Raw genomic sequence first — 210,073 nt, 5'->3', positions numbered from 1 at the left:
TGAAAATCTTTGAGGTGTGTTTTGCTGTGGTTCTATGGCATGAGTGTGGTTGAAAAAAGGCTTCATTTAAATGTTCCTTTTATAAGTTACTGCCTCGCTACAATATGACACATTTTATGATGCAATCTTAAAGTAAGCTTCCCCTGTTTGAAAGACCAGCAGCTGCCACTGGTTCGGGCGTCTTAAACTGTGTGAATGTCACAGCACACCGTTGACTTGTGTACATAAAATACCTCGCCAATAACTGATTTGGAAAGATCCCATTGCATAAAACAACAGAGCAATCATTCACTTTAACAGGGCTTAGCGAGTGCAGTTTTGGAAAGTTGAGTGTTCCAACTTCAAATCATAAATTGACCGATCAATTTTATAGTGCTAAATCAATTGCTCATCATTAAGGGTTCCATCGAGCTCTCCTCAAGACGCCTCCTTCATTTTCCTCACCGATCGCCATAAAGTCAGCCATGTTGCCTTTAAGATGCAGTCAGAGGTACCTTTTCTTACTTTGGTTGCTAAAGTGCTCTGTGCAACGGTTTAATGAACTCTGAGCAAATCCTTAAGTATAAAACGTAAGGAAACCTTAATGAGAAGACTTTAGGACGTTTTGTGCAACCGATTTTCTCTTATCAGATTGAAAGGAAAATCAGTGAAGTGCTTTGTGCAACCAGCCCCAGAGACTTTAAACCCTGTTTCTCCATAGATCAAACCGGCACATACAGGTACTTCGCAAAACATCGAGGCCGCGTCCCATTTTGGGGGCTAGAAAACAGAAGATAGAAAACAGAAGATCCTGTAGATGTCGACACAATTTGACTTGTGTTTGGATAATAATTTTGACAAGTCTGTATACATTAATTTACTGTTACACAAATGTTTGTTTTATGGACATGTCTAGTAATTGTTTTGCGACCTTGTCTGAAGCTGAGCATTTGCAATACTGTAATAAATTAGTGTCCTGGGAACATTCATACACTTCCACTCTTAACTATCATTGCCTGGTGTTTTACCAGTTGAAAGGGATTTAATAGCTGATTTAATTTCATTTTCCAGGACAGGTGCCTCCAATGATTCCTTTCTTCTTCACAGAGGGTTGGTAAATCTATTTCTCTGAAAAAGTCTTCCACTTCCTTGTCACTCAAACAACATTCTGATTTATAAAATGTGTTTTAAAACTTTGTTGAATCATTTGATTTTGATCACAAACCAAGGATCCATCTTTCTCATTGATGCTAGAAGTTTACTGGCAATTTTCTTGTTTACTTACCCTTATTGCCGGATTCAAAGCATCTTCTGCATAGCTGAAAGAAGCAAAAGTATTTTCCTCACGTAGGAATTCTGTTTTTATACCTGACCTTGAGGTTTTTTTTAGCTGTAATATAAGTTATCAGAGCCCAGCATATGCCTTGATTCAAGAGTTCAATGATCAGAACACGTTTCCTTGCCATTTTCTCCTTTTTCTTTTTCCCTTTTCTACAGTCTGGACTCACTGGACTGATTTAAGATTGATATTAATGTCCCACTGTGTTTCCCCCTATCATAGCCACAAAATCTCTGTCTTTAATTAAGGTTATTGCCATCATGCCCCTTTAATCTTCCCCCATTCAACACAGTGACCGGATATTGCTTATCTGATCATCTAGACATATTTGACTGAATCACTGGGTATCGTTAGGTTAAGTGTGAACAAACTTGATAACATCCAACTGTTTGATCTCAACTGAGATTTAGTTTGAGGCGACAGTCTGATGCTGCTACTGTGACTGTGCTACAGTCTGCGATCATCTGCTGCTGGTTTGGTCTGACCATTTCTAAATGAAAAAGATGCAGAGAAATTGATTCCTGCCTTTATTTCAAGCCGACTTGACTACTGTAAAGCACTTTTTACTGACCTCCCAAAAAACACCACTGACAGACTTCAGCTCATTTAAAACTCTGCAGCTCGGCTATGAACCAGAACCAAGAAGAGAGAGAACATCAAGCCGGTCTGAGCTGCCCTACATGGGCTGGGACCTAGCTACATTGCTAACTCTCATGTTAACTATTTGCCTCCATGAACACTGTGATAATCTGCTGCTGGTTTATTGGAGGTTCCCTGAAACAGCCGAAAGAAGATCGGGGATCGGGCAGCCTCCAACTAAAGCTAACCTTAGCTATCCATTAGTAGTAACTGTCACCAGTGTCATTTAGCCATTCACCACACTGACACTGATTATTCATTTATTATTTGTGCCCCAAATGTCCGTGTAAAAGCCTTCGTTAATCCGCTTCGTTAACCTGCTGTTTTCCCGTTTCTCTTCTTACCTGCCAGCACATTTCTTCCCCCGAAGGCGACCGGCCTTGGTGATGACGCGGTGCTGTTCTGGTCTATAGGCTTTCACCCTGCATGAATAAACACAAGTCAGAATGTCTTAAAGGTATTGTTGGAACCATAATAGTTTTTGTTTGTTTATTTTATCTTTATCTAAACACAAGCATGCACTGGGGCATTTTGCAGCCGAGTGTGAAGCAGTTGGGATGAGAGTCAACACCTCCAAGTTACTGCCTCAAGCGAGGGAGTTCAAGTATCTCGGGGTCTGGTTCACGAGTGAGGGCAGAATGGAGCGTGAGATGGATTGGTGGGTCAGTGCGGCTTCTGCAGTGATGCAGGCGCTGCGCCAGTCCGTCGTGGTGAAGAGGGAGCTGAGCCGGAATGCAAAGCTTTCTATTTACTGGCCCATCTATGTCCCAACCCTCACCTGTGGTCATGAGCTCTGGGTAGTGACGGAAAGAGTCACGGAATGAGATTGCAGATACAAGTGGTGGAAATGAGTTTTGTACGGTGTCTGGGCTCAGCCTTAGAGATAGGGTGAGGAGCTTGGACATCTGGAGGGAGCTCGGAGTAGAGCTGCTGCTCCTTCATGTCGAAAGGAGTCAGTTGAAGTGTTTCGGGTATCTGATCAGGATCCTGGGCGCCTCCCGCTGGAGGTGTCCCGGGTACGGCCCACTGGAAGGAGGCCCCGGGGCAGACCCAGAACACGCTGGAGGGATTACATATCTCATCTGGCCTGGGAACACCTTGGGGTCCCCCAGGAGGAGCTGGAAAGCGTTGCTGGAGAGAGGGATGTCTGGGGTGCTTTGCTCGGCCTACTGCCCCCGCGACTCGGCCCCGGATAAGCGATGAAAATGGATGGATGGATGGATGGATGGACGGATGGATAAACACAATGTAGATATAAATATACACGTGCAGTTATGAAACTGAACACAGGGTGGAGCATTCATGTGTGGAGTGCGTATAGGTAAGCTCCAGGTAGCGGAAATCAGGTGTGTGGAACGGGAAGCAAACATTTTTTTAAACGTGTTACATGAGTGTGTCGTGAAAGTGTGAAGTATCAGTGTGGAAAACAGAATTTGCTGAATGGAATAATACTTGAATATGGACAATGCTGTTGCCCTTCCATGTTATGGTGAACATGTGTGTACTGAATTGAGAATAAATGGATCGCCAAATCTAAAGCGATAACACGCACTGGACATGGTTTATTCTTAGCCCAGAACGCACATCCAGAACAACCGGAACAACTGGAAACACTCAGCAGTGAAAGTGAAGTAAAAGCTGACCCCAGATAAATTCTTGTTTTGCGTTTCACCTTGCTATATTTGCGTTTTTTGGGCGCTGTGTCTCTTGGATGCCTGCTGCTTACACTTTGGCACCTGGTTGTTGCCTTTTTTCAAAGCCCAGGCCTCACCGGAGTGCTGTGGGGTTACACACCCATAAACACCCCAAACACAGAGCAAGGAAATTTAAAATAATCCAGGCAGAGGGCAGAGTCTCTGCAGAAAAATACACCTCCACATACTTCTAATGGGTCATAAGTGATGACTGAGGGGGACTACTTTTGTATGAGTCCATACATTGTTTGTTTTTATTTTATTTAGGAAAATCCTGCAAAGTATATCTTTACAAACATGTACTGGCACGAGTCCAGCAACTGACCTAAAGTCCGAAAACAGAATAATCATATGTATTCTAAAACTTACAAGAAACTATTACTCTGTAACAGGAGTAAAACTGTGTGTTCTTGGTTGGCAAACATGCTCCTGTGTTTTGGCTTGATCTGCAGGTTAGCCAAGGCTTTCTTGGGTAGACCAGAGAGAGGAGCCTTGAAGTAATCAAGCCTGCTACTGGCACAAACATGCATTATCTGTTTGGAAGAAAGGCAGGCTTGGGGCTTGATGTTTTTCGAGATTGTGTTTCTGGGTCTGTGCTCCAACAAGTAAAAACCTCTTTTCTTTTTCCAGTTGCAGACATTTTGTTACATCCGTGATCTGAGATTGTCGGTGCTCTCGAGCAGTTTAAAAAGAGAGACGACACTCAGGAAGATGCCTCTAAATCTATGCAGTGTTTACCAAAAAAATTTGTATAGTCGATGCTTTTTTACGTGCACATGAATAAATCATTAGCAAAGATCCGTAAATGCTTTCTGTGTGACTGCAGGGAGGAGGCTTGACTGCTCAGCGCCTGTTGGCAACAAGAGAAACTTCCACACAACTTGGCACAGCTCCTTCAAGACCTCTGAAAACCCCTGGCAGTGCATGAGTCACACACACATACACACACGCACACACACTTCATAAGGATAACTTCCACTTCAGCTGGTTAGGTGGACTGCCTGGTCTCTCTCTTTCTTTCTCACACTCTTTTTTCCCCCCATTTCACTCTTTCTTTTTCTCACTGCCTATCTCACGGACATCCCCCGGGCACCAGTAGTTGTTAGTGTCTCGCAGTGGAGGTGGCGGTGGGGGCCGAGGAGCGCCACGGTCTCATTACCTCCACACACTCACCCTGCAGCCCGCAGTGGGGGCCTGAGATGAGGGGTGGCGGACGGAGCCTGATTCGTTTTGATGTTGCGCACATAACGAGGCTCCCTAGTGTTACTCCCCGTCCCCCAGCGGAGCCCCGAGGAGCCTGACACGCGTACGACGCCGTGGCTGCATGAACGCATTGCTGCGGCGTCCCCAGCAAACCTCACAAAGGTCAGGGAGTAATGTCTGCTGAATTTCTGTGTCCTCGGGGCTTTTCTCATTAGCAACCCGGAGTGGGTGGATCTCCAGCGTCAATCAAGAAACAGGATAAAGAGAACAAAACCATGCTGCACTGTCTCTGTAACAAAGCAGACATAATACAGTTGGGACTCTTCTGCAACCAAACCTCAGGAAGTTGCAACTAACCCCTCTATCCTCTCACTCACACTCACATACACTTCCTCCCACCCCAATTCCCGACCACATGCATCGCACCGTCACACATATCCCACACTTAATCTCCACGGCTCGGCCTCAAGCCTGACAGTTGAGCTTGATAAGGTATCTGGTTTTCCATTATTGTGTCTGGGATGATGGCTGAGAGTATGTACACATGTACGGCTCACACCGAGCTGTGTCTGCCTCACTGATGCTTCTAACTGGTAGAGCCTAATACCACCTGATTGCCAGCGCTCAGAGAGGCTTTGCTCCCAGTCTGCCACCCTCTCCGCTGCCTCCTCTCCCAGCCCTGTTGTTTGGTCTCTGGAATAATCTAATAGGCACATCACGCCTGAGATGTTTCGGCCTAATATTTCCTCTCAGAGGCAGCGCGGATGCGGCTGGGAGTGAGCGCCGGCTGACTGTCTGTTGAAGTATTCAGTCACGACAGTGTGCTGGAAATTCAGATGCATTTTTTTATATGTTTGAATTAGATGTTACAAACAGTATAAAAACATTTAATGACAGCAACACAATTTCTTTAGTATACTAATAATAATTAGTTTGCATGTTCTCATTTACAAGCCATGCAGATAGTTACGGTTTTTAGGTTTTGATATATCCAATAAGACATTTATGTCTCCATCCCAATACAGTGGGGGTGAATGGAATTGCAGTACTCAAAATAAATATTTATAAAATTTGACAGTAACATGCTTTTCCAGAGATAATGTCACCCTTACTGTGAGCAATCCATAGGAAAAACACCATTTCTATACAGTATATTCCTGCATGGATGAAAGCAACTTAACATTCCTGTTTTAATAGGGGAGAGTGGGGTCGGTTGGGACAGTTGAAACTGGGCCTTTTAAGCAAGTTAAAAAGCAATTGTTTTTCGACCAAAAACTTTCAATATGGTACATTTGGAACCAAAAGTGGCCCTTCAGACATGGCACCTAGACCCTAGGTCAGTTTAGCGTTTCCACTGCAGACAGTGCTCTTAAATGTGGGCGGGGTTGTTGTCACTCACTGCTCCGTCCAGCACTTGCTGTATTTCCTCATCACCGGTGACACAGATGGAAGTCGGCACCTCGTTTATCGTCCACAGAACGAGGCTGTATGCCGACATTTTCAGAACAAAATAAAACAGTCTGCAGTGAGAGTCTCTCTATGGGATATTTAAAAATAGCAGCTTTGTGCATTTAGTCCTTCTAAGGCAAGCTCAGGGGTTTAGCGTTTCCGCACCCAGCAGGAACGACGCCCTGCAATGCTTTTTTTTTTTTCCTGCGGGTGAGAATTGGGATTTGGCATTCACAGAAATCATACGAAATAAACCCTTGAAGATCCACTCATGACTAAAAGTGTATGTCACATAAAAACTCAAAGTTGTCACAGTAAAATTTAAAGTGTGCTGATATGTCACAGCACTTACACATTAATCCAAATTAGTGTCCACCGAGTTTGCAAGAGAGACTGAATAAAAAGTAATCGCTGTAACATTTTCACTGCCCGCTATGTTCCTCTATATCGTTTATTGATCTGGCCAAGTCAACCCTGCAGCCCAAAACATTTCCTAACTGTATTGGCCCGTAGCTACATCGCCTAAGCAACAGCGGATGGAGTTTAACCAAGTTTAACTTGATTGACGCTGTTCGACCACAACTTGACAAAACAATTGAACGGTTTAGGAATCATGCAGGCATCTTCTACAGTGGAGTCACTCCCTGTCAGGCAGCTAAACGTTTTACAACTACAGAACTTGGATACAAGTATGGAAAATAAGCTAAAGAGAACATTTGAAGAGCTATATGATGATGTCGAGTCTGTCGCCCACCACAACAAAAGCTTCCTCAGGTTAACAATGGATATCATGTCACTGGATATAACGTTACCGGGACTAAAAATCTGCAGAAGCGCTACTGCTTAATGTACAGCACTGTGGTGAGGCCAGCAGGTCGACAGTGACTTCAGAGATGGTGAGAGACGCGTTTCATTAAGATGCTCTGGTAAGAATTGTTCATATACCTCTATCTGACTTGACTATCTTTTATTGTTTAGGGCTAAAATGTTTTAGTGAAAGCGAACTTCAGTTTGTGAAGGAATACTGCATGCTGCGCGCAGTTTTAAAACCTGGCCGAAAAAAATGACGGAGTAACGCACCGTTTGGTCATGGTAACGGAGTTACTGAATTGAATGAATGCGTTAGAGTATTAGTTACTGCCAAAACTAACGGTGTTACTAATAACGCGTTACTGCCCAACACTGAACACAACACACCAAAAAAAAAAAAAAACACACACAGAAGTATACTCATCTGCTGCAGAGCCGTGTACACAGCGCTTATCTACTGGCAATGGGAAAGGAGTCTACAGCCTATTTTCAGTGGGTCTACCTGTGTTTAAAAAAAAACGCTAAATCTGGTGGAGCTATGAAAATGTACCAACCGACCCCGCTCTCCCCTACTGACTGCAGTTCTTGAGGAATAATTTTTACATATGTATGAAACAAGCAAATGTAAAGCACTCGGGGTTTGCAGAAACAGTGCCAACATTTTCTTGCACCGACTGGGCAGAGCCCGATTTATCTTCCTTCTCCGTGTCATAGAGCTCCATTGTTGTCCAAAAAACTACATCAGTGAGGCACACTGTTGCACAGGGTGACATGTTCCTCTATTAGGATGAACATGGGCACTGTAGTTTATTTTTAATCAATCCCCCATGTACATTTACATTTAGTTGATACCTGCTAAAGCATCCGGTGCTTTTTTAAATAAGATTTACATCCTCAGTAACATGAGTTTGAGTCTAAGAAACACAGACAGGGTGATTTGTTGACACTAAGAAAAATCTACAATAATACCAGACTTCTCTTTGAAGGACTCTACAGAAAAGTATTCACATAATACAAATATTGATTCACATCAAAATAATATTTTACTCAACAGCTCAGAAAATTTCAAGCCAAAAGCAGGACTTCTAAGATTTTAAAGAGTGCACAATATTTACTAAATAACACCTTATTTCATCAAATAAAAATGTATGGATAGGAAGATCTAAATATACATTATCATATACAGCAGTTGATCCACCTGTGTGCCAGACACTCTGACAGTATTCCCCATGAGCCACTAGAGGTTGTCTGTAACATGAACAGACAAGGTCAGACATTAACTCACAATATTGCAAAAAGAAGCTGCAGGACCGTGAATAAAGATGTCAGTAGTTTTTCATCAGGGCAAAGAGACTCCGACTTGTTTTTTGCTGCCACTGCCTCATCAAGAGCAGCAGCTGAGAGGAAGACAATAATCACATTTTAACTGCCTATCAGTTTGAATTCACAGAAACTGCAGAAGCTAAATCATCACAAAAGGTTACAGAGTCTTCTGTCTAATTCCTCTGTTCCTCACCTCTACTTTCCTTCGCCCGGTAACCCTGTAATGTATGTGTCTCCAATATACCGACTTCAGCAGAACCGTGATTGGCTCCTTTGTGCCTGTCCTATCAGATGGGAGTTTAAAAAGAGAGGTCTCCCTCAGCCTGCAAGACATCCATTCAGTCCTGCTCCTCTCCTCTCTGCTCTGCCGGGCCAACAGAATGAGAAGCTGCAGACGGATAGATGGACAGCGGCGGGCAGGTGGAGACGGGATGAAGCACACTAAAGAGTTTCTTGCTGACCACTATCTGACACGCAGGCAGGGGAAAGCAATCAGCACAGCACCAATTCTTACTTTTCTCCTGCAGCAGCATTTTATCACAGTAAATTTTATCTGCAACTGATTCAGAGATATCCACGGAGCTGAGGACACGGGGGGAGATTACCAAAAATATACAGCCGGGATCAAATCAGATTCTACCTGCACATTATGCACCGTATGAATAACAACTGTACGCTACATAGTGCAGGCTGTGCGGGTCCAATTTCAACACTGCAGCTCATTTTAAGTCAAACTGAAATTAGTTTTATATATTTTTCTGTTGTGCAGTGCCACGTGCATTAGTGCTCTCCAGCAGGCATGAATTCTTGGCTCTACTACTACCCATTGCTGTGCATTTTGTCTGTCTGGTTAGCTGCCATCACAACATCTGGACCCATGAAAGAGAGACAATCCTGGATAAACCTGCTACTTAAGTGGGGAGGATATAACACTGAGGCTGAAACCGTTTGCTAGTCAAGCAGTGTGTACTAATTTGGCTAAAATGCAGTGTGGCATGAGTACCCAGATGTCATACTGATTCCGGAAAAATCTCCAGTATACATCGCACCAGTCTACCTCACCTACTGTATCCCACAATGCAAAGTGCTTGCACCAATCCACAGCAGTCGTGGAGGAAACAGCCTAGAACTGTAAGCTATAATTTTCAAAATACTACTGTTATTAGTATAATATATAGTGTGGTGCAGGGTGCAAGTACACATAATGCTAGCTGTGTATACAGCATAAGGTATGAGGTTTGATATGAGTAGTTAGTAGTATTTAGTATGCTGTTCTGAAAGTGTCCAGGAGCTTCAGATTCGAGGCTGACATTTTTAGTTTTAGTGGAGTCCCACTATTCGTCACATGATTGGGACGGGATGGGAAAAAAGTCAACAGGAGTCGGCAGGACTGGGAATCATAATAACAATAAATATGCAGTTCCACAATGAATAAATGCTATTTCCTTATTTTTATTATAAAGCTGGTCGATCTGTTGTCTTGATTTATTCATTTTTATTCTCTCCTGTCAGGTGGCTGGCTGCAACCAACCAGCAACCAGCCACCTGACCAGCGCATGACGTATATGGATGTTGACACACAGTGCAGCCAGCAGCCAAAATGGAGTTGGAGGAGTTAGGGAAGGCAGCGTTACAAGTGAACGTGAAGGAAAATGATGAGTGACGGCGTTAAATCTTCGTATGCTGCTTGTAAGATGTGCAAAATTCACACGGGAGCGGGATGAGACAGCAGTCATTCTTGTGGGATTGGGACGGGATGGGATTTCTTTTTTTCTTTTTCATGGGATTGGGACGGGATGGGATTATTTTTGTGGGGGTGGGATGGGACAGGACTGAAAATCCACTCCTGTGTCACCCTCTACTTCAGATAGCTCCGAAAGTGTTGCTATAACATCACAGAAAACGTCCATGTGGGTTACAAATTTAACTGTGGGTACTTCCAAACGTTTAAAGGGATATTTCGGATTTTTTGAAGTGGGGTTGTATGAGGTACTTATACATAGGTGGTGTATTACATACAGTAGATGGTGGTCAGCATGCCCCCAGTTTTGGAGAAGTGGCAGGAGTACCAACGTATTGCTGTACATGGGGGCGGCCGCAAAAACTATTCTAGCCACCTGCAAAGATCAATATCAGTTCATGTGTACACTAGGCTATATTTAGAATAATTTCATCACTTTACCTTGCCGTCAGGAAGCCCGTTCCGACAGGGAATCCATTAACAGCTTCAATTCCCCATTTATGCTCTCATCAAAACCACCAGACTCCATTGACAAAAAGAGTAATTTTACCTCGCAGAGCACAGGAGTTGCTGGTCTACCTGTCTTGATCATTTAGTTAGTTTGTGTTGTTGTGTGACTTTGGTGAATCTACACTCATTCTCGGAACCCATCGGCTGTATTCAGCATCTGACTTCCAGCAGACGGCGATACAGCCTCTGGGGGCAGACCCCCGATTTTTTTGCATTTCGGTTTGATTTGGGCGGAGGAGGCGAATTTCTGTTTCTGACTTCCATTTATATGTAAGTAAATATGCTGAACCATTGCGGTGGATTCAGAGTTTGCAGTGACGGCAATTATGTTCCACCTCGTTAGTTCACCGCATGAACTGTTTAACCTGGCAACAACTGCAGCCGGCTCAAACATAATTGGCCAATATCACATGGACTACAAACAGTCTACAACCGGAAACCAGGGCTCTTCCGCTCTTCTTCCGGAGGCAAGATCTCCGGGGTTTGCCCACAGACTCTACATTCACTGAATGTAGAGTCTGTTTATAGAGACTAATCTAAACTAAACCCTTTAAGAGACAAAGCCACATAATGACACAAACTAAATAACTGAAGAGGCAGTGGTAGACCAGCAGCTCCTGTGTTCAGCGATGTTAAATCACTGTTTTTCTCAATGGAATCTGGCTTTGAAGAGAGCATTATAAAGGCTTCTATTGGAACTCGCTGTCTGACAGCAAGGTAAAGCAGTGAAAATATTCTTAATATAGCTTACACTTAAGCTGATATTGATTTTTTTTTAGATGAATAAAACACACTTTGCTGCTGCCCCCATCCACAGCAGTGCACTGCTTAGCTTTCGTGGTGGTACTCCTGTCTGCTTCTCCAAATTGGGCGCATGCAGACTGACATCTACTGTATGTAATACACTGACTTAAGATCAGCACCTCAAACAACCCTGCTTCAAAAAATCCGAACTATCCCTTTAATGTTGTAAAGGGACATTCGGCCTGACTTGCCAATGAAAACAAACACTATGTGGGCGAGTTTTAAAATGTTGAAAATGTCTTGTATTAACCTTGTTGGCTGCACAGGGCTAAGAAATATAATAGCTGCAGTACTGATATATTGTATATTTCCTTTCACAAAACGTGAGGGTAATTTTGTTTCTTTAAAACAAGAACAGACCCAATAACACACCAACAAGCTTCCCTAACACTCCAGTTTTCTTTTATCTGCTTGTGAATGACAATATTTCTTTGTGTTTGCCCGACCAGGTTGGGCGTGTATTTCACAGCATTTCTGCAGCATTCTTAAACTGACTTGCAGTGTGCTCGGGGAGTGCTGGTCTGTTTTCTCTTACTCCAGAGCAGGAGATGGGGATCAGAGGGTGAAAAGTCAGAGGGAGGACAACTTGACAGATAGAGCCGGGGTGGTGGAAGGGTCAGCGCAGGGAGGGCCATTTCCTCGCTGATTTTTATCCGTCTATTAACACAATACACCACCTGGCAGCTATAAACACACATGAATAAGAACATAGCGCATGCATGCATGTTGTGTGAAATATACTTTGAGGAAAAAGCAGGGAAAAAGGAATAGTTGAATATAGAAAAAGTCATAAACAGCCATCCCTGCAAAAATAACATGTTCCAGTATGTTCGTCTCAATAGCTCCATTGGAGGAACTGAGTCCCACATTAATCAAAATAACTTTGATGACAAACTTTGAAGGTAACTCTTTGTCCCAAGCAACCGTCTCTTTGATTGCATTTTCCTTTTATTCTTCAGTTTAATCAGAGGAGCCTTTTCAATACAGAATGCAATTACTCCTCACACCTGAACACACAATGCTCTGGACCTCATTCAGCGCGGGTCATTGTTGGTTTAAGCATCAGCGTCTCTAATAGGAAATATTGATTCAAACTTCCTCGCTTTCTTTCCGTCCAGGCGCCGGCATGTATTCTGTTCTGAGGCTGAACAGATTCAAATCAAACGTGAACCGGTGTTTATTTCATTTGGGCGTATTTCCCTGTAGACAAGCAACGCCTCTTTGCACTTTATTGCTCGGATTATCATCCTGAAAAAGCAATTAGTATGAAATGATCCCTTCAATTCATTAGTATTGGGAGCAAGACGAGGAATCGGGGCCGAACACGCTAACCTTTCTCTGCGGTCTGAATACCATTTGTAATAAGAGCCGAAGCACCAAGAGCTGCTTAATGTTACACAGTTAATATTCTTGACAAAAGGTAACCATGTTGTAGCAGCAGGGACTGTAAAAGAATCATAATGGCATGAAATACTTAAAGGAATGAATGCCCTTTGCAAGAGTGGTGGCATATTTTGTTAAAGGTCAACACGGTAGAGTAGAGTCAGAGCATAAACAGGAGTGCTCCATCCAGCTCTGGGAACAAGCAGCGTTCTCTGGACAGCACCAATTTCAGATTCAGCAGTCCAGCCAGAGCCAAGTGGAGTATATTCATCATGTCCAGGTCTAAAGCGAACAGCGTCTACAAACGACTTCTGCACAGATCACTTCATAAATCTACTAAAGCGCACTTAATGAAGGTCTACGATCCCGGCCACTGAGATTTACATACAAGTTATGACACTGCAGAAGGCTCCGAGTCGATGCCGTTATCTACTTTCATTTGGTTTTAGCTGGTGCAGAGGGCACTTTTTATCCAAGTCTCTACATGCCAAGTATATCAATTTCATATTACAGGCAAGAGACACTCGCTGCAAGGCCACACCATAAAAACATTTCAGTAGGTACTTTACTGTGTTGGATTAACTTTGATTGTACTTGTACTTAAATAATTACCCGTTGTAATTGGTGTTATATTCACGACATGATATGCGACATTTATATTTTCCTAGGTTTTCATCTGATCTGTTACTATCTGTGTAGGAGCTGTTAGTTCTTCAAAATATTGATAATTACAGGGCTTTTTAATGGTCAAATTCATGATGTAATTATGTAGGATGAATTCAAAAGTTATTACAGATTTAAAACTAGAGTTGTAAGCAAGTACACTGGAAACGACGGCACCATTTATACTCGATGCTCGTGATAGAGTCATTTAATACATCCCACATAGAACAAATCGCAATACATCAAGTATATTGGTAAAGTTCTGACTTTACCAATCATCCAGACACTCAAGATAGCAGGGAGGCTAACTGGCTACAGACGCTGAGCGGAGGTGTCTAAGGATCTGCATCATTAACCGCTAAGAGCCGAGGCTGTTACCATCCAGACGCTATGGCTAGCAGCAAGGCTAATTGGCTACAACAGCGGGCTGAGGTGTCAAAGGATCTAAGGATCTGGGTCCAGGCACCTATGCATCTCACAGAAAATGGCTTCAGTCAACAAAATCTCCATTTAGCTGGTTAGTTAAAGGTCCAGTGTGTAGGATTTAGTGACATCTAGTGGTGAGGCTGCAGAACGTCTCCTGTGTGACATGCATGTAAGACAGCTACAGTGACTGATCGAAAATGCGAATGGCCCCGACCTTGAGCCAGTGTTTGGTTTGTCCTTTCTGGGCTACTGTAAAACAACATGGCGGACCCCATGGATGAGGACCCGCTCTGTAGGCTACAAACGGCTCATTTCAAGCTAACAAAAACACAACAATTCTCAGCTTCAGGTGATTATAAACTAATGAAAACATACTTATGAATATTATGTACCATTTCTGCCAATAGATGCCCCTAAATCCTGGACCTTTAAGTGAGCAAATGGTCCATGATGCAATCTCACAATCTCTCGGCCGGCCTGCCTCACTCACCTCCCTCGCTACGTGATGGAGGTGGCCTAGCTGACCGCCCCAAACCCAGGCCCGCGGGAGAAGGGGGCCCTCCCTCTTCCCTCTAACGTTTATCCATACTATATAACGTTTTATACACAATATTAGATAGATTAGCAACCGTTTTACTTCTGATGATAAATAGTTTCCATCATAGATTTGTATGGTTTTTAAATTGTTTTATTTAAGGTGTTAAAAAAAAGAAAAAAAAAAGAGAGAAGACGATACCGTGATATCATACCGTCACTGCATCCCCCCAAAATAATACCGTGATATTGATTTTAGGCCATAACGCCCAACCCTAGTCGATACTATTCAGACTACAAACAGGAACCGAAACACCTAATGAAATTCCCACCGTTTTTACTGGTTTTAAAGTCTAAAAGGATCAAGATCAACCCTAGAATAAAAATTCAAGGTAAGGTAGGTGAGGCAGAATTGTGCAGATAGACAGCAGCCAAAGACATTAAAGTCATATTTCTAGTATAAAATCTCCATTAAAGGTTATTTTTGAATATCTAATAAGAGCAGATATTGAAAGTCTCCATTGTGTGTTGAAACAAAAAAATATAAATACTGTATTTTTTTTTATTTTTTTAACGGTTAGTTATCAGTCAGTCTATCCCTCTGAGCAGCACAGACAGAATTACAGTGTCAGTGCCTACAATGGAGCCTCCCTCTGTGTTTTCCATCCCAGAATGGAGGTGCTCTGCAGAGCATGTAGGCTTCACTGTGTGTATCTGTGTGCGTGTATGTGTGTGTGCTATCTACCTGCCTCCACCACTGAACCCATTGCAATGGGAGGGAGGAATCCGTGATCTCCCATCAAGCGCTCAGGAGAGCGCAGCCACGCAAGATTGATGACACCCTCCGGAAGAAACAAAAGATCTGCCGCCTGCGAGAACTGGCTTATGAGACCTGATAGACTCGTCTCTTAATAAACATCACTGATATGTCAGCCACGGCATGTTTCACCCGCAGCTGCATCGTGGAGGGTGCAGCGAGCAACTACACCCCTACTGTCACTGCACTCTCACAGTAAAACGCCATGGTGGTTACATCCAGACCAGACAGGGGAAAATACTAAAGCGTTAATATCAGGGTGGAGCTTTTTCCTGGGGATTTCAGGGGGATTCTGTCATGACCTGCTGCATCATTAGGGGAATATTTTTGTTGCCTCTGTGTCTTAACAGGGTCAGTGATTTTAATAACATAGACAATGTACAATACCCTGAATTGCGTCGTACGAGCTGCATTTTACCGTGAAGAATATATACATGTCATGGTGAAACTGCATATTTGCCTGTGTTACATAGTTTATCTTTTTCCAATAACACATTGTAACTAAATGACACATAATCAATACTCAGTCATCAATGATCTCTGGATTATAATGTTTGCATTTTCATAAATGAAGCCTCAACAACTGCTGCTGCTGTTGTTTATAAAGCCTAAATAAATGCAAGTATTGACAGTGGACATCATTTCCACAGGGAAGAGGAGCCTGAATGACATCCATACATACAAGAGCAGCTTCCCTCTCTGAACTCTGCCACATTTATACACTCTGCTGTTTACAATATGCTGTATTTTCACCATAAAAAATGTTGTATCTGTCACAATTCTATCTCCCAGACCTTCCCTCAGTGCTGTATAATGCCTTGTTAAAGTCAGCCGTGTGTGAAATGGCGTTTTAAAATAAATGAAACCGAGCAGGAAAGTGAGGAGAGGGGGAATATTGCGATGTCAAGCTGACAGACAGGCAGTGAAAATGTAACAAGAGCTATCATCTTAAAGAAAACCGGATTAAATAAGAACCTAGGACCGTCGGTGCATCTCCAGCCCTGATATTGACATGTCGTCGGCTAGGGCCATTTTTCATTGTCTCATCAAGACAAAGCATTATGGGAGATCAATCTCGCCCCCCTTGCATCAGATAGGCACATCCAGTTTAAAGTGCGGGGTGTTGGTTTTATTATTCCTGGTAATCCACTGAATGTTTTGGACACTGTAGCAAGAGCATCACTGTCACACTGTGGCATGCCAAGAGGAGGAGGATGCTTAATTTTAACCTGGAAGGATGTATAGCATCTGCTGTCAGCGCGCAGCACCGAGGCCCAGTGTGATCTTAATCAATAAAACACTGCTGAAATCACTTTGCATTTATTTTAAGCCATCACACCGGCCCCTTGTTTTCTAAAGGATTTAGTCAATTTAGATAACAATGTGGGAATCAGAGGCAAAAAGCGAGCTGATGCATATCCACCTTCACTTTGAACCACAAACTGTGCACAATAATTGTTGTCCCTCTGCTGCGCTATGACACAAATCCTGCAACAACAAAAAAACACTTCTCTTTTTGGCTGTGAGATTAGATTGGAAATTGTGGCCAGCTGCAATGACGGCATGAAATTATACATCACGCCTTTAACCTGAGGAGCTTGTGTATCTTTAGGGGTCGTTAATTTTAAAGTCAACCATTAACCTGTGGTGTAATGTGGAATGAGAGAGGTACGACAGGTCCCTATAAAAACAAACGCGAAGGAGACACAGACGCTCTGCATACGGGAGGTGGAAGATGAAAATAAATTAAAAAAAATATACACTTAAATACAAGTTAATTTAATCATTACTAGTATCATTAAGTATAAGGAGCATCAGGATGGAATTATCTTAAGCAACTTTATGTACGGCTGCGTATTTCATCTCTAACAACACATCTTATACCTGGGATGGTCACACAGTTTGTATACAATTAAATTAATCCAGTGAATTGTACTTATATGTTTATATTTGTACTACATGTATTTGACAGCTTTAGTTTCTTTACATGTTAAAATTACACAACACATCATGTAAAAATAAAATAAGCTTATTAAACAATTTAAAAAACAGTGAATAAAATATTTTCAATGAGCTCCATCTTGGCCAACTACGACAGTAAAATGCTACTTACACATTAATGCATCAATAATGTCGATCCAGTAATATAATAAGTAATAGTGTAACACCCACAAGGGCATTCTTCTGTATTATGAATACTTTTGATACTTTAAATACATTTTGCTAATAATACTGACACACTTTTACATCAGTGACATTTTGGAGGCAGGACTTTAACTTGTAATGAAGTATTTTTATTAGCTGTCAAAATAACGCCTTAATTTCAATTAATTAATCATAAAAATAATGTGTAAAAAAAAAAAAAAAAATTAAAGCTTATCAATCGCCTTCTGTGATGCCCTTTGACCCGGCGCATTATTGAAAGCCACAGTGACGGATGAGACGACGCTGCTTGGCCCTGTGAATGGAACATTTACATTTAAATAATGTCCAGATGGACTTGTTCATAGGAGCACTGAGGAATTTTCATACCATCAGAGAACTTCAAACCTGAAATATCATCTCAATGCAAAGCAAGTAGCAGCGAACCCGGCTGTCCGAGCTAGTGCAGCCTCTGATGTTAGGCTAGCTGCCCGTCTTGCTAAGCCACACTTGACCAGGCGTTCAGACGCAAACTGAGTAAGTCTACCTGTGACTGACTGACTAATTCCCCTACAAAAAGTTTCAGTGGTAGAAGACTGTGTCCAAAATCCAGCAGCTTCACTATGACACATCTGCCAAAATTCAATTTAACTGAAGTTTTAAAAATACTTGCACAGCAACAGTTGTGTGTGCGATTTAGATCTATTAATCACAGAGCATGTAATCAATTAGATAACTAAACATTATTGTCACTGTCCACTAATCTACTGATTATTTTCACGATGCATCGATAAATCCTTTAGTCAATAAAACGTCAAAAAATGCTTTCCCAGAACCCAAAGTGACATCTTTAATTTCCCTCTTTTCTCCAGCCAACAGTCCAAAATTGAAAATCTCCTTATTTACTGCCATAAATGACGTCGAAAGGAGGCAAATTGTCACATTAACAAAGCTGGAACCAGCAAATGTTCGACATGTTTATTTGATAAATGACTGAATTGATTAGTCAATTATCAAAATAGTGTGCGATTAATTTTCTTTCAGTCAACTAATCGTTGCAGCTCTAATTGCTTTTACTTAGCCTAAGTAAAGGATCTGAATACTTCCTCCTCTGTCGCCGACTACAGCTGGACGTGTAACTGAGTAAAAAGCACAATATTTCTCTTTAACATGTAGTAAAGTTGAATTATAGAGTACAGTATAATGTGAAGGTATGTTATAAAATGGAAATACCTCATAATAGTTAAGTGCAGTATATGTACTTAGTTGCTTACGACCCCTGACACACACACACACACACACACACACACACACACACACACACACACACGCCTTTATCTGTAAAAATCATTAATATCTGATTGGTTGATTTCCTTTTGGCAGATTGTTTTCACTATGTGAGATTTACAACTGTTTGTTTGTGATAAGCATAAAGACCAACGAGCTGTGCAGCGACTATTAAGTCTGTTTTCTCATTATCTGAGATAACAATTAAATAATTTTGCATTATGAGCCACATGCAATCAGCTGAATAATTACAGTTCTTAAGTACCAGCTTTGTGCAAACACAGTAATAATAGTACAGACTCTCTCCTCCACCTGAACATGACTCCAGTCTAACAAAAACAAATGGGCCGAGCTCGTCTCCCCCCAGTGCGCTCAGACCTCGCTGGGTTTACCTCTACGGCCCCGCTGGGAGTTAGGTATGAAGCTCTGGCTTCGCCTGTTGATTGCACTTTGACCGATCATTTCCTTTAAGTGCTCCAGAATGTCACATACAAAAAGCATTCTTCATTCAGGGCCGAGAAGCCAACGTCCACTGTGATCAAAGAGACATGAGTGTATTTGGCACTCTCCCACAGAAACATAAGTCCTGAGTGTTTAGACTCCACTGTCTCCAGCTATATCTGGCCGCGTTGCAGCAACACACACAAGGTTTCTCACGACAGATTTGGTTCTTATGCGAAGAGAATACCTCCTTCTCCAAGATATACAAACCAAGTGTTCTGAGCCTTTCTCACAGATATTTCACATTTCACGTAATGGTGAAAAACAACAACTAATCAGCAGAGATTTAGCTCAGTGTGCTTCAGTCAACAGCCAGAAGACAACTTGATGTGTCCTTTCTGAGGAGAAAATCAGACCCAGAGCTGTGTTTGTGAGGATTAAGATGTTTGACGACCAGGGCCCCCTGACCGAGGCGGTTTCTGACCACAAATAAACATCAGCCTCAGCGGGTCTCTGTGCTCTGGCCTCTGCACGGTCAGCAACAGGAGCGCATCAATCACAGCTGGAGTGGGGGCTCCCCAAGGCGGGTGCACTGAAAAAAAGCCTCGGCCAGCTGCTGCCCCAACCCTTCACTCACACACGCACAGGAGCACATAAACACACAGTCTACACACACACGCACACACACACAGAGGCTTAATCTCCCTCCACAACTTAACTCTGATAGACACCCCGTGGCCTGGCTGAGACATAGATGCTTCAGATGCCGAACAAAGAAGGAGGAGGAACAATGAAATACACACTTACAGTAGAAATGTGAATTTGATGACAGGTGTTATGAGATTCTCTCCTTTCATTAATCGTTTTTACACACATTGTCCTGTTAGTATTTTTAACGCTATTCATTTTTCAATAAAGCATTGTATTTGTTGAAATGTCATCTTAAATAGAAAGAAGCACACTGATCTTTTCAGTAAACACCACAAGTTATAAATACAGCTAATAATTTAAAGTCCTGCGTTAATCATCATCATCATCACCATCAACTGTTTATCCAAGGAAAACTGACTGAGCATTTTATAGCAAAGCCCTGAGCTCACATTCACACAGGCTAGATGAAAATATAATATATTATAACAACCACAATAAAACGATGGAAAAGTCCAAAAAGCAAATAACTAGCAGCCATATTTGCCTTGAATGATAAACTGCAATTAAAAACTGTAAAATGACCAAAAATTTGAATAAAAAAAATAACTAATGACTAACAAATGTGTCTGCCAGGAAGAAAGGATGTGTGACAGCAACATGAAATATACTCAAAAGTGTTCTTTATGCAGAATGGCTCCTTTAAGAGGGGGTGTTATTATATATATTATATTACCGGATTATTATTTTTTATTTATCTAACCTTTATTTAACCAGGAACTCCCACTGAGAGTGAAAATCTCTTTTACAAGAGAGTCCAAGGTAGCAGCCAATCAAAACACATTTAAAATGCAACTAAAAATTCACAACAAAACAACTATACAAACATAGTGACCACATGTCTCTGTCACCACGTTCTTTTAATGCCCTTAAATTATTAATGTATGAACATGATGGTAACATTTTGTGTTTTGGCTGGTCAAGCCAGAGCTAGTTTTAACTAGAACTATGGGTTTCCGTCTTTAAATGCATCATATTTTATAGATGAAGATATGTTTTGTATGAAAGTATTAATCCTTAAAGTAGCTGTAGCTCTTATGTAAAAGTAATGAGATGGAACGTATAATATGTGGTGGAATAAAGGGATAAAGTAGGACAACATTGCATTTGAGAACAGTGCTTCATTAAATGTTATGTTTCCAAAACTGTCTTAAAAGGCAGTTAAAGCATATCAGAAGCAAAAGTCAAGATCATAACAGTAATCAACATGCACAGGAGCGTTTCTAGGATTTGGGGATATTGGGGGCTTAGCCCTGACCTCAGTGGGGGGGATCCAGGGAGATCCTCAACAACAAGCTCTACTCAAGTACCTCATTAACCCTGGGAATTCACTGAGGATCCATGATACGATATTATCACGATACCTAAGTCACGATGTGCTACATGTTGCAATATGCCGAGCATTGCGATAAAATATACTGCAATTTATTACGCTGTGAATTAAGGAAAACTTTGCCAACATCTGTTTTATCTAATAAGTTAAAGTTTTCAGTCTGTCTTTTTTTTTGCAGCCGCAGCAAAATGTATCTAGTGGACTGAAAAAAGAAAAGATTATATAATTCTAGTGGGCTGCCTACAGTTACATTTGTATCTTTACTACTAATAATTTATAGAATAAAAACTGTGTGACAATATATTGTCAGATGAAAATATCGTGATATGCTGTATCGGTTTTTATTCCCCTCACTTCTATTAAAAACTCTTCTTTTTTTTAACTTTCCAGATTAAGTATGAATTTTGATGACAAAAAAATTATTAGTAAAAGCAAACAATGTTATTAAAAATGTTTAGATTCGCGTTGGAAAATAGTTAAATGTATGTATTTACGCCAACAGTGGTGTAATGTAACTAAGTAGATTTAAACAGAATGACAGGTTATTAGATCCAGGGCTTTTATCATTATTATTATTATTATTATTATTATTTGGCCTATTATAATTTTAATTTTTACAATATACTTTGTCTATATATATTTTATAAAATATTCAGACATCACCACTTAATATGCAGGTGTTAAAAACTGATTGATTGATCCATTTTAGGGAAAAGAAAAACAGTTATTTCTGTGTTCCCAACCTGAATCATCTCCTTCATCTCTGTCACAGCTGATGTTTTGTTTCTGCTCTGTTTTTGGTAACAATTCAGAATAATTGCATGACACTTTCACTTCACCTATGAAGGTGAAAATACATTATGCAGTGATAATAATCCACTGCTCGTGTGGTACTCTCACTCCTATTTGCCTCAGGAAGCGCTATGAAATTATTCAGCTTGTAGTGTTACACTGTGTGTGTGTGTGTGTGTGTGTGTGTGTGTGTGTGTGTGTGTGTGTGTGTGTGTGTGTGTGTGTGTGTCTCGAACACAATGTCTTTCAAACAGCACACATTTTCACATTGGGGGATTTGAGACTAAACATGTAATAAAGCTGGTTTGTGTGCAGCATCAATCAGTTGATCGGGTATCAAAGTGTCTCTTTCCTGTGAATCAGGTGTTTGTTTACTTTGTGTGTTTCACAAAGAAGATCTGATCATTTAAAACACTCTTCACTCTGCATCAGCAGCAGCAGTCGTACATTTGTACATTTGACGTGGATCCTCAACATTTAGGAACAGTTTATGGCCTTCTGTATATAATTGTTGCATGTTGTAATCAAGGATCATGATGCTTGTAAGCTATTTATCAACCAACCACATCATAGTTTATCTCTTTCTGTTGCTGGAGCAGAGTTTAATTGATATCATGCAACATATAATTTGGTTTTGGTCTGTTTTGGTTTGCAGCAACAAATTTTCTCCTTCATGCCCCAACTCTCCTCCCTCCCTGGTTAACATTGCCCCCTGCTGGACACAACCTGATGTTGCTAGGTTTTGGCTCTGGACCCACGACACTATCTTCATCTCCAGCAAACAGAGTGAAAGAGGAGCTGCAACTAACAACAATTTTCATTAGCAATTAATCTGCTGATTGTTTTCTCCATTGATCGACTACGTGTTTTGTCCAATATATGTCAGGATACTACCCAGAGTTCATGTGATGTCTTCAAGTTGGTTTTTTTGTCCAAAACCTTCAATTTATAATCACACAAAACAGAGGAAAGTACTTAATATTCACACATGAGAAGCTGTAACAGGAAAACTGCAATTTTTTGGCTTAACAAAATGACTGACGAATTTTTTTTGTCAATCGTCTGATCATTACAGCTCTGTGAAATACTGTTATAAAAGGCCATGCTATGTTTTAGTAACTTGTCAGCTTAATATAACTGACTAGTATCAGTGATACTGAACTGAGGAGACACAAAGGAAAATGAGAGGCCAGCTTCTGATCAAATTCTCGGAATTTAAAATCTGACTTTTTCTCTGGTATCCTCATTATTAATTATTTGATGACACCAGTGTTACCGTTAATGCGCAGTTGCCTCTAAGCTAAACCATGTCACATTCACCAGCTCAGTCACAAAGGACGTCTTTAACAGGCCTGTTTTCTCATAACACACCAGTGGTGGAAGGTAATTTACACAAATCAAAATAGTAATACCACGCTGTAAAAATACTACATATGAAGAGTTCTGCATAGAAGATGAAGTACGTTAAGTATGACAAGCAATATGCACACAGCTACCACAGAGAACACTCAGGTCATGTTGTCCTCTGTGTTTTTTCATTAACATGTACATATCATCATGCAGTTGCTCTGTCACTGTCAATATAAATCCTGCATATACACATATGTATACATGCATACTGTATATTATCATGCCATTCATGTATAGCCCTTCAGTATGTTTTGTACAGTATGTACAGTACAGTATGTTACTGTAAACATAAAAGCATTGTGGGGAAATATTCGGCCACTACTGTCATTCTTCTCGACTGTAAATCACTTTGACAGTTGATTATAACACTATAGTTAAAAAAAAACAGTAAAAGTACTGCTAATGAAAACACAGCAATGACACTACAAATTAAGGTATAGTAATAACACTGTAAAATAACTTTTTCAGTAACTTACTGGAAAAAAGTTACAGCAAGCTTTAACAGAGGGTAGATATATAAGCACTAATAGACATAAATATAAAAACAGTCAAATTTCTTTTGTATACATAATTGGCCAGAAAAGATTTACATTTTGCAATTAAAATCTTACATGTAATGAGTACTTTGAAGGCTGATTTCAGTATCTAAGATGCACTATATTTGAAAACTATTAACACAATAGAAAAACCCCCACAATAAATCCAAATTAATAAATAAAAAAATGTACAGACTAATAGGAGGGGGTGGGGGTATTTTGAGAGGACTTGGACCTACAATATGACCTCGGTGTTTTTAAAATCCTGGCTACAGCCCTAACCTATATTTTTGGATCATCATCACAGATGACTATAGCTGTTATATGAAATGTAATTGATTATAAAGCACAATCTTTCTGTGTAAAATGGAAAATGAACCCGAATGGTAATATAAAGTAAGTTGTATTCCAATAGAGTGACACAATATTTGATGCCATCATATCTTATAATAAAATATATAACATATCTGGCAGTTAGTTGGTGTTTTATTTGAGCGTGACCTATGGGTCAGATAGGTTGGAAGTTAAGGGAAGTCACATGGTTAAGAATGCTTCTTCTTACTGTGGGCTATTTTGGACCAGACTATGAATGGAACAGAACATTGCTGAAAAAGTCCGGATCACTCTGTACAAGTGAGGAAAAATGGCTTGCAGCGCACAACTAAACATTTATATTTTCTGCTTTTTTGAAAATTTCTCAGCTTGTTACAGCCGGTACAGTATGTTATAGTAAATGTGCTGAGGAAAAAAAAGTAATGGTGCCAGCAAATTAATGTCTTCAGTGTGCATAAACAGCAAAGCTTTATCATCAAAGTGCTGAATATTCATTTCCCCGGACGCAGCGTGAGCAAATTAAAACAGCTGACCTCATCTGTTGGATTGATTGATATCTGTCAAAAGTGTAAAAGCAGCCAGACGGTGCAAAGATTCACCTGACAATGTTTAAAACGCCGCTCCAACCTCTGAAAACTAACTCAACATAACACATGTACATGCAGTACTATAACTTTTAATAATGTATTCTGTTATAATGTTGCTATTTTGACATAAATGTCAGATTTTGTTTGAAAAAGATAAGTTTTCTGTTATAAAACTCCACGTTGAACAAAGGCTGAGAATCCTGACCTAGATGTGTGTTAGTGCATGATTTGTGTTATAATTGAAAGCTGGTTAGGGATGCATTAATTAGTCAAGGGTTCTTTCCTCCTCTGCCATTTGCAGCCATTATGAACATTGCCTACACAAAGCTCTCCATGTAATTGATATTGTGAACAAAGATCATAAAATCTACCTAAATCAAATAAAAAATAGTTAATTGGCCGACTTATTACATTCCAGAGTCCATTATGAAGAATTATATTATATTCCTTTTCTCTGGGAGGTAATTGAATTTCTAATAGAACATTTAGTTTTTGAAATGACCTTTTTCAATTAAAGCTCTTTAATTGAAACTATATCTTTTTCAATCACTGGATGTCATTTAATTAAACTATATGAGATATATATAGGACACTTGGCTTCTCAAATTGTATTCATTTTTTGACACTTCACACTTTCGGAATATTTGTGCCTCTGGCAAGCTGACATCTGACAAAATAATATTCACATCAAGCATGTCATTAAATTATTAATTGCATTAAAATAGGGATGTTACAGTAAATCTCCAGCTACATTATAATATATTTATACACTAATACTATTGTAAGTTTGTCATAAATTTAGACTTTAAGATTAAAGGCGGAAAAAAATCGATCAGCGTTTTGCTTGAAGCTATGAAGAGCCCATACTTAAACAATGGCAGAGGTCTCAAATAAATGAAGGGAAACCCCCATCCCATATGAATCTCAAGCTAACAGAAGGATAGAAAAGACCCCAGACAACAATAATAATGATAATAATAATAACAATAATAATGATAATAATTGTAAACAGAGTAAACCATACAAATGTTAAAAAGACCACAAAATAAACACTGAGGAGGATGCAAAACATAAAAAACAAAAAAGGTTAAAAGCAGGATATTTGAATATATATATATATATATTTCGAATTCACAAGAGGTTTTCCAATATATAGTGAATTTTAAGAAGTGATTTCAAAGATGCTACAGTGCAGTACATTTGTAATAGACAGGTAATAATTAATAAGGCGTGTTGTTGTCACGACCAAGAGACCCCTGCCAAAGGATCACAGATTGTGGCTCATAACACATTAACAAATCAAGAATGTAATTAGCAGCCTGACCATGCAAAATGATTTAACACTTATTAGCAAAATCTTGAAATCAGTTCTAAAACAAAAAAACAACAACAGGGAAATGATATACAAAAAGCCTAAATATATATATAAACTGTATCTAGAAAGAGAATGACCGAGAATTTTTTTCTCTAATATAATTTTAGAAGTATAATTATGATAATTATAAATATTTTTTCTGGGCAATTTTTCCTAGTTTTTTGATAATTTTATAATCATATTATAATTGTTTTTTCTTGTCACTTTTTGCAATTTTCTTATTGCCCTTTTTGCACATTTTTTTTAAGAAATCAAACCAATTTACTGAGGCTTCAAAGGTTGAAACGACTGCTCAAGGTGTTTGAATGCAGCACAAGAAAACTGATGTCTATCCAGGTTTCAAGGGGTTAAAAATGAAAGACGGTTGTACCGCCCTGGATGCTTGGTTGTCAAATGATAGGAGGAACTGTTGAGAAACTACAGTTGTGTATCATCAGCATACACATAAAATTTAATTTCAATGGAAATAAAAGAGAACCTAAAATTGATCCTTGAGGGACACCACAGGTGATGGGGCAGGCATGGAATCTGTGGATTTATAGTCCCTGAGCATCACAATCTCCACAAAGTGACTAATTTCACTATTTAGGACTTCATGATCATTGCCAAAATGACAATTACGATTATTTTTTTCATTAACTTTATTCAACATAATTTTATTGCACTTTCACATTTAAATCAACTGAGCACAGCTTTCACTTCCATGTTGTGCTATATTCTTGCTAATGCACATATCTTTGCATCAAATTGAGACTTAAAGTAAGGTTCCTCTTCACCTGAATCCAGTGCATCCTCTAGAAGCAAAATATACATACATTTTTGCCCAAATTTTTTACCCAAAATTAAATCAACAGAGCACTGCTCTCACTTTAACCTTGTGCTACATCTGATGACAACTGATAAATGGATGATTTTCGTTTGACCCATCATGATTAAAATTTGATTCATTGTGCAGCCCTATCTGGATTTTTTTTTTAATTTTTAATTTTATATACTTTATTAATCTCCCTGAGGGGAAATTCAATTTTTTCACTCTTTTGTCATTAACACACAGGTCTGAAAGACACACACATGCACAAACAGGACCTAAACATGCACAAAGTGGAGAGATGTCAGAGTGAGGGGGCTGCCTTGGTCAGGCGCCCCGAGCGGTTGGGGGGCTCGATGCCTTGCTCAAGGGCACCTCGGCAGTGCTCAGGAGGTGAACTGGCACCTCTCCAGCCACCAGTCCACGCTCCATATTTGGTCCAGATGGCGACTAGAACAAGCGACCCTCTGGTTCCCAACCCAAGTCCCTATGGAGCTACTGCCGCTCCATCCGATCCATTTAGTCCAATAACATTAAATAATTAAATAATTTTTATCCCCCATAAAGTTAGTGGAGCACCAAACCAGAAGTTAGCCGCTCTGTTTTTCACTTTTTGGATGCTCTTCAGTGTTTTACTTGTGCTCTAATTTCAATTTTATCTGGCTTTATCTATTGATCCTTGAGGGACTCCACAGGTGACAGTGGCAGACATAGAAAAGCAATACATCATTGGTCATGGCTTGATTAGTACAGGCTCAGGGCTATGAAAGCAACAAAAGCCAGATTGGATGTTTTTTTTTTAAATACTTTTGTTGTTCATAAATAAATTTAATTGATTTCCTTATATTGTTTATCTGTATAATCACCTAAAACTTCAACAAGCTGGTATTTGGTTTTCGGTATCAATAAACAGCTATCTTTCCTTATTATTACACACTTATACACAACACGTTGGCCACAACTGGCTTAACTTATTTTACGTCTATTTTAATACCACTGTGTTGTTGTTGACGAGGGGAATTGTGGTTGTTTTTTGTCTTTTATGAGCTGCTGGACAGCTGCATTTCCCTTCAGGGATAAATAAAGTTCTATTCTATTCTATTATATTATATGTGTATAGGCTGTACAATATAGAGTGGCAGCATGTAAATGTAAAATAAAAGAGGACCTAAAATGAACCTTGAGGGACACTGCAGGTGATGGGGGCAGGGGTGGAAAAGCAGTAGCCAATATTATTAGTCTTGGCTTTGATTAATGTGGTGTCATGGCTTTGAAAGAAACAAAAGCCATATTGGAACTTTTCACAAATGCTAATGTGGTCCAGAAACAGAATCAATTAATTTTAATCTTAATCTTCTGTGTGTATAGTCACCTAAAACTTCATCAACAAGCTATTTATTTTTCAATATGAACAAACGGCGATCTCTCAGGTTATTACATTTGTTAATTGTGTGGGCCGCCCTATAAATAAGGATGAAATGCAATTTTAAGAGAGAAAAACAAGACGGTGCAGCAAGAAATCCATCAACCACAACATCTGACAATCAAAGTACACACTTTGCCCAATGCTGCTGTTGCCCTGAAATGTTTTTGTGTTTTTGTCTCACCTTTCGACATTGCACTGTAATGCTCCATCCCTCTCTGCTCTCTTTCTTGCAGCAGCTGCCGCTGAGCCCCCCCCCACCTTCCCTCCTCCTTTTCCCAACCCCCTCAAAATCACCTTTTCTTTTCGAATCAAGTTCAACATCTGGAGGAGAAAGAAGTCCCTGAAACTGCTTTTGTTCTCTGCGTCAGAACAGATTTCAGACAGGCTGAAGCACGACTTAGGGCAGCTGTGATGATTCGTCCTAAATAGGGTGCATTTTAGTAGCAGTGACCAACGATGGAGGACTTTTACAGCTTCTGTCTCCATTCACAGAATTGGGATTTCTACATCCAAATCTTATTTGGTTTGTTGAGTTTTGGAATAAGTCACACAATCCTACACAAAGCATCTTTGTCATCTCATTAAAACATTTTCATCCACACTCCCTTGACAAAAATACAGTAGCATAAAAAACTGAAAAGAGAAGATTTGACAGCATAGACTTCTTAATGATATCAACATAGGTACTGTAATCCAGTGGCATATCCAGACTCTCGATAAAACAACCAATACAGAAGGGCCCACATTGGATTATGTCAACTTGAGGCCTAAACTCAGCTGTAAGCAGTGCAGATCTTTGACAGTATCTGACCAAAAGGCACTAATAACTAGGGGAGAAAAACAAACATCAGGGCTGCACAGCCGAGCGGCGATTGTTTGTTTCCAGTGCGTATCACCCCTCAGAACACAGGATGCCTTTACATGCAATGTGACAAGACTTCCTCTATTCTTAACTTCTGCTTCTGTGGCTGCTGGGGTGGAGGAGAGCAGGGTTGGGGCATGGGGGTCGGGGGGGGTCGGCGGGCTCCTGGCAGTGGCCTGACGGAGAAACGTCTGACACAGCCTCAGCCTCTCCGCTCTACGACTGTGTGCCTGGAAGACAGCACGCAGCCATCTGCTGGATTCCCCCACCATCACCACCACACCCCAGACCCACCACACACCGCCCCATCCGGATGCTGCTATAACCACTGACAATGCAACAAGCTAATTAGGAGATTTACTGTGCTAATTACACATGCACAGAAGTGTTGCTGGAGATTTCTATTTGGGGCTCGGCTCTGCGCACAATTTCCCCTCGATTAAAGGCAAATGTAGCATGTAAAACTGTGTGATTGTCTTTTACACCCCTGCGTGACGCTGATTCACAATGACACCCGACAGACAGCTGGAATGGCTGAGGGCCACCTGACTTCTGAGGGCTGTAAGAAAGAGACGCGCTCCAAGCCCCTGCAACCAAAGTGAGAAATGAGTTGTGCGGTGCGCTGAGGGGATGCTAGACTGGAGATAACACCCACAATCCATAACATTTTGGTCTACTTTCTCTGTCAATTAAGAGACAAGCAACAAGATGACTACAAAGGCAACAACAAGCCTACAGTATGGAACGCCCGCCCAACACAGGCAGTAGTTTTCTTTGATATCAAAGTCAGGTTTACTGCAGAGCTTTTCAAAAGTTGGATTGCGCCCCAAAGGAGGAATAAAACGGGTATCAAATATATTCTCAAGAAACTGAGATGGCAGTGTTATTTTGAGAAACCTTCCCCTGAATCTTACACTATTATGTACTTGAAATACTTGAGGTGAACATAAAAAACTGTTTTATTGCTAAACTCTGTGAACTTGCTTATGTTGAATTGAATCTCCCAAAATAACTTCCAAAAGCAATAAATGCTACATATACTGTACCTGCAAACTTATCTCAAAACTGCACATTTTGTGACCTAAATTTGGCAATCTGTATACACAACATTGACATATTGACTTACAGTACATGGCAAAGTTGCTTGTTAGCGGACAGCTGCTACACATCCGGCAAAAACGGTGCAACATTAGCATTCATTTGGAATCATATTTCTATCAACATGATGAGTTTAAACCCAACACTTGCTGTCTTTTAGCTCTGTTTTGGGCTCCACACGGTCTTTAGAAAAGTATTTACAAGGACGAGATTAAATTTGAGATTAATTCCGAACATTTCAAGATCTTGATAGCCTTTATTTGAGCCCATACAGTTACAAGATTAATAGTTTAGAACAAGGTTAGAAAGCTTAAAGCTTGTTAAAATGTTAACGTAGAAATAGTCATGTTTTTTGATTTAATTTGTCATTATGAAGTTAATGGTGATGCACAATGTAATGACAATAGAATGATGACAACATTTGCATTATGATTATTTCCCTATAAGCCTCACTTTTACTGTGCAATTCTGTTTGCCACCTGGAAAACAAAGACTCGATTTACGGCACAAAGGAAGCGTGTTAACCATTGCACAACCAAAACAAGAAGAGGATAGTGTCTGGTCTTCCCCAGTAGCTATTGGTCCAGCGCCAGGGTTTGAAGTCAAATGTGGAATTACAACATCTGGGTCCATCATGTGATGCCATTGGGTCCAAAAAGACTTTTTCCCATAGACTTACATGTGACATCTGTAAATCAGTGGGCATTTTTTTTCTGAATGTCAAACTTCTGTGATCACATTTTTAAAGTCTAGAAGAGCTGCACGACTGAATCTTTTTTATCACCATTTAAGTTAGCAGAGCGCTAAACTGGAAGTTAGCAGCTCAGTGGACAAGAAGTTAGCTACTCAGCCACTGCAAGTCTCTAGTGTGCTCCCTTGAGGGCTGCACAGCGCAGAAGAGACGCATAATTTCACACTACATACAGCTTTTTTGGCTTCATCTGCCACGGAGCATCTCTCATAGGAATGAACAGGGCCCTGCCTCCAACACTGTATCCAGTTCTCTTCATACATCCATGCTATCAATAGCTATCCAAAGTTAAAGATTATCAATCCAAGTTCTCTGCAGTTACTAGGAAACTAGTAACTATGGAAAAAGTGGTAGTAACTAGGTTCTGGGGAAAACTTCTACTTTATCTGAGAGACGGACTAGAAGACCAAAAGTCTGTCCATTGTATAAAGCTGGAGCCAGGACACAGTTCGCTTAGCAAAACACTGGAAGCAAAAGCTAACCTGGCTCTGCCCAAAGGAAAAAATAACTTCAAGATATGGTTTAGCAGTTGCTGTGTTGGACAATTTATCAAATCTCATCGTAAATGGTAAGTTGCCAGGTAGGTGGATATATTGTCTGCTTTCTTCCTGTCATCATACTAACCTAAGCTAACCAACTCCTCTCTGCAGATTTCCAAATGCAGCTGACAGATATGAGAGTGATATTAATTATCCTTCCCAACTATAGGCAACAAAAAAGTGAATAAATGTAATTCACCAAATGTCAAACTGTTTCTTTCATAGAGCTGCCCCCTAATAGTCAACCAAACGTTCGTCGGCCAGAAAGGTTATTTGTCGGCAAGATTTTATTGGTCGCTTTGTCGCAGGAAAAAAATAAAGAAATCTGGTATGAGCGGCACCATGTCAAAATAAATTGAAATCTATATGACTGGACCATGTGGGAATTTAATTTGAAAGGACAGACACAGGAAGTGGCCACGCTCAGCAGTCAGACAGGAGTCAGGTTAATTTCCAGGGCTGGTACCTGCGGTTATTCCACAGGCTAGTTAATAACATGTCGGGCAGGAAATCCAAAGTGTGGGATCATTTTGAGAAGGTGAAGGACGAACCCAAGGCCCAAAATATATAACTCAACAATTAAATCAATATCATAAACATGTGGGCGACTTGTCGACTAATGGCCCTAAATTATGACCATTGGTCGACTAGGAAAATTTGACGGCAGCCCTATGCTTTCACTCAGAAATATGCGAAACACAACAGAAACATTCTAGTTTTGTACCAAGCGCAGTTAGGATGATCCAGAGTATCTCCATCATGCATACAGTAATTCTACCTCTAACCAGAGCTAAGTGTGCGGCCATTAAAGCAATGCAGTACCAGCATGCTGCCTGTATCTTGCCGCCTTATTACTGGCAAAAACCAAGCAGAGCGGCAGAAAATGTCTGGAAGCCCACAGGGTCTCTAAATATTAATGAACTTCTCCTCACACGGGAATAGCGGGAGCATCTCCTTTTCTTTTTCTCTCCTTTATTATGCTCGTTTGTTTAATTAAAAAGAGTGTGTTTTAGGGAAATGAGCTGCTGTCGACCGCCTCTGGGGTGGTTCCCACCAGGAAGTGGGCTGCTGGCATTTAGACGGAGAAGCTGGGTGACATTGATCAGACCTGAGACCTGGTAAAAAACGGCATTGTTTTTAGCCATGTACAACTCATTAACTGGCTTATAATTTAATAATCTGATCATTTAGATAGGAGATAATGTAGATAGTTATACTAAATAATAAAAGCAACAAATAAAACCAGCAATTCTGTACTTTTTTTTTGCAATAAAAAAACATGTTTAAAATGAAAACATGATGCTGTAAAAACAGTTATGAAGCAACTGGAGGATGTGCACAGAAGAAATATAGTCCAGCTGCATAAAAACATGGCCCGAGGCAGCTTTTAAATTCAAGCCACACAGTCCTTCATCATTAATAAGAGCGAGGTATCAGATAAGCTCATCTCTTCCGTAACAATAACATGAGTAAACAGGACTTCCTTTGGCAAGAATCCTCCCCGACTCTCTGTTATAGCTTCCAATTTCTCCATACTTTATCCTTTCAGAATCCAATTCACTTCAAGGCTCGACATAAATGAGCCCGAGTTGAACAGATAGTAGACATAGAGCTTTTTTATTTCCAGTATATAACAGTGACAGGTTTGTGGAGAATACGGCCACACTTGAATCCCTGTTTTAATTGCTTTTCAACAGCGGTAACAAAGGAGTAATTTAGACCACATACAATAGCATTCTCAGCTGGCCTGCCCTAGTTATTCCAGAAAGAAACTTTTAATTCAAAGTGCTGTGTAGATTAATTTTCTGATATGTTAAACATTGTTCTGCATACTAATTGACACCATTTTTTATTGTGCAAAGCAAGTCTTTTCATGGAGGCGTAATTAAAAGGGTTGGCGAGGCTTTTATGGCACGCGTTAGAACAGAAATTAGCCAATTACCATTTCTGTTTGAGGGGTGAAATGACCATCACTGTGCCTGGCTCTCTTTTATGTGGCCCACTTAATGGTTTTTAAATCCCCCCCAAAATATTTAGTATTCCAAGCCAAAAGAGAGAGGCAGAGAGCAAATTACCCAGCCAATATATCTGTCCTCAAACATGAGTTACTGTAAAACACTACTTCATAAAAGAAATTGCTCTCAGAGTGCAGCGTTTGTTTATCTGTGTGTTGTTAAGGAAATAAAATCCATGATCTTATTCATCTTATTTTATCATCACTCTTGTCATAGGGAAACACAAAAAAACTATCTGCATGTTGGGACTGACGACTGCAATAAAAACATGTTTTCAATTTTAAGATCAACTTTAAATTTAAGATTTATTATATGCACTTATTTGCCAAAGATGTTTTTGTCCTCCATCAGTCTTTAAAGGGGAGGAAAGTGTAAACCGTATAGGTGGAGTGATTGCACCACCCTGTGGCAGAAGTTAATACAACACGTAAAGTGAGGGAACCTTATTCAGCCTCATGCAATAAATCTAAATGTGTATTGAGAACTGCTAAAATCATCAATAAATGGATGCTTTGAAAGCACCGCTTGGGTCAAAAATGTGTGCTTCTGTTTGTTACTTCACTTCACCCCATGTCAAAAATCAAATGCCATTTTTTTCTGACACAGTCTACATTGTTTGCATTTTCTAAATCAAAGTCCTGCCAAACTGAGCTGGTTTTGCAAGAGGACATGTCTCCAATTTCCCACTGTGCTGTTTTAAAACTCCAGTCTACTGCTGTCTGACAGCTCTGTAGCACCCACTAGTGGCAGGTGGCTGCATGACCGTTAAGTAGCCTTGTACGTGAGTAAAACACTAATTGGTTTAACCGACTAATATTTCTGGTGCCGACTAGTGAGGGGGCGGACGTTTAATCGTACGCATCCCTACTTTGAATATAGGTATATTTCAAAGGGGGCAATCTGAATCACTTACAAGGGCCCACTCTCTCTATGGGCCCCTCCACCCCAGGGGCCCCAGTGCAATCGCACTGCCTGCACTGTCTATACTTAGGCCCCTGTCATCAGTTTCTTTGAGGTAACTATCTACCACGCCTGATACACTCTGGGTTAAAGGCAGTCACATGTCATTGTGGCCTAGTCACAGAGTTTGTACATCTATTCACAGAGAGCACATGTATGTAGGTCACATCCAACAGCAAACAGTATGTACTGTGTATGGAAAATATATTAAACATTTAAGGGACAGTTCCTCATTCAAAGTCTTCCAATTAATCATACAACTATGAAAAACATGTACCATGCACTGGCTGTATGATTATCAGATCTGACAATGTACGTTTCAAATCCATAAAAAGTCACACTGGACAAATCAAACACTGGCTCTAAACAGGGTAATTTTTTTGTCAGCCACCACAGAATAAATAACAGTTTATAACCCTGGGTCTATTTGTTTTGGAGAGGAAGAGACCTCTGCAGATAATTCAGCTCCTGGTAAAAACCTCTGTAATCCTCACCACTGGATTTTACAAAATGGCCCTAAAACTCACACAGTTTAACCTTTAAAACCAGTCCATAGTACCAGGACCTGTCCCTGTAACACCTTACCTGTAACTTACATATTCTTATGATGTAAACACTGTTGGCACGTTAATATCTGTCAAACATAATCCAAACATGCTGTATTCATACTGTCATATCCACCTACATCATGTAGATGCAGCAACCTGTTACATTTATCATTGTAAACTAAGCACAAAAAGTAAGGATTTTTTTTTTTGGTAGATTATTTCTTTGTCGTAACAATGCTTCTTGGCAATAAATCATATACTACTGGAAAGACTGTTTATTTCCCTTTTAACCAGTGCCACATTTGTAAGGAACATGCATTTGTTGGATGAGCAGCAGAGCTGAGTATGTGGGTTGTGTCCATGAAAAAGTTGCCAAATCCTCTTGGCCGATGCCAAACAGCTTTTTTTTGCTGTTGCTATTGAGATAACGAGATGAAATTCTACAACCAGTGGCAATCACATATCTCCACAGTCTGGGACCGAACTCTATCCCCTAAGATGACAATGCTTCCCCCACAGAGCGGGGTTTATCAGAGACTACCTTCCAGCAGTCCTGACCTCAACCCCACTGAACACCTGTGGGATCAGCTTGGGCGTGCTCTTCCTGCCAGAGTGACCAACCCAACCATGTTGGCTGACTTGCAACAAATGCTGGTTGAAGAACGGGATGCCATCCCACAGCAGTTTGTGACCAGGCTGGTGACCAGCAAGAGGAGGGGGTGCCAGACTGTTGTGGCTGTGTATGGTTCTTCCACATGCTGCTGAAGCGCCTGTTTGTTAAATTAATAAATTGTTAAATTGACCATTTCTGGCAGCTGTTTCTTCAGACCAATCCACCAAACAACACCAAACAAGAGTCAACAGCAAACAAAAGCTGTTTGGCATTGGCAGAGAAGATTTGGCAAATTTTTCATGGGCCCAAGCCACATACTCAGCTCTGCTGCTCATCCCACAAATGCATTTCCTTCGGGAAATAAACAGGCTTTCCAACGGTATGAAATTTATTGCCAAGAAGCATTGTTACAACAAAGAAATAATCTACCAAACACAAATGTCCTTACTTTTAGTGCTTAATTTATATTCAGGCACCATCTGCACTCTGCACCTTGCATTATCAAAGTGCTGACACTTGACAAACTTCATTGTGTCGTTTGATTATTTACTTATTTATTTCATTTAACAATTAAAAAAAAAAACAAAGTCTTTGCTTTCAGGATATTAAAACCTCTTCAAACGCACATAAGCTGTTTGAAGCGGCTCAGCAGCATCACGCATCAAAATAATACTATAAAGTTTACGACGTCTGTCAGTGTAGACATGCTGCACTCAATTTACGGAAACAGTGAACACCAAAATAGGCCTATAATTATTTCCGGTTACCCGGCATAGTAAACAAGAGCGATGATTAAAAGTGGTGAGTCCCTACCTCTGAAGCCTTAAAGTCCCAACATGTGTCCATTCCTGGATTCATTATATCCCTTCAGTCTGTGCACGCTAACTTGCTTTGTCAAACTGACCCTGTTGTTGGGTACGCTTGTTTTTCACCTTGTTGGCTACAAAATAAAAGTGTCCCCCGGCTTCTCTGTGTAGTTGTCACTCCGGCACAGCCCGTGAAGTACAGCACGCGCTCCCAGCCTGAGGAGGCCAGTGGGCTCTGTCAGGTGTCCTTCCGGCCACCATAGAGCATACCTGGGTGACAGTCACATGTCATGCGACGTATGTTGGTTAAAATGAACAACTCTGGTCATGTAGAATTTCAACAGGAAATATTGAATAATATTAATATATATTATGAATATATTATTTTGATAATGAATATATTAAATGATACATTTGATTTATCCTGTAAAGCACGTGCTCTGAAGAGTCAGAAAGGATTTTGATGGAAAATGTGTTTTACAATAACAAAATTGAAATTATCTGTCACCTATTTTATGAATGAATATATCTAAAATTATTTTGGTTAGATATAGAATATTTCCATATGATGTAGACTGGTTCAATTTAGAAAGAAGAGATCTTTTTTAATGATAAGATTTTAAATGATAAGTTTATTTTGGACCTTTTTTTTAAAAAAAAAATTCTCTTTTTATTCTTTTGTAGAAGCAGTATGAACATATGTTAACAAAATGCAGACTATTAATATTATTATTAATAATAATTTTACAAGACATAACTCAAATCATAACATGAGGATAGAGAATAGATTATAAATGGATATATCAAGAATGTTTAAACAAGACATACATAGATGCAGTGGGGGGGCTACTAGTCACATCCTTGTGTTTCTAATACTTATCAGACAAAGTCAGATCTAATGTTTGACACATATAGCAGCCATTTTGTCCAGTTCTCAGTAGAAATGTCCTTCTGGGATCTCAAACTGAAAGTCAGTTTCTCCATTATATAGATATTATAACCCAGGTCAATCCAATCATCAATACTTGGCTATTCTTTTTCAGCCATTTCTTGGTTAAGGATTTCTTGCATGTTACCAATAGTATTCTCAGCAGATATTTATCCTTTTTTCTCCATTCAAGTTCCTCCAGACTAATCAGGTACATCAGTTCAAACTTAAAGAATATCATAAATTGTAGTCCAAAAGGAGCAACTCAAAGGGCAGAAGATATGGAAGTGATTTGCTGCTTTATTCCCACACAATCACCAACAGTCCGTTTGGTTTTGGAAAGATTTTTTCTGGGCAGAAGTATAAAAGTAACACATGACATTCTTCCAACCAAATTCTCTCCAGGATGGAGAGCTTGTCGTTTTCCATTGTTGTCTACTCTAAGTATCTCTTCCCATTCCCCTTGTGTGATAGTCAGGCTTCCCTCAGTTTCCCACTTTATTTTAACTCTAAGTGTATTTTCCTTGTTTAGTTGTTGAAGACTTCCTGTTTGCACTGATGCTTCCTGTTTGCACTCTGTCCCACTGCTGTACCATCTTATCTTATCTTATCTTATCTTATCTTATCTTATAAAACATTACATGGATTGAAGAATAATAAAGCAATAAGTTAAAATTTGTAAAGTCTTAAATAATCATCTTAATGTCTTTGTTTTTGTTACATGATGCCCTTATGTATAAAGTTTTGTCTTGTCCCTTTTGTTTTCTTGTCTAATTGTATCGAGATAACTGTATGGATTGAACATGATATAATTTTAAAAAAAAAAAAAAAAAAAAAAAAAAAAAGATATTATTAGAAAGTTAAGAATCTCCTATTTTCAACAGTGTCTGGGTCCCGACCTGGAGGGAGCGCGGTCTCATCGCCTCTCAAAGCACCTACTGTTTATGTATCTATACACTTTTTCATACATTCAGCGCTGTCCAAAAGTCTGAGACCCCAGTGAAACTCTCATTTTCACATAAACCTTGAAATAATCAGAAACTTAAATGATTCGGAAACATTTAAAAACACATTACATGTAGAATGAACAGGAAATATTTAAGATCCTGCACCATTTCTATATCAGCAAAGTTTAAGCAAATCTGTTGCATTAACCAACTCAGCTCTTTTGTAGAAAAGGTCAGATTTCCTTGAGTTGTGTCCCTTCCACTGAAGCATGTGACACTCTGGTGGATATGATCTTCTCATCTGAGGATTATTCAAGTAACTCAACTTGCCAACAGTGTTCACTTTCTGAAAATTTGGCTGTGTCTCAAGTTTCCAGCACATTATTGTTTAGCTAGTAGCAATGGGATAGTGGGAAACATGGTATTGGAACTGAGTGAAAGTGTCAGAAGTCAAACAAAGATGGGCGTCAAGTCATGGCTAGACTAAAGGTTTCTAAGGGGGCAGAGCATGGAACTCTAAAACACTTTGCAAGATCTACTTGACTGGCCGTGGCTCAGGAGGTAGAGTGCGTTGTACATTATTGAAACCAAAGTGGTTCGATCCCCGACTTGTCCAGTCTGTTTGTCGAACTACCCTTGAGCAAGAAACTGAACCCCACAGTGTGTGTGCCTGTGAACAGCTGAGTAGCAGGTGTTTGTGCTCACTTAGTTCCAACAACATGCTCAACACAGACACATGGGTGACAAATCAGAACAATATCAGATTATATATAAAGAGCGGAAAACAGTGGCTCAACAGCACATGATACCAAGGAGCAATTTTCTGCTCTTCTGCATTTTAACCACTAGATGTCACCATCTGAGCACAGATCTGTTGTTGCTATCTGGTAATTTTCCGGTGGAAAGAAACTGAAACTGGTTCTATAGTATTATCTAATAATGTATAGAGCCTTTGATTTGATGCATTGTGTGAAGAGCATAAACTGGGTGATAGCTGTAGTTGGTGACGGCAAGGCAAGTTTACATTTAGGCTATATAGCACATTTCAACGATAAGGCAATTTAAAGTGTGCTACATAAAACACCAAAAGCATCGAGAAAAAGTGCAAAGAAACACATTATAAAAGGACATTTAATACATGCAATTAAAAACTCAATTAAAGTGCTGAAAAATATAAATTAAAACAAGCTTTAACATACTAAGCTTTGGTTTAAAAGAAGTTACAGTTGCAGCAGGCCTGCAGGCTTCTGGGAGTTTGCTCCAGATATGTGGTGCATCACAACTAAATGCTGCTTCTCCATGTTTAGGCTTGACTCTGGGGAAAGAAAGCAGACCTGTCACAGACAATCTGAGAGGTCGGGATGGTTGATAGTGTAGCAGACGGTCAGAAACGTATTTTGGCCATAAATCATTCAGTGCAGTGTAAACCAACAGTCGTATTTTAAAATCTCTGAGAGACAGTGAGCCAGTGTAAAGAGTGAAGTACCACACACTTTCTGTGACTTTAGGAGAGTCCTGCAGGTCTGTAGCTATCACAGCTTGTGTTAGATGAAATATACAGACATGCAACCCTTCGAGATGGTCTGTGAAACGCTCCGGGAGCTCCTGCCAAAGGGTCAGCAGCTGCAGTGAGGCCTCCGATCAACAGGAAGCAAAGGACGCAACACGACAGGCTGTCAGTCTGCGTGTCACCATCAGTGTTCTCGCTGTGAAAATGGAGGGCTGACGTAAAAGAACAGACAGGGGGTTTCATACAGGTGTGTGGAAATCTCATCCCCTGAAAACTCTTCCTATGTAGGTTTCATTTCACAACACTTCCATTTTATTGTATCAGAGTCTGGCTATAATCCCAAAATGACCTTACACAGATTTGGTGCTTTCTAATCCAAAATATTTCATGCAAACATGAATGCTGTTTTATGCTGAACACACATTTACTTCTGTAAAGGTATTCATAGTCTAACTATTCTTATTAACAACCTCCCAGGTGTAAGATGCTGCATAGTTTTCCACAACCAAAGTGGAAACACGCTCTTTGGCACTTCTTCTTTGACCACTCAGCCTGCCAACATAAAGCCACTGGCAAGAAAAGTTGACCTATTTTTTTACACTAATTTGACTTTTGGCAATCCCTTTAAAAGAGTCTTATGTTATTGCTTCCTCCATGACTCGTTTTCATATATGTAAAGGTCACAGCAGAGCTCTGGAGTTTAGTTTGAAGGTATAGATTTGTTCATTTGGCATCATTGTGTGTATTTATTAAGGTTGCCTTCCCTGTGATGCATTTGTGGCCAAGTCTGTGAATGTTTTTCTTCCACTGTAAAGTGTTTCATAAATGTGTCCGTTGGCGATGCCTTCAATGTTCACATATTGAGAGAAGTGAAGCTGTTTCTCAGGTTGATGGATGGCATCGCATGGGAGCGAAGAGAATTTTGATATATATATTTTGTTGTTTTAGCATCACTGGTGTATTCATAGTAAAGATTTCAAGGACGCATTCCCCTCAATATAAAGTAACAGAGGACTTTTATTTTGATGGAATTAAAGACATTTGGACCATAACTTGATGCAGAAAAGGTACAAAGTGGTGCATAAAAATTCACCAGAATGCAGGAAATTAAGTGTTTGATGCTCAAGTGTTCTGGCAGACGACCTCAGACGCCCCATTTTATATGTTCCTTTTGGTGTATTGAAATATTTTACTCTGAAAACAAATAAATGTATACAGTTAACACTCCCCTCCCTGGAAATTTTAATAGAAATGACATTCTGTAAATTTTAAAAAGGGGAATTTGAATCACACAAATCCAAAATATTTCTATGGGATGAATTCAGCTTTGTTTATATTTCAACTTAAAGTAATCAGCAGAGGTTAAATTTGATAGTCAGGATTCAGTTGCTGAGACAAATTGAGTTGAATTGAATTGAATTGAAATGAAATTGAACTGGATTGAAATGAATTAAACTGAAGTGAATTGAATTGAACTGAAATGAAATTAAACTGAATTGAATTTAACTGAACTGAATTAAACTGTATTGAATTGAGTTAAACTGAATTGAACTGAATTGAAATTATATGAAATGAAACTGAATTGAACTGAATTGAAATGAGTTAAACTGAATTGAATTGAAAATAAATGAAATGAGATGAAATTGAATTGAATTTAACTGAACTGAATTAAACTGTATTGAACTGAGTTAAACTGAACTGAACTGAATTGAAATTATATGAAATGAAACTGAATTGAACTGAATTTAAATGAGTTAAACTGAATTGAATTGAACTGAATTGAATTGAAATGAAATGAAATTGAATTGAATTTAACTGAACTGAGTTAAACTGAACTGAACTGAACTGAACTGAATTGATGGCCTCTCCTGCCTCCACAGCCTTGCTGTTCTCAGACAATTTTGCATGGCAACAGATACGAGGTTTTGTAAAGATGGCACATGACAAGTTTTTACTTGTCATCCTGCGCAGCCAAACAGTGATTCATCTATTGCAAGATGCAGCTTCAGCAGAGCAGGTCTGAGGTTTGACCTCAAGAGCTCAGATTTATATTGTGTTGAAACTACAGAGTATAAAACACAATTACAGTATCAAAAACACAGTAACAGTGTCAAACTGTAAACCACAGTTGCAGGAGAGCAGTTATACTGTAAAGCTCATTCATTTTACGGTAAAACTTGACAACAGCAAAGCCACTGTAAACAGGTAATAGCAGTAACTTAACCTGTAAGTTCAATGTGTGCTCAGTGACAACGGATTGTCTATCTGTTGTTGAAGCAGCCCAATGTAGACAAACTGGTTTTAGAGGAGACAGCTGTCTGATCAGTGATGGAAATCGCAGGCTGGATCGCAGCCATGTTTTCTTGACTAATCTGGTTTGGAAGTGTTTTTGTCCAACTGCCAAACATAATGGCACGTTAATCAAGTAACTACCCGCTCAAGTCTGGGACATGTCTGCTCACACACATCACATTTTTGAAAACATATGTGATGCATATAAAGCACCACATGTGTTAGCTTAACTCCACTACAGCATTCCCTGAATACATAGTACTATGTATTAGTAGTTATAGTTAATAGTTATAATGGTAACGTACATGATCAGCTCATAAGATATAAACCATTATTTCTGATTAATGACAAGCAGTTACAATGAGCGTCATATAGCAGTAATTCTATAGCAGTAGGGTCATTCTGCTGATGTTCTTTTACTCTGTGGTGCAGTTTTGAAGACCTTGTACTTCACTTGAGTATTTCATTTTTGGCTCCACTATGTTTCAGCTGCAAATATCACACTTTTTACTAATGATTATAGTCACTTTGCAAATTCTGATTTTACAGACAAAATATATGATCAGATCATAAAACATGATGCATTGCTGTAGATTAAACAACCCATCAGTGTATAAACTAGGTAAAAATAAACAAAGACATCTACAAACTAAAATGCTGTCTACATTAATGAACCATAAACATCCAATAAATCAATATGTCTGATACTTTTTTGCTGCCAATGCTTCCATACCTAAGTGCTAGTTGAGTAAAATGACTTTCAACTGAGTGTTTTAAACTGTGTTATCGCTACGTGAAGTTTCTGAGCTCTTCATGCACCACTGTTTTAAAAGCTCATAGAGTACAATCTACAATAGCATAGCACAACCTTTTAACCATTTAAGCACACTCATATATAAACACATAAACACTAAAAAGAGATTTTTCTGCAAAATATTTGCTTCATGCGATATGTATTTGTTCAAAACTACTTAAGTGGATTTGAGATTGTTTGTTTGAGATTTAAACAGATTTTTCACATTTTATTTTGTTAATGTATATCTGAGACTTCATAAACACCAGGAGTTTATGTTTGATGTATACACTACCTAAATTATAGACTTTATCTAGTATGATAGGGAAAAATGCCACAACATTTGCTCTGATTGGTCTAAAGTCCTGAAATCTGGTGCAGACATACATTGGGCAAGTATTTAATAATACAATTCTGAAATCTTTAGATCATAAAATAATTTTTTTTTTTTTTAAAAAAAACACACTTATATCAATAGTCGTTGTGTTCAGCATTGTGTTTATTAAATGTCCCCCATATGAAATATCTTTTACACTGCATATGAGTGCATATCTTTGATATTCAACAAGTTCACAGCAGTTGTGAAATGTAACTTAGTACATTTACTTACATTATTATTCACTTACTTAGTACAACTTTGAAGTACTTGTACTTTACTTGAGTGTTATCATTTTCTGCAACTTTAAGTGTACGACCAAGACAAGGAGAAAACCATAAAAACTTAAAAGAACATTTTAAGGAAACCTTAAGGAGAAGACTTCAGGATATTCTGTGCAACTGATTTTATTCTGAGGAAACCTTAATGGGACTTAAAGGAAAATAAGGTGTAACTTAAGGTGTTTTGTGCAACCGGCCCAAGGTACTTTTTTCTTTCTTTCGTTCTTTTAAAATCAGACTATATTTAGTCTTTGGGCACATGGGACTATTGCTTCTTTTGACAAAATATTTAATACAGTGTGATTTGTTTAGATTTGTGTTGAAGAAACTCAAAATTTTAGCTATGGGCACAAATAAATTCTGTCTGGACAAGGAGAAAACGTAAATACTTAAGAGAACATTTTAAGGGAAATTTAGACTTTCTTATCATACTGTATTTAGTCTTTGGGCACATGGGACTATTGGTCCTTTTCCATACATGATGATATGCCCAGAGATTAAATACAGTGTGAATTTCTTCAGATATGTGTTTAAGGAAATTCAAAATTCAGTTGCAGGCACAAATAAATTCTGATTTTACAAATGAAGAATAGGAAAAGACAAGGAGAAAACTATAAATACTTAAGCGAGGAGAAGACTTAGGGATGTTTTTTGCAACTGATTGTATTTTAAGGAGACCTTAACTAGGACTTCAAGGAAGCTCTTAACTTAAGGTGTTTTGTGCAACCAGCTCCAGATACTATTTTTATCATACTATATTTAGTCTTTGGGTACATGGGACTATTGGTTCTGTTTCCATTCATTAAAAACAAACAAACAAACAAACAAACAAAAAACAGTAGTCCCATGTGCCCAGAGATTAAATACAGTGTGCTGATCTCAGTTTTTAGCCAATTTCTTCGGATTTGTGTTTGAGGAAATTCAAAATTCGAGTTATAAATATAAATACTTAGAACATATGTGAGATTGTGTAACTGGGTCATCTCATTTCTATTTTTTGTTGATCTGAAACGAGAACAAACTGTCATGTTTACATGAATCAGGTTTCATCAGTAGAGGGCGCACCACTTGTTTATCAGTGCCAGTCAAAATGTGTCTTTGTCTCTCCTGAGGTGTCACATTATAAATCCTGTCCGTTTTGCTCCCTCTGTGTTTTTCCATGGTCCACATATGAAGGATTGGCTAAGGTTGAAAGCTGCTCAGCCTGCGGGGGTTTCTCTCTTTGTGTTTTTCACCGCAGTGAATGAGAGACTCCCCTCTCATCACGGGCTGATCACGGACTGATCACGTTTTGTCTTTGGGCCAATCAGAGGCGGCGGAGATGCTCGGCAGCTCTATAAATCCAACGTGGAAGCGGTGAAGGAAGCAGGAATGAAAAACAATAGAAACCTCCACGAAGACCACGCATCTAGAGACTCTTTTAGTCTTTTGATATTTTTCTACACTTAACATAAGGTAAGGGCTTTCTGATGACTTCATTATCACACACATCAGCTCATGGGTTAATTACTAGAGGAGAAATTGTTTTCTATTTGTGTGCTGCTGAAAGTTTCCCTTTGTTTTGACCTGCTATGTTTGTTTATTAGGCTGTGTGTTGTTTGTGTTTATGTTGCTCTCCATGTCTCCTGCGTCCTGAGCACTTATGAGTCAGAGCAGATGAGTAGTCAGGTTGCAGGATGAATCACTGATGGTTGTGTTGTATAATCAGACATAATGTTATTTTTCCTCATCAATAACATTTAGTTGAACCTTTTCTGTCAGCCTTATGTGCTCTGCCACATCCTGTCTGGCTGTATGATATTTTATGTTTAGACACAGTGGCTTCATTGTGTGTTATTCTCACGTCTCTGTAGGTTTTGGTCAAGAAAATGGCCACCTCAGCAAGTTCAAAACTGAACAAAGCTGTTAAGCAGCAGTACATGGACCTCCCTCAGGGGGACAAGGTCCAAGCCATGTACATCTGGATCGATGGGTCTGGAGAAGGGGTGCGCTGCAAGACCAGAACTTTGGATTCTGAACCCAAGACGATAGAGGGTAAGATCCGGCTCCGGTGTCACCAACACATCGACAACAACAAGACTTTGAAGTCATTGATTTCAGTTGTTTTTCTATGTCAGATCTTCCTGAGTGGAACTTTGATGGCTCCAGCACCTACCAGTCAGAGGGCTCCAACAGCGACATGTTCCTCATCCCTGCAGCCATGTTCAGGGACCCGTTCAGGAAAGACCCCAACAAGCTGGTGCTCTGCGAGGTGCTCAAGTACAACCGCAAACCGGCAGGTGAGCACAGGAGAACGAGCCTGAGAGGCACTGCAGTTAAAGAATGAGAATCTGGTTCATTGCTAAGTACACATGTAAAGAATTTGCTTTGAGGCATTGCCATAAATCAGTAAACAGATGATATTTATGATAAAAACAATACTCTAGAAATATGTACAATATATCTGAATTTAACCCTCTCTTTGTTCCTGAAGAGACCAACCTGCGCCACACCTGTAAGCAGGTCATGAGCATGGTGGAGAACAACCACCCGTGGTTCGGTATGGAGCAGGAGTACACTCTCCTGGGCACGGACGGGCATCCCTTCGGCTGGCCCTCCAACGGCTTCCCCGGTCCACAAGGTGAGAAGCTTGTCTGACTGTTTGTGAAAATGTAATATGAGAAATCCGAAAGGCCAGCCGAGTTTTAACATTTTGTTTCCTTCCACCTGATTAGGACCTTATTACTGTGGAGTGGGAGCAGATAAGGCGTATGGTCGAGACGTAGTGGAGGCTCACTACAGAGCCTGTCTGTACGCTGGGGTTAATATCTGTGGCACCAATGCTGAAGTCATGCCAGCTCAGGTATTTGTCTTTTTTACTGTTGTCCCACTTTCATTGAAAAATGCATTTTCAGTTGTGAGATTGTGTAATACCAGTTAATAACGTGGTCTCTGTGTTTCAGTGGGAGTTCCAGGTTGGGCCTTGTGAAGGTATCAACATGGGGGACCACCTGTGGGTTGCTCGCTTCATCCTTCACAGAGTATGTGAGGATTTCGGCGTGGTGGCGTCCTTTGACCCCAAACCAATCACAGGGAACTGGAATGGTGCCGGCTGCCACACCAATTTCAGCACGAAGGAGATGCGAGACGAAGGAGGACTGAAGTAAGAATGAGCTTTCATTGTCGTAAATAACTCTGGTATGATGTTTGGGTTTTGTGCGAGTTCCTAATTCCCTTTTCTTCACAGAATCATTGAGGAGTCGATAGACAGGCTAGCAAAGAGACACAGGTACCACATCCGGGCCTACGATCCCAAAGGCGGGCTCGACAACGCCAGGCGACTCACCGGCCGCCACGAAACTTCAAACATCGACGAGTTCTCAGCAGGCGTGGCCAATCGCGGCGCCAGCATCCGCATCCCTCGCTCAGTAGGGCAGGACAAGAAGGGCTACTTCGAGGACCGCCGTCCGTCTGCCAACTGCGACCCTTACATCGTCACGGAGGCTCTGGTGCGCACGTGTTTACTGAAAGAAGAAGGAGAGGAGCCCACAGATTACAGCAAATGAACAATCTTAAGACCAAGTGTCACTACCAGTACTGTGTTTAGCCACGTCTTCTTCAAGACTGTATGGATCCAAGTTAAATTGTTAACGTGACAGATGAAATAATTCTTAAGCTATTCCTGCATTCTTTGTGCATTTACTTGCATGCAGAGAGTTTTTACCTCTGGCACAAACACTGCCAACACATTTTGTCATGGTAGCTGATAACTTGTATCGAATTACATAACTGAGTGTTTTTAACCTGTACTAATGAAAAACATTCTTTAAGTGCAGCAGGTTTTTGCTGTAGAACTGTGACCCAAAGGATCCCAATGGCATTTGAATGTTTTTAGCAGTCGTGGCTGTTGACTGTCACAGTGGTGGTTTTTATCATGTTGTGGATGTTTAAGGTCAAAATGTCAGCCAATGTTTTTTTGAATAATGAATATGTCTTTTGTCTGTTTTTCCACTTGTAATTGTCAAAAAAAATAAACGGCTAACATTTTTAGGTCTGACTTTTGACTCTAGTTTAATCCCATGTTTTGCTTTAAAGGTCCAGTGTGTCGGATTTACAGGGATATTTTGGTAGAAATGGAATGTAATAAGTATGTCATCATTAGTGTACTGAAAATAAGAACCATTGGGTTTTTATTACCTTAGAATGAGCTGTTAATATCTACACAGGGAGCAGGCTATGTCGCACCCCCATTATTCTACAGTAGCCCAGAACAAACAAACGGAACACTGGCTCTATGTTGAGACGTTCACATTTTTGGAAAAACAGATTTGTTTTTTTTCATGTGAAACTGCTTTATTCAGTATTTTTATCCATTTAAATCACCAGGTCTGTTTGTTTTGGAGAGGAAGAGACCTCTGCAAATAATCCAGCTTCTTGTAAGATAAATTACAAGAAAAAAAGGTGAGCACACATTAGCAGATGCTCATGATCAGTCTCCAAAATGCCAAACACACTAAGGCAGTGGCTCCCAACTGTCGGGTCACGGGTCTGTTCTGAGTGGACCAGAGCTGACTTGCAAACATGTCAGGTTTGTCAAAATTACATTTCTTTATGAAGTACAGTGAATTTCCATCACAGACTTTGTATTTTGAAGTGCTGTTTCCTGCTGTAGAGTGAGTGACAGACGGACAACACACTAGTTCAGCGACATGGTCAAATGCAATTATGATGCTGAATATATTAAACTGTGTGGCGCTTCAAGTAGCAGCTGTGGAGAAATCAGGATGTCATTGCTGGATCAGTTGGGATCCACTGGACTGAGGCCTGCGTCTTCAACAAGGGGCTCAGGACTCCTAGGGGTTGCCAAATTATTATGATTTTTTTTCTTTTCAAAAATGAAAATGTCTGAAAATGCACATCAATACACCTTCACCTACCTGAAAACCAAAAACAGGTGAAGACTGCAGCCTGAGGCTGATATGGCCCTTTGCCTGGCAACCTCCATCTGCCCAGTTTAATATGCAATGTAATTTTATACTCTATGTGTAGGAGGGGGTCTGTCTCTCTTTTGTCAAAGGCGTCCTTTGACTGTTTAACTTTGATGAACGCTACACTGAGGCAAGGACGACTCTACAATTCAGATGATTATACACTAAAAAACCTACTTAATAATATATTTCACTTATGCCAATATATCCCCAAAACACACTGGACCTTTAAGTTGTGTTGTGACACAAGCCTGTTGGTCACATCCACTGTCAGCTGATATGAATCTCTAAAATGTGACCCACGTTAAAGGAAAATGCACTGTAATGTTCAACAAATGGTGGCTGATTAAGACACGGGAACATTCACATCCCCCGCCTGTTCAGACAGCTAAATAGACAAAGTGGCTGTCTTCGCTAGAAGGTCAACATGACGTCAAACCTTCAAAAGAGTTGTGACAGATTTATCTTTTACTGTGAATACAGGGATAAAGGGCACGTGAGCGCACTGACTTTGCTGACTCCTCAGGACTTGATCCTCTAAAAGTAAACGATAGTCTGGTATGTTGTTTTGACACAAGTCTCAATAACCTATGGACTAGTTTTTTTTAAGTAGGTCAGGAGAGTAAAGACAGCCTGGGGAGTTCCTTTCAAAAGAACACCTGAAAACCTACGACGACAATTAATTTGGAGCAGTCAGTTGAACAGTGCACTGTACAACTCATTGTATCACATTAGCTGCATAAACAAGTTAATGTATAATTTCATAATTAGTGTAGACAGTTACATAAAAACATGGTCACAGTTACATAAAGACTTTAATGGTCTGAGTCAGTGACGTGACTGCTTCTGGTTTTACTTAATGTTACATGTCATGCAGCAGCTCTTATTGCGCAACTTACAAACTTGATTTGAAAACATGTTGACTCCAGTAAATGCACTGAGTTGGTGAGGGACAGTCATCTGTCATGTTTAGGCACATCATAATTTCTTGCCAAAATCAAAACCAAATGCTCGATGACAATTTAATTACAAATGTATTTCGTGCACCTACTAATCTTAAAGGGGAAACAGGTTTTCTGTTATGGTTGACACGTTTTCTCTTTCCATTGAATACAGAACAAAAGTTTAGCCCAAAATTTTTTTAATGCCTCCATGCTGGCAACTGCCTTGGCCTGAGGCATTATGTTTTTGGGTTGTCTGTCCCATTCTCATGACTGTGATATCTCAGGACCACCTAGAGAATTCCTAGAATTTGGCACAAACCTCCATTTGGACTCAACAATGAAATGATTAGATTTTAGTGGTCAAAGGTCAAGGTCAATATGATCTCGCATTGGTCCTGTTCTTATGAACATATTGTCAGTGCCTTGAGGGAATTTCTTCATATTTGGCACAAACTTTCACTTGGACTCAGGATGAACTGATTAGATTTTGGCGGTCATTGGTCAAAGTCATTGTGACCTTGTGTTGGTCCCATTTTCGTGAATGTGATATCTCAAGAACACAGGGAATTTCCTAGAATTTGGCACAATTGTTTCTTTTGTACACAACAACACTGAACTGATTAGATGTTGGTGTTCAAAGGTCAAAGTTACTGTGACCTTGCATTGGTCCCATTTGGGTGAATGTAATATCTCGGGAGAACCTTGGGGGATTTTTTTCAAATTTGGCAAAATCATTCACTTGGATTCGATGATGGAATTATTAAATTTTGGTGGTCAAAGATCAGGGTCACTGTGGCCCTGCGTTAGTCCCATTCTCATGAACATGATATCTCAAGAACACCTAGAGAATTTCCTAGAATTCGATGTTGGTGGTCAAAAGTAAAGGGTCAAGGCTGCTGTGACAAGATTGTTGGTCCTGTTCTTGTGAAAGTGATAGCTCAAGAACACCTCAGGAATTTCCTAGAATTTGGCACAAAAGTCCACTTGGACTCAACAGTGAATCATAAGTGCTATATTGCAGGCAACTGGACTTGCTTGCATTTCTTGAAGATGTTTCGTTTCTCATCCAAGAAGCTCCTTCAGTTCTAAATGACTGGTATGGAGTTGCAAGCTTTAAACTCTGTGTGGGTGTGAACCCTTACAGAGTCGTTGGGGTCAGATGTGGGCTCTTGGTTTCAGACTCGTTAAGGTCACAGCGTGAGTCATTGACCCACCTGGCCATCATGTGAGTTGTTAGGGTCAGGTGGGACCAGATGCGAATGGGTGTGAAGTTGTCTGGGGAGGGATCCCAAGACTGCATTGTAGGTTGGTGATAAGTGGTGTCATAGTGGTGACGACTCACATTATCCAACTACAATGCAGTCTTGGGATCCCTCCCCAGATGACTTCACACCCATTCACATCTGGTCCCACCTGACCCTGACATTGGTCCCATTTTCATGAATGTGATATCTCAAGAATACCTTGGGAACCTAGAATTTGGCACATACATCCACTTAGACTCAAGGATGAACTGATCAATAATGGTGATCAAGGGCCAAGGTCACTGTGACCTTGCACTGGTCCCATTTTCGTAAACACGATATCTCAGGAGTGCCTTGAGGGAATTTCTGCAAATTTGGCACAAGCATTCACTTGGACTCAGAATGAACTGATTCGATTTTTTGTGTTCAAAGGTCAAAGGTCACCGTGACCTTACAAAACATGTTTTTGGCCATAACTCAAGAATTCATACACTAATTATGACAAAATTTCACACAAATGTCTCAGTAAATAATTTTATATCCAAAAGGTCAAAGGTCAACTTCACTTTGACATCACAATGTACTGCAAAAACACTTTTCTGGTCATTATGCAATGTAACATCTCAGGAACAGATGGGAAGACATTTGATCAGACACGTAAAGATCTTCTGTGCTGTCGGGTTGAAGATATCCGTGAAGCATCCGTGTTTTAGACAGCAACATTCGTATTTAAAACATTGGATGCTGTCATGGCTACATATAACTCTGGACAGACGTGGATGTAAACTGTAACTTGACTGGTTGGAGAAGGAAAACAACCACAAGGTGGTGATTATAGTTTCTGCATATAATAATTATTTTACAGCAACTTCAATATATGATGTAATACTGCTTATCAGTTTTTTATAATCAAGCTGCAGTGTTTTTAGATATTTCACGGTATTTCTCCTTCCTTCCAAGTAGCTGGAGCCTCTTTAGCTCACACTAGCATGAAAATCAATTTGCAAAGATCTGAAACATGTATCGAGTTTGGTTTTTCGTCACAGAGAACATCATGTCTGCTTTAATAATTATTTATAAAGCTGCATTTTTATTGTAAGAGTAACTATAAGAGTCAACAATGCATCAAAAATGAAAAAAAGTAAATGGCAGAAAGGAAAGCAGAGAAGTTGTTCAAATTAATGCTATTAAATGATAATACAGTGTTTTATATTCAATGAATTTGTCTTTGAGTGATCTATCCTTATCATTCAGGCATTTAGCCTAAGTGTTATATGACTGTATGTTTAAGAGATTATTACTGGTGTCAGTAATGTGACACTGTGGCCTACAGAGGCTCTCCAGTAAAATTTTGTCTCACGTTTTATCTCATCAATAGTCATGTCTTGAGTGTGAGTGTCCTTGAGTAAGACATTTAAACTCTACCCAAACTCTACCTAATCTAAAAAGTATTTAGTGCTTTAAGGGACAACATGCTATGATTTGGGGCCCAAGGGTTAGCTTCATTCCACACTTTACGGTTGGTCCGTACAAAATGATACCATGGCCAAGTACTTATGGCACTGTACTCTACTTAGCATGGTAGTGGAGGCCTTGAAGCAGGCTGAGGGGACAGTTTGGTGTCCCAAGTTTGGTTTTACTTGAGCACATTCAGCTTGGACTAAAATCTGTCTTGACTGTGGTGAGATTATGGTTAGAGTTATAAATAGAGCGCTATATAGAGTACTTCAGAATCAGAATAAAGTTTATTGTCAAGTAGGTTTATACTTACACACAAACATATTAAGATAAATGAAAAATACCGGCAAAGTACTGTACAAAGTACAAAAGTCAAGACCATAATTTAAGAATAGAAAATTACAATAAAAAAGGATGCTAGAAAAATACTATAACAATTTAAGAGGATGCGATGAAGTTCTCAGTATAGAGAATATGTGCAATGTACAAGGATAAAATTCCAAGATGTGCATTAATGTAATACATAAAGACAGATGTCAGTGGGCATCCTGGGAGTTTCGTGAAGATTTTTTTTTGTTTTGGTGACATGACATTTCAGTCCTGGTGGACTTCAACCTCCTGCCAGAGAGGAGTGCCTCAGAAAGTTGTGTCCAGGATGAGAGGGGTCGGCCGTAATCTCTCTTGTCAACCACAGGGTCCTGGAGGCTTACAGATCCTGGAAGGACGGTAGATTGCACCCAATCACCCTCTCAGCAGAGTAAATGATAGGCTGCATTCTGCCCTTGTCCTTAGCAGAGGCAGCAGTGTACCAGATGGCGATGGAGTGGGTGAGCATGGACCTGATGATGGCAGTGTATAAGCGCACCATCACTAACTTGTGCAGGTTGAGCTACTTTTTCTGCCACAGGAAGTAAATTTACTGTTGTGATTTTTTTGATGAGGAAGCTGATGTTCAGCTCCCACTTGACATTGTGAGTGGTGATGGAGCCCAGGAAGCAGAGGGACTCCACAAGTGTTGACTGGGGAGTCTTTAAGGGTGATGGGGGCAGGTGGGGCTGCCTACTTCTGGAAATCCACAACCATGGCCTCTGTTTTTTAGATCATTGAGCTTTACGTTGCTTTGTCTGCACCAGGTTACCAGGTGATCTTCCACCTGTAGGCGGAGTCATCCTAACCAGAAATTAGCAAAGTGAGAGTGGCAGCATGACGGACTGATGACTGGAGGTGCAGCTGTTGGTGTACAGGAAGAAGAGCAGAGGGGAAAGGACGCAGCCTTGAGGGAAACCAACGCTGATGGTCCAAGAGTCAGAGACAAGTTTCCCCAGCTTCATGCACAGAAAGTCTGCTGTAATCCATCTGCAGGTGAAGTCAGACAGGTGCAGCTGGTAGAGCTTGCCCTGCTGCAGACCCAGGATGATGGTGTTCAAGGCAGAGATGAAGTGTACAAACAAGATCCTGTTGTAGGTTCCTGAGGAGTTCAGAGGCTGGAGGATGTCATGGGGGGCCATGTTTACTATGTTGCTTACAGATCTGTTGGCACTGTTGGTGAACTGCAGGGGTCCAGGAGTGGGTTAGTAAGGGTTTCAAGGTGGGACAAACCAAGACACTAAAAATACGTCATAACCACAGAGCTCAGGGTGATGGAGCTGCATTCACTAGGTCCTGTAGTCTTTGGGGGTTTTTTGGGAACAAAGATGATCGTGGTGGTCTTTAAGCAGGCTGGTAGTTGGCATGTCTCCAGTGAGGAGACAGTTGATAAGCACAGTGCTTCAGGGTGGAGGTAGAGACAGCTTTGCACGGATTCTGTCCTTTAAACAGCCTGTTAACATTCTCTCCTCTCATCCCTGTGGTGGGGGAGGAGGGGGACTCTGGCATGGGTGGTGGTGGTGGAGGAGGAGCTGCTGGATGGGGTCACGGGGGATGGTGTCAGGAGTGTCCCATTGTCTTTCAAAGCCACAGCAAAACTCATTCAGGATGTTTGCTGGGCCCAAGTCACAAGAGGAGTGGGGAGCTTTAGGTTTGAAGTTGATAATCTTTTCTAAATGTTTCCAGACAGAAGCAGAGTCATTTACTGAGAAGTCTTTTTGCTTCTCTCATCGCCTCACCACTATTAGTATTTTGCACAGTCTGGCCAACCAATCTTATTTTAGCTTATGTCCATAAAGGGACCTACAGTTTTCCCATATCTCTATTTTCTTTTTCTTGATTTAGCAATAGATGCCCATAAATAGACCGGAGTCACAGTGTGTGTAGTGGTATTTGCTCACAGAGAATTGTTTGACAGCAGTCTGAGAATACACAAAAGTCAAACTGGGTTCAGAGTTTACTGCCAAATCAAGATGTTTAGTACAATGGAGAGACAAAATAAGAAGAGTCACTTTACCACAAACGAACTCTCTTGACTGAGGCTTTCAGCACACACTGAGCTGATACCCGAGGAGGTGCATATATTGCACTGCATATTCATTGTTGCACAACCTTTTGAGTTGTTCCCATTGCATTAAAAGTGGAGCCCTCCTCAGCTTCTCCTGTGTTATCTGACTCCATTGATGGGCTGTAACAGTATGTGAATGGACCACTTTGGCAACAATATGAGGATAAATTGATATTTCAGATACCCTGGGCAGATAAACAGGACAAAGCGGAGGTCTCACGAGGAAAACCATTATGCCTACAGCCTTGTTGCCATGGCAGCCGGAGTCTAAACTCGGGCAATCTGGTGTGTGGAAGAGAGGCGGGGGTGGGGCTCCATACCAGGCTGTTACATAACAACAAGCAGGTCAAGAGTATGTGTAGTATACATAACAAAGACAGTTTACGAACCACAACTATGGCTTCTTATGTCCTGGAGAGCCAGTGCAGTATCAAATATCACGACAAACCGCTTAATCTCACTTTGCCCTTTTCATTACATTAGGCATCTGAGCTGCGATTCAATCAGAGGCTCTGGACCTAATCAGATAGCTTGAGAAGCACCACCCTGTCTTAGCTCTAATCTCATCACATTGTTGCAGTCTCTTCTGCTTTAGAGGCCCTGCAGCCGCGGGAATCACTACAATCACTGGTGACAACAGAACAGAACTGGCTGTTTTTCTGTCCCACCCCTCCCCCACATCTTCAAACCTCCCAAAGCCTCCTCCCCTGCGGTGGTAGGTTTGGGGACATGTAGCGAAAACTGTCACAGTGTTGCCGGCCTGATGGTCGGAAACTTGAGCAGCTGTGAAAGCAGAGCCGCACAGTGAGACAGAGAGGTTAAAGAACTCTGGACGGAGGAGCATGACCGCCACCAATTGTGACAAACGTCATCAAGATTTCAAACAAACACAAGCAGTTGTATGACCAGAACTGTCCTGACCGCCGTGATTAAATATGGCCTTAAAGCTCAGATTTTATCTGTTACTAGTAGACTGAACAACTAAAATATTGTCTTAAGACAGATAATGAACAGCAACAAGGTCCAGTTAAAGGTTACATCCAATTTCAGCACAAAATCTTGGACAAGGAGCTTCCTCATGTTCTGGTGTGTGTCCTATTATGGCAGTCCTGCTGCACATACATCACAGCTGACCGGTGATGAGAAACATGAGAATGTGTGACAAGCCTAAGAATAAGCTCAATGCATGTTCCCATTAGCCTCAGAACCAGACGAATCTGTGAGCTCTTATTTAAGTTTGGCAAATACGTCTGCTTCCCCTCCTGTTCAAACTGATTTCCATACAGCCCGGTGGGCCAGGCCAATCACAACCGTTTATGGAATATGGGACACGTTTCAGACGATGACAGATGACAGTTTGCAGAACCTTCGTTCTTTACACAAAATACATGATGACCATAGACTGTAAAAATAATAGATGTAGCTACCATGACATCACCCACTGGTTTGTGAAATCCTGTTTTGAAACCTCAAGGCATTTCTGCCATCTTGCTTTTTTGGAGCCAGAAGTGACCATATTTGGGTGAGAGGCTGGAGCTATGGAGGAGCGAAGGATGGATTTGACTGAAAAGCTGAGGACACTATCTGCAGACAGCCTGTCCATTATTATCTGGCATTCTGACACCCCTAAAACCAAGACCTTTGATAATGCTGCTTTCAAAACTTGTGTTTTAGTGTGGACAGGCGAAAACAGAGACTTTTGAAAAGGATGACACAGGCCAACACATTCTCACTCCGACCTCGTCACATATTGATGTTTGATCATGGACTTTCCACTTTCCACATAGAGCGTGCAAGGTACCCTGGGTGCGTTGGTTGTTGACGCTGACGAATTGTTTTTTTACCTTCAACAACAAACACACATGGTTAGGTTTAGGAAAAAAGAACAGGGTTTGGCTTTAGAATCTTATGGGACATGAACACCGCTGTTTAGGGTGAAAGTCGGTGTTTATTGGACTCATCCACCACCCCTCCCGTCCACCCTAGTCGGACTTTTGCCGCCTTAACTTTCGTCCTTGTCCCACTGCGTTTCCCCCTGACACCGCAGGCTGACCAAACGGCCTCTTTTGCCCGGACATGTCCACTTTTCACGTCCTGTCCGGGGCGTCTGGGGGTGTTTATAAATTGATGATAATGTCCGGTTTTCCTTGTTTGTGTGTGCGTGTGTTAGAGTGCGGCACGGGCACTCTAACACACTCATGGGCACTCTGTCCAAACTTGACAGTCATTCTGTTTTGTTATGTCCGAAACCGAACCGAGCCCTATCTCATGACCAGGCCGAGTGTCCTCTTTTTTGGAAATCAAAATATGGTCACCCTAGTTAAACTGTAATGGCACCTGGCCGCGTATCATGCCGACGTTAAAGGATGCCTTTTTTTGTTGGTTTCTGAGGCCGCAAGTCACTGTCTAAGCACCGGATTTCGATGACTTCAGACTGAGACTGGGCTCTACGGGCACCCACAGTCGCTTATCTATAGCGCAGTGATATTCAACTTGCAGCCTGTGGGCCAAATCTGGCTCGCGATTGGGAGTAAAGAAATAAATAAAAAAATAATAGCTGAAGCTACCTGAGGCCCCTTTCACCTCTTAAAGGTGCAACTAGGAGCAAATCACCGCACTCACGACCAGAATATGCCAAGGTGCCAGAAAACCATGTGTCAAACTCATGTAGAAAAGAGTATCTGCACACTTGGATCAATGCAAGTATGTTTAATGAACCAAGCTTTCGGTCAGAGGACCTTCATCAGGGTAACAATCAGCACATGAGCACAATGAACAGTCTTTATGTGATTCATCAAAGCAATCAGAAACACCTGTGCTGCACAACTCATGCTCAGATGGGAGATGTAGTTCAAAAGCAGAGTGTGTAGTCCTCTCTGCACAACAGTAGATTTCAATATCAAGTAAAGGAAACATTATAGAGACACTCCACAAGAACCATGCACAAACAAAAAGAGGAAGAGTGGGGGGCCCACGGAGATGTTTATGCACAGGGCCCAGGATTTGGTGGTGAAAATACTCAGTCTGGTGTTGACTTTCCATCAGTGAGTTTGTGGGTTAACAGGAAAACGTTTAAAGTTAACGAGAAAGATCAAAGTGTTTTACAGCTGAAACCAGGTTTACACAAACCAATCAGGAATTTTAGATGTGTTGCCCATGTGCATGAATTTTGTGTGGTATCTATATTAGTGTGATGATAAGAGTTTGCTTCATGCTTTACAGTAAGATGATCTGCACTAAATATAATTGCCAACATGAGAAGCTGAGAACATGTGTCGAGCCTCACATGTTTTCCTCCTCTGTGTTTGGCTGACAAGACCAGGCTAGACCCTTCTTCCTAGAAGTTTTTTTTTTTCCTCTTATCCTGTTTGGCTAAACTCCCTGGTGTCAGGTTGCACACAGTTGGGACAAAAAGTTCTCTCACATGTGTATGCTACTCAAGTGCATTTTGTTCTTTTGGAAAATGCAAAACATTTGCAACATAGTCTTGAAAGACTTAGCCTTGATGCTTAAAAGAGCCTTTTGTTAGACTTCACTTAATAAAAGCCTTTTCCCTGCAGGACCAACTAAACAGGAGTAAACACCTCTGTACCATTTTTTTTCAAAGTTTATCTGAATGAAATAAAAAGACACCAGTCAGAGCTGACATGTAGGACTGAATGAAGCCAGTTGTTTTCATAATTGATTTGTTTACTTGGACTCTCTGTCTGGACTGTTTCTTTCACTGCTTCTGTCATGACGCGTTCTCCTCCCCCGCCTTCAAATTCCAGCTCACGTGTTTTGAAACTGAGCTGTGAACTGTATTGAGTGTCAAAACACTGACCGTCAGCAGTGTGGAAATTTTGGAATATGAGGGTACCAACCCAGTCACCAGAAATGTTGGCACTATTTGTTTCTGCAAACCATAGATGTGTTAAATTTGCACCTTATTATGTCACAGAAACATTGAAACTTTACATTTCAACAACACTCTGGATAATGTGTGGTTAGGTTTAGGCACAAAAACCACTTGGTTATGGCTAGGAAAAGATATGTATTGGCTTAAAATACAGAGTTTTGGGGGCAAAATCCCAGCAGGAAATGCAGCAATGTTTCAGTAAACACCCACTTTTCATGGCACTATACCCACTGGAGAAGCAGTTAAGTCTCAGTAAAAAAACAACCACTCTTCGTGCCGGTATCCTGACGGGAAATGAAGCAATATCTCTGTAAATTACTTTTTTCAAGGCACTATCCCCGCTGGAAAAACAGCAATAGGTCGTTATAAAACACCAACATTTGGTTCCTATAAAGCTGATCAAAACACAGTGACAGGTCGCTACAAAACACTCACGTTTGGAGCTTAAAAAGCTGTTGGAAAAACATCAACTAATCGCTACGAAACACCCACATCTGGTGGTTTAAAGCTGATGGAAACACAGTAACAGGTCGCTACAAAACATTCAAGTTTGGTTCCTAAGACGCTGATGGAAAAACAGCAATGGATCGCTACAAAACACCCACATTTGGAGTCTAAAAAGCCACTGGGACACAGCATTACTTGCTAAATCACAACCGGTTTTGTTGTTTTTTAGACTGTGGACTGCTAATTGCAACCAGCTGAAATATCTCCTGGTTAGAATTCCTCCAGTGTTCAATGTTCAGAAGGTTTTCACCGGGAGCTGAATTGTCCGCAGAGGTTTCATCCTCTGATTTAAACCGGTAAAAACACTGAATAAAGCAGTTTTACATTAAAAAATAAGTGTTTTATTGATGCTCTTGTCACGGAGGGGGTTGCTAACTATACTGGCTGACATGAATATGACATACTTATTATATTATATTCCATTTCTGTCAATATGTTCTCCTAAAGCCTACACGCTGGACCTTTAAAACAAATGTGGGCCTGGAGCGTAAAGTGCAGGGCATCAATAGCTCCTTCCCTACTTCCCTACTATTGCTGAGACCACAACCTTCATTTTGATCTTAACTAAACACCTGTAAAGTATCATGACTGCATCTTGCACGCTTGTGATGCTATGTGGCAAAATCTGTCCACAGACAGACAGAAGTATAAACACCTGGAAGGATTCTCAAAACGTCTTCTTGGCAGTTGCTTTTTAAAAGGACACAGACAAAGAGGGCATGACTTTTATTGGAAGCTTCAATATGAAGGTGAATGGAATGAGAAGCTTTTAGTCTCCTAATTCCTTAAATTGGGAATTGGTGTCCTGATGATGCCGAGAGACTTTAACGTCTCAGCGTCCCATAATTCCTTTAACTCACTCCCACAGTTCTGATAATTTATGAGTAAAACAAGAGAAAGCAGCAGAGTGGCACTTTGAAGAGGGAGATAACCCATAAATTAGGATCCTGCGGTTCAAGACCCTGTGTTAGCAAACCTTCTCCACACACTGAGCCCCTCTCAGCACTCTGACACTCATTTTGATCTTTGAAATCACCTGTAAAGTATCATGACTGCATCTTACTGGCATGGTCTATGTGGCTTTGGTACAACAGACAGAAGTATAAACACCTGGAAGGATTCTCAAAAGTTGTCAGTTCTAAAGGACATGCCACTGAAAGAGGGCATGACTTTGTTAACTTTCTCCCAGATATGATGTGACCACGCTGTCTCAATTCCTTAAATTATGGTGTCACTGATGACTGATGTTTCTGCAGCGTCCCTGGTAATTCACAACTCACTCCCACAGTGTCTGATAATTTCTTAAAACAGCACTTTGTTTGATAGGAGATAAGGCCCATAAGAGAAAGTGGGTTCAAGACCCTGTGTTAGATTAAGATAACTCAGCACTCTGACATTGTTAATTAAGACAGAACATCACTTTACTGGCATGGTCTTCTGCTTTGGTACAACAGTTCCTTGTACTATGTGTGTGTCAGAAAGACTGTAATTCCATCCATAGACAAATTACTGAGGGGGCCTACCAGGCACAGGCCCAGGGGACTGAATGTTAGGAGATCCCTGGCCTTCGCCCTCAAAATGTCACTCAGATTATCACGTACTGAGCAGCAAGCCTCAAAATGACGACAGAGAGACACAAACAGACCACAAAAAGGATGCAAAGGAACTGTAAGGACACTCAAAATAACTAAACAGACATAAAACAACCTCAAGAACAAACAAACCACAAGAAGCCACAAAATGAATATAAAACACATAAAATGATATAACTGAGACACAAATCAACCACAAAGAGATATAAAGTGACCAAAAACCCACAAAATTAGCAAAAGTAAACACAAAATGTCCACAGAAAGACACAAAACAACCATGAGAAGACACAAAATGACTAAAATACACCTAAAATTACCTGATGGAGACATAAAACAACCACAAAGAGCAACAAAATTGCCAACAAAACCACAAGAAATATGTGTTCAAAAATCCAAATCTACACAGAATATACTGAACAGTGAAACTACATCATGTCTGCATAAAGTGGTACAATGTGTGTCGATGTCCTGCAGCCAGGGCACAACTTGTGCAACTGGATGCGTAGCGAAGCAAATCCAACCATTTCCACAGCCGGAGAAGTTGTCTTCTGTGGAAAATTCCAAGATGTGGTATGTTCTCAATTAAGGCGGGCTACTCCACCATGAAATGTGGGAGCCACCCCCGGAATGACTCTGCACTTTTTCTTTGCAGTGTGCCAGTAAGTTACGTATACACCAATGAAAAGTTCATTCATGTCCTACTTTCTAGACAAGCACATTTAACCTCTTTAAAACATACATGTTCGTCGATGGGCCTTATTACAAGTATCCTGCAAAGTCACACACTGAGTTCAGCCAGGAGGAATGGAGAGACTATGATGTAAAACAAGATTTTAAATGAATGGACAACATTTGATTGAAGCTCAGACGTCTCAGATTCAGTGAGAGCGAGCATGTGTTTTATCCTCTCCTTTATTTCTTTGATCATGACTGGGGGTCTGGAAGAAACACAAACACCCCATAAACTAACAAACCACAATCTTTTTAATCCCAACAGGGAATTCCTGGGTGATGCTCCTTAGACTGTTTGTTAGTACAGCTTCAGCATCCGAGTTCATTTATTGCGTCACTGCAAAAGACACTTTGGTAACGTCCACCGCAGCTTTGTTGTGACAGCTTCCAGTTGACGAACACAAAAACACAGTCATGAACATTTCAACTCTCTCTGACCAGCTTTAGATTTATATCACTTTGAACTATTTTTCATTTTACTACAAACGTGGGACTTGATTTACCCCTTTGAAAACAAAAGTCGTGACTTCAAATGGACATAAACCTCCCTTGTGTGTTTTACAGTTATATAACTAAAACAGATAAATCAGAAAGGATGGAGCTCCCTGTCATAATGTGGCCAACAACTATTTTACTTTACTGTGCTCTAGAGCTCATTTTCAATGTCACCGACCCACACCTGTGCTTTGTTTTTGTAGTTTTCTTAAAGGTACACTATGCAGAATTGTCAGTTGCTGGCTGTAAACACTCTTGCCAGCAAAAGTGAAAGTAAAAGCCGACCCCAGATCCACCCTTGTTTGGCGCTATATTTGTGTTTCCTCAGTGTTGTGTCTCTTGGATGCCTGCTGCTTACAGCCTTGCAACTGGTCACTGCCTTTTTATAAAGCCCTGACCTGGGGTACACAACCAATAACGTCTTGAGCAAAGAAGACAAGAAGAAAACACAGTCTCTGCAGATAAAGCAGCTATATTTGACGCCTTGGGAATGAGAATGGGCTGATTTGTCAGCATTTTCGGTGTCAGACACCGATGCAAAAAGGCACCTTTTGTAGCGGAATGATGCGCCACTGGACGCATCAGTCAGTGTGTTTACATGACATCAGAGAAAAACCATTTCTTGCGTTAGTCCGACTGTAACTGTACTAATCGTACAGCTCAAAGTTGGACTGAGGGCCCATTCACACCAAGATAGTCCAGGAGACTCGGTTTGATTGGGCGGGGAGTGCCGAAAAATTTCACACCTTCATTTGGTTCGGTTCACATTCACACTGTACGTTTTAAAGTGGACCAAACTGCCTGGACAACGTCATGCATTATTGCCCGAAACGACCACTGACCAGGAAGAAAAAAAGCATGAGGAAGAAGAAAACCCGGCTCATTGATTGGCCAGGACCAAAAACAGAAATCCATCCTCTTCAGCTGGCTTGGTCACCACAAAAACACCAAACACCAAAATGCACTGCTCTCTACATCACTTCCTCTCTTTGGTTCACTTCCTCTCTTTGGTTCGCTGGATAGTCCATTTGCATTTCCCACTGTAAGCAAAGCACACCAGGGTTCACTTGCAAGTGAACCAAGACCCCCAGTTTTCAAGAGGACCAGGGTTCGCTCATTTGGTTGGCACCAGAGTTCAAATAAGCGTTCACACCACTCCAAATGAACCAAACTATCCGTGGAAGCGGACCAGGGTTCGTTTAAAGTGGACCAAATAGCGCCAGTGTGAATGCGTCCTAACACTCCCAGATAATATGACTGGGAGTTCCTCCTGCAGGTATACAGTCAGTTGGACCCAAACTGTCCTCAGTGCTCCGCGTGTGTTCCACAGTTTCCGCCCCGGGCTTTGACCTGGAGGACGAACAGCATTAAATGCGGAACAGGTGGCAAAATCTGCATCCAGAGCTGTACACTTTTGGATGGACGAGGAGACACAGGTCACGTTGTGTAAGCTGAAAGAGTTAAATATTTTAAATACATGAATGGGGGCGGCACGGTGATGTGGTGGTTAGCACTCTCGCCTCACAGCAAGAGGGTTGCCGGTTCGATCCCGGGTGTGGGAGCCCTTCTGTGAGGAGTTTGCATGTTCTCCCTGTGTCAGTGTGGGCTCTCTCTGGGCACTCCAGCTTCCTCCCACAGACATGCAGATTGGGGACTAGGTTAATTGATAACTCTAAATTGTCTGTAGGTGTGAATGTGAGTGTGAATGGTTGTTTGCCTCTATGTGTCAGCCCTGCGATAGTCTGGCGACCTGTCCAGGGTGAACCCTGCCTCTCGCCCGATGTCAGCTGGCCACAACCCTCAAGAGGATGAAGCGGTTAGAAGATGAATGAGTGAATGAAATACATGAATGGGAGGAAAACACAGAATTGCGACCTGTTCAAAAAAGTGGAGGAACAGATAGACGAAGCTCAACTGTTTGGTCTGTGACGTAAATGGTCAACCAGAGAAAGGTCTAGGACTATAGCGGAGTCCAACAGACTTCAGTCAATAATTCAGCCTCCTGTACTTGTGTACTGGGACAAGGACAGTAGTCATCTAAATGGCTTAGTCAAGCTATAACCATAGCTCAACTTATCTGTGCATGTAAACTTAGTGAGTGTATATGCTACTGGACGGTGTCAGTGAGAAACGCCACCGGTAACATCGTCGGTATGATACATCACCGGGGGGCATACGTTTGTAATGCCACCAGACGGTTTCAGTTTGAAACAAAATAAAAGAGTTGGATGTCCCGATAGAGTGGGCTGTAGGGAAGGTGTACGAGTCCAACAAACCCTGGACTTTCACCCAGGAGCCCCCTGTTCACTTCCCATGTTAACATTAGGCCAAACCATGTTTTCCTCTAAACGTAACCATGTGCTTTTGTTGCACAAGAAAATAAACATAAATACAAGGTGTTTCACCTGTGTTGTTAGTGAGTGTTGAAGAAGACTGTGTGTATCTAATGAGCAGAAACTGTAAATATTCTGTGAAAATGGAAGTGTGCTTTGAAAAGACACGATGTATGTATCAGGCGTAAATTGACACGGCATCCCAAAATGTCAGCAGCAGATGCAGGAGGGTACCTTGCACGTCATAAGTGATGTGAAAATAAATACACTGTCACACTCTTCTAGTGTGTCATAAGTCATGACTGGGAGGGAATATTTCTCCATGAGTCTTGCACACTTTATCTTTAAAGATCTTCATTTTGCTTTTTTGCTGATACCATGCATTGTTTCTTTGCAGGACTTATTTCTAAATTAGGATATGACAACATCTTCCAGATACAAACATTAGCTAACACAGGGCACATTGTTCAATATCTCTAAAAGCACACATTAGGAAATTTACCAGCATGTAGTGGTGTTGCTGTGTGGGAAACGACACAGGAGAAGCTCTGCAGAGACTAAAACTCGATACGTGTTGAGGAACATCTGAGTTTAAAACGCAGCTTTGTGAAGGTGATTTGTTAAGTGTCTAGTTTCAATCTGCTCCTCTGGGAAAATGCACCGGGTGCAGACCAGCACTGTCCATTTAATTACGAATTATGAGCCTCACGAGAACTTCTCAATTACTTAAGACATGCGAGCTGCCTGAGCCCTGTCTGTCTTTACAGTGTCAAAGAGTGGACTGCTTCCTCTTCTGAGCAGAGGCGTAGGCTGTTTCAACATAGGCTGAACATATGAAATGGGGTTTTTGGGGGTCCTCTGCAAGAAAATTTTGAGCGGTAAACACTTAATGTCCTGCATACTGATGAATTTTTACCATAGACTGTATAAATAATGGACGCAGCTACGGTGATGTCACCCACTGGTTTGTAGATTCCTGTTTTAAAGCCTGGAGTTTGGCATTTCTGCTGTCGCCATCTTGTTTTTTTGGAGCCAGAAGTGATCAAACTTGGAGCTGTGGAGGAGCCAGGGGTGGATCTGAGACAGCTTGTCACTCAAAGTGGCCCTGCCTTTAATCTTTTAGCCTTAATAAAATGTAAACTGGTGAGTCATACCCTGTGCTGTTGTCATGAATGTTGAAATTGGCTACAGAGACTGAAACCAGTTTCGTACCTGGCTATAAACATGTTTATTTCTGCTGTAAAGTTGGACATTTTAATACAGCAGTTTACAGGGATTTACCTTGTTTTGGAGCCAGCCTCAAGTGGTCAGTTGATGAACTGCAGTTTTTGGTACTTCAGCACCGGCTTCATTTTTCAGCTCCAGAGGCTGCTGCTGGATTTTTCTGCACCAGTTCATGGTACCAATGTCTTTAATTTTGTCCAAACAAAAGTTCTCTGCTACTTTTAAGTTTTTATCTGGGTGGACAAATGCACATGTTCTAAATATTGAGGGGGACATGTCTCCTGCGTCCCCTCAAAATCTACAGCTATGTGTCTGAGGAAGAACACACAGAAGGATTTTGTCCAGTTGGTGATGAGCATTTTAAGAAAGATTATAAAAAATATTTCTCTACACTGATGAAGACACAGCCTGTTCAATTTAAAATAAGGTATAAAAACATGAATCAAGATTTTATATAGACATTTATCAAAATTTTAAAAAGATAACAGGACAAGCTGATGAAGATACATATGTAATATTAATATTTACTTTTTTGTAAGGCAAAGATAATTGATAATACAAATATCTTACATTTAGACTGGTTTATATTTGTAAGTCGCAGATACCTGGTACTTTAGGTTATATACGAAGACAGGTTTATATTTTATTAGATAAATATTTGGTAATTAACATTATATATTTACATTTTATTTATTTTGTGTGACAAAGTTAGGTGGTAATAAAAACTGTATATTTATAAAAGTCTAAGGTGTAGGTTTATCTGTATAAGGGAGTTTTTTGTTTCTTTTCACTCAGTGACTTAAGGAGAAATAGTGGGGTTCAAAAACTTTATACACCCCTTTTGAGACGTGTATATCAAACTAAGTACACATTGACAATTTGCTTTTAAATTATGAATGGCTCCTGCATCATCTCGAGGAGACAGGAGGTCACCTACTGACTGAAACACTGCAGTGCAACTTATTTATCATCTAAAGCTGCACATAGTGTTCCCAAAGGCAGTTTCACCAAATTAAAACCATTCAAAACAAAACATAATTCAAAACAAAGGCTCTCTGTTTGAATGAAAAGAGAGAGAAAAGGAGCTGATACACATCCTTTATACTTTATATTCTTTTCAAACATTAAACTGAGAACAGTCTGGTTTTGTTAAACAACACACATGTCCACTATTAGATGCACACAAAGATAACATTTCCTCTGAGGTTTTTTTTGTTTGTTTTAATGAATGGAACTGGGGATTTTCCATAGTGTGCATGGCTCACAAAAAAGCAGATAAACAGCGACACACTGAGGCCATCATAGGTAAATACATGTGGACTTAAAATAGAAGTGGAAGCTCTCGGGCCGTGGCTGTGATCTGAAACTCATCATTAGTGTGATGCTAATTTAATCACTGCAAATAGGCTGTGTCACTGGAAATAACAATTAAAGCCCAAACACGTTAGCATTTATTTAGCAGTGTAGGTTACATATGTGACATTTGTTTTAATTGCCTACATTCATTAAAGCACATGTGACCTCATGACCTAAATAGAATTAAAATATAAATGCTGCACAAATATGGCCGAATGACAAACATATGTGTGTTTATTTCTAAAAGTCTGCCTTTTAAAAAGTTAAAGAGTTGTCAGGAAAACAAGAAACTCACTGAACTGTAAGTAAAGTTAAGATAAAGGTGTGAATACAACAGTTTCTAACTTCAGCTGACAAAAGTTTGGTTTCTATGTTTTGCAGTGTGAATGGGAATTTGTTCTCAGCCTCTGATACTGTGAAGCTTACTCCACAGGCTATAGGCAAACAGCCAGAAAGCCAAGTCAGTGAAAGGTAAGATGAGCCAGGCTGTTAAGATATCATTGCTATTGCTGACTAGCAGGATAGATGCTGACCCAGAGACGGCTGCTGCCACAGAGTTATACTAGACCCGAGGGGTTAGTTTATCTCTGTGGCATCTCCTGGACCTGAGCTGCTCGGAAGGAGACCGCAGGGTAAGTAGCTCAGTAAAATGTTTTAGATTTGTGCAGTTAGCATTCATGTGGTTGACCGAGCAGGTTGTATTTTTATGGAAAGATACGAGAAAGCTTTCATGGAGGAACATATGCTGAAGTTGGGGAATGCACGAGCCATATGACTGCAAGGTGCAAGGTTGTGTGAAGGATATACACAAGGTCCTGGTGAATGTAGCTGAATGGTGAGTATTATACGAGGGAGAAATTCATTCATGAATGGAGCCCTTAAAATCCTGAAAGGTGATATTTTTTATGTTGTGTGCAGAATATGACTTTAATCTTATGTGCACAAGTTGAATCATCTTGAGAGAACAAGTTATTATCTTGAGAATTCACTTATCATCTGGTGAAACAATTTATTATTTTGTGCACACAAGATAAAAGGTATTAGCTTGTGGGGACGAGACAAATGATAAATGGACTGCACTGGTACAGCACTTTTCTGGTCTTACAACCACCCAAAGTGCTTTTATGTTACATATCACATTCACACACACATTCACACACTGTTGGCCGAAGCCACCTGCTACTCATAACCATTCACTTGCACTCACACACCGATGGACCAGCTATTGAGAGCAGTTTAGGGTTCAGTATCTTGCTTAAGGATACTTCGACATGGAGGCTGGAGGAACCAGGAAATGAACTGCTGATCTTCCAATTAGTGGACAACCTGCTTTGCCTCTGCTGACACTTACCTAGATGACAGCCTGTGCACACTTGGCCACCAGCGTTGTTAGACATTGATATTTGGTTAAATTTGAATTTGACGTAAAATACTGACAACAGATGACGTAAATATTGTGTTGGTTTTAAATCGTGTTACGTAACCAATCTTCCAAACGTCTCATGCCAATGTCATCTTGACGTACAATAATGACATTTCATCGTAAGGTATGTAGAACAAAACACGTCTGCAAAATGTCCCAATGTTAACGTACATACAACATGATATCCCGACATCCTTAGACGTCATTTACACCATCGTTCAGACAATTTTTATTCCAACCCCAGTTTAACATCTATCCAATGTGACAGTTCATCTTTCTAAAGTCATATTGATACCTGAGTTGTGCAATTTGCACAATGCCAGGAAAATGCTGATTTAATAGTGTCTGGTTTTACTTGGAGGAGTCTAAGGCATGGCTTTAGAAAGACTAGGACTCAGGATGTGAAATATGAGGACTGTGTAGTAAAACGTTCAAAATTTTTGACATGGGAAAGCCAGTGCTAGCTGTGCTAAAGGAGCTAACATTAACTGCGGTATCAACTCCCATTACTGACATTTTTACCTTGGGGACCAATGTGACACCCGCTGCCAGCTGCCAGCTGCCAGCTCTCATCCACCACCAGACATGGGACCAATTCAGGTGCCGTGTCCAGAAATGAACCCTTGTACATAAAGCATGTACACTAAAAGTGGCTAATTCTCACTTATTCCTTCAAGACACAAGCCAGATTTTTCAGATCATGTTACCCTATAGCAAGATAGCAGCAGGGTTTGCATGCAGTGTATGGTAGTGCTCATGTACGGGAACATTTTCACTGGTTTCACAGGTACATTTTAACATGAATTTTTGCCTCTAAGTCATGGAAAAGTCTTAGAAATTTATTGGTAAAAATATGTATGAACCCTGCAAAAAAATAAATCCTTCCCACAAGATAATTAACTTGTGCAGACAAAATTAAAGATATCACGTTTTTGGGACTTAAGGGACGCTGTATCTATGTGAAAAAAATGTATATGATCATATATTTTCAAAAAGAAATGGTTGGTATGATAAAGATGCTTTTTTCTTAAAGTTAAATTTTATTATTTCCAGGTCCATAATTCGTGACAAGCCTCAAACTCACGCAGATGATTTCACTCCACTGTTGAACATGGCTGATGAAATCTCCCCACTGATGTCTGACGGGGAAGTCGTTGAAAAGCACGCAGAGAGGCAAAGTGACACTCCGTCGCTCCCACATGGACGGATCTTAATTGACACTCACCATCTGAAGACTGACTCTTCATTTGGCGGCATCTGTGGTATGAACTCACTTTCAGAGAGCAGTGACACTGGAATCCTTTATCTGAACCCTCAAACACCAAACTGGTCTCTGGTGGAGAAGTTTGCAGAGCTCTCACCGGGAGAAGAAACTGAAGACGGCCAAGACCACGGCAGTCGAGGAAAGCTAGAATGCACTGAACATATTGAGAACAATAAAATAAATGGATCTACCGAAGGGCTTTCGAATGTTGCACTAAAGACGGAAAGTAACTGTCGTAAGATACAACGCAATGCCTCAGCTAAACAGAGGGCATCTAAGCTCAAAGAGCTGAATGTTGATGAGTATTCTCCAGGCGGAGCTGGGAGACAGACCAAAAGGAAGAATCTAAATAATCCTCATGCTAAGAAATTACACACGAAGACCGAAGAAGACAAGATCCCTCGACTTTTGGTAGCGATGAAGAAACGTGGTGGAGTTGACACAGAGCACCGTCCCTTCAAGTGCACACACTGCAACTGGGCTTTTAAGAAGCTCTGCAACCTACAGAGTCACTTACAGACACACACTGGCCTCAAACCACACGTGTGTGATATATGTGGCAAGGCGTACTCTCACCAGGGCACGCTGCAGCAGCACAAGCGTCTGCACACAGGTGAAAGACCATACCACTGCCCCTTCTGTGTCAAGACCTATATCTGGTCCTCAGATTACCGCAAGCATATCCGCACACACACTGGTGAGAAGCCCTACGTCTGTGACACTTGTGGCAAGGATTTCATCCGCTCCTCTGACCTGCGAAAGCATGAGAGGAACATGCATACCAATGACAAGCCCTTCCCGTGCACACACTGTGGCAAGACCTTCAATAAACCCCTCTCCCTGAAGCGTCATGAGCGCAAGCACCTGGGTGAGAGACCGTTCTCCTGCCCCGACTGTGGGAAAGCCTTCGCCCTGGCCAGTCGTATGGCAGAGCACCAGAAGATCCACGCAGGAGTGCGTCCGTACGTCTGCTCCGTGTGCTCCAAGTGTTTCACCAAGTCGTCCAACTTGACCGAACACGAGGCCATTCACAGCGGAGCACGGCCTCATAAGTGCAAAGAGTGCGGCGTGGCGTTTGCCATGGCCTCTCGCCTTGTTCGTCACCAGTACGTCCACAATAAAGAGAAACCCCACAGCTGCTCAGGCTGCAGCAGGAACTTCACCCATCTAGCCACACTGAAGGTTCATCAGGAGCAAAACTGTGCTGGCAGGATTTTTGTCTGTGTGGAGTGTGACAAATCTTTCCAGTGTGCTGAAAAGCTGGCACAGCACACGCTGAGCCACAGGGACGAGAATGTTTGAATGTGTTAAAGGACAGGTACTGTGCACATCTATCACTGTGATAGTACTGTATACTAGTACTGCACTCAGGGTTCCTCCAGCTTAAGGCAAGTGGGACTTTTTAAGACTTTTTTAGTGCCATGTAGAATGAAATTAAAGACCAATTTTAAAATAACCAAAACTGAAAGACAAAAAAACAAAACAAAAAAAAACAGCAACAGTATGCTACCTAGAGATAAGGAGAAATTTGAGCAAATACTTATTGTAACACATCATGACTTATTGGTGACATTAACGCAAGACGCATTCAGTACAGTGTGGCTACGCATTTTGACAAATAAAGGCCTGTCTCAATTAGAGGCCTGGTCTGGTTGCCAAGCAGTTCAGTTTTTTTAAAGATATTATTCAAGCCTTTTTTTTTTTTTTTTTACCTTTGATTGATAGGACAATTCATTCACTCATTTTCCGTTGCTTATCCTGTTAAGGGGTACACCCTGGACAGGTCACCAGACTATCACGGGGCTGACACACAGAGACAGACAACCATTCACACTTTGAATTATATAAAACCTAATTTTTAAACAATCAATTCATACTGGTTTATATAAACCCCATGTTTACTGAGCAACAGTTTAGTGTAAAAGGAATTAAAGACCTGTCCCAAATATAGGCCTGTTGATTTCAGTGATTTAAGCAAATAATAGCCTGGGCTATTAATTGAAGTTATACGGTATTTTTTTTTTTTTTTTTTTAAAATTACCTGTCATTTTAAGATTTCAAAATGCAACGTCAGAAAATAACAGATTCATACTTCCCATTTTAAGACTTTTGAAAGACTGATTTAAGACGTTTTAAGACCAATGAAGGCCTAATCTTTGGATTAATGAATTCAGTGCCTTTTATTAGGACTTTTTCAGGATTCGTGGAAACCCGTGCACTTCATTTGCAACTGTATATCTAAACGCAGGGTTTCATTAGTTCAAATAATCAGTTACAGACGCATCCAATCCATTCAGCGTCTTGGGGCACCAGTTTATTTATGTTGAGGTATGTATGATAATTGTTAAACCATGTCACTCACACGCCCTCCCTCCCCGTGGTGCTGGGTTTCGATGAGAATGATGTAGGATAAAAATTGCCACCAGCATTGACACTGGAGCTGACAGTTTAATGGTTTGATGTGAAAGTCATTACAAGAATAACCTTTATAAAAGTAAGAATATGAATGTTGATAGTTAACAATAATGATTTGATAATACGCACAACACGGCAACATTGCATGTAGGAAATGCAGGCAGTTTTTCATGATGACCTACGCTGTAGTGCCCTGGTCAGTCTGAATGTGGCCAATGTGAGGCACGCTGTCTGAATTCAAGTATGAGTGGCACTGAGCATTGCATTTCAGAAGGACCGTCACTTACTCACACTGATTTCATAGATGCACAGATTTATATAACCCACTTCAGCATAATGTGACATTAGCCAAACATAGAGCAGACGACAGCTGTGATAACCAGTACTGATGGTGGGAAGCGGGTGCAAGGTGTAGTCCTCCTGACAGATGGAGGGGGAGCTTAATGTGCCTGCAACCAGCAACATCAATACTTACTTATTTTCAGCTGTTTTTATTGTCCAGTGAGTTGTGGCCATTTATGAATGCTGCACTTTTTCTTAACGCACAAGCAGCACTAGCTGCAAAACTCTTGAGACACATTACTGTGACCATATTAATAGACCAGAACAGTTAAATGATTCAGGGAAGCTCATCAATCAGTCAGGTGTTGCTTTTTGCAGTGGACACTGCTATGTGAATTATCTTGTACTCGTACTTGTTCTTTAACATATACATTAGTTTGGCAGTGCATCTTAAATATGTCACGTCTGAATTTCAGTATGCATGTAATGCGAGGTGTAAATCTGTGGCTCTTTTTAATCACATTGCCAAGCACAACAAGCATGTTTGATTTGCGAGAGGGTCTTTCAAACTTGAGTGTGTAGGACAAGGCTGCACAATATTCAAACAAGATAATGGTACAATTAATTTGACAAATATTTCAACTGCCAGTTTTATGTGGGAATGGTCATTTTTGCATCTAATTGTCACTGGAAAACATATAAAAATCATGATGTTGTGATTTTTGCTGGGGTCTGTACCAAACAAGCTTGTTCCATTAAATCTGGAATATGACTGGTAGGCCAGGGCATCTCTGTTGTACCAGAATGTTTTGTTAATTATGATATGATGTGACATATTTTATCCAAAAATAGCAGCTCCTGTGATTTGGATGTTGCACTTGGCCATATTGTGATTTTGTTAATATTTCGATTAATGGTGCAGCCCTAATGTTGGAGCTTAAAGGCATACTGTGCAGGATTTTCCTAAAAAACAATGTATAGACTGATACAGAAGTAACCCCTGTCAGTCGTCCCTTATGACCCAGTAGAAGTGTGTGTCAGGTATTTATCTGCAGAGACTCTGCCCTCTGCTTGCATTTCCTCTTAGTATGCTGTGTTTGGGGCATTTGTGTGTGCAGCCCCCAGCCAATAACAGCACACAGGTGAGATCAGGACTTAATACAAAGTTAACGATAGCGAACGCACAAAAAAAATCCCTGCAATAGCGAGGTGAAAAGCCAAGCAGACAAAGCTGGATACAGACCGAGGCTAAATCTGGGGTTGGTGTTTACTTTTACTGGCGAGCACTGAGAAAGAGGATGGGGATGAAGATCATCACACACTGTTTTCTTCTGGATAGGTAGGTGCCGGCGGTTAGCTGAGTTAGCTTGCTAAAGTATCAGCTTTTCCATTGCAACAAACTTACGTTCCTAGCTTGCAATGTACGTACAAGCAGGGTAAGGAAGTGGGGCCAAGTTTGAATGTTGAGTTCACAAACAGTAACCGACGATTCCCAACCCAGTCACCAGAAAAAGTGTTGGCATTGTACGTTTCTGCAAACCACTGTTATGTAACACTTGAACGCTATTATGTTACAAAAAAATTGAAACTTTTAATTAAAAAAAATATGTGGTTAACATGTGGTTAGGCTTAGATACAAGAGCCATTTGGTTATGGTGAGGAAAAGATCATGTTTTGGCTCTTGGGGTGCAATTCCTGCTGGAAATACAGCATCAGATAAAAAAAATAAATAAATAACTGCTGGAAACACAGCAGTCGCTCGCTAAATCACAGCTGGTGTTGTTTGTTAGTCTCGAACAGTAGTCTGCAGTAAGTACGGTTAAAAACCCTTCTGTTTTCATTCCTTTACAGGTCATTCTGACTGATAATAATACAAATTCTGTGATACTGTGAAGCCACGATATTTTCAGGGACATTTATAATGTGAAAATCTCATACCGTTGCAACCCTAATCTGCAGTTTCGCTGGCGTCTCGCCTACAGTAGGTGACACAACATCCACCATCCCCTCCACCTCCAGATGAAAAAGTCGGCTCATACACAAGTCACTTTAGAAACGTTAAAATAATATGCAAGAAACCAGCCTGCAGTTCCTGCACAGTATACCTTTAAGCTCTTGTGGATAAAAGAGAAACATTGCAAATCTGTAGTGTTAAAAATATTTGTCTGAAGATCCATCTCAATAAAAGCTTTTTAATCAAATGGTAAGTTCAAATACTGTCACCAGCTGTTTTATTTTTTTCTCCTGATGATGTTTGCTCTCGGAGGAATCAATAATCAAATAATAAAGACATATCGCATTTATGCAGCAGCAAAGTTTGAAATAAAATTGTTTTAATGACATCACAAGAAATTCCATATCTGCCAAAAGAGTAACAGGTCAGAATTTGACTTTCCGGAGAGATTGTCTGGATGCCATTTGAAGCTTTCTGTCATGTAGCTATCCATTCTGAATGTGTTTATGCTCCGACACATTATTGGCACTGTGCCCCCCTCAAACTTGGCTACTGCAGACTAATCGTAAAAGGAGACGGCACCTGCCATGTTGTCACTTGCTCTAAATTAAGTGAGAGGCCCTGTTTGGAATCCCAGATATTTCTTGGCAAGATGTTTTTATTCAATATGTGTCGGGCACAAATTGCACGGATAGACTGTTAATCAATACACTTCATGTGTTGGAAGAGGTACAAAAAAATCATGAACATAAACAGTAGAGCACAAAGCTATATGACGGAGGTATAAAAAATCTCAGTTACATTAAAACATGTTTCCAAGGTGAGACAGTTATACAAACATTGTTATAAAATGTAATCCATAAACATATATTACTGTGTGATTTATATACATTAAAGGAGCCTACACATTGCTTATATAGTATTTATATAACAGGGCTATACATTTTCGCCCTTTCTCAGATAGAGGCATTGCAAATATCAGCACATAAACACTTTGTTCCTATAAGTGTAGGGGGTGCAGAGTATGTTGGGTGCTGGCCTGGTCGAGGTCTTTCCCAATCTCCCCTCCCCCTCACACCATGTGGTATCACCCATCCTGGCAGCACACTTTTTATTAAAAATATATGTCCTATATATAAATAAAATAACACGCTACAGGTAAACATAACCAGATATTGTGCCATAATTTCCCAGCCTGCAGTGCCAGGCTGCTTGGAAGATTAAAAATGGCTCCTGTGAGGCTCGAAATGACTCAAGCATTGGATTACATTTCATTTAGATCCCATTTATATATGCATTTTTAATTATTGGATAACTGTGTTTAGTGTATAGACATTTGATCATAAAAAGATAACTGATGTATGGATTTATACCTCTAAATAGAGTGCAGCATATAGCACAGACACTCATGTACACAGGTGGTTCGCAGTCGCAGGGTGTTGCTGGCATCGATGAACCCGGTCAAATTCTTCATACATAAATGGTTACTGGGGTCAATTAAGACATCCCCTCCCCCAACTATGTCCCGTCCTGCACCCACTGGTAACATCCCCACTGTCAGCTTTTAGAAAGCACATATCAGCTGTTTCACTCGCTGCAATATGAGTTACTATGTCAGAGTATTTCTGTATCTAATGCGCAACGTGATGTTGAGCAGGCTGTGGGGGTTTGAAAGGACATCCTTTAAAAGGAAATGTGGGCAGTGGGGAGGGGAATGGATATTACTGGTGTTCGTCCAAGTTCAGGTGAAGCTCTCATTAGACATAAAGGCACTGTAAGTGGTGGGTAGTGTGATATCCCCTAGTGATGTGAGTGATCCTATGAACACAAAAGATTGGAAGGTAATTATTATGAATCCTTTAACATGGTACGGATATAGTAATTTTTAATGGGGCACTTCAACCCAAAATCAATAACAGACATTTTACTTGTTGTGCCATTTCTCAGATTGTTTTGGTGTGAGTTGCTGAGTGTCGAAGAGATCAGCTGTAGAGATGTCTGACTTCTCTCCAATATAATGGAACTAGATGGCACTCAGCTTATGGTGCTCAATGCGCAAGAAATTTGATAAACTCGATAAACTCAACAGCAATGTCTCTTTAAAGAAATCGCGACCTGGTTACTCAAGATAATCAACAGACCTTGTTGTGAGCAGTTTCATAAAGAGAATTATGGTGTGTTCCAGGCAGGCTTTTGAACTCGCAAGTCACGACTTCAAGTCACGAGTTACGACTTTGTAGCGTTCCAGGAAAGTTACGGCAAACTGCCAGTTACTTCCTGTTTAACGTTGAACATGGCGAACCGTATGTTTGTGCTTCCCCAATATTTCTATCGTCAAAGGTGCCTGCTCCTTGCTCATTTGAGCGAAACGGAGGAGGAAAAACAGCGTACAAGGTCACAGATGCTACTATACTTTTTTATTTTACGTTATCTGTGTGTTTGGAAACGTATTTGTATTGATTATTCTTGCACTGGAAACCAGCTGTTAGAGCGGCTGCCAATAATGCGTTAATATTAGGGTTATTTTATGTCTATTTCTCACCATGTATCACCTGCATCAACACCGCATCCATAGGGCTGCCATTGTTGTTTAGAGGAGTAAAGTAATCGGTTCAGAGGGCTGTGTGACGTCAGAAAGCGTAACTGGGAGTACATCCATCTGGTACGAGTTCACAGGTGGGAAGTTACGGGTTTGACTGCCGTTCCAGTGCACTTTCACGGGTTACAGGTTGTGAAAACACGAGTTACAGGTTGCCTGGAACGCACCATTATTTTCTGTCTACCGAACTACACTTGCAAATACTACACTCGCCAACCATATTGGAATCAGGAGAAGAAGAAAATGTACTTTATGGACCCTTTAGGGCCAGTGTCACAATGACATCAGTTTATTAGCTGGAGGCAAAACATGACTCGCCACCACAGGGCTGTAGGCTACATAGGAGTCTTAAAATATTGTCTTGTTGCATTATTGGGAGCCAGAATAGAAGGAGTCATGGCTCAAAACTTAAATTTTATTGCATACAGTCGCCACTGCCCGTCAACAAAAACAAAAACAACTATGGTTAAATGCGATAAGACAAAAGGACTGGACAAAGGCGATCATCAAAAATGATTGATGTTGATTGAAATGATTGATACAATGTCCGCACTGACCCCCTGGATGGAAACAGGGGTCACCGGTGTCTTGGTCCTCCTCAGATCCACAGCCAGTTCCTTTGTCTTTGCCACGTTGAGCAGATGGTTCTGCTCACACCATGTGACAAAGTTATCCAATACAGCCCTGTACTCATCCTCATCACCCTTGGTGATACATCCAACTATAGCAGAGTCATCAGAAAACTTCTGAAGATGGCAGGTCTCAGTGCAATAGCTGAAGTCCGTGGTGTAGAGGGTGAAGAGGAAGGGAGAGAGGACAGTCCCCTGCGGGGCCCCGGTACTGCTGACCACTCTGTCTGACACACAGCGTTGCAAGCTCACATACTGTGGTCTGTCAGTCAAGTAGTCTACAATCCAGGACACCAGGGGGGCATCCACCTGCATTGCTGTCAGCTTGTCACCCAGTAGAGCTGGACGTATGGTGTTGAACGCACTAGAGAAGTCAAAAACATGACCCTCACAGTGCTCGCCGGCTTATCCAAATGGGCATAGACACAGTTGAGCAGGTAGATGATGGCGTCCTCAACTCCAAGTCGGGGCTGATAGGCAAACTGGAGGGGGTCCAAAAGTGGCTTGACCATGGGCCGGAGCTGCTCCAAGACGAGTCTCTCCTGGTCTTCATGATGTGGGAGGTCAATGCCACGGGTCTGTAGTCCTTGGAGCCACTGGGATGCGATGTCTTTGGCACAGGAACGAGGCAGGATGTCTTCCACAGCAAGGGACCCTCTGGAGACTCAGGCTCATGTTGAAGACATGCTGAAGTACTCCACATAGCTGGGGGGCACAGGCTTTGAGCACCCTGGGGCTGACACCATCAGGGCCTGCAGCCTTATTTGAGTGGAGTCTCATCAGCTGTCTTCTCACATGGTCAGCAGTGAAGCGCACTGTGGAGGTGACGACACGTGGGGGAGGGGTGTAGTCCTCATGATGGAGAGAGCAGTCAGTGTGACCACGGGGGGAGGAGGTGAGAGGAGGAGGAGGGGGGGGGTCAAACAGGAGGGTGTTGAGGTGTAAAAGGGAGGAGTGGGGGAGGAGGGCGGAATAGGAGATGGTTGACCAAGACAGACAGCAGAAGAGTCAGGGGGGGGATGGGCAGGGCCAGTAGTGTCAAATCTGTTAAAAAACAGATTCAGTTCATTGGCCCTGTCCACACTGCCTTCAACTCCTCTGTGGTTGTTGGTCCTGAAGCCAGTGATGGTCCTCATCCCACTCCAGACCTCTCTTATGTTGTTCTGCTGGAGTTTCCTCTCCAGCTTCCTCCTGTACCTCTCCTTAGAACTTGCTAGCTAGCGCTGGCTAATGTCTGAGGAGAACTGTTTTGCCTCCAGCTAAGCCCCGCCCACCCAAAAATGTTTACTAACAGTAAAAGGGCCGATACCCTGAAATTCAATTTTTTGCACTCTGTTGTCACACACACATGCCCAAAATAGGCACTTAAAGAGGCAAATTGGTACCTCTCCAGCTTCCAGCCCACACTCCATATTTGGTCTGAATGGTACTTGAATGGGCGACCCTTCAGTTCCCAAGGCAAATCCCTATGGACTGAGCTACTGCCGCCTTACTGTGTGGAAGGAACCATGTATCTATTCATGTACAAGGAACTCCAGGATGTGAATGTTAACGGTGTCCTCCTCGACTTAGCTGTAACCTTAGCTAGCTCAGTGGTGCTAGGTGAGCTAGCAGTGGCTCCACACTTTCTTCTGCGTGGTGATACAGTTGGCAAGTGTATTTTGGTAGAGAGAAAGTAGTTCTTACATGAAACTGCTCACAATAAGGTCTGTGGATTATCTCGAGTAACTGGGTCATGATTTCTGGAAAGAGACATTGCTGTTGAGTTTTTCAAATGTACTTTATTGGAGCACAACAAGCCGAGTGCCATCTAGTCCCATTATATTGGAGAGAAGACAGACATCTCTACAGCCGATATCTCAGACACTCTGCAACTCACACCAAAACAACCTAGACTAATAAATAGCACTGCAGGTAAGAGGAAAAGTGGGAATTTTTGGTTTTGGGGTGAACTGTCCCTTTAAGAAAGTTAAGTTACCTGTGATACAGGCTAGTGGTCTCGACACTGTTTCTACCCCAGCTGCTGGCCTATGAAGAAGACAGTGATATTAATAGAAAACTATCACAGTTACATAACTTAATGTAGATAAAATGTCATCAGCGGCAGCCAAGCCACTGCAATGTTTTTGATTACTAAAAAAAAAGCTGCATATCATGACTGTATTTTAGCCAAAATATGAAATCGGACACACTGGTAAACAACTGTGTTAATGGCATGACACAGGAGGAACACGGCCTCTTACGAAGGGTCAGTGACCTCAGAAATCCCACATAACAAGAAGAATGTGGAACTTGGCAACATATTTATGACTTCAATAGTTGAGGGGAAAAGATCACAATTTATTGACACTGATGGGTAAAAAAATATTAAAATGATAAGTCATAACTCACCTGCTTTTCGTGAAAAGGGGTTGATCCCAGCAGAGGAGGGCTGCGAAGGAAACGGGCCAGGAGAAGCAAAGGCAGGCGGGGGAGGAGGACAGAAGCCTGTGGTGGGTGGTGGCCCCTGAGAAAACATGTGAAAATATATATCTTGCATCAACAAATTGAAAGAGAGCAGTTTAATGCAGGGATATTCCACTTGGTTTGCACGGGGAGGCCAGTTAATAAACAAACATTAATAATATTTATCAGTAAATGTAATAAATGAATTCCCTGTTTCCAACATTTGTTATAAGTCTGGAACCTTATTTACATTCAAAGTACAAAAGAAATCCCTGATGAAAATCAATTTATTTTCACTGTGAATTAGGAAATGGTCTGTGGGCCACTTGGCCAGATTTGGCCAAGTGGCCCACATAAGTTAAGTATCACTGGTAGAAGGGACTGTTCATTATTTATGGAGGGGAAAGGGGGTGGTGCAAATAGGTGGAGGCATGTCAAATAATTTTTTAAGCACTGGGGAGGGACTTTTTTTTATTTTGTCTTGGGGGGGCATGCAAATGTAAATGGTTGCATTTTGTATTTATTTTATTGCTGATTTTTTTTTAAGAAAACATGCCTTCCAAACCTGCCCGCGCATGTTCTGTTTAAAAATCGCCAAAATTTAAATTTTGTTTGTAGACCAGAGGAGATTGTAGTGAATATTTATGTAGGAATATAGATTTTTTTTTCAATAATTTATTGTTATTTATGGATTCTTATATTATCATTTTATTTTGGTTTTTTCAGCTCTTGTGAATGTACATTTGATTTACTAACACTCGGTGACACCGTTAATGCTAGGGGAAAAAAGCAAAAAAAATTAAATAAAATAATAATGATAAAAAATAAAATTAAAAAAAAGCCAAAAATTACACCATTTATCATAGCCAGAAACTGTAAAAATAGAAATCATTGTTGGAATTTCAAATTTCTGACAGTTCTTAAACACATCATTTGCAAAGAACCCTTTTGTCAAAAAACAAAAAAACAAAAACATAACCAAATCTGAGCATCAAAATCACTTTTAAGATTTGGCCAAAAAAAACCACCAAAACAAAACAAAAAAACATGTGCAGTTTTAAAAATCTAATAACTAATTTATGGTGGAGGGAGAGTTATGTATTTTCTGCCAGTGACTCAGGAGGGCTAAAGGAAAAATATTTCTAGCTTCAGGGAGGGTAAAAATCAAAGTCCCACCCCAGCCACTCTTCATTCATTCATTCATCTTCTAACCGCTTCATCCTCTTGAGGGTCGCGGGGGGGCTGGAGCCTATCCCAGCTGACATCGGGCGAGAGGCAGGGTACACCCTGGACAGGTCGCCAGACTATCACAGGGCTGACACATAGAGACAAACAACCATTCACGCTCACATTCACACCTACGGACAATTTAGAGTTATCAATTAACCTGCATGTCTTTGGACTGTGGGAGGAAGCCAGAGTGAGTGAGAGGCGAGAGTGCTAACCACCACACCACCGTGCCGCCCCCCCAGCCACTCTTGTCCTCTGATAAATAAAGAACAGTCCCTAATGTATATTCACTCGACTCTTACCATCGGAGCTGGGCTTCTCTGCTCTGAGCCTTCGTTTTGAACATCTTTGGGTTTTGATTTGAACCAACCACTGAACCATCCGGCCTTGGTGCTCTGCATACAAAACAGAGAAAGTGAGACCCATATCAAACGACTCTAACGTGGTTCAGCAGGTGTCAGTATGCCAGCGAGCCACCCACCTGTTTAGGAGGCTCATCAGTCTGCTCGGAGGCCTCTAAACCTTGCGGGATGCTCTGCTGGCTTTGCCCGTGCTGACTGAAGTCGACTCCCAGCATCTGAGCCCCCATCTTCAAAGGCAAAGTGACCTCACATGAGCATGTGTCAGACTAGCTGCCCACAGCGACATGCCAAACTGCATCGGAAATACATGGCTTTGTAATGTGAAACTGTGTGATTTGGTGTTTTTAGCAGTTTAAATCACCAGGTCTGTTTCTTATGGAGAGGAAGAGCCCTTTGCAGATAATTCTGCTTACAGTAAAACCTCCTGAACATCTGGATCAGAAAAAGGTGAGCACACATTAACCTATGAAGGAAAAGGGGTGAGTACATGTGTGTATGTTGTGGGCAAGCTGCCCGCCTCTGAGATGCAAACAGCTTTGGAGATGCACCAATCTGTAATGTGAAACTACTTTATTAAAAGTTTTTAGTGATTTAATCAGCTGGTCTGTTTGTTTTGGAGAGGAGGAGACCTCTGTGGATAATTTAGCTCCCAATAAAAACCTCCTGAACAATAAACACTTCTAGCTGGGAGAAGTTTTAGCTGGTTGCAATTCACTGCTAAACGCTACCAAATCCTCATAAATCTCACACACTTAACATTCAAACAGATTCAAATGTTTATACAGTGGGAAAATGTTCACGTTTTTAGCAAGAATTGTAGCCACATAAATCCAGAAAACAGATTAAGAGAGTGGCATCAAAGCAGAACAATGCCATCTTTGTTTCCCTTTTCTTTTAATCAGAATATTAAAAAGTTACTCACTGTGCCAGCTCCAGAGGATGACCCAGCCCCTGCAGAAGCAATGAAATCAAAATATCACACACAAGCTGACTCCTCACTGTCCAAAGTAAATATCTGAATAGAAACAGGAATGAATGTTGTCTAACATTGGATTCTCACCCTCTGCGGCTGATGGCAGAGGACAATGTGGTGAGTCACTTCTGACTTCAGCACTATCTGTGTTATGATAACTGAAGTCTTGGCTCGCAGCTACTGTGGGCACTGGGGGAGCATAAACCAGCGTTACTGGCATCGCAGAATTGGCATGAGGCCTAGAGAAGCAATAGGGAGAGGACGGTGACATAATGGTCTATTAGGACTGGATATCACATGTGCAGTAAGAGTTTTCATCTGCCAGTGGAAGAACAATCCACCCGTCACTTTAATTACCGCCACTTGACCCCTGGAGGATTTTAAGATGAGTAGTTGTGAGTGGTGTCTTATATGCCAATACCGAAGACAAATTTCCTTCTATGCAAATCTAGTTGACAATAAAGTACTCTGACATGAATAAAGCATGTTGCTGCACATTTTGTACCAGTCCTGAGCTCCGCTAACATCCCACGACAACACATTCATTCCTTCAGTGATTCCTTCAACTTGATGCTCGAGGCCTTCTTGATCATCTGGGCCTCTGTAATAAAGGAGTTCAGGTTCTGGACTCTGGATGTCACGGTTTAGGTCATCCAAGTCTGATTCTGTAGAAAAATAAAAATGAAAACAACATTTGTAAGTATTTATAAGCAGCTGTGGTGGATGACAGTGCCCTCTAGTGGTCACACAGTGAATCATATGAAGCAAAGAGAGAATTAAAAATGACCTAAGATCACTTTGCCATCCTCGTGGGCCAGAGCTCTTCCCTCAGGAGATGGATGGTATATTTCAGTACAGTCGTAGGTCCCTGTCTGAGTAAAATAAGAAAAACATTACTTATATAGATTTACTGTAAAGCTGTACTTAAGGCCAATGCCAGCACACTAACATGCTCACAATGACAATGCTTACATGCTGATGTTTAGCTGGTATAATATTTATCATGTTCCCCAACTTGCTAACATTTGCTATCTGCTCTATTCCGTTCCCAGGGGGTCTTTGCTGCTGCTCTTCCTGCCTTAGGCTTTCCATGTAGGCGTTTGGAAGGGCAGGGAGGATTGCTCTCTTTGCCTCAGGCTTTCCTCGTATGTGTGTGGAAGGGCAGAGAAGTGTTCTCTCTGACTTAGGCTTTCTGCATAGGCCAGAGGAAAGGCAGAGAGGCCCCAGAACAGAGCAATACCGCCAAATATAATACTGCCAATGCACTTACTTAATTGTATTTATTGTAACTGTTGGCCCAATTCAAGCAAGCAGCTTTGCTTTATCCAACTGCTTAAGATTCCTGTTCAAACTGAATTTAACTGAAGCTAAAACAAATATTTTGTTTTTTTTGTACAAGAGAACACCTTTCCCTGAAATCAAAAGCCAGAGAAGCTGGCCTGCCTGGAGCACTCACCTGTAAACTGTGGTGCCTCGCACGGAGCAGCCTGAGCCAGTCAGGTTCCTGCGCAGCTCCGCTAACACCTGCTTCATTGAACTGACCCTCAGAGTGTCTCAGCCTGTCGGACAGCTGCAGGAGAAAGGACACACAGCTTCAGTTCATCTGTGTTTAATTTAATTGATTAAACTGAATCACTTTGATTACTCAAATGTACAGGACATAATAGGTATGTGTGTCGAGGAAGATGTGAGAAAACCTTAATAACTTCTCCAGTCAGCACAAAGAAAGGCTCCCTCTGTCTGAGAATCACTTGTCCCACCACCTCGCAGTAATGAAATGCCTGAGATGCGAGCCCACAGTCCAGCAGGCGAGTGGCATACAGGAACTTGTAAACCTGACGACAACACAGCAATATTCATCATCACATACTTCATTATCGAAATTAATTTATATATTTATGACAGCAAATGAGGATAAAATTATTTATTAAATTGTTTATGGAAAGCAGAGAGATCTGGTGTAAATGGGAGCTACCTGAAAGGATGGCATCAAAAGGGATTTGCCCCCAAGCGTCTGGCAGTACTCATATAACTCCGTGCACTGGATGGCAAGGTTTGTGGCAAAGCATTCAAATGATTGTCTGAAAGAGAGAAGATGATACAGCACACCAAGCATAAGCAAGATCATCTCAGCAAACAAACATAAAAAGATTATACATTAAAATAAGAAGCACTGAAAGACATTAAACATTGCTGCTGCTTTGAATTCAAGTAAAACCATCAAATCCGGTGTTCCCCAGGGATCCATTTTAGGGCCACTCCTTTTCATACTGCATATAAATGACTTTGTGAAAACCTCTAGCATTATAGACAAAGTATTATTTGCCAATGATACAAATTTATTCTTATCGCACAATGGAGATTATTACTTATGTAAGGACACAGGTTTGAACAAGCACCCCCAACCACAGAGGTGAAATTTAATAAAAAAATATGATAGAATTTTCCTAAACATCTCTTTTTTCAGACCTAAACCTAGACCTAAGTCCAAAAGTTAAAATTTAGATTAAATGCACACAAAGATACTTGCTAGTTCGCTACAGAAATATTTAAGCAATGCAAACCCACAGTTGACCCCAAAGAAACAGGCAGAATTAATTCAAATTCATAGCTAAACCTGTGGAGACGACTCGAGAGACAAACCAGCCACTCTACCATCAACCATACTGTTTAGGCCAAACTGTGAACCATGCCAAAGACAGACACCAGGCTCCAGGAAGAGACAAGAATGCCAAACTGAGCAGCAGAGACCTGACCAGACAATGGTTCTGCCTGCTCCACCCAGCAATCAGGGCGCAGGCCATTATTGAGCCACACCTGGTGAGCAGGTACTGAGGACGGGGAAAGAAGGGAAATGATCCCATTCTGCCACACTCGCATATAAAACTTGGAAAAAGCATCTTATAAAGGGTAACAAAAAATAAATTCATTCATTCATTTCACATCTTCGTTATGTCTTAGAAATTGTACTTTTATTTCAACTGTTTTGTGAATAAATTAAGCTGTAGCTGCAGCTCTACGTCTCCATCAAAATTACGACTACATGGTCAAAAATTAAACCGATGGATTGCATCAAGGAGCAAGTGATGCTCACCTGTGGCTGCTACCGAGCAGCACCAGCCTCTCTGCCTTCTGTGTGAACACCCCGAAGGGAACGCTGGCCGTCAGGTAGCAGACATGGGCGGCATGTAGCAGGCCTTTAGAGGCTACATGGGGAAGAGCAACAGAAAACATCCTGTTCATATATCTGTGCAGAAACAACATTGCAGCCTGTCAGTCAGTGCGTCCATACCGAGAGTGTCCCCCATGGTGACTATGGCCTGCTGTTGGACGGAGGGACTTCCTGTCTCATTGGAGAGCATGACAGCCAGATGGGGCCTCCAGTCTCCCCATTTTTCATTTCCACAGCACTGGAAAAAGAGAATCACTATCAAGACTCTTACTGACTAATAAGGTAGACATTTTAACAATTCAATGATTGCACTTGTGTTGATTGGGATGTGTGAAGAGTTTATGTTCTATGTGTTTTACCATGGCTACAGCCGGGATTCTGCCAGTCAGCAGGTGGAAGAGAGTCTGGAGGGGATCACTGGCTGTTAGCTGGCCTGTAAACCTGACAAAAGAGCTGTTTGTGTCATTGTTCATCTTAACCAAGGCGTCATTACCTGCTAACAGCAGAGCTACTGTACTAAAGCAGAAGCCGTCACAGTTAAAAAGCGTCCCTGTAGCTGCTCTGTACAGATACACTGTGCTGATGTAACTCACAGATAAAACTCTGCCTGCCTATCTACCCTCCCCCCCAAACATTCCTCTGGTGACATGTGAGACACACCGCTAATGCCAAAACAGTCTGTATAATGGATCGGGTTACATGAGAAATAGTTTACAGAAACAGTACTTTAGTGACATAATACGAACATCTCTCTGTAATGTTATCCACACTACGCTGTGACAGCGGAGATTTAAAGGCTTGATCTTATTGTATGTCAAGAGATTATTTACACTCTCCAACAAAGTGTTTATGGTTTGTTATGTACAGCCCAACCCTCTGCGAATTATTAATAACTCAGCAGCCGAGATAAACTCTGATAAACTCAGAATTATTATTGCTTTGTCAAAACAGTGTCCTCCTTTGCCTACCTGACAAATTCTTATTAAAGCTACTAATAAACATTAACTTTTTTTCTTTTATTTTGAAAGTGATTACGAGCAGGAAGCCATGTTAAAGTGCTCCAGAGGTCCAATCGCCTACTGTTTTCATTACCTTCTACAACTTCTAAATAAAGGGAATTATTTTTGGACACAGAGGTGTGGAAAGCCACAGGACTTATTGGACAGAGTAGATGTCCTGTGTTTCTTGCTATGTGCTACACAAATTTACAAATTACAAGTCTTCTTCCTGAGTTCTGACTGCAGGCAAATGAATATGCACAGATTTTGCTCTGCAACACAGAGTTCACCTTGTTGAACCTCTGGCAGTAGCTGCCTGGTTTTGGTCAGTCATTAAGAAGGGGGCGGGCGTTGCAGAAGCCGACAAGATGAAAGAGCTGATAATGCTGGTGTCTGAGTACCCAGTTGTACAACACAGTGCCAGCAACTGGTCTATTTTCAGGACCCACATTTTTCCTCAGTCATTAAGTCGTGACCCAAATTTTTGACTCTCCACTCAAATCTATTTCACAGACACTTCCTTGAAATTTTACTTTTTGACTTTTTTCATGATATACAATAGTGTTTTGGCACGTATTCGTGTTTATTCATCATCTTTGTATTGACTATTGTATGTAATACACAGACTAACATTTTGAGAATTTCTAGAAAATATTTCTAGAAAAAAGTTGCAAAATTACATGAACAAAGTTGCAATATTTTGCAAAAAAGTCATTTATTTGAGAAAAAAGTAAAGAATTTTTAGAAAAAAGTAAGGTTTCAAGGAAAAATCATAAAATTTCGGAAAAAGTCAAAATATTGACAAAAAATCATTAAATTTTGAGACAAAAATCGTAAAACTTTAAGAAAAGGTCACAATTTTTTTAGAAAAAAATTGTAAAATTTTGAGGAAAAATGTTACAATATTTCACAAAAGATTTGTGAATCTGCGACCCAGTCAAAATGACCCTGCGACCCATTTTTGGGGCCCGACCCACCAGTCGAGAAATTGTCCAAATATGTACAAATCTTAGTTTCAGTGACTTCTGCTGTCTTGCTACAGGATGCGGTACTTACATGGTGCCAAGATGCAGAAGCCGCTTTTGAAAACTCTTTGCATTTTCGGGGAATGCTTTTGCAGATAGGCAGTTTTCAGGGTGGCTGCCACTCGTACCCCTTTTCCTGCTGGTTCTCAGACGGAACCAAAAAATCAGAGTTTTTTTCTTGACCTAAAGTGTGAACTGTGATGACATCAGTGTGTGTGTCATATCTACCTTTGTTGTATGTTTTTAAAGCCCTGATGAAGACCTGTAGTAGTTGTAACATGTTGGCTCTTATAATGATTTAGCCACTACAATAAAGGCTTTTTAATACTTCCTTCCTTGTTTTATATATTTTTGTAGTGCCTGGATTGCCTTCCTGTGCATCCTGTTGTTACCCGTTCTCCATAAGCACCCGACACAAGGTTTTGATCTACATTTGTGATATTGGGCTTTATAAATAAAATTGATTGATTGATTGATAGGGCAACCAGTCATCTCTCAAATGTTACTGAACCAAATGGATCAAATTCTGATAATAAAAAGAGTCATTTCTAAAAAAAAAAAAATGTATTCACTGTTTTACAGCTGCTGCTCCCCACTGATTGTGTCTGGGGAGCAAAATGGTCTTTGACAAGTGTGCATCATGTGACCAACAAGGAAGTTACAATACCCTGTGTGGCCACTGTGCCAAAATGCTTTGTGGCTCAGCTGCGTTCCTGGAGGCTCAGCTAAAGCACACACAGGAAGCTGAGGATACACCCCTAAATCAAGCGACAGAAATAGTGACCACATCTCCTTGTAGCTGCAACTCAAGTTTAAGGCAGATCATTAGTACCTAAATTTACTCAGAGGGGGAATTTCTTTACAAACTACTGCTGGTGTTAACAGCTGTGTATGGATTTCTTGCATGTCTCTGATGACTTTGCTTTTCTCACCTGTTCAGCACAGTGGTGTAAGTCCTGTTGTTCATTTTGCTAGCTAGGAAAAGTGCATGTCCCCACAGGCTGCTGCTCATCGCTGACTCCAAGGCCTCCTGGAAACCACATGAGAAAGTGTCAGGGGATGAACACTCAGCATAGTATGACATCCACAAAAACTAGTACGAAGCTGTGACGCAAAACTCTGGACCGCTCAGTTAAAGGATGTATCCTAACAGGTGCCTGATAAACTATTTAAACACATGCAGATTATGATATAAGTATATACTGTACTTATTTACTGAGCTGGAGGGTAGATCATATATTCTGGCGGTTGGCATAATGCTGTGATTACCACTGGTGAAAAGTACATTTAGATAAGTACCTAAGTGCAATTTTGCGGCATCTGTATTTAACTTGAGTGTTTCCATTTTATGCTACTTTATTCTTTTACTTCAGTATATTTACTGCACTGAACATTGTGCATTTTACTTTTATTTGTAGTTACTGGTGGCTTTTCAGATTAGGATTTCACATTAAAAACATATGTCAAACTTAAAGTACACTGTGTTGTTTAAGATTAAACCAGTGCTTCTCAGTCTTTTTGGCTGGTGACTCTGCTAGCCACTAGGCTAATTTACAGAATGTAAAATACCATAGGCTTGTGCTAATAACATTAGCATGTTGTATTTGTTTGGAAAATATGTTTAGTATAAGACAGTTGTTTTGTCTGTGAATCCTGTGAGTTATAATGAAGCCAATATGTGTACTTGTGTTTGAAGTTTTTCCTATTAAGCCATGTTTAATGTGTGTTTTGAATCAACTCAAATTTACAGCACTTCACAGAAACCCCACTGCTGACTAGTGTTTTGGAGGTGTAACACAGACACACCACTGCCCAAGTATGAATGCTTGCAAAAGCACATAAATAGGCTACGGCGTAGGCTCTGCATAGAGGTGACACACAAGTATGAATCCACCTCGACTTCCCCTCTAAACTTCTCACATGGTTTTATTTTAATTTAAGGGCCCCAGTTGGCAACTACTGGACTAACCTTTCTAAATATACATAATATTTAAAGGGACAGTTAACCCCCAAACCAAATTGCATGTTTCCTCTTACCTGTAGAGCTGTTTTTCAGTCTAGATTGTTTTGGTGTGAACTGCCGAGTGTTGGAGGTATTGGCTGTAGAGATGTCTGCCTTCTCTCTAATATAATGGAACTAGATGACACTTGACTTGTGGTGCTCAAAGCGCCAAAAAAAGTACATTTGAAAAACTCAACAGCAATGTCTCTCTGCAGAAATCATGACCTGGTTACTCAAGATTTCATACAGGAAGTCTTTTCTGTCTACTGAACTACACTCCTACTGCTAGCTCACCTAGCATCACTGAGCTATCTAAGACATCTCTACGGCTGATATCTCCAACACTCAGCAACTCACCTCAAAACAATCTAGACTGATAAATAGCACAACAGCTAAGGAAAAAATGTCTACTTCTTTATTTTTGGATAGAGTGTCCCTTTAAATCTAGCTCTACTTTAATGAGCTACAACATTTTTTTTTTGCAGAATGAGTACTTTTACTTTTGATACTTTGAGTGCATTTGGCAATACTAGGTGTTGAGTGCAGGACTGGAAAGGAATATTTTTACATTGTTGTGCCATTACTTTTACTTAAGTAAAGGAACTCAATAAATCATACACATCAGACGAATTGAGATTTTAAAAAAGTAGAAACCTTCTTTCTTCCAGCCAGCAGCAGTTTAGTGTAGCTTTGCAGGGCCTTGGCAGAGGCCTCAGAGCTGAAGCTGCTTGAGTCTCCTGTGAGCAGGTCATCGTCTCCTCTGCTAGGCGGTGCTTCGGCAGTTGTGCTGTCACTGAAGTCGATGAGCGTGGGAGGATCTGCCACCCAGCTTCCATCTGAATGGGAACCCTGCATCAGCAGCTCAGCGATATCTGAGCCAACTATTTGCTGAAACAATGGAAATTTAAAGATAATTTTATCAGAAAAAAAATGATTCATTGATGCTCAGCTAAATATAGGTTGTTTTTACGTATAACAAGACATGATCCACTTACTCCATTCTGTCTGCAGAGCAGGATCAGTAGGTTCCACAGGAGGACAGCAGATCTCTTATCAGGCAGCTGGTCAGCTCTCAGGCAGGCGCCTGCCCTCTGGTGGGCAAACTCTATAGCATCTACTTTGTGCAAATCCTCCCTTGAAAAGCATGAAAAAACAGATACACACAACATTGAACACATAATCTCTGAGTCATGTTTAAGACCTGACACTCAGCAGAATGTTTTCTGATGTCGAGTTGTGAGACTAGTGGTAAGCAGTGAAAAATGACAATGCCATACCTGGCTAAAGGCCCTGGGAAGTTTCTCATCTCCTGCTGTTCCTTTGTCTCACCCAGAATTACCTGTGCAGATATAAGGGACTGTTCAATACTTGTGACAGTGGAGGAGGTGGTGGAAAGCACTGGGAGGAACTTATGTTTTTTTTGGGGGGGGGGGGGCTTTGGGCTTAGGTTTTGGGCGCAACATACAACCTAGAATGGTTTTATTTTGTATTTATTTTAAATACCATCTGAGGTAATGAAGTAATTATGTAATGAAGTGATTAGTAAGTTATTGCACTGGCTCCAATACCTGCATTTGAGAATATTAAAAAATATGGTTATTTATGGTGAAGGCAGGGTCATGCATTTTCTCTCCATCAGGGAGGCTAAAAGAAAAGTATTTGTGGCTTCAGGGAGGGTCAACATAAGTAAAGTAAAGTAAAGTAAAGTAAAGTAAAGTCAAATAAAATAAAATAAAATAAAATAAAACACAACACAACTCAACTCAACTTAATTTAATTTAATTTAATTTAATTTAATTTAATTTTATCTTATTTAATGTAATGTAATGTAATGTAATGTAATTTTATTTTATTTTATTTTATTTTATTTTATTTTATTTTATTTTATTTTATTTTATTTTATTTTACTTTTTTAATCAATTCAATCAATCAATTTTATTTATAAAGCCCAATATCACAAATCACAATTTGCCTCACAGGGCTTTACAGCATACGACATCCCTCTGTCCTTATGACCCTCACAGCGGATAAGGAAAAACTCCCCAATAAAAACCCTTTAACGGGGGAAAAAACAGTAGAAACCTCAGGAAGAGCAACTGAGGAGGGATCCCTCTTCCAGGACGGACAGACGTGCAATAGATGTCGTATAGAACAGATCAACATAATAAATTTACAGTTAAATTTATCAATACAAGCTAGAACCTACTTCCAGACTGTGGATTTCCACCTGGCTGACATTTTCCTGTGTGGACAACCCTGGGCTGACCCGTATAAGCTGGCCTGCCGGCCCAAAGCTGACAACCGCATGAGGGATGGAGTACTTCAGAGGAGCTGACACCTGATGCACAGCTCCATGCTCTGAGGAGATATGGAGCACAGAGGACTACGTGTCAAGATACACACTGCAGAGAAGTGAAGTGGAGGGAAACAGCTTTAATTGTTACACACACCTGTGTGAAGAGACTGAGGGTCAGGCTCGTTGTGCTCTGCTCCGTTAATGTACTGACTCAGCTCATAGCTGCTGGAGGATAACCCTGAGTTTTTGGAACTTTCTAATGTCCCCTGGTAATAAGAGGACAACTCTTCATTGTCTCTGGAGGGATTATCCTCGTAGTCGTTGAGGTAATGCTGGGAGTGGTCTGTGCCTTGATCATACCTGAAAGAATGAAAGCAGTGATACATTGATATTTATTCATCTATTTATTAGCAACTGTAAACCCCTGACTCATCACTGTATCCTGTATGCTCGGGTTAGTTGGCTCTCTTTACAATTTCTTAGACTTTTTCATTGACATCCTCTTGTTTACAAAGCTATTCCTGGCCTACGTCCAGCATATTTATGTACATTAAGCAAAAACGTACAAACAGAGGATGTACTGGTAATACACCAATCAGCCACAACATTCAAACCACTGACAGGTGAAGTGAATAACTTTGATTATTTTGTTCCAATGTATTGTTCTGCTGGGAAACCTTTGGTTCTGGCATTCATGTGGATACCACCTGACACTTGCAGACCAAGCATGTCGACCTGGCTTCTAAATTTCCCAGGTCCCAATCTGCTCAAGGATTCTTGTGATGTGCTGGTACCCCAGATGTACCTCTAAACCAAAGTGGGGCCTCCTTGGATGGGACTTGGCTCTGACCTGTGGAGGCATGGACACAGGATCTCTGGGAGTGTCCTGCGGTGTTGGCACCAGTGTGTTGGCGGCAGATCCATTTAGTCCAGTGGGTTGTGAGGTGGGTTAATGGCACGTGCCACAGATGCTCATTCAGATTGGGATCTGGGGAATTTGGAGGCCAGGTTGACACTTTGAGGTCTTTGTCACATTCCTTGGGCCATTCCTGAGCCATGTTGGCAGTGTGGCATGGTGCATTATCCTGCTGGGGGGCCACTGCCATTGGGGAGTACTGTTGCCATGAGGGGGGGTACTTGGTCTGCAATAGTGTTTGAGTGGGTGGAACATGTCAGGTGGTATCCACATGAATGCCAGAACCAAAGGCTTCCCTACTTATCAGCTTTCTACTGTCAGTTACAAATCAATGAAAGGAATCCCGTGGCTCACCTGTACTCCTCAGCGTAGGAGCTCCCTGACTGTTCCTGCTTGTATGTTCTGTCATGGTAATATCCCGCTCTCACAGGGTCCTGGGGCCCCCACTGGCCAGCATCTTGATGATCAGAGTAACATACCATGTTGATTGTTTTCACTGAGACGTAGAGAGTAGTGCGGTGCTAACATGAGCTTTGTTTTGTCTCACTGTACCTTGTCGTGCATGCTGTCCTCTGTAGTAGTCATGCTCATAATAACCGTAGCTGTCTCTGTAGTCCCAGTGGCTGTGGGGCGGATATTCATACCCATGCCTGGAAATAAAGAGCATCTAGTTTCATCAATGCATTTATTCATGTTCTTCCAATATAACGCATGATGTGCTGAAAACACTCTCTTAAAGAATTTAAAATCTAAATATCATAGTGGAGTAAGAGTGTTCAGCTTCCCCCTTCTTCCTCTCACCCTTCTACAGTGACAGGTGTCTGGTGAGTGTCCCAGCATGCTCTGAGGCGCAGGGGGAAGGCAAACATGCTCTACGTGAACCTGGGCTTTTGCACCACCATGCTTTCCCCAAAATGTGATTACATACACTCAAATTATGACTAACGTCTTCCTAATAATTAGTTGCAATCATTCTGAGACAGTCCATATAATACAGGAAATCGGGGTGGGATAATTCCTGAATAGCGCCAAAGATTATTTCGTTGCTTATTAAGGGGGGAGGGGTGGTGCAAAACATGGGAGCCATATCAAATTATTTTCTAAGAAGTGAGGAAGGAACTGTCTTTTTGATTTTGGCTTATGGCGCATTCACACTATGTGACATTTTTGTCTGTTTGACAGCATTTATCACAGTCAGAAACTGTAAAAACAGAAATTATTGATAGTTTTCAAACTGCCAATGGTCCTTGAACACATCATGCGCCACAAATGCTTCCACCACGACATATTAAAAAGAAAAAGTGTATTAAAAGACATGGTTATTCATGGTGGAGGGAGGGTCATGGGTTTTCCACCAGCCACCCTCTTCCTCTGACAACTACAGAACAGTCCCTTACACAGAGCATTTCAGCCAATCTGTCTGGTCTCATGATGATACACACCTGGACTGGGGTCTTTGGTGTTCCAGATGGCCATAGCCATAAGGATACTGCTGAGGGTTGTGAATATACTGGTCCGGTCTGGCAGGGGGCCCGGTGAAGTGACCCCTGTAGCGGGCATCGGCCTGAGCCCAGTGCCTGTCCCTCTCTCTGGGGTTCGCTGGTGGGTAGCTCTGGTCCCTGTCCTGCTGAGCATACCTGTAGTAGTCCTCTCTGTCTTTGCTTCTGTGGGAGTGACGGCCAGCGTCGGGCCGGGGGTGACCCCTGTGATCCATGATGTCACACAGATCAGCCTGCCTCAGCCACCTGGGGTGAATAACGGGACAGAGTTTGCAATTCTCTCCTCTGAAATCCTTATTTCAAAGTCAAATCCACACAGATGGTGTAAGTGTTGTTTGGGTTGTTACAGCTCACACATGCCACATGCAGTCAAAGTGCATTCATGAGTGCCACATCACTTCAACATGAGCTGATAACAAGTCAGCATGATAACAGGAGGATAAAGTTCACTAAATGACAGATACAGCTGTGTGTTGTGACTGCACAGCAACCAGTGCTAAAAACAAGAGTTTAAATGATCTAAATGAGAGAATAAAAACTTACCAAATGCTTCTTTCAAATCAGAATCATCTCATTCAGGGTTTGGATAATCCTTGCTGCGTGTATCCCAGCCTGAGAGTAAACAGTGGAGCACGCCCTGAGGAGTTTGACAGCTGCAGTCTCACACAGCTGGAAAAAGAGGAAATCACGTCCATCTTCAGGATGATTCATAAAAACATATAGTGTCAGTCTTTTCTGGGTCGGGTCCACATCACTGACCGCGTCCTCGGATTGTTAGTTACATGTGGGGAGAAAGTGCAACCTCTGAGTGTTGAGTGTTGCCACGTTGCCGGTAGAGAAGATGCAGCGGAGCGCCTCACTCGTTACTCGGAGTTGGCTGAGCTGGTCTCCGGTCAGTTTTAAGATGTTTCTGGGAGCAGGGGAACGGTGAAACTGATTCCAGGTCAGCGGTGACAACTTGGAGCTGAGCGGTTTTGTTACACTCCCAGCAGAGGCGCTCTAACTCATTATAAACTGGAACGAGGAAAAGTCACTGCAGCTGCAGCTCAGATCCTTTGCTGCCCACAGTCAGGCCTGCAACTCCACTTCTGTTTATGGCAGTTGTTGTTGTTTTTTCATTAATTTTGTATCAGCCTCTGAATTAATAAAAAAAGAAACTTTCATAGAGACCACGGTAGATTTATTTTATTTTACTTTATTTTATTTTATTTTATTTAACCCTTTGAAACCTGAACGAACTGGCTTGATTTCTTTTAAAAACATGGGTAAAAGGCAATGAGCAACAAAAGAAGAGATGGCCCAAAAAATTAGCAAGATAATAGTAAAAAAAAGAAAATTTGTTAAAAAAAATAAATAAAAATAGAATAAGATAAAAAAAAAAAAGGAAGTGACCTGGAAAGAGTGCTTAAACATTATAATAATTCTGTAGCATAATTTTAAAATGTAATAATAATCATAATCATAATAATAATAATCATAAATATAGTCTTTTCCTTAGCTTTTCTAGTTTTAAAAAAAGTCTAAATCTTCAACTAAAAAGCTTTTTTTTCAAATTCAGATTATTGGATGTACAGTCTCAGACCTTTCATGCAGGAATTATGACTACGTAGGTGTTTATATTCCACTTTAGTGCATTTGTCACATGTCCACTCAGGGGGACAGCATGCATTTCAGTTTTCAACTGAAGACCGATGAAAAAAACTTATGTATTATGTGAAACTATATACATTTCTAATGCTGTTAAACTAGAGTGTCCACATATTTTAACTCTAATACTGTTCAATGCCATGCAGAAGCTTAAACCTTGCGCCTCAGCCTCTCCCACACACCTCCCCCTGTTTTCTACAACAATAAATAAATAAATAAAGGTTGCACTTATGGTATTAATTGTAGTTCAGATATAGCCAGTGCTGCATGATGTCCAGTTTAGTGGACAGATGATTAATTGTAATTTCTTCCCAACATAAAATCAATAGCCCTACTTGGAATTTTCAACAACTGTATTTCTTCTTAGATGTTACTTGATGTTAACACATTTTATTTACCTTCATGTGTCTCCTATCATAGTAGGATTGGTGATGAATTCCTGAGCTGCACAACATTTCTTGCACTCCTTCAGCCATCTTGGTTTTCAGAGATCTGTGTTGCACTTACAACACCTGGCCAGTGGGTGGCAGTGTGTGACAAGACGCACTGGGGTCCATAGTGGCTTTGATCAACCATAGCATCTCACAGATACTTTATAATGCTTTATATTTGCCTACATTTTACACTTACCTTTATCTTCTTTTATCCATAATATTCTCATATTTTCTGGATTCTCATGTGCCATATATATATATATATATATATATATATATATATATATATATATATATATATATATATATATATATAGGTTATTTTTTTTATAGTATTGTGATATTTTTGTATGGCAATATTGTATCCACACACAAGTATCGGTATTTATTATATAAATTGCTAACATCACAAATATAAATTAAACTTTTGGTAGTCTACTAGAATAATATAATCAACTGGCTTTTCAGATACATTCTGCTGCAGTAAAAATCATTGAAGTAAGATGAAGAGACCGAAAACTTTATCATATTAGATAAAACAGGTGTTGATAAAGATTTCCTTTGGGGACAAAATTTGCAGTTCAAAAAAGTTATGTACATTGTCATACATATTGTTACAAGAAGTTTAGAAAGAGAAGTTAAGCACTAAATGAGGAAAAACACGTAGAAAGCTCATCAGCAGACAGAACTGCTACTGTTGCATGGATTTGTAAAGTTCATATGGAACTGAAATATAATAAAAATTAAATAAATGCCTTCTAATGGCTCTCTTTTGCAGAGTTATCTTTGTGCGTGCTGGTGCATTGTAGACAGTCTTATTCGTAAACGTAAATTTAGCAATAAAAAAAACAAGACTAACAATATACTATCAAGACTCCTCAATACTCCTCTTTTGTTGTTGTTGTTCTATCTGCATTATTATTATCACTGTCTCTGGAGATTAAAATAGCAAACTCTCTGTCTATTTCTAAAAGTAAATTAAAGACCTATCTTTTTAATGTGACTTTTTAATGTGGAGTAATATTACAGTCTTGAATTTTAAGTTTTAACCACTGGGTTTTATCCTGTCTGGTTATTTTTATTCTATTTTATTTATTTACTTCCTTTTTATTCTTATTTTTTTAATTTATTGTCTTTTTTTCTAATTTCTAATTTTCTTGCAAAACTTTATGTTCAGCTGTTTGTGTCATCCTTGAAACTGTGTCTGTGTCAGGGGGCGTTGAATTGAATTGAATGTTTGTATGAACAGTGCTATATAAATAAAGCTGAGTTGAGTAGTAGAAGTATTTTTATAATTTTTATTATTATTATTATCATTATCATATTTAAGAGACCTCTAAATCTTACATAAATCCCTCTAAATCCAGTTCAAACCAGAGCTATTTATTATTTAGTGATAAACTGTGAAAAGTTGGTTTCCCAGTGGTAATGGCCCAGTCACAGCCACAGGGTGTCGTCACACTTTATGTTCTTGTTTGTGTCATCCTTGAAATTGTGTCTCTGTTAGGGGTGTTGAATTGAATTGAATTTATGAAAGGTGCTATATGAATAAAGCTGAGTTGAGTCCTAGAAGTATTTTCAGAATTTTTATTAATATTATTATTGTTACAAATCTGTTATTATTAAAATTATTGTTGTGCTCTTTTTTAGAGACCTCTAAATCTATTATTACCGTATATTGTAATAATAATAATAATAATAATAATAATAATAATAATATACGATAATATAATATTAAAATTAATACTAATATTTATTATTATTATTATTATTATTATTATTATTATTATTAACTGGGAGAAGTTGATTTCCATTTCCCAGTTGTAGTACCCAGTCACGGCCACAGGGTGTCGCCACATCCACAGAGTCACCCTGATAATAACCTGTGTGTCCATGTGACCGGTGTGGGACCGGTTTATGTAAATGAGCCGTGAGTACAGCGGGTTTCTCTACTAGAGACGTTGCATCGACTCCACCGGGCACACAGTGAGACTCTCAGCACTCAGACACAGTCTCTTCTCTCTGGATACATTACAACAACATATCAAACCGCTCGGATGTGCAATATGACTTTTGAAGAAACCGGTGGAGATAATTCTTCTGAAAGGTTAGCTTGACTTGTTTCTGCACTTTTATTCGTTTTTGCTTCGTAACAAGTTTTACATGTCGACGTTTTTAAGACTTTTGCAAATGCCTCAGCGTGGACAAAACTTATTTTAATGTCTGTTTCTTTCATACTTTTAGTTTTGTCTGTCATTAGCGACATTTGGTGTCATATAGTGCTAGTTAACGGTCGGCTAACGTCAAGTCGGCTCGCGCTAACCAAGTTATGCTAACATTATGCTAGTTTTAGCTAGCTACGTGCTCATTATTATAGTCTAATCTGTATTAATGATGCAGACATGTCTTAGTGTCTTGTCCACGTTTCAGTGTGCATCGTGCAACTTCATCAGCTCCCACCCACCTCATGTGAATACAAGTGCAGCTTATGAATATTAATGTGACATAACAGGGAGTTTATGTGAATTGGCTGCTTTCTTGTGTGTTTTGCTGGATGATATTTTAATAAATGTTTCTATTCCAGGATGGAATCGGTGGCTAAAGCATTAGAGGAGGTGCTCAGCTCTGCATTGCCTCAGGGTTGCACCACAGTTGGAGTCTACGAGGCAGCAAAGTCCCTTAACGCGTAAGTTAAGGTTAAGATAACCACTGTGGCTTAAGTTAATCTGCTAAGGGTAAAAGGTGAGACGTGCTTCGTATTCCTGACAACCCTCTATTGTCTTTGCTTTCAGGGATCCAGACAATGTGGTGTTGTGTCTGCTGGCCACAGACGATGAGGAGGATGTGGCTCTCCAGATTCATTTCACCTTGATCCAGGCATTCTGCTGCGAGAATGACATCAACATCCTGCGAGTGAGCAACATGAGGCGTCTGGCAGAGATACTCGGAGGGGTGAAACCTGGAGGGGAACCCATGGACCTGCACTGTGTTCTAGTTACAGTAAGTGTCGTTACTCACGTCTGCTTTACTACTGTGTATTGCTCATTTCCCATCAGACTGGAAGGGGAGTTGTTTTGCCCTCACTGAGGCAGTGTCAGCGTCAGTACCAAGGTCATATTTGCACGCAACTGTTGCCAGCAGTGGTTGTGCAATCAGAGTTATTTCAGTCTGTTTGCATGCTTCATAAATGAGCAGATGGTAACTGCTGTGCCTCTCCTTCTGCAGAATCCCCAGTCGTCACTGTGGAAGGACCCGGCGCTGAGCAAAGTGACCAGATTCTGCAGAGAAAGCCGCTGCTTGGACCAGTGGGTGCCTGTTATCAACCTGCCCGACCGATGAAACTGCTTGGAATATTAATGTATTGTGTGCATTGGGGGAAAGTAACTGCACCAGGCCTGTGTTAATGTCTGTGTTGGACTCCTTTGGAAAGTGCCCCGAGAGAGAGAGAGAGAGAGAGAGAAGGAGAGATGGGAGGGGCAGAAATAAAGAAACACAAGGAAGCGAAGCGTTCCAACGAATTTACCAGGTCAGCGTGAACTCGTGGGCCAAGGAAGAGTGACTCAGCAGTCTGGGTTCCAGGATTTCCAATGTATGACTGCACCTTTCTCTGCTGAGAAAGAAGCCTTTACAGGAAACTGAACCATGTGAGTGGACAAGCGCACGTGGTGGTGAGCACAGGCGCAGGACTGGGGGAGAGCAGACAGAGAGCCTCAGTTGACAAGACTCTCAAGAACTGGGCCATGCTGGAGAGGACCAGTCAGAGCTCTCAGCCGGAAGAATTCCTCATGAAAATTAGACCAAATCCGAGCATTTCTTTAACAGCACATTTATTTAATAGTATTTAAAACATGTCACTTTGATAATTCAAAAAGGGAAAGTTTTCACAGTTTATTATTATTATCATTATTTTAACTTAAGGGCAATGCAATGTTAGACCTGTTCACTAACTGATGTTTATATGTGTTATTAATTTAATGGATTATATTTATTGTGCATAGTTCATGGAATTTTGGCTTGTTAAGTTGAATGAAATAAACAAACAACAGTTTAAAAGGTGGTTTCGCCTTCATGATTTCCAGGTACTGCAGGTTTATTATGCCTGTAGGAACACTGTGTCCTGAGGAGCAGGGTTACGTCTTGTGCCCACAGCTGGCACACATGAAGCTCAACATGCTGCCTGACAGGGTTTGGATTTTGTCCTGGCATGTTACTGGGCAGGTTAAGTTCTTCACACCTTTCTCACCTTGTCTGCAGGTTGTATCTCTTGTTTCTCTCATTGATGGACGAGATTGGTTACAGGCAGGTGTGGAAGAAGTATTCAGACCTTGTACTTAGCTAAAAGTAGTAATACCACAGTGTAGAAATACTTTCACAAGTAAAAGTCCTGCATTCAAAATGTTACTGAAGTACAAAAAGTATTAGGCTAATACTTTTTTACCTTTGTAAAATTAACAGAGAGCGAGGGCGGGGCTGAGTGAATCAACATGCTGCCGATGTTAACCATTTAAAACGCTAAAATTTGCCGTAAAGTTGCAGTAATTGGGTAAAATTGCAAGCTTGTGCTAATTGTCGTTATCACATCATCCTGGAGGGGCTGATTAGCATCAAAATAAAGTACCAAAAATAAAAGTACACATGATGTAGAATGGCCCATTTCAGAATAATATAAATTGTATTACTGGATTATAACTTTTCATGCATAGGGTTCCCATGGTCCTGGAAAACCTCTTAAAATTATGGAATTTCACAATCACAATTTCCAGGCCTGGAAAAGTCAGAGAATTAGTCAGAATCATTCAATTGTCTGTAGCTGTCGACGCAACATGGCTCTCACACGCGTTGATGCGTGACAGTGTTTTGTTTGCCATTGCTTACGTTTCAACATTTCCTCCCTGGGTTCATCTTTCCTTTCCTGTATGCCAGCGAGCTGAAGTTATGTTTGAACAGAGTTAGATATATCTGAAAATTTTTGGGCAAGTGGGGCAAAAAAAAAAAATTATGGGTCTCTGAAAAAAATCATTGAAAAGTTTGGAAATTTGGTACACAGACAGGTGGGAACCCTGTATGCATTTTTGTGTACATCACTGAGTGCTGGCTAATTTGTTACTTTAACCTGTAATACTACATCATACTTTATTTGTTGATTATAATCTGTATGATTAATCAGAATGTGCTGAGTAATTTATGCTATCAAATGAGTGTAGTGAAGTAAAAAGTACAATAAATGTCTCTGAAACATATAGATATAAAGCAGCAGGAAATGGAAATACTCAAATCAAGTGTATTTGAGTAAGCACACGCTCCAGTATGAGCCACAGACATGAGATTTCTTGAAACCAGCCTTGCTCTTGCATGGGAACTCCAGTCAAATGTGACCTTTTGCACAGATTGAGGATCTAATTACATTGAAGGGGGGAGAATTCCCATTGTAGTGCGAGTCTGAGTGGCTCATCGTGACAGCTCATTCTTCCCGGCCCTCTGCAGCTACGCAATCAGAGCTAAATTTACTGCAGAGTGGATTAAAAATAGCAGAGAGGCAAGACGGAAAAATAACCTACCAGAGACCTGTTTTAGACTGTGCAAAAAAGAGAAAACCAGAAATTATTGGTGCTTACGCAGAATGGGGAGGGACAAAGCCTTGTACAACACAGAGGGTCACAAGACAATGGGTGCATGAGTCAGGGTTATTCAGGTCTCCATTGCTAGAGCCGTACAGTGCTTTAGCTTCATGGCAAAAATAGCCCTGTGAATAGAGGCCTTCCCCCCCTGACCGCTGACAATAGTAGCACTTGTAATTAACAGGCAGCGTGCACAGAGAGGCTGACCTGCTGCAGAGATGACAGTGTGCAGCCAGGGAAATGAAGAGGAAAACAGTCCTCTGTGGTGGTCCGATCAGGTGGCAGAGAGCAGATGGAGAGGGAAAAGTGGGTCAGAATACTGGAGGACTGGAGAAGAGTGCAGGGCGTGACCGAGTGGCCTGAGGGTTTGTGTTTAAGGGTGCAGTTTTGGAAATGTGATAAAATGTGCACAGAGTGGAAAAACATGCAGATCCACCCTTCGCTGAACTGATGCAAGAGTCTCTTCAGTTCCACAGAAACACAACACTTGTCAGTGACGCTGAGGTTTCGCTAATGTCTCTCTTTTTAGGAAGTTCAGCAGAATGTAAACATTTTGTAGAAGTTCACACTGTGCCTCTGGATGAAACACAAAAAGTGCCAAAATAAAGTTTGAGATTGTTCTTTTCTGAACAATAATAATACCAGGAATACCAGAGCAGGATGACACCTGAAAGCCATTTTGATTATTGACCCTTTGTGATCGAGGGTATAATTGGCTGTTTTTGACTACTTTTGATTTTACCTTTAAATTTCACCTTAAAAACTGTTATTTTTTCATTTTGACATCCTGTATTAACACATTGGACCTAAAATAGCACAAAAAACACCACCAATAGGAAAGGGGGTGTCATGTTTTTCTTCTGCTCGCAGGCACTTTCCTTAGAATAGCCTGTGTTTACCCTTTCTTGCTGCACCAAACGCGCACCAGATGTGATGACAATATCCAGGAAAAAGCATGGTGCAAACTATTTATAATAAGTCTGGTTTCACTTGGCCTATTAACACAATTTTAAAATGGTACATAGTTTGAAGTTTGCACTTTCGACACAACTTGAAACGGAGACAGCTGCGTCTTGCTGCTATGTCATCTTAAATCAGTCATGTGATTTGGATGCACCGGCGCATCCGTGGACTCCAGAGGGTTAAAAGACAGAATCACTTTTCCGTCTTAACCGCAGTCTTCTGTCACACAGGGAGTAGACACTGAAACCAGGTGAGATATTGGAGATACTGGCTCAACAGCTTATGCCGGAGCTTATGCACCACTCCGACAGGTAATACAATCACTGCAAACGATGCTGCTACAAAGCCAGCGCTATCCATCATCTGATATGAGTGAGGGTTACATCAATGTGGGCCAACAAATATGGCCTGACCCAATTGTGGTTGTAACATCACACCTGAGGAGAAAGGAGAGAAAGGGCAGCTCCGAGCCGTCATTGCATAACAGGGTGGCCAGGTCTCGGGGGAGCAGAAGAACCTTCACTGAGAAATTGGAGCAAACACGAATGTTTATCTGCTCCTGACCTCAAACTAGAGAGACTCATCCTCTTATTTGAACACGGTGACCTGTGAACCCAACAAAGGAATGACAACTGGTTAACAATGGGACCAGTGAACGACTACTGAGTGCAAATAAGGTAAAAGTAGTTATAGCAGAATAAGTATCTCTCTCTCTCAGTTTGAGCAGGCAAGTGTTACTACCCTCAAAATACAGACTGTAGTCATGAATACCATCAGATAGTGTGCGGTGTGTAATAGCTGAATTCTAAGGTTGAGTATCTAGTTGTTCCCGTGTGAACACTTTGAGGAAGTCAAACCACAGGGACTCTGTACACATCAGTGAAGTTTAATGTAGCCAGGAACAACAAGACAAAACTGTACTAACCTTTGATCAGAACAAAGTGTCTGTAAGTTTTATTTTAAAGCAGCATTATTTAATTTTGTTGGCCACTTAGCAACGTAGCAAGCTGTATGTATAAGGCCCCGATCACATAGAAAGCATTTTAACAGTTGAAGGCGGCTTTTAGTGATTGTTTTAATGAGAATGAAGCTTTTTGCATCTATTTGGAAAAAACTTCAACTGTGTAATCGGATGATTCGAGAGGTGGTCACAACAACAAGTTCACAGTGGAGGAGAAACTGGTGGTAGCAGTTGCTGGATACCCAGAGCTAAACGGCCCAATGATAGACAGCAGGTTGTCAAACTGCCCCCGAGTCATCCTAAAATATGCCTGGAAATGGCCATCATGGACGAGAAGCTCCTGGACCAACTATCCACCCTCTTTTTTAGGGTCTCATGTTTCCCTGTGCCCAGCAAACTATTTGCTGACAGCCTCTCACCCTCAACCAGAGCTACAGCAAGTACCCTCTGCCTCAACATTTTAGGAACTAGCGACTAACGTGAGATTAAAAAAAAAAAAAAAAAAGGTAGATTGAGTACATGGGAAGGGTCAGAGTAAGGATGTGATGGGGTGGCTGCATGGCAAAAATAAAAAGGCATAGCAAGCTTCTTTTTTTTTTTTACTAGCATTTAATTATGTGCTTTGTGTGTGATCAGGGCCTACAATAATGAACGTACACACTATGACGTCACCTATTGGTTTGTGGACTCCCATTTTAAACCATTTTGGCTGTCGCCATCTTGGATTTTTGGAGCCAGAACTGACCATATTTGGAGAGATTTAAAACACTGAATCATATAAAAATACACCCCTGTACAGTTGTCATGGATGAGGAAATTTGTATGTGTCATGTTGCAAAGATGTTTGTTTCTGCTGTAAAGTTATTGTAACATGAGGGTCTATGGGGACTGACCATCGATGTACAAGAGAACTGGTGACAGCCTTGGAGGCAGAGCTCTATTCATCCCTATGAAAGTTGCTCAGTGGTGCATGAAGCCAAAAAACCTCAATATCCCTGGTATAAAACACCTTAATCTTCCACATCGTGAGGCCCATAGAGCAAGCGCACTGGAGACTTACCACAGCCGAACAGCTAACTTCTGGTTTAGCGCTCCAGTAACTTGACTAGGGATAAAATTATATAATCTTGCGGCTCTTCTAGACTTTCGAAATGTTATCAGACCAAATGCATCATATCCCAATAGTATAGGTTGTGGGAGTTATGACACTCAAAAAAATGTATCAACTGATTTACAGATGTCTCTTTCACAATGGAAGTCAATGGAAAAAATCTTTTGGCCCCATGGCATTTCATGATAGACCTGAAAGTTGTAACTCCATGTTGGGCCACTATGTAAAATTGGTTTGAAAACCTGGCACCGTTCCTGGGGACTTAGGGCTGACTCACTTTTGGGGCCAGCCTCAAGTGACCATTCAAGCAACTGTAGTTTTTGGCACTTCCATACTAGCTTCACTTTGTAGCCCTGGAGGTTGCTGGTTGCTGCAAACACTGACATATTATCACCTCATAAAGTTGATAGGGCTAACATGTTAGCAAAGAATTGCCTGAAACTGACCAATGGCTAAGTCCCGCCCTCAAACGCGATGAGCCAATCACAGTGCGTATAGCCATTCCATACACTCGGACATTCTCTGCCTGGACGTCCATTGAAATGCATTACAGAAAACGGTGTGCATGGGGTACATGCAACTCCGACACAAGGTATCCTGAGAGGCTGGGCGACGAGGTGTATTTTTTTTTAACAGGTGAATAAGATTAACAATGATGTCTACATCTGTTCTAAGGTAAGTCAACATTGTGTTTCAGGCAACATATTGTCACTTTGCTGGAAATAAATATAAAGTTATCTTTAACATCTCTAGCTAACGTTAGCTAAAGTTAGCCTAACGTTAGCTCCTAGCTGCGTTGTTCATCATGTCACCTTGTTTGCTGGGAGTTCATTAGCCTATTTTGTTCTAGTTTTGTACTTTGGTGATGGTACATCATTGTTAGCTGTTGTCCAAAGGGCTCTAGTTAAGCTAACGTTAACTTCTGGAGCTTAGCTTCATTAACTTATCTGTAATCGCAGAGATAACAAAGGTTGGCAAACGTTATGCTGAATGATTCAGTGTAAATACTGTAGCACCAAACTAACGGAGAGACACTCTTTGTAAAGATGGTAAAAAGGTTGTTATCCTTTTCTCATATTCTGAGCCAAAAACCTTAACTTCAGTGGCACTTTAACTTGTTGTCTTTGATGGCGACGACAACAAGATGCAGTTCACAAGCGTGCACTGTGACCTGTAAATTTTGGCTTGTAATTTAAGCTTTTCATCGACCTTCTCAACAATAAAATGATTAATATATCCCTCCATCTGATCGTTATGTCCCCAAAAAACATCAATTGCCTCCTGCGAAAGGCCATGTACTGTGACACCTGCCATAGCACCAGTCACTGAATGTGGATAGTCTGTCCGAGTGAGTGGAGGGGGGCATGGCTTAGCCATAGGTCAATTGGAGTTGTGTTTCTATCTCTCAGACAGCTGGAAATCCAATTTTCACTCTCCTTTCAGCTCTGATTTGATCTCCACAAATTCCTAAGATCTTTAGCTGCTAAATGCTTCACTTGAGAGTGAACCAAAACAGTCAATTTGTGTGCTATAAATTCAAAACAATGAGTTGAAAGATGTTAAAACACTCCACAGAGCTAAAAGGAACTGCACAGTAATTGTAATACTCACTACAAGTTACAACTTGTCACTCGATTCATACAAATGGCTATTTCACATACTAATAAATAACTAATACATGGATGCATCCAACACGCTCTTAAACACATGCTTAACGGAACATTAACTCAACAGATATTCCGTCTTAGCAACCAAGGCTGTCAAAATACTGCTTTTCCTATAACGTTTGTTTGTCTTTTTCTTTTATCTTACATTAGTTGAAAAAAAAATAATAAAATGAATGACGTGTTTTTCATAGGTTTATTTGCATTTACCACAAACAGGTAAAGGCAGAACATGACATACAATAAGTTCTGACCTACACTCACAAGGTGTGAGAAACCATTGTAATTGTCTCGCTACTAAAAACACAAATTCATATTCACAAGTAAAAACTGACTGAAACAACAACACGCTCAGTTTTAATTCAAAAAGTTGAATTAATGTCACAAAACAGAAATGCAAAGTTGAGGTTCAACTGAATCAGCACAATCCTAAAAAGCAAGCATACACTGTGGTTCATGGATAACCATAATGTGCTACAATATTTATGGACGTATGAGATCTATCTTGGTGGAAACCATTATTGAACATGAGTCATTTTGAGTTAATAGCCTATTGTAAGATCCCTTAGGGGCCTTCCTTATTCACAGTATTAGACAACAGCACTTATGTGACTAAAAAGGTAGTCGAGAGGTTGAAGCCGGATCACTTCATTATTAAGGCCCTGGCCGGTAAAATTGCAAAATTAGTTGCTTATGTTTTGCATGAGCACCAACACACACAACACAAAGACACAGCTACACACTGCCAGTTGCCATAAAATCAGAGAAAATTTTAGAGCAGCTGTAAACATGGAATGTTTTTACACTCAACAGTATAACAGTCATCTGGTGTTAACCGGTTTCAAAGTGCCTGAATAGTACAGCCTTGGCTCTGCAGAAAGAACATAGTGACATTAAAGTAGGTAGATGTGATAAGATGGCACAGAATGGTCTTGAATCCTTTTCTTTCAGCAATGATGGCCTCATAATGAATATTTCTTTCTATAAATCAAGGAATACCTCATGCAAAAGGGTCATGCACAATGATCTCATCTGAACATGTCATTTTTAGAGATAGTTGGACTGAGTTTTACATTCATTTTTTAAGGCAAATGCAAAGAAAATGACTAAAAAAGACACTTAGACAGTTTTGTCAAGAGAATTCTACCCTCTGGTATTAAAACTGCACAATTTAAGGCAAGACATCATCCACAAAATGATCATTTCTTGATCAGTTATTCCATGCTACGTTGAACTCGTCAAGAAAACTTGAACTTGAACGAAGAATCCAAAAACAGAGAACATTCTTGATGAACTGGAGTAAAAGGAGGCCGCAATTAACAACAGCAAAACTAAATCAAAATATCAGTTTACAAACATTCAAAAAAACGTGTGCACGGAGAATCAGTACATCACAAACACATTCATTTATTCATTCATTATCAGTAGCTACTTAGCCTTTTCAGGGTCATGGGGGGACTGGAGTTTATTTTAGCTGACACCCTGGACAGGTCGCTAGACTATCACACTGGCACATGGAGTGTGGGAGAAAGCCAGAGAACCTGGAGAACACTCATGCTGACATGGGCAGAAGATGCACACTCCACACAGATGGATCTCTGCCGGCCGGCAGGTTCAAACGAGAACCCTCTTGCTTTGAGGCGATGGTGCTAACCACTGCATCACTGCAAGCAACACCATGCATTTGAACTCTGCTCAATGGAGTTTAAATGCACGCTTGTGCCCAGGTGTGCTACTTTATGCATAAGTGTTTCAAATAGTATGGTTTTAGCATGAATGCATGTGTTTGGCAAGTACTGAGCATACGACCGGATAAATGAGACTTGGATCATACTGCACGAGTTTTATGAGGGTTTATAAACTGATGTTTTGATATAGTTTTGCTGTTGTTTAACACAGATCCCGCTGACTTAGATTCATACAGAATTTTCTGCTTTTGGATTCTTCGTTCACTGTAAAGGCATGTGAGAAAAGCAACATTTTTTACACAAATTAATTCATTTATAAATGATAATTATGTGGGTGAAGTATTCCTTCAATAGCTTTGCACTGGATTTAATTGAAGTATGTATTGAAAGTCTGCCGTATAACAGGATTGCAACTAGCTTGAGGTAACATGTAAATGTAAATAAGCTATACTTCATCCTAACACTGGTAAAAGCAGTTCTTAGTACCTTGAAAAAAAAATCCCATCAACATTTTCAGGGAACTGTTTGTCTCTGGAAAGGTTGAATTAGATAGAACAATTTGATTAGGATTTGAGTTGTTTGAGAACAATTTAATGGCCAAGACTATTATTTGTGATTGTTTCTGAGGAGTTATGCATCAGTGGAAGTAGACCTCCACTCTGTCTATTTGTCTTCATGTGACAGACAGTTTACTTGTCTGGGGACAGGATATCATTATCTCTGGCTCTCATTATCAGTAAAACACAACCTCCAACAACTGTTTCCTGAAGCAAGCCTGATGAAAGCAAGAGGTGAAAGCTGAAAGCCTAAATCTGATTGGACTAATGATTAAGGGGGCTTGTTTATGTGTGCCGTTATAATTAGAGAGTTAGGATCTCTCCCATCCATGGTACAGCTCAACTCCAGGCCACAGCTTCACGCTTCTGCCTGTTCTTTGGTGTAACTGGTATCTAGAATACATTCCTTAAACTGCAGCAGGCATGTGAAAAAGTAAAGGGGGGTACACTGGCGCTAAGATAAGTTGTGAACAGCTTTTGTTTCCCACATAAGAATAAAAAAAGAAAGCAGCAAAAGTTCAGATGTTCACCTACAAAACAGTGCAAGGCTTCTTGTCCTTGAAAGGGTTTTCTGAAGCGGGGATGCCCATGAGCAGCGGGTCATTCTTGGCATGTTCTCCACAGTAGCGCATCAGGTCTGATGAGGCTTTGGACACCTGCAAAGAAATCAGTCCACATGCTGATCCACCTTGACATACACAAGAGACAAGAGAGGGTCATGAACGACTGTTGATATAAAGGCACCTTTATCCTCTCGATGCCGGCCTCTATCCTCAGCTGCTGCACCATCCGTCTGGCCTGCGCTATGCTACTGGAGCTCTGCATTTTTGATGACATCGCAGTGTTTGGACAGCTGTGCTCAAACCTGGATTAGAAAAAAAAATACATGTACTCTACTTAGATTAATTAGTGGTGAGATGCAGTTGGTGTTTGCACAAAGAAACCAACAAAGCCACAGTGTAATGACTATTCAATTGACTCCTGGCTACAAGATGTTCCTGTGGGATCGGGAGCACAAAGGTCAGGCTGCTGTCATACAAAGTCAACACAATTATTTTGTCCAATCAGCAATTAAGCAGTTTGTAATTCATCCCGTTTAAAGTATACATGGTTCTGCAGGGGTTAGTGGTATATATGGGATATCTGGTTCAGTAATTATCAGCCACAACATTAAAATCACTGCCAGGTGAGGGGGATGACACTTATCATCTCTTTACAATGCAGTGTTCTGCTGGGAAACCTTGGCTCCTGAAGTTCATTGGATGCCACTTGACATGCAAACACTGTTGCAGACCAAGCACGCCAACCTGGCCTCCAAACTCCCCTGATCCCAATCCGATCAAGCATCTGTGGGATGTGCCAGTACCCACTGTGGGGCCTCCCTGAATTGCACTTGGCTCTGACCTGTCAAGGCATAGACACAGGACATTTGGGGGTGTCCTAGGGTGTTGGGAGTCCTATAAGTTGTGAGGTGGGACCTCCATCGATCGGACTTGTTCCAGCATGCCCTACGGATGCTCAATTGGATTGGGATATGGTGAATTTGGAGTCTAGGTTGATGCTTTGAGGTCTTTGTCACATTCCTCAGTCCATTCTTGAGCAGTTTTTGCGGTATGGCATGCCATCGGGGGAGTGCTGTTGCCATGAGGGGCTGTACTCAGTCTGCAACAGTGTTTGGGTAGATGGTGCATGTCAAGTGGCATTCACAGAAATGCCAGGACCCAAGGTTTCCCAGCAGAACATTGCACTATAAAGACATCAAGATCAAGTTTTTCACTTTAGCTGTCAGAGATTTTATTGTTGTGTCTGTTCAGTGTATTTTGTGATTACAAGAAATTTATGAGAAGAGATGTGAGATAGTTTGAAAGCTTTATGGATAGATATCATGATGATTATTTCTTCTTGTCATTCGGGAAGTGAATCCAACTTTGTGATACACAGAACAATGGTGAGTACGAAACTTGTAGTTAATGATATATCTAAACACACTGCAAAACATTTAACTGCTTATGTAAGAGTCAAGGTTGGAGCAGAACCAGGGGATATAAAATAGTGTCATCGGCATAACAACTATGTTTAGTAGTGAGTGCTGATTGGGAGGAATAATGTTATTTATCTGTGATGTAAATGTTATGGGCCCAAGGATCCCTGTGACATCCCATAACTGATAGCAAGGGTTTGACACCAGCAGCCACAACAGTCTCCTGGTAAACTGAGCATGAAACCAACTAAATGTGACATTTTATGAAGCCTATAGACTCGAGTTTGTTAAGAAAGTTGAGAAGATTGAGAGAGAAGACTGACACTATTGCATGCTTTTGAGAGGTCAACAAAGAGAGAGGCACAACATTGCTTTTTGTCCAGTAAGTAGACAATCCCTGACAATTTTATTACTGCACCTATAGGTGAAAACCACATTGCTGTGGCTGTAGTACATTCAGTACGTCAATAAGGGCGCATAGTTGTGAGTTAACCAAAGATTCTAGGATATTTGCCAGCAGGACAAGCTTAATCTGGAAGGTATTTAGCTGTTGAGATCACTGCTATCACAGCCTTATGTAATGGTAGAACCACAGCACGTTTCCATGTCATATTTCCATGTATACAGAGTGGTGCAGGGATGATGTTTTGCCTGAACATCACTCTGGTTCCCTCTCCATAAAGCAAGTGAGATTTTTCAATTGGATTTTGGATTATTGCAGAAAATAATCTCTGTGGCAAACAAAAGTTTATGATACTTGCACATTTTGTTCGACAAGATAATCTTCACAAATGAACACTAGTTTTATGATTCTTTAAGTGTAATTTTCACCACCACAACAGGGCTGTAAAGCTATGTTTGGCATGATAATGCTCTGTAGTCTAATTTAGCCACTTGTTAGCAACCACCTTTTTGAAGATGTGTAAACGTAAAACATGAAAGTCTCATAAGCTTGAGTTAACTACAGACCTTATTTCAGGCACCTAACCAAAAACCTAGTAGAAAAACACATTGACTTCAGGGAAATGGAAGTGCAAAAATAATAACTCACTAGTCCATACCCATTGGTAGCTTTGTCACCTTCTACCTATGCCAATCCTCAATGCCTATGTGCAGTTTCACATAGATGTAAAATGTGGGACAGACAGAATGACTGACTGACAGAATGACATACTGACAGTTTCCGTGATTATGTACAGCATAGTACAGCCGTGATTATGTACAGCATACCAATATATATTTGGTATAGCCAAAAATTAGAAAAAAAACCCAAAACATTCAGCCACAGGGGGAGCCACAGCGATCGGTCGCATTTTAGCCATTTTTAAGCATTTTTGTGTTGTTATAGCGCCACCCAGTTGCCAGTTAGAGTTAAATTTCTCCAGTCACCTTGAGGCGTCCTGTTCTACATATCTACCAAGTTTAGTAAAAATCGATATGGCGGTTAGACCTAGATAAGAAATTAGCTCTTAGCGCCCCCATTTTGTTTGATCGGGTCAATAATGGAGGGGTCCCCTCAGATTATGTGTGGTCATATGCCTACAAACCCTTGAGGTGTTATACACCTTTATGTGATGAGCCACGCCCTCCGCAATATTCATTTCCTTATAGAAGCTCAGTTTTAGTAAGTTTTCCAACTTTTGCCAAGAGGGAACTTTAGATATTGGTCCCTAGATTATGTTCACCCAGTTTCATGCAGATCGGTCAAACTTCCTAGGAAGAAAAAAATTCAAAATGGCGGAAAATCTATATAACTGGAAGTTAGGGGTTATTGAGGCAAATTTGTTCCTCATGAGGAGAGGCATCTCTGTGCAAAGTTTCATGTCTCTACGACATACGGGGCATGAGATATGCCCATTCAAAGTTTGCAATTTCAATCGGTTGCTGTAGCGCCCCCCTTTGGCCAATAGCTGTGCCAAATTTCACATGGACTGACCAAGTCAGTGAGGAGAAAAACGTGGAACAGAGACACAGACAGACAGACAGACAGACACACACACACACACACACACACACACACACACACACACAGTTTTCATCATTATATATTTATGTTTTAGGATTTATTCCTACACCACTCTATCTCAGGCTTAAAGCTGTAACAAAACTAGAGTCGTACTTGCAGCTCCATGAGGCGATATGCACATTGGTGCTTTGAGCTAAATGCTAACTTCAACATGTTAGCATGTTCACAAAGACAAGGTTAACATGTTGATGTTTAGCAAATAATGACTGCCATTGTCACCACTTTAGTCAAGCATGTTAGCATGCTAATTAGCACTAAAGACAAAGTACAGCTAATCCATGGCTGATGTCATAAGTTTGCGGGTATTTGGTCACAAACCAATGTATTAAACAACTTCACATTTTGACATGATGATGACGCTGATAAAAAGTCATTTCTCTTTTGAGGCTGGGAAAACACTGGCTGCTGCAACATTTTAGTTCAGTATTATGGTGATCTGCATCTGCACACTGTTTGCACGTTAGATGCTGTATATCACAGTGCACTGAGATTTGTTACAAACTGCAAAGCCCTCTCTCATCACTGTACTCTTTACATCAGGGCTGGTTGGCCTTCTTTGACTTTTGGTAGGCTCAGTCACTGGTATCTGTTCATTTATAAAGCCATACTGGGTAAACCTCCTTTGTACATTTGTACCTTGATTGAACAGAAATTATACTGTAGCTATAGTCTGGAGATTTGGTTTTGTTGTCTGATCCTAGTGCTAGGACTGAGCTTGAAACTATGTGAATTGGTCTCTCTGCTTGATATTAAAGCTCTCATAAGTTCAAGGATGAAAGAGTCAGTTGGGTCTGGCCATTGTGCTTAGGTGTTCTAATATGTACATGTTACTGTGCATCTTTTATGTTTTTTACTGTGGTTGCTTGGCTGTAACTTTTTGTGTGCTGCTGTTTTGGCCAGGTCTCCCTCATAAGAGAGACTGTTGATCTCAACAGGACTATCCTGGTTAAATATGGGTTAAATAAATTTTAAAGTCAGAGCACCACCAAATAAATTATACTATGAGGAAACATATGTGCTGATCTGGTGATTTCATAAAATAAGTGAAAAATCTGACCAGTTGGTAATGCTAGAGGAAAAACAATGGGATCGCTTACGATTAATCCTATGGGGATTTTGTTTGTTGTTTGTTTTACAAAATTTCCATCATTCGAGTCGTCCCTGGAACCATGCCAACAGATATACCACGGAAAATGTGGATACAAAAACATGGTGCATCTTCGGCTACAGCACTTATTTTAATGAATGAGCTCTGGAGAATATTGCAAAAATTATAAGAAGTGAAGTTACTAAGATGTTACTGCACAAAGCTGTGCAACTTCCCAAAAGTGACAGTTGACCTAATCTGGAACTGACTCAATGTGCGTAAAAGCTGTGACCCAACCTAACGAACTCCTGTTTCACAATTCCCACTTCCAGGATACAATGGTTTGCTTTTACTGGCTCATTACGTCAGTGCCTGAGCTACTTGAAGCAGAGGCTGCACAGTTGCAGTTTTCTACCATTCAGTCCGGCCAACTGCTTTGCAGAGCTCAAAGTCTTTTGCAGACTTTAGCAGCCTTTGGAGCCAAAACCTGATGTTTGTCTTCATTTTCTGCACAAATATAACTTTATCTAAGAATCAGGAATGAGGAACCACTTCTACTGCAAAAAGAACACCATGTGTTCAATTGACAGGAGAACACCGCCTGCTGTTGGGCAATAAATAAAAGTTTCTCAGTGTACCCAACAATTGTTCAGGACTGATAACTTGCAGCTCTTGTTCCTGGAACAAATTTTAAAAAAAACACAGAGCATAAAGTGGCTCCGTGGAACTGATATTTGACATGTGGTGTTGTAAATGTTTGCTCTGTGCTTTGGTGCAGGATATCACAGAGGAGGGGAACACGCTGAAACGGAAGGCAGATGAAACATGGACTACAGAACCGACTACAGAGGGGAGACAAGACCATGCATCCCTCTAATCCCCCCACCCACTCCCTTCCGCTTCCTACACAGGAAGCAGTATCGCCAGTTACCCTCCAAAGCATAAATGATTAAATATGGGGTGGAAGCTTTAAAAATAGAAGCTGCACAGACAGCTCTGTAACCAAGGAAACAAAAAGCTGCTAAGTGACTTCTGAAGCTTTCCTCAAGAAAGCATTACATCAAGACCTCATTTGCACTTTTAGTTTTTACTGCCAGACCAGTCTATACAAGCTGCTTTCACAGTTATTGCTTTCTTGACTTGTGCACTCGTCATTCCAGGGAACTTCACAATCCATGTCGTGGCTCTCTTGTCAACACAGCTGTAGTTTTCAAGCCCTCAGCTGCATGAGTGGACACAAGAAAAGGGAGAGCTACGTCAGGGGGCTGGTCCTCGCAACCCCCCAGCGTCTGCAGGGACTCCGTGTGACGCCAGCAGCTACTATAGAACTCTATATGTTTAGTAATTAGCTTTGAACGACGTCAATAAGGCTAAGAGGTTTCTGTTTAACTGCTCCATTGTTGTGTCTGCGGTTGTGCTATCGCCTTCAAAGTGGCACTAGAAACCTGACAGCACTTGATCGTGGCTGATATACGCTTTACTTTCATGATTTGAAGATACAACAGTGCAAAGGTCAAATTTAAAGATGCCTTTTTATTAAATCTAATCACTCGACTAGTGTCTTTCCACTGAACCCTTCTTCCTCCATCTTGTCATATTGTTTGCCTGTATAATACTGCTGCATCGCATTTAGCCCGAGAAAATTTGTAACACAATGCAATGTGAGCAAAGTCTTGTGCGTTCATCTATACCTGCCCTTCTGTGACTGGTTCATCAAAGTTGCAGTGAAACAACCTGTTTGGCTTTGTGCAATTACAGCCTATTAAAGGGTAAGTTCAGCATTTTTCAATGTGGACACTAGTTGTTGTTGTTGTGTCTTAAGGCCAGATACCACCAGTTTCAGTATGGTACCTTTGGAACCAAAATTAACCCTTCAGACATGGTACCTAGACCCTAGCGTTTCCACCGCAGACAGTACCCTTAAATGTGGGCGGGGTTGTTGTCACTCACTGCTCCGTCCAGCACTCACTGTATTTCCTCATTACCAGTGACACAGATGGAAGTCTGCACCTCGTTTATCATCCACAAAACTAAGTTGCACAGTGACATTTTCAGAACAAAATAGAACAGGCTGCAGTGAGAGTCTCTCTCCATGCAATATTTAAAAATAGCAGGTTTGTGCATTTAGTCCTTCTCAGTCAAGCTCAGGGGTTTAGTGTTGCCGTACCCAGCAGGAACGACGCTCTGCAATGCTTTTTCTTGTAACATTACAAGTTAATGTTCCACCTTAAAAGTCGCCATCAGTCGGCCCAGTGAATTAAGGTTTTTTGTTTTTTTTTCAGTCTACATCTACTGCGAGAGGCAGCAAAACATCCTTTCATTTTATAGTTACAGTCTACTAATAAAGTGAGTTAGTCCAGAGCATGTCCAAAACATGCCATTCCAGAAACAGCCCCAAAATCACCAAACCCACCAGACTCCCATTTAAATAAACAGTAGTTTTATCACTGTAAAAACACACTACATCTAAAGTCGACAGAGACATAATAAAACTCATAAAGCTGTCTTGGTTCATCTTTCCACTGTTCCAACAACCACCAGCTCTGGTTTGGTTAAAATAAACCCCTAATTCACTCATTTAGATGTGAAAATATGCTGGCTCCATACACGCTTAAATTCCTATTTATTTAAATGGAGTCTGGTGGGTTTGGCGATGGCAATTTTGGGCTGTTTCTAATTAAAGAAAAAGGGTCTTACTCTTTAACAAAAAGGTCTATTTCTGTAGCAATCCTCTCCATAATGTTGTCAGACACTTTAAATGATAATCTGAGTCTGTTGATGGCAAAAAGAAGCACTTTTACTGGATGTAAATTGACGGTGCAAACATGCCCCAAATAGTTACACTGCAGCCTCTCTTGCTCAGTGATGGACCAGTTTCAAAAACTGTTGCTCACATTAATCACCTAGACACAAAGACATAAAAGAAAAGGGTCCAGGTTGCAAAATACTTCTTTCCAAGTAAAAAAAGTCGATTCATAGAAATAACGCTGCCACACCATATTCCACCAGGGACTGTGGACACCCTTCCTGTCAGACCAGAGGTGCCAGATGTGGCAAGACCCAGGAACACACACTTGCATCACGATTGGTTCATCCCCCTGGTGTGGGCACACACAGACTCCGCTGTGCAGCTCTTCTGAAGGAGCTGTCTGATCCAGTGAGGTCCGAAACCTCAAATGTGCTGAATTTCAAATAATCCTGTTTCTGGGTAGTGTGCTGGGCAGCTTTACAGTAACCCTGCTGTTTCTGAGGGATTATAACATTCTTCCAGGCTATATCTGGATCTCATGAGACTCATCAAAGTGAATTATCTACCCGGCGGTCACTATTTATAGATATAGTATACAGCAGAGTCTAGCTTTTGCAAAATAAAAATTTAGCCTTTTTCGCTTTCTTGTTGAGGGTAAGATGAGGGGATTGCTTCCACTCTCATGTCTGCATGCTACATTTGAAGCTATAGTCAGCAGAAGTTAGCCTAGCTTAGCATAAAGGCTGAAAGCAGGAGGAAACAGCTAGCCTGACTCTGCTTATAGGTGAGAGAAATCTGCCGCCCAGCAGCTCTAAAGCTCACTAATTTACACCTTAAATCTCATTTGTTAAATCCCTGCATAAAACGAACAGTGAAAAACAAGTTGTGGCTATATGGGGGTGTTATGAGCCAGACTAGTGGTTTTACACAATTTCAAGTCTGCTAAGCTAAGCTAATGCGCAAAATCTGCAGCTGCATAAGGAAAACATTTAAACACATCTTTTAAGCTGTTGCCTAATTGCCATATAATTGTATTTTGGAATCAAACCCTCAGTCAAAGAGATGCATGAGTGAAACGAGTCCTCATTCCAGTAAAACAAACATCAATTGCAGGGTGTGTAAATCTTTGTATGTGGACTGAGCCTTTAAAATCCCCCTAGCCAAAAGAATGTCTGCAATGCCTTCAGCTGTGGTGCGCCTGTCTGCGTCCAGCATGTGTACTTTATGTGTGGTAAATGTAAACATGTGGCACACTGAAAGCATTGATAGAAATATATTTGAAGTCTTACAGCAGAGGGATTTCTTTGATGTGGCTGCGGGGCTTTACACAGGTGGGCTCCCACCTTGCCAACAGAGAGGTTCTGCAGAGTTTATGACAGCAGCTTTTGCCCTGTGGTGTGTAAATGTGTGTGCACAGCGCTCTGATCTGCTGCCCCAACAAATACACTAATAACTTAGTCACACTGGATTAAAATCAACAGCATAGCAGGACTAAATGTGCATTTGTGTCTTGAATGGCGGGACAGCACTCAAGTATTGTGCGTCTCAAGGTGCCAATAATTTTCTATTATCAGTATATATAACAACATGGCAAATGTGCATAAAGCAAGCAGCAACCTCCGCAGCTGAAAAATGAAGCCACGGGTGAATGGGCCCCTAGGCACAGATACGTAAAGGGCCCCACCACCTCTCCTACACTGGAACAAAGCACACAGACTTTGTGGTGGTTTGGTGTAGTCATTATGCATCTTTTTGTGGTTTTGTGTCTCTTGGTGCATTTTGTAACTCCTTGTAGATGTTTTGTGTCTCTTTGTAGTTGTTTTGTGTCTTTCAGTAGTTGTTTGGGTCTCTTTTATACAATTTTGTGTCTTATTGAGGTCATTTTGTCTGTTTTTTGGCCATTTTGTGCCACTTTGTAGTCATTTTGTGTCTCTCCCTCACCAGTGCATGTGAATTTGAATGACATTTTGCAGTTGAAGGGCAGGGGGTCCCCTGGCACTTTGGGGCCCTGGGCCTGTCCCCGTTCATGAATGAAAACAACGTGATAGTGCCAAAAACTGTAGTCTCTCTAATGTACGCTTGAGGCTGGCTCCCCAAAGACTGCCACGTTAAAATGCCAAACTTTACATCAGAAATAAACATGTTCACACCCTGGTACAAAGAACGGTTTTAGTCTCTGCAGCTAATTGCCATGTTAATGACAACTGCTCCAAAGTTATGCTTAATAGAGGGTGTGGCCCACTGATGGTAGAAATAACATACTGTGATGTCACCCACTGGTTTGTTGACTCCTGTTTTTCGGCAGGAGTTTGGCATTACAGCCGTCGCCATCTTGTTTTTTTGGAGCCAGAAGTGACCATATTTGGACAAGAGCCTGGAGCTATATGGAGGTGAATCTGTCTGAGAAGCTGAGGACATTATCAGCATACAGTCTGTCAGTCAAAGCAGCCCACCCTTAATTATGTATAACTTTAAGCCTTAATTAAATGTAAATCCACCCCCGTGCAGTTGTCATGAATATGGAAAATAGCTACAGAGACCAAAACAGTTTTCTGTACCAGGCTGTAAACATGTTTGTTTCTGCTGTAAAGTTGGACATCTTAACATGGGGGTCATTAAGGTTCTCCGTAGCAGATCACCACAACGGTTGCATTTCTTACATTGACCCACTGAGCAAGCAACGTCTGTGGATGTCCAAGTCTAGTTGATATCACATCTGTGGACATGATATCAACTAGACTTGGACGTCCACAGACATTGCTTGCTCAGTGGGGAGAGTTCATGGTGTGGATCAAAAATGTATGCAGTCCGAGAGAGCCTGATCAGGTACAGTATCACAGCTTGGTTGGGTAACCTCTCTGTGTAGTTAAAAAACAAACTGTTTTGATTGATCCATACTGTATGGAAAACAACTGGTGTGAGAGAACTATTTTTGAACGAGCTACTCTAAGTCAAGCCAATAAGATCATCAATGACTCCTCTCATGTTTTGCAGCAGAGTACGCGCTGCTGCCCTCTGGCAAAAGATTTGGGGCCGTAATAGACTTGCCGCTTGATCGAACATACACGTACACAATGCACCGTGTCTGTGTATATACTTGCTGCAGCACTACGCAGCCAAAACGCACCATACTGGCGGCCTCCACTTGGGGCAGACAACAGAAATATAATCCAGAAATCGGGTAGTGCATGCTGGGTGTTGTAAATAAACATGGATGCCCTTGATATGCTTGATGAGGAAGAAGAACTATGTCAGAACTATGTCACTATGTAACGGCGTGGAAACATCATAGAGATGCGGGTAGTTCCGCACCAGGTCTGTCAGCCTCTCTTCAAAAGTTTCCGACAACAACTCCGTCTGGTCTGATTTCATGGTCATCGTGTTCATTCGCACGAGTGCCTCTAGCGGTCATGTCAATATTGCAACTTGTGCACGCATATTGGTACCTCGCGTTGAGATGTGCAGCCGACGCATCAAACGAACGCAAATCATGCATGGCAGCCATGATGCAAAGTATATTACTGGCCTTAGAGTGCCTCGTTGCAGACTGAACAGATTTAAAAGTTCATTCACACCAATGACTACAAAGCTTTTAAATAATGGCAGATAAAGCCAAAACTGACATTGGATTATGACGATTTGCTGATTTGCTTTTTTGTAGAAGTATTTTTAGCATACAGTGGTATCTATTCATTTATCTTTTAGTGTTTCTTATTGCTCCGTTGGGTATAATGCTCATTTGTCTATGTACTATGTTGTATGGTGTATTTCTATGACAAATTCCCCACTCTACCCCCCTTAGACCTACCCATTGGCCCTACCCCTACATTTGCGTGTTCCTGCGAGGGGTAGGAGAGTCCCAATTCCTCTTTGTGTGTAGGGGTAGGGGGCATAACGAGGGGTAGCGGGTATGAAACTAACCTTTCAGAGCGAGGGATTTCAGATGCTGAGTTGCCAGTGAGGAGTAGATGTCGCCATGGCTACCACCGCGCAACAGACAGGGAAAAAAGTTCATACATAGCTAACATTACCGTCGTCAGGTTGCTTGTTAGCTAGCTAGCTAGCTCGCACTATCTGGCATCTGTCATCTGTCCTGTTCCGCAAAATTGTCGGATTTTTCACATTACGATAACACGTTAGCTAGTATAACTATGCTGCCTCGTGATGTTAGCTGGTTAGCTAGCTATCTAGCTAGCAGAAGTCCCCTGTCGTCTGTTGTTCATCAAACGAAGCATAATGAATACAGCAAACGCGAGCAGTAGGATGAACTCAAGTGGAGACTCCATTGTAGATGCTGGTTGGAAATGTAGATGGCTTGCAGCTTCCTGTTTAAAATAGTTACGTATGCGTGAACGTAACCGACGCAGTGACGTAGTGAGTGGTGTCCCAATTCCTAGGGAAAGATTTCATCCTCTACCCCTCGTTGCTTCATTTCAAGAGCCAAGGGGCAAGGGCAAGGGGGGGTATTGGGATTGGGCCTTAATCAACCCAAACTACAGAAGGCTCATATTCACTTTGTCTGAATGCTAGAATGCATTTTTGCACCAAGGAAAGACTGACATGGAACAAATAGAGCAAACAAGAACTACAAGACTAGACAGACTTGAAACAAATGTGAACCCATGAATGCAATGAACTGTGTTCCACTTCTATCTGACATATCTCCTCAGCAGTGAAGGGAAACATAAACTTGCATTTATGACATTTCTAGTGAAATGAAACACAGTCCAAACAAACCAAGGTGCACTTTGCTCACAGATTACAGAGGTGTTAGTAAGTGTCTGATAAACAGAAGGCAGGCAGGGCGCTGCAGCCTAAATGATTAGTTATCAGCTCTCCAGTTCCCAAAAATGTTGGGCCACGGGACGCTGAGCATTATCTGTCTGTTACACAGCTAAACTGCCTGGCAACAACACCGGCAGGCCCCACAGCCTGCTCCTGGGTCGGGATCTGTGGCTGCCTCTGCAATAAGCTCTGAGGCTTAGGCACATTTGAGAGGCACGGTGACAATGCAGACGAGCTATCAGTGTCATGCCACACTCACGATTGCTATTTGGCATTGTGTAGAACAGAGGCAGCGGGACAGGAGTCCAGAGCTTTTACAAGTTTAACTGCACCCTCATGAGCGCTAATCTCAGGCAGCCTGATGCTATCTGGGAGCCAGACTGTCCAGCCAGGCGTGCAGAGGAAAGAGACAGAGGCTTCCCTGAGAGAAACAAACACACACTTATGAGTTTGGTGGAGACAAACTGTATGACTAACGCAATAACATTCCAATCTGCACGAACATCATCGATTACAAGCTTTGATGGTGACAGCTTTTAAAGGCGTCAAGGGTGCTATCCAAAAAGCTTTGAAGATCTTCTGTGTGAAGTGAGCCGACATGAAAAGTCATAGGAGGCGTTGGTGTTTGCGCTTCAGACTACAACAGGAGGTGAGGGTTCCAAACTGTTGAGTCACATGCTGTGAGTTTCTCTCTGGGCTCCAGCGTCTCTCCTAAGCGCTGCAGTGGCATGCAACACCTTTGCTTAAGGTGAGGTCAGCTGTGGGACAACAGAGTCTCACTCCAGTTTCTGTCATCCTGTCCTTTCTTCCCACCTGGGACCCATGTGCGGAAAAACAGGTTCCTTTGAGCGTGTGTGAGTGTGTGTGTCTGGTCGCGCAACCTGCAGACGGTCACAGCCATTTGAAAAGTTCAAAGCTTTGAGTAATGTGCTTCTGATTCCCTGAGAAATAAATTCATCTATCTTCACACACACCCTGCAAAGAGGTATAGTGAGTAACATGCACGGATTAGGGCTCTCTTTGAAGTTTTCTTTAATGTACTTGGAAGTCAATAGCAGAGAAGCAGCTAAAAAGCATTGAACCAGGTGCTGCTCTCTTCTATAACACTCACGAGTTTCTCTGCTTTGATTGTTTTCCAAAAACTGTAGACATTGCTTTGATTTGACACACAGACAGAAGAAATGAAAAGCCGCCACAGAGAAAATGCTCCACCGTGTCTGGAGTTAAATCTGGAAGGACAGATGCAACACAGTGTGCCACCAGCTGCTTTTATTACATGTAAGTGCTGTCATACAGATGAATGTGGGCGGGGGGTTATCATGCAAACCTGTTGCATGGGGATCACTCACTTTGAAATGTCTCAATAGCTATTGGATGCATGGCCATGAAGTGTGTTCCACAGATTCTTGTTCCCATCGGGATGAATTGTAAGAACTCGTGAATCTTCAGCCGCATCAGCAGATAAAAACTTTGGTTTGTGACCAAGCGGCAGCCTCCGAGGTTGAAGAATGAAGCCAATGCAGAAGTGCCAAAGACTGCAGTTCCTCAAATGGCCACTTGAGGCTGGTTCTGAAAACAAGTCCCATAGACCTCCATGTTAAAATGCCCAGTTTTTACCAATTTCGTCCCCCACAGAGCCAAAGAGTCAGTATTTTAGACGTGCGCATGCGTGAGCTTGAGAGGGCAGTGTATCTGTCAGCCATTTTTTTTTTTTGACGTGGCTGATCAGAAGTGCACAATCCCCTGACTAACAAAAACGTATCAGATTTTAATTCCGCCAATCCCCTCACAGTAATGGGAGTGGTCAACATTTCAATTACCTAGCTATGCTAATGCTAGCTGGTGTCTGCATATCAGCTCCTTGATCATAACAGAATATAGTAACTTGCTCATTTTAGAAGGACCACTGCAAGAAGGCGTGTTTGTTTTTTAAATCCGCAGACAATTAACAGACAACCAATCAAGGTTTGCTGGAGGCTGCTTAGGTGTTTAGAGGCCACTTTTCTTATTTTCCCCCAGGGGTCTCATGCCCCTGTCTTTCAGATGGACAGACTTGATTCTCAGCACCATCCATTTTATCACTAATCCAAGTTAAAGTATCAACAGGTGGCAATGTTTATAACTGAGATTTCAAAGTGGAAATAGACAACTTGTCAGCTAGCTAACAAGTATCTATGGGCGCATTCACACCAGGATAGTCCGGGGGACTCGGTTTGATTGGGCGGGGAATGCCGAAAAATTTCACACCTTCATTAGGTTCGGTTCAATTTCATACTGCACTTTTTAAAGCAGACCAAACCGCCTGGACAATGTCACGCAGTTGCAACAGCTGCTTGTTTGGGGGCAGTATTGCCCGAACCGACCACTAACCAGGAAGGAAAAAGCATGAGGAAGAAGAAAATCCGGCTCATTGATTGACCAGGACCAAAAACGGAAATCCATCCGCCACAGCTGGCTTGGTCACCACAAAAACACCAAAATGCAATGCGCTCTACGTCACTTGTTCTCTTTGGTTCACTTCTGCTCTATGGTTAACTGGATAGTCCGTCTGCATTTCCCACTGTAAGCGAATCGCACCAGGGTTCACTTGCAAGTGAACCGAGACCCCCAGTTTTCAAGCGGATCAGGGTTTGTTCATTTGGTCCGCACCAGAGTTCGAATGAGCATTCACACCACTCCAAATGAATCAAACTATCCGTGGAAGTGGACCAGGGTTTGTTTAAAGTGGACCAAATAGCACCAGTGTGAATCTGTCCAATGATCCACCGCCCATTTGATGATTTAAACAAAGAACATGTTTCCTCGCGGTGGTCCTCCTAAAATGAACAGTGGTGGAAGTTGCAATATTCTGTAATGATACATGGTTAAGGAGTTGACATGCAGACAGTGTTAACTGGCGAGCTAGTGGAAAAGTTTTGTACTTCCGCTTTAAACAAGCAATTGTGAACGCTAACGTTATTTTACAACTACGACATGAAATATGTATTTAACAATCTCCTTCCGTACAACATAAAACTAAGAGTCTAGTACTGCATGCACGTCCGAAACGCTGGCTCTGAAACCCGCACATGCACACGTCTAAAACATTGGCTCTGCAGGGGAATGTTTCTCAGTTTTACAACAGAAATAAACATGTTTACAGCCTGGTTCGTAACAGCTGTACAGGTGGTACACTTTTATATATCACCAGTTTACAATTTATTAAAGCTTAAATGATGCATAATTTAGGGCGTGGCCGCTTTGATTGACAGGCTGTCTTCGAGGTGTCACGACATATGCGTCAGATCTAGCCCTTGCTCCTCCACCCTCTCATAACCCCCTCTGGCTACATCCATTATTTTTGCAGTCTATGTTCATAAACAAATTCCTGCAGAGCTAATGACACCCCAGTCAGCCTAACCTGTACTTTGTATTTAGTGCTAATTAGCGTGTTAACAGGCTAAACATTAAGCACAGTCACTGTGAGCATGCTGATGTTATTAGCTCAAAGCAAGAAGCCTCTTTAGTCTCAGTCTAAAGTCTCTTAGTCTTAGTCTCTTCAGCTGCCGTAAGACAAGTCAGAGTCACTTTTATGATATGGGAGGGTTCCAGATTGGTGCCATCATGTAGCAGCTGCACTTGTGACAGCAAGTGAATGAATTTATCAACAGCTGTAGAGAGAGTTTTACAAATGATTTCAGAAGTCCTTCACCTCTGGACATTTCCATATGTCTATACATTTTCGGCTTGCCATCAGGGCTGGGCAATATTAAGATATTTTATCGTTATCGAGATATGAAACTATACATCATCTTAGATTTTAGATATTTCAGTTGTTACTCTGACATAAATCACACATCTTTACAGAAACAATCAATGACTAATGTAAAAGCGCTGCCTTCAGTTGTTCATTGTGTGCCGAAGGGTGTACTTTCCTTGCCTGATGGCGGTATGTGTGTAGACGCGCCCGCTAGTCTCTAGCTGGTCAGACCAGCTATTAGCAGCGTAACGTAAGGTTACAGCAATGTCTGTAGTAATATACATATTCAGGAATTCTGGGACATTTTATGAACCTGAAGATATCATTGTCCTCTGGGCCGCTGACACCTCTACCTTTGCCAGGCAACGGCACAGAGCATGAGAGAGCCAAAGATGAGAAGGATCAGTGGCTATCCTAGACTCTGGGGGGAGGGGCCCCAGGCAAAGAAGCCCATCAAGACCCTATTTCGTTGCAATTACACCTCACATTGTGTGTATGACAGTTACAGGAAGCTAGCTGACTGTTCTAACTAATGTATCCAGCTGTCATACAGTGGCTAGAAGGGGCCCCACTTAAGGGTTTTTGGGGCAGTGGCGGTGCACTGTATAGTGCCTTTATCAGAGGTTTAAAGGGTTTATAGTTGTCAGTGTAAAATGTGCCAGTATGTGTGGTTGTCAGGGGCCCTTTTTCCCAAATTATTTTGGGGGCCCCAAACATTTGCCTGGTTTTAGGGGTGGGTAATAGGGCCCTTAAATAATGTCATGATATTTCAGGGCATTTTTGTGATAATGATATTCTTGACAATATGACAAAGAACACAGAATTGCAACAAAATAAGTTATATAGTTTACAGTTTGCCTTCATATATTCAGTAAAAATGAAAAAAAATGATATCTCATTTCTATAGTTTTTGTGCACGGCAAGAGAGCAGAGGGAGAGACGCTGTGCTGCTGCCAGAGGAGCTGCTGACTGAGTTCCCTCTGAGCAGTAAGTCGCTAAAAGAGTCTGAGAAGCCCGGGGCTGGGGCTCCTTGGTTTACCTCTCCAAATCATGCGACTGCCAGCAGCGGCAAACCAGGCTAGGATTCAGACTTAATGGTTTCTGTGACACGAGAAATACTTTCAAAATATTTAAGTGTAAAAATACAAAGACAGCCTAAATGCACAGTGCTATCTACAGGGCCGTAGCTGTGAAAAGATTTGAGACTACACTGCTTCAGGTCTTAAGTAAAGGGGTGAAAGGTCAGGCTACATTTCTATAAGCATGCAGCACAATGTTTGCAAGACAAAACAAATGCAGAATTAAGTGGATTAAGATTATGTTTAAGGATTTGGAACAAAAGTAGATCATCTTGTCTCAAGCTACCGCTGTACTGTAAAACTACATCTGACTTTGCTCTTTCTAGACCTTTGTTCAAAATTTGGCTACCAGCCTGCAGAACTTTGGAACAGGGGGTCTGCTGTGTTATGTCTGTCTTTTTCCAGACTGTATTATCTTCACTTAGATATTGGCACCACCTAATAACTGCTGTCACCACTATGAATCCCACGAAGACAAGAAAGCATCTCGGCTCCAGTAGAGCAGCACACATGGCTCCCAAAAAAGAGCCCTGGGGGCACAGCTGAGTGTAACAGTTAATGAACCCTTAGTCAGCCCTGTCTGCTCCCTGATCTGACGCTGTGTGAGCCGTCACGCCGCCTGTCTTTGCCTTATCTTGCTCTACCACAGTCACTCAAAGACAAGAGAATCACACAGAGTGGCTCCATGAATGGAGAGCATGAGAAGCGCTTTTGTGGTTTTGATGTCAGGTAAGAAAGCCGTAAATTTGATGGATCCTATTGTATCCTCTCCTCTGAGTGTGAGTGTGTGCATCTATAACTGTGCCTGCTTTGTGTGCAAGGTGGGCAAGTCTGCTATTTCCTGCCGAGTGGGAGAAAGATTTTTATGCCATTGATAACACAAATGCACCAAGCTGTCTCCACCCTATCATGGGAGAAAAACTCCCACCACTAACAAAAAAACCCGCTCTCAGCAGTTGACTGCATTCGCTGAAATCCCCTGAGGAGGGAAAAGTGAGCAGGATGAAAAAAAAGAGCCCACTCTCTCCCACCAATACTTCCTGGAGCCCGGGGCAGTCCTGGATCTGCATGGGTCTCCCCGACAACTGAGCTTTGTCTAGACAGAAACCAATGCTCCACTCACCGGATAGGAATTTGGTAAACCCACAGCCCCTCATTCTCACACCACCTTTAGCCTGCCGCTCTCACATGGCACCAAGCAACCAAGTCACAGCTCTCATTGTTACAATAATCCAGCATTTACACTCCAGCTAAATGCACCACCTTGTCATTCATGAAAATAACAGATATTGGAGTATTTTGCTAAACAAGGTTTTCTCTGTGCAGGAAAATCTGTCTTTTTTTAAATTCTAAATGTGGGAATGTAAAACAGGCTGCAGAAGCAGGCTTCAACTGCACCACGCTGAGCAGCACGTCAGTCCAAGAGGCCAACACCCTTCTTTGACACAGACCGTTGCTTAAGGATAAACACCAGCAGCTCGTCCTCCACAGCCTTAATACTGTCATGCCATTCCTAACAGTCCTCTCACCTTTTCCCCACTTCCCCACACTCACATGCCCAAAACACCCACACACACACAGTCATCGTTTTGCAGGCATTTTAAGGTTTCTTTGGGTTCATCCTTTTATTGACTCTGTCTCAAGGGAAGGTTTATTCAGCACAGTTGCTGAACACTGCTGGGTGTCAAGCTTTCCAACAAACTGTAATACATTTATATTCAAATATTTTCTTTTGCACCGTTCTTAAAACACTGTCATAAATCCTAAACTGAAAATTTATGACACAGATTGAATACTACACACTTAGAGAAAAGTCTAAAGCAAAGTTTCTTAAAGTGCAACCCGCCCTCTGAACGTGACATGAAATGCATGCATTATATTTTACTCATCCCCCGTCCACTTCAATACTTTCATTTTCAATAGCCTAATGCACTACTCCACATGCATCAACAAGCATCTGTCAGATTAGCAATGACAACTTGTAGAACGCTACTGGTTGCTTGGCAACTAGCGGCACCTTGCAAGTGTCGCAGGAATTACCTTCTGTCGTTAGTGTTAGTGCTGTTAGCATAAGTTAGCGATTTCAGTGGACAACTCAGCAGTTTAATGTGGAAGTGAGATAAAAAATATGTATTTTTTAAGAGCCCGTTTCCACATAGCGTTTGTTTCTCAGCACCGGAATCTTTTTTTCAGTTGGGGACACTGCGTGAATGCGGCTGCATGTGGGGGTCTAGGAGAAAATGCCACACCCGCCATCTTTTTCAGTGCGCTCCTGCTTTTTTGTGCGCCCTCACTAAGTGCTTCCAGATGTAATATTCTGTACTCTTCAGAGAGGGTGGGCGCTTCTGATGTCATTAGATCGGCCAGACACTGATTGTTGCTGATGAGTGTTGTGCTTTCATCACTGTACGCTTTGTAACCTTGTTAACTTTGTATTCAACCATTTGTTAATGTAGCATCATGTTAGCTACCTAGCTAACATTAGTGTCAAGATATTGTTGTCATAGAAACCTAACAAACGCACAGCCTGTCATTCAAAAGACCTGCAAGCATTTTTTTATGAAGTGCTTCATAATTTATTTTTTTTTTGATGTGCTGGGATGAAGTGTTGCCCAGCACATTGCTACTGCTTTTCACTTTTTGTAAGTGGACATAGGACCTTATTTTTCAGCCCCTTCAGGATTTCATGATGTTGCGATTGCGACAATTAATGCAAATTCAGCCATTCCCAATGAGTTATACAACCTTTATTCAACTTTTGCAAGTGAGACCTGGCCAAGACAGAGTTGTATAGTAATTTATAATATCAAATTACAACAGGGACATCAGGTATGCCAAAATACATTACATAGTAGAGTACATTTAAAGGCAGCAATATTTGCTGTGCTAGTTTGGGCTTGGCCTGCAGGTCATTCCATGACCAGAGACTGTGGTAAAACGAATTTGTTCCGCAAACCTCTGTGCTGGTCAAAGTCAAAGCTGCACAACCCTGCAATTTTGTCTAATCACCAGAACTTTACTGCAAATTTGAAACTGAATTTAAAACGAGTAAAATCTCATTTCATTGTAGAGCTGTGTGCAGCATATTGATTTGCACAGCCCCCTTTCCCTCTCTGTTTATCATGAGACTACTACTGCAGGAGTGTGAGCTCCACACCTAAGACAGAGTCACACACAGTTACAAGGCTAACTGTTAGCATCACATGGCTAACGTTACCCAATGTTTATGACCAGGTTTAACAACAGAGTCGAACTGCTTCACTGTCAGTATGAGACTAACTGCTGCTGCCAGGCTTCTGCCCAAGCTGCAAAATGCAAATTGAATATATAACCCTTCAGCGCTGCGTTGAACAGCAGCAACAGCTGATCGTCATCATGATTTTGCAATCTTCACTTGCCCCCGCAATTTCACTGCAAAGACATGCCTGAAAACATCACGACATGAATCACAATTCTTCAGGAAAATTATGAAAATCAGACATTCCAGGTCACAACAATCCCCCAAACAGCCTATCAATTCCTGGACAGACTGACTTGTGCACTTTTCCTGTCCAGCCCTTAATCTTATGCTGGCTCCCTGAATTGGCAATCAGTCATTAACTTTTTAGAACCTCTGCTTCAAAGTAACTTTGCAGGATCTGTGCCTAATTCTGAGTGGTTATTGTTTTTTCAATCCTGATTGCTAATAGACCATTTGAATGGAAAAGATCAACTGTACAACATTTGGCTCACATTGGTAACATTTGGATAGAAGAATGAAACTTGAAATCAGATGTAGCACAAGGGGCATTTTATTCCAGTTTCATACAAGTAGCAAACAGTTCTAAATGGATCACAAAGTACCTGCAGCTGTAAAAGGTTGCATGACAGATTGTTTGAAGCATGCAGACATAAGAGACTGAATGGAGAGAAAATGAAAGTGATCTCACGGTTTATAGTTTCAGAGGCTAATCAGCACATGCTCAGTAATGTGGGAAGGTGGTGGTAGGTGATACGGAGGCTTCTTCACTGCTGCCACCTGACTGCTTATCATGATGAACAAAAGAAACAGAGAGAGAAACAAAATAAAGGGAGGGCTGGGAACAACAACACAGCCTTCTGACCTCAGTAACAGGAATGATCCCCTGCCCCCCTCCTCTCTCTTCTCCTTCCTGTGAACTTTGGAGCACCCCTGAGCTGAGTGAGCACTAAACTGAACATAATGAGCAGCAGTGGGGGAGGTGGAGAAGCGGGCGTGGGACGTGAGAGCGGCTGGGGTGGACGCCGTGTCCTTTTAGGGAGGCTCCACAAGTGGCTGCAGTCTTGACGCATTACTAATCTGTCCTTTGGACTTATTACTGGAGAGTCTGCATACAGAGTGAGATTCAGGGCAATGAAACAGGTATTATTAACTGAGAAAGAATCCCAAGCATCCACCTCACCCAGCTCTGCACAAGTGTCACTGCAGACAAAGTTCACATTTTTAGAGTCAGCACATGGGAACATTTTGCGTGCGCTTCTGCAGAATGAAATCATTTGTGTCAGGATGATATTCGGAGAATGCGTGCATTTCACATTTGCTGGAATGGACTTTTTAAAGGTATCACTGTGGATTTAGTTCATGCATGTTGCTGGAAATGCACACTGAACTGCTCTAAATAACAGTTGTAACCCGACCTTAGTGGAAGTTATTTGTGTCCCAAATTTAGTTAAAGGAGGGTCCACATTTCTAACCAACATACCTGAGTAGAGTGCTTTGTCTGAGAAATGTTTATGTCAACATTTTCCATATTGTAGTTTTACAGGGAGATCCCTGTAAAACTACAATATGGAAAATCACATGGATAAAATCTGATGTGGGACCAAGTCATTGTTTTGCAATTCACAAGTAAGTCTCAAGCTTTTGCACTCAAGTCCAAAGTCAACGCTAACAAGCCCCAAGTTGGGTTCCAAGTCCTAAACTTTGAGTTTCGAGTTCTAAACAAGTCATAATGCAAAAAAAAGTTTGTTTGTACGCTAATGTTAGCTAAATGTTAGCTCACTAACTATGTTAATGTTAGCCTAGCCTGTTTAAGCCTAGCTCACATTACACGATTTTCACCCTGATTTTGCGCCGCGGAGACTATCGTAATCTTTTGAGTGTTCATACCTGGCAACGTGTGTTTCTGTCAGCAGGAGTCTCGCCAACTGCGTTACAACCTGTGTGTGTACACTACAAGATTTCTCCCCCGAGCCCTCGCCGACAGAGCCCTAGATAACGCGGTGACGTCACCAAACTTGGAGACGACACTTCGTAAAGGCATGGATATTCTTTATTATCCTGGGTCCAAACACAATGCGCTCCCCTTAATCCTGTGGACGCCGCCATTGTTGTTGTTGCTTGCCAGCCGGCTTGTCACTGTTGCAAGATCTTGGGAGAGAAAAAAGCAACCAGGGCTATGGAAACAAGCCCAAAAGAAGCAACTGTTATGTATTCAAATAATTTGTTATACGGATATATAGAGGAAGGTGACGTTTAGAGAGCAAGCCCAAATAGGCAACTCCACTTTAGAAACAAGCCCAAAGTCGCGGCTGATAAGCGGACCTGGCAACCCTGCGGCTTGTCCTCCTCACATTTCTTCCGTTCCCCTGCGTGCTGACGTGGGCCGTATCCCACCTCTCATTGGCTGATGCTCTTTGTCAGTCGTGTAAGCCTTCTCCAGTTTTCTAGCATGCCAGATATCCAGTCCCAGTTGCAGACGAGGGGGCGACTTGCTCGTAGGCTTGTTTACACGAGGACTCATCGTGGCAGAATATCTGCCGAATCACCTCCGACCCAAAGTGGCTCTCAAGATCCTCTGCGACGTCAAAATCTCGGTGAAAATCGCGTAATGTGAACTAGGCTTTAAGCGTTCTTTGTGCAACTTCAAATGTTGAATGAAGTTGGAAGTTGCTGCGTCTCTCTGTCTGTTGTTTTTGACCTGCACATTTTGCATGCTGCAATTTTTGTTGACCAACGCATTTACATTTTAAGTTTTTGTACATAAACAATATTATCTTTGGTATAATTTTTTCCACCAAGCTCTTAATAATGTAACATGAGCTCTTCCAAACCATTAGTCTACAGATCTATAGAGATACTTTACTTGAGTACTTATATTTCATGGCAGTTTATACTTTTATATTTTAGTCAGAAATATTTATCTCTTAAATTTATATTACAGCTGTAGTTACTAGTTAATTTGCAGGTTAAGATTTTACATACAAAACATGTTGAGATTATAGATCCACTATATAAATCCACCATGCTCACTAGCTAGTTGCTAACTTTGTCTACTGAAATCATGACAATCCACAGACCTTGTTGTGAGCAGTTTGGTGCAGGAACTATTTTCTTTCTATTGAACTACACCCAAGTGCATCGAGTTAATGTTACAGCCATTACTGTTTACATCTCATGCTGCCTCTCGTGCACATGACAGCATGTATGCAGCATGCTCAGTAGCACGTGATGTGATGTGTGTAATGACATGGAAAAAAAAAACACAACAGGTATTCATTTCCAAGAAAGGATTGCTGCAAGTTATATATGCATTTCGTAAGGTCTGCATGCAAAGCAGCTACCACAGTGAAATCCAGCACAGGATTTCTTTCAGGACTTTATGACTTTAACATCAACTGGTGTGTCTTTGTTGCTCACATGCCATGTTTTGTAACCTGCAGTGTCATCATCTAGTGGTAAAACTCAACAGCTATTCTCACAAAAAAGCTATCAGAACAGGATTTGACTGTTAGAGGTAAATAGAACACTTTTGAATACACATTGTCACTCTGCAGTAAATCATTCATGAGTGAGAACATTTATGCCGTCATGAGATCACAAGGACCAAGACAAGTGTGCTCCTTAAAAGGGCAGATGTGTGTCGTTTGATGCAATGTTAACTTGCTTCTCATCCAAAATGAGGAGCTCATCTTCCCAAACCAAATCTGTGCATTGCCTCAGTCAACAATGACCTACATAGCGTGATATTCAAACTAGTCTGGTGAAGAGAGTTCAAATGATGACAGAGCCTTTTTCAGTTGTGTATTTTGCAGCATTATAATGCTGTATTCATTCAAAGCAGCGACCAGGATCTCACAGGGAAAGTATGTGCGGGCCGGTTGCGGCGGTTTGTTTTCAGAACAGTGTAACTCCAATGGAACGCGGCTGCAATGCCGAGCAGCATACCACCCTGTTTCGCCCCTAATGAACATCAATCAAAGGCGCATTCTTACAGCGGCACAGACCACCAAGTGTATACTCGCAAGGCAGTGCAATTAAAAGCAACTTATTCCTGGACTGGAAAATATTTCCTTTGCCACTGTCTGGTGGAAGAAAATGTTTTAGAGAAAAAATCAAAGCAGGAAAGAGCAGCTTGTAGAGAAGAATCCCAGGCATGCAACCAGTGGCTGGGCAGATTTTCTGGGCAGGGTGACATCCCGATGGCTGCGTGGTCTTCCTCTCTTAACTGCCAGACCCTTATGTTTGTTAACTGGAAGCCGACATTCCCTGGACGGCTCCTGCAGCAAAGATCAGGGTGGCTGGAATTCTTGTCTGGCAGACACGTGGCACAGGAGTGTCTCAAAATGGACACAGCAGCAGATAAAGTATGCTGTGTTTATTGTCAAGACCCTGCAGCCATGAGCAAGGTTTTGACCAGCAGACATGCTGTTGCTATGCAGAAGCACTCATTGCATCAGCATGTAGAATGATAAGAACTGAAACAAGATATAAACAGGGGCAGCTCTGCAAGGCTGAGCTTTGGGGTAATTGCTAATGTCAGCATGCTAACATGCCGATGTTAAGAAGGTATCATTTTTATGGGGTGTTGCTTTTGGGGTGTTGTTCATGAGTGAGGGCAAAATGACACATGAGATGGATAGGTGGTTTGATGCGGGAATTGCCCCAGACTGTCATGGTGAAGAAGGGGCTGAGCCAGAAGGCAAAGCTTTCGATTTACTGGTCCATTTACGTCCCAACCCTCACCTACAATCGTAAGCTTTGGGTCATGACCAAAAGATGTTGATCATAGATGCAAGCGGCCGAAATTAGTTTCCTCCGTGGGGTGTCTGGGCTCAGCCTTAGAGATAAGGTAAGGAGCTCAGACATCCGGGGGGAGCTCAGAGTAGAGCCGCTGCTCCTTTGTGTCGAGAGGGGCCAGTTGAGGTGGTTTGGACATCTGACCAGGATCCTCCTGGGTGCCTCCTGTTACAGGTGTAACACACTGGACACACTGGAGGGATTACATATCTCATCTGGCCTGGGAACGCCTTGGGGTCCCCCAGGAGGAGCTGGAAAGCGTCACTGGGGAGAGGGACGTCTGGAGTGCTTTGCTCAGCCTGCTGCCCCCATGAACAGGCCCCTGGATGGCTGCCACAATATCAACACTGACCATCACTTATTGATTTACTATTTTTTAGTATATAAAATTGGTTAAATAGTTTGGGTCCATGTCATTGGTCCGACAGCCCATTAGTCCGACGGTCCGCGGTGCTGAATGGCTCCCGGCGGGCGTATTTCTGTCTTGACCGGTTCTGGGTCAGCTAGGAAAGGCTTGAGGTGAAGCAGGCTCACGGCTTATGTGTTTGCCACTTTCTTTTTCATTTTAACCCACACCATGATCTTTTCCTAACCCTAACCAAGTGGTTTTTGTGCCTAAACCTAACCAGATCTTAACCACAAGGCATCATGATGATTTCGGAACGGACTTCGGAACAATGGGTTTAATATGGCCGGAACAATGGGATGTCGGCCCAATGGGCAGTTCCCAAATAGTTCCATTGCAGAGGTCTGCGCAGTGCATTGATTCACTCAGCCCCTCGCCCCACTCTTGTTCTGTTTATCAGACCACAAACGACTCGTGAATTAGCTAGCTAGCTCGCCAACTAGCTAGCCATCCCACAGTCTCTTCGTCTCTACAATCAGTAGGACACCCTTCACCGGGAGGAGACCAGGCATAAGCTCCAGAGACTGACCTTCAGTAGCGACTGTAGCAATCTGATATCAGCTGGCGCAAAACTAGATATCTCACCTGTGACACAGCAGCAACAGAAAGTTTGCTGATATTGCAGGGAGTTTATGCTGAGCTGGTTGAATTTGAGTTGCTGTTGGAGCAGCTAAAAGTCTGTCCTCGGACCGTCCTCCCTTGTCTGCTTTCTTGCTTCAGCTTTGTTTTTCTTGAAACGGATATGACATCATGTTAATAGTGGATAACAACAATAAATGCAGCAACTTCTTTCAACCTTCGCATTTGAATATATTAAATCAGGCATTAAAAAATGTATTAAACAATTGTAAAAAGAAAAAGCTTGATAGTCAAGTGAATTGATTTTCCCCACCCTTTACAAGTATAGCTGAGGCTGATTTGAATGTGTCAGTGAGATTCATCCTCTGAGGACCACAAACACAATCTATCCAATAGCTGTTGAGATACTTCAGTCTTACTCAAAGTTCTGGACCAGCCAGATGACACCGCCATCCCCAGAGACGTGACACTATCTGGCAGGCAGTTGTATGAAAATCCCATCCATGGAAACTGGATCTGCGGTGACCTATTTGTTGAGTGGGCTGATAATATGTCACAACGGGGCAACAAGGAGGGGGGGTCATGGAAATTAAACATCTGAAACTGTAGTAATAATTCATTCACACTAATGGTTTTGTGTTGGCACATTGTTGGCTGTGTGTGGACATTCTGTTTGCTTCACATGGGAAATGTTCCTGTGCTAATAAGCAACATATATTTTTAGGATTAATCTAAATCATGTGGTTTACATTGTGCAGATTGTTCCAGGTGAACAAGAAAAAAGGTTGCTGAAGAAGCCCCAGCTGCACACTAATGATACTTTCTGTGCCCTGTGGCAAAAACTTGATGAGGCCCAGTTTGTCCTCCTTCAAAGCCGACATGTGTCTACATCATAGCTGTGCAGATAGGGCAGCTAATCTTAAGTGGTATCATGCATACATCCAGGGCACTTGGAGGCCACCCAGTGCACCAATCCTGGATGAATTCCCAGAATTAAAGGTACGCGTACATAAATAGCACAAGAGCGTAAATCTCTGGAAGTCTAGGATTTATTTATACAAGCAACAAAGACTTCACGGCAGCTCCTGAGAACAGAGGAAAGCTGCCAAGGATATCACACACAAGAACAAAAGGTCTTGAATGCATTTGGTTCAAATGGATTTTTTTTCAGCTTCCATAAGGGAACTGAAGTGTGACATGTGTGGCATGAGGGAAACAATCACATGCAGACTTGTGAGCTATTTCCATGAGTGAGTACACAACCAGCTGGCTCGCCGGTCATGGATGCAAGTCATCAAAACTGGTGATCAAATGAGTATTAACCACATTACTTCCTGCACAGGGAAGAGCCACTCCTGCCTCTGCCCTCGGCTAACCAACATGAGTAGGAGTATGTATATGTGTGTGTGAAGGGGGGGTCGCTCAGGAAGCGGACACAGTGCAACCGAGCAGAAGGAAGGAAGATGCCCATATATGAGCAGATGAAACAGGATGGAGTGCATGCCTGAAGAGGCCTGGGTGGGATCTCCCTTGGGTGCGACAATAATGTAGGAAATGTGTAAACCTCCTCCTACACACCCTGGCACTCAAAAGCTGCACTGAGCCCAAACTTCCATTCAAACTGACACTCCAGTAAACAGCCCACCTGAATCTTATAATGAAGTCTAGATAAGATTCATTATTTGCCACCCAACACAAGCTGCTGGCTGCCGGTGGTACCAGTGTTGGGTCCATTAACTGAGAGCAGGTTTCTGTTTCTGCCGGCTGTGCAGGATTGTCCTGCAGCCAATTAGCAACACACCTGCACACTAGCAAAAAGAGCCTTTGTTTAACACCTGCACATGTCTGGAGCACTTTTCACTCTCACGTTTAATCAGAAGCCATGTTCATGCAGTCAAACACGCCTTGTTCTCTCCAAAAGCAGCTGGGAAGCCCCAAATTGATTTGTTGCATTTTTTCCCTGTTCCCACCATGTTGACTGACCTACTTCTTAGTGACACTACATTTTGCTCTATTCAGCTATCCACTGGCGTAGGTTTCATTTCAACGTTGGTGGGCATGCATATGAAACGAGGAGTTTGGGTGGCCTTCACCAGAAAACTTTGAGCATCTATAACTCTTATCTTTAATGCACTAATTTGTGCCTTTTTGACACCAATTTGTGGGGTAAATGTGATTTATTTTGTCACAATAAAAGTTCTCTGCTACTTTCATGTTTGTATTGGGGGTGGAGGGGGACAAATGCACATGTTGTAACATACTGATATGATTCTTGCCCTAATAAATCTACTGCCACTCCCATCTCCCACATATTTCCCCATATGGGAAGGAGCTCTGCTGTGCTGTGCTCATATATCACTATGTACAGAATATCCTTTGCACGAAGACCTGTATGTGTTATTATTAACACATGTATAGGTGATTAAGACATCACAATGCAGTGATGAGCCATTGTGTTTTAAGCAACATTTGCCACCACAGTTCTTCACACATGAAATCAGGACAAAACTGCACAAAGAAGCACACGCCCATACTGAACACCGCTGGGTACTGTGAATAGAAATGAAAAGATAATTCCCTTTTTACTGTTCACTGCAATGCTGTGGACAAGTACAGACAAAGAAAGAGGTTTTTGGATAGTATAACAAAGGTAGTGATTTGACCAACCTGAGGAACAGAGAGCTCTCACTGCCTGATACTGTCATCATGTGGAGGAAATGTATTACTACAGCATAGGAAAGGAAGTCACTTCGTTGTAGTTTAATGTCTCTTTGAATACTATTAATTTCAAATGTCATTTTTTCTGTAGTGATATATTAAAGCTAAAAACCTAAAATTGAAATTTATGTTCAGTTTTATTTTGTGTTTAGTAGTGTTTTTTAACCAAGCAATATAATTTCAATTTAATTTTTTCTAAAAGTATATATTTCTTTTCACTGCTTAATTTTTATTTTGAGTTTTTACGATAATAAAACTGCTGTACACACATTTATTTCCTGTCTTTTTGCCCAGGAAGAGGGATCCCTGCTAAGTTGCATTCATTCTTCCATGCTAAAGGTTTTTTTCGGGGGGGGGGGGGGGGGGTCCTTCTTTGAATCAGTTGTCTCAGGACAGAGGGTATTGTATGCTGTACAGATTGTAAAGTCCCTTGAGGTAAATTTGTGATATTGGGCTTTACTAATAAAACTGACTTGACTTAAAATGAAATGAAAAGCCATTTTCTTCTGGCACATCAGATTTCGAATAAGAGAACAAAAGAATACTTCTACATCAATCTCAAAATAGTTGGGCAGGACAGACAAACTCCTGCACACTGTCTAACTAAAATTCAAAAACTGCCAGCAATGCCAAAAATGTGAAAGCCTAAGCTCTGTAAACTCTGTTTTTATCACCAGGGGGCAGCATCTTGCAGGCAGTTAACAGTGTCTGGCTGGAGATATGACAGACTTATGGGGACTGGGTGTGATTAATAATGGATAGAATGCTGAAGCAATGTTTGCAACCTGATCCTTCTCTAAATTACAGTAAAGGCTGTGGACGCTGGGGACAAAAACTGAGCTGTGTGGTAAAAGATCTCAAGGAGCATGTATCGGGGTCCCAGTCTCTGTGACCAGCATAAATCTGGAAAGAAAAGAAAATGTTGAAATTACTAAGTAGCCATGACAGCTCACCAAACGGTTTTCAACACCAGAGAGTCAGATTTTGTGGTGAGCATGGGAGTAAGAGGTGGTGGATGTGTGTTTGACCTTAGATTTGTGTGAATATATTAAATTGTTTACGTATTAGTGCTCTCAGCAGAGGGCAACCGTGAGAGCACAATGAATACCAGTCCACAAACACCAGCTCCCTCGTCATTTAGGGAAAACGTTGAGCCCTGGCATGCCAAATCTGCTGTGGGAGAAGATACTCCAGCCTCTGCTCTGTTTGCATTCATTACCGCATTCCAGTGAAACCAGTTAATGGCCAGTCCTTTGGTGGAGGCAGGGTTTGCTGGTGCGAACTAGGGAGCAGACACTTCAAATCACTGTTTAGTTTTTTCTACTGTTAACTTGCTTTCAGCAGTCACCTTTCTTCTCATTTAAAGACCTACATTTTGCCCCACAAAGAAGAACACAATCGATCGGTCAGAAACAGGCCTGGGATTTCATCATTTCAGTGGCAAGATCACTAGGCCTGCAGTGGGGCAATTTTTTTGAGGGCACTAATGCCACATGTCAGGACATCAAGGCTGTAAGTTAAAAACACAATTATGATTTCACTTAAATAGACAAATCCACTTTTAGTAAGTAAATTAAATTTGTTTATATAGCACTTCTGCAGACATAGGCCAAGGGCACTATACAACAAGAAAGGAAACACAGAAGACAAAGTGACTATGTGAGCAACGAAGTTGAAAGAGCACAACTATTTGCACAGTTAAAAGAAAATCACAATACCCAACAGTACACAAAATATGAATAAAGTCCAACTGTGGTGCACACAAGTTACACTAACACCTGTCTAAACAGGTGTGTCTTTAGCTGGCTTTAAAAGAAACCACAAATTCAGCAGACTGTAAGGGAGCAGGCAGAGTAGTCCAAAATGTGGGCACTACAGCCACAAAAGCTCGATCACCAATGCCTTCTTAAAAACACTGTAACACAAAACAATTTTAAAGAATAATTTAATTCAGAATGTTAAGCCTTTTTTTAATCAAGTTTTAACATCCTCTGGATGCGGTCTGATGAGGCACATGATATGAGTATATATATGGTGACTTATATTTACATCACGTCTATAAGCATATATGTGGGAGGCAGACATATACACTGTATGTAGTTTACATATTTTGTCATATATCAGATTTATGTATGGGATTATTCCCTACAGAGAAACAGTCAAAACATCATCTCCATCTCACTTCCCTCTCACTTCTGCTGAGAGCTGTACATGCCTGTCAGACACTTCAGAGCAAAAGCTCTTTTACACTTGGATTTTTATTGGTCACACCACTGGTGTTGATTAAAATGCAATCTGACGCTCTATACTAAAATAAGGTAGAACTTATTTATATTGAAGGAAATTACTGTGCAGCAGTTACAATAAAAAGTTAGAGGAGTGCAGATCCAAAGCGTGAAATATACAAGGAGCTGTTCAAAGATATAGAGCATTCTTTAATTTAATGAACGGTTAAGTTTCACTTTCACTACACTCTGCAGCTCTGAGAGTGTGGTGCTCTGAATAACCAAACAGCATATAGCAACAGTGCTCAGTACAAACAGTCCAGTTTGTGCCACAGTACGATCTAGTGCTCGGATCTGCTATTTATGAATGCACCCAACCCTTGACCAATCAAGTACATGTACTAACATTCTGTTACCAGGGCAGACTTGACAGGAGAGCACAGACAGGAAGGGCAAAGAAAGAAATTAAAGCATACAATTTTCAGAAGTGCTTCAAGGCCAACAGAGGGGTAACAAGGAGCCACGACCCTTGTGGTTGCTGTGAAGTTTCTGCTCTGGTCAGGCAGCATTAAAGGGATAGTGCACCCAAAAATGAAAATTCAGCCATTATCTACTCACCCACATGTTGATGGAAGCCCTGGTGAAGTTTTAGAGTCCTCAAATCCCTTGCGGAGATTGGCGGGGGGGAAGCGGCCAGCACACCTAATGGCATACGGTGCCCCAGACTAACGTCCAAGAACACAAAATTGAATCCACAAAGTATCTCCATACTGTTCATCCGTAGTGATCCAAGTGTGCTGCAGCCCCGACATAAAAAGTTGTTTCAAAAAACGTCATATGAACTCTGTTTTTAGTCTCACTGTAGCCTGTAGCTCTGACTGCTTCTCTGTGCTCCGCATTCACGTGTGCGTGCTCAGAGTGATCGTGATCTCTGAAGAGCAGCAGTCTCGTCAGTACTGATGTCCAGATTCTCAAGTGCACGCATTGCCAATTCCCAGTCTGAGCAACAAAGACTTTCCTCATCCGTTGGCATTGCTTTGCATTTGAAACAACTACACCATCAGGTTTCCAGTGCTCGACTCGGCTCAGTATTCAGCGGCTGGCTGGCTGAGGGTTAGGCTCATGAGCTGTGGCGGCTGCTTCGTCCAGTAGCCTGAGTTCCGTCCGTATACTCGGGCTCAAACAAATACGGCTCAAAGAAATGCTGTTCCTCCTCAGTTTCAAAGTCTTCAGACATGTTGGGCTGTCCTTTGCTAAAAGGCCGTAGTGCAAATAATCTTTTAGCTCTGTGGTTACCGTTGTTTTCCCCTGCGGTGCACGCATCACGTGATGTAAACATGGGTGAGCAAAGCTCACGCTTTCACTCTGAAGCAGTCAGAGCTACAGGCTACAGTGAGGCTAAAAACAGTTCATATGACATTTTTCTAAACAACTTTTTATGTCGCGGCTGCAGCACACTTGGATCACAACGGATGAGCAGTATGGAGGTACTCTGTGGATTCAATTTCGTGTTCTTGGACGTTAGTCTGGGGCGCCCTCTGCCATTAAGTGTGCTGGCTGCTCCCCCCGCTGATCTCCGCAAGGGATGTGAGGACTCTAAAACTTCACCAGGGCCTCCATCGGCATATGGGCGAGTAGATAATGGCTGAATTTTCGTTTTTGGGTGCACTATCCCTTTAAGAGGTTGTTTGATATACCAACCGGCAATGCTTCATACTGTATGTTCTCATGAATTAAAGCAGCAGTTATTCATTTGTGGCCACTTGGAGGCAGCAGAGCAAACTAAGAACAAAGCACTGACATAATTTTGTCACAGCAATACTGTTAGCAAACAGGGCCTATTTACACACCTGGCAAACACAGAACAACATTAGCATTCATTTGAAGTCATGTTTGTGATCACCTGATGAATGTAAGTCTATTTACTCTCCTGTTAAAGAACTACTGAGGGAAATGTGGCTCTATAGCTGCTAAATGCTCCACTGTTCACCTGTTAGACGTGTCTGTCTGCTCTTTGGTTGTGTACAGTGGGTTTATCAGAGTGTTTTCAAATATGAAAACTGTGGCTGGAAACAGGGTGGATGAGAGCGGCAAGAGTGAACCAAAGCAATGAGCTGAACAGCGGCGTAAATATAGACAATGCGGACAGTGCGGTTGCACTAGGGGCCCGTAGGGTGGAGGGGCCCGAAGAGAAAGTGTTTATTAGTGGATAATATGTATGGTGATGATGTCCAATTCAATTCACAATTTTATTCACAAAAACAGAAACAGAAAAAGTACATGGTCAATTCATAAGACATAATAGAGATGTGAAATGAAACACGCTGATAAGCTATCAAAAGCTTGAGAATAGGGGCCCGGACATGAAGCAAACTATATTTAAAATGTGTTTATGGACACTTTGTCAAGACATTAACATTTCTAACCTACAGAACTCCTACAACTAACCAAAACCTAGAGACTAAAGTAACCTGATGCTAACTACTAAATGGTCCCATTTAGACATTTATTCCAACAGTCTAAACAGTGCTTTGATAGGTAAGACAACATACACAGAAACACATGGCAAGTACAATGTAAACGGATATGAGTGTTTAGAAGTCCCCAGCTGTTATGGGTGTCAAGTCTCTACTGGTGTCAAGACAATACATGCATGATAGCGTACACTAGGAACTGTCATACTAGTGTGCACTGGGGCCCGCTGTAACTACCTTACACCACTGAAGCTGAATAACTCTGAGCTGAGGGGAACTGCAGAGTCCAGGGATCACTGTCTGTGGGTTTGTCACTATTATACAAATGTTGATTAGTGCCTAAATATTGATTAGCCTATGTATCTGAATTGTTATAAAGTTATATTACATATAAAAACATTACCAGAGTAACTGTTGATCTGTTAAACTGACACTCAGAGGTCTGTTATTGTACAACGCTGAAACCAAAGATGTTTTATTACCTGCTGTGTTCCAGTTGCTAAGCAACCTCCTTCTTCCTTGTCTAGTTTATAATTTACTGTCCAGTTTCAGTGCAGGGTGATGGAAAGAGGGAATAATTATGACATCATTTTAAAGCTTTACAGAATGAGTATTTACAAATCTGTGCTGTACAAAAACACATACTTATCTAGACTTACTACGTGTGATGTCAGTAAAGCAATAACACCTTACCTCTCCCCTCAGGAGTTACATCCTTACAGTTACGGTTCATTGGTTCATTTGTACATCTATTTGTTAAAAGGTAATTCTGTATCTTAAATATCTGTGGGAAAAACCATTTGGTATCAGTACTGAAGCTCAGAAAAAGCATCTTAACAAGTGCCTATTTTTCAAACAACACCCAGTCCTATATGCCATACAAAGTCATGGCACAGAAAGAAAATAAAACTTCTGGAATGCAAATACCTTTTTCTTGCTTCTCACTTATGATACATATTCAAATGTGGAACAATTGTTTGTTATGATGTAGCAGATATACTTGTTTGGTGGCACAAATGCAGCTGGAAAAGTAGCCACAGGTCACTTTTTGGTGACACAAACAGCGCTGGAAAGGTAGTAACAAGTTGCTAAGAACTACCCACATTTGGCAGTAGAAATGCAGCTGGAAAAGTAGGAACAGAACGCTAAGAAATACCCATGTTAAGTGGCACAAAAGCCCCTGCAAACACAGCGTCAGGTCACTAAGAACACCCATATTTAGTTACACTAACAGTGCTGGAAAAGTAGCGACAGGTTGCTAAAAACTACTCACATTTGGCGGTATAAACACAGCTGGAAAATTAGCAACATGTCGCTAAAAAATACCCACGTTTAGTGGTACAAAAGCCCCTTCAAACACAGTGACAGGTCACTAAAAACACCCACAATCGGTGGCATTAACAGGCTGGAAACGCAGCAACTGGGTACTTAAATATAACCATGTTTCGTGGTGCAAATGCACCAGAAATGTAGCAACTGGTCGCTGAATACCACCCATATTTTGTGACATTAACAACACTGGAAAAGTAGCAAAGGGTTACTAAAAAACCCTTACGTCTGCAGGTACAAATGCAGCTGTAAAAGTAGCAACGGGGCTTGAAAAAATACCCACATTTGGTGGCACAGACTGTGCTGGAAAGGCAGTGACGGGTCACTAAAGAACACCCATATTTGGTGGCACTAAGCACTGGAAAGTAGCAATGGGTTGCTAAAAAAATCATCCCACATTTGGTGGCACAAACCACACTGGGAACGCAGTAACTGGGCACAAAAGAACACCCATATTTGGTCATACAAAAGCCCCTGCAAACACAGTGACAGATCACTAAAACCACCCACATCTGGTGGATGAACAGCACTAGAAAAGTAGCGATGAGTGGTACAAATGCAGCTGCAAAAGTAGCAACGGGTCTTGAAAAAGTACCCACATTTAGTGGCAAAAACAGTACAAATGTAACATATCTGTGGATTCCAGTAACATACAATGCCAACATTTTCCTCTGGTGACTGGGCTACAGAATCACTTTAAATTTGTGATTTTGATTTTTCTCTTTTATTTATACTAGTCACATCTTAAATAGATCCAGCTTAATTAAAACCCACTGAGACATAAACACAGTGCAACCCAACCAGCCAATTACACATCAGCGCATAGCTCACCCACAGCAACCGGCCGACCGGGGGACAGCATAAAGAGAAGATAATTAAATTTAATGACAAAGGCTTTATTAGGAGACTCGCTCCCCTGATGCTGCACAGATGCACCACAGAGACTGGAGTTTGTGTAATTGTGTCAGTTGTATCAGGTGCGACTACAGCGCTCGTCTATAAATATCCCACTGCAGCAATATGACAATTCCCTCAGTGCCACTGAGGTCATACACAGGTTGACACAAGTCAGTGACCTGGCTGCTGCCACACAGGCCTGTGTGTCACTGTGCCGGGGGAACGAGCCATGAGCTGCAAGGACATCCTGACACGGGGACAGAGGGAGCAACAGTGAGACAGCACTTTGTACTCTATTGGATTTAAGGATAAACAGTTTAGAAATACATTATATTGTCCCAGCGGGTTTATGAAATTGAGAAGCTATTTAATTAAAATGTATAAGCAACCAAAGTGCACCCTGCATAATTCAAATAGTGATTCTGAGATCAGCTACTTCTCTACAGACTGCCCTGAATCAGAAATGCACGACACAAAGGGACTGACAACAAGAATAAAGCATCAACTTGCAGTCAGTGTGTGAATGTGTGTGTGGCAGTCTGGTTACCCAGTAGCACAGAAGAACAACACTATGGAGGCCTAATTTCATCTGCCAGGTTGCCAAGGCAGCACTCAGCTATTTGACATCAGCATCACAACTGAGTCAAGCAGATCTTTGCTTTTATTCCCAAAACATGTGGAAATGCCCTGACCGCCATATTTTCTCCCACAAGCTAAATCTACTTCAGATATTGAACCAATAAAATCCAGTCTATATGATAAACATATATAAAACTCCATAATGTGTTTGATGAAGTATGATGCTCAATATTTAAAAATAGCACCAAGACTGCAAATAATGTAAGAAAATGTAAAAAAAGAATGCAGAATTAAGATGGAAACATGGTCCGATTGTATGTAAAATTGTGCACAAACAGGACACACAAACACAATATGCCATCTGGGTTGTTTCTTAAAGGGACAGTTCACCCCAAAATCAAAAACACATATTTTCCCATTTACCTGTTGAGCTATTTATCAATCTAGATTGTTTTGGTGTGAGTTGCTGAGTGTTGGAGATATCAGCCGTAGAGATGTCTGCCTTCTCCCCGGTCTAATGGACAATACTTTTGAAAAACTCAACAGCAATGTCTCTTTCCAGAAATCATGATCTGGTTACTCAAGATAATGCACAGACCTCACTGTGAGCAGTTTCATGTAGGAACTATTTTCTTTCTACTGGACCGCCAATTGTATCGCCATGCAGAAGGAAGTGTGCATCTACTCATGGGCTAGAGCCCATGCTCGTAACAGCGAGATGTAGACATTAATGGTGTCCTCCGACAATGAAATAAACAAGGGGCAACAAAAGCTTCTCACTCCTGGAGTGATGAATTTTAACTTTCTGTAAAAACAAACTCCTTAACCTGGTAAATAAAATGTTGTATTTAAATTTAAAAGATGGCTTAATCTACTCTTAAAAGGAGGAAATCATTTACATGCAAATGTATTTCAGTTTGTGCTGTGGACTGCAGGACACTCGTTTGAAACCTAAACTAGAGATTATTTCATTTTTGATTATTTAGTTGATTTTTGTTTTTTTTAAATTGAGAAAATGTCAAAATAAAAAATAAAAAATCCCAAAAATTCCCACAGCCAAAAGTGACATCAAAAGTTAGTCTTGTTGGACCAACAGTCTAAAGCTCAAATGTGATGTGCTGGCACAAAAGCCACTTGGTTATTGTTAGGAAAACATCATGTTTTGGCCTTAACTCCCACATTTGATGGCACAGTGGCCATTGGAGATGTAGCAACAGGTTGCTAAAAAACACCCACATTTGGAGCACAAACTATGTTGGAAAGAAAGTCACAGGTTGCTATAAAACATCCACATTTAATGGTACAGACAAGACTAGAAATGCAGTGAGTGGGAATTAAAAAATACTCGTTTCAAGCTGGAATCATTTTCTGTTTAAAGCGGTGAAAGAAGAATCCAAAAAACAGGAAATCATCCTTGATGAATTTAAGTCATGGGGCTCTAGTTTCGCAGACCGGGCGAGGCGGGGGTGCAGCGCACCTGCGCTTCGCCAACTGGGTGTGGCCAGGTGGATTTTGTAAGTTTGGCACACCGTGCGCCTGGCGCAGCTACTCCTCTATCCCACCTCCGTCCCTCCTACCTGCGCAAGTCGGAAAGAGGGAGGAGAGAAGGCGTGGAGTGGGTTTTATACACATCACACCAATCAAATGAGCCCCTCTCCTCGCCCTTAAATGCGCCGCACAAAGGCGTAATGAGAGTTTACTCAATTCGCCATGGCAGAAGAGAGCAGCAGCATCAGATGGCCAAACTTCTCCCAGGAGGAAACTGATGTTTTGGTCCGGGAGGTCCAAGCTCGCAGAGTTTGAATATACGGAACTGTGAGCAGACCTCCACGGGCTGATGATGCAAAGGTAGCCTGGGAGGAGGTCACCACAACTGTAAATCAATGTGTTGCGTTTGCGTTTCTCTCTTTCTCTCTCGCAGTCTCACTCTGTTTCTTTTCTTTTGACTTTTCTAGGATGACAGATGCTGAATATATACTCCCTATCTGATGCTGTGGCTGTTTGTGGTTGGCTGAGAGGGATGTGAACTCATTAGTTTGCAGCTGTGTTAATCAAATCAGGTTGGGTTTCCATTACGCGTGCCAAACATGCCAAACGGTGCCAATCCTTTGATCTGACATCAGATGTGACGGGACAGTCGATATAGAGATACATTTATGTGCTGATTGCAGATAGTTGCATTGAATAGTGGTTTTTGTGGGTATTTATTGCATCGTTAATGTGCCTGATATTCTGGAGACCTGCCTGTGAGGTTTTGGTGACGTGTGCACACTGTCCGCCGGTCAGCCAAACTTTGGCTTACACTGGCTGCGCTCCGCCTGCACTAACAGTGGTTTCAGCTGGCGAGCTTTTAGTGCACCTTCGGCGAAGCCAAGCTGGATCTGTTGACACCTCCCCCTGCTGCGCCGCCACATCCATCTCAGCGCACCTCGGTGTGCCAAACTACCAAACTGAGCGCGCCTCGGGTTGCGCTGCTTGAAACTAGCTCTGCGCGGGGTTTGCCACCCTCAATGTGCCGGGAAACTAGAGACCATGGGGACACATTCAACAACATTTGACATTTAAAACTATATCAAAACATCTGTTTACAAACTCTCACACAACTTGTGCAGTATATTCCAAGTCTCAGTTATCTAGTCGTATGCTCAGTACTTTACATACACATGCTTTTTTGCTAAAAGGTGCAGTACTCGTCCATGCGTAATACTGTTTAGTTTAGTTATGTTAAGTTCAGACATCTCTGAACACATCAACATGAAATGATTTTAACGCGATTATTTTCGTCACAAGAATGTAATGATCATCAAATGTGTGATTCAGTGCTAAAACTTGAGGAAAATTGATGCAATATAAAAGGACATACAGTTTTAAACATTATGGTTTAAGAAAAAAATGCATATGTCTAGTGAGTACTGACTGAGCATACAACTGGATTATAAAGCAAAAGTTGTGTGCGAGTTTGTGAACAAATGTTTTGATACAGTTTTACTGTTGTTAAACGTGGACCCCTATGACTTCAATTCATCAAGAATTTTCTGTTTTTGGATTCTTTGCTCACTGTGGACGCATGAAAGAAAAACAAAATGTTCTTTGTGAATTCAACATAATGCAGGGTGAGTAACTGATACACAGATTATCATTTGAGGGGTGAAGTGCTCCTTTAAGGTAGAGGACTACACTGATTTCCTACTGGTTGGTTGTCAAAAAAAGGAAACAAAAGCAGCTGTTCTGATCCGAAAACATTTAAATAAAAAAAACAATGACATGCATGGCTCACTGACTGCTGGGCGCCACACAAGATGTAGCTTGTTGCTCCATCCTGAATATGATTAATCACATAACTGGGATACTAGTGTGCATGTAAATATATTAATTTAAAAATGGAAGGTAGTGTTTGGAAAAGCTCATAGGGTCCACTGTGAAAGCCTTCATCACCTGTTGATAAGCAGTGTATGCTTTGTGTAGTAAACAGCCTCATATATGTGATGCATCTACTCATACACCATGACTGTATAAAACCTACATCACTGTGATTCGCTCCAGTGAGAAGGCTAAGAGACCTCTGACGTGTGCCAAAGCAGCAGCACATATTTCACATATTGCTGTGGACTAACAGGGCTCAAGGCTGACGGCGGCGGCTCCACTGTGTTGACTAGGAGCATTCTCTGAAGGTCTTTGTGACCAGAGCAGTGACGCACAGACGAGCTCCCTGGAGGCCGAGCGTGGAATTTGAGTCGAGGGATAGAAGGGGAGGGGGGGGTGGGGGGCTGCGCTCTCACGAGATTAAACCATGCTAAGGTCTGCACCAGTGACTGTGGTGTAACCAGGCAACACAGCCAAACCCACGTCAGCACCAAAAACCCACTCAGGTGGAGTCACTCACAACTGCCAGAAGCCATGTTACTGGAAAGATCCCCCAAAACTGAAAAGATTAGCCTGAGAAATATTCTGGTATGCCTCTCTGTATTTGTCACGTTATGCAGTCTCCAAAGAACAAGTTTAATTCACTGAATAAATGTCACTGCAGCAACAGATGGAAATACAGTAGATGCAATACATATACTATCGGGTGTCTAGTAGAAGCTAAACAGCAGACTTCATTTTTGGTTTGGCTTTTAAATGAAGGGAAAAACAACTAAACAGAGAGTAACAACAGGACCAATTATGTGCATGCAAAAGTGCACATCTTCGAGTCTTTGCATTGACATAAATAGGTTCAAAAGTGTATGTAAGTGTCGATATGTATGCATACATGCATGTGACGTGTGCATGTGTTGCTTCCCTGTAGTGGCACCTGAAAGTAAACTCGTCAAAACATCAGTTCACACAGTAAAAATCATCATTATGATAATCGACCTGCACTTGTATCTGCCTTTCTCATCTTTTCAACCACTCAAAGCACCTTTTACACAACTTGTCGCATTCATACACTGGGGGTCGAGGCTACCATACCATTTCTGCGATATAATGCTATCCTTAACAATACAAAAAAAAATAGTAAAACAAATATTTTATTATTAATTTAAGGACATAGAATTACAACAAAATAAGTGATATAGTTTTATAGTTTGCTTCAAATATTCAGTAAAAACTAAACAAAAATGATCTCTTATTTCTTTAGTTTGTGAACAACAGTAACTCAAAGTGAGATTCAGATTCTGTATACAATATTAATAGTTCAACTAAATAAAATCTACCACAAATTACACATTTAAACAGCTCTCAAATACAAAAAATGTCCCCTGGGATCTACATATATAAATCAACAGGTGATTTCCTTCTTTTAGCAAAATCCTACAAGACTGAGTTGTTTTTTTTTTCCACCTGCACCTTTATGCTCTGCCATTTCTCCTCTAATCATCACGCTGTAACCTGCAACAGGCTGTTATGATACCACAACTATTGCACATTCACATATATGTAGCTTTTTCAGATAGGTTTACATTACCAAAGGTTTATGACAAAAATCACTTGACAACATCGACTCCCGTGTAGCGCAGCGCGAGAGAGGAGAAAGAGAGAGACGCTGTGCTGCTGCCAGAGGAGCCGCTGAATGAGTTCCCTCTGATCTCTAAGTCGCTAAAAGAGTCTGAGAAGTCCGGGGCTGTTCATAAAACATTTAGAACGCCACAGTTTATTCCACATTACTGAAGCTGCTCCTCTTTTTTAAACTACTGCAGAGTCTGTGATAATTTTGCTTTCAGCCGTTCTTGTCGTTGCTGTCGGTAACAGTATGACATCAATATGTCAACAAGTCAAAGTATTGTGAGTATCATGATACGACGCTGGTATGATTTTGAAGAAGATGATATGGCACACCCCTACCTGCTACTCAGTTAAACTGAGGTCCGCTTGAGGTCCAGTAGCTTGCCCAAGGACACTTCAAAATGCATCCTGAAGCCGGAAATTGAACCACCTTTCTTGGAATTAGCGGACAACCTGCTCTATCTCCTGAGCCACAGCTGCTACGATGTTAAGGGAACGCCTGGGAGTCTAGCTAGCAAACAACAACTACATCAGAGCCTTTAAGTGTAAGAGTAGAAGACGTCTCCTATGAAGCCAAACGCAGCATAAAACAACACTGCTGTCAAAATGTGTATATATCAAAGTCCTGCTTGAAGGAGCAGTGGGGAGGATTAAGGGTGCATTCACACCACGATAGTCCGGGGGACTCGGTTCGATTGGGCTGAGAATGCCGAAAAATTTCACACCTTCATTTGGTTCGGTTCACTTTCACACTGCACTTTTTAAAGCGGACCAAACTGCCTTAACAATGTCACGCAGTTACAACAGCTGCTCGTTTGGGGGTGGTATTGCCAGAAATGACCTCTGACCAGGAAGAAAAAAAAGCATGAGGAAGAAGAAAACCCGGCTCATTGATCGGCCAGGACCGAAAACGGAAATCCATCCCTTTCAGTCGGCTTGGTCACCACAAAAACAATGGAGCAACAATTTACGCAGCCTTGGGGTTTCTGTTTTTACGTTTTTACCTCTGCTTCGCTCGGTTCACGCTGTTGGCTTTGGGGTTTTTTTCTACCCAAAATGAACTGCTCTCTACATTACTTCCTCTCTTTGGTTCACTTCCTCTCTTTGGTTCGCCGGATAGTCCGTTTGCATTTCCCACTGTAAGTGAACCGAGACCCCCAGTTTTCAAGCGGACCAGGGTTCACTCGTTTGATGCGCACCAGAGTTTGAATGAGCGTTCACACCACTCCAAATGAACCGGACTATCTGTTGAAGCGGACCAGGGTTCGTTTAAAGCGGACCAAAAAGCGCCAGTGTGAATGCATCAGTAGGACAGTGCACTTCACTTTAAAATGTAATCTATCTTTTTTTTTTTTATTGGTTCTTTTTGTCTTTAGTTCATTGTTCAGCTAAAAGAATGGCAGAAATAATTTCCTTTCGTCATTTTTAATTGAACGACAATCATCAAAATGCTGTAACTTAGCCGTACACTGAAAGCAGCAGAAAGGTAAAACTAAGTACACTTTAACATTTGACTGCAATTAATATCGTTATCACGACATCCAACATAACGTACCTTGCCCATCATGTAAAAATACTGCAGGCCTGAATCTGACATGGCAAATCACACAGGCAACATGTCAACCTGATGGAAATACATTCATGTGTTTCCCCCCAACTGTACTTGCTTATTGTTAACAGAAGTTAGGCCATTATTAGAGGTCATTATTTACCAGCTGGTGTTATTAAACCACAACATTACTGTCCATACACCGCTGTCATGTCAAGTTACAGTTACTGAGAGCTTATTCATGTAATCTCTGAGCTGATACTCACCTGGCCTCTCGGATCCGACAGAGTTTCTGTCTCTTCAAAGTCGAACCATGAAAATAATGCGCGTGCGGCTCCCTGAATTTAAATAATACACCCGAGTTGTGTCGAATGAAAAGTTTGACGACGCAGAAAATGAGCAGTGGGGCTGTAGATGTGAGACAGTGACAGGAGACGCGGAGAGAGACATCTGCTGCTGGCGGCTGCTGAGCTGAGGGGCTGGGACTCTTACTATTTACTCTCCTGTGTGAAGAGACCACAGCGCCCTCTGTCGGTGCTTCTCACACTAGCTCATACACCAGTCTACTTGTCATGTTACAGACATCCATGTGATATAACATGTGTTTACACATGATTTAACAACTGACTTTGGAAATTAGGCAGTGTGTGTAAAATGTAGAAACATATAATGAGTGAAACAGTAAACTTGGGGGTAACGTTTGGTTTTTGCATTTATAAATGTGACACTTGTCACACATTAAGGAGTACAGTAGTCTGTGAATGAGGCATGATACTCACTGTGTGCACAATTATCAGGCAATTTGTATTCCTGAGGATTTTATTTTTGAACAAATACAGTGATATCAGTCAATCCAAAATGTTAATAAACCTCAAAACTGAATATTTAACAAAGGAAAAGTGATGTTATATTTATCGTGCTCAAAATGTATAATGACATTTTCACACTCAATTTTGATATGCATCTCATATAGAAGTGTGTTCTCGACATGCAGCATGTTATATGAAGTCTGTATCAATGTGGTCACAGGAAATACAGAAACACTGTATAATGAGGCCTAGATACAAAGCATGGAATTGCAGTCTACATTTTACATCATACAGGATTCATATGGTGGCATTAAATAGTTGAAGCTGAATATCTTCTGTCCAAAACACATTCAGTTAACTATCACATGAGACAAAGAAAGGCGGCAGTTGAACAGGTGGCATCAGTTGGCAGTTTTGTTTCAAAAATTGTCAGGCAATTGATTAATAGGTTAACTTCTATTAATAATTGAACCAACAACCTCCTCACAGTCTCATTTCTCTAGCTCTTTTTAAAGTGTGCAATTCCTCAAAAGCAGACAAATTAGCCTTTGTCACAGAAGACATTTCCGACATGTCATAGCGGTTATCAAAATATCCTCAATTTGTGAAATATCTCTTTATAGCAGTTTCTTCATAAACATCTGTGATGAATTTTCTTTGTGCATAATCAAAAAGGGTGTGTTAAAAGCTGACTGTATCATGAGAAAATCAAATCAGAACAGTCAGAATAAATCAAAACAGTATTTCCCTTTTCATTTCCTGGTGACACTCCTATAAATCTCATGTATGATGAAGTAATATAACATCTCATGTTTACTTTAAACCCAAATTATGTACTTAAATAATATGACTGATGGATTAAAATGCTCCTTACTCTTCCTCCTTGCCTTGCAGTCCACCATGTTTTTTTGACAAAGAGGGCGTGGTTCTACTGTGGCCACTTTAGATGATGTGGAACACTATGATTGGCTTAAAGACATCCAATTGAACAAGTCTGTGCATTGGGGGAGGAGTCAGATGACAGCAATCATAGATCTAGACATCTACTGGAACGGTCGGGGGATCTTCCTAGAAATTTCACTTTCTCGATCATCTACATTTCAAGTCATATAAATTCCACTGATATTCAAAAGTCATATTATCGAAGACAGTCTACATTTTACTGCCTTCAGGTTTTGTGGCAGTTATTCTTCAGCCACCTTCCCTGTGATCCTGTAGGTCTCCGTCGGCCCCTGCTCTCCACACGACAGCTGGGTCTCTTGACTCTCCGGCTTCTCCAGCACATCTGTCAACAGTGAACATAATCTTAGACAAACATTGAACATCCGAAGTTTTTACTAAGTAAATGTCTCTTTTTGTTGCTTTTTTTTTCATTTAAAGGCCCAGTGTGTAAGATTTAGGGGGATTTAGTGGAATCTAGCAAAAAGAAATGCAGATTGCAACCAGCTGAAACGTCTCCTGGTTAGAATTCCTTCAGTGTTGATTGTTCAGGAGGTTTTTACCAAGAGCCAAATTATCCACAGAGGTCTCTTCCTCTCCAAAACAAACAGACCTGTTGAAGAAAACTGGTAAAAACACTGAGTAAAGCAGTTTCACATCACAAATCAAGTGTTTCGCCAATGCTGTTTGACATTTGTTCTCTGATACCTTAATATCCTGACGTTCAGGGGATTTTTACCATGAGCCGAATTATCCACAGAGATATCCTCCTCTCCATAACAAACAGAGCAGGTGATTTAAACCAGTAGAAGCACAGACTAAAGCAGGTTCCCATTGAAAAATCATTGTTTTTCCGATGCTGCTCATCGCTGAGGAGCTGCTAACTACCATGGCTGACGCTGAAACACAAGCACCCACTCCCTATGTAGATATAAAGGGCTCATTATAAGGTAATGAAAGGGCAACAATTCTTATCTTCAAGTGATTAGACACCAAAGAAAACATACCTATTATATTGCATTTCTGTTAATATGTTCCTCTACATCCTACACACTGGCCCCTTAAGAGCTGGATTTCAACTGTGACGTGGAAATGTTACAGACCTGTTTGCTGACTGTCTCCTGACTTGTTCCTGTTGTGCTTGTGGGAGGGGGCGTAGAGGAAGATAATGGTGAAAACATACAGGTTCCACATGCCGTAGATCCCTGTGAGGAAAGCACTGTGGACTTGGAGCGTGTAGTCTCCCCAGTGCCAGTGACCCTCGCTGACCTGGTGAAAAATAAACATTTGGAATAATCTTTAAGAGCCCAGAGACAGCCGGAGATTCCAAGTCCTAGCTGAGGCAGCTAGGACTTCCATGTTTATCATTAGAGGGGTAATACTTACTTGATTTAAGATAAAGAAGATCACCGTCATGGCTGCACACACTAGAGTTACCAGCATCAAAAACTTGAACCTGAAAATTATACCCTGGAGCAAGAGTGAAAAAAGTCTGAATATTGTTTCATCTCTTGTGATTCAGGTATCAAATGAAACAAATAAAACAATTCAAACCTTATAACGCAGTCTTCTGGCCTCAGGCATTGCAGGAAGTTGCTGTATTTTCCCACCAATGTTACTGAACACACAACGCACCATGACACACAGGGAGAGGAAATACAGACAGACAGAAATGCCTGCCACATTAATGAGGGCGATCTGTGATGACAGTCAAGGAAACGGCCTGGGGCCGGTCGCACAATGCACCTTAAGTTTACTCCTCTACTATGACACCTAAGGTTTAGTTTTTCCTTAGCTGAGGAAATGACTCAAGGGTGTTGTACAGACTCTTGCTCAGACACCCATTTGTTTGCTTGAATGTGCACTTGTGATAGCCTAGACTTCCTGTTGGCCACCTTGTTTTTTTCCTGACTTTGGTTGCTGAGGTCGTCTTTACAACAGTTTAACAAGCTTTAAGCAGTTCCTCAAGTATAAGACCAGGACAAGGAAAAAGACTCAATGAAACATTAAGGAGAAGACTTAAGGATGTTTTCTGCAACTGATTTTATTTAAAGGAATTCTTAACTCACATTTAAAGGAAATCAAAATCTTCACTTAAGGTGCTTTGTGTAACCAGCCCCTGGATGATACACACAGAGGCACAAATTTAAAGTATGATCTTATGTGTCTGAAACATTGTAATCATCTGAAGGATACTGCCACCTTCGCCCCAATTTCTGATGCCCAAACACTGTAGAAGGGGTTGGTCAAATGAACGCCCCTATGATAAGAAACAAAGCAGATCAATAGTTAAAGCAAAACAGAACCATAACACAAAAGACTTCATCAAAAGCAGTCATGTCATTACCTTTCACTTAGGTCAAATATGAGGAGGATAAATGAGCCGAACATCACCAGTCCAACCTGCCACCAGTATGCTGAGAGCCGATTCCTCTGACTTTGGTCCTAAAGGATTTGATAATTAAGTAAACTGCATTTCAGGCAGGAACACTTGAGTCAAAGAAAACTTTATTTCCATTTGCAGTATTATATTTGGTGGTATGGCTCTGTTCTGGGGCCTCTCTGCCTTTCCTCGGGCCTACACAGAAAGCCTCTTCCACGTGCCTATGTGGAAAGCCTTAAGGCAAAGACAGTACACCTCTCTGCCCTTCCATGTGCAAACGAGGAAAGCCTTGAGGCATAGAAAAGAATCATGTGATCTATCAGCTGACTCCCTTCCATCAATCAGCTGCTCCATCAGCTGATGGGCTGTTTGAGATGAGCTGATGTAGCTGGGCTGTGAGCTGAGCTTGACAGTGTGTCCTGCCTGAACTGATGCTCAATAAGTGGTGTGGCAGAATGGAGAAAGCTACAATAGAGAAGAAGTGAAAGGTGCTGACCATGAGGTGTTCACCACAGAAGATGATCCAGAAGCAGAAGAGTGTGGCATAGAAGACGCCCTGCTGGGCATCTTCAAACAGCAGCATCCACGTCCATTCAAAGCCCAGGGACAGCCACTCCACTGGCACATTCAGGAGCGTCATAGAGATACCCAGAGCAAAAATCACCCTGTATACAAGGCAAATACAAAGACTACTATAATGGATTGCTCTTAAAAGACAATAACATTCTGCTATAGGCTGAGTATTGACCTGATTCTACTAGGCTACAAGTGCACTTAAGATCAATTCATTTCCCCTGCTCTCAACATGCCACCCTGAAGCACTGCATCCCTCCTGAAATTATGACAGGAAGTTTACCTGTGGCTTTAAGTCCACACTGAGTGACTAAAAAGCCTGGGCTGCACTCAGAGTTTCAACCCAAGAGCAATGGAACTGCTGTATAATGAAAAGTTGACGGTGTATTCAGTCTGTAAATCTGAAGCCTGCAGAGATGTAAGCAATGTATGGAGGCCCAAAGAGGTCAATGTTGAATAAACAAATAATCAAATCATCAAAAATAAAAAATATCAGTGCAAAATATAGATGTACCAGTAAATTGTAAAATGATTTAAAGGTCCAGCGTGTAGGATTAAGGAAAGATATTGACAGAAATGTAATCTAATCATGTTTTCATTAGTTTATAATCACTTGAAAATAAGAATTGTTGTGTTTTTGTCACCGTAGAATGAGCTGTTTATATCTACATACAGGTCGGGTCCTTGTCCATGAAATCCACCATTTTGTTTCTACAGTATCCCAAAATGGACAAGCCAAACTCTGGCTGTAGATAGGGCCATTTGTGTTTTTGCGTTTTTCATGTTGGCCACTGTAGTTCTCCTACACATTGGGAGTCTGCAGTATGCAACCTCACCGCTAAATGCTACTAAATCCTTCAGACGAGACCTTTAAAAAAAATCACAGAAACTCAATTTATTATCCTTTTTATTGAGTTTTTTTTATTTATTATATTTTATTTATTAAATTATTTATATTTATTTTTATTTTATATCTATCTATATATATTATATTTATTTCATTCTACAACTTTATTTTAAATGCTTCTTTTAAAAGTATCTGATAATAAATAAACAGGTATTTATATATATTACATTTATTTCGTTACAGAAATGTTATTTCAAATGCTTCTTTTAAGTAGGTATTGAATAATGCCATTTTTCTCAGTTACATTTTTATTTCACGTCACATTTCATTTCATAATGTCACTTCACAAATGTTGCTTCTCATAACTTTTCATGACAGTTAAACTATCACCAGTTCCCGCCCCCTCACCCTTCAGCCAATCGCACGCCCCCAGTTGCCCAGCTAACTATCTGCCAGCTAGCTTACTTGCAACAAACTAGCTTTTCTAAAAGTGATATGAACTAAGAAAATACTTTAAAAAAGATTTTTTTTGTCACATATATTCCCATGTTTTGTATTTATTATTATATACTTATCATAATGTGTAATTGGTCTATTAAATATTGAACCCTTTAGGCTTCCGTATATTTGTAACTTTAATGCTAAAATGTAACAATATTTTCAATGTGGCTACATGTTGCTAGTGTTAAAGAGTTAATGCTGTGGGTTTAATACATTAACACATTTTTCCTTATTGGTTCGTACTTTTCCAAAAGGACCGGAGGTCTTGCCATGAGGCCGATCCTGTGCCAGTACCAAGCTGTTGCCACAAATATCCAGGGACTGAACACAGTCTTCATGGTGATCCACACTTTAGTGAAGCCTCCATTCTGGTGGATGCCCTTTGAGAAGTGGGACATTAAATGTTTGAATGTAACACATGCAGGCTTTGAGATCTATTGAAACTGAAATTACAATTAAATTACAATAATTAAACTCACCACCACATGGATGTCTTTTATTTCTCCAATACCAACATTCACTGTGTCGTTCACTGGCAAGCGCAGGTTAATCAGATAATATTTATGGGCTACACATCCCAGTTCCATGAATGGTATGGGGTCACAGTTGTAAAAGTGGCCTTCGTTTTCATACGTCTGCAAAAGTACGGACTGTTACAGGTTACTATGCAGAGATATTATAGTTCATTTCTTATGTATTAAAATGCAGTCATGCAGGTTTACCTTAGGGGCTGCAAATATGCACCTGAGAGGCCTTTGCACCACTGAGTGAAACTTTGTGGTCCACTCAGATCTCAGATCATCCCTGTATGCCAGGCCAGCATCAATAGTGATGATTACATCATCTTCTACACAGGTAGGAACAAGATTTAGAAAACAAACAGTAGCTTGGACCTACTATATTCTTTACATTTCTGACAAAGACACACCTCTTACCAATCTGATTGATCATTTTGAATGCGATGTCATACTGTAGAACAGCCAGCATGTACTGAAACCAGGGACTCATCTCCTTGTTGGGAAGAGGCACATGCACAGCAAAAACAATGTCGTTGGCATCCAGCGTTTTTGCCAGAGGCTCATCGAAGCTGTGAATCTGCTGGCACCGGTTTGGTCCCCACGGCACAAGCCAGCCGCGTGCCCTGTGGCGATTAATACATTTGGTGGCTAGGTAGCGAATGGCGCTGGTGGGACTGGGAGCTATTGCAAAGGAGAGTAAACTGTCAGAGACATGTGGTTTGAGTTATGTTTCTTAAAGGGCAAGTTTTGTATTTTTCAAACTGGACTCTATTTGCCAGTGTTTTGTGTCTAAGTGACTAATGGGAACAACAATTTTTTAAAAATTGGTTCATTGAGCGAGACAACTGAAAGCATCAGCCTTTAATTAATAGGACAGTTGTTAGCATGAAAGGCAGAAATAGAGGGGGGATAACATGCCTGCTCCACCCTGAAGTGCTTGTTTTTGCAACGGACAAGTTCAGATTATTATTTTGTGCCTGACAACTTATAAGTATGTCAAAAGAGACAGACCTTTATGTTTAAATGTAAGATCCTTTTTGTTTAACCAGAAATAGCACCATAATCGCTATCGCCAATCCCACCAGACTCCATTTAAAAAACATTAATTTTCTCATTATACAACTCACTTCATTTTAAGTTGACAGAGACAAAATAAAACTCACAAAAACCATCTTGGTTCATCTTTCCACTGTTCCAGCAATCACCAGCTCTGGTTTGGCTGAAATAAATCCTTAATTTATGCAGTTAGATGTCAAAATATGCTGGCTTTATACATGCTAAAATTAGTGTTTATTTGAATAGAGTCTGGTGGGTTTGGCGAGGGCAAGTTTGGGGCTGTTTTTAGTTAAACCAAAAAGATCCTACTCTTTAACAAAAAAAAGTTTATCTCTGTAGGGAACCTTTCTGTAAGTTGTCAGCCATCTGAGCCTATCAGTGACAAAAAAGCACTTGTAGTGGACAAAAATTGACAGTTAGGGCGGCAACAATTAGTCGACTAATCGATGACTCATCCACTATCAAAACAATCGGTGACTATTTTAGTAGTCGACTAATTGGTTTGTGTCATTTTTCATAGAAAAGTACTATAAAAGTACCTCAAAATACTCTTATTGCAGCTTCTTACGTTCAAATATTGGCAGCTTTACACACTCTCCCGTGACAGTGAACTAAAACCCTTTGGCATGAGTACAAAACAAGATGACATAATTCGGGGGTTTGGGAGAGACAGACTGACATTTTTCAACATTTTAACACATTTTTCGGGAAAATGATTAGTCGTCTAATCGAAGAAATAAACGACAAATTAGTCGACAATAAAAATAATCGTTAGCTGCAGCCCTATTGACAGTGCAAGCACACCTTGGGTGGTTACATCGCAGCCTGTTTCACCACTCCCAGCTGCCAATGTTTTTGTTGTTCCCAGTTAGACACAAAACACGGGAAAACAGGGTCCAGGTATGAAACATATCAAACTTACTCTTTAATAATAGCCAGAATAAAGCTTTATCATATTCATTTAGCCACACTGGGAGAAGCCAGTTCACATCAGATTTTTTTCTGAACTTGTAACACAAAAACAATTTGCAGATTACACATTCTAAATCTACTATCCCTTCTTTAAACAGTTGATATATAAAATCTGACTACTTACCAATTAATGCTCCGACCATGATGCAAAGAACTTGAAAAACAAGAATAAAGCAGCCCAAGAAAACCAATTTCCTGGTGCTCATGTTTTCTATGATTGCTCCTGCCATTTTTAAAGATTATTTTGAAAGATTGATGCTTGAGACAAAAGACCCGTGGACCCAGTGGGCTAAGTGCTCCACTGCTGCTCGTCTACCTGCTCACACACATTTGACTCACAAATCACGAGCACAGTGAGTGAGTGCAGAGGGGGATGGGGGTCTAACCATCATGTGTTTAAATTCAGAGGAATACATGATTACATACACACAAAACAATTGTCTATAAAACATGATTCCTTTATTGCTTATAGAATACAACTTTGTAGCATAGGTGAGTGAACGTGTATCACAACTAGGTTACTTGTCTTTACACTGAGGATTGACCACAGTCACAATGCAAATGTTTGATACTGCACCCGAGGAGAGGGGAAATAACAAATTCAGCCTGGATATCAAAGCATCTTACAAAGTCATAGGTTAATAATCCTTAACATTGTTTACACTGACATGGAGTCAGCAACGAGAATCACAGTTAGCACCTACACCTTTAAAAAACACTAACTCTGGGCTGTTAGTCTGTCCTCTATCTTTGGTTCTATGAGACAAAAATATAACGTTTCCAAAAGGTGTGGCTAATGAGCAATACTGTGGGTGGTTCAAGGTAGAAAGAAAATGCAACAGAAAGTATCTGAATGAGCTAAAATTAACCAAAATGTCCATTTAATTCTCTACTTAACAAAAATATTCCTATATTCACAACCCCTCAAATGATCTGCGGTTGAACAAATATACTAAGAGAGGGTAGAGAAACCCCTTTTTGTAAGAGTGACCATCAAACCACAAGAAAGGAGAAATCAACTGCTCTGATATCGTCCTAAAGCAGCTCTCCTAAACCACCAAATAGGGATCTAGTACAACAAATGACATAAGTAAGCTATCTGGTGCAGTACCTGAAGGAGCGAACACTTGCTGCATTATCACCAAAATTCACTGACATATCCCAGGCAATGTCTGCCTTCAGTGTCCACAACACAGCCAGAAATCTACAAATTACTCACAACTTAATATCAAGACATAATTAAACAGAAGCAACTGGAAAAAAAGGGGGAAAGATGAGATCAAAAAACTTCATTAACAGCCTCTCAATCCAAATCATTTTCAGGTACTGGTGTCTGAACGTGTGGCCATCTTGAAATCCCCCTTCATCTTTCTCTTCAGTGTCCATTCCAATGTGCATTTATCCATGTTACACTGATGTATACCGGCGGTCAAACACGCCTCATGTCTCTGCCGATGACGGCACTGGGAGATCTGTGTGCCGACACTGTCCCAGGAAGGGATTTGGACAAGTTGACCGGCGTCCTGGGATCACATGTCATCCTCTTCGTCTTCGTCCTGAGAGGAGCCGGCCTGCTGGGCGGCGCTGGCAGATGCCGCCGCCATCTGTGCCTGTTGGGCGGCCTGCTGCATCTGTAACCACTCCTGCTGGGCGAGCTCCGCCTGCTGCTGCCGCGCCTGCAGGAACACAGTCGAACCGAAACAGAGAGATGAGACAAGGAAGGCGAATAAAGAGCTTATTAGGTGATTATAAACGGATCATGATGGTGATATCTGATGTTAAAATAGATCTCAAACATGTCAGTGTTTTTGACCCGTAAAGATGTTATTCTACTATATACATTAGACAAAAGAAAAATGCTCACAATATTTTTTTGCAGTACAATACTGAGGCTGAATTTGTATATATTAGTCGTTGCAAAGATGTATTGATTAGCACACCACTGCTGCAAGATCATTTAATAGCATGCATTATTAGACAATGTTCTGCATTTTTAATATGCACAAAGCAGACATCTTCTCCCATTTACTCTGAGGACGCAGCTGAGGAGGAAACAGTCTGTACTGGAAACAGCTTTGGTAGATCACAACATCTAAGTTACATTTTTCTAAAATGTGTTTAGTCTTTAAGATTAAAGATCAAGCTGTCGAGGCAGATGGTTGCCCTCCTATGGGCATGAAGTCTTTCCTCGACGCCGTCACCAAGAGCTTGCTCATGGAGGAACTATGGGGTCTCTGTAAATTAAATTAAATTAAAAAGTATGCTGCTAGTCCTGGTTTATGTGAAAAGTATCCTGAGATAACTTTTATGGCCACAGGTAGAAAAAAATAACCTGTGGCGTTCTGTGGTGCGCAGACTGAGACCACTGAGGAGCACAACAGGAGATCTTTTCTACCTGTGGCCATCAAACTGTATAATTCTCCCCCTTCTGTAGGGAGGAGAGCTGGAACAAAGGACAGTGACAGCAATATTCACCTACATTAGGTGCACATTTACTTTACATGATGTATATTACTATTTCTTAATATCTTGTGCAATGTTTTATCATATTCAGTATGACACTGATTATCAGGAGCAGGCTGCTTTTCCCACCATTTCAGTTCATTTTTAGTAACTCATGTACTTGTCTTACTCTTACTGTTACTCTATTAGGCACTGGTTTGTTTTTGCTGCTTGAAACACTTCTATCTTGTATATTTTGCCAGATATTTAATAGTCTGTTGTTATAAAAACTGGGCCAAGTCAGTGACTCTGACCCAAGGAACCCACTGGTAATCTGGTTGTTAGTGGTTGTGAATGTAAAATTGTGGTTACTGTAATCTGAAGCATTCTCTGGCACAAGAATTTCCTTCGGGATAAATAAAGTTCTACTGAATTTAACTGAATTGGTGATAAAAACGGACTTAATTAGTCTTGTTTGTTTTGTATCTGCTCCTGCATACAAAACAAGAACAAGAAATGTACTCACATTTCTGAAGAGGTGCACCTCACCTGAGACAAGACCCTTACATACCTATCTACAGAACCGCTGTACAAAGACACCACAATATTGTGACACTGACACAGGGACACTCCTTACTTCTAGCAAATATGTACACAGCATTACTTTCTGCCAGTTTCTGCTTGTGTTACATTTAAATCACAGCAAGTTGCAAAGGAATCTGTCCCATATATCTCCAGGTGTGCAGTGTAATAAGGGTGGCATACTGTGGAGGATGCTAATAGCTTAGCTTCAAATAATATTAATTATTAGAATAGAGTCTGCTTAGTTAGCAAGTTTTCATACTGCTTTCACTTTCATACATACTATGAAAGTGAAAGCATTTCTCAATTCAGTAAACACACAGTATCTGACTGCTTCAACCTCTTTCACAAATCATGTTCACATATTACACTACAGTTAAAATACCTATACTCGCTCAGACTTCTCTTTCACGATACTTTTAGCCATCATGACACCTCCTCTCATTGCTATCTCTCTCTTATTTGAGGTACATTTTACTTATTAATCTCTTTTTGTTTAAATGTGGGTACTCATCAACACCATTACTACATTATAAACTGTATATCTGGTCATATTTTCAGATCATACCTTGGCAAATAATTCCTGTTGTTGTCTGAGGAGCTCTTCCTCGGGTATACCCAGGTTCTCCAGTCGAGAGCTGGCCTTCCTCCTCTTCAGAGCGACAGTTTTACACTCCTGGAGAACGTCTTTCACCTCTGTGATGTATGATGCGAAACCAAGGCTCTCGAGGGCTTTGTTATGAAAACAAGAAGTGAGAGTGAAATAATTACTGTCTGTGGTTTGAAATTGATGACAGCAGGAGGGGCACACCCCTGCCTGTATCCCTCAATAGCTCATTGCTGTAGAAATATGGACCAGAGGGGTCATCCCTGTGTTTCTCTGGCAATCCAAAGCTCAATGGGTCCTACATTGAGCTTCAAATTATGGTTTAAGGGATGAGACTCACACTTTCATACCAAGCTGAAATGTTGGACCATTCAAGCGCTACTTCCTCTCAAAGGTGCTCTTCCTCTGTTTTGAGTTGGTCTAATTGGGCGTGTGTGTTGACATAAACTTACATTGGAAAAGATTGGTGAGGGCTATCTTTGCAGTTCAAACTGCAAAAAAACCAAAGGGATGTGGTCGTTTCAAATTCAGTTTGAATACAAGAAATCCATTCAGCCACTGTGGAGATATCAATGTTTGAAGACGAGAAAATTGTCTTATGTCTTGCCGGCGAATTTAAAGACATGATCAGTAAAGTATAAGCTGCTATAAGGTGGGTGATTTCAACATACTGACAAAGGGAAACGTTTGGCCAAGGGGAAAACATTGCTGAGAACATAAAACCCCATGAAAAGTCTCCTTAATGTGTCATATTGAGAGGGGAACATAGGACCCTGGGAGCAAAGGACTCACCGTTGATGACATGCTCAGGAGATATGGTCTTCTTGTCGGACTTGTTGCATATTTCATTGGCTTCTGAGGATATGAGGTGTATGAACTCTGTGCAGCAGTTAACCACCAGCTCCCTGGCGTCGTTAGCCACTCGTACGTTAGGGAGAGTTTCTTTAATCATCTTGTTGATAGCTGCTCTGGGGATGGTGAGGTCGTCGTCGTTTCCAGAGGAAGAAGCCATCGTGGCAGGCAAATGACCACAAACCACAAAAAAATAAATGATAGCTCCGGTTCTTGACTCAGTGGTAAAGAACAACGTTACAGCAGACGGCGACAGGTGTTTTTAAGTTAGTGGAGTTTGACGTTCTGCCCGAGACAAGGCAACATCAATTTAAATGTCATCAAGACAGAAAGACGTTTCCTCAAAGTTAGCCGGTTGGTTGGCTAGCTTGCTAACTAAGCTAACAGCGAGTTTTACGTGCTGAAACAAACGAGGTGCAGTTTCCGCAGACCACCGCTGTTACGCGGAATGTGACAGGAAATTCAAGGCCTGATAAAGGCTCAAGCACAATTAAGAAAACACAAAGACGTTAATACTGGGAAAAGTAGCCGTGGTCCCTGTCGCAAGCAAGCCGCAACCCAGAAGACAAGTGAAAGCGGAGGCAGAGAGCATGGCTAAAGCTAGGCTAACAATGAGCTGCCCCCTGCCATATGTAACTAAATAGTTGGCCGGCTACAGACGACGAGTTGAATGAAGTCGCCACGACACTGCGGGTCACTCTTCCCTGCATCGACCAAATGAGCCAAACATGTCAAACAACCTTAAAGCTGCCAACAGTTCATTTACAATTTTGTATTCTGAGCCACATTAGCTAAATTTAGCCGGAACCAACGTCAAACAAAGAGCCGGATGTACGGTGTAACCGAGAGGTGTTTGATGTGGCACAGCTAGTGTTTACCGCCATCTTGTGTTCAAGCCGGAGAATTACACACTCATTCGACGATAGATAGATAGATAGATAGATAGATAGATAGATAGATAGATAGATAGATGTCCTGTACCACAGTGGCAGTTTGAGAACGTGGTATTGATAATCTATGAGGCACTGGTTTTGCTCTTGCTCCTTGAAAACACTACTTATCTTGTATATTTGTATATTTTGCCATATATTTAATACTCTGTTGTTATAAAACTGGGCCCAGTGAGTGACCCTGACCCGAGCAACCCTCTGGTTGTTCTGGTTATTACTGGTTGTGAACATTAAATTGTGGTTACCATACTTAGTGTTACTGTAATTTGAAGTATTCTCTGGCACAAGAATTTCCTTGGGGATAAATAAAGTTCTATTAAACTGAATTGAATTGAATTGAATCTAGACCTTTTTGAAGGGAACTCAAAGGAGCAAAGTAGGATGAGCATAAACTCAAGTACTATTAAATTGTGACGAGCTAAATTAACCATACTGTTCTTATGGGTGAACAACATAATCCAGTTCACCCATAAGGATTCTTATTTGGGTGCCTATATATTGACAGTTAAACATGTCACTATTCCAGGAAAAAGGCGAAAAACATGAAAAATCCACCATTTTTTAATAAATATATGAGACCGAAATGTTGCTGCATAACAGAAATGATCCATTTTTGTTTCAACTCACGAATATCTTTGTGAAAGGTCTCCCATTAAAAGTCCACGTGGTGTGAGGCTCAGAGCAAACTGCTGAATCCCAGATTAGGCCATGAGTTATTATCTTACATAACCAAGTGTCACAAACACAATATGTCATTAACACAACCGATCCACAAACTCTTCCCTGTTGTTAAAAGTTGGCTTTTAAATGTTTGGAATGTCGTCAAACACAAATGTCACCTCTCTGTAAAGCAGTGTAACGACCTGAACGTTTACTCTGATGCAGTGACTTTGTCCCTACCCTTCAAAGTTTTGCTTACAACTTGCATATTGTGTAATGTAAGGCTTGGAGGCTTAACGAGTTAAGACAGTTATGGTAGACGGATGAATGTACCAGGTGTAGTTTAAAACCTGCAGCAGGAGCTCACAGGCACATGTGACAAGAGACTGAACTGATTATTTATTACTTTCATATTTTTATTTGTTCACAGTTTCGTCACAAAGACACTTCACAGCTACATCAAATTGAATAAAGATAAATTACAGAATGCACTGATGCATCTTGACAAAAATAACAAAGACTCTGAGGCTCTTTTAATTGGTCTTGTCCTTCTCCAAGGTAAAGCTCTTTCGACTTCTCCAGCGCAGAAGTTTGAGGAAGTTCAGACTGGCGTTGAAGACCTTGTCGTGCTCAAACACCATTTTGTAAAATGTTTCAATTGGGAGGTCGCCGTTGGGGTCAGCGTATTTCAGTGTGGTCATAGGGGTGTAAAGCGTATTTGTCTGATGACGGAAAGGGGGATTCTCCATGGTGATGATCTTGATGGTATGCTAGGAGGAAAAACACAAACATCAACCACACAGACAATGTGCACTGATTCATCTCAGTTTCCAGTTCTTTACAGACAAAGCAGTAGATCTCTGGTTCCCAACCTGGGGGTCCCGCCACCACTATGGGTCGTCAAGTGGACTTGTGTTTTTTATTCTCGCTTAGGGGAGGGACGTGCAAATTTAAATGGTTGTACTTTGGATTTATTTAATTGCCAATTTAAAAAAACGACAACAGAAAAAGCGTTCCAAATTTGCATTTAGAAAGCATGTTTTTTTTAATATATACATAAATACACATATATATATATACATATATATCATCAAAATTACACTATTTATCATAACCAGAAACTGTAAAAACAGAAACTATTTGTGGATTTTCAAACTTCCAACACTCCTTGGACACATCATGTGCAATGAACACCAAATAGCAAAATTTCAATGACTTCATGTCATTTAAAATTTGGCCAAAAGTAAACCAGCTTTTAACTTTTAACTTTCAAACACCAAAGAGTAAGATTTAAAAATCTAGACTAAATTATGGTGGAGGGGTGGTCATGCGTTTTCCACCAGTCATTTAGGGAGGCTCAAGGAAACACATTTGTAGCTTCAGGGAGGGTCAAAATGAAAAAAAATAATAAAAATTGTACCCCTGCCACCCCCTGCCTCACATAAATTAAGGACAATCCCTTTAAAGTCTGCCGGAGGACCCCCCTATAATACACCGGGCACCTTCTCTTCTTCTTCTTCTCTCTCTCTCTCTCTCTCTCTCTCTCTCTCTCATCCTATTACTGCATCTTGCTAACTCGGCTATACTGCATGTCACTAACTCGGCTTCTTCTCCGGAGCCTTTGTGCTCCACTGTCTCTCAGATTAACTCATATCACAGCGGTGCCTGGACAGCGTGACGTGTGTGGTTGTGCTGCTGCCGTGGTCCTGCCAGATGCCTCCTGCTGCTGCTGCTGCCATCATTAGTCATTAGTCATACTTCTACTGTTATTATACACGACTATTGTCACACATGTATACTGCCAGATATTAATACATACTTTCAACATATTGTACCACAGTAGCCAGAACTATAACTATAATATTATTACTTTCAATAATGTTATTGTAAGCTACTGTCATTACCTGCATCTCTCTCTCTCTCTCTCTCTCTCTCTCTCTCTCTCTCTCTCTCTCTCTGTCTCATTGTGTCATGTGGATTACTGTTAATTTGTTATGCTGATCTGTTCTGTACGACATCTATTGCACGTCTGTCCATCCTGGAAGAGGGATCCCTCCTCAGTTGCTCTTCCTGAGGTTTCTACCGTTTTTTTTCCCCTGTTAAAGGGTTTTTTTGGGGGAGTTTTTCCTTATCCGCTGCGAGGGTCTTAAGGACAGAGGGATGTCGTATGCTGTAAAGCCCTGTGAGGCAAATTGTGATTTGTGATATTGGGCTGTATAAATAAAATTGATTGATTGATAAATGACAAAAGAGCTAACGGAACAACAACCAAGCATCAGGCAGAAGAACAAAACACTGAATTTGTTAATTATATATGTAGTTCCTACAAATATCAGGAAAATTCATCTCTGAATATTCAGAAGAAATAATCTGCTCAAAATTCATTCACATTTTTTTTGCACAAACTTCCTGCAGTAATTGAGTTAAGTGTACAGTCTATCAGTGGTTCTTTACTGTTACTGTTATGCACTCAATGTAATATAAAATATCCATAAATGTCATTTAGTCAGGGCTCGTCAGTTGACTCAGTCGTAGAAAAGGGGTCCCTCAAGGAACAAGGTTGGGAACCACTACAGTAGATGATGAGGTGAATAATGCTTGTGGATGAAAACTATAGTTACCTCTGCTACATCCTCAGCAGTCTGCCCGAGGGTTTCAAAGATCTGACCATAGTTCTTCAAGTAGATGTTCTGAAACATATCAGCAGTGATTTTGTCAGCTTTGCTGAGATCAGTCTTCATGCCCTCCTCAAAGACCTTACGCTCGAACTCTGTTATCACTGGACCAGGCTCTATCAGGCTGATACTGAGGGAAGAAAAGAAGAGAGGTACAGTACAAGACAGTGGTGGTGTTAGGCCTGGGTGTCCGAGGTGTCAGCCCCGAATGTTTTATGCTGCATTCACATGGAATCAGGCAAACGGCAGACGGCAAACCGGATGTCATGTTAGTGGACGAGAGAAGGACGGTAAAACTTGGGCGAGGACGGCAGAGAATACCGTCCACAGCAATGGTAGACGGCAATGCTGTCCAAAGTTAAAATATTTTAACTTTTACCGTTCATTGACCACGGAATACTCAACCAGATGTGACATAGTTCCAAAACAGAAAAGAAAACATGGCTGAACTCGACAATGAAAAGCTAGTGCTTTTGATGCAGCAGCACCCAGAATTATATGACCAAACTTTAAAAGCCTATCATGATGCTTCCAAGAAGGTGTACATATGGGACGCGATTAGCGCAGAGCTGGGTGGAATACCAGGTACGTAATATGAAACGTAACGATATGAATTGCTTTATTAGCTTAGCGAGCTATCTGGCTAACGTTAGCTCTCTGTAGCCCAAGAAAATTGCCATAGCAACAATCACGTGTCATGAGTCATGTGTGTCTCATTTAGCTGTTGTGCCATTCCGTCAGACCGCTTGTTTATTTTTCCTGTTCCGTCCAGCAGATGTCTCCTGTTACAACCCAATAGCCGAAGACCATAACACTCCCGTGTGCCGCCTGCTGTCTGCCTAATTCCATGTGAATGCGGCATGTTGCCCTGAATCTAAATATATCGGCTATATGTATAGTTCAAAAATAAGAATAGGCCTAATAATAAAAACAAAAAAATGTATTAAACTGTCTTTCCATTCATGCATTAGCAACACATTCTCACTCCGACCTCGTCATATATTGACACTTGGTCATGGACTTTCCACGTCCAGATACAACGTGCAAGGTAGCCCAGGTGCACAGGTTGTTAACGTTCTGGGACGCCGTGTCAAGTTCTACCTGTTACATGCAATGTCTTCTTTCAAAATGACCTTCCATTTTCACAGGAAATTTACCATTTCTACACAGTCTCTTTCAAAATAAATGCACTACGTCAGTACACTGCGAATTGACCTTTTTTTTTACCCTTCAACAACTAACCACGTGGTAGCCTTTAGGCAACAAAACATGGTTGGGTTTAGGAAAAAGAACAGGGTTTGGCTTTATAATCTTACGGGATGCAAACATCGCTCTCACAGGTGAAACTCAATGCTTGTTGGACTCATTCAACAATCCTCCTGCCCATGCTATTCAGAGTTTTGCTGCCTTAACTTTCATTCTTGTCCTGCCATATTTCCCCCTGACACTGTGTGTCGTGTAACAGCGCCTGGCAGCATATCATGCTGACGTGAAAGGATAGCTTTTTTGTCTGTGTCTGACGCTGCATGTCACTGCCCAAGCGCCAGATTTTGACAACTTTGGAGTGAGCCCCTGAAAATAATATGACATCACTGATCAAAAACGGAAGTCTTGGGTCCTCTTTGTCACTTAAGCAGCGCATTTTGTGTGTTTACCGTAATGTTAAAGGCTGTATAGTACATATTTTGCTGGGCAATTTAATCTATAATAACACATCATCATTGGCTGATTCTATTTTGCATTTTTAATCTGAGTCTTCAAAGTAACTAAGTAACTTACAAATAAATGTAGTGGAGTAAAAAGTGTTTCTCTCTGAGACGTAGTGGAGTGTAGTAAGTATAAAGTAGCATAAGATGGAAATACTAAGGTAAAAGTAAATTCTCTACATTTAAATAATATTGGTTGCAAAGTATTCTGCTTCTACTCAATACAAATTAATTACAACTAGTGATATTGTTAAAATCACAATTAGTAATTAATCTGGGGGGAAAACGTTTAAGGAAAAACAAGATGCCAGAGTGCATCAAAAAGCATCAAAATAGAGCTTGTTTTTTTTTTTTTTTTTTTTTTTTTTTTTAAAATGTCACTTGGGAGGATCCCCCTGAACCCTCCTACAAAGGACTGGGTTAAGCCCCCCATGTCCTCAAAGTCTAGAAACGCCCCTGTTAAAAACAGAATTATATGCCTCCCAGTAAGAAGATGAAGAGCAGAGTAGAGCATGAGAGTAAAAGGTAACTGAGTGCTACAGTGCTATACTTTAATGTACTGTTTTTATCTGAAACCGCCTTGCAGACATATTTCCTTCAGGATTCAGGTACTGAATGATGCTGTTAGGACTTGCCCTGCAGGCCAGGGTGTACTGTGGATGTTTTTGGCATGACACACTTAAGCTGGCATACTTTCCTCTCATTGGTGTGACAATGGTGGGTCTAGTTGTGCGATGCGAGTGTGCAGATGTTGCAAACAGATAACTACTGGTGTGCAGGCATTTTCATGTTCGTTCTGAAGAGGAATGTTGTTTCCCTGAATGATCTAAGCTTTGTGAGCACCATTTGAATTCCAGTACCGAAAGTAAAGAGCAAAAAGTGCAGTAGTCTGTGTGTTCTGCAGAAGCAGCATAAAAGCATCTTACTTGAGTTGAAACCTCAGGGCTTGCACTGCTAGGCTTTCACAGAAGCCTTCCACTGCAAACTTGGATGCTGCATAGACGTCATTGAATAGAATTCCTGAAAAAAAGAGCAAGACACTGTGACTGTTAGTCTTTTGTCACCATGAAGATATGTTTTCATGTTAAACAGGTGTAACTGTCCTCACCCTGAATGCCCATGACGCTACTAATGACCACAATATGGCCTTTTTTCCTCCTCTTCATGTCAGGTAGGATTTCCTTCAGCAACCGCACAAGCCCAAAGAAGTTGGTGTCCATGACGGTCTTCATCTCATCAATAGACTGACACTCAATGGGTCCAATCAGACCCATCCCAGCATTACTTACTGTGAGAGGAAGAAATATTATTCAATCATGTAGAGTACTATGCCTTGGAAGAATATACATATCACGTTTTTTTCTGACTGCATTGAACCAAAGAACTTACTGAGAATGTCCACCCTGCGCTCAGGCAGGCTGTCCACACAGGCTTTGATAGAGACTTCGTCACATACATCCAACTGTTTGATTTCCAAAGTCCTGCCCAACGTCCGACCTGCAGCCTCAACCAGCGGCTCAGCCTTACTGAGGTTCCTCATGGTGGCATAGACTGCAACAAAGGAAACTAACTGAGAACTTAAGCGCAGAATTAAAGTTAAAGACCTAATCTGGCTTTGAACAGAGGCAAAAAGGGCGAGTGCACCAACCATCAAATATAAGCAACATGTTTTTAAACTTACCCATGGTAGCACTGGATAGATCAAAAAGTGTTGTTGGGTTTTTTTTAATTAACAAGTCATTCATTATTGTGTGCTGGCCAAGATAATGACAAGAAAAGCAATTGCTTTCTACAGACATTATTGCATTTCTATCCAGAATAGTGTCATGAAATTGTTGTTTTGTTGGGTTTTTTTTCCAACAAGTCATTGCTGCGCTTCCAGCCAAGATAGTGCCACCAAATGTGTTATTTCTTAACCAAGACATTGCTGCTTTCCCTGCCGGGATAGTGCCACGAAAAGCGTTTGTATTTTTAGCACGACATTATAGATGGAGCCACAGACAGTGATATCTTAAGCTCAAATCATGATTTTTTTCCCCCTTTTTTACCAAGTGGTTTTTATGCCTAACCCAAACCACACATCGACCACAGTGATGTTGAAAAAACATGTAACATTTAAACATATCTGCTACATAATAACATACAAATGAAACATATCTGTGATTTGCATAAACGTACAATACCATTTTTCTCTGGCAGTTGGGTTGTGCATATCACTTTGATTTTAATTTCTCGGATTTTGTCTCTAAATGTCTGCTGCCATACCAAAACAATGGCGGTAATATGGTTTTGTTTATGATGTTCACAGCATTTAAAAATGAGCAGCTGAACTCAACAGCAACATCCTCTGCAAAAACAGTGTTCCAGTTGTTCAGAATAATTTTGTATTATTTATTTGCACAGTTTTAAAACAATTGGTATAAAAACATCAACAACAGCAAAAAACAGATTGTGCAGGTGAGATGAAAAACTCCTTAAAGGGTTATAAGTTATCTCACCCAAATATTCAATAAAACAATAAGACAAAGATTTAAAACTGTCTATAAAATAATCAGTAAGATACAATATAGTACCAAAAATAGAAATATAATCTACAGGTATTGTGACTATTTCATCCATAAAAGCAGTTCCTGGAAAGAGACGTGCACTGGCACGACTCTCGGAGGCAAAAAACTCAAAACTTTGCAGCCGAAAACAAAGCAATCTGCACTGCTGAGAAAATATGGTTTCCTTTTGTGATTTGGGTGAATACATTTATAATAGAATTATAACAAGTTTCTTGCCAAATGAAAGGTTATCTGAGCATGTATTCTTATATTTGTAAAACAACTGTAGGCACATAACTTTGAATGACTAGTCTCTAAAAGCAAACTGGTCACTTGTATTGCCACAGTATTTGATATTCACCATTATTACTCATCAAACTTTAGTTTAAATAAGGGACTGTGCGACACTCATTGGTTTGGGGAAAAGCCTTCCCCACCTTTAATGAAACTGGACCCTCAGCTTTCTTAGAAAACACTGTAAAACCCTCTTCTATCATATCTAAAAATAATACCACAGTGTTGAATTAATGCAGCTAATAATAAAAACCAAGGTGCATAAAGAAATTAAAGTGGTGTACTGTTTTAAACTTACTATTTTAACCCCTTTCGTAATTTTCATACAGTCTCTGCTGTTAAATTTCCATTCTTCCATTCAAATTTCTCAACAGCCTGATGTATGTGCAACACAGACATCGTAAAACTAAACTAAATTAACAATGTTGCAGTTTTACCCATGAACCTTTTCTTCTCATCTTTTGCGATGCGGGCAGCCAAGGCGAGGCCGATCCCAGAGGAGCAGCCTGTGATGAGTACCACCTTCTGGGCCATTGTGCCTGGTTAGTGTTTGTCTTGCAGCTCCAGCAGCAGAGAATGAAGGAGAACAAAAGAGGGGAGGTAATGGGTGAGCGGAGGGCCCTTTTAAAGCCCGCTTCTTAATCCACAGGTCTGCAACTCAGCAGAAACCTTGTGCACATGGGCTGAAGATTACCATCAAGCACAGCCTACGCATGGTGCTAATGCCTAGTGAGGATTTAGGCTGATGATAACAAGTTTATTGTCGCAGTGAATCGTGAAGACTTGACTCAAAGACTTGACGGGAAAAAAGCACATGTTCTTGTTTGAATAAAGAATTGCAGTCAGAAGAGAATGTTCAGATGAGGTCATATTTTTATTGAAATTTCTCAATCAAAGTTTGTCTTTGCAAACTGGGCTGTAGAAAGGGAAACGTTCCATAAAAATAGGCCATACATTCGTTTTGTTGAAAACAGAAATACATTTTTGACACTGCTATCTATGGAGCCCCCTTTTTTTGTCATGTTCACTAGTGGGGAAAGTTACTTATCTTCTGTCCACAAGTTAGCCTATTATCTCGCAGATAATTAACTTGTGCACACAAGATAAAAAATAGCCGATGATGACAGCCGGTTCCAACATGGAAGCTGTTAATGGCTTCAATTCCCCATCTATGCTCTCCTCAAAGCCACCAGGCTCATGTGACCTCGCTGACCACGGGTGATGCTGGTCTGCCGCTGCTGCAATCAGTCAGTTAGTTTGTGTTTTTATGTGACTTTGGTGAATTCACACACTTCACAACAGTAGATTGCCTAGCCTCCATGTCGTACTCCTGCCTGCTTCTCCAAACTGGCGGGGTGTGTCGACTGACATTTAGTGTTTGTAATATACTGTTTACGGATAAGTACCCTATACAACCCCACTTCAAACAAATCTTAACTATCCCTTTAAAGCCACACTGAACTTGGGAGAACTAGTGCATCGTGGGTTTTTGCTGGATCATAAACAGTTTATCATTTCAGTGCATAAGACAGAATGAAAACAAGCTGCGAAGAAAGCTTTCCCAGCAAAAGTTTGATCGAATATATTTTATATAGGCCTACTGTGAGTGTGGAATCACAAGACTGTATTTTTGTCGCAACTCAAATTGCTTTAAAACTTTGAGATATTTTTAAAAAAACAAAAACAAAAAACTTTTGAGATGCTAAGAACATCAGAACTGCAGCATGAGATGTGATCTCCATGCTGCCATCCACCCAGACAGAACTTTACAATTCCAAACTCACAAAATCTTACAGGTTGATTATTCTTTAAAGTCCAATGGTTCACATTAAGAAATACATCTCTGCAGATACTGCTGCTTTGTGTTTTACAGCACTTTACTTTTTGCAACACTTTTGGAGATAGTCATCTTCCTCAAATCTGCTCCACATGTCGGGGTCCCAGGCGTGAAACCAGCCGGTGAAGGTCACTGGCTCTTCCCCCTGCTTAATGGTAGCGATGGGGACGTGACAACGGCCAGAGGGGTCAGATTCCAGATAGTCTTGGGCTGAAAAGAAAAAAATATTGTGAACAAAGTCTTGTACATAATTTCCCTTTATCTCTAACAGCTCTGTTTGTCTCACCAATCTTGGTTACTCCTGCTTTCTCTGTCTCATTGGCATCTTTTCCAACCCAAATAAAGACCTGGTGGGAGACATGACCAAAAGAATTTAAGGATAAGGCAGCAATAAAAATGGCATCTACAAGAAGTGGAAGTGAAGGCAGCATACCTCATCCCAGATGTCAAGAATCATGACATCATCCGGTGCCAGATCAAGCTGTGTGAAATCACAAGGCACCTCTTCTGCCTAAAGATTGAAAACTACATGTTTACAAAGTCGCTCTTTAAAAAACAGTCGCTTGGATGAAAACATATACCCATTTTCCACAGTACACAGGTTGTACACAGGTTTTTTAAATAAAGGGAAAACCCATTAGAAATAGGCAATAAACTTCTTTCCCACTGACGGTAGACCACAACTGTGTACACGGCTCTGCAGCAACAACACGTTCTCACTCCGACCACTTCACATGTCGACATTTGGTCATGGACTTTCCACGTTGAGGTACGATGTTGTTGAACTTCCAAGACACCTTGTCAAGTTCTGCCTGTTACATGCATTGTCATTTTTCGAAATACACATTTTCACAGGAAATGTACAGTTTGCATATAGTCTCTTTCAAAATAAAAGCACGCACAACACTACAAATTAACGTTCTTTTCCCTTCAGCAACAAACACGTGCTTACGTTTAGCCAGCACACATATGTGGTTGGGTTCAGGAAAAAAGAACAGGGTTTGGCGAACACTGACCAACCACTGAAAGCCGATGGTTGTTGGACCCATCCACTACCCCTCCTACCTGCCCTAGTTGGACTTCCACCGTCTTAACTTTCATTGTTGCCTGGCTGCATTTCCCCCTGACGCCCCTGTGCGCTGTCAAACAATAACAGCGTCCGGCCACCTTTTATACTCTCTCTCAAACTGAATTTGGAATGATGCTCAAGTGCTGCTTGGAGACGAACGGTATTTTGTGGTGACCTGTCTTTGCATCACGTTGGCTGGTTCGCCTGGGTGTTGTGTTTCCGTCAAAGCTGATCGCAGCTGGAGCTGATAGATACACAAGACTACTGCAGAGTTATCTGACCCACGTGTGAATGCCGATTGCAACCTTTATCGTTATATTAAAAAAAAAAGAAAAAAAACGGGTGTAAGTGGTGATTTTGTGCAGGAAGAGGGCTCTAAATACTTACGATCAGGTTGCCAGTCTTGTTTGAACAGCCAAACAGTCGTGGAGGCTTTACAGTCTTCTGCAGAGTCTTGGAGGTCTGGTATTCTGCCTTTCCACCCAGTGCTTTCCAGAAATCATCTGGCAGTGAGGAGAAAACCATAGATTTTCACAGGGAATGTTTTACACTGCTATTCAGCAGAGATCAAAGCTCCTTTTTCAGCACTCACCTGGCTCTTCAGTCTCCTCCACCACTTTTGCTGTCTTGCCTTTTGCAAGCACGCTGACAACATAGTTAGCTGCAGTCATCTCTTCCTGAGTTGCTCCCTTTCCCTTCCATATGTACACAGAATTACCCTCCTTCAGCACAAACGCATCGTTAGTGTTCAGAGAGGAGGCTTTGGGCTCCACCTGGGTGAGTGAGACACAAAGATCGAGACAATGGTGTGAATCGCTCATTATAGAGCAATACATTCATGCACGTCCAATGTAATAAACAAGGCTGACCTCAACAGCCCGTGTGCTTTTGTTGGAGCTCTGGCGGATGTGGAAGAGACGTGTGCTGTTGGGCTTGCTCTCTTGGTCGTGGCGGCCTGTCCCACCCAGGTAAACGATCAAAGGGTCCTTAAACATACTCACAAGATGAGGTGGTTCTTGACCCTGAGGGACACAAACCTGCCAAGACAAAGCAGTAGCTCAGCCTACATGTATAATGAGGACAGGGGTGATAAGACTCACCCTGTGCTTAAATGGCAGGAGTAAGTCATTAAAGAAGTATTTTGATATTCTGGGAAACATGTTTACTTGCTTTCTTGCTGAGAGTTAGATGAGAAGATCAATACCACTCTCATGTCTGTCTGCTCAATGTGAAGCTACAGCCAGCAGCCAATTAGCTCTGTATAGCATATAAACTGGAAACTGGGGAAACAGCCAGGCTCTGTTCAACATGTGTGGATTATGAGACAATGGGCCCCTGGGCACAGAAAGGCCCCACCCTCTCACTCCCACATAAGACTGGAAACACACTTTGTGGTGATTTAGCCACAGCTTTTTTGTTGAAGCCATTTTCTGTATTTATTTTGTATTTCTTTGAGGTCTTTTGTGTCTCTTTTTGGTCTTTTGTGTCTCTTTGAGGTCTTTTGTGTCCCTTTTTTTGGTCCTTTGTGTCTCTTTTTGGTCTTTTGTGTCCCTTTTTTGTCTTTTGTATCTCTTTGAGGTCTTTTGTGTCTCTTTTTGGTCTTTTGTATCTCTTTGAGGACTTTCGTGTCTCTTTGAGGTCTTTTGTGTCCCTTTTTGGTGTTTTGTCTCTTTGAGGTCCTCATGTTTCTTTCTTGGGTTGTTTTGTGACTCTTTTTGGTTGTTTTGCCGCTTTTTGTACTTATTTCGTGTCTCTACAAGATCAATTTGTGGGTTTTAGGTAATTTTGAGTTTTCTGAAATCATTTCATATCTCTTTTTGGCCCATTGTGTAGTTTAATTTAATCATAAAAATCATAATCATCATTTTCTGTCTCTTTGAGATCCTCTTGTATCTCTTTGAGGTCTTTTATGTCTCTTTTTGGTCTTTTGTGTCTCTTTGAGGTCTTTTGTGTCTCTTTGAGGTCCTCATGTTTCTTTCTTGGGTCGTTTTGTGACTCTTTTTGGTTGTTTTGCCACTTTTTGTACTTATTTCGTGTCTCTACAAGATCAGTTTGTGGGTGTTTTTTTGAGTTTTCTGAAATCATTTCATATCTCTTTTTGGTTGTTTTGCCCCATTGTGTAGTGATTTTATGTCTCTTTAAGATCATTTTGAATCTTCTTTGGTCATTTTCTGTCTCTTTGTAGTCGTTTTGTGTCTCTTTTTGGTCATTTTGTGTCTTTCTGTAGTCACTTTGTGTCTCTTTGAGATCCTCTTGTTTCTTTCTTGGGTCGCTTTGTGACTATTTTTGGTTGTTTTGCTGCTTTTTGTGGTTATTTTGTGTCTTTTTGAAGACAAATTTGTGGGTTTTAGGTAATTTTGAGTTTTCTTTAGTCATTTCATATCTCTTTGTGGTTGTTTTGTGTCCCTCTGTAGTCATTTTGTGTCTCTTTGTGGTTGTTTTGTCTTTGTGGTCTTACTGTGTCTCTTTGTGGTCAGTACATCTTACCTGTGCCTGTGCCTGGTAGGCATGTTGTTTTGCCCCTTTTTGTAGTTATTTTGTGTCTCTTTGAGATCAGTGTCTCTTTTTTGTTGTTTTGCCCCACGTGTAGTTATTTTGTGTCTACTTGTAAGAGGTAACTTTATGGATGTTTTAGGGTTTTTTGTTTGTTTTTTTTAAATCTCTTTAAGGTCATTTTCTGTCTCTTTTTGGTCATTTTGCCCCTTTTGTATGTACTTTTGTGTCTCTTTGAGGTAATTTTATGTCTCCCTTTAAGATCATTTTCTGTCTCTTTATGGCCATTTTGTGTCTTTTTTGGTCATTTGGAGTCTCCCTTGAGTCATTTTGTGTCTCTCAGTGTTTGTTTTGCATCTTTTCTTGGTCTTTTTGTGTCTCTTCCTGGTCAGTGTGTGTTAATTTGATTGACATTTTACAGGTAAAGGCCAAGGGGGCCCTTTACACTTTGGGGCCCTGGGGCTGTGCCCAATAGGCATGTTCAGTAATCCAACAATGCTGTCCAAAGATAACAAGATCAACCTGCCGGCACCCCCTAAGATCACTAATTAACACCAGATTAGCTGTTTCCCTCTGTTTCCAGTCTTTATGCAAAGCTAACTGGTAGCTGTCCCCACATCTAACTTTAAAGCACAGATATGAGACTTGTATTGATCTTATCATCATCTCTCACCAAGTAAGCGTACTTTGATTTCCAACTATTCCTATCAAGAAAAACCTGAGTGACATCATAGCTTGTTTTCACAGTAAATATCTTACCTGGGTAGCTTTTCCTCCCATGGAATCGTCCAGTTGGATGGTGAGAATGGCTGAAGCACCCAGTTCATCCTTAGAGCACTTCTGCCCTTGCCTGAAGACAGGAAAGCCAAAATGTATTCTTAACTCCATCCATTGTCTAACTGCTTATCCTCTTGAGGGTCGCGGGGGGGCTGGAGCCTATCCCAGCTGACATTGGGCGAGAGGCAGGGCACACCCATGACAGGTCACCAGACTATCACAGGGCTGACACATAGAGACAGACAACCATTCACACTCACATTCACACCTACGGACAATTTAGAGTTACCAATTAACCTGTCCCCAATCTGCATGTCTTTGGACTGTGGGAGGAAGCCGGAGTACCCGGAGAAAACCCACGCTGACATGGGGAGAACATGCAAACTCCACACAGAAGGGCTCCCACAACCGGGATCGAACCAGGAACCCTCTTGCTGTGAGGCGACAGTGCTAACCACCAGACAACCGTGCCATCTTTTTCTTAACTCATTCAAGCTAAATCAGTGTTTATATTCACAAAGAAGAGGTACACTGGTTCAATCAACTGTCAGTGAAGCTCCTGGATAACAAATTGATTTGAAGGTTGCACTCACCAGGTGTAGATGATAAACTTCTCTCTGCCTCCATCTTTGTAGGTATACAGCACAAGGTAACAGTCACCTCCAAAGAACTGTCCATACGTGGATTTATCCACAGGTTTTTTGTCACCTCCTTCCACACGCCAAATCTACAGACAGCCACAATTGTCACACATACATGTTGATATCTGAGGAGATGAAAATACAACATGAGCTTTGTCAGGCTAGTGAAGCATACCTCCGTTTTCCCAGAGCCATCATCCACCATACGGTGCTGGGCAGCCATGCATTTGTTGCTGTGGAGTTTGGAGGCGTCGAAGGGAATCTGCTCCACCTTCGCGATTCTATTCTCCACGTAGGCCTCACTTGGGCCAGTGGTCTCATCTTTGTCCAACCAGTTGAAGAAAAACTGTTTAAAAATGGAGGTCTCAGCCCCTGCTGGCATAATCTGGATCTGTTTGTGTCAGAAAGAGGAGTGAGCATATTCATAAACAGAAAAACAAGCTAGAAAGAACGAAGCTCTGGTGTCAGACTTTCACTACATGGCCTCATTACCTTAGTATGTGGGTCGCAGTTGTTGTCTTTGATGAATTTGTTTGCCCTATTCAGTGCTTCTTTGCGCTCATCTGCATTTGCATCCTTACCTGCAGTTTGGGGAGTGCTACAGTGGTTAGAGACTACAAACTTTGGTCAAATTTACACATTTTCCCATTTGTGCTGACTAACAACAATAAGCAATAAGCCAGCTGAGCACTGATAAACATAGGGTGTATGCAGCTAAGAAGAGGTTGCAGAAATGGATAGATGTCATGGTGTAATACCTTTCCAGACAAATAGGTTTTTGTCTCCTTCATTGTACAAGATGTAGCATTCATTTTGAGAGAGCATGTCTTGTTTGAAAGGGGTTTCCTTAGCCACCTCAGTTGTCTTCATGGAGCCAGCAGCATCAGAAATCTAGAAAGTAGAGAGATGATTATCATCATTATCATCTCAATCCTTTGCATACTGAGACATTTATCTACAGTAATTAATTTAAAACCTTAATATTTGCACATATTTACCAAATAGAGAGTTGCCGTCTTTTTGTTCTTTCTATCAGCAGTTTCATCACACTAGAAAGTGGAGAGATGATCAACACATTTACATTTATCATCTGAATCCTTTAGATAATGTAACATTTGTCCACAGTAATTCATTAAATGCCTGCCTTTTTCTCATCCTCACACGATGGGAGATCAGGCTTGGGTCCAAGCACCTATAAATAAAGACATGCACACAGATTGCAACATTTCATTTACATCCTTCGGAGCAGCCAAAGCCAGTGGTGTCCTGAATAAAGCTGTTCACGTTTTAAAGTTAGAAAAAAAGCTCACCTCAATGACAGCTTCTGGCTCACTGCCTTCTTCAATCATCTCAATGGTGGCACGCCCATGTCTCTCGTTGTCACGGATATCCTTGGCCACCTCAGTGGCTTTTAAGCACTCAAAGAAATTGCTCTCACTGCCAGACCAGTGGTATATAACCTAGCATTTCACAGAGATGAGCAGCGAAAAAGATGAAAACAAAGTTACGGTGAAACATTACAACACCAGAAGCTTGAACTGTTAACATATTTGGGGTATCTAGTAGGGCTGCACGACACTGGAAAAAACTGACATTGCGATTGTTTTTATTTTGTTTTGTTTTTTGCAATATATATTGTGACATTAAAAAAATACAAGAATTTTCGTCAGATGAGTTAAAGTAAGAAAATTAAAAAACAGTGGCGGGGCTTTTACTCACCACAACTGCAGAGGCTAACAGCTTCATTTGAAACAGACTGCATTATAAAAGGACCGTTATTTATTAATCCCTCTGTATCTTTATATTTTTACTTTTTATCCGTTCCCATTGTCTTGATAAAGTTAATGCAAGGCGCTGTCATTTCAAACTTGACACTTCCTGAATGTGTTTCAAATTAAAAGCCCCTTATATCCTCTGCTGAGAGAATCCCTCCATTTTCTAAATAGGCTTTTATTGTGAAACATTTGTAGGAACTTATTGTGGACTGTGGTGGCACTTTTTACGTTACTACAACAACATTTCTGCTGGCACATGAACAGTCACAGTGACTCAAATAATAGTAAAAGTAATAAAAATAGGACAAGAATAACCCGATGACATCACACGTGTCGTGAAAGATGACCGGGGATAACTGGTGTGTACCATGGTGTAGTGTGTCATGTCTGTCGGCCAAGTCACGGCACGATTTTAGGACTCCACTATCGTGTAATGTGACATAGTGACTTTCAGAACGGGCAGAAAAGTTGTGTAGTGTGAACCAGACATAAATCCTCCTTTACCGTTTCTCTTTCTTGCATGTCGCTCATTTTCAGTGTGTGACTGCAGCGTGTGCATGAAAGGGGGAGGGGCTGCTGTTGTCAGAGAGGGAGAGACAGAGAGAGAGAGAGAGAGGCGAGCGGAGCGGAGCAAGGAGCTTTCTTCAGAGCTGCTTTTCTGAAGCAAAACAAATGTTTACATGTTCTAATAAAAAGAGAAAACATTGCGTGTCCTGCGATGTGACTATCGCACATGCGCACATCGCGATGTGACTATCGCACATGCGCACATCGCGATGTCGATGTTCAAATGATATATCGTGCAGCCCTTGTATCTAGTCCCTCTTCTAGGTCACCTTTCCCAAATCAATGATGAAGCAGTCTCCTTTATTGAAGCTTGACCAGGAAAGAGGCACCTCACTGGCTCTGATCACCCGACGACCTTTAACGTGCAGTACACGTTTGACGTTTACTTCATTGGTCACCACTTGCTGGAAGCCTGAGGCTACTCCACCTTCCTTTAAAATGAATAAAGTCAAGGAGAAAAAAGCATTAGAACTATAAGCTATAGCGATTTATTGATCAACTATAACCCTTGACATCTCCACGTCAAACTCTTAAAATGTCTAGATTCTGACTAATTGATGGATTAGTATTTCAGCTCCTACTATTATTTTCCACTGGCCTACTTCATCTCATAACATCTGCAGCAGCACTCTGGTGTTTTGGTACCAGAGGGCATGTTTCTGCTCGCCTTGTTTGCCAGTTCAAACTCCTCATGGAAACCATCTGTGTAAAACCTGAGGGAGCAACCAACCACAGCTCCAAACGTCTCCCAAAAGAGCACTGTGACGAGTTCTTCTTCCCTTATGAATACACAACATTCAAACAACCCCTTTAGCCTGAGTCATTACATTGTCGTCTTTTACTTTTGATGTCTGGGATAAAGCAATGAATTTATCTCTCTTGAAGGTAGAGGTTGCAACTTTTTTAAATCAATCTTAAAATATGTTTTAAAGTATATACATGAAAACAACATGTGTGCATATATCATGTTTTACCATGTATCTGACGCCGGACTTGAAGTATTTCAAAAAGATCAGTGACTCTTCATTTTGATACTCAGTGTGCTGTGTTGGTAATCCATTCAGTTGGTCATCCATCTGGATCATTAAGATGGCAGCAGCCCCTCTCTCATCCTGGGAAGTGTTCTCACCTTTGGTGTAACAGATAACAGCAAAAAGAAAAACAGCAATGAATGACTGTAAAATAAAAGAGAATCTAGACAGACAAATTCTTTGAAAAGCCAGAGTTTGTTTTCAGGTGTCAGCAGAGAATCTAAGTCCAATACCAAACCACGTGTGAACGTTGTAGGAAAAATCAGCGGTGGTGTGGAGCACTATGTAAGAATCTCCGTTGTAGAAGCTTCCGTAGAGTTCCACAGGGATGGGTGCCAATTCCATATTCTCTATCCGCCACACCTGCAGGCCGGGCTTCTTCCCTGCAGTCTCAAACTCCTTGTGTGATGCCATAGTGCTCAGGGCCTGAGGGGAGACACGCCTTCAATAACAAGTAACATATCAGGCAAAACACAAGAGTTGATAGGCTGTAACAGCTTCACACAGGGCTGCAAAGATAAATCAATTTCTCGACTGACAGAAAATTAACTGGAATTTTTAAGTTCTTTTTCAATCTTAAATGTCAAAGATTCTCTAGTTTTGGCTCCTCGAATGTAAAGATTTGCTGCTTTTCTCTTTTTGTCCAGACAAAACAAGCAATTTGATGACCTTAGGTTTCAATAAATGAATGAATTTTGGTATTTTTTGATATTGTACAGACCAAATGATAGATCATTGCAGCCCTAGTTTCATACAGATTTCTGCCGATGGCACTCTTGAAGCCAGGCAACAGTTCTTGTCATAGTTGGATTCAACTGAAGAAAATCATGACATGAGATAGCCTTGATGTTCTCAGGAAAACGAAAGGTGCACATCACAAAGCATTCGAAAGTTCTCCAAAACAATAACACAGTTTCATCAGTGGTATATTATGTTGCTTTATTCCAGTTCCATTTAAAGTCCCCTTCATCCCATGGCAAAAGGAACATCCTGCATTTACCCTGCAACATTTGTTACTTAACCTGTAATAGAGGGACTATTTAATTAAACAATAGCAGTGTGTCATATGCAGGGGTGGAAAATCACCTGTGTCCTCTGCACTTACTGCCAAACTGCAATGTTAATGTTGGTGTGGTATTTTTTGGGCAGCCAAAGACAAACACCATGTATCTTAGACTTCAGCTTACAGTATGTGATTATTGCCCAGTGTTCAGAGGCTGATTTTCGACAGAGAATATATATAAAACGCACCTGACGCACTGCTAATATCACATGTAAGATATAAAAAAATGTAAAAATGCATCTGTGGAAAGCATTAACTATTTTGCAGAATCATGCAAAAAGTTCACATTAAATTTTAGATTTTTTGAAGTGGGGTTATACGGGTTTTTTTCCCTGTATATTACATACAGTAAGATGACAGTCGGCATGCCCCCAGTTTGAAGAAGCAGGCTGGATTCGGACAGGGAAGCTAAGCAATGAAGGAAAATGAAGCCATTATATCACTCTCTTCAAAGCCAGATTCCACTGAGAAAAACGATAATTTAACATCACTGAACACAGGAGCTGCTGCTCTACCGCTGACTCAAACACTTATTTTGTTTGTGTTATCGCGAGACTTTGGCGTTTAAAAGAGTTAGTTCAGATTCACCAAAGTCTCACACCAACACAAACTAACTAACTGGCAAAAATATGTCTTGCTGCTACCTCCGTCCACAGCAGTGCATTGACTAGTTCTGTGTCGTCTGCAGCCTGCTTCTCCACACTGAAGGTGTGTCGACTGACATCTACTGTATATGATACACTGACGACAGATACAACCCGACTTCAAACAATCCAAACTATCCCTTTAAAACAAGTGTCTTGCCAGGACTTGTTGCTATGAATAATTAAGACAAATTCCTTGAAAGTTAAAATGAGCAATTGGTGTACAGTTTCAGATATGCAATCTGACTAGCTACAGAGAGTTTTTATTGGATTCTATAGCATTTTGCAAAAACAATAACCTAATAACAATAACAATATCTTATTACCTGGTGAGGACAGAAGGTAGTTGCTGAGTGTGAAGAAGCTGACACTGCTGCACTGCTGCTCTTCCAGGGTTCCACCCAGTTTGTCTGCGCACAGCTCTGCTATTTATTCTGCAGAGACATCCGTGTTGTGAAGGAGAGGTGTGTCCAGTCACACCCCAACCCATCCCAGTCTGCAACACGGCTGCACAAATGGTGGCAGTGGACCAACCCTCAAGGCAGCTTTCCTTTTAACGTTTGTTTTAAATAAAATCCATCCATTAACACTGTGCATGCATTGTTCACCTTCATTTTGATATCATTTTGGAGTATTTTTTATGATTTGCAAAAGGAAAATGATTTCAAATCCTTTCACCAGCGTTCCATTTTTATCATGCAACTCACAGGTGGAAAAAAAGTCACATCATTTGCAATTTGTGGGGTGGTTTCTAAGCTCAGCAGTGTAGGTAAAACAGCTGTTACGGGGGAAATGAACTTAAATATTAAGAAAACTAAACCTGACTTGCCATCAAGGGCATTAGAATTTTGTGTCAGCCGTACAGCAGTTCGCTGTCTTGCAGAAAGATAGAAATGCATGCAGACTAACCTGTCTGTAAGCAATCAGATAACTTAACTGAGTATATAGACTGAAAACAAGGAGTAACAGCCAACCTGTCTTCGTCCAAAATCAACAAAATGTAACTGCAGGCACAGCAGGAAGTAAAACTGCAGAATTATTTGGAGCAACAAGGACAGATATCTTTATTATTATGAGAACATATTTCAAAGCAAGACAAAGTGAAGACTGCTTCTACCAAAAAAGAACACACCAACATGCATCAAAGCATAAAATCTGAACCTTATACGGGCTGATGAGTCATCTCTTTCTGCAGCCCTGCACTTGGTCTCTAACTGCAAGAACTCTTGCACATGTACTTTGATACACACTCCTCTTGTTTGGTTGGCATTACGTTGCTGTTGTTTTAGCAAGTGTTTGGTGCAATTGTCCGGCACTGGCCTGCCAGCTGCTGGAGTTTGTGACCAAACTGACTCCCGTGTGGCAGCTTGACAGAAAGCGAAGGCACAAATCTCTCCTGTGAGCTCCGGCAGTCGCCTCAGGTTAGGGCTGGGTCCATCACTCCTACTGTCATAGCTGCATCAGCACATTCTGCCTCGTTGTGTAGGGCACACACAGCTCAAACAGTCACTGCCTGGGACATACCAACAGGCCTACACAAGACTAAATACATACACAATTGCGCACACACACACACACAAATCCTAACAGAGGCTGAGCACAAAGGCTGCCAACTACAAGCTACTTGCTCTAACTTGAGCATGACGCAAACACATTTCGTATTGCATAACTGTTAAGGATGTTCATTGCTATCATAACCAGCAGGGATGCAGAATTTCAAAGACATATGAAGCCCTCAGCAGTAAATCTCTGGAACACTCATGGAAACCATATGGCCCAATCACAAGTCTGATAACTGGGTTATCCCTCTGATTGAACAGGGGGATATGTGCTGGTACATGAATTACTGATTCAAAACTGCCTGCAGATGCTTCTCATGAGTTTTAATTTCCTGCAGCAGCACTTGTTCCAAAGCTCATGAAAAAGATCCTCTGCAGCCTTCAAAGGGATTTGACCTGTCACGACCCGTCATGATCGCTGCAAATTTATGAGTCAGCTTAATTAAGAGTTAGATAGACTTAAACCTTCTGGATATCATTAAAGGAAAAGTAAGACATTTTGTGCAATAGACTAATTTGCTCTCTCGTCAAGAGATGGACGAGAACATTAGTATCACTCTTTTAACGTAGCCTACAGATGTCAGAATGGTGTCAATCTTCTCAACTGACTCTCTGCAAGAAAACGAAAATATTACTATCATTTTAAAGAAAGATGTTTTCTCTAAAACATTTGTAGGCGAGAAACTGCCGCCCTGTTGCAAGAAGGAAAGGTTCACATTGAACGTTTCTGCAAACCACAGGCACGTTAGATTTGAACGCTTCATACGTATCATATCAATGTTTCTTAAGTGATGTAATATATGAGCTGTTGGGAGGTAGAGGGGGTGGTGGATGGTGCAACATCTATGCAAAATGGCTGCCAAGCTGCGGACCAGTGTTTGAGACCAACAAACAACAAAACAGGTTGTTTTTTAGCGACCAGTGGCCATGTTTCCAGCAGCTTTTGTGCCGCCAAACATGTTTTTTTCTAGCGACTTGTCATTGTGCCATTGAACATAGCTGTTTTTCAGCAACCCATTGCCCTTTTTTAGCAGCTTTTGTGTCATTGAACATGGGTGTTTTTAGCGCCCCATAACCACTTTTCAAGTTGCTTTTGTCCTGCTAGACGTGGGTGTTTTTTAGCAAACTGTTGCCACTTTTCCAGTGACTTTTGTGCCATTGAACATAGTAGTTTGTTAGTAACCTTTTGCCACTTTTTGAGCGGCTTTTGTGCTGCCAAATGTGGGTATTTTTTAGCAAAGCAACCTGTTGCCACTTTTCCAGTGTTTTCTGCCACCAAATGTGTTTTTTTTTTCGTGACCTGTCACCCTTTTTTAGCGGCTTTTGTGCCATTGAACATGGGTGTTTTTTAATGTACCATTACTGTTTTGCAGTGACTTTTGTGCCATTGAACCTGGGTGTTTTTCGACGTACCATAAGTATTTTGCAGTGACTTTTGTGCCGTTGAACATGGGTGTTTTTTAACGCACCATTACTGTTTTGCAGTGACTTTTGTGCCATTGAATATGGGTGATTTTTAGCAACCCAGAACAGTGTTTTTAGCAGCTTTTGTGCCATTAGTGGGTGTCTCTTATCTACCTCTTACCAATTTTGCAGTGACTTATGTGCCGTTTAACATGGTTAGTTGAAGCCAAAACATGGTCTTTTTCTGACCATAAGAGAGTGTTTTTTTGTGCCTTAACGTCATCACACCACAGCGTTGTTACAACAGGTTTCAACATACCAATGTAAAGTATCCATGGATGGCAGACACTGCGTACACTGCCAACATTTGCTGTGGCAACTAGGTTGCAAAACTGCAGGTACAAGCTCAGACAGATGCAGCAATACCAGACAGCAAGTCTGCTTTTTATCATATATTTAGGTGAATATTGTTAAGCAATATTCTTGGATTATCTGCAATCCCCCACAGAGCCTCATGTGACAGCCCGCCCTTCACTTAACAAGGTTTACTTTTAATGTATCTGGGATTTATCCAGGATACAATAACCTGACTGGAATGCTGCACGAGCTAAGGTATTAGAGTTTCAGTGTATGAGTTCACCTAAAGAGTGCAGCTGAATTGCAGGTCAGGAGTGCGGCAAAGACATTTAGTAAATATAAAATGAAACAGTTATACACATGCAGTAGAAATATAATAAAGTATCAGCTGTTTTGAATGACTGACTGGACAAATGATGCAATAATGAATTCAGCATAAGTTAACGTGTCAGCGGACTGATACTCTGATTTAAGTACTGTGTGTTCTCTCAGTGTACTTTCTGCGCTTTGGAGGAGCAAGATCAAGTCTCAGAAAATTACCCCTGAGGCTGTCATAAAATTATCATCTTGGTTTGGGCCTGTGAGGTCTCTTTCCAGAAATCATGACATGCTTACTCAAGATAATCCACAGACCTTGTTGTGAGCAGTTTCACGTAGGAGCTATTTTCTTTGTACTGAACCACACCCACCAACTGTATCACTGCACAGAAGGAAGCACGAAGGAGGAACTGCTGTTGAGTTTTTTAGCTTCAAATTGCTCCGCAGATAATGGACAGATTCACCAATGGCAGTGTCTGTTTTCTGTTTTTCTGCTGTATCACATTTATTTGGCACAGGCTAAAAAGCAGGACTCGAGACTAACGGCGTCCCATTGTCCCGTGTCAATAGAAAATGTGTTTGGGACAAACAGTAATCTTCCCCAGGACGCTGTCGGGACAATGGATGCAGTAAATTTACTGTCAACACATCAGGGGACGCACCCCACTATTTTTCACTGCTAATGCTACATTATGAACAACAAATCGGTTGTAAAATCAGCAGGAGGAGAGCTAGCTAATGTTAGCTGTTAGCAGTTAGCAGCTAGCAGATGCAACTAACTATAGATTTGTAACTAACTAGATACCAGATGTCAAGATGATGCCTAGTCGTTCCAATGGAGTTGCTTGCCTGGCCCAAAAAGTTCTCTAGCTTCCAGGTTTACTTCCGTTGTATGCAGCCCACTGAATATGCACAGTAGTGTTTGCCCTGCCGACCCCATCCACAAGTTCCTGTTAGACTCATAGACTTTACATTGTGATGAGGTCATGGATTTTTAAGGGGCTTTTCACGGCTTGAGGCAAGGTTTACAAATATTAAACCATCTGCAGTTCAAAATGTCTTGTCAACAGTTTTCAGACATGTGGTGGTCTAAGAGGAAAATGCTTTCTGGGCCAGAGGGGATTTTTTCGCTGCAACAGCTGAGTGGCCAGAGGGAAACATTTGCTGCAAGGGTGAACAGCTTTCGTGGGGTCTGGAGCTAACAGCTAACAGAGGTTGCAGTTACGTTATACTCAAGGTTTGTTTGGTCAAAATAAGTATTGTGTGATGGGAAATCATAATGTTCTCATGATGTGTTCAAATGTTATCTTGTAAAATTTTGTTTTTTTGGGAGAAAATTGAATTAATACAGTTGTTTGCAGAAGAAATTTGTTGATGAATTATGATATTTTATAAACTGTAAAAAGGCTTTTGACATTTGGGAAAGAAGGTTGTTTCGTACATTTGTATTATTTATTATTTAATTTTTGCTAAGTCAAAAGTAGTGTAATGAACGCATGATCGACTTTAAAACAGTTTTTGTAAGTGGAAATAAATACATTTAACACAAAATGAAATAATAATAACTAATGAAATAATAACTAACTTTAAAAAAAGACCTTCACTATCACTGCATCCCTAATTTTCACCCCATCACAGTGAAGATGGGTGGTGGCACCAGTATCAGAATCTCAATACCAGCATCTGTTTCCAAAAACTATGCCCCTGCTTCTCTGGATAAACCTCACCAACAACAGTTTTTAATTGAAATACTTGTATCGTAGCAATTGTTCTTAGGATCTTTATATTTTTCCAAATGCAGTGATAACGAGGCCGTGATCACCACATCCGTTGTTATGATGCCTGTTTCTATTTTGGTTTTAGTGGATGTTGGTAGACTGTCACAACAGGGACATCTGCCAGAGCTCTGGTAGACAATATGTTTTTCTCTTTGCACATAAAGTAAACTCAGCACCAGCTCACACAAACAATTCAACCCTTTTATTAAATCTACTGAAGTCGTGCCACCAGTGTTGCATAATCCCACCGCTGGTTCATTATGTAACACATGCAAACACATCACATGATAACATGCCATCTGAAAAGTGGTGTGAGAAGGATGTTGCTGAGTTCATAATGCATGTGGTTAATGTGTAGGTGGTGCCACATTACTGTAAGTCAGCCGGACTAACCTGTTTTCTCCCCCTGTGTATTATAGTTTCATGGCAGCCGTTAATTAAACTGTGCAGCCAAACAAAGCTAAAAGTTAAAGGTGGAGAACACTCCATACAAAGCAGGAAATCAGCCTGATAAATTACTTTGCAGATATGTTTTGACAACTTATTTCACAATAAAAACAAAAAAGACATCAAACTACAGCTGAGAAAATACAGCAAAGCTTACCAAATAATACATATATGACTATAAATAGGAAATAAACTGAAGTGATGTCTAAAGCAGTATGTGCTCCTATGAAGGTGGAGAGTAAGAATTGTTTTGTGAGAAGTTTGCTTTGCAGGGTTGTTGCAGAAACCACCTCTGCACGGTTTGACGCAGTGCTCAACAAATTATATAATCATGCATTACATAATTAACTTCTATTTTAAAGATGAAACAAGAAATATGGATTACGGGCCTCATGCAGCAACATTCCCTTAAAGTTCACTCAGATTTTTTCTTAATTTTCTGGTATGGGAAAATAAAACAGAAGTCAATTCCAGATGCACCAAAAGTTCTTAACCATCCAAATCTCTTAAAAAAGAATCCTCTGGTTAAGGTAACAATGGGCATGCATCTTTTTAAGTAGTTCCAACTCTGGCAATCCTATAAGTATTTTTTAATCTGACAAACTCAATTAGTTTAGGACAACTAAAATGATTTGCTTTGACCTCCAAAAAAAAAAAATTAGTTGAATCAACTTAGTATTTATGCATAAGTTGTGACGATAGTGGTCAAGCAATTTCATATAGGATATTCAAACATATTTACTTTACTTTCATCCCACTCAAAACTTTATTTTGTTTTAAACTTAGTTGTCAACTGACTAAAAACACGTTAAGGAAACAAACATAATTTTTTAACGCTGAAAAACATCTTAATTTTAAGTATTATTCTGGTTCAGTTTTAAAGAATTAAGGTAACAGTGTGCATGTATCTTTTTATGTTGAGTAAATCCTATGAGTCTTTTATAATCTGACAAACTTAATTCGTTCAGTAAAACCAACATGATATGCTTTGACCTCCAGTAGTTTAACCAACTTAAAGGGGAACTAATGTTTTTTTAACCTGGGCCCTATTTTCTGATCTACTTTTGTCTAAATGAGTGATAGGATGTTCAATATGTGACACTTCTCCAGTGTGAAGCTAGGGCTGACCTGCCTGCAGCCCGTGAGCGCGCGCTATATCAAATAACAGGGCACTCAGACCGTGTCAAACAATGTCAAAATACATCCACTAAAAGTGCATTTTTTTTCACACAGATAGGATTGGATTGTTAGTATAATTATCCAACAACATAAAAGTGAAATGAAAGTCTGGCTCTGAAATCGCGAGATTTGAGTTGTTGCAGGAAGTTACCAACTGGAGTGACCTTACAAATACGAGGAGTTACTCTGTTTGGAGTAGTCATGGCTGAATTACTACCCGATTTTGACCAACTGGATCTGGATGGACCGTATTTATTTGAACACGGAGTACACAGACATACACGGACGTACACGGATGCAGAGCTCATTGAAATTGAAGAGTGGACGAGGAGAGAGGGAGCAGTGTTACTTCGGTATAGCACATATACTAAAATTGCAACAGGCAGAGGAACATGTCCGATTCCAGCTAAAGGTAAACACAGACGTTCGTTTCTCCTTTCTGTTATGTTGTCGGATAATTATACTAACAATCCGAGCCTATCTGTGTGAAAAAAATGCACTTTTAGTGGACGTATTTTGACGTTGTTTGACGCGGTCTGAGTGCCCTATTATTTGATATAGCGTGCATCACGGGCTGCAGGCAGGTCAGCCCTAGCTTCATACTGGAGAAATGTCAAATATTGAACATCCTATCACTCATTTACACAAAAGTAGATCGGAAAATAGGGCCCAGGTTGAAAAAACATTAGTTCCCCTTTAATATTTATCCAAAGCATCAACTGATTAAAATAGGTAAATGTAACAAACATAATTTTTAATCGTGGAAAAACCTCTTTATTTTAAGCATTATCCATTAACCCCATGATTCATCTTTCTAGAGTGTAGCTAGGTGTGCTTGATGATGACTTCCACTAACCTATTAGCATGTAACATCCCCTAAACACTGTGTCACGGCAGGTGATGTGCCTTGTGCAAATGCTCCGGCACATGCCCATAAATTAGAGAGATGTTACAAAAAAAAGCAGGAGGAAGAAGAACTTCTGCAACAGTGAAACTAATTAAATTAAATATACTAAAAAAAAGTAAACATTATTTTCCAGAGGGTCACTACTTGCATTAGAGGGGAAAAAAGTTAAAATTATTAAACTTTAGTGACGTAATGCCGTGTCAGCAGGAAGAATTCAGATCCTTGTTTTTTTTAAGATTTTTTGGGGGGCATTTTTTCCCTTTAATGGACAGGACAGTTAAGTGTGAAAGGGGAAGAGAGAGAGGAGATGACATGCAGCAGAGGGCCACAGGCTGGACTTGAACCCGGGCCGCTGCGGCAACAGCCTTATACATGGGGCACCTGCTCTACCACTAAGCCACCAATGCCCCAGAATTCAGATCCTTGACCAAAGTATAAATGCTAATACGGCACTTAAAAAATACTTAATTTTTAGTAAAAGTCTTACATTGAAAATGTTACTTAAGTAAAAGTATGCAAGGACCGTCAGGAAAATGTATTTGGTATTCAGAATAAAAGTATTCAATGCAGAAAATTTTAAATAAAAAATGAAACAGATGGATTGTATTTCTTCAGCGTACAAATATAATAATCCAATCATCATAATTACTTTAAAACTTACTCTAAGATTCATGCACTTTATTCATGTTACTCAAATTTACTTGTGTTTCCTTGCTTCGGACAATTTGTTGACTGCGAAAACAAGATATTTTTCTCGACCACTCATAAAATTTACTACCAAGGAGAAGAGCAAAAATAAGAAAACATAGGTGAATCCCAGACATCAGTTGGCACTAACAAAATAAGAACAAATCGTGCATACAGACAAAAATAAGCAGAACGTTGTGTGTATCGCTTTTTGCACGAGGCCCAGTGTGATGGTGACTGTTTGTGTGTTTGCTGTGGTTCCTCATTATCTTGTTTCTTCCCAAAATCAGCTTCAGTACACTCTTTGTCCCTCAGCACTCATCCTCACAAAAAAATCATCACTTTTAGACGAGAGGAAGTATGAAGGTGTTTTGAAGTTGATAAGCAGGAAGTATCATTCAACATCAGAGGCAGGAGAAGCAAAGCTGTAAATAATGAGCAGTCTATCTGACTTTGCCCTGTCATGGTGTTATAATCACAGTTAAACGTCCATGTCAGGGTCAGCGAATAAAATCCACCCGTGGCCTCGCAGCATGTGACGCTGTGTGAAACAAGCCGTGTTGCTAAATTAGGTGCAATCATGTCTCAGCCACAGGGAAGGCACAGATACAGCTTTCAGATGACTCACTGCAGTAACAGGCAACAGGCTATTGATCCCAGAGGGAGTCCAAACACTGACCTTTCTGTCATCTGGGGAAAAATACTAAAAAAAAAAGCCCAACTGTGTTTTCTTCTGCATCTTCAGATCAGTCTGTGATACACTGGTTAATGTTCTCATCTCAGCACCTCTGAGAATAAATCAGTTCATTTAAGTGACAAATCGGTATGTGTCAGTCCTACAAATGATCTCTGTTCATCACACTTATTTTCTGTTGATAGATCGTAGATGTACATATAAAAACAGTTCATGCAAAAAGAGACTAATCAGTGTCTAAGAGTTTAATAACATCACAATGACTGCGACGATGATCTTACAGTTTTACATTACAGAAACTTATTGGCAGGAATCACTTCACTAAAAATGGGTTCATAAGGATGTAACATGGAGGGCTGCAAATACAGCAACCCAGAAATATGTATATATATATATATATATATATATATATATATATATATATATATATATACACATATGGTTAGGCATCTTTCTATAGGCAACAGCCACCTAGGGCACCATCCAGAGGGGGGACTCCAAAATTGCCAAAATCTGAAATAAAGGAGTGTACGTGGAGATCATTAGCATAAAAGAAACAAGAAGATGACACGTTTGGTCATACCATATTGTCTTATTGTTTGTTAGCTAAGTTGTTTATTTGTGTTGACTTTTGCATTAGATTTTGTTCTTGTTAGTAGTTGATATAATAAATGCTGATAATAATAATTCAGGGGCTGGTTGCGCTGGAAGCTTGCCCGAATATGATTAGGTTTTGTCCGGCACTGTTGTCAGAGGCTGAGGACCAGTCATTACTGCCTCCACCTGGGGCGCCATCCAGAGGGGGGTGCACCACAATTGCTAAAATCTAACATAAAAGCAAAGATGGAGTGGAGGGTATATGGAGAGCAGTAGAGTAAGAATGAGTACAATGAATGTAATAGCAAAAGCCATCCTGGGCACATACCGTATTCTCTTATTGTTTGTATTCATTGTTATTGTTTGTCCATTGTGTTGATTTCTCATTAGCTTTTGTTCTTGTTAATAACAATAATCATAATATTAGAATTAGAATAGTAAATAATCTATAGTAGAATAGTAGATAATCTATTTTTAGAGGAGGGGGCACGTGGATAAGCTTGCCCGGGGAACCAAACGTCCTAGGTCCGGCACTGTTGTTATGAGTTGAATACCACTCTTTGTTGCCTCTGAGATAAGCAATCTCACATGAGTGCAAGCTTCATATTTCAGCCCTGAAAAAGTAAAAGAACATCACAGAATGCGGAATACTGCATGCACAATTTAATATAGTTTTGTTGTGTCCCAATGGTATAAGCAGCAGTGATTTAGAATCATCTACAGATTGTTTCCAGGACCCAGTTGTTAAAACAAATCCCATGTTTCTCTGTCTAGGATCAGATAATCCATCCTAGTTCTGTGCAGGTTTTTCAAAGCAGAGTTGGATTGGATCTCCCCAGTCAAGATACAAACTTTTCAAAATTACCAAATAGGATCACAATGTTAGCAGTCTGGCAACAAACACACAGCAATTACTGCTTATCTTCAAGCATGTCCCCCAAGAGACTGAAACAGAGATCTCTGAGATGAAACTTGAAATAAATTTTGTTTGATTTTGACAGCAATTTGTGGGATTATTTCATGGGGGACAACATCCTTTTTTTTATCTATTTTTTTTATATCTCACTATACTGAAAGGCTAATAGGTAGCCTAATGTCGACTTTATCTCGTCATCACAATAACTGGTAAACAAACCAAGTGCAAAATGTTACTAAATTTTGTTCCTGAAATCCACCCTTAATTGAATCCGGATTTTTGGATCAAAGGTATCCCAATGCTACTAAGACGTTTTGAACACATACTGAAGGTTGTATCCAGATCAAAACCAAGACTAGACTACGTGATCTAATCTTATTTCAGAAGCTTTTCTTTTCTTTAGAACAACCCATTTTCAAGATTTGATCAAATTCGATACCTGAAATCCGATCATATTACTTCTAACTACCTGGGCTCACATTCTAGGCCTGAAAAAGAAATACACAGAAATATGGAATATTGTATGCATAATTTAGTTTAGTTTAAAAAATGTGACACAGAGAGCAGGCTCTGGGCAAAAACTGACAAATTCAAAGAACGTCGAAATAAAGCCTTCAAAATATGAGAGCAGAAGAGAAATTTGGAATAAAAGGTAGAAGAAGCTACTCTGAATATTCGTGAAAGGCAGGTTGTGAAATACCATAGATGACGTCTTTTTAATTTAGTCTTTGGGTGCCAAACAGTGGTCTTACTGCACAGTGGAGGAGAACAGAGGGAAGACCGACACAGCAGCTCCAGTCTCTTTCTTCTATGTGACCGGCGTATGGGTGCGGTCTTGTTTTCTGAAAACTCTGCACAGCTTTGTTGGCAGGATGCAGGGCGTCAGGTCAGACATTCGGCTGAAACTTGAAAATGTCGAAGCCTTGTTTGGAATCGAAAGTGGCAGCAGAACGAGTTCTTCACCTGAGCCCCGCCGCCAGTTTCTCCATGGCAGCTGTGCGCTCCTCTGCCTTCTGCTGCGAACGGCGCAGTTTGTTCCTCAGCTCCTGGAGATGGTCCAGCGTGCCCACCAGCTCGCCTTTCACTGTTTTCATCTGGCTCTCCAGCATCTGGGTGTGATGGAGGGAGTTTCTCCTGTATCGTCTGCTGGAGCGCACCTTTTCCTCCAGGTCCTCCACTGCAACAGGAAGAAGAAGAAGAACTTAAACTTTCACTCTGTTGTCAGACACACATTGCAATACACACATGCACAAACAGGACCTATGCATGCATTAAATAGAGAGATGTCAGAGGCAGTTGGGGGTTCAGTGCCTTGCTCAAGAGCACCTCCGCAGTGACCAGGAGGCAAACTGGCACTTCTTTCTTTTGCCAGCACCTCTCCAGCTACCAGTCCACACTCCATGTTTGGTCCAAATGGGGACTTGAACTGGTAAATCTTTGGTTCCCAAGTCCCTATGGACGGAGCTACTGCTGCCCCATGACTGAGCAACCACAAAACAACAGCTACTCACTCACAGCCAGAGATTTCAAAGTATGAATATTTGTGCTACAGACCCATGTTCTCCTGGTAGCTCATGCTGTCTGAACCACACTCTGGCTTCTTTTCCATTAGGTTCTTGGTGTGCTGCAGCATCCTCTCCATCTTGACAAGTTCGGCAGCCTTAGTGTCGCTGTCCCGACGGATTTTCAGTAAGTCCTGCTCCCTCTGAGTCAGCTCACTGTGATACCTACTCATGACGACTGTTAAAAATCAGAACAGCTCAACCGCAACGCAACACCAAGCACCGAGCGACCTGCGTCACAGCAGCCAACAACCCAAGTGAGCATAAGACACAAGGATGATGCCTCCAAGCCTGATTTCCAGTAATGTTCCACTGTGAAGCGTATCTTCTTTCTGCTGCTGTAGCTCATGAAACACTGGTTTGTTTGCAAATGAACTGTACCGCTGGTGATATTTGTCTTTTTATAGCTTTTTGCATCCTCAGCACATGTCTGGAAGTCATCTGAAAACAGACACTTCTCAGTATACACCATTACAACTGGAAAGTCATAAGACCAGCTTCATGAAGGCCTCCAGCAAAATGGATAATTTTTACACTGATTCTCTGGTGACTAAGTGCCTAAGAGGAACAGAAGATAGCAAATCAATGAATCTGTCTTTATTTACACCTGAGAAAGAGCTTTAGAATGTGGAAACATGAACAATGGCGGACAGTGAATGACAATGATGTATAGGGATGATACTTTGAGCCAGAGTCCTGCAGTATATATGTAATATTTTGACATTTAAATCACTATTATCAAGCCGCAATTCCTTTTATTTTGAAAGTCAGTGACACAAGTAGAACCTTTGGCCCTGTCGTCACATCAGTCACCGACATGGAGGACGCAATGATGAACCTCTGCAGTCCGAGGATGAGGTGGCAGCCTGCATGGAGTTCAAGACACCCAGGGAGGACCTTTTTTGAGGCTTTATGGTGGTGGAAGGAGCATGTTAAAATGTTTCCTAACCTGGCAGTGACTGAATGTTTTCACCATCCTGACATTGAGTGCAGCCAGTGAAAGAGACGTCTCCTCCGCTGGATTTGGAATTTAAGAACGGAAGCTAGCTTAATGTGAGCGACTGTAGCCTGTGTGTGTTTAACCATGGGTGCAGGTCGGGTCGTGGGACTTCAATTAACGGATGTGGGTGGGTGCTAGCCTGGAAATCCAGACTCAAATAGAAAGATTTTGAGTCTGGCCCTCACCGATACACCTTTCCTACCCAAGGGGCGGCACTTCCAAAGCTAAATTGAATGGATGTGGTCCTTCGGCAGCTGCCATCTTGGCTGTTGACTTTTTGACTCCTATGGTGCAGCGCTGTCGTCATCATGTTACGCCCACCTAGAGCCTGCCTCTATCAGATAGATTGATCTGATTGGTCCGATGGCGATTCAGCGGGCTCTGCTCGTCGGGGCCAGATTCCCGTGCAGAGCAAATTCGAATTTGCTAGGGGCGGGGCATCTGGATTTCCAGGTTAGGTGGGTCCTTTGACTTGGACATAATGACAGGTAACGGGTCGGGGATGAGGTTTTTAAATGCAGCACTCTGCTTTGAGCATCTAAACAAAAAATGATAAAAAAAAAAAGAGGGGCAGTGTGTAGGATTTCACAGCATCTAGTGGTGAGAATTGCAAATTGCAACCAGGTGAAACTTCATCTGGTTAGAATTCCTTCAGTCCTCATTGTTCAGGAGGTTTTTACCAGGAGTCGAATTATCCACCGAGATCTCTTCCTCTCCAAAACAAACACACCACATGATTAAAACCAGTAAAAACACTGAATAAAGCAGTTTCACATTAAAAAACAGTGTTTCCAAACACTTACAGTGGCCAATGAGAAAACAAAAAAACGTGTAAGGCCGTATCTAGAGCCAGTGTTTGGTTGGTTCATTCTGGGCTGTTGGAAGCATAACGGTGCAACAAGACGCTCTCCATAGTCGAGGACCCGCTCCCTATGTAGATACAAACGGCTCATTCTGATAACGACAACAGGCCTCTCATTTTCAGGTGGTTACACACAAAACACACAACACAGAAAACTTCAAAACAACTTTCAAAAGAGAACAAGCACACTGTATCACCAAGAAACATAAAGCAAAAACAGTGACAGAACAGTGTGTTAACAACTCACTCTATGTAATCGTGTTACAAACCACATTATATGTGGAAGTACTCAGTCTTTGTTTATGTCAGTGACCTACTTAGACAATAAATGGAAAACTATTTGGCTCCGTGTGAATGATCATCACCATAGTCAGGCTTCTTCACACGTGTCACGCAAACATTTATTCTTGCTGGGAGAAAATTAAATGTTTCACTGCGATTAATTTAAGTACTTCTTATAATGATTCATGATCCAGCACAGAGGCCAGTTGTTAAAAAATGAAATCTGGATATAGAAGTCCCATGTTGTCCTGTTCAGGATCAGCTTATTCATCAACACACATAGTAGTGAGTAATGAGTCCTTAAACCTGGAGATGAGTTAGCATTTTAGCACTCCACGTCAGTGGTCTTGAAATCGATTGTTTTTTTTAAAAATAGGTTTGGTTGGATGCCTGAAATAAGGTCTGTGGCTGACACAAGTTAAAGGTAAATTTCGGTTTATTTCAACCTGTCTCCTATCGTCCTAAATTTGTTTCAAGTGACTAGTGACATAAAAATAATAGTTAGCATGTTAGCCGTTAGCCTAGATACAGCCGGGGCGCATAGTAGCGTCAGACCTGTTAAAACGTAAGTGAAAGGGCAACCTTCAAGTGCAAAGTTAGTCCACTAAACAAGCTTTTTTTCCATAAAGACCGCCTCATATCGTTAGGATAAATGTCACACTGTATGAGATCGCTGCTTGTTCTCGTGATATTTCGGCCGCGCTTTGGAAAGCAGAGCTAAATGGTAAACAAACATGGCACCACACTGGTAAGGTAAGACAACACGTTTACATGTTTTCTATATGTTTTCTGACATTTATCCTAACAATATGAGGCGATCTTTGTGGAGAAAAAGCTTGTTTAGTGGACTAACTTTGCACTTGAATTATGCCCTTTCACTTACGTTTTAACAGGTCTGATATGCACCCCGGCTGTATCTAGGCTAATGGCTAACATGCTAACTATTATTTTTATGTCACTAGTCACTTGAAACAAATTTAGGACGATAGGAGACAGGTTGAAATAAACCGAAATTTCCCTTTAAGAGAGTTTCACGTTTTGTTCTACGACAAAAATACGTCCATGAATACCCCACTCATTATTTTTGAAACCTTTATGTGTCTTAAAAAAGGCGGTTGCTAACAAGTGGCTACAGAATGTCATCACGCCGAACTTGGCTCAACAGCCTCGTGGTTGTAGCACAGTTGAAGTCAGGTGACTGCGGTGAAGTTCGTTTATAGCTTAACATTAACTTTTTACTCCTGGCGATTGCATTTATGCTTCAAAAGTCATAAAAGTGGTGTTTATTTGTGAACACAACATTTAAGTATAATAAACTTTTGTTTTCTGTGACAACCCAACCCAAAGTCATGCTCACCTATGCTACATGCATTGTGTTTTGCAAAATAAACTTGACAGGAAATGTACAGTTTCCACTTGTTAAATGTACACAGTCTCTTTTCAAAGTAAACTTAGAACGCAGGTAAAAAATGTTGGTTGTAGGTTTACTTAGGTGTAGGCAATCAAAGCCTATAGTTATGGAAAAAGCCCCATCATGGTTTGGCTTAAGATAAGTTGGGTTACATGACCTGACATGACATTACTAATGCAATGTCCCATCAGGTGACATACATCATACATTTGACCCATCCGTCTCCGCTTCTACCCGCCCTGTGGAGACTTTCTCACTTGGTTAGTGACTTCCAATGTTAGACACCAACAAAAAAAGCCGTCCTTTCACGTCGGCATGATGCGAGCCTGTTGCCGTTATTGTTTAATGGCACCCAGTGGCGTCAGGGGAAACGCGGCGGGACAACAGCTTAACCAAAGTTAATGCAGTGAAAAGTCTGAGTAGAGCAGGTGGGTCAAACAACCACCGACTTTCACCCGGGAGGCCGGTGTTTGCTTCCTGATAGATTGTAAAGCCATATCCTGTTCTTTTTACCTGAACACAACCACATGCATTTGCTACCTAAACCCAACCACGTGCATTTGTAGTAGTACCTTTATTTTGAAAGAGACTGTATGCAAACTGTTCATTTCCTGTGAAAAGAGAAGTGTATTTTGAAAACAGACGATGCATATAACAGGCTGACAACAACAGCAAACGCAACCAGGGTAACTTGCACATCTTCTTTCGGGAGTCTATGACCAAACATCAATGTGTGACGAGGTCGGAGTGAGAATCTGTTGTCTTATACTATAAAACCCAAACTGGATTTTCTGATCGAATCCGATTTCAGAATCCTTTCTTTTTTTCTTTTGAACAACCCATTTTTCAAGATTTGATCCAATCCAATCAGATTACTTTTGAACAGCCGGGCACAAGATGATGTCTCTTCCTCGCACACTGTATGCTTCCAGACTTTCCCAGGTTCCCGAACGGCTTATGACCTCCTCCATTTCCAAATTCTTAAAGGCTTGTCGTAGCTGTTGGGGCTTTAGTGTTGTGTGGGCACATCATGCACAGTATAGGCTATCAATGGAGACTTTGTGGTGTCAGAATGTTTTGTACTTTTTCACAGTCTCGCCTGCTCTTATATCTCTCCAACATTTCCTCATTTTCAAAATGCTTGATGGAGCATTATCAAATACACAATGCTGCTAGTTTGTCATATTAAATAATTTGTGTATCCACACTGTGCTCTGAAATTGAATGGGTTCTTCCTTTGCCAATGCTAACCCTTTCCACCAGGTTTAATGAAAACAAGGCCAGTAGTTTTACTGTAATCCTGCTTACAAGGAGACAACAAATTAACCCAAATATCTAACCTTATTGGTGGAGGTAGTTATAATTACTGACATATTAAACGTTATAGACCAAATGTAGCCAGTGGGTCCAGTAACTCCACCCAGTATCCCCTGTCCACGTTGAACCTATATGTGAACTGCAGTCTGCTGCACATGTAGACAATTTTCAGTAATAGTCCATTAGAACAGTACATAACCCATTTGGACACGTACCTAATGGTGCGTTCGTTTTGTACTCGGAGGTCAGATATTCCCAGTTCCCAGTCGGAAGTTTAAACTTGAACGCACCCTGAGATCAGATTTCCAACTCGGAAACTCGGAGCAACCGCATCAACCCCAACTTACAAATTCAAGATGGCTGCCGATCACATACATAGTGAGTAAACACTTTGCTAAACTACTGTTTATAGCAATTTTGTCTTGTTTTACATTAGGTCAGCCTCATCTGCGGCATTCACTACTTGGAGCGCATGATGGTTTTGAAGCTGTCCATAGTCCGAAAGTGCAAGGGCAACAAAGGCTTTCTTGTGGGCGTCCATGTTTTTTTCCGACTAGTCCACCGTCGTCAACTAGAATGCAAAAACTGTTGTCAACTCAGAGATGACGTTCTTCCAACTTCCGACCTCCGAGTACAAAACGAACGCACCATTAACCCTAGACCTGTTTCACATTTCAACCAGAGATAGTAAATTAGTGGGTGGGGATGCTGCCAGATGGTAATAATCGCGCCACTGCTCCATTTCCTCTTCACAGATGATGTCTGCACCTCAGTGATTGTTCAAGGAAAGGCGTGCAACACTGACATTTTTGGAGCAAATAGAACTAGAATGTTTCAATCTCAGTCGGTGGGATATTTAAAAATAATGGGTTTGTGCACATGTCAAGTCCCTGTCAAGCAAGAGTGACAATTATCGGACAATGGTTGACTCACAAATGCAGACTGAGACGAGAGCCAAAGTTCAGGGTTTGTGATACAGTTGCCAAATCAACAAGCAAGAACTGGTCTGAATACGAAAAAAGGTCAGTCTCACGAGGAATACACACTAGGAAGACCACCGGAAAGCTGACACAAAGAACAAGACGATCCAGCAGAGAACAAAGGGAAGACACAGCCTTATATACACTCTGACAGGGGAGATAATGAGACACAGGTGAGAGCAATCAGACAATCAGGGCGGCGGGAAACTTGACAGGACGTGGGGACACAAACAACAGACTTTCAAAATAAAACAGGAACCAGAACATCACTTTCAAACCCTGACACGATTCTCTCTTGACCAATCAACAGACTGCAGTGTTGCTAGCTCCACCTATGGGATCAGTGTGCTGGGTACCTCAAGAAATGGAGCGGTTCTACTGATACCATCCACGTTTGACCATGGAAACATGAAAATAAACATTTTAATGTGGAACAAACTGAACTGAAGTGGGCTGCTCTGTGGACATGAGGCTTCACTGTGGCGGGAAGCACCCTCTATCAATGACTTACCCTGTCCCTCAGAGAATTTTCAAGGATGCATGTTTGTATACAGTCTATTGTATATAAAATTGGACTGTTTGAATTATTTCAGTATTTAGCAACAAACTGATATGATGATGATGATGATGTGCATGACCATTCATGAAAAGTGGAAGTTGAACCATTCAAATAAATTACAGAAAGCCTGTAAAGCATTTGTGTGGTTTGTATTTAAGTCCTGGTTTCCAGTGTAGTCTTTGTTTTCTGCTCAAACTTTGACTAAAAGGTGATTTATTTAAAATATTAACAACAGATTTAATCATTGTCCAGTGTTAGTCCAGACTCTAGACCCTTTTATTCACAGTTACATCACAGATTTTGTCTTTAAATGCTCGTCTCTTCTCTGTAAGAAAAGTACCTTGTAAAACTGTATTCTCACAGAGAGCCTATTGCAAAGGTTTCCTGAGGTACAGTGAGTGTTATTCTGGAGCCTGTTCAGTGTTTTGGTGACTGGCTGTGAGCTGCAGTGGGAGGAGAGGAGCAGCGGGGGGAGTGTTACAGCAGCGATCCAGCTGTGCACTGCAATTATGGTGTGAAGATTTACTGCAAAATACCAGCACATCCTGTACATGCTGCACACTGGACTGATAAGAACTGTGTTTCTGTTGCCCATCTACTGCCTTCTCTGTCACATGCACACATCCCTTCCTCTCAGCTAATCAGTAGCTTCTGATTGCACAGATTAGACAAACCATATCAGCCAATCTGTGATAGATTACATGTTGAACACCAGACTCTGATTTTTCAACTTCCTGTGCTATTTATACGTCGCTGCCACATGTCCCTGCATGAAGGTCACTCACCTCCCGGGCTTTCTTTGGCTTCTTTTGTTGTTCCTGCAGCGTGACTAGCACTCTCTCTTTCTGCACCTCCTTTTTCTGAGCTGCCCACACGCAGAAACAAAAACAAAATCATTTTTATTTCAAAAACCTAAACCTTATGAAACTGTGGATGTCACAAGGTGCAGCAAGCATCTGAGGAGAATCAGGATCAGACAAGCTGCTATTAACTATATATTTTCTGAGTAAAGCCACGAAAACAGTTTAGAGGCAGCACAAGAATAAAACATAACCTTCAGTTACAAACCTGAGACTGAAAGTTAAATTATTTGGCCTCTAGCATTTATATCTCTCTGCTCTCAGCTGCTGTTGCGCTCACTTTCTTGACACACACCAACTGAACCTGTGTAAAATATTTCATTATTATTGGTGAGCCTCAGTCACAGTTTCCTTACATGAACACATAAGCAACGCCTTCTAAAACAGAAAAGAAAAAACGGTTATAAAATGATATGAGATCTTTTTCCTTCGGGCTGATCTAGTTTGAGAAATGACTCATAAAAGGCTGCGGTGTCAGACATTTGATACACTTCTCTACAGTGAAGCGACTGTGTTCCAGAAATCCCCGTACATGTACATGACTGAAGAGTGCATATAACTTTGTTGATCACATTTGACCCCGACCCGGCAGCTCAGTGTCCACAGGCCTGGCCATGTGTGTTGTGGTCTTTGGTAAAAGTCTTTAGCTGAGGCTGCTGGTGCTGACTGGGCTTGTTTCTCAGCTTTACCTGCCCTGCAGTACATCCATCTGGCCACCAGGCGAAGACATGGACCAGGATCGATTTATCTCAGATTTCTTGTCATGTTTAAATATTAGAAAAGAATAATCTGTGTTGGCAGTCAACACGATTAATCATCAGTGTTTACCAAATCACTGACTGCCTTAATCTGCCCTCAACAGATTGATATGTCCCAAGTTGTGGCCTCCAGAATCCATCACATGTGGAGGACAGAGAGTGGGACATAAAGGGGTCACTTCAAATGATATTTCACTGTCTCATTCCACAGGCTCATCATGCATGGAAACATTAGTCATCACATTTCCATAAAACACACTCGGAGCGAAGCACACCATCTGTTACGTAGCACAGCATATTTCCAGAAACGCTACTCCCTAAATAAATTTGTCTGTCCATATGTGGTGTGCAAAATATTTGGAGGGAACTCTGGACTTTTAAATCATTGAATCTACCTGGAGAACACCAAATGGATTAAACCATCTGTGAGGAATTACACTAGTTTTAGAAACACGTCTGTCATGTGTGAGGAATAATTCAGAACTTATGCAACTGTGTCGTATTTACTGGTGACCTTTATGTAATGGCATGAGGTAGTTACAATGGACCCCAGTGCATGGTGTTATGACAGACCATAGTGTACCCTAGTTACTGGTTGTGAAGCACGCACACATACACACAGAGTTTTAGGTGTATACAATCACCGGCCACTTTATTAGGTACACCTTGCTAGTACCAGGTTGGACCCCCGTGGCCTTCAGATCTGCCTTAATTCTTGGTGTCACAGATTCAACAAGGTGCTGGAAACATTCCTCAGAGACTTTGGTCCATATTGACATGATGACATCACACAGTTGCTGCAGATTTGTCAGATGCACATCCATGATATGAATCTCCCGTTCCAGCACATCCCAAAGGTGCTCTATTGGACTGAGATCTGGTGACTGTGGAGGCCATTGGAGTACAGTGAACTCATTGTCATGTTCAAGAAGCCAGTGTGAGATGATCTGAGCTTTGTGACATGGTGCGTTATCCTGCTGGAAGTAGCCATCAGAAGATGGGTACACTGTGGTCATAAAGGGATGGACACGGTCAGCAACAACACTCAGGTAGGCTGTGGTGTTTAAACCATGCTCAGTTGGTACTAAGGGGCCCAAAGTGTGCCAAGAAAATGTCCCCCACACCATTACACCACCACCAGCCTGAACCGTTGATACAAGGCAGGCTTATTTTCCTCTCCTGCTATGCCAAAAATAGCTGTCAAAGGATCTTGGTGAGTTTTCATTTAAAAATATCAGATAGGGTTTTGAAGATCGTACTCCATTAAATGGACAAATTAGGACACAGCTAGAATAAGCTTGCTAAGGATGCAGGAGAGAGTCTGCATCTGTCACAGGTGGAATCAGCATCTGGGAACATTTACGAGATTTTGACTTTTGAGAACTGAAGGTGATGCCAGACACAGGTTGAGGCTGTGTGGACCCCTTGAGGCATATTTTCCTCTTTCTAATGGCATTATGTACTTTGCAACTGGGGCCCATGTTTCAGCATATTCTGTCTCACTATTTTGCAGTCTGAAAGCAGCCTTCACCATTTCTATTGTTTCAGTCCTTTTGAGTGGGTGCGTTTAAAGCGACTGAGTTTTTCTAGATTTCTGCCTTTGTGACGATACATAATGAGAGAAAGACTGTTTTATTCTTTGAAGATACCCTGCTGATATTATGCAAGTCTCCCCATAAACAAGATTCTGCTGTGAACTGTTAAATGAGTGTGAACCATATCTTTCGTTGTTATGCCAAACCACAGATCTTTTATTATATTGCAGTCCCACAACAGATGGAGCAGAGTTCCTTCAGTCGCATCACATTTTATACAGTTACTGTCATCCCTTATGTCCATTTTATATAGCTGCGATGGAGTGTAATACAATCTGTTGAGTATTTTAAACTGACTTAGTGTGTTTTTTGTACGGTGGAAGGGTTGCCTTGCATTTTTCAATATATCTGGCCAGGAAATATCATCCCTGATCCATTTCACTGCACAAGCTTCAACTTGGTTTTTGGTGCTTTAATTTAGTACTGTGTGACACATTTTAACTATCAGATAGTTAATGTATATTTTTTATTGTCAAACCCATTTAAAGAACATGTAAATCATTAAAAATCGGTTAAGGATATTCACCTATCAGGGTACTCCAGCTTCCTCCCACAGTCCAAAGACATGCAGGTTAATTGGTTACTCTAAATTGGCCGTAGCGGTAAATGTGAGCGTGAATGGTTGTCTGTCTCTGTGTCAGCCCTGTGATAGTCTGGTGACCTGTCCAGGGAGTATCCTGCCTCTTGCCCGATGTCAGCTGGCTCCAGCCCCACCGCGACCCCTAAGCGGTTATGAAAGAGGCTAAATAGTTCCATTAAACAGCGGGGCACTGCAGTTTTTAGCAAATATTACTCAAACAGAAGGAAACGGTGCATCTGTTGGGAACTATTTTTAGCCGTGGATTAAGACACATTTGGTGCGCTGGTGAGTGTTCTCACAAACTGGTTCAAGGAATGTGACAAGAAGGGGGTGCACACACGAGACTTACTCACAACAAACATAATTTATGAAACTAAGGCTCACTCAAACGAACAACGCAGTGTGCAGATCAGTAATGAAAGCCATGCATGCTATCGAGACGTTGAAGGCGCAATACCCAAATTCAGTGATGCATGGTGAAGAGAGGAAAGGAGAGAGCGAGTTAATACACGGGGCAGCTTTTGTAGCCTGGAAGGCCCAGGTGAGCTTAATGAATCCAACGACCTCCCATGTCAGCCAACTGCCCGATGAGGTTGGCCAAGTCATCCTGTAAGACAGCGAGAGGTGCGTCACAGGGTGCATTTCATCGCGCTAACGTGTCTCCTCAGTTCCCTCACTTGCTCTCCTTCCTGGCGTCTTAGTCACACCCAGGGTAGATGCAAGCACAGGAGGCGAGGACGAGATGAGAGGACGGGGGAGCCGGAACTGCCAAATGAGAAATCCTTGGTTCCACTGTGTCAGTATGAGGTGACGTGAGTTACACATCACGTGCTGTATCACCTGTCAGTCCGACTAATACCAATGTCAACAGGACCCCTTGTTAGAGAATAATTTCAAAACCTGACAGTGTCTTTCATAGACACATAGGAACATCTTTTATAGGTCTATAAAAGTCTTGCATAGGCTATAAATATAACTTATTATTAGTAGGGTTACTGCTGCTAACCACCATTTAATATTACTTCTAAATGTCTAGATGTCACAAAATTTCAAATTTAAATTATCCTATATCCTCTCCAGTGTTAGATTTATCACACCCAAGCTGACAGCACATTATGTTGCACCTCACCATGTAACTGTGCTCTGTTATATTATCTGTAGATCCCTGTGCACGACACTACAAAGTGAGTGCTGTGAGAATAAACCGTGTAAATAAAGAGTCATGTGGAGGTGCTGCATTATACATGAGGGAACACACACACACAAAAAAAGAAATATCTTGCCATGACCCTTGGGGAGCTCCGTAG

The 210,073-nt window shown here is 41.1% G+C and overlaps 10 protein-coding genes across 13 annotated transcripts; 3 read left to right on the top strand and 7 right to left on the bottom strand.

The window, feature by feature from the left end:
* Positions 1–45,046: 45,046 nt before the first annotated feature.
* On the top strand, positions 45,047–47,840 carry glulb (glutamate-ammonia ligase (glutamine synthase) b). Its single transcript, XM_049588387.1, has 7 exons — positions 45,047–45,266; positions 45,665–45,845; positions 45,929–46,090; positions 46,285–46,431; positions 46,526–46,653; positions 46,754–46,953; positions 47,038–47,840. The coding sequence occupies exons 2-7, from the start codon at positions 45,680–45,682 to the stop codon at positions 47,354–47,356; spliced, it is 1,122 nt and encodes a 373-aa protein (XP_049444344.1). The 5' UTR covers positions 45,047–45,266; positions 45,665–45,679; the 3' UTR covers positions 47,357–47,840.
* A 19,682-nt stretch (positions 47,841–67,522) lies between these two features.
* On the top strand, positions 67,523–74,586 carry znf648 (zinc finger protein 648). 2 transcript variants are annotated; one of them, XM_049587849.1, is made up of 3 exons: positions 67,523–67,627; positions 67,710–67,830; positions 69,472–74,586. In XM_049587849.1, exons 2-3 carry the CDS (start codon positions 67,754–67,756, stop codon positions 70,982–70,984), a joined length of 1,590 nt encoding a protein of 529 aa, XP_049443806.1. In that variant the 5' UTR covers positions 67,523–67,627; positions 67,710–67,753; the 3' UTR covers positions 70,985–74,586. The 2 variants fall into 2 exon arrangements, with proteins under 2 accessions (XP_049443806.1, XP_049443807.1); XM_049587850.1 differs by lacking the exon at positions 67,710–67,830 and having other exon boundaries at positions 67,565–67,627.
* A 109-nt stretch (positions 74,587–74,695) lies between these two features.
* On the bottom strand, positions 74,696–95,514 carry sec16b (SEC16 homolog B, endoplasmic reticulum export factor). Its single transcript, XM_049587848.1, has 25 exons — positions 95,023–95,514; positions 94,423–94,725; positions 93,533–93,630; positions 93,335–93,437; positions 92,219–92,424; positions 91,975–92,126; positions 91,046–91,107; positions 90,764–90,902; positions 90,423–90,656; positions 88,699–88,796; positions 86,103–86,184; positions 85,864–85,981; positions 85,666–85,777; positions 84,547–84,652; positions 84,269–84,406; positions 84,028–84,141; positions 83,359–83,443; positions 83,077–83,236; positions 82,659–82,810; positions 82,521–82,549; positions 81,718–81,825; positions 81,539–81,631; positions 79,953–80,067; positions 79,540–79,589; positions 74,696–76,151 (listed from the first exon to the last, which is right to left on the bottom strand). The coding sequence occupies exons 2-24, from the start codon at positions 94,692–94,694 to the stop codon at positions 79,573–79,575; spliced, it is 2,793 nt and encodes a 930-aa protein (XP_049443805.1). The 5' UTR covers positions 94,695–94,725; positions 95,023–95,514; the 3' UTR covers positions 74,696–76,151; positions 79,540–79,572.
* Positions 95,515–98,517: 3,003 nt separating this feature from the next.
* gadd45ab (growth arrest and DNA-damage-inducible, alpha, b) lies at positions 98,518–100,613 on the top strand. Its single transcript, XM_049588811.1, has 4 exons — positions 98,518–98,667; positions 99,145–99,246; positions 99,353–99,560; positions 99,786–100,613. Exons 1-4 carry the CDS (start codon positions 98,618–98,620, stop codon positions 99,897–99,899), a joined length of 474 nt encoding a protein of 157 aa, XP_049444768.1. The 5' UTR covers positions 98,518–98,617; the 3' UTR covers positions 99,900–100,613.
* Positions 100,614–107,066: 6,453 nt separating this feature from the next.
* On the bottom strand, positions 107,067–152,813 carry gng12b (guanine nucleotide binding protein (G protein), gamma 12b). 2 transcript variants are annotated; one of them, XM_049588508.1, is made up of 3 exons: positions 123,100–123,212; positions 109,867–109,987; positions 107,067–109,778 (listed from the first exon to the last, which is right to left on the bottom strand). In XM_049588508.1, exons 2-3 carry the CDS (start codon positions 109,957–109,959, stop codon positions 109,653–109,655), a joined length of 219 nt encoding a protein of 72 aa, XP_049444465.1. In that variant the 5' UTR covers positions 109,960–109,987; positions 123,100–123,212; the 3' UTR covers positions 107,067–109,652. The 2 variants fall into 2 exon arrangements, with proteins under 2 accessions (XP_049444465.1, XP_049444466.1); XM_049588509.1 differs by lacking the exon at positions 123,100–123,212 and adding an exon at positions 152,615–152,813 and having other exon boundaries at positions 107,068–109,778.
* Positions 152,814–153,333: 520 nt separating this feature from the next.
* Positions 153,334–161,193, bottom strand: LOC125896134 (protein wntless homolog). Its single transcript, XM_049588496.1, has 12 exons — positions 161,071–161,193; positions 159,336–159,599; positions 159,123–159,247; positions 158,880–159,035; positions 158,644–158,780; positions 156,976–157,144; positions 156,444–156,541; positions 156,293–156,356; positions 155,651–155,794; positions 155,483–155,566; positions 155,200–155,365; positions 153,334–154,442 (listed from the first exon to the last, which is right to left on the bottom strand). Exons 1-12 carry the CDS (start codon positions 161,174–161,176, stop codon positions 154,342–154,344), a joined length of 1,614 nt encoding a protein of 537 aa, XP_049444453.1. The 5' UTR covers positions 161,177–161,193; the 3' UTR covers positions 153,334–154,341.
* Positions 161,194–161,431: 238 nt separating this feature from the next.
* Positions 161,432–166,259, bottom strand: dr1 (down-regulator of transcription 1). The gene is made up of 3 exons (XM_049588506.1): positions 165,370–166,259; positions 164,539–164,702; positions 161,432–162,622 (listed from the first exon to the last, which is right to left on the bottom strand). The coding sequence occupies exons 1-3, from the start codon at positions 165,587–165,589 to the stop codon at positions 162,476–162,478; spliced, it is 531 nt and encodes a 176-aa protein (XP_049444463.1). The 5' UTR covers positions 165,590–166,259; the 3' UTR covers positions 161,432–162,475.
* Positions 166,260–167,572: 1,313 nt separating this feature from the next.
* Positions 167,573–174,974, bottom strand: zgc:109982 (uncharacterized protein LOC553564 homolog). The gene is made up of 6 exons (XM_049588503.1): positions 174,698–174,974; positions 172,810–172,971; positions 172,529–172,708; positions 172,347–172,440; positions 169,661–169,844; positions 167,573–167,809 (listed from the first exon to the last, which is right to left on the bottom strand). The coding sequence occupies exons 1-6, from the start codon at positions 174,792–174,794 to the stop codon at positions 167,573–167,575; spliced, it is 954 nt and encodes a 317-aa protein (XP_049444460.1). The 5' UTR covers positions 174,795–174,974.
* A 141-nt stretch (positions 174,975–175,115) lies between these two features.
* scinla (scinderin like a) lies at positions 175,116–186,592 on the bottom strand. 2 transcript variants are annotated; one of them, XM_049588495.1, is made up of 18 exons: positions 186,484–186,592; positions 184,684–184,876; positions 184,394–184,548; positions 183,689–183,850; positions 182,388–182,537; positions 182,222–182,269; positions 182,076–182,126; positions 181,836–181,968; positions 181,570–181,658; positions 181,253–181,468; positions 181,030–181,163; positions 180,419–180,509; positions 178,036–178,203; positions 177,759–177,939; positions 177,554–177,669; positions 176,531–176,608; positions 176,384–176,444; positions 175,116–176,307 (listed from the first exon to the last, which is right to left on the bottom strand). In XM_049588495.1, exons 2-18 carry the CDS (start codon positions 184,862–184,864, stop codon positions 176,138–176,140), a joined length of 2,184 nt encoding a protein of 727 aa, XP_049444452.1. In that variant the 5' UTR covers positions 184,865–184,876; positions 186,484–186,592; the 3' UTR covers positions 175,116–176,137. The 2 variants fall into 2 exon arrangements, with proteins under 2 accessions (XP_049444452.1, XP_049444451.1); XM_049588494.1 differs by having other exon boundaries at positions 184,684–184,892; positions 186,484–186,564.
* Positions 186,593–197,959: 11,367 nt separating this feature from the next.
* si:ch73-389b16.1 (uncharacterized) lies at positions 197,960–198,896 on the bottom strand. The gene is made up of 2 exons (XM_049587118.1): positions 198,555–198,896; positions 197,960–198,177 (listed from the first exon to the last, which is right to left on the bottom strand). Exons 1-2 carry the CDS (start codon positions 198,733–198,735, stop codon positions 197,960–197,962), a joined length of 399 nt encoding a protein of 132 aa, XP_049443075.1. The 5' UTR covers positions 198,736–198,896.
* Positions 198,897–210,073: the final 11,177 nt, after the last annotated feature.

This window comes from Epinephelus fuscoguttatus, linkage group LG10 (assembly GCF_011397635.1).
Source record: "Epinephelus fuscoguttatus linkage group LG10, E.fuscoguttatus.final_Chr_v1".
NCBI classification, from domain to species: Eukaryota; Metazoa; Chordata; class Actinopteri; order Perciformes; family Serranidae; genus Epinephelus; species Epinephelus fuscoguttatus.
The sequence above is the reverse complement of the archived record's forward strand: the minus strand, read 5'-3'. Positions and strand labels throughout refer to the sequence as shown.

What these genes read in the sequence shown, in the direction of transcription:
- glulb (XM_049588387.1), top strand. Translation starts at nt 45,680, where the DNA reads ATGGCCACCTCAGCAAGTTCAAAACTGAACAAAGCTGTTAAGCAGCAG. An exon ending in TGAACCCAAGACGATAGAGG is followed by an intron (nt 45,846 to 45,928) that starts GTAAGATCCGGC and finishes TTTCTATGTCAG; the next exon opens with ATCTTCCTGAGTGGAACTTT. An exon ending in GTACAACCGCAAACCGGCAG is followed by an intron (nt 46,091 to 46,284) that starts GTGAGCACAGGA and finishes TTGTTCCTGAAG; the next exon opens with AGACCAACCTGCGCCACACC.
- znf648 (XM_049587849.1), top strand. Translation starts at nt 67,754, where the DNA reads ATGCACGAGCCATATGACTGCAAGGTGCAAGGTTGTGTGAAGGATATA. An exon ending in CTGGTGAATGTAGCTGAATG is followed by an intron (nt 67,831 to 69,471) that starts GTGAGTATTATA and finishes TATTATTTCCAG; the next exon opens with GTCCATAATTCGTGACAAGC.
- sec16b (XM_049587848.1), bottom strand. Translation starts at nt 94,694, where the DNA reads ATGGATCACAGGGGTCACCCCCGGCCCGACGCTGGCCGTCACTCCCAC. An exon ending in TACACCACTGTGCTGAACAG is followed by an intron (nt 86,185 to 88,698) that starts GTGAGAAAAGCA and finishes CTCTTTTGTCAG; the next exon opens with GTTTACAGGCCAGCTAACAG. An exon ending in GTTAGCGGAGCTCAGGACTG is followed by an intron (nt 82,811 to 83,076) that starts GTACAAAATGTG and finishes TTGCTTCTCTAG; the next exon opens with GCCTCATGCCAATTCTGCGA.
- gadd45ab (XM_049588811.1), top strand. Translation starts at nt 98,618, where the DNA reads ATGTGCAATATGACTTTTGAAGAAACCGGTGGAGATAATTCTTCTGAA. An exon ending in GGAGATAATTCTTCTGAAAG is followed by an intron (nt 98,668 to 99,144) that starts GTTAGCTTGACT and finishes TTTCTATTCCAG; the next exon opens with GATGGAATCGGTGGCTAAAG. An exon ending in TGCACTGTGTTCTAGTTACA is followed by an intron (nt 99,561 to 99,785) that starts GTAAGTGTCGTT and finishes CTCCTTCTGCAG; the next exon opens with AATCCCCAGTCGTCACTGTG.
- gng12b (XM_049588509.1), bottom strand. Translation starts at nt 109,959, where the DNA reads ATGTCATCAAAAATGCAGAGCTCCAGTAGCATAGCGCAGGCCAGACGG. An exon ending in CCGGCATCGAGAGGATAAAG is followed by an intron (nt 109,779 to 109,866) that starts GTGCCTTTATAT and finishes ATTTCTTTGCAG; the next exon opens with GTGTCCAAAGCCTCATCAGA.
- LOC125896134 (XM_049588496.1), bottom strand. Translation starts at nt 161,176, where the DNA reads ATGGCAGGAGCAATCATAGAAAACATGAGCACCAGGAAATTGGTTTTC. An exon ending in GCATATTTGCAGCCCCTAAG is followed by an intron (nt 159,036 to 159,122) that starts GTAAACCTGCAT and finishes GTACTTTTGCAG; the next exon opens with ACGTATGAAAACGAAGGCCA. An exon ending in AAATTGGGGCGAAGGTGGCA is followed by an intron (nt 155,795 to 156,292) that starts GTATCCTTCAGA and finishes CTGTCATCACAG; the next exon opens with ATCGCCCTCATTAATGTGGC.
- dr1 (XM_049588506.1), bottom strand. Translation starts at nt 165,589, where the DNA reads ATGGCTTCTTCCTCTGGAAACGACGACGACCTCACCATCCCCAGAGCA. An exon ending in TCCTGAGCATGTCATCAACG is followed by an intron (nt 164,703 to 165,369) that starts GTGAGTCCTTTG and finishes TTCATAACAAAG; the next exon opens with CCCTCGAGAGCCTTGGTTTC. An exon ending in AACAGGAATTATTTGCCAAG is followed by an intron (nt 162,623 to 164,538) that starts GTATGATCTGAA and finishes GTGTTCCTGCAG; the next exon opens with GCGCGGCAGCAGCAGGCGGA.
- zgc:109982 (XM_049588503.1), bottom strand. Translation starts at nt 174,794, where the DNA reads ATGGCCCAGAAGGTGGTACTCATCACAGGCTGCTCCTCTGGGATCGGC. An exon ending in GCGCAGGGTGGACATTCTCA is followed by an intron (nt 172,709 to 172,809) that starts GTAAGTTCTTTG and finishes TTCCTCTCACAG; the next exon opens with TAAGTAATGCTGGGATGGGT. An exon ending in GCCCTGAGGTTTCAACTCAA is followed by an intron (nt 169,845 to 172,346) that starts GTAAGATGCTTT and finishes TTCTTCCCTCAG; the next exon opens with TATCAGCCTGATAGAGCCTG.
- scinla (XM_049588495.1), bottom strand. Translation starts at nt 184,864, where the DNA reads ATGGCATCACACAAGGAGTTTGAGACTGCAGGGAAGAAGCCCGGCCTG. An exon ending in ACTGCGACCCACATACTAAG is followed by an intron (nt 181,469 to 181,569) that starts GTAATGAGGCCA and finishes TGACACAAACAG; the next exon opens with ATCCAGATTATGCCAGCAGG. An exon ending in ATGGCTCTGGGAAAACGGAG is followed by an intron (nt 181,164 to 181,252) that starts GTATGCTTCACT and finishes GGCTGTCTGTAG; the next exon opens with ATTTGGCGTGTGGAAGGAGG.
- si:ch73-389b16.1 (XM_049587118.1), bottom strand. Translation starts at nt 198,735, where the DNA reads ATGAGTAGGTATCACAGTGAGCTGACTCAGAGGGAGCAGGACTTACTG. An exon ending in GAGCTACCAGGAGAACATGG is followed by an intron (nt 198,178 to 198,554) that starts GTCTGTAGCACA and finishes TTCCTGTTGCAG; the next exon opens with TGGAGGACCTGGAGGAAAAG.